The sequence below is a fragment of the Gymnogyps californianus genome, chromosome 11 (genome assembly GCF_018139145.2).
Source record: "Gymnogyps californianus isolate 813 chromosome 11, ASM1813914v2, whole genome shotgun sequence".
NCBI classification, from domain to species: Eukaryota; Metazoa; Chordata; class Aves; order Accipitriformes; family Cathartidae; genus Gymnogyps; species Gymnogyps californianus.
Window position 1 is genome coordinate 2684386 of NC_059481.1, and position 272267 is coordinate 2956652.

General features: G+C 56.6%; 18 protein-coding genes and 1 long non-coding RNA gene across 23 annotated transcripts; 9 read left to right on the forward strand and 10 right to left on the reverse strand.

The window, feature by feature from the left end:
- Positions 1-639: 639 nt before the first annotated feature.
- Positions 640-4153, reverse strand: ULK3 (unc-51 like kinase 3). Its single transcript, XM_050903153.1, has 16 exons — positions 4052-4153; positions 3647-3787; positions 3327-3447; positions 3119-3223; positions 2881-3024; positions 2706-2788; positions 2452-2607; positions 2268-2373; positions 2100-2140; positions 1870-1972; positions 1711-1775; positions 1512-1590; positions 1380-1420; positions 1257-1304; positions 1122-1176; positions 640-848 (listed from the first exon to the last, which is right to left on the reverse strand). The coding sequence occupies exons 1-16, from the start codon at positions 4151-4153 to the stop codon at positions 832-834; spliced, it is 1407 nt and encodes a 468-aa protein (XP_050759110.1). The 3' UTR covers positions 640-831.
- A 1300-nt stretch (positions 4154-5453) lies between these two features.
- On the reverse strand, positions 5454-18346 carry SCAMP2 (secretory carrier membrane protein 2). Of its 2 annotated transcripts, none has more exons than XM_050903114.1 (9): positions 18240-18346; positions 12861-12941; positions 12095-12184; positions 10999-11116; positions 10121-10249; positions 9412-9571; positions 8793-8894; positions 6921-7038; positions 5454-5852 (listed from the first exon to the last, which is right to left on the reverse strand). In XM_050903114.1, the coding sequence occupies exons 1-9, from the start codon at positions 18294-18296 to the stop codon at positions 5706-5708; spliced, it is 1002 nt and encodes a 333-aa protein (XP_050759071.1). In that variant the 5' UTR covers positions 18297-18346; the 3' UTR covers positions 5454-5705. The 2 variants fall into 2 exon arrangements, with proteins under 2 accessions (XP_050759071.1, XP_050759072.1); XM_050903115.1 differs by having other exon boundaries at positions 12095-12174; positions 12848-12941.
- Positions 18347-18930: 584 nt separating this feature from the next.
- On the forward strand, positions 18931-22575 carry MPI (mannose phosphate isomerase). Its single transcript, XM_050903113.1, has 8 exons — positions 18931-18964; positions 19424-19551; positions 19886-20086; positions 20171-20312; positions 20482-20664; positions 20788-20961; positions 21106-21314; positions 21775-22575. Exons 1-8 carry the CDS (start codon positions 18949-18951, stop codon positions 21991-21993), a joined length of 1272 nt encoding a protein of 423 aa, XP_050759070.1. The 5' UTR covers positions 18931-18948; the 3' UTR covers positions 21994-22575.
- A 321-nt stretch (positions 22576-22896) lies between these two features.
- FAM219B (family with sequence similarity 219 member B) lies at positions 22897-27388 on the reverse strand. Its single transcript, XM_050903490.1, has 6 exons — positions 27305-27388; positions 25949-26051; positions 25583-25673; positions 25089-25166; positions 24765-24813; positions 22897-24209 (listed from the first exon to the last, which is right to left on the reverse strand). The coding sequence occupies exons 1-6, from the start codon at positions 27386-27388 to the stop codon at positions 24051-24053; spliced, it is 564 nt and encodes a 187-aa protein (XP_050759447.1). The 3' UTR covers positions 22897-24050.
- A 787-nt stretch (positions 27389-28175) lies between these two features.
- On the reverse strand, positions 28176-36415 carry LOC127020602 (cytochrome c oxidase subunit 5A, mitochondrial). Its single transcript, XM_050903302.1, has 5 exons — positions 36262-36415; positions 32387-32503; positions 31172-31293; positions 29665-29787; positions 28176-28338 (listed from the first exon to the last, which is right to left on the reverse strand). Exons 1-4 carry the CDS (start codon positions 36341-36343, stop codon positions 29674-29676), a joined length of 435 nt encoding a protein of 144 aa, XP_050759259.1. The 5' UTR covers positions 36344-36415; the 3' UTR covers positions 28176-28338; positions 29665-29673.
- Positions 36416-39379: 2964 nt separating this feature from the next.
- RPP25 (ribonuclease P and MRP subunit p25) lies at positions 39380-40000 on the reverse strand. Its single transcript, XM_050903634.1, has one exon. It carries the CDS (start codon positions 39983-39985, stop codon positions 39380-39382), a length of 606 nt encoding a protein of 201 aa, XP_050759591.1. The 5' UTR covers positions 39986-40000.
- A 4119-nt stretch (positions 40001-44119) lies between these two features.
- On the forward strand, positions 44120-45563 carry LOC127020807 (uncharacterized). Its single transcript, XR_007767112.1, has 3 exons — positions 44120-44297; positions 44422-44529; positions 45099-45563. It is a non-coding gene; the product is annotated as an uncharacterized LOC127020807 (long non-coding RNA).
- A 1199-nt stretch (positions 45564-46762) lies between these two features.
- SCAMP5 (secretory carrier membrane protein 5) lies at positions 46763-53078 on the forward strand. 2 transcript variants are annotated; one of them, XM_050903250.1, is made up of 7 exons: positions 46763-46827; positions 48712-48788; positions 49098-49226; positions 51364-51520; positions 52281-52382; positions 52618-52735; positions 52856-53078. In XM_050903250.1, exons 2-7 carry the CDS (start codon positions 48782-48784, stop codon positions 53048-53050), a joined length of 708 nt encoding a protein of 235 aa, XP_050759207.1. In that variant the 5' UTR covers positions 46763-46827; positions 48712-48781; the 3' UTR covers positions 53051-53078. The 2 variants fall into 2 exon arrangements, with proteins under 2 accessions (XP_050759207.1, XP_050759208.1); XM_050903251.1 differs by lacking the exon at positions 46763-46827 and adding an exon at positions 48190-48226.
- Positions 53079-56428: 3350 nt separating this feature from the next.
- On the forward strand, positions 56429-74815 carry PPCDC (phosphopantothenoylcysteine decarboxylase). The gene is made up of 6 exons (XM_050903292.1): positions 56429-56468; positions 58359-58525; positions 64000-64095; positions 66463-66591; positions 68471-68639; positions 73517-74815. Exons 2-6 carry the CDS (start codon positions 58373-58375, stop codon positions 73600-73602), a joined length of 633 nt encoding a protein of 210 aa, XP_050759249.1. The 5' UTR covers positions 56429-56468; positions 58359-58372; the 3' UTR covers positions 73603-74815.
- A 32964-nt stretch (positions 74816-107779) lies between these two features.
- Positions 107780-112783, forward strand: C11H15orf39 (chromosome 11 C15orf39 homolog). Its single transcript, XM_050903491.1, is given in 9 exon segments — positions 107780-107963; positions 108051-108525; positions 108579-109646; positions 109704-109940; positions 109998-110222; positions 110282-110528; positions 110531-110962; positions 111472-111505; positions 111750-112783. Coding segments are annotated over 9 exon segments (2895 nt in total). The 5' UTR covers positions 107780-107790; the 3' UTR covers positions 111754-112783.
- Positions 112784-114898: 2115 nt separating this feature from the next.
- On the forward strand, positions 114899-122112 carry LOC127020583 (mucin-1-like). Its single transcript, XM_050903276.1, has 12 exons — positions 114899-117589; positions 118103-118161; positions 118445-118599; positions 119025-119128; positions 119268-119326; positions 119602-119738; positions 119814-119938; positions 120311-120369; positions 120742-120896; positions 121313-121422; positions 121566-121688; positions 121905-122112. Exons 1-12 carry the CDS (start codon positions 115922-115924, stop codon positions 121947-121949), a joined length of 2799 nt encoding a protein of 932 aa, XP_050759233.1. The 5' UTR covers positions 114899-115921; the 3' UTR covers positions 121950-122112.
- Positions 122113-136527: 14415 nt separating this feature from the next.
- On the forward strand, positions 136528-138503 carry COMMD4 (COMM domain containing 4). 2 transcript variants are annotated; one of them, XM_050903312.1, is made up of 8 exons: positions 136528-136664; positions 136744-136815; positions 136900-136965; positions 137244-137283; positions 137408-137527; positions 137780-137860; positions 137948-138124; positions 138243-138503. In XM_050903312.1, the coding sequence occupies exons 1-8, from the start codon at positions 136662-136664 to the stop codon at positions 138281-138283; spliced, it is 600 nt and encodes a 199-aa protein (XP_050759269.1). In that variant the 5' UTR covers positions 136528-136661; the 3' UTR covers positions 138284-138503. The 2 variants fall into 2 exon arrangements, with proteins under 2 accessions (XP_050759269.1, XP_050759270.1); XM_050903313.1 differs by lacking the exon at positions 137948-138124.
- A 251-nt stretch (positions 138504-138754) lies between these two features.
- NEIL1 (nei like DNA glycosylase 1) lies at positions 138755-143321 on the forward strand. The gene is made up of 9 exons (XM_050903323.1): positions 138755-139195; positions 139331-139450; positions 139620-139698; positions 140851-140950; positions 141110-141234; positions 141750-141777; positions 142322-142383; positions 142554-142755; positions 142934-143321. The coding sequence occupies exons 1-9, from the start codon at positions 138777-138779 to the stop codon at positions 142951-142953; spliced, it is 1155 nt and encodes a 384-aa protein (XP_050759280.1). The 5' UTR covers positions 138755-138776; the 3' UTR covers positions 142954-143321.
- Positions 143322-143590: 269 nt separating this feature from the next.
- Positions 143591-157556, reverse strand: MAN2C1 (mannosidase alpha class 2C member 1). Its single transcript, XM_050903052.1, is given in 27 exon segments — positions 143591-144171; positions 144252-144336; positions 144727-144891; positions 145018-145097; positions 145681-145790; positions 145906-146049; positions 146394-146550; positions 146753-146857; positions 146985-147079; positions 147251-147333; positions 147606-147776; positions 148304-148389; positions 149206-149327; positions 149831-149954; positions 150434-150579; positions 150896-150991; positions 151747-151863; positions 152252-152344; positions 152730-152840; positions 153016-153122; positions 153606-153795; positions 154281-154458; positions 154694-154764; positions 155694-155776; positions 155779-155816; positions 156837-156962; positions 157465-157556. Coding segments are annotated over 27 exon segments (3093 nt in total). The 3' UTR covers positions 143591-144053.
- A 2196-nt stretch (positions 157557-159752) lies between these two features.
- SIN3A (SIN3 transcription regulator family member A) lies at positions 159753-194531 on the reverse strand. The gene is made up of 21 exons (XM_050903272.1): positions 194476-194531; positions 186328-186548; positions 184524-184700; positions 182960-183066; positions 182181-182463; positions 179533-179784; positions 178844-178996; positions 178344-178502; positions 176954-177043; positions 175401-175519; positions 173045-173255; positions 170783-170899; positions 169833-170071; positions 168446-168629; positions 167689-168262; positions 167002-167171; positions 165745-165918; positions 164805-164897; positions 164361-164455; positions 163574-163781; positions 159753-161006 (listed from the first exon to the last, which is right to left on the reverse strand). The coding sequence occupies exons 2-21, from the start codon at positions 186514-186516 to the stop codon at positions 160776-160778; spliced, it is 3825 nt and encodes a 1274-aa protein (XP_050759229.1). The 5' UTR covers positions 186517-186548; positions 194476-194531; the 3' UTR covers positions 159753-160775.
- A 5625-nt stretch (positions 194532-200156) lies between these two features.
- PTPN9 (protein tyrosine phosphatase non-receptor type 9) lies at positions 200157-212664 on the reverse strand. Of its 2 annotated transcripts, none has more exons than XM_050903550.1 (13): positions 212428-212664; positions 207612-207755; positions 207016-207105; positions 206773-206897; positions 205876-205981; positions 205096-205206; positions 204018-204346; positions 203527-203620; positions 203350-203419; positions 202706-202784; positions 202297-202447; positions 201982-202189; positions 200157-201673 (listed from the first exon to the last, which is right to left on the reverse strand). In XM_050903550.1, exons 1-13 carry the CDS (start codon positions 212458-212460, stop codon positions 201447-201449), a joined length of 1767 nt encoding a protein of 588 aa, XP_050759507.1. In that variant the 5' UTR covers positions 212461-212664; the 3' UTR covers positions 200157-201446. The 2 variants fall into 2 exon arrangements, with proteins under 2 accessions (XP_050759507.1, XP_050759506.1); XM_050903549.1 differs by lacking the exon at positions 212428-212664 and adding an exon at positions 210252-210306.
- A 2868-nt stretch (positions 212665-215532) lies between these two features.
- On the reverse strand, positions 215533-225383 carry SNUPN (snurportin 1). Its single transcript, XM_050903316.1, is given in 9 exon segments — positions 215533-216594; positions 220606-220686; positions 222558-222635; positions 222966-223063; positions 223675-223707; positions 223710-223770; positions 223900-224004; positions 224853-225009; positions 225232-225383. Coding segments are annotated over 9 exon segments (1095 nt in total). The 3' UTR covers positions 215533-216264.
- A 957-nt stretch (positions 225384-226340) lies between these two features.
- Positions 226341-231489, forward strand: SNX33 (sorting nexin 33). Its single transcript, XM_050903228.1, is given in 3 exon segments — positions 226341-227318; positions 227321-228484; positions 230582-231489. Coding segments are annotated over 3 exon segments (1692 nt in total). The 5' UTR covers positions 226341-227044; the 3' UTR covers positions 230836-231489.
- An 8311-nt stretch (positions 231490-239800) lies between these two features.
- On the reverse strand, positions 239801-269067 carry CSPG4 (chondroitin sulfate proteoglycan 4). Its single transcript, XM_050903492.1, has 11 exons — positions 268922-269067; positions 268608-268654; positions 254897-255060; positions 250154-253735; positions 249375-249854; positions 248739-248915; positions 244628-244826; positions 244294-244428; positions 243976-244130; positions 242922-243105; positions 239801-242526 (listed from the first exon to the last, which is right to left on the reverse strand). The coding sequence occupies exons 1-11, from the start codon at positions 269065-269067 to the stop codon at positions 240611-240613; spliced, it is 7185 nt and encodes a 2394-aa protein (XP_050759449.1). The 3' UTR covers positions 239801-240610.
- Positions 269068-272267: the final 3200 nt, after the last annotated feature.

Sequence of the window (272267 nt, forward strand, 5' to 3'; positions counted from 1 at the left end):
CTCGTCTGTTTTACTCGACGACTGTACCCGTGGAGGAGCATGCACAATCAGAGTCCCCGCTGAGCACTGCTAACACCTCATGGCACAAATGACGAATGCGGTCAGTACCTGCCAGACTCCAGTGCCGGCAGGTTTAGGAAGCAAAAGCCTCGACCTCGATGCTCCAGCAGCGAGAAGGAGGTATGGCTGGGCTGGGACCAGTGCAATGGGGTGCTCGAGGCTGGACGAGCGGCGGTGGGCGCAGAGAGGTAGTTGCTGAGTGAGAAAGGCACAGGGGAGGGCAGGGGCAGGCAGCGTCCCCGACCCCCTGCCTGCTGCCGTCACCAACAGCCTGGAGGTACCGGTGGGGGTTTTGTGGGTCTGGGCTGTGCATATGCTCAGGGCTCCCCTAGAAGAATTCGGGAGGCGGAAGAAACATCCAGCTGAAAAGGCAGGAGACGTATGCGACTGGCAGGGGGGGATATTCTGCCAGAGCCCGGTGCCAGGATAAAAATACCCAGCCCGTCGCAGCCAGCGGAGGGAATTAGAGTGGAATAACCCGCCCGCCGTGGTCAGGGGAGGCTGCGGCAGCAGACGGTCGAGGCAGGGCTGGGAGGGGACTCCGCCTGTTGGGAAATGAGTTGACGCCAGCGCCCGGGGAGAGGGGCAGACGGCCCTGCGGACCCACCCGTGGGACCCCCCGGGGTTGGGAACCCAAGGGTGAGCCCCCGAGGTGGTTACCCCGACGCGGTCGGGATGAAAGCCTCGCCTTTCCTCTGCCCCGCCGACGGCATCTCTTTGCACGGCAGCGCCGGGGCGGTGAGCAGCATCCCGCCGGCCGGCTCCTCGGCATCACTGCAAGGTACAGGCTGTGCCGGGGGGGGACAGAGAGCACTCACTCGCCTGCACACACCGTCGTCACCCAGCCCGGGTGGGCTCCCAGGCACGGGTGAGCCCATGCTAGGGGGAGAGGAGGGCGTGCGGGGTCGGGATCACCCACGGGCCGGAATATCCCCATGGCTGTGGCAGCTGTAGGGATATTCCCCGCCACAGGAGCGCAGCCACGAGGGGGGACGCTTCCCCAGGCCCTTTTCACCAAGCCCCCTCTGATGGGACAAGAGGGGATGGAGATGGGGACTCACTGCTCCGGACGGGCTCCGCCAGCGCCTCCTTGCCCATGGACTGTGCCTCCCGCATCTGCCAGGGGAGAGGATCATTTTCCAGCCTGCAAATGCCACCCCCCGGCACGCTCCAGAGCCCCCCCCAAGAAACCGTACCTTCATCTGATCTTTCAGGTACTCAGCTCGGGCCATCAGGGTCTGGATCTGGCAGAGAGAGAGGAAAGTCCCTTCAAAGCCGTGCCAACGGGGACACGCCGCTGTCCCACGGCTGGCACTCACCTCCGCGTGGAGCAGCTCCCGTCGCCTCCCCGCAGGCTCCGCTGCAGAGGGAAGAAGGGTGCGCCGTCAGATCAGCCATGGGCGCAGGATCCGTCCCCCTGCCCCGCAGCACCCGCCACGGCCACAACTCACCGGCCAGGAGGAGCAGCAGCTCCCCCAGGCTCTGCTGGTAGAGCTCCAGGGTGTCACCGTCATCTTTGCCTTCCTCCTCCTGCAAGAGACCCGGGGGGCCGGGCTGCAGGCGGGGGGATGCGCCAGCTCCCTCCCCACCCGGGCTTGCTCTTTCCCCTTCCACTCGAGGGGAGAGGGGACCCCCAAATCCACGACTCACCTTAGCGATGGCAGCAGAAGCCATTTCCAACGCAGCGCAGAGCCGAGGCTTGTCCTTGGCCATCTCTGCAAGGGGACGTTGCAATGGGGAGCACCCCAGGGCGGGGGGGGGGGGCACCCTTCCCACTCTGATGCGGGGGGGGTCCCCAAAAAACGCTACCTTTAAGGAGCTCTCGGGCCGGGTTCGCTTGCTGCAGGAGGCTCTTGCTGCTGGAGGTGACCAATGCCTTCAGCTCCTCTGCTCGGGAGATGTACTGCCCCACCTGCCCACAGCGGAGAGGGGGGGCTGTGAGGGGACCCCCGCCACCGGGGACAGAGGATGGGGGGGCCTCTTGCCAAGCTAAGCCGGGGGGATGCTGTCCCCCACCTCCCCAGGGATTTTTGGCTCACCTTGGCCCGGATGGCTTCTTTCCGGCGAGCATCGCTTTCATCTAGGGGGGAGAGTGACCGAACACTGGGGTGGGTGGGCTGCAAACTGGCCTCTCCTGGGGTGCTGCCCCCCCCCCAAATGCACCCAGCACCACCCGGGACCCACGCAGCCCCCCAGGGTGGACTCACAGTGCAGAGCTGGCACAAAATACTCCAGGGCTTTGCAGTAGAGGGAGAGGGCAGCGGAAGCGTCCCCCTCCTGATCCTTCTTCACCGCCTCCACCACCAGGTCAGTCTGCGGGTGACAATGGGGGGGCTCAAGGCTCGGCCCCCGCTGTGTCCCCAGGGACCAGCACCCCAGCACCCCGCTCACCGCCTTGCAGAGGCTCTCGGGGCCGGGGACGTGCTCCATATCCACGAAGGGGTGGGCAAAGAAGCGCTCGAAGGAGATGCGTTTCAAAGGGTCCCTCTCCAAGAGCTGTCCCAAGAGATCCCGGCACTCCGGGGAGAGCAGGGGCCGGCTGGGCAGCTGGGGAGGGAAGGGGGCTGAGACCACCAGCCCTGCCGCAGCCCCGGCATGGGGAAGGGCTGCAAGAGCCCACCCAGCTCCGTCCCATCCCGCGTTACCTCGACAGCCCGGTCGCTGCGGATCTTCTCCTCCAGCTCGGTGAAGGAGCGGGAGGCAAAGGGCGGCTTCCCAAAAAGCGCTTCTGTGGGGGGGGAAAGGGAGCGGCGGGGGGAGATGGAGAGGGGGAAACCAGCCCTGAGCCAAGCCCCCGGGGGGTTAAAAGCAAAAGCCCACCGTAAAGGATGACGCCCACCGACCACAGGTCCACCCGGGCGTCGTACTGCTGGCGGCACACCATCTCGGGGGCCATGTAGAGCGGGGAGCCCCGCAGAACGTGCTTCTCGTCCCATGGCGACATGTACTGCGCAAACCCGAAATCTGCAGGGGAGAGGGCGAGGAGAGCTCGGGGCTGGGGGGGGGGGGGGAGAAGGAATTAGCCACCCCCAGCCCCTGCCTGGGGACCTGCCCTGACCTGCCAGCTTCAGCTGGGGGTTCTCCGGGGCGCTCAGGAGGATGTTCTGCGGCTTGAGGTCCAGGTGGGAGATGTTGCGGTCATGGAGGAACTTCAGGGCGCAGGCTGGGTAGGCAGAGGGGCACGTGGCAGGGGGGACCCCACCGCAGCCCTGCCCCTCAAAATCCCCGGGCAGGGTGCCCGAGGGAGCCGGGCAGGGTGCCCTTACCAAGCTGCTGCAGGAAGATGCGTGCCACCTTCTCGGGGAGGATCCTGCGCATCCGGATGAAGCGGGAGAGGTCCCCCCCGGCGCAGAACTCCATGATCAGGTAGATGTGGTCGCTGTCCCACTGCGAGGCAAGAGGACCCCGTCACGCCGCCCCGGCCGGTCCCGCCGCGTATCGCACCCACGCAGCATCTGCCTGGACTGGTTTGCCCAGTCGCTGGCATGGAGCCCCACGGATACACCCTCGGGGAGCCAGGATGGACCCCAGGACCCGAGCCGGACCGGTGCTAGCTCAGCCCCCCCCGGGAAGCCCCCAGCCCCACCTGGAAGTCCTTGAGCTCCACGATGTGTGGGTGCCGGATGGTCTTCAGGATCTCAATCTCCGTCAGCAGGTTCTCCACTGACGCCCGGTTGAGGCTCCTCTTGTTCACGCACTTGATGGCCACCACCTCGCGCGTGTCCCTCTGCCAAGGGGAGCCAACCCTGGAGCCCCCCCTGTACACCCCCCTACCCGAAGAACCACCTTGGGGGTCGTTCCCCAGCCTGCCAGGGGGGTCCCGGGTGGGGAGGGGAGGGGAGGGAAGGAACCCCTGGCAAGGGGGTGACAGGTCCCGGGCCGGGGGCAGCAGCTCCCATATGGGGGCTAGAGGGATGGTACCCCATGGGGGGGGCTGCGAAAAGGGGGGGTCCCGCGGGAGGGGGACACTGCGCAGCGGGCCCGGCCCTACCTTCCTGTAGGCCTTGTAAACGGTGGCGTAGGTGCCGGCGCCGAGGCGCTCGGTGAGGATGAACTCGTCCAGGCGCGGCGGGGCCCAGCCGGCCCCGGCCATGCCCGCCCCCGCCCCGGCCCCCGGCCGCGCTTCCGCCTTCCCGGCGCGCCCCGGCCCTGGCCCCGCCCCGGCCCCGCCCCCGATCCCGGCCCTGACCACGCCCCCCGGCAGGCAGGAGGTGGATTGTGTTTGGAGCACATTTACATTTTATTATTAATTTTATTTTTTTTTTTTACATGAAAAAGATCAGACGCGGCGAAAAAAAAAATAATACAGGAGTAAGGGGGTGTAAAAATGCCGATGTCTGGATGAGGAGGCTGGGAGGGCACTGGGCAGCCCCCCCACCCCACCAGCGAAGGATGGGGGCACAAAATGCAACCCCTCTCCCGGGCAGGAGGGGACGGAAAGGGGCAGCACAAAGTCAAGTCTGCAAGTAAAACCCCCTCCAGCATCGATACCCACACACAGGGCTGGAGAGCGGGGCGGGGGGGAGAAGAAACCGCCCCCATCACACCTTGTCCCGACCAGCACATCAACCCCTGCACCTCATCCACATCCAAAGGGACACCCCAGCCCAGGACACAGCTTTCGGAGCCAAACACACAAACCAGTTCTTTCCCAGCTGGAAAAAAAACCACCACCACAACAAAATGTGTCAAACCAGTTCTTTCCCAGCTCAAAAAAATAATAACGTAGGAGGAGGAAGGCAGGGAGGAGTTGTCCCTGGAGAAAAATTCATTCACGCTCCCGGCTGGCAGGCTCTCAAGGTTAGTTGGAGAAGGACGTCGCAGGCACCGCGTGGCGTTTGAGCTGGCGTCTTCAGTGCCGCTGCTCCCGAACAGCAGAGCTGGCGAGTCAAATGGCAATCCCTTTTCCCCTCCCTCCCCTGGTTTAAGGCCACCGTGAAGACCGAGGCCCCGCTGATCCCCTCTCCGTGGCCGTGGGTGCTGGCGAAAGGGCACAGGAGCCCCGAGGGCCATCGTCTGCAGGATCCTCGTGGAAGCGGAGGGGGGATCTGGCCCGGGGGGACAAGGAGAAAGACCTTTCCCCTCCTCTCTAACCCCCCCTGCTCCCAGGTTTTCCTTCATGCCACGTTACCCCGACTCTCAGGAAGCCGAGCAGCTAAGAGGTCAAAATGCAGCATCGTGTAAGTGTAATAAACCAAAAGTACAGTTTCCGCTCTTAAAATTAACGACATAATCTACATGCAAGTTACAAACCCTCCCCCAAAACAGCAGATAATCAAATTCTTCATAGCAAAGGCCAATAGAAGAGAGAGAGTAAAATCACAAACCTGCTTCCCCTCGCCTTCCTGCTACAGACAGGGCAGGGGGAGGGAGAGAGACAAACACTCAGTATGTCCGGGATAGAGAAATGTATTTGCTTCGGAGAATGTCTCCCCTATCTCCCCACACCCTAAAACAAGACAGGGAAAACTAATCGTCATAAACATAGGCCAGCTGAAGCTAAGAAACCAGACCTCTTCTCATCTGGAGTCGGCATCACAGAGCTAACATGGTACCCCCAAAAAGTGCATCTTTAGAAACAACAAAAAAAGAAGGTTGGGGTGACGATGGCAGAGGAAGCGAGGGGGAGGCAGCCCCGGGAAGGGCTAGTTTCCCCGGAAAGCACTCTGTGCAGCTGAGGAGGCTGCCCCAGCGGCTGCGTTCTGGAAGCCCCTGTTGGTGAGGATGCCTTGGGAAAACTCTTCCTGGGCCCTCTGGAAACTGGCTCCTGTGCGCCGATACAGGGAATGCACCTGGGAAACAGAAGGAGAATAAAAAAAAAAACCCAGCATGTAGTTGTGGGCTTGCTGCACACACTTTGCTTGCCAGCTTGCTTTTTCTCGGCCCCGTCGCTAACCAGCTCTCTTGGCAGCTAGAGAGGACGGGCTGGAGCCACTGGCTCCATCTCACCCAGCACGTGATGCTGCAGACTTCAGGACACCCTCAGTTGTTCTAAAATGTGGAGGTCTCAGCAAAATGGTGGGTATCAGACCAAAAACTCCTCTCCCCACACTGTGATGGTACGGACACTTAACCCCTGCATTTACAGACACTTGCAGGGCGGGACCTGAAGGCGCCTGCAACCGCAAGCATCAGGTATTTGCTTCACGATACAATTGAGGAGAAAAGAAGAAGGAAGCAATAGAAACAGGACCAGTTCAGCCTGTCCTTGCCTTCCCCAAAGCTACATTTCTGCTGTTAATTGCAGAAATGCAACCCTCATGTGGTCGATCAGAAGGAGGAAGGGCGGCTTGTGTTTGGGAGCCAGCGGGAAGGAACTCGTTTGGATCTCACCAGGCTTTGAAAAGTCCCACAACATCGTGGCAGCAGCGATTGTAAAGCCCTGGATACCCGAACAAAGCAATGGCCTTCTCTGCTCAGCCAGCTCTGGACAGACTCAAGCTAGAGGGAGGTGCAATAAATTTGATGTCCGTGTTTGATGAGTGTGAGATTTGGGACCTCGCTGGCCATCTTCTCTGGACAGCAGCCAATGCAGCAAGCCTTACTACACCCTCCTTTGTTCTAACGTGCATGGTTAATGGCGTGCCTTACTGAAGCATCTGTGCCTCTTGTTCCGTCCCCAAAGGCTACTTTCCCACCTGCAAGTCCCCTTAGTGTTCAAGCAACTTGGCATCGGTGCAGGAAGCACAAGCAAAAATACTTTCATTAAAAGCTCTTGACAATGCCCCGATTACATCTTCAAAAGCAAGCTAATTCCCAGACAGATGAGAGGAGGTGGCAACCCCAGGATACCCTGGGAGCAGCCTGACCTGTGGAGGTGCGATTCAGCCGAGACCTCGCCTTGCCTCCGAGTCACTCACCTGCTTCAGGAGGATGAGCGAGAGAACCGCGCACAGGGTGAAGAATCCTGCCACCACCATCATGATAACAGCCACGGCCGGGTTCCCGTGCAGCTCAGACAGCGCCGCAATCCATCCGCTGCAAGAGAGAGGAGAGCAGGGTGAGCACGGCGAGCATTCGATTCGCAGGATGAGATGGTGCAGAGGGAGAAGAGGCACCGACGGTTGCACAAGAGCCTTTGGGGGAAGGTTACAGGGAAGCGCAAAACCAAACGTAACGGCTGTGGAAACAGGGACCCAGAGCTCATCCAGGCACTCGTTTTGGGGCCAGAGTTCTCCTTATCATTTTTAGAAGCAATCCACCTCTACACAACAGAATCATGCTCACCCCACCCGCGTTACAGCCCTGGCCCCTCGACCGCCCCCCTTAAGCAGCAAAATCAACACCCTTGGCGCCGTCATAAATCACGTCGCTTCCACGAGCACCTTCTCAAAATTCAGCCAAGTAGTGTAAAGATAGGCTGGTACATCTAAATTAGAAGAGATCAGCTGGCAGATCCGGAGCCTAGACCTACATGTCACCGTGACAGCTCTGCGTGGCCAGGGATGTAAGTCTCGGGAGGGGGAGGACGAGGAAGGAAGGGATGAAGTTAGAGCTACGGGAAGGAGGAAACTGGCAGTTGTTGAAGGGAAGGGGCAGGGAGGACGCTGGGAGTTATTGGTGCTTGGCTGTGGGTGAAAATACCGAGATGCCTCACTCAAAACACCCTCCTGGGTGCTGGAGAAAGGAATCTTTCCAACCGCTAAACCAAGCGAGCCGGGTGCCACCAGGAGAGAGGGAATCAAGCGAGCCAAACCGTCCCATTTGATGCGCTCATTACAAGGAAGCGGAAAGGCACTACACATGCACTACAGCCAAAAATAAATGCGCTCTCTGGCTCGAGGAAACGTAGCAGAAAGCTCAACGCACGCTCTCCAAAGTCAGACTAAAAACGGAGTGCCCCCTCCCAGTCCCCCATGACTAAGGCAGCACCAGCTAGCAGGGGAGGGAGCGCAAGGACAGCTTTGCCCATGAGCCGTTCTGCAGGCAGCGGGCAAAAATAGACAGCAGTTTCACTGCGCTCATCACCTGAAGGCTCCCTCTCAGGAGAAAAACCACTAGCTGTTAACCTTTTCACTGTTCGCAGTTAACTTGGGAATCTGATCCGCGGCCAACGCAGCAAGGCCAAAAGAAAGCCAGTGCTTTCACTGCCGGGGGCAACTGCTGACAAGAGGCCTGTTGGACCCACTCCAGCAGCCCAGACTCACCCTTCTGTACGATGCCATCAAGAAAGGGTGAGGGGAAAACCCTCTCTGCTTATTTTTTGAAGCACAAGCCACCGACAACACACTCGAGAGAAATTCAGGAGGAGTTTGGGGACAGAATCAGGCTGCTAGCAGCAGTATCGAGTTAAGCCGAACCCAGACTCCAGGTCAGAGATCCCTCACCCCTACGCTACAGCCTCTATCAGGGAAGGCTCCATTTTAACACAAGGCAGATGCGGTCAACGCTAGAGGCTCAGCATCAAGAAGGGATAAGTATTGTACGTATTAAGTGAGGTGGAAAGCAGCAGAGGAGGCGTGGAAGATTTCACATACTCCTTTCAGCGCCGGCCCACAGTGGCAGCAGCAAAGGTACATGCCTTTGCTGGGACTAGGACGGGAAGAGCGGAGGAGAGAGGCAGCCCAGCTGGGATCTGCCAAAGCTGTGTATCAGGTGAGAGAGGAAAACCCACGGCAGAAAGAACAGACAGCCGTCAGAAACGGACCCCAAACCTTCTGACAGTCACAGCCCTGGTGAGAAAGCGCATCCGTGCAGGGCTGTGACAGGGCAGCCCGTGAAACCAAGCTTACCTGTCTCCCCAGCCAGGAATGCCAACAGCCTGGATGATGTAGATTGCTATTTGGCAGAAGAAGATGAAAAAGAAGACGAAGAAGCTGAAGGAACTGTCAGACCTGCAGGAGAGATGGCAGCAGGAGTGAAACCCAGGGACATGACTGCTGTACAGACTCCCCCTGTTAAGAGGGGGGAAACAAATTCAGTGAACCCCTTCCTCCAGGGGAAAGCCGCTAAGGGGAGGTGATTTCAGAAGGAACTCACGCAGCAAAACAACTTACAACATGTCCACCATGTATCACAAAACCACCACTCTGCCTGGTGCAAGATGGGTTGAAGGCAGCTTCCTTAACACACACAGCGTGCTCAACACATTAATGTACCAAACAGTTTCTCAGAAATTAATAAAAAGTAGGACCCTATGATTGGCTAGGCTTGGATTTCAAGATGAAAAAAAGACCACCATAATCAAGTTCTGTCAGATGCTTCTAATATGTTTAGGAACAAGTGGGTTTGATCTATTTAATGATGCAAAGAGCTGGAAAAATCCTGCAGGCAACATACAATCGGAACAGATAACGCTAAAGCTCCTCCCACTAAAGTTATATCCCTGTTGCAGAACAAAACAGTACTTGCCTGAAAGCCTTGTAAATTGGTCGGTACCAACAGAGAAAGGCACACGGGGTGAATAAAATAAACCACAGGATCGAGAGACCAAAGTCTACTCCTCTTTCCATCCGGACTGTGAACCATGCCAAGCAAGCAAGCAGGTTTAGGAGCAGGGTAATCGAATGCACTGTTCGGGATGGGAGAGAGAAAAAAAAAAAAACCATCAGTAAGTTCTTGGAGAACTCAGAAGTCTCTCCAAGCATCCCTAATCTCTCACTGAACACATGGAGCTCTGCAGAAATTAAGGAGCCTTTGGGCCATCTAATTTCCTTCCCTCCCTTGAAAGGAAAACAGAGCTTAACCTAAGAACCTCATCTGATCCTGCCGCTTACAACCAAATCTTAAATCTTTTCAGAGCACCAAAATTGACAAATACAGTTGAGACTGTTTTGCACCTGATCTCTGAACTGCGCTATCCGCTGTCTTTCAGAGTCTCAGGAGAGTTGTTAAAGTCTCCATTAAACAACAATCAAAATTCTGTCATGAATGAGCTATTCCCAAAGCATAAACTTGGAGTCCTTTACATTTGCCTTCATTAAAAAAAAAAAAAAAGGGGGGGAGACATTATTTTACCCTTGCAGACAACACCTACAGAATTTCCTGTAGGTCAAAGCTCAGCATTTGATACAAAATCTTCTTAGAAAGAATTTTTATTGCAGTTCAAGCTATTACTTACACATCCACAAGTAATACAGCATCTTGCATATCCGCTGGTAGTCAGCTGGGATGTCCGCAGAAAAATCCTGATAAAAACACGGCTTGATCGGACACTTCTTGGGAAGAGGTGGCCAGTTGTTTTGCCTCGCTGTGGAAAGGAGAAAGGAGCAGTTCTTCACTTGCTCTTCTCTCACGGAAAGATTCATTCCCACGCCATAATTTGCAAGTAGCCATTCATATATACTGACATTAAAACCTTGGAAGAGGCTAGGTCTTGGTAAGTAAGTAGGTTTGAGCAGGCAGCAGCGCAGGGATCTGTTAACTCTGCTGGCAGCAGCAAGGCAGGTCAGCCTGGTTTGAGGCTTTCCTCTGTGGGAGGCAGCACTCCCCTGCAATGGCCAAAGGGCCATCACAACCATCGCCACTCGGTGCTGCAAGCCCAGATTCAGCCATTTAAAAAATCACGGTTAGGGGAAAATACTGGTTTGCTCTGGTTAAGAGACAGAAAAAAAAGCTTTATCGCTCTCAGTGAAAAGCCTTAACGTGGCAGCATCACACAACGGCTCGGACACAGATACAAAATTGGTGTTTGAAGAACTTAACGGGGCCAAAATGCAGATGCTGAGAGCACGCTCGAGGGCAGAGACCCACCAGAGCTGGTCTCCAGCATCTCGTCTCTGAGCTAGTCTCCCACCTTGTCAATTATGGGATGACAGGTACAGTCCCAAGAGGGTTGCCACAGCTGTGAAGGACTAGAGGAAAGACACATGGTTTCTAAAAAAGCTGCATACACTTGGACAGGCTGAGCTTTCATCAAATCCTGACAAACCAAGCAACCCAGGCTTCCCTGGGCATCACGCTCGTTGCGGACAGGGCATGGCAGGAAGCAGTACTCACGATTAATGCTGGCTGCGTTACTCTGCAATTCCCTTTCCTTCTTCTCCAGCTCAGCTGCCTTCCTCTCTAATTCTGCCTGCTGCTGAAGAAGCCCAGCCTGTGCTGCCGCAGCCACAGCCTAAAGTAGGGGGAGAAAAAGGTAAGTCCTTCCCTAACCGAGGCAGCGGCAACACCACCAGCAAACACACCAGATGCCAGACCAGACCAGAAGCAAAGGCAATTCAATAGCAAGTGTTGAGGACAATACGAAAGCTGAACACCCATGGCTGATCTGAAACATCTTAAGGCTTTCTGCCTTACCTGCTGGAGGACGAAATCAAGATCAATGCAGAGCTCCACCTAGATGTTTCTCTCTTATCCCATGGGAAGACAGGGCTGGAAGAGCCCTCAGGAGGCTATCCAGTCTGTTGCCCATCCTCTATGCCCTTCCCTTTCAGCAAAGCTACGCTTTCCTTGCAGCTTCTTCTACCTTCCAGTTAGCCTCATTGCTCTAAGCGCTCTTACAACAGAGCAGCGAGCAGGACTCTTGAGTTTACCAGGACAATTCCCTTCCCAGCTAGGAGAGGAGGTTCAAAGGAAAGGCAAGACAGCTGTCTACCACACCTCTCGGGCATCTCTTCTACCCGTTTGCTATTCTGAGAACTGACCCTTTCTCCTAGCAGCCTCAGCTTCTCTGTTGTTTGGATGAGGTGGTCCTGGTAGTCAGGTAATTGCTTGCCTGTCTAAGCAGCAGCTGCAACGTATAGCTAGACTGCATTTACACTCCTGGAACCGAGCATGTCTGACCAGTCACCAGAACTAAGCTAAAAGCATTAGCAGGATACATTTCAGTGTTTGCAGAGGGAAGCCAGAGCAAACAGGATACAAGGTGAAGTGAGCTCTGCCACCAGAGGGAGAGGGAAAAGGCATAAGAAGAATTGCGTGTATATATTCCCTACAGAGATCTGCTTTGCAAGGCAGGTACAAATGCAAGTTTAAAAGATCACCCGTAGCTTCCCACACCCAAACCCAATGAATCCCGTTCCCCTCCTATTCCCGCATGCCTCCAGAGGCCCACGGGAGCTCCTTCACACTCTCCAGCGAGGGGCTGCCATACCTGGGGAGTGGGCTCCACGGATGTCTGCAGAACAGCAGGCTGCGAGTGGCCAGAGGGCTGTGTGGCCGGCGTCGTCCGCGCTGCATTTGTCTGCGTATAAATCACAAGCAACAAGGCAAAAACGTTACATATTGCTTCTTTTAGCAAAGAATAGTTCAAGTTTTAGCACTGCTAAAGCAGAAAGCACCAGCAGGAAGCAATTCTGCATTTTCAAAAATTTGTTAGTTCCTTAATGCATTGGGGGAGCGGCACCTGAGGATTATGGGTATTAGGCAAAGGAGAAACAAAAAGGGATTTTGATCAGTTGCTTGAACTGCAAATACTTCTTTATCCTGGTTTCGTGTTCTCCTTTTCCCATCTCACACACGGCAGCAGCCAAGAAACAAGAATGAAGTTCTTGCAGCGATCCATCAGTGACATCGCCGCAGCAGTTCAGCTCCCAACCCGGAGACCAAATAAATATTGATGTGTCCTGCCACAAAACATCTTCCCCTTCACACTTCATATGGCTTCACTGTGAGCCAGCAGCGAGTTTGAGAGAAGCTGTTCCATGCGAGTGGAGAGCTCCAGCTGGGAGTTTATTAGTGCTCCAGCGCAGGAGCAGTTGCTTGCAGCTTACCACACACACTATGAGCTACACTGTCCGTGGGGAAATCAGCTGCGAATGCCTCACACTCTCTCTCTTTTAAGCTTCACCTACCAAGGGACCTTCTACACCGTTAAAACCACCACCAAGATACCTAGCGCAAAGACACGTGGCACGTACCAGCTGGGAGCTCTCAGAAAAGGGGTTGAATTCATCCAAGCCACTTTGGCTAGCGTTTGTGAGCTGTGTCACCGAGGGATCCTGAAAGGAGAGAGCGCAAAGACAAATCAGCATCGGACACAGGTCATCATTAGCTTACACGTTATCCACGCTGCCTGCCTTCCATTCACTTGTTAACCGGGCACAGGATGGGGCGAAACGCACCCTCGCCACAGGCGGATGGCCTTGGCTGGCAATGAATTTAAATAACCAAGGAGATTACTATCAGCAAGGCAAGATTTGTGGGCAGAAGTCATCTCCTGTTCAGCCAAGAGGTATATTTGAAGAACTATAACAAGCTTTTTGGCACAGGAGCCCTTTCTGCAGATTACTACCACTTACCTACAGCGACTTATTCCTAATTTCCAGAGACCTGAAGCAGGACGTGGATTCATTCACCCACGGTCAGAACGTTGCTGGGCACCCAGGACCACCTCCCAAACCTCACCTGCACCACAAAGCGAGCGAGGATCCACAAAGCACAGCAGAGCCTCACAAAATGAGTTTCCAGGTACAACTGGTCCTGGCTGACAGGCGTCAGCTACCACCCAGGGCATTCGGACCAGCAAGCTAAAATGCCAATGATTGCTCTGAAAAGGTAAAACACTCAGGAAAATTGAGCTGGAGGTGTGACACCAATTACTTCTGGAGGTTTTAAGGCTGCTGGCATAACAGCTGCATTCACCTGCACTCACAGCATCTTCCACTCGTCTCCATCAAATAGTCTGTTTAAAAAAAGGCTCTCTGCACCTCTACTGAGAATGCCTTTCTTCCCTCACCTGCAATGCACTTAGCTATTTTTATCTTCTCTTTTATACACACTACTTTCCATAAAGAGATCCCTCTGGTAGCCAGACTTGAACTTCTGGAGTGCTTCTCTCCCCAGTTATTAGAGAAACAAGGTACTTTTTGAACTCGGAAATGCTACTGTGAGAACAGCCTAGCAACCTGATAGCTGGGCATGGGTAAAAAAAATAAAAAAGGCTTTTTATCCCTCCCTCTCTCCCCCAGCGACTCAGGTCTCAAGATCAGTCATTTTAATTTTGTGGTTAATGGGGTGAGAAGCAATTGAGGCTGTGACAAGGCAAGAGTGAGCAATCAAGGCGTGCAGGGGCTGACCGAGTCCGTGTGCTGCAGGAAAGTCATTTGGCTTGTCTGAAACCCGCTGCAGCCATTCCCCGAGGTTTTAGCGCAGCCTTCTGCTGAGCAAGATGCGTACAGAACAGTTAATGAGTAACTTCACACATCTCCTCGATAGCAGGCACTCCCTACGCAACAGGTTGCACTAGTTTATGAATCACCCTGGGCTGAGGGAATCTCAGACAAGGAGGTTTTGGATGCCGCTTGATGAAGTACAACTCCCCGGTCAGGCAGGGCTGTAAAAAAAATGGGGAGCACCAGCATAAACGCCATGCTGGAAATAAGGGCTGCAAGGACTCAAGGCACAGGTTTTATTTCACTCCTTACTCCTCTGGAGGCTTTAGCTTAATCAGTTTTGCAGACGCACGGGCTGTCAACACAAGCTTACAAGTCAGTTAATGCACGATAGCTACCGCATGCTAGCGCAATACCCTTTAATCCAGACCAGGCGAGGTCCCAGCCTGACTAAAGTCCAGCAGAAGACGACTGCACAAGGAAGAGAAACTCCCTTAAAGGTATGGGAAGAGGAAAGCAAAGGCTGCATAACCATGCGAAGAGCTTGAATGGTCAGGCTGGGAGGAAAGTGCTCAGAAATAAGGAGAAACACTAGAATACCGAGGCAAAACACACTTTTTTTTCCTTCCCTTTGCTCGCCTCCATTCAAAAAGAAAGCTCCTAAATTAACCAGAGGCTCACCAGCGCAGCACTACCATTGAAAGGGCAGGCTGCCAGTGGCCTGTGCAGGGCAGGGAGAGCAGCACCAGTGTTTCACTGCTTCCAGCTGCAGAACAGTCTGATTTCAAAGGGAGACGACCTCTCATCTTACTGCGTAGCTTAAAAAAAAAAATTACTTAATTAGGCAGTACAGCCAAGGCAAGGCAGCTCAGCTTAACTTGCTTGCTATTGTGCAAGCGCGTCTAAAATAGATATACAGAGAGCAGGGAATTTGCAACAAAGCTGAAGTGTGTTTGGACATGTGCCTCTGTGCCCTGGATAGGGCAGGAAGGAAAACAGCAGCTGGGAAACATATAAAGGCACCAGCTTCCGCAAGCCTGGGCTACACAGCGTGAAGGATGAGTAAGCACGAGAAACACAGAGGAGATGAATGAGAAGTTGCCCACAAACCTCACGTTGTACAGTTATTTTCTGCAAGCTACAAAGCAAAAGGCAGTTGACTCTCTTGAAACAAGCACAGGCCTGATCCTTTACGCTGTGAAACATGGCAACAGGGACTTAATTCAGCCACTGAACCACGTGAAGCCATGTTACCCAGCTGTCCCTCCTCCGAGGAAGTCACGGCACTCTCCTCTGCTCCAAAGGTCCCACGTACCTTTTCTTTTGGAGACTTTAGCTGTTAGGATCCCCAGGTAAACTCGAGCAATTCTTCTCAACTTCTTTCCTGCTTCAGAGCTAAGGAAAAGCCTGAGCACCTGAAGGCTCTCTTACTTCTCCAGCTATTCCGCTTGATTTAATAAGTACGTCCAGCCACAAACTTTGTGCTCACAAATCAGTTATTAGATTGATCTGCAGAATGCCAGCAAGCAGATCCCCATTTGTTGCCCTTCCTAGCATCGCTTCCGCAAGCAGTAGGGATACGTGATGTCATTTTTCATGACTTCAGATTCCCTAGTGCAGAATAATTTTGTGTTTGGACCAAATTGCACTGACGTGAAGATTAAAAATGTTTTCAAACACAGTGTTTAATGCAAATACAAAGTTGTTGTCACACTGTGCCAGCTGACAGAGCTGCTGGAAGATTTTGATACAACACGTTTGTGCAAGAAAGGATATTCTTCCATTTCTTCCTGTTCCCACAGGTTAAAGAAACAAAACAAAATGAGATGCCTCTCTAGATGACATCAAGGCAAGAGAACTCAAATGAGAATCACCTGGAACTTAACATGGTTGTCTAAATATCACAGTAACTGCCCCAAATATCACCAGTCCTGCAGTCAGCCACCAGCACAGGACCTCAGAGCACCGCCACTGCCTGGAAGATGCATTGAGAGAAACCTCAAGGATTTTGTTATCGATATCTCTAAAGAGGATGGAAGTTTCCAGCCCTGTCTGAAGCTTGCATGAAAGTTTTGGAGGTAGCTGCCACTTGTAGCAGGTTACTGAATAAAAGAAGGTAGTTAATCATCTCTTGTTAACTGGTTACAATAAGTAACAGAAAGAAGAGCCATAGATATTTTTAACAGGATCAAACCAGCTTATTTTATACCAAGCTTATTGAACATCATGAACAAAGTCTCCTTAAAAGGCAAAGATCCCCAGTTATGTCAGGATTCACAGAGTATAAAGCGCTATACTGGGATCCACAACAAGGAAAGACAACCCTGGTGCTCTGCCCAAGAGAGATTCATCAGCGTGACAAGGCTGGGAGGGTAAAGACGCTTCTAGACTTTCAGCAAGATCTCCAGAGCGTGTGGAAGGGGATGTCAGCGCCTGCCGGGCAGGCAAACCGTCCCCCCAGCCCCGCACCAGCGTGTGGATCCAAACCCTGGCAAGGAATGGGCTCATTTCATCAGATTTACTAGACCGGGGCAGTGCTGTCCCACATCATGAGATGCCATTTTCAAATCGGAGAGACAGAGCTTCAAGGCTCCGGGCAGCAGCAGTCAGAGATTCCTCGCGTCCAGCTGCTGATGACTGGGGAAGTTTTTCTTTAAAAAAAAAAGGGACAAAAGTAAACATAAAACCTCACACTCCTGAAAGGAGGATATAAAACCTGCCACAAAGACCAGCTGTAGCTGCAAAGAGCCATCAGACAACTGCAGTGGCATCCACGGCGTGACGTACATTTGTCCTCATTAAAAAAGTAAGCCTGACACCAGAGCTACCTGTTGTAAACTGCTTCCAATCTTTTCTTGTTTGAACAGTGAGTAAAGCATGAGCACGGCCCTGTTCGGTCAGATATCAGGACAGCTTTAATGTGCATAAAGCAGCAAAATATTTACTTCCTCAGTGCCAAAGCAATAAATCCCTACACGAACAGGAGCTGTACGTGTGAGCTACCCCATATTCCACCCCCCCCCGGAAGGAATATTACAGGAACAGGGTCATCCAAACCCTTCCCGTTCCCGAGACACACAAGAGCCCATTAAAATGAAGGTGAGGGAGAAGAAAGGATTTTTTCCTTCCGATTTCACTTTGATTCCTCAAAACACTCGACTCCATCAACAAACAGTTTCACTTTGGCTTGGCCACAAAATCAGAGGTCAGGAAATCACCTCTTCCTGCAGATTACTTCCCAGCCAAACAGCAAAGGTAAGGCAGCGACCGCAGCCACTCACTGATGAAAGTCAAAGCCCAGACGCTTGTTTTCACACCACCGCCACATAAGTCGGGTCCAAGAGGCTGCTCCTGGCCAACTCCTTGCATAAATGATCCCACGTTTCAGAGCACGGAGGTTAATCCCACAGAGGACAAACCCAGTGAAAGCAGACAAAGTCTCCAAGAACCTCAAAGGCTTTGGCCCCTGAAAACCACAGCCAAAGGATGCATTTCACCTTATAGGCTCAGTTTTAAGAGCTGACACTACAGCACGTTAAAAACAGACCCCAAAGAGACCCAGCAGTCGGTCAGATGGCCGTGTAGCTCAGCCAAGAGAGATCCCCCGCCCGATTATTTTTAATACCTCTACAACTCAGGTATCCGCAACTGTTTCGGCATCCTCCGAGGCAGGGGCAGACGGCTGGCGCTGCACCCCCCCTCCCCAAAGCCTGGAGAAGTGGGGGGCGACTGGGGCTCGAAGCACAGGGCGATGGGAGACCCCTCCTCGAACGGAAGAGCGGTCTGATCCGGGGGCTTCGAGCAAACGACGGCGGGAAGGGGTCCCAGCGCCAGCGGACAGAGCCGGGATGGATCCCGGCTGGGTTACACCGTTCCGGGGTGACCCCCGGGGGCTGGGGAGGAGGAGCGGGGACCCCCGGGGCTTGCGGGGACCCCCAGCCACGGACAGAGGGGGATAAGCGGGGAGGGGGCAGGACGGCCCCGGAGCGGGGGGGTCCTGGGGGTCCCGGCCCCAGCACATCCCCCCCCCTAATCCCGCCCCCTCTCCTTGATTGGCCGCAGCGGGGAGAAGCGGCACCGGCCATTGGCCAGCGACGCTTCAGTCAGTGCCACGTCCCGCCGCCGGCGGCGGGCAGGGGAGGACCGGGCAGGGGGAGGAAGGGGTCGCCCGGGCCCCGCGCCCACCTGGAAGGGGTTGATGTCCACCGGGTCGGCGAACGGGTTGGTGTCGAAGCCCGACATGGACGCGGTCCCCGCTGCTCTGCTCCGCGCTCCCCCCGCCGCCGTCGCCGCCGTGCCAGGCACTTCCGGGGCAGCCGGGGCGCCTGCGCCACCAGCTACGTGACCCGACCCGCCCACCGCGCAGGCGCTTTGACCCCGCCGGGACGGGCGGCTCCCGCGGGGCGGGGCCGCGTGACGTCACAGCGGCGTCCACCGCCTATAGCGCGGGGAGGGGGGGGCGGCGGTTTAACCCTATAGGTGGGGCCGCGCTCTACAAGGGGGCGCCTATAGAGGGACCTATGGGGGGGTGAAAGGGGGGCAGGCTCTACAGGGGGTGTCTCTATAGGGCCCATAGCACGTCCCCTATAGAATATCCCCTATAGAATATCCCCTATAGCAGATCCCCTATAGCAGCCCCTATAGCCCCCCCTAGACCCCGCAGAGCTTCGTGCGGGCGGGCAGTGCCGGTGCTCGGGCCGGGCGCCGTCGGCCGCGCAGCTCCATACCGCCCTCCCCTATGGCCGCTATAGGGTGCGCGTAGGGCGCTGCCCCGCCCAGCCCGGCCGGGGGAGGCGGTGCCGCCGCCGGAGCCGCCGCCGCCGCCGCGGGACTACGGCTCCCGGCCTGCCCTGCCCTGCCGTGCCCTGCCGTGCCCTCCCGTGCCGGCCGAGCCATGGCGGAGATCCGCGGTGAGCGGGGCCCGGAGGGCGGCGGGGGCCGCCCGGGGGGGGGGAGGCAGCGGGGCGGGGGGCACCCCCGGCGGGCAGGGCACCTCCCGGGGGGGACCCTGGGCCCGTAGGCTGTCCCCAGGGGGTGGGATCCCCCGTGGGGATGGGGACCCTTGGGTGGGCAGGTCACCCCCACGGGGATGGAGACCCCCCCGGGGACCCCCAGGGCGGTGGGGCAGAGGCACCGCCACCCCTGCCCGCGGGCCGGGGCCCCCCAAGCCCTCTATATGATGATTTAAAATTGCACCTCCCCAAATACACCCTCCCTACCAAAGCCCTCGGTCCCCACCCTACCCTTACCCCCTCTCACCCCGCAGCCGGGGGCTTGGGGCTGCCCACCGCCGGGGTGCCCGGGAGGTTTTTTTGGGGGGGCAGAGGGTTATTCCTGTCCCCCGATAATGTCTGGCTTCCCTCCCGCAGTGTTCCCCCTCTCCTGCGCCGTGCAGAGCTACTCCTGGGGGAAGGTGGGGCTGGAGAGCGAGGTGGCCAAGCTGCTGGCCAGCAGCGACCCCCTGGTCCAGATCCAGCCCAACCAGCCCTACGCAGAGGTCAGTGCCCGGCCGCGCGTCCGTGTGTCCGTCCTGGCCGTGTGCCCGTCCCATCCGTGTGTCCATCCCAACCGGCTGCGGCTCTCGCCATCCCGGGTCCGGCCGGCTCGGGGAGGGATGCGGATCCCCTGCCCGTCCCCGGTGCCCTATAGCCCCGGGGGGCTGTGGGGCTGCCCGGGGAGGAGGAGAGGAGAAGCCCGGCGTGACTCAGCCCCCGAGGGAGCTGCCTTGGCCGCATCGATCGCCTCCGGGGCCAAGCAGCCTCGAGAAAAGCCCAAGTCATCCCCGTTGGCTGCCCGGCTCAGGGGTCCGTCTGTCTGTCTGTCTCCTGCAGCTCTGGATGGGCACGCACCCCCGGGGCGACGCCATCATCCGGGATAACCGCATCCCCCAAAAGACCCTGGGCCAGTGGATCGCCGACAACCCCGCCTGCCTGGGGGCGAAGGTGAAGGACACCTTCCAGGGTCGCCTGCCCTTCCTCTTCAAGGTGCTGTCGGTCAACACCGCCCTCTCCATCCAGGCGCACCCCAACAAGGTAGGGAGAGCCCCGGGGGGGGCAGCCCCGGCCGGACCTCGTGTCCCTGGGGAGGTCACCCAGCTCCTCTGCCCCCCTCTCCAGGAGCTGGCGGCGAAGCTGCACGCCCAGTTCCCCGAGCACTACCCCGACGCCAACCACAAGCCCGAAATGGCCATCGCTCTCACCCCCTTCGAGGGCTTGTGCGGCTTTCGGCCGGTGGAGGAGATCGTCGCCTTCCTCCAGAGTAAGGATGGCGAGGGAGGGCGGTCGCCGAGGTCAGACCCCGGTGCCACCTTCCCTCCCTGCGGCGGGTTCGGGGTGGGGACGGTGGCTGTGCTGCCTCGGGCTGGGGGTGCTGGGCTCCCCCGTGGTGGCAGCCGCCGGGGATGACTTTGGGCTGGCCACCCCGGCAGGCGTCCCCGAGCTGCGGGCGCTGATCGGGGAGGTGGCGGCGGAGCAGCTGGAGCGCAGCGGGAGCGACGACCCCCGCGGCGTCTCGGCCGCCCTCCGCGTCTGCTTCACCCGCCTGATGAAGAGCGAGAAGAAGTTCTTCGTCGACCAGCTGAACATGCTGGTGAAGAGGATCTCCCAGGAAGGTGGGTCCTCTCTGCCCGCCGCAGCCCCCCAGAACAGTTTGGGGGGGGGCTATGTTTAGGGGAGGGGATGGGGCACCCCCCCAGCTCCCTCCCCAGTGTTGCGCCTGGTCTGTGCCCGCGCAGTGGCGGAAGGGAAGGACACGACGGGGAGCAACGGGGACCTGCTGCTGCGGCTGCACTCCCAGTATCCGGGGGACATCGGCTGCTTCACCATTTATTTCCTCAACCTGGTGAGGCTGGAGCCGGGGGAGGCCATGTTCCTGGGAGCCAACGAGCCCCACGCCTACCTGCACGGAGGTGAGCATCGCGGTGGGCTTTCCTAACCCAGGACCCCGCAAGGACTGTCCCCCAGGGTGGCCACGGTCTCCTGTACAAGGTTGGACCCCCCCGGGACGTGCGGGAGGGCTGGGGTGTGCTGACAGTGCTGCCTCGTCCCCGCAGACTGCGTGGAGTGCATGGCATGCTCGGATAACACGGTGCGCGCCGGGCTCACCCCCAAATTCATCGACGTCCTCACCTTGTGCGAGATGCTCAACTACACGCCGGCGCCCAGCAGCTCCAAGATCTTCCCGGCTGCCCAGAGCCAGCTCGACCCCAGCATCTACCTCTACGACCCGCCCGTGCCAGACTTTGCCATCATGAGGATAGAGGTGAGCGACGATGGGTCCGCTTTGGGGACGCGGGAGGGGACACTGGCTCTCTCCCGTCTTGGCTGTGCTCTTGGTAGCACATCTCGGTGTTGGCTGGGGTTTTCTTGGCACGGGTTTGCTCGCCCTTGTAGCTAGTGCCCCAGCGAGGATGGGAGGGATGCTTGTGTCACCCCCGGGCAGCGCTGCAGGCTCCTCTCCCTCCCCTGTTCCCCCTGCCTAGAGCTCGCTCACCTTCTCCAGCAGCTCCGGGCAGAGGGAGGACCAGGAAGGGGTCTCGGGGGTGCAGCTTGGGTGTCCTCAGCTAAGCCGAGGTCCCTGGGCTTGGGCTGCTGCAGGCACAGGGTGGCCTGGGCACAGCAAAGGCTGCAGCAGGGTGGGAATGGGGATGACCCCCTTCCAGCCCTCCGAAGAGAAGAAAATCTGCGGGAGACTGAAGCCGTGGTGACCGTTTCCATTGCAGATCCCCCCCTCCATCAAGCTGTACCTCATCTCTGCCGTGGACTCTGCCAGCATCTTGCTGGTGATCCAAGGGACAGCCATGGGCACCTCCACAGCCGCAGCCTCCGAAATGACTCTGCGTCGTGGCTCCGTGCTCTTCATCTCCGCTAACGAGAGCATCTCCCTCCACCTCTCCTCACCGGACGGGATGCTGCTCTTCCGAGCCTGCTGCCTCCTCTGAGCGGGACCCGGGATGCTTCCTCCCCATCACTCCACATTTGAGTAGATAGAAACTGGCCTGGGCAAAGTCATCTCGCTTGGAAGTTTCCCCTCCATCTATTAAACCCCCAAACCAGCCCGCACCCCACGTATAGAAAGAGCAATTCTACAAATCGACTCCTTGGACGTGGTGCGGAGCAGAGCGGGCAGAGGAAGAGCATCTCCCCTCGCAGCTCGTTAGCCACGTTCCCGTAGCGTCATCCCCTCTGGGTGCTGCTAATGCCATACGGCGACTCCTTTTATTATTTTTTTTTTTTTCCCCCTTCCTTCTCGCCGAGAAGCAGCAGGGAGGCCTGAGCTCTGCACCCCAGGTCTCGAGCATCTCTGCCTGGCTTCTAGGAGCTGCTGCTCCCTCCTGTGAATGTGATGCTGAGGTTTTCTGCTGCTCCTGGGTGCCTGGTGGGCTCTTCCCAAGGCTGGCCGGTGGCAGGCACTCCTCTGAGCCATGTCACCCCTTCCCCGGCTGTAAAAGGGGGCTGCTTGGTGGGGTGACGGAGCTGGAGAGCCTCCGGTGCTGTGAATAAAGTGGTGACTTTGTCCTCGGTGCAGGGCAGCATGGTGTAGGAAGCAGGAGGAGGACGGGGAGAAGCACTGGTGCTTGCAGGGCTCGGGGACCGGAGGAGGCTGGGGGCAGCTCCGGCATCCCCCCGGCGCCGGCTGCGACCTTCCCCGCATCGCCCCACGGCAGCATCTGCCCGGGCGACACGGCAGCTCCGTGGGGAAACAGGACACCGGGGTAAAATGCGACGAGGGAAACCAGATCGCTCCGAAAATGGAGCGGGGTCAGGGAAGGAGCCCTCCCGAGTGGGGCTGCTGGGGGAAGCGGGGCTCAGCCCCCCGCCACAGCACCAACACACCCTCCGAGTAATGAGATCCAGTTTATTGAGTGCTCCCTTTGACAAGTAAAATACAAAAAAAAAAAAACCCAAAACAGTTCAGGTCTCTAGACATGAAAGATTTAAATAAGGTTTCTTTATAAGAAGCTGATTGTCCTTTATGTAGTAGAGCAGGACCGTGATTTAAGGCAGCTTTTAAGGTTCACAGCAGGTAGACTCCCCAGCCACCCCAAATCCGCACCCGAAAGGAGCTGTGCAGAGCTGGCGTGGGGGGTCTGGGCTGCCCCTCGCCTGCGCCAAAGCAGCTTTGGGGAGAACTGGCACAAGCCCTTAGCTCCAAACCCAGAACTTAACGGGTCCCTCGAGGGGTGGAAAGCGGGGAGGCCCCAGCCTGAGCGGTAGCTGCTGGTGGATATAACAAATGCAGACGCTTAAAGCTCAGCAGCCTGCCCCAGTCCGCTCCGCTGGGTTCCCCCCATCTTATCTTCTCCATCAGAGCTGCAATCTTTGGTTCAGATCAGGCCAGGCTTTGGGAGGAGGGAAGCCAGCAGCAATTAATTGCAAGCAGCATGAGACAGGTAAATGAAGCAGCTCTCTGCCAGCCTGCGCTGACCCCAGCCTCACTCGCTTGGCCTCAGCCTGCCAGGGAAGAGGGCTGACTAAAGCAAAAATAAATAGAAAAGGGATCTCGGGGCTTCCCAGCCCGGTCCCACACCACGGCAGTTCGACCCCACCATCAACCACCTCTTCGTTACGGAGGGCTGGGAAGGGCAAACCGTGTCCGGGGCCAGGTCCTAATCCTCGACGTGGCCAATTAAAGGAGGAAAAGAGGAGGTCAGGCAAACCGAAGAGCATTTGCTGCTGCACCTCCCAAATCCTTCCCTTTACACCCCCATGGAGGTGCCCGGGCTCTGCCTCTCCTCCTTCCCCACCCCAGCCAGGCGACAGGTCCCATCCAGGCCACCTGAATGTCACCATGCCACCTCTCCCTGATATTGCTGAGTGTAAGGAAAAGTCCTTTGGGGTTGGTTGGTTGCTGCTGCTCACCACGAGCGGCATCGCAGCATCGCTCAGTCCTTGTGTCACCGTCCCGGCGTGGGACACGGACACCAACAGCCATCCCACGGGACAAAGAAAGTGCTGGCTTTTGACCCGTGCCTGCACGGCCCCGGCCGAGCGGCGTCTACTGAATCACGCAGGAGAGATTTTCTCCGAAACAACAGGGGCAAGAAGAGGAGGCGATGGGTTTCGGGGGGATGAGATCCAGATCTTCGTCATCGGGGACCTCGTCGAGGTGGTACCCATCCTGCAGCAGCTGCCGGCTCAGGTCCTGGTTCACCTGCTGGGGGGGGAACAAAGGAGGCAGAGCTGGTTAAAATGAGTCCCAGTTTAGTTAAAATTTAGGTCCCAGGGCTTGCAAAGGGTAGGGCTGCGAGCAAGAAGGGCACGGCGTCCTCCCTCCAGTGCCTTTGCGTGGGGAGAAGCAGCACAACCAGAGCACAGAAGACGAAAGCAAAAGACCAAAAAGCTTTTCCTGGGCTGCAGCACCCCGACACACATCCTGTGCACCCCAAAACACACCGCAGGATCTGACACCCTTGTATGACGGAGCTCTTCAGCTGCCCCACTGCAGGGTCTGGGGGCAGACGATGCTTTAGGTGCAAAAGGTGAAGCAGTGACAGCCAGCTGGGGCTTGCAAAAGGGAGATTTACGCGTGGCTTAAATGTATCGGGCAGCAAGGGCAGCAGTTTGCAAAGCAGAGCTCTGCGAGATGAACACACACATACACATCCCATAGGGTGATGCTTCATTTCAGCCCCTATACAGACCCCGAGGCGTAACGGGGATGAGGGAACCCGCGGGGACCGCGCCGTCGGGGTCAAACCCCTGGACTTGCCTCGGCGGAGGAGTAGCCTGAGGAACATCGGGATCCCAGCTCCCCGTCACTAAGAGAAGAAGGAAACAGTCAGACCCAGCCGGGAAGCGGCATCTTTGCTTGGGATGCAGACAAGGGAATCTCAGCGGGGAAAAAGGGAGCCGGCAGCCTAAGCCCAAGGGATTTGTTAAATCTGGGACAACAGGAGCGTTTCGCTGCTGAGAGGTGCCCAGTGCAATCAGAGATGCTCTACAAGTGACAAGGAAAATCAATCCCCAAAAAAAGCTAGCTCTGAGCCTGCAACACCCCCCACCCAAAATCCCGGGATATTCACCCAGCCCCCACCTGTCCGAATCGAGGGAGACCAGGTTTTCATCCGCCGTCTGGCTGAGCGCCGTGTAGCCCTTGTTAAACTTCACCGATCTGCAGGAAAGCAGAGGAGCGAGCCCATAACAGACGTTTTGGTGTGGAAATGCAGCCGCAGAGCTGACGGACTGAGGAGCCAGGGCAGGAATCCCGGTCCTGAATGTCCCTTCCCACCCAGGCATTGTCCAGGGCCACCACCAGCTAAGAACAAACTCCATCAAAGCTCTAGGCCACCCGATTAAATCCGTAACACCAAACCACCCCCAAAACAAAGAGAAGGAGGAGCGTGGCCCCTGCTACAGCAACTCCTCACTTTTGCAGGAAAAGCGCTATCTTTTATCCTATCGGATGCTTGCTGGCCACAACAGAGCCAGCAGACTAAGGTCCCAAACTCATTTTTTAACCCTCCGAGTTCCCCAGTCTCCCCAAGGAATGTGAAAACGCGTCTCGGGAAAAGAAAAACGGGATCAGACCTTTTAGCCGCCGGCTTCGGCTGGTGCGGCGCGGGTCCCCCCAGCAGCCCCTGCCTTCGCAGCGCTGCCTTCGCCAGCTCGCGCTGCCTCTCTGAAAGCCAAGCACAGGGGCAGAGCTAAAAACACCCAAGCGCTCCCCAAGGGTCTTTTTTTGGAGGGGGGGAGGCATTGCAGGTTGGTCCTAAGGAGAGCACGGCGGCATTGCAGTGCTTTCCATAGGCTTATGGGTTTTTATGTTTTTTTTTTTTATGGTTTTATCCCACCAAGGAATAAAAAGGCTTTCGGTCACTCCCGCCCTGGGCGAGAGGTGTAAATGACTCCCCAAATCCTTGCAGAGTCCCTGGGGTGACACCGAGCATCACTTACGGAGCTTGGCATGAATGGAGGGAGGCTTGCTCACGATGTACGGTCCCCTTTTCTCCACTGCATCCGTCGCCTTGTTCAGCCTCTTGTTTTCAGCCCAAATCAGCTAAAAAAAGGGAAAGCAGCACATTTAGTAGCATCTCTCTATGGGGATGAAGTAAACCGGAGTCATCTCAGAGCATCGGGTCATTCTTGGGGACTCAACGTCAGCAGGGAAACCTGCCACCACGTCGGCTGGGGAGACCCGGGAGGGGACAGCTCCTCCTCCCCAGCCCTGCGCTGCGGCCGGAGGAGGGAGAGGAAAAGGAATAAGCAGATCGGTTAGCAGATGAAGGGATTATTTGGGAATGGCGACGCTAAATTAAAAGCGCACATGGTGACCAGCAATTTCTTTGCAAGCCTAACTCCAATAATACTCGGGAGAAGACGTGATGGAGGAGATTTAACTAGCAGGTTCATCAAATAAAATATAAGGATACTTTATTTTAATTTCTCCGCAGGCTTTGAGCCTTTCAAGCTTCTCCCCACGCTTCAAGGAAAAGCCTCCCCCGTTTGTAAGGCATTTATCGTCAAGGAGAGCCAGCACTGCTAAATGACAACAGAGGGGAAAAAAACTTCTACAAATATAATAACTAATGAAGAAAATAGAGGAAATATCAGGAAACAGGGGGAGAGAGTCGGTGCAGGAGGGACGGGGAATTAGAGGAAGCAGTTAACAAAGAAAGAACGCAGAGGACCTGGGGTGGTGATCGGAGAGCACAAACAGGATTAGCGTCAGTGTCTTGAGCCGGAATTAGCAGGGCAGAGCCTTACAGCCGGGAATAACTCCGTGCGCAGGGAGCTGGGGCCGCCCAGCCAGCGGGATTAACCGGGCAGGCAGCAAACTTCTGCTCGTGCCCCCGTATCGCTCTGTATGTGCTATACCTCTCCCTATACATTCCCCCTGCACATGCTCTGCTTCTACACTGCCCCTACCCTGTGCCTCCAGGCATATACCCCCTTTACAGCCCAATGCGCGTACTCTACCCCTATATATTGCTCCTCTGTGCACATGCCCCAGCCCTATACTGCCCACACACGTACCCCAGCCCTATACCCATGATGCACATACCCCATACTGCCCGTGCATATACCCCAGCCCTATACTACCCCCATGGACATACCCCATACTGCCCCGTGCATATACCCCAGCCCTATACTACCCCCGTGCACATACCCCATACTGCCCCACGCACATACCCCAGCCCTACACTGCCCCTCACGCACATACTCTATACTGCCCCATAGCACCCCCCATGCACACTCCCCAGCCCTATACCCCCCCCACATGCCCCATACCCCCCCCGGCCCCTCACGTACCCCCGGTCCCCGCCGCCCGCCGGGTCTGCTCGCAGCGGGAGCGGAACCAGCCCCAGCCCCGGCTCCGCCGCCGCTCGTCGCCATAGCCGCCCGCCGCCCCGCCCACCGCGCCACCCGCCAATGGCAGCGCGCGGCGGCGGGGCCCAGCCAATGGGAGGCGGGGAGATGGCGCGCCCCTCCCTCGCGCATGCGCAGCGCGCCCGCCGGACCCCGAGCGGTCCTGCCCCGCACGGCCCCCCGCCCTGAGCCCGCTGTGCGACGGGGAACCCCTTCCCTGCACAAAGTCCCGTTTTCCTGAAAAATTCCCTCTTTCGGGGGGGTGGGGTGTGTGAGGGGTGCGGGGGTGAGGAGGGAAATAATGAAATAAAACAAAGGGATTTCCCTTTTCCCCCCTTTTTTTTGCCAAAACCCCTGCCTGCGCCAGAACCGAGGCGGGAAACCGGCTCTTCAGAGCAACACCTCTCCTGGAAGCGATTCCCGGCCCGGCCAGACACCAGCCCGAGCAGGCACCGCGGCCAGAGCGCGCCCCGCGCCAACAGCAGCCTCCCACCGGCCGCGGAGGCTTCGTTAAGCCCCAGCCTCGTCACGGGGAAATTCCTCCTCCAAGGGCAGGGAGAGTTTTGCCAGTCCTCCTCATCCTCCTCCGCCAAGCTGCATTGTACAAGAGGGTCACCCAGACGGGTCCTTACCTTTCCCTCCCCGAGGGTGGAGCTAGGTGCTTGGGCAAGGCCACGGACACCCGCTTTGCCAAGCAACCGATGATTTGTCAGCTCTTACAGGTACTCCCTTGGGAGAGCACGCTCAACGCTCTGTTTCTTCCTTTTCCCCAGAAAAGCAAAAAGAAAGAATCACACAAGCCACTGCAACCGCATCAGTCAAACCAGTTTTTCCTTTATTAGGTCCAACTTCACATCACATACATTGTGACTCAATAAAGGAAGAAGTTATTTCAAATAAGGTAATATTTTAACATTTGTGTCTCCAGGCGACTGTGTACAATCAGGTAGCATCAGTAAAATGCTCGAGTAATGCACCTGGAACAGAAAAGAACAGAAAAGCCATTAAAGCAGCAGCCCAGCATCTCCACAAAGTTTCCATGGGGTCTCAAATGAGTCATTTCCATTGCTCTCGCTTTTACACTCAAAGCCCAGTTTAATCATACTCAGCCCCCAAAACCAGTCACTGCGTTTCCAGCACAGCTGCCGCAGTACCCCCTTGCACCAAGACATCGTATCCCAGGGCAAGAAGGAGGGCAGGGACTTAAACATCCAGAATTAAGTACTATTTGCAGTCTGACACCCGATATCTCTATTCTAAGCATAATATTAAAAAAAAGGATACGACACTGGCCATCTCTTGAAGAAACTGAGTTAAGAGACTGCCCTTACATAACTTCACTTCCACAAGGATTTTTATTTAGGGCTTAATTTTAGTCTGGGATTAGAGCACATTAGGTCTTGCCTATACTTAATGAGACATCCTCATTAATCAGAGAAGCTGCTGTTTAGTAACAACGCCTTCATATGTTGCAGCTCATGTCAGAGGCCGGTATTTATGATGGAGATCTAAATGTCTTTGTTATAGTTGTTTTCAAGTTTAGAAAGTACTCAGAAGTTCAGCACTAAAATCCAGTAAAGCAAGTGGCTTTCCGAGACTTGAGGCCGCTGCAATCAGGATGAAATACTACATGCACTGCTCCCGAAATTATCTATTGAGGCTAAAGGATATTCTGTGCACAGATCAGTTAAGCTCTGGCTATGCTACAGCTGATGTTTATTCTGTAAGCAAGGGGCCCTTCAAAGTAGTGTTTAATTACAGAAGAAGATGCTATTTTAAGTGTAACGTGAAGAAACTTCAGTGTTGTCGGGTGACTACCATCAATGGGGCCCATTTTCTAGCATAAGCTAGTAATTAGTGTTTTCTAAATTGGCTAGACTGTGACAATAAAATGAAAGTTTGTGCATTTCCAGTGGAAATGATCCTGCCATTTGCTAAAGATGCTTCTGGGGGACAAGCTGATGAGGAGCAAAGGTCGACATGCTGCCAACAAAGTGCTGCAATACCCGTTGTCTTGGCAACTGCTATCTAGAAATTTCTGGGAGGTTGGGTAGGGTTGCCAACCACCCCTACCCCTTCTCAAGCAACTGCACTGTTCTTTTTTGAACCCTTCTTTGAAAAGGGTTAGTACCTTTTCAAGGAGACCTGTAGTTACAGAGATATTTGGAGAATCACGTTACAAGCTGGAACTTCACAGCCTTTCACAGACCCGTGAAGGCAAGGAAGAGGACTCTGTCTTTGCCAGGAGAGTTTTAGGGTACAGGAGTCCCGTACCAAGACTCTGGGAAGCAACGGCATCTTACCGATAAGGTTTATGCTTTGTCCAGGCCCAGTTCCTCTGGAGTGGAGATTCCCAGTTCACTCAAAGTTGGTCTAAGTTCCTGGATAACGTAAGGATAGATTTCCTTGTGAGGTCCTGCCTTGTCCTAAACGAAAAGGAATGGTGTTATTTCGACAGCAAGCTGTTGTCGAGGTCCGCCGTACACCGGCCAGGTTTGCAATCAAGACGTGTGTTCCCAAAAGGGTCGGTGGCCTGATCCACCTACTGCTCATGAGGGTAGCTCCTGCAGGACAGGAGAGCACGGCCCAGCTTTACCTGTGCATCAAGTAAGCAAGGCTTGTATACAGTTATACTGGAAGTCCTCCTACCAATCACCCATGGCTGCAAAGCACCCCAGAATAATGCTGAACTCCCCTCTGGAGGATTTGCAGATTATTCTTAACACTTGACACCTTTCCCTCACTTAACACCAGGCTGATGCGACCTGTGACGTGGGTGTCACACCACAAAAAATTAAAGGCCAAGCCAAGCTCCTTCAACAAGGGATGCTGTGCAAACCAGCCCAAAGACCGCTTACACCTTCGGAAACAGAATGAAAATGATATCCAATCAGTAAAACAGGAAAAATAAAGTCAGCTTTTGGGCAGACCTGGGAGAAAATTTAACTTGCTTGGAAATCAAGGGAAAAACATCACCCCTTGAGTAATATTTAGGTGGAGCTCCAGGAAAAGCATATACTTGTGCCCAAGTTCTGATAAACTGAGTTGTCCCTTAGATGGTGGGGACAAAAGGACAGGGGAGAAAAACAAAAGAGATAAGGAAAACCACACAAAGGTTCTTCCATTGGTCTTACGTCTCTAAAACCACTGAAAGAGTTTCAGTTCTACAGAATAATGCAGCAAGCAGAAATGGCAAACTGAGAAGCACCTGATTGCAGAGTGAAGTTTGAAGCAAGTGTATTTGACAGCTAGCAGCAAAGACCTCCACGCCAGTCCTCACTTGTGGCAAAGAACAGTTGGAAGAGCATAACTGCTGGCTTCTACGACTGAAATAGAACTCCTGCCTCCATCCCCACCAACTTTAACTCCCTGTTAAGTGAAGGCTGGACTCAGGTTTCAAGATGCTGGTTTATGTTGTTTTTCAAGCCTATGCAGCCTCCTACTCCCAGCCAGCTCAGTATTCAGCCCTTTAAGAAGCCAGTAAGCTGCATTTGCTTGAGGTACTTCTAGTAATGCTTATTAAAAAAAAAGAAGAAAAATCCTTAGACTTTCCCACCAGAGTCAGCATCAGGAAAAGAAAATATGAACGTAAGAATGTTATACTTGAAGCTGCGCTGTTGAGTACTCTTACCTCAAAACAATTATTTCAAGCCACCGAGCACATGCTCATAATGAAGTTATTGATTCTGGTAGCAGGAAATAGTGGTTTCCCTTTGCACCGCTAACAGTAAGCCAAGAAAAACTCTGCTGCTGCCGGGCTCTCAGCAATGCGAACGCAGCAGTTACACCCTAGGCTGCCATTCCACTCACCTTTACAACTTCTAAGATGCGGACAGCACTGGCAAAGTCATTTAACCGTCTGCACGCCCTCAGAGCTGCATCGATGATTTTTGGTTCCGGAACCAGGTCATAACCCACAAGCGTGTTTATGCCTGTGAATATAAGGAAACACCAAGAGGAACTTGGCATCAGCTAATCATGCTATCAAAAGGAACCTGACGAGCATTATTTTGTTCCACCTCATGAAAGAATTAAATATTAGCACAACATCAGTCGCCATTAGAAGCTGATTACAGTTTTCACTGCTGTTTTGGGGGGACGCACACAGCGCCAAGTGTTTTCTTTTGCTCTTCTCCCTCTCACTGTTGCTCACTACTGTAGATTTTAAGTGGATTTCATGAAATCCCACTGGGCCAGTTTCATCCATACTCCCAAAAGGAGGCAGTGTCTGTACCACAGCACATCAGTTATGGAATCATTAAGAAGTCCAAATGACTTCACTCCTAGAGGTGTAATGAAACTAGAACTTGAGCTGCTGTCTATTCCCTTCCTCTCCTTTCCAAGGGAAGGGCCCAACACCTAGTCATCCAGGTGATGCTGGAATGATCCCTCTGGCTGTTATGCAAACACATTTTTAAGCCCTAATTGGGGTAGTTTAATAGGAGCTGGCAACTCCACAGCAAACAACAACTGGAGACAACCAGACAAACAGTCTACAGTGAGTTATGGCCAAGCCATTAAGTTGAAGTCCAAAGAAAAATGTGTGTGGTTATACACTAAGCAACAGTTGAGCTCAAATGCACTTTCCTCAGAGCAAATGTTTCTCTCCCTCCCACCCAGGTGTTAAAATGCGTATTCTGGGGCAGTAAAATTTACAAAGCTTGGACTCCCACCACCTTGTACCCCCCGCCTCCCTCGTTCTGCATGCCGTGGTTCCTTCTAACCCCGCTTGTTTGGTTGGTGAGGTGCCATCATCTGCTGCAACACGCTCAGAGCTGAGCAAACAGCAGCACGCCAACCACAGGCACACGTGGAGCAGCCCGATAACTCAGAACAAATAAGGCTCACATAGTGCCTTGCCCCAACTGGGTATTTACAGGATTGCCCTCCTACACCAAACTCCCAGTTTTCACTATTTCTGCTCTGCAATAGCAAAGTAAAAATAAGTTGTTATTTCTGGCCACAAAACTATTACAAAGTAGTTATATTTACTCCATGTCACTCCTCCCTTTTCACTCAACATACCTTTCCTGAGCTCCCAGGCATCAATATCTGGCTTGTTGAAATACGTCACCCAGCGAGCATCAAATTCTTCATCTGATTCTTGTGACCCATGAGAGTAGCAGTGGGCATGCAGTACAGCTGAATGCAAAAAGGAAGGAAGAGACTTTGAGCAAACAGAAAATACCTGTACCTTAGTCCTGACCAAGAGACCAAAAGCCATAAAATATATATTTCACTCACTACAGTCAGTCTGGATCAGTCCTCAGCCTGGACAAGCACTGGATGAATATAGCTTATTAAATATCGGTTGTTTGTTTTGTGGCAGAGTGTGTATTTTCTGTTCTACATCAGACTTCCAAAGTGTTCTCAGACCCTTTGGTCAGAGCAGGATTATTTAATGAGAGGGGGAAATGCAAGAGACAAACAATTCTGTATAACCAGTCCTTCAGAGAAGTTTTCCGAGATCCCTGTTTCTGTAAGACGCAGGAATTTTCCCTCTTCCCAGAGCCAAGCAAACCAGAGAAACGTAACATGTACTTCATCAACAGACACTCCGAAGTAGCACGATTGTTCTGTTCCCCACATTCGACCCTTCTCAAAACCACAGGAGTTGTCCGTGCAGTGAGTTTAGCTACGTGAATCAGTTTTCCAGTGGCATTCCTTCCAGAAACAAACCCCTACACCCTATTAGTTATACCGTTACCCGCTTTAGATGAATACATTGGTTTATTCTGGAGTAACTTCCTACTCCTGAAATTGCTCCATAACTGATTTTGTAATCCAGAAAAAGCAGATTTCCCAACCAACAGACTGACTTTGATGGATGACTCAATAGCAACGAGCTGCAGGTCTTTAATTCCACCACAAGTTCAGAGCTGATGAAGGCTTGTTTTAAAGCGCTTTTAGGAATCTGCACAACATGACCTGAGCCCAACTATAAAGGCTCTCAGAAGCAAAGAGACAAGAGCTATTTCTTCCAACAGGCTACTGAAGGGTTGAAGGAAAAAAAAAAAAAAAAAAAAATCACTGCTGTCTCTGCATCTATCCAAGATAAAACTCCTGGATCTCAAGGTTGTAATTGCATTAATATTTGATAATTAATAAAGCACAGAAGCGGATTGTACTCCAATGGACAAATAAGGCTGATATGATTATGAACTCATTTCTTCCCTCAACACTACTCTATCACAAATTGCCTTTTTTCTTTTTTTTGCAGGGCTTGTCTCTTTTTAACCCACAAAGGTTGGAAGAGTTTTCGAAAAGGAACTAAAAGCTCGGGTACAGCCAGCTCCACCCGCCTCAGAGCTGTACTGGGTCCTCCCTGCAAACTCCGAGCACTCTGCAAGCTGCTTTACCGGCAGAACACGAGCTTGCCTAGAGACTGCTTCCCTTCCCTGCTGGTAATTTCACTCCACTAATATTTGCAGAGAGGTCGTGCGCCAGATATGACCTTGCCAGTTTGATGCTCCGCTTCAGAGGAAGTCAGATATAGCTGGTCACTTTTTCTTTCTTAACCTAGCACGAACCACTCACGCTGACCAACTACAAAGTTTATTTAAAAGAAAAAAAACCCAAACTGGGTTGCATTTTCGCATCCTTCCCAGATATATTTTCTACTTTGAAGATCATAGTGAACAGCATACTGCGATGCAGCATCCTAATTCTACCTAACATATAATGGAACGAACCACAACAATTCCAACGACTATCTTTAGTCTCATTAAGTGACAGCCTGATCAGAATGCAATCCAGATTTTTAACAAAATTTAACACCGTCCAACATTTCAGCTGCAATCCTGGTGTACGCAGTGCTTCCCAAACCATGAAAATATTTTCATTTGTTTTATCTACATAACTAGGTAAGGGAAAAGTAAATGACAGGCCAAGCCAGAATTATAATGCTCTTTTGCCATTCTGTAGGGAGATTCCCCATCCTCTCCCCAGCTCCAAAACGCACCTTTGACCCTGCTTTCTCCAATAAATCACGTGCACAGCTGAGCTCAGAGCAAGAGCAGTCCTCTGTAAATGCTCCTGCACCCAGGCAGGGTGTGAGAGGACACTGCTGAAAAGCCCTCAGATGCTGCCTGTTTGGGGGAGAATACTTTCTTCCTAAACACAAAGCAGATCCCAGAGAAACAGCAAATCTCAGTTTGAGAAAAGCCTAGATTGAAGTTCTCGAATGCCATCTTTTAAGTCGAAAAACTAAAATCTCTTTCCACTGAGCACTCAACCAAACCATTCCCTTCAGTCTTAAACAAAGGAACAACTTGGTTAGACTAAAAGGATCCTGAAGAAAAATAAAAAAGACCACAAGAATTTGAACTCTGGATTTCCAGGATGCGTTTTTCAATTGCTGCTACATTTCTTTACTACCCTTTGTTTTCCATACCAACGCTTATATCTATATATTGGAGACCAGACTCTGCGAGCCACTCCGGCAAAGCAGAAGCGCCGCAGGAGCCAGCCGGGTGCCTCGCATTTCAGCGGGGTCCATCAAGGTCACCGTCACACACACGATGCGTGTGTGACAGTCAAACCACAGCAACCCACCCGTGTGGAGATTCCCAACTCAAGGAAGAAGCAAAGGGCAAGTACGTTTGCAGAGGCGCGTTTTCAGGAGAACTCAACAAGCGTCGAGAGCCTGAGAAGCCTAAAATCATCTAATATTACACAAAGACGTGTTAAAGCTTCCCCAAGTGCCAGAATTTGTCAGCTTTCCCTTTTAATGAGCACAGAAGAAAAACATGCATCAAGAGGAGCATTAATTGACTGAAAAATGCGAGACTGGCAACGAGAAGCTCAGGGGTGCATGTGCATTACACGCAGAACATTTTGCAGCATTATATAATGTAAACCTAAACCCACGGGCCCACGAGATGAACCCAACGCCTTAGATTTGCCGAAACACAACCCCCCCGAGGCCACCAGCAAAGGCGAATCAGGTCAGAAGTGTGAAGCGGGGCGTTTGTAATACAAGACCTTGGAAAAGAAGAACATGGAGCCTGCCTGTTAGCAAAGGCGCGGCGAAGCGAGGGTCATGAGCAGCCAGGGTTCAGCAGCAGTACAAAGGCACTGCGAGCAAAGAATTCCAATGGATTTTTAAACAAAAAAAAAAGGTTTTTAAGAAGCATCCATGAAATCCCAGCGTGCAAGCAGAGCGACCACCACTTATTACTTTGCATTTTTAGAAAAATGCAGGAATACGCTCCCTACGGCAACTGTTTAACTCACACGTGCTACAGGAGAGGCACACACGGGTCTCTGAGCGTTTTAAACAGGATCGCTGTCTGTTAATTAGCTATTAATTAGCTATTGAGACGCACAGGCACTGTCTTCTCTGCAGTCTCGGTATTTTAGCTCTGGTTCCCCTGCTCAGCATTCACGCCGCACTGTCTGTGCCTGCTTTTCTTCCTATTAATCGGGGCGTTACTAAGGAGAGCGAGAGGAGGCCCGGGGCTGGGGCAGGGCTGCCCGCCCCGATCGCCCCCGGGGCCGGGGCTGAGCTGCCCGGCTGCGGAGGTCACCGCCGACCTCTGTCAATGTCACCTTCGCGGGAGGCCCGGGGAGAGCGCCGCCACCCCCCCCCCCCCCCCGCTACAGCCCCCGGGAAGGGGCCCGGCGCCCCCAGGAGGCGGCGGGGCCGGTAACGGCGGGGGGGTCACCGGGGGCGGCGGGAGCGGGGCAGCGGCCGGGCCCGGCGGAGGCGGCGCGCACTAGGCCGGAGGCGCGGCCTGCCCTCGAGTGACGCCGGCGGGTCATTGCAAGGACACGGCGCCACCGGCCGGGCCCCGCCACCTCCTACTCGCCGGGGCCGAGGCCCTCGGGGCCGAGCCGAACCGGAGTGAGGTCGGGGCAGGCGGCGGCGGCGGGCAGGGAGGACGCGGGCGGCCGCTCACCTGCGGGGCCGGCGGGCCGGCGGACGGCGGCATGGAGGCCAGAGACGGCGCAGCGGCGGAGGAGCGCGGCGGCGGCCAGCATGGCGGCGGGGAGGCAGCACCGGGCAGCGGGGGCGCGCGCCGCTCGCTCCTGGCACCGGACCGCGCGCGCTGCGGGCGGGCGGGGAGGGAAGAGAGAGAGAGAGAGACACGGCGGCGGCTACGGCGGCGCCGCAGGGACACACCGCGCCGCCGCGTAACGGCGGGAGGGCCGCAGGGGGCGGGGCTTAAAGCGGCGCCGGCGGGGCGGTGCCGACCGCCATTTTGTGGCGGGGACGGGGCGGGCGCGGTGGGGCTGTCGGCCTCTCCCGCCTCATAAAAGGCCGTAGCGGCGGCTGTCGGTGTGTGTGGTGTTTGGGGGTTGCTTGTTCTGCTGCCCGTGCGTGGCCTGGCAGCCCCGTTAACCGAGCTCATTGCAGGTATGGCCCCAGCGTGGGCTCTCCAATGGCTTTCTGTGGCTCCTGCCCCGGTGCCAGATGTGGCGCCCAGGAAGGCAGCCTCCATCACATCCCTGTCCCCAGGCCTCATAGACCCTGACCGCAGGGTGCTGCCCTCGGCCGCCATCACCCCGTGTGCCGGCAGGAGGAGGGGGCTGACCCAGCCGCCAGCTCTCGGGCCGCTACACAGGGCACCGCCGGGCTCACAAAATCACCCCCGAAATTGTTCTTGGCAGGCGCCTGGGGCTGTGCCTCGGCAGCGCAGCACGAGGTCGTCGTGATAATTTTGCTCGCCGTGTCCCCTTAGGACCCTGTGGAGCCAGATGTCATAACGCTACTTTAAATGCTTTGTATTTTGGGTTACAGTCTGGTTTTTTAACCATTTTCTCATGCAGGAAATCCTTGGTCGACAGCCAGCAAAGCGAGGAATGCAAAATCCCCAGGTTCCTGTTGCCTCCAAGATTGGAAATTGCCTGCATGTAAAATCAATTAAAAAGAATTTTGCACATTAACAAAATAATGAGAAATGAGTGATTTTTTTTTTTTTTTTTTTTTCTCTTTCTCCTTGCTGGGAGCAATGTGATACCGCAGCGGTGGGGCAGGGTTGGGGAGGCGAAGGGCTGTTAGTTCTCAGCTGCCTGGCTGTGACAGCCTTTAGGCTGTGATCAGAGCATTTATGGAGAGTTTTATTTATTAGCATGATTTTTAGGAGCCTGTACCCGGTGCTCTGGCTCGCGTGTGGGGCAGAGGGTTGAACCTGAATGGTGTCTGCACTGGAGAGAGGTGGCTGGGAAGAGCAGTCACTGGGTAGGATGGAGCCCAAAGCTTTCCCAGCCCCAAACCCACGAAAAATAATCCTACAAAAAATAACAATTGGAAATTAATATTCAACTACACGGTGGCAGATAAGTGAAGTGAATCAATCTGCGGCTGGGCAGATAAGTGTGAGCCTCTGGCCCGCAGAAGCAGCTGCCTGCTGAGGGAGATAACAAGGTCATCGCCAAACAAAACAGACTCCTGCCTCCTCCTCCTCCTCCTCACTCCCCTGGTCTCTTTTCATTCCCGCTCCCAGCCAAGCAAAGCGCTTGCCAAGCAAGCCCGTGACAAAAGGGGGGATGCTTGCCGTCTCCGGAGAGCAGGAGCGAGGCGGGGAGATAACGCGGCTGCAGCCGGAGCATCCCTCCCGGCTGGCTTTTGGGAAGGGTACGCTCATTAATACCAATTTAATTCATCCCGCGGTGCCCCCGGGGGCTGCCTGGGCTGGGTTGAGGGGAACCAGGTGGATCGGGGCTTGCTTGGCCTCCCATAACCCATCCCCTGCCCTCCCCGCATCGCCCCGGTCCTCGCTGTGCCTGCCTGGGGGGCTGGCACGGGGGCTTTGCCAGGCTCTGCCGTGCTGGCGGGGGCCAGGCTGCTGCCAGGGCACGTAGGAGTCCCCGATCCCGTTCCACCAAGGGACGGGGTTTGGCTGGGATCCCCTTGTCCTGGATCGGCAGCAGCCCTCGCTGTGCTGATCTGTGCTGTGGTCAGTAGCCAAGGTGATCCCCCCGTTTTCCCATAGACATATTTCAACTATTTCTAAAGAGCTTTTATTTTCCATTCATTTCCCTTTACCCCCTGGAAGCAGCAGGGATTTTGCTCCGAAGGGCTTTCCCAGGGAGCCAGCCCGTGGCAAGGGCTCTGCAACCAAGCCCACGACCCCAAAACCTCCCCGTCCTGCGCCGGGCACCGCATCCAGCCACGACAGCAACCCACCTAACGCTCCCACCGCCCCCAGCTCCCGACCTTGGGGCTTCACCCCGGCTCCAGACCCTATAAACACCTCTGGGAGAGCAAAGACCTGAATATCTGATGCAAGAAGAAAAAGAAGAAGAAGAAGAAGGGTGGTTTTATTTTCTTCTGCTGTCCCACAGGCAGGCAGCGCAGTGCTCGGCTCCGCGGGCGCGGGGAAGGAGCGACCCATCTGCTTGTTTGTGTGTTTTATTCGGGATGAATCACGGCGCCGCGGGGCGCTGAGCCCGGCATTAATAAACCTGACAGCTCCTCGCCGGGCATAATTGCAGCGGTTCTGATAATGAAGGTATTACTCCCAACGGGCTTGGGGCAAAACCGTCTCTTCTGATGGCTGAGACATCGCAATGGGGAGCGATGATGTGCAGCCGCCTTCCCCGGTCCGGGCACCCCTCGGTGAAAGGCAACGGGTGCTCGGGCTCCGTGGGATTCACTGCAGAAATGTGGCTGGTGGTGGCATTGCCCCTGGGTGGCTGAAGGCAGGGTCCGCAGCTCCCCCCAACACATCGTCCCCTGCTTCAGTCCCTAACCAAGAGCTGGCAGGTTTAACCCTTTAACCCTCACCCCAAATCTGGGGACAAGGTGTCGTGTGTTCCCCCCCCCAGCAGCGAGCCCCCATGGACGGGGGTCAGCTGGAGCAGCGGCAGCGAGTGGGGATGCATTGGGGGGAGCCTGCAGCACATCAGTGACCCCGGAGCAAGCATGACACAGGCTTCGCACTGCCTTTATCCACAGCAAAGCAGCTAAAAATCCCCCGGAGTTTCTCCAGCACACAATCTCCTGCCTATACAGAGGGTATATTCCTGCCTATATACCCGGTGTACGGCTGGTCGGGGCGGGAGGTGGTGGGGTCAGTGGTGGTAGTCCGGCTGGCGGTCAGTGGTCCCCGAGCCCCTCGGGCTGTCGGGTACCTGTACCTGCAACTTCTTGGTCAGCAGCTCCTTGCAGGGAGGTGGCAGGGGCCGCTTCAGCCCCTTGGCGGAGGAGCCCGACGTGTCTTCTCCTGCCTCGCCGAGCTGCGTCCCCAGCCCGTGCCGGGGCTCCGGGGGCTGGTAGCCCGTCTGGTTGGGATCCAGGGGGTCTCGGGAGAGCAGGATGCAGATGGAGGGGACGTTCTTATGGACGGTCAGGTTCTGCGCCGGGCCACCGGGAAGCGGGTCCTGGTTCTCCCAGACCTCCAGCAAGGTTTTGTAGCGTACCTTGGTGACCTGGTGAAGACCTCCCAGCTTCCGCTTCATGATCTCCACGCAGGTGATAGTCTTGGTGACCGCTCTGCCGCAACCGCTGAAGACGATCTGCCGGCTGCCCTTCAGCTCCATCTGGGCCATGGCGAAGTTCATCAGGTTCCTGATCTTGCTGCCCTCCTTCACTTTCATCTCCACCACGTCCGGGGGCAGGTCGGGGAATGGCAATGGGCTCTCCTCCTCCGACGTCCTCACCTTTCGGAAGTTCTCCATCCTGGACTGGGTGACGGGCTTGGCTCCCCCTCCCTCAGCAGCCATCCTTCACCCCTTCCCGGTGGATCCGCTCAGGCTCCTAGCCCCCCGGGACCATGGCAGGGCTGGCTCCGCTGCCCTCCAGCCCAGCCCGCAGGAGGGCTGAGTTTAACCCTGCGTCCCCGGGACCACCAGCCCCTTCCCCTCTCCTCGCCCGGGGCTGGTTGCAGAGGAGCCGGCAGCGGGCTTGGTGGCTCTGCCAGAGGCTGTCCCCCGGGGGGGACGGGGCTGCAGGATCCTCTGGGTGCCCCCGGTTGCTCCCGGAGGGGACAACAGCCGGCTCCAGCTCTTGGCGATGCTTGGGCTCCTCTGCTCCCACTGCAGCACTTGCTTCTGCTGCTCTTTGCTTCATTCTGGACTTCAGCAGCCCCCAGAGCTGTTCTGTGTAATTAGCAGATCCTCCCCCTCTCCCTCCCCTTCCTCCCCTCCTCCTCCTCCCCTTGCTCAGCCTCCCATCCCAGCACCCAGCTCCTGCCTTCATCCCTACCCAGCACCGAGAGCCAGGGAAGGCGAAGAGGTGGGCAGGGAGCCCTGGCCCCCGGCCGGGAGCACGCAGGCAGGGAAGGGAAGGAGGGGAAGGCAGAAGGCAGAGGGAGAAGCTCACTCTTGCCTTCATGATGCTCCCGGAGTCCTGCCCCCTTAAAGAGAACCTGGTCCCTTCTCTCGGTGCTTGCTCCGTTCAAGGACGCCAACTGCTAACTGCGAATGTCAGCAGAGCGCGGGCAGCTGGCCGGCCTGCCTGCCTCCCTGCCTGCCTCCCTGCCTGCCTCCCTGCCTGTCTCCCCTGCACCATCTCCCTGGCAGCATCCCCAGAGGGATGAGGAGTCCCGGCCACGCTGCGCCCGGGGATGGCACGGAGATGCAGGAGGTACTTTGGGAAAGCTGGCGGCCTGAGCTCAATCCTTGTTAGCCATCAGAGAACCTCCTTCAGCCCTGGGACCCGCAGGCAGGACAAATCCCGGCAGATGGCATCGCGGCCATGCCTGGCTGCCTGTCGACCGGCTGTGGGGCTGGGGCATGCACCGAGCGTGCCAGGGCTCTGCTCCCCTCCGATACCCCGCAGCCTCAACCCTGGCTCTCCCCACAGGAAAACCGCTCCATTCCAAAAGCCCCGATGCTGCGGCCAAGCCGGTTTTCACGGGTGATTTCTCTCCCTCCTCCTCCTCCTCCTTCCCTACCCCTCCCTCTCCCTGCTGCTCTCCCAGACCCTGTCCCTTGCTCATCTCCATGTCCCCAACATGGAGCTGCCCGCCGTGAGGTCACCATCCTGTTTACTGCCTGAAGCCCCTGGCAATACATCCCAGAAGATACATATGGCAGGCCAGAAGATCTCCCCTGTCCACCCCCGATCCCTTCCCCAGGCAGAGGTGATGTCCCTGCCCCAGGCTGGCCCTCTGCCTGCCCCTGTCACCCGCCTGTCCCCTGCCTGCCCCCGGCACCCCCAGCCTCCCGCCCCGCTGGCTGGGGGATCATTGCACAGTGGAAAGACATGCCAAGTATTGGCTTGCAGTCAAATCTTACCGGCCTCTGGAGGCCCCTGGATTGTTTTCACCCCGAGCAGGGCTTGAAAAAATACATAAATAAATCAATCGATCGGATGCCCGCAGAGGTGAAGGCTGTGGCAAGGCAGGATGTGGCCGTCCCCTCCCGGCCGGGGCGAACCCCCGCATCCCTGTGGTCCCTAAAGCAGCTTTCTGTGGGTACCGCTGCCCTAAATGGGGGGCGGGTATGGGACACCCCCTGATCCGACCACCAGACCGGGGTCCGGGGGGGTCTGCGGGTGATGGGAGGACAGCACTGGTGTCTCTCCCGCATGGGATGGGATGCTCCATCTAAGAGCAGTGCCCCGCTGTGCTGGAAAACCCAAGGGGATGGAGAGCATCTTTTCCAGATCCAGCTAACACCCCATGAGGCCCCTTTGGCACAGAGGGGGAAACTGAGGCAGGGCACGCGATGCTCTCAGGCTCACCCCCAGCACCGGCGGCGGATTCAGGCTTTGAGCATCCCTCAAGTCCCGCCCGGCGCTCTGTGGTAGCGAGCATGCCTAGTCGCTGCGCTTCCACCATGAATCCCTCGCTCATAGGAGACAAAACAACGTCATTTTTCCCCCTTTCCGCTTGATAACTACTTGTGGCACCCTTGCAGAAGGCGCTTGGCTCCTTCCTCGGGCAGGCAGGGATGGATTAAGCCTCTCGGGGAAATTGCTGCCTTCAAAAGATGCTAAAACCCTAGGAAAATAATCGGGAAGGATTTTAGCAACCATTCGCAGAGCGTGTGCAGTCGAGGGAAGCTGAGAAATCCCTCCGAGTCGTTATTCAGGTGTGCAAACAGCCTCCGGCAGCATGGGAGGGTTACGTGGCCACCGAGGGCTGACAGCACCAGGGCTCCAGGCGAACCAGGGCTGCTCGGTGCCGAGCCTGCAGCCGGCTGAATCCCCGGTGCTGGGTGAACCATCCAGCCCATCTTTCCTGGCCCAGGACCAGCTCCTGCCTCCCGTGGCCCATTTTTCATGGCGTCGGGGCGCCTTCCCCACCCATCGGATGATGGAAGCGGCAGCAGCTTCTCCCCTCCCTTCCTCTAATTGCTGCTTAACAAACTCTGCTTATTGCAGCCTCCGAAATGGAGGCAGACGAGGTGCAATCACGGCCAAGCCTTTCTGCATCCCTCAAAGGGCTGCGGAGGGTGCGCTCCCCCCAAGGCAAAGGCTGCAGCGGCGGGGGGGGGCATTAATGACAGGGTCTTGCTTTTCCTCTGCAGTGCTTAAAATGTAAATGAAATTCATTATTAGCAACTCCATTGCTAATTACCATCTGAAGCCATTCATTAGCCTGTCAGCTTATTTGTTGGAGGACAACAGAGTGGATCGGTTATTCCAAGCGAAGGAATAGCTGAAATGAGCTCAGCCGCAGTGAACAGCGGGGTGGGAGAGGGAGGAGAGCGAGGATGGGGGGACAAAGGCACAGACAGCCCCAGCCGTGGGGACACCAGGAAAAAAAACACTGGGAAAGAGGATGGGGAGTCATTTAAAATGGAGAAGAGGCAAATGGTAAAGGCAGGAATGGAGAAAAAATAGGAATAAAGCAATTACACCCTGCATATCTTCTGTCTGTCCTCCCTGAGCATCCACTCCGGTCACCCTGGGAGCCAGGGACTGGTTTCTTCCTCCCTTTCCCCATTACAGTTTCTCTCTGAGCATCCCACATCCCAGTGCCATGGGCTGCCAGCACCCCACAGGGCTGGGGCTCCCATCCCAGAGGGGTTCCCCATCCCTGTGGGACCCTCTTGCCTGGCCCCAACCCCACAGGAGGTGTGAGCTTGGAAGGACCATTTGGCAGAGGAGCCAAGAGAGGAGGGCTGGCAGCGGCAGGGATGGAGAGGGCTGCAAGGGACATCACGGAGCCAGAGCTGACAGCGGCCCCGGCCAAGCCTGGGAAAGGGGGGAAAAAAAAACCCAGAAACACATTCCTAACGGAGAGCAGGGCAGCTGGAGAGGAGCAGTAACCCAAGCCCTTATCCTCCACCTGCCCTCTCCATATTTTCTTTCATCCAAGGTGACTCTGCATGGGAGCGGGTCGGAAAGTCGAAGCATGCGATACAAGGAAAGTCTCGGCGCCGCCATCCATCTCTGCGTCACATCGGCCCGGCTCAGGTCTCAGGCGCTCATCACGTTGCACTCGGCGGCAGGCTGATGCCCGGGCTGATTGCGGCCCCAGGGAGGGATGCCGATGGATCCCTGGGGTGCCGCAGCTGCAGGGACCCCCTACCCTGATCCCAACCAGGGTCTGGGAGCTGCTGCTTCCCGGGACCAGCCCCCAGAGGATGCAACCCCAGGCTCCCCAGGGTGCAGGGGCTTTCTCAAGATACCAGAGGAACCCTATGGGGCAGAGGAGAAGTCCCTTTGCAAAGCTGCAGCACAATGAGCAGGGGGATGTTGTAAGGGCCCTGAGGGCATTAATAAACCCTAATGGTCCTGGCCAGCCCCACCTGGGACCCCCCACCCACACCCTGCCTGTGGCCCAGCAGCTCTATTTAAGCTCAGCCCAGGGCATTTAGTCCAAGTTTGAGCTATGTTGTGGCTGGTCCCTGGCTCAGCTGCAGCTATCCTCATGCCTGGTCCCTGCTGCTCTGGATCCCAACCCATGGACTGACCCTGGACCCGACCTGCAGATTGACTTCATGGCTTGGCTTTGAACCTGTCTGCTTGCTGCGGACTTGATGCTTGATCTGGGCTCTTGGTTGAACCTGACCATCCTCCTCAGCCTGCCCTGCTCAGGTACTGCAGGAGGGGCACTGGGCTTTTACCCTGGCCTCGTGTTATCCCCTTGGTTCCCCAGACATCCCCCATGAGCAAGGGGAGCACGCATTCATTTGATTTCTGAATATCTCTTCTTGTAAAGCCTGCAGGCAGATGGAAACGCGGTGGTGCCGAGGGCAAGGAACAGCTCTGCAGCTGGCCATCCCCAAAGTCTCAATGAGATGGGCAGGTGCTGGGGGACCTGAGGCAGGTAGGGGGCAAATCCAGATCAGAGAAAACTCAAGAGATAAGAAATAAGGGACACAAAGGAGTTTCCATCATCCTGGGCCCAAGGGAGGGATCTCACAGCTGAGCTGTGGTGAAATTGGGACTGAGCTGAGTCCGCCAAGAAATCCTCCCCAGGGAGTGGGGCTGGGGTTTGTGGCCAGCCCCAAATCCCCGGGGTGCTCGATGCCGCAGGGTGCACAGATGCCCGCAGGCAGAGCCCGCGCAGCACTCCAAGTCTCAGAGCACCCCCGTGAGGTCTCACACGTGGGCGAGCAGCGGCGCTTGGCAAGAGTGGGGATCCACAACCACCTCCCCTTCTCCCCTTGCCGTTCGTGTTCCTCCCCTTGCTCTCCTGCTGTCGTGCAGGGGATGGAGCTGGGTGCACGGGGGTCCTGCTCTCTGCAGGGAACAACAGCTCGGGGTCCAAGACCCAGAAGGTGCTTACAGGGGACAGCTGGGTCCTCAGATATGGGGTCATCTGTGGCATGCTTATTTTCCTGCTTCCCTCTATTTTACCATCTGTGAAATAGGTGTTTTCCCCGTTTGTGCCAGGTTTCCTTCCCAGCTTCCCCACAGAGTGATGCTGTTCATCTGCTGAGAGTGTTCCGCGACCAGGGCTTGCTGGTGGAAAGAGAGATTTAGCCGATTCTCTGCCCTGCTCTTCACACCTTCCCATGGTGGGACTTTGTCCTCGCTGACCCTCCGTGCCCAATAAAGCATGATAGTGTGCTGATGCTCGAGGTTGGACCCCGGGAAGGGCAGACCATTTAGTTGTCAAATAAAGCCAGTTTCATGACGCTGCACCGACATGCTCACAAGCACCGAGGCAGGAGGTCCAAGCGGTCTGCACTGGGCTCCTTGCGATGACACTGAGGACAAGGGATGCTGCCTACAGAGTCCTCCTCATGTTGCTTGGAGTCCTCAGGCTGATTTGGGATTTATGTCCCCTTTAGGAGCTTTTTGTCCCTGTCCTAGCCCACCTGTGAGTCAATGCAGTCGCTTCCCCTGCCCTTCGCATCCCAACCTTGGCATCACTGGCAAAAGCAGTCAACGTATCCTCTGCCCTTCGTGCAAGCCATTAATTAATTACTGCACGGAGCAGCACTGGGTGTGAGGCAGACCACTGTGGGAACCCAGGCAGGGTGATGGGGACGGTGGCTTCAGACCTGCCTGGGACAGTGGGAAACTTCCTGCTCTCAGAAAAAGTGACATGGGATTTTTGATGTCCCAGGGAGCAGCCCTGCAGCTGCATGGCTGAGCTGAGAGATGGGGAAAACCAGCAGCATGGCAGCTCCTCCAGCAGCCCTGGGAGTGGGACTGGTGGCAACCCAGAGGGAGAAATAACTCCTGTTGTATCACCAGCATGCTCGCTGCAGCGCCTGGGTTTTCTTAGACTGTTTTCTCATTAAAGTACCAACTTCCCTGACCTTGCTTGCAGGTGGTGGCAAACAGCCCGCACCCTGCAAGCACAGCTCCTGTGTGTTTTGCAGGGTGCACGCTACAAAGCCCCCCGGGTGTGCGTGCACATGTGTGAGCTGCGTGTGGGTGCGTTACCTGCTGCTGCAGCTCCGTTGTGCTTGGTTAAAGGATGAATAAGGTGGCTTAAAAAGTCGTAATAGCCCCAAAATGCTGGACAGTGTGACAGCTGTGACACAGAGCTGAGAGCAGGGCAGCGTGGGCAGACGCTGGCCCTGGGGGACCCCGGCCTGGAGTGCAGCAGGGTGCGGACATGAGGTCCCCTAAATTTGGTCCTGCTGGTGGGACCCTTAGCCTCCTGGGTACAGGCAGCCTGCGCTGACCCGGGCCTGCCTGCCTGCCTGCCCTGCCAGGGTCTGTCCCCCAGACCCCCTGCCCCAAAGAGCGTCTCCCCTGCCCCATAGAGGGTCTCCTCCTATCCATGGAGCTTACCATACCCATGCCCAATAGAGGGTCTGCCCTGCCTCAGGTAGGGATTACTGCACCCCATAGAGCCCTTCCCACCCCATAGAGACCCCCCACCCCATAGAGACCCCCCACCCCTATAGGGGCCCCGCCCCCTTCCGTCGGCCCCGCCCCGCGGCCCCGCCCCTTCCCGCCGGCGGCAGCAGGACCCTGGACAGCGGCGGCGGCGGCGGCTCTCGCGAGATCTCGGGGCGTCCCATAGCCCGGCCGGCGGCGGCGCCGCAGTCTCGCGAGAGGTCGGCTGCTGCGGCAGGAGCAGCGCCAGGCGGGCGGGCGGCCGCCGCCACCCGCCGCGGGACGGGACGGGACGGGTCACGCCACGCCACGCCACGCCACGCAGGTGAGTCCCGGGGCCGTGGGGAGGGGGGGCTGCCTGGGAGGGAGCGGTCGGTTGCTCCCCGCGAGGGGGGCGACCGCCCTCTGCACCGACCCCCCGCTCTGCACCCCACTCGGGGGGGGGAGGTGTGTGGGGTGTGCGTAGAGGCGCCCACGGGGCCGCCCGCACCCGCGTGGGTACAGTCCCCTGCCGCCGGGGACCGAGCGTGAGGCAAGCCGTCGTTCTCCCCGAGCCAGGCCGCTGCTGGGAGGCCCGCGCCCGGCTGTGTGTGTGTGGGGGGGGGGGTGGGGTGGGGTGCGTGGGGCACGCAGCCCTTCGCCCGTGGAAGCCCACGGGCAGCAATCCGCGCCGAGGCCGAGCCCTGCTTGCCCTCCCCGAACCCACTTCGAGCCGCACACCGCGGGGCTGGCACCCCGGGCAGCCGGAGGGGATGTTGGGATTTCTCCTCGGTGTTGCATTGCAAAAGCCCCCCCCTACCCCAGTTTTGCAAGCCCTCCCGTATTACAGAAGTGTCGTGTGTGTCCCCCCCCCCAAATTGCAACCCTCCCCCCGTTTTGCAAAAGCCCCCCAAATTTTGCAAAAGCCCCTTGTTTTTGCAGAGCTCTTGCAGCACCAGGGCAGGCGTCGGGTCGGGGGGCACGCCTGGCCGCGTGTCCCCGCTCCCGGCACACGTGCGTGGGGGGGCCGCGTCGCCGAGCCGCTGCCTGGGGAGACGTCAGCCGTGCAGGCAGGCAGGCAGGCAGCTAGGCAGCTCGTATTTATAGCACCGGGGGGATGGAGTCGTCCGTGGGCTGCCGTCGGATGTCGGGAGACGGCACGCCAGCGAGCCGGGGGGGTTTGCTTTGCCTGGCCGGTGTCTTTGGCGCTGGGTGATGGTTGTAGGGGAAGCTGCCCTGGCAGAGACCCCCAAATCCTCCGGAGAGCCCGGAGCACTGACCGCCGGGACCCCACGTCATGAGAAATGGGTTCGCTGCTGCCATTCCTCTGCCCGCGATAGCCTGGGAGAGGGCAAAACCTGCAGGCAGCGCCTGGCAGAGCCGTGCAGGCAGGCGGGGATACATGGAGTGGCCGTCTTCATGCTTATATTTAAAACCTCAGCTCTTAATTTTTGCTTTAATTTTGCTTAATTTTCGCTGCTGGGACAGGGCTGAGCATGGCATGGTCTGGGACTGTCCTGGGATGCTGAGCTCCCTCCCTCTCCCACCTGCAAGATATCGCACAAGGTGCCAAATGACATGAGTAATCGTTAAGCCAGCACTCAAGTGACTCATTAGTGACAATCACCACTGATTTGTTTTTTTTCCAGCTGATATTTTCAGCTGATTTCCCTGCTCCCCTTCGGCCTGGTTTCTGGCTTGGGCTTGCAGAGATGGGAGCCATGATGCCGTCAGGAGGCAGCCAGGTAGTTCCCTGTGCTGGAGCTCTTTGCGAAAAGAAAAATGAAAGAAAAAAAAAAACAAAAAAAAATTGGTTTGGGGCCAGGTAATGAACTTGAGGATTTCAAACTGCCCGCAGCTGCCTCATCACTCGTGGGGCCGTGTCCCTTCCCCTGCCATCCAGCCTGGCCCCTCTCCCGGGGCTGGATGTAGGTCAGTCGGGAGTGGGAGGTTAAGCCCACGCCGTGCCCCACATCGCTGGATCTTCTCTTAATCTTCTGCCTTAACTGGGGCGTGACCCTCGGGCCGTAGGAGCCGGGATTTATCCTGCTGCCAGCCAGGTGCCGGCGGTAAGCCTGGATGTGTTAATGGTGTAGAGTGTCCGCGTAAATAAAGCAAACTGCCTTCTTACAGCGCTGTCCTCGAGCCATTTTGGCGTGGGGGGAAGGTGAAGGCTCTTCAGGGAGGTACCTCACCACTTCACATCGCTTTTTCTCTCATTTTCCTCCAGCTTTGGTAAAGGTCCCAGGTTTTTTTCCCTGACTTTTCCTGTGGAACAGAGAGGCTGAGCGTGTGCCAGCATGGCAGGTACGGGGGGGTCTCTGGCAGGGCTGCCCCTCGCCTCTGAAGCCCATCTGGGGCTTTACTGGCCATAATGTCACCTCGTGAGTCCCCAGTGGGGTTGCGGGTGTCCACGCTTGCAGGATCCACGTGGCCAGCGAGGGCTAAATTTGTCTTGATGCTTGTGGGTGGGTGGGTGGGTGGTTACAAGGGGAAATCCTTAATTCCTGTGTGAAACTCGTCAATTCTTGGGGCTGAACAAGATTAATTAGGAAGCCTCTTGATTTACGTTCAGCTCTGTGCAGTGCCCAGTGCTGGTGAAACTTTTTATTGCAGAAAAAGTGAACAACTTCCCTCCCCTGCCGAAGTTCATCCCCTTGAAGCCATGTTTCTACCAGGACTTCGATGCGGAGATCCCGCCACAGCACCGTACCATGGCCAAGCGGCTTTACTACCTCTGGATGCGTGAGTCGCTGGGCGGGGAAGGGCTCGGGCGGGTTTGCTTTTGCCTCTCCGAAGGCTGCTCCTCTGGAAGTCACCGGTTGAAAGAGCAGAGCAAGGTCGGGGGAAGTCCTTCTGCCCTTCCAGGCCTTGGTGTCTCCTGTTACAACCTGTTGGGGACGGGAGGGGGGGCTGCAGCATCCCATGGGTTTCAGCCCTTCCAGCCTCCAGGATGGAGGTGTGGAGCTGGCTCAGCGTCTGAGGGCCATCGGTGACCTTGATGTCCCGCTGGAGCCCGCTGTGAGGAGGAGACGGCTCAGCACCCGTGCGTCCTCCTGCCGAAGGATTTACTCCCCTCTCCGTCTCGCTCGGCCGCCAGCCTCGCCCCACCAGAGAGCTGCCAAGCCTCCGCCGGCTTTCTTTGGCAGCCGGGTTGGGGAAGGGCTTTCTCTGCCACCCCAAGCTCCTCGTGAGCCCTTCGGCAGCGGCCCGAGGCTGAGATGCCGCTTGGACTGGAGGGCCAGGGCGCCTGCTCCCCGAAACAGGGGAACCCGGGGCTTCCCCCAAAGCCAGGCCTTGCCTGTTCCTCTTGCATGCCTCTGTGTGCCGTGCTGTGCTAACAGAGCCGCCACTATCTTCTAACTCTTTGAGCTAGCCCGGATCTCTCTTCCTTACCATCCCTGGGTGGGCAGGAGAGCTGGAGGGACAGATTGCACCCCAACATACGTGGAAATGATACGGAAGATGATGCTAATTGCTGCGTGCAGGTCGGAGCACGCTGGCACCATCGGGGGTTTTTTGTCTTTTGTTTTTTTTTTTTTTTTAGAAGGACTTAAGTTCCTTAATCAGGTGTTTTCCCTGAACTTTGGAAGCATATCAGTGCCCAGGGAGTGCCTTGTGCTTTGGAGGCAGGTTATGAGGAGCTGAGCTGGCACCAGAGAGGTCGGGCGTTTCTGCTTTCGGCACGGCGCCAGGCTGGCACCCTCGGGGCGCTGCCTCGCTCCAGCTTTTGGGGCTGTGTCCCATTGGGAAGGTGACCCTGGGGTAACTTCCCCCGTTGTGTCAGGAGGGTTAGCATAGCTTTTCTATGAAAGGGGAGGAAAAAAAAGTTGTGCTTCCCTGGAGAAGCTGTCTTGGGGTTGTTAAATCCCCTCCCCATCTCAATCTGGCTGTTCTTGCTCTGCTTAATTTAATAGAGCTCGGTTCTTGCTCCAGCCTCTCCCACAGCGCAAGCACCAGCTCTCTGAGCCAGTCGCCTGTCTGTTGGTTTCTGTCTCTGGAGCTCTTCTCTGGATCATTTTCTCCCTAACTCCCCCGCAAACACGCAGCCAGACGCAAGCGGCGAGAGGCTGAAAGGTCCCCTCGGTGTCCTTGGGGGCTTTAGGGAGCGGCGAGCGCCCGGTCAGCCCGGCCAACTGAGCTCCCTTTCTTGCCAGCTGCAGCTCTCTTGCGAGCGGTGGTGGGAGGGTTTTAATTCTCGTCGAAATAATGAATCATTCTCAAAAATCGGAGGCGTCAGAATGCAGATGAGGCTTCTCTGCTTTGTCCTGTGTCTGCTAAGCTGGGCTTCATAGTAATAGCCCTTGTATCGCTTAACCCTGAGCAGGGGTGGGAGAAGCAAACACACCACCCCCCTGAACTGGCGAGGCGGGGGCCGGGAGTTCAGGACTTCAGCTCTCAGCGATGCTCGGGGGGTGTTAGCTCAGAGAACTCTTGCACAAGCTCCTTCAGCGAAACTGTAGCTGGAGGCAAGCGAAAAAGCTTCACTTCAATTCCTCCAGTTTCCTTCTGTTGGTGGAAACGTGCCCCAGCTCGCCGGCAGCGGGAGGGTACGGCTCTTCCCCATCCTCGGGGCCCCACGAGCCCTGGACCTGCTTAAGACATTACAACTCCGAGCGATATATATATATTTTTTTTTTTTTCCTCCTGCTCCTCAGCTGAGGTTAGACCCGCTTTGGCTGAGCCAGCCTGGGGATGCTCCCCGGACTGAGCCAGCTTAATTTAAGTTAAGGGAAATCCAGCTAAGGTAACACATTGCTGGCCAAACCCACTGGAGGTCAGCCCCGCGTGGGCGTTCCTGGGGTCGGGGTCTCTCGTATCGCACCGACGTCCTTGGGTACGCGCTACCGTGCTCCCTCTGTGTGTGTGTGTGTGTTTGCAGTGAACAGCATCACCTTGGCGGTGAATCTCGTTGGCTGCCTCGCATGGCTGATTGGAGGCGGTGGAGCTGTTAATTTTGGACTGGCAATTCTCTGGCTCATTCTCTTTACGCCCTGCTCCTATGTCTGCTGGTTTAGACCTATTTACAAAGCTTTCAAGTAAGTGGTCACACCTGACCCTGGCCTCTTATGGTCTTTTTTTTTTTTTTGTTTTCCTTCCTGAACGCTTAGCTTGGGGTATTGCCTGAATATTTGGGGGAATTTCTGCTCTTTCTGTCCAGCCCTTTAGCTTTACTTTCTAACCTTCAAAGCAAAGGTGTTTGGGATTTCCCGAGGGCCAAACCCCAACCATGCAACATAAAGACACCCTACGTGTGCCTCTGTGCAGCGTCGGGGCAGCGGTGAGGATGCAGTTGGGGTGCCAACTTTCCCTCCCCTCCCGCCCATCCTTGAGGCTTCTTTTATATTTTTCCACGAGTCCTCGAGGTGCTTGTATTGATTATCCATGCTGCTGAGGTCGATCCCCAGTGCAGTATCCCCAAATCTAGAAAACTGGGAGTGTATTTCTTCCCCGTGCGGGAAGGTTGAGTCTGATGGCGGGGCGGTGTGAGCCGAGAGCCGTGTCTGAACACGGATGCCCTCTCGCCTGATGCACTGAGCTGGCCGAGCCGTGGGGAAGGTCTGATGCTCCGTGGCTTTCCCAGGTGCCCCTTCACCACCTTCAGCCTCTCACAGTGTCTCCCTTGCCTTTAGTTTTGCTCTGGTGCCTGCTGTCTGCAGGCAGCTCCGCTTCTCACCACCCTCTCGCTAAACCACAGCCGCTTCTGCCCCTAAAGGGTCTGAGATGCGGGCGCATCTCCCTTCCCTTGCAATGCAGCGGGGATGGAAGCGTAGGGAGTGACCGAGCCTTCTCTTGCAGGACAGACAGTTCCTTCAGCTTCATGGCCTTCTTCTTCACCTTCATGGCCCAGCTGGTGATCAGCATTATCCAGGCGGTGGGAATCCCTGGCTGGGGCGTCTGGTAAGGAAGATGCCGCTCTCGTGTTGGGTGCAAGGACAGTCACCGTTGCGCTGGTGCTGTGGCCTCGTGGTGTTTTAACATCCTCGGTGCTTCAGTAGCTTCTCTCCTTGGGGGGAAGATGGTTTGAGGAGCTGGGAGGGTTGTAGGGGAGGGATGCTGGCAGGCTGGGGCGTGCAGAGCCAGCCGGGAAGGCCCCAGGCTGCTGAACGGACCGTTGGTTTTGATCTCCTTGCAGCGGCTGGATTGCGGCGATTTCCTTCTTCGGGACCAACGTGGGGTCGGCCGTGGTGATGCTGATCCCCACCGTCCTGTTCACGGGGATGGCAGTCTTCTCCTTCATCGCTCTCACTATGGTACGGGAAGAGAGGGAGGGTGCCGCGTTGCTTCAGGGAGCCCTCGCCGCTCCCCTGGAAGGTCAGCGTGAGCTGCTGTTGCTCAACGCCGCCGGATTTTCTCTTTCCAACCTGCTACAGGTGCATAAGTTTTACCGGGGGAGCGGCGGGAGCTTCAGCAAAGCCCAGGAGGAGTGGACCACGGGGGCGTGGAAGAACCCCCACGTCCAGCAGGCAGCACAGAGTGCGGCGATGGGGGCGGCGCAGGGGGCCATGATGCAGCACGAGACGCAGTACTCGGCCACCCCGAACTACACCTACTCCAACGAGATGTGAGCAGCAGGACTCTGTCCTCGGGCGAAAGATCTGGGGGGGAAGGGAGGAGGAGGAGGAGGAGGAGGAAGGCTGAGCCGAGTTTCTGCAGCTATTTCAGAAAGTCGGAGTGTACCATAACGGTTCTTCTTTTCCCATTCTTTGTAACGAGATCATTTTGGATTTTTTCTTTTTTTTTTTCCCCCCCCCCCCGTTATTGTCTTGAGCTCTTGTTTTCTCCTTTATTTTTCATTTTGAAGAGGCCACGAGTTGACCTGCAGGGCTCTTGTTGTGCGTGGTAGTAAGTGTACGTTCACGTGTCTTCTTTTTCCCTGTGAAGTAGTGTACGGTGGTGGTTTTTTAATTACTATGGTGATAGGTGTACGTTAGAACTACATCAGCCAAAAGCCTCCCCCCACCCCCAAAAGGGAAAGATTAAAAATAGCAACCAGCACCCCTCTCCCCTTTTGGAATAAGCCCTGAACCACAGGTTTCCGACATGTGTGAGTTTTCTCTTTCAGTTGGTAGTGTCCAGCCACTTGCCACTGTCTCAGCAAGGGCAAGCAATCCCGGGAATTCTCCCTTTTCTTTTGCTTTTTAATTAGCAGGTGGCTGGCTGATTTAGCATTTAAAAAAAAAAAAAAAAATGGGGGGCGGGGGGGGGAAGAAACCCTCAATCCTGCTGTTGATATGCTGGAAGCCAAGAGATTCCTAATCTACACCCTGGCTCAGGATCTACAACTTCTCTCAGCGTGTGGTGTTGTAAATGAGTAGTTTACATTTTGACGTGGAAGACCAGTATTCGTGCGTGACTGTGGGCAGGAGCCCCGGCGCACTGTGTGTGTGTGTGCGCGTGCATGTGTTGGGGAGCGAGGACAGGTTTTTCCCTGCGGGATACAACCGTCCCGTTCCAGATTCTGCATCCTGAGTCTGTTTTTTTTAAAGGCTTCTATTTTGAAAAGCGGCTGTAAAATTGGCAGAGCGTTTCTCAGAGGACCTATTCCTGGGTAAGGCTCCGGGTCAAATCTTGCCACCCCGTATGCAAGCACGTACAACCAGTCTCGCTGCCTGTGTACATAGCGAGGCCAAGATTTGTCCCTGTTAGCTTTTGAGGCGTGCACTAATTTAAGGTTCTTTAGGAAACCTCCAGGCTGGTGGGAAGGATTCCTGCTCACTTGCGCTTCTAAAAAGCGCAGTGAAACGTGGCCGTGTATTTTCCTGGTGCAGAAATCCCGGCTCCTGTCAGCCCCGAATCCCTGCCCAGTTAGGGGAGGAGGTCAGGCTTTAAATAATGATCTTGCACCTTAGCGGGAGGCAGCTGAGCTCAGACTAACACCTCTTGGGCTGTGGCAGCCGGGGAAGGTGATGGGCAGACCCTGGAAAAGATCTGTTCATAAACGGGAGCTGATGGACACTGCAGGGCAGGAGTTAGGGAAAGCTCCTTCTCAGAGATGCTTTTCAGACTCTAAATGCACTTTAAATAAGCCAATTTTTTCTCCAAGTCCTAGAAAAGCAGCCCAAACAGAATCCGATCCGGCCCCTCGGCTCAAATATCTCCTGCCCGCTGCAGGCGACGAGCTCAGTGTGCCACCGCTTGTGCCCACAGCTAGCCAGGGCTGTGCGAGCGCCCAACCCCTCGCCCCCCGGCCCCTCTAACTGTCCGGTGATGCTTGTATGCGACTCCTACCCACGAGAATCACCCCAGAGAGGAACTCTTTTCCAGCGAAGCACGCCAAGAATAGTTTCCTTTTTAAGGGTATCACTTCAGTCACTCTGCAGTAGGCAGTTGTCTCTTTAACACGACTAAAATGCAGCTACTGATAAAATGCCTGTCTGTGTGTGTGTGTGTGTGTATATATATGTATAAAACGTAAGGAGAAAAGTAATCCTTTGCTGAGCCTATTATGTACTTAATCAGGTTTAAATATTGTGCAATTCATTTATAGCTAGCCTAAAACTTACTATGCCAAATCACGTGCTCTGTCATCCGTGTCTGAGAAATGATGAATTAAGTGACTTCACCGTTTGCATTTACAGTAAGATGCATAAATAACTGTAACAAGCTATAACTAACAGACATTGCTTCAGCATCTAACCCTCCTCTCCAGTGCGTCTCCTAAACGCGCGAGCGCTGACCACTGAAACGTGCCCCTGCGGCTCCAGCCTTCCTGCCCTGCCAGCGGGAGCCGGGCAGGATACCATACCCTCGCTCTCACAGCGCTTAGTTTTAATCTGCGACCGCTTTAGGCGGGGACTGCCACGGTTGCGATCAAAGCGCGGTGCCGCTGAAGCCCACGGGGTGGGAGAGCTGATGCTTGGGTGTTTCCGCGGCTGGGTGACGAGGCAGCTCCGGACTAGAGCACGCTTGGGGTTTTACTGAGGTCTCCCCATTGCTTTCCACGTCCCGCAGTCGGCGAGGCAGAGCTCTCTGCCTCTTGCCTTTCTTGCTGCTTATTTGTAGCTGACAACGTTAGAGGGATGCCCAGAGAGCTGCTAAGCCGTATCTGGGAAGGGTTGGGGATCACCTCCCACGCGCTGCCCCAGATCTGTCGCGCTTCTGCTGCAGACACTAAACAAGCGGTCCTCTCAACCCGCCTCTCCCCCTGCCAGCTCTCTGCGGCTGCCCCGAATCCTGCAGGAAGGGTTTCACGCCTGGTCTGTAACGCCTCCCTGGGCTCACCTGTCAGCGGGAGCAGCCTGCTGCCCTTTGCGGGGACCCAGGAGTAGCCGATGGCTCTGCCCCCATCAGACGCCCCTTTTCTCTACCCTGCTCCCCTACACATTTTCCCCTAGCAGTGAGTTTTCCGTTCCCCTCTGAAATACCTAAAGCCTTGCCGTGAGCTAGGGTCCCCCCTTAAGCAGCTTTCTGAGGAACCTGAAACCACCTGCCTGCTGCTGCAGGGCTCCCTTGCATGGGCGTTTGCTCCCCGGCGCCGTGGAGCGGCTGTGACTGGGGTGCCAAGGGGCGCAAGCACCCCCGATGCAAGGCCTAAAAGCCCCTCTCGGGCTGCCTGTGAGTGCTACCGGCAGCGGAGCCGGCCAAACCCAGCGCTCCAGGGGTTGGCGGTGCCTGAGGGGGAAGGCGGGGTGGAGGGAAGGGCCCCGGGGCGGGCAGGGGGTGTCCCGGCCGGGAGAGAAGCACTGAGGGCCGCCGCCGCCATGCCACCACCTCAGGGCCGCCCCGTCTCCCGCCCGCCGCGGCGCGCATGCGCAGCCAGCACCAAGCAGGGCGGGGGGGGGGGCCACATTTCCCAGCGTGCCCTTCGCCTTCCGGGGCGCGGAGGGGTCGCGCCCCCGTTGCTGGGCGACGGCGGGCGGCGAGGCGGGTCGAGGCTTCCGCCGGAGCAGGCCGCGGCCCGGCCCCTGCGGTCGCCGAGGCTTTGAGCTCAGGAGGTTGTCGCTCCCCTGCCCCTCCTGACCGGGCTCCGTCGTGTCTCTACCGGTATATAAACGTTGTTTGTTTATGTTTTGGAAATCCCCGGGGTTTTCTCGGTTCTGTTCTCTGCCTTTTGAAGCTGTTTTCAGCGTAACTGCGGCATTAAAAAGCTGGTAAAACAACTAAGGCGGCCTGTAAACTGCTTGCTTTCTAATGGCTTCTTAGCTGATTCCCCAGAGCTGTGTTTGGGTAAGAGGAAAGCGCGGCCCAGCGCATCGCGCTTTTGTTTTGTCGCTAATAGCCCTTTTTGAAAGCTGCCTATTAAAAAATTACATCTTATTCCCTAGGCTTTAAGATGTGGATGCTTCGGTGAATTAATTGTCGCTTAGTAATCATAAGGGAAGTGGATGTTTTCCTTGCTGTGACAGCGTTAACTTAATTTTAATTAGATATAGATAAACATGTAAAGTGTTGCAGTAGCGTTAAAATCGCCTAGCCAATATGCATGCTGGATTTCCTTGCCTCTGATTACTCTTGCTAATCAGTGCCTAGAAGCTCAAGCCGAAATTGTGCTCTTATCCTGGCAATTTTTTTTTTCGTAAACACACTGAGAAACCTCAGGGGCCCGAGTTAAACGCACTCATGCCAAGCAGAGCGTGGAAAAAGAACGTGTTATTGCTGTTGTGTTGCAGCGGATGGGTGCGAGGAGGTTAGAAAGGGTGTTTGTGCTCGTGCGTCTCGGCGGCTGGGTGCGGAGGTCGGGCTTCCACGTAACGGCTGCACAAGCGTGATCTGAATCACCCTGAGAAGGATCCTAAATTAAACCTGCTGCTGAATCGTCCCGGGGAGTGAGCGAAGGGGTAAATTCCTCTTTCTCGGGAATCCAGCCCCCTCACTCCGACATCCGAGTTGGTACCGAAAATAAGGGCAGCGTAAACGTCTCTTTCTTCCCTTTTGTTCTACCCAAAATGCTTCCAAGTAACTTCCTCTGAATAACAAGGTTGTCGCTAAAATGGAACAAACTTTACCGAATCCCAGCGTAATGCCTTTGCTAGAAACACAGGTTTCAGATTTTTCCAGAAGTGAATTTACTCTTTGGTAATTACTCGTTAGGCAGAGATGTTCACGTCGATTCCGCAGAGGAACGCTTTTCCTCACCAGAACAGTCCTTTGTGATTTATCGGTGTGGTAGTGGCGCAGGGAAGCTGGGAGGAGGCAGGAGACCGGAATTAAAGCTGCTTGCTCAGCCTGCCTTCCGAAGTGGCCACATTGGCCTGCAGATCGCTTTGCTCGGCGCTGGTGGGGGAGCGAGCGGTTCTGACCTTCACGCCCCTCAGAAGGTGTTTTCACTTGGTGCCCTGTTGTGTTCTACCTCTTATTCACTGTTTTGTTTTTTTCCCCGTCTGCTAGGGAGTCATTTCTAGCGCTGCTGTAAATACGTAGTGATACAATAGGAAGAACGATGATAATGCTTGCCTCAGGGCCCCCAAATTTTTAATAATTAAAATGTCTCCCTGCATTTATTACTCAGCAGAGAGAGCGAAGGGAAACGGACTCAGCTGGGGGTTGCGTGTCTTCCCAGCAGTCAGTGTGAAAGGTACATTCATTGTAAATTCGGGACCAAGTTCCACACCTGAGAGTGTATCTTTGTTTTGGGGGCCGTGGGCTTTACCAGAACACTTTTGTGGCCTGCCTGCACAGGTTTTAGCATTCTATTTACCATTATCCAGAGCAAATTGTAATTAAACAGGAGGAGTAGGCTTAAAGGTCTGCTGATGCTTGAAAGCTTTGTGAATCGGGGTCTGAGTGTTCATTCTCAGACTGAATTACTCTGGGTCCTGCATAGTCCAGGCTTAGATCCGTGCCCTCGGGAATACGTCGATGTTGGAGCCCTGCTGTGCTAGCCTTGCTCAGTGGCACCATTAGTCAAGTGTCTTTGTTTTTCTGTGCTTGTAGAGTTTGATTGGAGCATGGAGCCCTTCTCCCTGCCAGAACCAGGGTTTCCTGCAGAAAAGAGCTCATCTCTGCCACAGAAAAAATACCGTGTCCTGGTGGGCGTGACTGGAAGTGTGGCTGCCCTGAAGCTGCCTCTCCTCATCGCTGAACTGCTGAAAATCACTGGGGTGAGTAAATCTATTGGCAGAGTATTGTAAAGTTGGTGTTATCCTGTTTCTCTTTTTGAGGAGAGATTACATGGCTTCTGTTGAAATGGAGAGTTCCTTCTGGCTTTGAGCCCTTTAGTTTGAAAATTTGTTGGGGGAGGATTCCTCCTGTTTTTAAAAATCAATTAATACTTTTTCCTATAATTTCATACATTTCTACACTTAAGAGTTAGCTTTACATCAGGCTTAAAGAGCAGTAACTATTCCTGGATATTTCCATAGGCAGACATTTAGACTCTGGAATATGAAAGTACTATTGTTCAGCTCAGCTTGCTTAATTCTCTCAAAAATGATTGAATAGGTCCTTGCTTTGGTTTTTTTTTCTGGAATATGTCCTTGTCAGTCAAATTACCCGATCTGGCTACAGACACAGGTGATGCTTTCTGGAACTTGAAATCTCTAATAAGGCTATTGCAATTTTCCGTAGGTGAGATGTGGAGTTTGCAAAGATGGACACTGCTGTCTGACCAACAAAGGGAAACCAGATCTTGTAAAAACAGAAATAGAAAATACAAGCCGCTATATGTGTCTGTACATTTTTTTATTTTTTTTTTTTTTTACTAGAGTTTATTGTCTGGAGTAACAGAGGTGTCCAGCAGAGGCCACTAGTGACTAGAATCAGGGAGGGAAATGTGCTAAGTTTTGCTCTAGAATCAAGTTAGAAGAAAACATAGAAAACCTTTAGCTTTTAAGAAATGGAGCAAATGTTTTGGAGCAGTGGCATGAAAGAGTGGCAGGAGCAAGAGGGTGCACTTAAATATGGAGATGCATTGGTTAGATAGCTTAATGAATGTCCTTTTGGATGATTTGGGAGGCTTTACCTTGTAGATACATTAACATAGAGTCAGAAGAGGTGCAATCCCCGAGTAACTCTGACATAGCTGGTTGATGTTGATATCCAAGCTGGAAAGGGTACTGAAGATGTGGCGAGCCGTTGGGCACCGGTTCTGCCAGTTGGGCTGGCGTCGTGGGTTGCAAAGAGGGGCCTCAGTTAATTTATTACTTGACCTGAAATGATTAGTGAGGCCGAAGGTCCCAGCCGGAAATAAGAGGGCCAAAGAAAAATAATACCAAGGAAGGGGGGTGACCAGACCAGGGCCAGCGATATGCATCTTCTAATCCTCTGCTCTTGGATTGCCTTCGCTGTTGTCTCTTTTCCTTTGCTCTTGGTGCTTGGAACATCCTTCTTTGCAGGTGACGGGAAGAATGCAAATGATCCACTGTAGGAGTCTAGGTCAAAAGCGTTCCTTCTCTCTGAGCGTTTGATGCGTAATTAAAAACTGCGGACGGCTGGACCTAAATTCTTTGTGAAGGCCCATAGGTTCTGTGACATCCGTTGCAGGCTTTGTGGCCGCTGGTTTTAGGCTTTAGTTGCATAAAAAGCAAAAGTGAAGCATCCAGTCCAGGAGCTTCTGGTACTTAATTTATTAATTAAAATTATTTATTTACTCATTTCTGATGTGATTTCAAGGCCTGATCTAAAGCCTGCTGAGTCAGTGTAACTTTTCCATTGAGTTTGTTAAGTCCTGCACAAGCCTGTTGCATCCGTTTCTTTACTGATGGAACAGAACTTTAAAAAGCCATCAGTGGAAGCAGGGCAGGAGCAGAGGAAGGCTTTGATACCAAAGGAGATGTGGTCAGAGGCTTGAAACCAGAGTGGTTAGTTTAAATTGATGTTTTGGCTAAAATGATCCTTGGTGAACAACTTGGCAGTGTGATTTTGCACTCATTACACTTGAACATCTCCTTGAGGGTGATAATGGATGTGGCTACATCTTACTGCCTTTTGTTTAACCTCTTTGAAGAGCTAGGAAATTTAGACGGCATCAGCTTACACCTTTCAGCTTATTACCCTTGCACCTGGTGTTGTGGGGAGACAGCACCTAGTGTCTCGTCAGGACACTGTGGGTAACTCTCGTGGTTGTGCTACACTCACACACGTTGTCTCAGGCTGATTCCTAGAATTTTTTGAATGGCCTGGTAGGAATACAGTGACAAAAATTATATTGGCAGGATATTGGTTAGTCATAAAGAAAGGCAACGACAAACTTTTCTCTGGGTGAAAGGTATTGCTCTTGAAGCTACAGGGTGTCATCTGGACACCCAGGTTTAAATCACATCAAGTCATTTCATTGTGCTCCTGCCAGGTAGCCTCTGCATCAGCTTGTAGGTGCCATTTAACAGAGGAGCTACTCATCCTCTTCTGCAACAGTTGTTACCGAAGCTCAGTCTGTCTGTAAAGATTTTGCTGTCAAAACTGAGAAAGTTATGAAAAAAAATCATACACACGCCCTTACCCCAAGCAGAAACGACTGTGACAGGAGAATCCTCTAACAGAGACCAACAATATTGTGTGAACACAGGACAGCAGTTTTGCAGTAAAGTTTATTCTGGAGAATTGGCTTAAGTGGTCCAAGTAAAAGAACTCTAACTAGTCTAAACTGTCTCCAGTAAAGGAGTTTCTGAGTGTGGCTAGACTGCCTTTACTGTTTAAGCAGAGATATATCCACAGGCAAACAGAGGGTGTGCCAGGTAAATGGAAAGAAAAAACTATGTAGGCTAAAGTGATCTTGAGAACACTGATCTCTTTCCAACGTAGCTGGAGGGACTTGAAGGACTTGCTCAGAACAAGGGAACCAGGAGCCCACCCCAGCAGAAAACCTTAATTAGGGAGAATATTTAACTAATAGAGCAACTTTCTTGGGGGAGTGGTGGAGTCACCACCACTCGGAGTCCTTGAACATCCCTCTGGTATGCTCTAGCTTGTAGTGGATTGGATACAGTACTTGATAGCCAGCTATTCCCTATTCCTGGGCTTATGCTTTGAAGAAATAAGTATTTTTTTTTTAAGACTGGAAATGGTTATGAAACTATCTTTAAAAAAAAAAAAGCAGAGTGTCTTTTGGGGATTTTTCTGTGTCGTTTAGCCTTAGCCGGGTATTTCTGGTCTAGATTAGATAATTTTGAATAATAACGCAATTGAAGCAGCAAGTGACAAAACATGTTACGTGGTAGATCGAGTTGTATCACTTAGAAATCCTTATACCGTTATGGCTAACTGTAAAATAAGAATACCACTAACAAAAATTACTGCTGAAAACTTTTAGTGCAGACTTGGCCTACTGGTACCATTTCAGAGAGCAGACATGACCCTTTAAACTGCACGTTGCTCTTTAAAATCACCAAATAAATAGTATCTTGCAGACTGTGAGGTTAACACCTCACTGAAGCCCATGGCATAGCAGAGAGCAGCATTAGCACCTTTGTGGGTGTCGCTGCTCGGCTCCAAGCAGCTTCCTGTGAGGTGAGGTTAGTATGGTAACAATACAGTCGATTGCTGTGAGTGTGATCTTCACACTCGAAAGCACTAGAAATGCAGCTGTGATTCCAAGTTAGAGTCACTTGAAAAAGAGCAGACATTTGCAGGAGGCAAAGAACCAAACATGTAGTACCAAAAACTGGTGTTATGTGCAGCTATTTTTTCCCATTACTTTTTCTTCAGGAAATGGGAAAAATTACCAAATTGACCGCGATATGCTAAGGCTGGGATTTTTCCGCTGCTCCCAGCCTTTATTCTGGTCGCATAGGGTGCAGATAATCAACACTGCTCCATTCCCAGTCAAATAGATAGTGTTGGGGAGATAGGTTAACATGTTTTGTCACTTCAACCGCTGCTGTTGAAGATAGCTTCTTGGAGGTTGGAGATTTTCAGCAGTCTGTTTTAGCAAGAGTGCGCAGACCAAATGCTTCATCAGTTTTGTACCTCAGGCCGCAGTTTTCTAGCAGGAGGGAGTTGTTGGTGAGGTTGGTTTCTCCCCATCTCTCTGTTGGGCTAACAGAACCACGCAGTGGGTTGCACTGTGAAGTGCTTGAAGCAGTGGTTGAAAGCGGCCAATAACAAGGAAAAGGGTTATTTTTCACTGTAATCGGCAGCCTGAGGTGCATCGTCCACATTATCAGTCTTTTCAGAGCACTCCCTCCGTGTGTTGGCCTGTCTGGTGACTGGTTTTAAGGTACATCCTTGGGAGGAATTGCAGATGGAAATACAGTTGCATGTCCTGCACGGGTGATCAGCACATGCAGAGCCACTCCGACACTGGCTCTGCTTTGCGGCTGATCCCAGTGTGCGCAGAGCACCTCTGGTTCACTGCATGTGGCAGGCAGCTGTTTGTGACGTTTGTCAGAGCTACAGCTTTGAGCAGGTCATGAGACATGTAGAAACCAGAAAAACCCCCCTTTTCCCACTCGCTAAGATTTCTGCGGGAGGAAATGAACGGATCTTGTGTCGTAGGGCACCTTAGCACCTCGTAAGTGTGCACGTCAAATAAACATCCAAGGGACATGATAGGGTTTCCCCAGTATGTACCATATAACTGAAGGTTCCACTGGCTTTCAACCAGGCAGGCAGGTTTCTCTAAGATTTCGGAGAGAACCTTCGTATACTTTCACCCAGTCTCTCTTTCCTTTGTGGAAGCCACTGGTTTACTGTTTTGGCTGCACAGAAACCCTGTGCAATGAACATACCTACACAGAGGATTTCCTCTTTGCAACCTTGGTAGGAAGGAGAGCTGGAAGACACAACTCCAACTTGCTTCTGGTATTTTTACCCCTGGCTGGAGCAAGTCTGATTAACACAGTTTTAAAAAGTAGTATCCAGTAGTCTGTAGCTACCTCCCCACCTTTGGCACCAGGAGATCATTGAGAAAGAGAGGCAGGGGCAGAAAGAGACAGAGAGGGGTGCACAGCGTGGTTCATTCGACCAAGAAATCGTACTCTGTCTTCCAAAGCCTCTCTTTCTTGTGAAGCCTTGTGCAGCAGAGGTGGGCTTGCTTTGCGCTGGTGGTGCTGAGCCCCAGCTAACCTGCTTGTCCCTCAGCAGTCCTTTTGATCACTCAGCACTGTGCTTTCCCTTGGCACAGAGCTTCCTCTTGGCTCTGAGTGTGGGAATAGGGATCCTGCAAGTGCCGCGTAGGCATGCCACCCCTCGGCAGTCCTCTGTGCTGTGGTTAAGGGAATCCACTGAGGCAAGATGCTCTCCTACTCCCTTTGGCAGGCGTATTTTGAGATTAAAGGGCATCTTTCACAGAGCTTTGGTTTGCTGCTTCTTATTGACTCTTTGAAGTTCTGTGCAGAACTGCATCTCATTCTGACCTGCTCTGTCCTCTCTGCTGTCCCCGCTGTGAACTAGCCATGTGAACATGTTTGGCAGGTGGTGACTAATCACCTGCCCGTTTTAGGGTGGCATGAAATGAGTCTTCAGCTCCCATGAATACCTGTGGTGGCCTGGCCTTTCAACCGTGAATAGGAGAAGGTCCTCTGAGAATCCACATAGCTTTCAAAATCTTTGCGGCTTGAGCCCTCCTCCTCTACCTCGCTTTACAGGATTGTCCTCAAGTCTAACCGCTGGTCTTTCTTTCTCTTTCTTTTCCGATTAGCTCGAAGTGAAGGTGGTCACTACTGAGAGAGCAAAGCATTTCTACAATGCCCCGGAGATTCCTGTCACCCTCTACAGCGATGAAGATGAGTGGCAGGTGAGTTGTTCTTCCTTTGGAGACTGCAAGGGCTTCTGTCCTGTCCCCACTAGCCACATGTTTTGTAATTCAAGTAGTTTTGTCATGCACTTATGCCTTCTACTTCCAGAAAGCCAATGGGTCACGCTTCAGAAAAAAAGCAGGCTCCCTGAGAGATTCACTTAGTTGTTCAAGTGCTGAACAGCAAATAGAAGTGTTCCTCTTAAGTTTCTTTGCAAGAGACCACATTTATTTATTTTTTAATCCTGGGCCAAGACTCACTTCTTTGTTCTAGTAATGTATGCTTTGGAATATGGCTTTCAAAGAACGTGGTTCCAACCATGCTGCAAATGAGGAAGCAAAGAAAGGCCGCCCTGACTGTACCGGAGGATTTTGTACCGCCCTAGCAGACTTGCAGCGGCAGTGAGGGTAGAAGAGGTCTCTCACCACCCTGGGCTCAGCCGCTATCTGCTGCTCTGAGAGGAGTATCAGGAAATGTCAAGAAAGCCACTGCAGAGTCGCAGTGAGGGTGTTTGGTGCTTGTCATGACTCATACTTGTCATGAAGGCAACAGCTTAATTCTCCTTAACACTACGAATTCTGAATCTACAGACATCACTGACGTTCACAAAACTACCCACACTGCTTTAAAACTCAGCCTGGTGTCTGCTTGGGTAACCTTGTGCTGGTAGGCCCACCCTGGTGTAGCGGTGCGGAGGAAGGCCAGTACCTGGAGATGTCGTGCATCAGTGTGATAGGTGGCTGGAAGTTAGAGAGGTTCTCCTGGTGGAAGTGGTGTTTATCTCAGAGGTGTCTGCATCTGTGCTCATGCGCATACATAGAAGAGCCCTCAGTTGTCAGGGCTGTGAATATGTCTAGACCCTGTAAAATGGCTTTTTCTCTTGACTGCAGTTTTGCTGACATGCTTTGAGAGTCCCTGGGTATGAAGAGGCTCATTGTATAAACATCAGCATTTGTTTTTTCTATACATTTTACCTCTACTTTACAGTACTGATCTGAGTACGAGGTGATCTACTCTTTACCAGTACTCTTGCCAATGCACTCACACATGAGCATCGCTTTTAAGTGGAGAGAGGCATGCTAATGGCAATGGCCAGGAAGATTTCTGGCTCGTCTAGGAGATTGGTGGAGATCAGCTGGGTCCCAGGGTGCTACAGCTCCAGGCAGTTATTTCTGAGGAACCCTCGGTGGGGTGATAGAAGAGGTGCAGGTCAGGCTTTGAGGTCTGCTGGCCCACTGGAAAGCAGGCACGGAGCCCTTATAACACACTGTTCTGACAGAAGGGTGGGAAATAAGCCTGCTTGGCATCTGTTTGTGAGGTAGTTTTATTTTCAGAGTAAAATATAATTTTCAGTGCTTCTAGAAAAAATAGAAGTGAGTGGAGGAGCTGGGAAAGGTGTCAGGAAGCACCAGCTTTCCGGATGCTGTCTTTTTGTTGTGGTTTCCAGTGACTCAGAGAAGGACCAGTTTGTGGCCCTGATGCACCTCTTGCTGGCCTGTGGTTGTGTGTGTCCCCTGGGGATTAAGCACCTGATGCTCTTTGCTGCTTCTCTTGACACTTTCCCAGTTAACTGCGCTCTTAAGAAAAGACCAGGACTCTCGTGAGCAACTCGGAGCTTTAGCGAAAATAGAAATATTCACTTAAAAGTCAAGAGAGGAGGAAAGTGCCCAGTTGGCTAAACCTCATCCATCCCAGAGAAAGCCAACAGGACTATTCCCTACTGTACTTACGAGGGTTTACTTTGCTGCTGTGAGTGTGCGTAGCGGCGTGCATCCTAATCAAAAGTGACTTGTGCAGTTAGGGGTCTATACCTTGTTAAAAGCCAGTGGACAGGGTCACTTCAAAGAAATGTGAAGCTTATAAATCACGTGGGTTCCTCAGGCAATGTGACCCCTGGTTTGGTCCTGTCTGGCTTCAGTTGGCTGATAGGGTGGAGCTCTTTTCTCCGCTCAGATATGCTATGTGTGGAAGGAGCTCTTATGAACAGTTCTGAAGCTGAGGGATGATGTGAATGGGAAGTGGATGGGGAAAGCTCTTCCCTGTGAGTTGAAATCTGTGGCTGGTGGATGTGTGAATTGTCTTTGTGGGGAAAGGATACCCATTTGTAGAGCACCGAGCACGTCCGTTAACTGTGCTTCCTAAACGTAGTTGCAACACGGCCTTCACTGGAGGAGCGGGGAAGTCAGAAAAGTGAGCACCGTGGCTGCAGTCCCTCGTTCCCCACGCTGTCAGGTCTTGCTTGATGTGAGAGTAATTCTTTCCCCTTACATTTACATGGTGGTTACTGATGTGGGATTGCTAAAGTGCCTGTTGTTCACAGCGTTCATTGTGAGGGTTCGGTAATCTGCATCTTGTCTCATCCACAGCTGTGGAAAGGTCGTTCAGACCCAGTCCTGCACATTGAGCTCAGACGATGGGCTGACCTTATGTTGGTGGCACCTCTTGATGCAAACACGTTGGCAAAGCTCGCGAATGGCATCTGTGACAACCTGCTGGTGAGTAACCAGAGCTCTGCCTGAGAGTTCTCTCACCTCACAGCGTTAGACCGTCTGACCTTTCTTTCATGGAAACTCTTGTGCTTCTGCAGCACCGAGAACAGTGAGATTTGCATGTTCTGCTCCCACTTCATATGCTTGTCGCTCTCTTCCTCCAGTATGGTTCCCCTGTTCCTTCTCAAACAGTTGTTCTTTCCTTCCCTGACCTACATCCCTTTCCACTCCTCGGCTCTGTCAGTCTCTTCCATTATTTCCCAGTCCCTGCTTTGTGCCTTTCCTGCTTTTCCTGACGGGTGGTATTTCTCTCTTTCTACCTCCACCCTCTCTCTGTCATGCATGTACACACACACACGTGTGTGCATACACACTTGCACTCACTTTTGAGTTCCTCTCTGCATTTTTTAGATGCAATCTGGAAAGACACCTGTGAGATGAGATAAAATTGTTTACTTCCTGCTACCTCACCTCCTCCCTCACCTAACTGCATAGCACAGAAATTCAAACATGCTCACACTTACTTACCTTCCAGTTTCAGCTACAGGGGATTTTGCTTGTTCAGGCTTGTTTTTCTGGTATTAAAAGTGCTCTGGCTCAAAGGCTGATCAGAAAGTGTATTAAAAGAGAGTGTGCTTCTCTGTTGGGTGATCAGCTCTGGCCGGGGAGCCCTGCATGACCAACTTAGCTGTTCAGGTAAGAGGAATTGCATATGAATGAACAAAATACACCCAGAGCAACAGCCCTCACTTGTATGGGTAGATCTGGGAGATCTGAGAGAAGCCAGAAAGAGCTGTGGGAGGGACAAGCGATGTCTTGTCCTTCTGGGTCCCCTTGGCACTGTAGATGTGATGGTGGTAGCAGAGAGAAGAGCTCAGGAAGGATGTTAGGGATGCATGGCTTCACAACCTCCTGCCAGTCTTTTCTGAGAGCCTTGTGGAGGGAAGAGGTAGCTCCAGCAAAGGAAAGCAAGTGCTGGAGGTGCTGGTTGGCAAGTTAGAACAGATTCTAGCAGACTTCCCTGTGCTGGGAAGGGTTCAAATCACAGGGCATAAAAAAGGATGGGCAGGGTTCTCGTAAGTACTCTGTGATCTGAGCAGAGACCCTGCACCAGGGACTGTTGCTACCTGGGAAGCTCCCTTTGCATGATGTAAATGCTGCTAGGCCTAGGGAAACTGATAGACATTGCATTAAGAGCAACCAGCATTTACCTTTTTAAGGAGATGAGGTGATATTGGGTTATCTGGAAGTTCTGAATTACTGAGGAGTCAGATATGATTCCCTGTAGCACGCAGGAGCTGCTAGATGGTTTGGAATCTGCCAGCATCTTCTGCAACAGCCCAGATGTGTTCGTGTTATCCTCTGTTTGTGTCCTGGAAGCAGCAGTGCTTCCCTTGTGAGGAGTTACGGATCCAGTTGGCATATCATTTAAAAAAGACTCACTTGCCAACTTTTTGTGTGTGGCTCTACAGCTGGCTTATCTGAAGTGTTGCCTGGGGATTTCTCTATAGCTGATACGATCTGTGGCCACCCCTCAGCTCCTCTCGGTCTCTCACATGGGCTGGCGGTCTACACGCATCGTGTTCCAGCTTGGTTTGCTCCAGCGATTGGGCTGCTTGCTTGGCCCCGTGCCGGAGTAGGATGGGATCTATCCTCTTTGTAGCCTTCTTGCCTGTCAGAGATGAGCTTTTCTGGAATGTAATTCAAGTTAGTATCAGCCCTGTGCATCTGCCTGTGGGTTAGTCCAGCTGCACTGACAGATTGAGGCTTTTGGCCCTCTAATGACACCCAGGCTGGGAAAGCGCTTCTGTGCAGCAAAGTGATGAGAAGGAATGAGGAAAGACAGCCCATCTCGGAGCTGAACCTCTTGGCTTTTCTCTTGCAGACTTGTGTCATCCGCGCTTGGGATCTGAGCAAACCTCTGCTCTTCTGCCCAGCTATGAACACGGCCATGTGGGAACATCCCATCACAGCTCAGCAGGTGGAGCAGCTGAAAGGCTTTGGCTACACAGAGATCCCCTGTGTGGTGAAGAAACTAGTGTGTGGAGATGAAGGTCAGTCCTTTCACATGTCTTCGGAGTCTTTTCCTGGACGAGTGCTGCTCTTATCCTGAAGGGAGGTGCATTCTTTTGCTGTGTGGCCTTGAAGATGTTAAACTGCAGGGAGCAGGTGCTCACTGCCAGGGTTTATACGAACAAACTGAAGCTTTGCCCTGTGCTAGCTGATATCTATTATTCTTGTTCATTAATTTTTAAGTAGCCTTAAGAGACCATCCAAGCCAGGCTTTCAAATGAGCCGTTAGATAGGCCTGATATTTAAAAGAAATACTCATTCAAGAAGAGAGTAGATCAAAGAGAAGGAAGGCTTTGCGGTGAGCGTTATCAGCCTGGGATTTGGGTGTCCTGACCTTGCCCTCTACTGTGACTGTGGGCTGTTTTCATCATGCCTCAGTTCCTCATCTCTAACATACGGATAATATCTTATCCCTGAGAGCAGACAGTGAGAATAAGCGCTTTGCAGACGTGGCTGAGGGTGTAGCTGGACGTGCATTTAACATCTGTTGTTGTTTGTTGCCTGGGTTACTTTTCAGCTTCCCAATTGAGTTTTGATTTGGGGTTTTGACATCAGACTTATCTGTGAAGTGAAAGAGGGGGGTAGGGAAAGTTGTCACGCTCAGTTTCAAAAGATTTAACTTGCAGTGCTAAGAAATACTACTAAAATGATCTCACTTGTATTTTAGGAGCTGCTTTAAAGGGAGTTATTTTGACTTTTGGGAGGTTTTGAGAAGGGTTTTATACAAGCAATTTGGATGAATGGATTCGCTTTTTTATCAAGAAGACAAATTGTCTGTAAAATGTCACCCAGTTCTAGCCATCCTAGCAAATGTGCTATTACCTGCACAGCAGTATACTCATACTTTTGTTTAACCACCCCAACTCTAGCAGGATTTTAACCGCTCTGTCAGATAGTTCACTAAACAGTCTGTAGCGAAGACAGGATGTTAAAAATGTTCTTCATGGTTAAATTCTAGGGCTGGCTTAGTTTCTGAATTCTTAGGTAGGTGCAATGCTTCTAGAGAGTGGTTTTTTGGAGCTGAAGACTGAGAAATATTTACAGTTAGGTAAGTGTAGTCAAGTAACTCAGGCATCAATTGAAATATCCTGGACAATTATGCTTCCGCTGGGATTTTAGACCTGATTACATCAAATTTCTTATGTACTTGTAATAATGTGAAGGGAGAACGCCCAAAAGAGGTCATTCTGCGCAGACATTTTGGCAGAAGTGGAAAGGCCGTCTGGCATAGCTTCTTTGTCCTTTACTTTTTCCCTTCATCTTTTTTAGTACATATATAGGATCTCTATTCCTGTAGTAAGCAGCTGAGTGCCTCCTAATGGGTCGTGTGCTTATTCTTGCAGGTTCCTGCACCTGAGGCAGAGCTGTGTTGTTGTCATCCCTGCTTCACAGATGGGGATCTGAGATGCAAAAGGGCCACGTGAGTTGACTCACCAGCACAAATGGATTAGAGTTGGATGGTGAACATGATTTCCACCTTCTGCTGCTCTCACCCTGCCCCTTTCCCGGGGGTTGCCGCCCTTGCGACAGGGATGTGTGAGCCACGTGAGAAGCAGCATGTGAATGGCTGTGGTTTGTAGCTCAGAATGGCAAAGTAAACCGGCACTGATCGGGAGTTACCTCGTTCCACCAGCAGTCATTTGGGAGCTGCTTCGTATTCAGTTCAGCTGTCTCTACTGTGAGAACAAACTCCTGAAGGAGCTTGTAGGAGAGGGATGGTACGGACAGCTGGGGCAGTAGTAGCCACATCTGACTCGACTCTGTTTGTGTTTGTGAGTCAATTCGCAACAAGATTTTCCTGTTGGCAAACGCCAGGATTTTCCTGGCAGTATGCAGGAAAATTATGGCAAAGCAGTTGTCGTGGTTTAACCCCAGTCAGCAGCTAAGCACCACACAGCCGCTTGCTCACTCCCCCTCAGCGGGATGGGGGGAGAGAATTGGAAGGGTAAAAGTGAGAAAACTTGTGAGTTGAGATAAAGACAGTTTAATAGTTGAAATAAAATAATAATAGTAAATTGTAATGAAAAGGAAAATAACAAAGAGAGAGAAATAAAACCCAAGAAAGACAAGCGATGCAAATGAAAAACAATTGCTCACCACCAACCGACCGATGCCCAGCCAGTCCCTGAGCAGCCCCCCACCAACCTCCCCCCTAGTTTTATTGCTGAGCATGACATCCTATGGTCTGGAATATCCCTTTGCTCAGTTGGGGTCGGCTGTCCCGGCTGTGTCCCCTCCCAGCTTCTTGTGCACCTCCAGCCTCCTCGCTGGTGGGGCAGAATGAGGAGCAGAAAAGGCCTTGACTCTGTGTAAGCACTGCTCAGCAATAACGAAAACATCCCTGAATTATCAACGCTGTTTTCAGCACAAATCCAAAACATAGCCCCATACTAGCTACTGTGAAGAAAATTAACTCTGTCCCGGCCAAAACCAGCACAGCAGTAATGGACTCCAGGTCTCTGAAGACCCAAGACAGACTCCACCACTGACTTTTTCCTCTCTTCCTCTCTTTTTTCAGGCCTTTCACCCAAAGGCCTCCTCTTTCACACTAATTGCAGTTTTGTGGGCTTCATCCACAAAGGGGTTTGCCCAGCTTCCACCCAAGCAGCAGGTAGCAAAGCTCACACATCTGGTGCAGAAGAAGAGAGATTCAGTTTGCACCAGTTTTGTCTGTTGACATTGTGGTTTGTCTTGCTGTAAAAGAGGTTTATCTTCCTCAACTCATGTGGCTGGTCTCACCTGAAATAGGCCAGATCCTGACTGCCGCAGAGTTTTTGCATTACAAGCTTTACCTGATTAATTTTTCTTCCTTAGTAAATGGGTGTTTTTATACATAGGGTCCAGCTAAAAAAGAGTTAAAAAAACAAATTAAATCGAGTTGACAATTAAAATGTTTCCTTGATTGGATAGTTAAATGTAAGCTACTGGCTGTTGTCCTTGATGATATCCATGTGCCATGATATAAAGAGAGCTTTGAGAGGTGCTGTACCACATGTGGGCCTGCAGCAATTTGCCTTTGCAAAAACATCTCCAGACTGCTAGTATCTTCACCATCCTTGGCTGGATTTCCAGAGCCTGGCACACTGGAAGATTTGTACCTGTAGGCATGAGCTGTGCTGTAAGACAGGCTGCTTAGCAAGATTTTGCTCTGCTAAACCTAAAAATCCAGCTGTGAATTGCCAAAGATGTTGAGGAAGTGGTGGAGAACAAAGGCAGGCCTTGGAAATGTTCTTGAAGGGTGTAGCTCTGCAGAGGCAGTCAGGGAATTTCTGTTGTTTAGCGGGACCTGTCAGCTGCAGCTCCTCTCCTCGAGGTTAGGAGATCAGAAGGGCCCAAAGCTGCCTGCAGCTTGTCCACAGGATGCTTCAGACCTCCTGGGATTTACAGGTCTGAAAAAGGTGTAGTGGAGAAGGAGTCTTACTTTGCAGGGAAACCCAATTTTCTTGACCTTCCAAAAGTATCATTCTTCATCGCAAACCCTCAGTTATATCCAGTTACACCTTCTGTCCCAGACAAGGCTCGGGGGGCTCAGCTGTACTGGAAGACTGAGGGTCTGGGCAGACTCAGGGCTGTGATCTACCCACAAGAGAGCACCTCTCCCTGCTGGTCTGGCCTTTCCCTTCCCCTCTGTCTCTTGCCTGCCCTCAAGTTGTTACCGTTCTTTGGAGGCTGCTGGTTTAGCTGTTCATCTGTGCGCTCGCTAACCCAGCTGTGGAAGCAGACCAGAAAAAAAGAGGAAAACAAACCCTCCCAGAACTAATTTCTGATGACCAATAAGGCACGTATTTTAAATTATTAGAGCGATTAGCCAGCAGGACAAAAGATCAATAGAGACTCCATCTTTTCAGTCTTCCAATGGAGACAAATGCTGGTGGGAGAAGTATCTTTCCTCAGCCCCAGCAGAATGCACTGAGTTCTGAGTCCTGAGTTCAGTACACGAGGTTGGACAAGATGATTTAATGATCTCTGGCCTTAAAATTCTGAACCTAAGTTTAAAAAGTATTTCAGAGAGAAGGAACAGCACAGTGCACATTACATGTTCATCTGGCAACTAACCAGTCCAAAAGGAAAAGCTTTTACGTTTTGTTCTGTCCAGCACTCAGTCTTCTCCAAGAATTACTCCCAAGATTCAAGCTGGTGCGAATCCAGGACAGCTTTCTCTAATGTGGGTTTAACTGCAGAGTCATGGGAATGGTATGAATTCGGCAAGTCTTTTTTACAGGCAAAGGCCATTTCAAAAAGATACTGAACACACACACACACACACACACACAAAATGTTTACACTGGAGAAAGGAGGTGAAATAGAGTATTTTACTACCCACATGCTTTTTTGGGGCACTTTTGCACCCTTGCCCCCAGGGCAGTGTGAGTGAAGATAGTAACTCGCGGTGCAGTCAAGGGTTAGATGCAGACACCTCTGGAGATGATTCAGAACATGAGGTACTTATTAAGGTCATATGAGTTGCCTTTTGAGGCTTCCTGCCTCTCTCCATTGACTGTCTGAGGAGCTTGTGCTCCTGCTTAGAGTTCTGAATTACGAGCCAAACTAAGTTAGCGTGAATACTCTTCTCGCTCTCCTCCCCTGATGGCATTCAACCGTGCCACAAAACCCCTGCAGAACCAGGTGGACTGAGCAGATCCTCTGGCCTCCGCAGTCGCTTTCTGTTGGGCGAGTCATGAGGAAACACGTGGGGATACTTGGTGAGCTTTGCTGTGCTGTGCCACCGTTGTGCGTCTAATTTTCCACAGCAGTGCGGTGTGTGGAGAAGAGAGGTGGTGGGACGGGGGAAGCACGTGCCTCGTGCTGTCTCCGTGGGACCCGGATTTCACCGTGTGGTTTTGCTCTTACCCTGCAGGTCGAGGTGCCATGGCAGAAGTGTGGACCATTGTGGAGAGCGTGAAGAGGATCCTTGAAGAACGGGACTTGCCAACGCAGAGCTGATGGTTTGGCATGTAAATTGTATTTGTGTGCCTCCCTGATGATTTGAAGATAAAACCAACAGGAAGCCGGGTCGAGATGGCATGCATACCTATAGCGTGCTCTTCAACCGAAGGAGTGAAACGGTTGTCTTCCAGCTGGTGCCAAACTGAAATGTGGTACAGCAGTGCAGACTTTCAGAAACCAAAGCCAAGAACATGCTGCTTTAGTGTGGGAAAACTCTGTGGTATCTCACAGAGAGGGAGTAACGTTCCACTAGGCCGCTCGGCCCCCAGTATTTCACATGTGCTCCTTTCTGAGGAGGCTGCAGAAGGAATTGCCAATGTATTTCAGGTCCAGTGGTTCCCCCAAGAGCTGCTAGAGAGGAAAGCGCTGTGCGAATCCTGGTGATGGGGATAATGCCAGCCCCTTCCAGCAGGTCGGTGTGGGGACATCCCTGCTCTCCAAAGCCTGGTCCGTAGCTGTGCTGGCTTCACCTTTCCAGCAGGAGTCACTGTCCAAAAAGCATTTCCCCTCCGGGAACTTAATAAAAGAGAGCTTTTAATTCTGCCCCTGAAGAATTGCCTCTTGTAGCTGCTCGGGGGCGTGTTTGCACCTAACGTCATTGCTGAATTGTTGCGTCTGTGTGCGGTTTTTATCAGAGATGGGAAAAAAATTGACTGAAAGAAGCCATCTAGTCCCTGAATTAGCCTTTGCCCTTTTGTATCTGTTGACTGGATGGGGATGCAGACGTCAACTGTGAACCAAAATGACACCTGCCCATCTGGGCGCTCCAGTCAGGAAATGAACAGGCTGGGCCCTTGTGGAAAGCCGGGGTGGGTGTTTCCCAAGGGAGTGAAGTCAAACTTTGCCTATGACAATCCTTTTTGGCTTGAAAATTAACCGACCGGCATGAAAAAATTGGGAAATGCTGTGACTCCATGGGCCGGGCCAGACCAGCCAGGGCTCCCCCAGTCCAGCCTTTCCTTGGAGATGTGATCCCGCTCCTGAGGGGAACGGGAGCAAACTGGGGCTGTCGAACATGTCGCTGTAGCGGAGCACTGCTGACCCAGAGAGTTTATTTTTAACTAGACCCAGTCACATTTAAGGCCTTTGGTACAGAATGTGCATCCCGCCTATGGGGGCAACCTTCAGACTGCTGCGCACGAGGGAAGAGGTTATTGGGGTATGTTTGCTTTCCTTATCCGTTCCACACAAATAAAAACCTCTGAACTTTCCCATTTTTGGCTCTTCTGCTGACAGAGATCCGGGGATTCAGAGCTTCTGGGGATCAAGTCAGAAGGATCCTCGTGTGAGCAGAGCTTGTGGCTCCCACGAAGGGCCGTAGTGGTACCGTGGTCATGAACTTTGCATTTTGGCAGTGAAGTCTTTGTGGTGTGACCTGCATCGTTTGCTCACCTTCTCAGCATGGTGAAAGCTATCCACCTGTCAGAGGATCTTACTTTAAGCTTATTGAAGGCAGTAGAAGAGACGCTTCTTGGTTTCCATGAGTTTTGTAGTGAACGTTGTTTCTCCTCCTTACAGGGAAATATGTGTTCTGGCAATTGCAACTGTGACTCGACCTTGGGGCTCTGCTCTGGCTCTGCCCTGGATATCTTGTGTGATTGGAGTTGCTTATCCTCCCTCCTAGTCCGTGACTTGGCAGTGCAGAAAATCCGACACTAAGGTTCCTCATACCAGGTCAAAACACCACGTCCTTGATGAGAGTGTTCATCTGTTACAAGTCTGGTTTGCTGGCTTAAGCTGCTCCGCAAACATTGGCAGGTATCGTCCGGCTTCTGCGGGCACTGCAGAGTGAGCAAGGTGGTGTACAGCGTACGCTGCGGAGCGCAAGCTCTGATAGTTCAGCGGAAAGGGGGTGTCCTGGTTTCGGCTTTGGTTAAACCACGACAGAGGGTAACGTGGTGTTTTTAGATCCAGGACTTATGCCGGGTCGCCTGATAGCACGCGGAGCTGACACCAGTCTTAGTGGGCCGATCTGTAAGGCAGAAAGAAACTGCTGAGACTACAGAGTTGCCTCTCAGGCTTGTTGAGAGGCTTAAATGAAGGCTTGCAAAGAACTTAGAGATCCCTGAATAAAGGGAGCTAATTCTTTGTCCTGCAAATATATAGGGCGCCAATAGAAATGTATAGCTGAGCAGAGCCTGAGGGAATGAGGGGAGCACTTCACAGCGGCCGAAAAACCCACAAAGAAAACTCCTGCGTAGAGGACACCACTCCCGGTCTGTCTCCTCTCTGCTGCAGAAACAGATCGTAATTGTGCCGCTAAATGATCCTCTGCGTAATTGCTGTGATTTCTAATTGGAGGCAGGTCATGATAGCGTTACAGGTTGGGATAAACCCGTGCTTCAGGGCAAATAGAAGAAACAGTTAAGTTCCTTTTCGGAGGCAGAGGGCTGAAGCAAGAGCAGCTTCCACCCGTAGCGCAGGCATGCGTCCCCACCCACGGCGAGGTAGGTGCAGGCAGCCTGCGGGCCGGAACGCTTCGCTGGCTGCTTGCTGCGGAAAAGCGGCGGAAAGAGGAGCCGGGGGCAGCCCTGCCTGCCATCGCACGAGTCGTTCGGCTTTAGGAGGGGACTTTGGGACAATGCCTTTCTAGGACGAGGCTTGGGGCGGTGAGCGAAGGACCTGATTAAAAACCAGGGCTTTGTGCAGGCTTGGTAAATAGACGCTGCCAGCCTCGCCGCTGCCGAGCCAGGGCGGCCGGGCTCCGCCTGGGCACCGAGGTCGCCAAGAGGTGTCGAGTGATGAATTCCTCGAGGCAGCCAGACTGACATCTCCATCCCTTGCAGGTGTGTGTGTGTGTTTCAGGGTCGCAGGGGAGGCCTGAGATGCTGCCTGCATGCTCTTTCTTTTCCTTCAGCTCTTTTTAAGCCGCGTGCTGATTTTTTGTTTCGCTTTCCTGTAAAACTCTCTGAAGACCGAGGCAGCATCCCCATGAAACCCGCTGCATTGCAATTTCATTCATGCTGCTTAAAACTGTTTCTCTCAGCACTGGCTTGGGAGCGATAAACAGCTGGGACAAAAGCTCAGCCAAGGCAGCAGCCCTCCTTTCCTGCGCTTAGACCCAGCCTCGCCTGGGCTCGGATGTGACTCTGAGCATCCATTTCTCCGGCTGCTTCCCCCCATCCCAAACTTGATGCGATCCCTTTGCCGCTTGGCTTCGTGGAGCACTGGAGGAGGATGGAGATGCCGTGGCGCTGCTTTGCATCCAGATGGTCCGGCTCCGAGCACCGTGCTTTGATCAGGAGTTGATCCTCCCCAGGTGTCAAGTCCCTCGGCTGTCACCTGGGATGGGAGGTGCATCATCCCACGTGCCTGTCCCAGCCCACGCCTTCGTCCTGGGAGCCTGCAGCAAGAGTAAAGGCACGCGAACAGATTGCAGGAAAAAAAAATCAAATAAAAAAAAGTGATAAAACCTCCCCACTTTTAGACTGTAAGCAGCCAGGTCTCCGCGACGCGCCTGGTTTCGAGAGCCTGCGTGCAGCGGCTTCGCACCCCGGGGCTCCGGATTTGACACCTGCCTGCAGCGAGCCGGGCGGCAGGGTTCGCACCTCCGCGGCGCTGCCGGCCGCCCTGCCCGCCCGGCGAGCGGGGACGCCGCCTGCTTCGTATCTTCGAAAGCGCGGCGGAGGCAGGAAGCGTTTTTTCTTCCCCGACCGCAGCGGGGCCGGGTGCTGGGAGAGGGCGATGGCTGCCAAGGGGTGACGGATCGGTGGTGGCAAGCGAGAACGTGGGGGGTGCTCATCCAGGTGGGCTTTCCCGGCTCTGGCAGAATTAAAAATACCCAAATAAAGCCCTGAGAAGCGAATCTTCCTTCTGTAAGGTTTACACGGTGATTGCAAGGCTAGTTATTGATTATATAGAGATTGCAAGACTATGGCAGCGTGGGTTTACTGTTATACTCTTGCAAAGCCGGACCCTGGTGAGCTTGGCGAGCTGCGGGGTTCGCCGGTGCTGCAGCCCCCAGCCCTGCCCTACTCCCCATCCTCAGCCTAGCGACTCGCAACCTCTCTTTGAGTGACGGGCAAGTACTTTTTTAGTGGAAAAGGGAGGTGGTTCCTCCTAGTGGAAAAGGGAGGTGGTCTGGGGCTCCAGACTGCCGCTGGCAGCAAAGGAACTGCTGATTCACCTATGTGTAACCCGCTGCATTGCAGAAAGCTGGCTTTGGGTTTTATCCCGTTCACCCCGAGCTCGCAGCGCGTCCCTTCAAAGCCACGCCTGTGGCAGGGCCAGCAGGCTGAGAAAGATGGACGGTGAGCACCGGGCGTGGGAGAGGTCACTATAAAATCATATCTATTTGATTTTCACCTGCCCATCGGTGAGTCGGGGCCTTTGCAGAGCCTGTCACAGCGTCAGCCACCGTCTTGCTTCTCTGTTAACCCTCCCTTGCTTCAGACGTACGGCAGTGCTGTCTCACGCCGACGAGATGGTATTGCATGGCTGGCTGCTTGCATCGAGCAGGGGAACGATGCCCCCATCTCCTTGACACCTCTTTTCCTAGACTAAACCCAGGGTAGCTGCAAATCCTGCTCCCTGCGAGTCCTGGTCACATTCAGCAGGTCCCGTAGCCCCGTGGGTGCCATCCGTAGCCCCGTGGGTGCCATCGGCAGCCCCGAGGATCCCCTGGGCTCTCTGAGGGATCAGCGCTGTATCTCTGCCGGGGAGATGGTTTGAGATTTTCAGATTCGATCTCCTTTCTGCTGGCTCATCGAGGCTCCTGCTCTGCTTCCCCTTGGGCGTCGGGTGTTTCTGCTGTAAGCAGGCCCGGAGGAAGGGATCCGAAGGGATCGTGGCGGTCCCAGCCTCTGCCCTCGTGGTTTTGCTTTCCATCTGCATCAGTTTTTCTGCCTCGCCAGCCCTCCTGGCCCAGGAGACGTTAGAAAGCAGCCGAGCCGCCCCGGCCTGCGATAGGGCCGGTGCCAAAGGACCCGGCACCGCTCGGCACAGACTCTTTGGCACCAACTACGCTGATAGCTTGACTTTGGCGGTGACAACCTTGCAATTAAAACTTGCAGGTGCAGTGTTCTTGCCCTGGCCAGCAGCCTCGGTGGATAGTTTAAAAATTGTTTCCAGGAGTAATTGAGCTTAATTAGAAGCTTGGATTCCCCTGGGGCTGTGCCACTCAGGGTTTCTGTACTTGTTGGGAGTCATGCAGGGGCTGAAGATGGTCAGGGATGCACGGAGAGGGAAGAGAAATAATCCAATCGGGGCAGTTCCCTGCTAGGTCTCGCCCTGTTTGGGTTTTTGTTTGTGGGATGTCATGTTGTCCTTCAGATGGAGACTGGGATTTGTTTCTCTGGGAATCCTGGCTTTGGCATTGTACCTCACTTCATGCTGGCCAGGGAGATGAAGAATAAAGGCGGCTTTTAGGTGTGTAGTCATCGCAGTTAAGATAAAATCAATCTGCTCCTGACCGCAGGCTCCTGGGCTCTCTGGAGGGAGTACAGAGATGGGCTCTGCCGTGGAGACTCATAAAATCAGGCTCCATCAAGTGCGATTGCAAAGACATCTCAGTCTGAAAGCCGGCAGAGCCCGGCGTGCTCCTAGCCCCCGGAACGACGGTGTGCAGCCTCTGGCAAGCTATTGATGGCCGGTGCCAACTCCGGGCTGCCCGCACAGGGCTGCGGAGGGATGAGCGTCCCAGGGACCCGCTCAGCCCCGCTGGCACCAGCCCTGCCGACAGCAGAGGTAGCCAGAAAATCCCCCCACATCCTCCCTCCAGCGCCGCTGGCACGGCGGGCGAGCGTGCCGGGACAGGCAGCGTGCCGCCCCGTCTTCCCAACCGCCAAAACAAGGGAAAGCAGAATTCGTGGCCTTGGGGGGACCAAGCGCAGCGATAAAAGCTTTATAAAAGGGATTTATTTTTGCATGGCTCCTTGCATGGCTGGAAGAGCCTTTCCCCAGGAGAGCCGTGCCCCCAGAGCGGCCCGAACCCCCATGCCTGGCTCTGCTTTCTGTCTCGCTTGATTTACATGGGTCGCTTGGGTGGTTTATAGCTTTGGAGAAATATGATTCACGAACTTGAGCGTGATAAGGATGAGGGAAGAAAGAAAAGCCACGTCAACCCAAAGGAATGCGGCCGGTAGAGAGCCCAGCCTGTGGCTGGCAGAAGCTCCGGGAGGGGGGATCAGGCGTAAAAAGGGGCAAAATGGTAACATGTGCCCGAAAAAATAGCTGGAAACCGCCCATCCCTGCTGCAGGAAAGCACAGCTCGCTTCGCGCGGGCTCTCGTCCCCCAGATCTGCTGCAGCTCTGAGGCCATGGGACGGCTCCAGGCAAACTCCACGGGCACGGGTCAGCCAAGCTTCATAACTGGAAATAATTTACGACCCGAGCTGTTGTGTTTGCACAGTGCTGACTGTGCTCCGCAGACCCTCCTGGGGCTGCAGCCGCCCTCCAGACCACTACACCGCTTCCCTGAGGATAAGGAGCCGGCGTGGGGTCTGGGAGCAATCCCAGCCCACGGGGGAGCAGCCCCCGATGGCTGCGAGCTCTTGCATGAGTGGCAAGCGAGGGAAGCATCGTCCCTTTGTCCCCTCGCTCTGCCGGGCAGTGCCATGTGCCTGCCGGACGCGTGGGTGGGGAAGCCGATGCAGTGCCGAGGCTTCCTTCGACGATGGTGGGGGGGGCGGCGGGGAAAGCCCTGACCCAGGGGCTGCCTGCGGGCAGGTTCCCGCTGCCCTCGCGTACATCAACCCCCGTGCAAACACGTCTCGACCTGGCACACGCGGCCCCTTTATAAAGGCAGCAAAATTTGGCTGCTCATCACTGCGAGGCGAGACCGCGGCCGATAAAGCCGTGGGCTTGCAGAGTGGGTTTGCGTATCGGAGAGACCTTCAGCTCCGGGATGGGGGTGCCGAGGCGCAGGCAGACCTCTGCCCCTTGCTCCGCTCGGGGATAACCTCTTGGCTCTGCCCGAGGGCAGGGAGCTCCTGCCTGCAGCCTGCCCTTGCAGCATCCCTGGGGAACCCCTGCATCCTGCGCACCCCCGGGGCAAGTCTGGCTCTCAGATGCCCTGGGCGGATGTTATTCACAGCAGCTTTTTTGCACTGATATGAAATTGCTCTTAGCTGGAAGGATTTTCACAGCGAGGGCAAAAGCTCCTGCCGTGCGGGCAGGGTGCAGGCAGGGTGCAGGCAGGGTGCGGCCCGGAGCGAGGTTGGTGCAGCTGGAGTGCCCGTACGCCTCCAGTCAATGAACCCTGCCGATTGCTTCAGCAGACAGTCAATATTGACCCTTCGCCAGCGTTTGCATGCGTCGGCACTAAAATTACCAAAAGCAGAACAAAGCCCCGCGCTTCCCTCCAGCGCCGGCTTTGTTCGCTGAGTCTTTAAAAAAAAAACAAAAAACCAAAAAAGCTGTATTTATTGGGGCTTTATCGGAAGGCAAAGATCTGGGAAAAGCCATGGAGAAAGAGAGCTCCACCTTCTGCTCTGCTTCTTATTTCTCACCCCTCTCTTCCTCCCCTTACCCACCATCCATCCTCCCCCAGAGCATCCGTCCGAGCTGGACCGCCGCGGGGGGAGAGATCCTGGCACGGCTGCAGCATCATCCCCCATCCCCACCGTGTCCCCAACTCCTCGGAGGAGACCGTGGCTCAGGAGCCGGGCAGAGACCAGCGCGGGACATGGGAACCGGCAGCACCCCTGCGGTTTAGAAACTGGAAATAAAAGCTGAAGCGGTTTGAAGGCTCGGCCTCAAAAGGGGGAAGGTGGTGGGGGAGCGGAGAGGAACCAAAACCCACCGGCGGAGGAACAGGCAGAGGGGCGAAGGAGAAGTGAAAGCAGCTGTGATTACTGAAAGCCCCGATGTGAAAGAGTGGGAGTGCTATCTTTGGGGCTTTCACTTCCCCGTCTGGGCAGGTTTTCTTGGCTTCGGTCTATTTTTCCCCCTCCCCTGTCTCTGCTCATAAATTCCTCCCTGGGGCAGGTGGGGTTGGTGTCGCCGGAGGTGGGTGCCCCATCCGCCACGGGGGCTCAGAGAGGACCGAAGCCGGGGACCGCCGAGCATCCTCTGCCGCCGTGGGGTTTGGGGGGTACCGCTGAGCATCCCTGCTGCGGTGGGGTTTCGGGGGTACCCGCTCCCTGTGAGGGATGCAGACATGTCCAAGCTGCATCACCCCCCTCCATCCCCTTTCCAGAGTGGGGACAGCCACGCCACCGGTCCCTGGTGCATGGGCTGCATCTGGGTGTTCGGCCTCCGAATAAGGAGATATTTTAATCTTTTAAGCAGACTGCGTCTCCCATCGGTCTCTGCCCCCCAGATATTTCGGGCAGGACCGGAGGCCTGGTAGCGGGGCAGAGCGGGGTGCTTGGGTACAGCAAGCACCTCAGTAAAAGCCATTTTTGTTAAAGATGAAACGCCGTCGCTAAGGGTTGAAAGAGCTTCCAGTCTGGTGTCGAGCAAGTGTTTTCTTTCTCCGAAAATAAAAAGAGGCGAGGGATGGCCAAGACCCAATGTGCTGGCGGCGTGGAGAGTCTCTAGCATCACACTGACGTGGAAAATAAGTGTTGAGCCATGAAAAGCAGCGATGCCCCCCAGCTGCCCCTTAGCAGTCCTTATTGCTGCAGCCTCCATGCTTAGTTTTGGGCAAGGAAAGCCTGCAGGTGCATGGATTTAGGCCCATTTAGCAACCCCAATAAAACCAGTGCCTTCCCCCCCCACCATCCCTGGAAAGGGTCAGTGTAACTCAGCTGTGACCTCAGCCGGGGTGTTGGACTGCTTTCTGCCTGGGGAGAAGCCTGCTGTCCTCTGCAGGACCCAAACCTGGCCTTAAAGTTAAGCCTGGGATTAGAGGCTGTGCTGAAGCTTCCCGAGGCAAGTCCCCCGCTGTCCTGAATCAGCAGAGCGGCTGCACGGGGAAGACTGAGAGCGGACGAGGGGTCTGGCAGCTCGTGGGGAGCTCGGTGTTGGGTGCTGAAAGGAGGGAGCTGGCTGTGGGGCTCAGTGACCAGCCATGAGCTGGTCCCCTGCATCCATCAGCTGAGCTGTAGGGGACAGAAACCATGGTAAAATCGTTAGGGTGGTGTCACCGTTCACAGGGGGCTGGACTGAGTCCTCGGTGATGGAGGATGCAGCCCTCCAGATGGTCAGGTTTGTTTTCTCTCCTGGCTGCTGGGGAATTATTCTATATTTATTATTAAATACCCCCGCAAGGATCAGGACAAGCACCTTGGAGTGGGTCAGAAGCCCCAGGCCTGGACCCTACCCCTCACCCTCCCAGCACATGGCTACTGAGCATCACCTTTGGCTACCAACTAAGTGAACGGTGCTTATTTGGTCCTGCTGGGATGGGAGCTGTTTGCAGGCTGCTCACACCAGCCCTGTCGTTATAGATGGGGACACGGTGACGGCGAGGGGGGAGCGGCTCTGGCGAGGATGCTCCAGGATGGCACAGCCGTGAAGCCGTGCTCCCAGCTTGCCCTGCCTAAAGGTGAGTTTTGCAAAATGCGTTGCTTTTCCTTGGTGTTTTTCCGGGCTCCTGTTTTACACAACGGCTCCTTGCTCGCTCTGTCCTGCTAGCGTAAGGCGTGAAGGCCAAACCACCCCGAATCTTTAAGGCAAAGATAAGCATTCCCAAAACACAGGGCTTGGAAAAAAAAAATCAACGTCCCTCCCACATACACCCGTCGGTTTTAGCTTACTTCAGGATTTCTGACTTTAAAATGCTCAGGGCCTGTCCTGCCGTGGAAGGGGAATCCTCATCCCTGCAAAACCTCACGCTGAGCTCTCCCCAGGGATTTCTGCCCTCCATTTAAAGCCTTGCTTTTCTCTTCCCACTCCTCCATTAATGCTGCTGGATTAATTTGGCCCCTATATTTCCTATATACCAGCCTTAAATTCCATAATTAACATGTCAACGCAGTCAATCCTATTCCAGAGGCGGAAGAACCGAGACGGGGAGGGAGGCAGTGACTTACCAGATCCTGCCCTGCACAGGGAAGGGGATGCAGAAGGAAAGGGACTGGGGGCTTTCCCTCTGAATTAAACCAACACAAGAAAGAAAGAATAATATAATTAGGGGGGGGGAAATGGCAGAAAAGTTAAAGCCACTCCCTGAAACTCAACCGCTTTCATCCCGCAGGAGCTCGGCAGATAGACCACAGGCGTCGCTAGGTCAGATGCTCTGGAGCTCTTCCAGGCCTGGCCAGTGTTTAAATAGAAAGGTTATGTACCTGGGAGATTTATTTCATCTTTTAATTGGTTATTTGTTTACACGACTCGGGAGCTCTTTGCTAATGTTTGCTTTGCTGGCTCACTCAGCTGCTGAAAATCCCGGCCGGCCGCGTCCCAGCCCGGCCAGCGTGCCGGGGGAGGCTGCCTTTCGGCTCCGGCTCCTCGGCTTCACCTGGTGAGCCCCGGTGATTCCCCGGTGATTCCCCGTGAGCCCTTCCCAGCCCCGTTCCTCAGGCACCACCAAATCCCCCCGGAGCCGGCATCTCTCCCATCACACCCTCGCAAGGGTGCGGGTGCGATGGTCCAGATGAGGGTCCACCACCCCAACACCTCCCCTTCCCTTCCTTTGTGGGCAGGCTGATGGAAAACTGGAGCAGGGTCCCTCCTGGCTGCGGAGGTGGCGGAGATGGACCCCTCTCAGCTGGGTTTTGGGGCTCCCCCTCTCCCAAGCATCCTGCCAGGCCCAGCAGAGGACGGGATGCAAAACACCATGGTTATGGGTTTGGGATTTCCCAAGCGTGTGGTAAGGTCTCGGTTCTCCGCTGGTCTCAATCTGCACAAAGCTTTGGAGGAAAATCAGTTTTCTTCCACTGCAGCTCTAGAGAAACGGGCTTTGGAAACGACTGGCGAAGTGCAATGCTTCTCTCGCACCTCCTCTCTCGGTTTTATCTCATTTTATGTTAATTTTCACCTTTCCACGAGCTGTGGGACTGCCTTTGCAGGCGTGCCCAGGCAATGGGTGCCCGACAGCCGCGTAGGCGGATGGCTGCGGTGCGAGGTGCCCTCGGGCTCTTTGGCAGAGCGGGCGTCTGATGGCAGATAATCTCCTCCACCTCGTCCTTGGGGAGCACTGGCGTGGTTCAGGGGGGCCTCTTTCCCTCCCTGCCCCAGCGTTGGAGCCAGTGGATCCTTATCTCGGCTCGGCATGCCTCCCTGGAGGGGAGAAGGGAAGCGATGCTCCCTGGCCCATGCCGATAAGGAGCAGCCACCCAGCCGGATCAGTGGGGTGAGCTTGGAAGGAGCAGCCTCGGGGGTGATGGGGAAGCCGCAGATAAAGGGGGGGATCATGCCCAAGATGAGCTGGCATTGGCAGGAGCCCCTTGAAATTAGGAAGGCCAAGGCAGGTGTTTCCAAGGCGGGCAGGTTCGCTCCAAAAAAACCTCCCAGCTTCTGCGGCTGATGGCTGTCTTCCCAGCGGGGCGGCTTGCCCGCTCCTCTGCCAGCTCCTGCCCGTGCTCATTGAACCGATGTCAACAGCGGCCACGTGTGTTTGGAAAGAGCTGATGGGTGCCACTGCAGGAATGGGGGGCCTTGGGGTTTTTTTTTTCATGTTTTTTGGGTTACAAATGCGTTAACATCTGTTTTGCGCAATCAATCCATTTCTCAATCTTTGCTCCCTGCAAACTGGAGACGAAAGCGCGTTGCTTAACTGGGTAAATCAGAGCTGCCTCTGTTCCTCCAGCCTCACTGACTGCACGTGGCCGGCTCCTCTTCTCTCCTTCCTCCCATCAAAGTCTGCATTAATAAGGATCATTAAAACCGTGTTTGGGAGCAGTTTATTGATTTATCCTCTGGGATTTCTTTTTTCTCCTGGACTTCTGAACTGCTTCTCAAAGGTGGTACCAAGATGTGTTTCCAGGTGACGTGGAGGAGGACTTCCCCAGGTGCTGCCCACACTTTTTTGAGGAGGAGGAAGATGATGGGGATATTGAGGATGGCACCATCTTATGACCATCCCATGCCTAGCGTGGAGGCCATGATGGTGTCTCCAAGCTTTGGTCCGTATGGCCATGAGGTTGGCTACAGGGCATCCTGTGCTGCCTCCCCAGCCTGTCCCCAGTCCCTCAGAGGCAAAGGCAGCAGGGCACGGTGACCCAGCCCCAGGCCACCCGCTGACCCACTTGGCTTGGCACGTGCGGAGGAGATGTTTGGAGCAGCGAGGAGGTCAGACAGGCCATGCAGGAAGCCTCCGAGGTGGTGCTGCCCTGACGTAGGATGAGAGGACCAAAGGCTATGGGGAATTTTGCCCTCTTGCTGCAGGGTGTTGGGGAAAAAATGTGTCATGAAGTGGTGGTGGGATAGCCACTGCTATGCTCGGCAATGGAGCCTTCTCCAAAAAAAAAAATCACCATTGCTTGGGGCTGAAAGACCCTGTTGGGGCTAGAAGGACCTGTGGAGGCCAAGGTGGGCTCCTGAGATGGGAATCACCTTCTGGAGAGCAGATGGGACCATGCACTGAGTGTAGCTCTTCTGGTGCTGAGCTTTGATGGGAAAGTGCTGAGTTTTGTGACCATGGAGAACAGGGAGAGCTCACCCAGGTTTTCCCTGGGCTGGGATTTATGTATGCCACCAGCCAGCGGACGAAAGGTCTGGAAAACCCAGGACCTGCTATGTCTTGCAGAGCTACTGGGCTTTTCCAAGTGGCATAAGCAAAGCCCAGCCCACTACTTGCCTGCCTGAGGACAAAGCTTGTGCATTTGGGTTTTGTTAGCATCTGGTCCATGGAGGTCCCCATCCCAGGTGGCACCACGGTACCCAAGAGTGCCCCAGGGAGACCTGGTGCCCTTCTGGTGGCAGAGAGAGCTTCTGCTTTATGTTTTAGCATAAAGACCAGGGGCTGGGTGTACACCATCTCCAAGGCTTTTCACCTGATTTCTTAAGTCAAAGGCATCTCTGTAGCCATATTATTGGTGTGCCCCAGCAGCTTTCAAACCATCAGCCAGGCTGACCAAGTCCCCAGGGGTGATAGGGATGAAGCTCCTGGTGTTGATAGCTGCTGTCCATCAGCCACGGGTGAAAGCAGAGGCGGCTGCTGCTCCACTGCCAGAGCTTGGTGCATCTCCCACAGCTTTGCCGGGGTGCTTGCTGGGGTGCCCACAACGTGCCCCGACACCCTCGCGGGGCATCAAAACAGCAGCCCTTCCAGCCAGCCATGGTCCCATGTTGTTTGGCACTAGGTGACATCTTGCCAGGACCTGCACACAGCTCCTTATCGAGGCTGCAGTTAATTCCAGTGCGGACCTGCTGCCTGCCCAGTGTGACGGGGACGTGGGGATGATCAGTGTGTGGAGGCGTCCATGGGGACACTGAGCGTGCCAGCAGCGTGTCAGGAATATAATGGCAGAAATGAAGAGCGAAGCCAGGGCTGGTCAAAACTTGCCCTCTCCAGTACATCTTCCCAGCAGCTTCTCAATACCAATAGTCATTGGGACGGTGCAATCAAAATACTTGACCAAGAAAATACGTGGTAAGTGGGTTTATATTGCAGCGAAAGTCAAAGGAAATGTGTAACCGCAGGTGATGCGCAATGGCAAAGAGAGAGATTAAATAAATACGGGAGGTAATTAGCAATCAGGTGTCCTTGAGTGCTTTTAACATGTGGATCTCACCTTGATGGTGGGAACATCACAGGCAGGTTCCACCTTTTACAGGTGCAGTCACATCGCTTGCCCTGCTGCAGGGCTGGCTTAGCTGCACCTCGGAGGACACGGCTTTGGGAGGGTCTCCACGTTTCTGGCTGCTGAACGGGGCTAAAGGAGAACAGGCAAAGCGGGAAAAGCTCATAAGGAAGCAAGAGAAGGAGGAGGAGATCCCGGGGTGTCATCGGGGCAGCTTCTCCAAGCCTGGCCGATGCAACGTGAGCCCTTTCAAAGGCTGCCCAGCCCCAGCTGGCTGCTCTTGCTCAGCCCCGACCCCGGCGGGGCTGGGCGCAGCCGGGCCAGCCCTGGGAAGTCCCCAGGGACTTCAGTGGCACTGAGGCCGGCTGCCAGCTGGGGCTCGGGAGTCCCCCAGCCTGAGGGGAGATGCTAAGCCGGGGCCAAGCTGTGGTTCCCTGAAGGCATTGGGTGGGAAGGGCTGATCCAGCTCCTGGAGATCAGACGGCAGCAGGTATCCCTGAGGGAGGGCTCAGCTGGGTGTAAGCCTCCTTGTAACAGGTTTCCGTGACCTGTAAGATGATGAGGACGTGGGTACCGGGAGGGGGAGATGAAGGGCAGAGGGTCATTTCAGCCCTAAGCCCTGAGCAGCCATCCCTCTCCACTACCTGGGGTGGTAAATCCATCCTGGCACCAGGATCATGGCTTATCCCGCCACCACCTCATTTCTAGCCATCTTCACTGAGGGTTTTTGCAATAAAACCTCTGCTGAGGGAACCTGGGGACCAGCAGGTGAGCCCTAAAGTCTCAATCCCAGTAACAGAGGGATGGAAAAGGAGAGCTTGAACTTCAAAGCAGTTGTCTGGTGGGACCTCCTCTCCCAGACCAGTCTGGAGAAGGTCCTGCAGCCCCAGCTTCAGGCCTGCATCCAGAAGCGCTGTGGCGGGCACAGCCAAGAGCTTCACTCATTTATTATTATTTTTTTTTTCCTTTCCAGGCACTGAAAATTGCTGCGTGGGAAGAAGGGGATTTGGAGGTGATGAATGGCTTTGCCGTGTTTGCCAAACAGATGTTTTCTTTTTATGGGCACCAAACACCTGAGCTTGCCCTTCTTGGCTGGAAGAGCGAAATTCCCAAAAACTGTTCAGAAATACCAGCAAAATTGGTAGTTTCAAAAGAAAACTGGGAAGGCTGGAGGTGCAGAGCCACGGGAGCAGAGGGGAAAGGCCAGGCTCAGCCCTCTGAGGTATGGGATGTCCATGTGCTGCTTCTGTCCCAGCCAAGGGGATTTTCCAGTGACCTGGATATAAGCAGGGCACGATCCATCCCTCCCGCTGGTCCTGGCTCAGCCGCCCCGGAGCCCTGCGGCACAGGAACTGGGTCGGGCAAGCATCCCTGAGCCCGGAGGCATCCGCTCAGCCCCTGCAAAGAGCCCAAGGGGGTCCCACACCTTCCCTGCCCCACCCTCTAATGAGGAAAATGCCCACAGGGAGGCATTGGGAGGCATCAAAGGATGCGGGTGCAAGTCCCACAGGGAACCGCACCGGGATGGATGCTCCCAGGTCACGGGGATGCTGCACCCAAGCTGAGAGCAGTGCCCAGGTCTCGGCTCCTTGGTTTGCATGTTGAAATCAGGGGTTTCCCGTAACAGGAGGATGGTGATGTTCCCCTCTGTGTCCTTGGAGGAGCAGCGTCTCGGCTGGCTGGCCTTGTGGTCTGTGAATCATGCCCTGGTTAGCAGAAAGAAGATCTTCAGGGCTTGCTCCCTGCTTCTCTAACCATCCATCCATCCCCGAGTCATTGCACCAAACCCGGGTGGTCCCTGTCACCCCAAGCTCTCTGCCGATGCTGTCTTCCTCCCTCTGGGTGGGGTATTTGCTTTTATTTCCCAGCGTATCTATCCCCTTCCCTGCAGCAACACCAGCCATGTGCTTGCTTGGAAAGCCTCTTGCAAAACCTGAGATAGCGCGTTGAAACTTGACGGCTTGTTTGCTCCTCGGCTTCGAAGCATTTCTTTACCGTTGCTGTTTGCAAGGCCCTTAGTTGGGCTTGCAGGCTGTTGATGTTGGCGCACATCGTTAATCTCAGTTTATCTGCTTCTTTGTGCCATTTGGGATGTATTTGTAGTTTCTTGCGATACTTCTGAGGAGCAAACCCCAGGCAGCTGTTGGGCTGCAAAACGCCCTCTCCATTGGGCTGCAATACACAGATCTCTCCAGAGATGCATTTCTAAGCAAAAATAGATAATTTTTTTTTAACAGCTTTCTGTTTCTTTTCTTAAATGATCTAGCTGCTTCTTCAAGGTGTTTCAGCCCTAGCAGCATCCTGTGGCAAGGAGTTCCCCAGCTGAACGCGCAGCCTTAGCTTACCTCTGCCAGGGCAGGGACCTGGCACCGGAGCATCGCCAGTAATTTTCCACCCGACTCCACGCTGTGGAAATACACCCAGGCACGGAAAAAGCCTGGAAGGGAATAAAGAAGACACTTGGCCAAAACAGCTTGGCCGGCTCCCAAGTCAAGGAACGGCTTCAGGTTCATCTCCAGCTCCCCAACAGCCTGGCAGGCTCGGCTGCCTCGGCTCCATGTGGGCTGCGGGCTCCCTGGGGCCGGATCCCGCGGCACCCCCACGCTATATATGGGACGGGCCAGCTGCATTTTGCCAGGCAGCCGCCGTGCCAAAACCCCGAGCGATCCTGCTCCGACAGCTCCCTGCGCCCACGGGTTCGGTGCAAGACGAAGAGGGGGGAAAAAATGGCCTTTTTGTGGGTTTTTTTTTTTTGGGGGGGGTGTTCTTCATTCTTGCTGCAGAGCAAATGGGCTCGAAGGCTGCCTTGGGAAGGAGAAGAAAAAACTTAGCTCTTCTTCTCACAGCCAAGCCCTGCCGAAGGCCGTGGTGAGGGCAGAGCGTGCAGAAGGCTTGGGGGCAGCGGGGATGTGGGGGTGGGAGGGAGGTGGCGAGCGGTCCCTTTATGAGACTGTAATTGCCCCAGCCAAAAAACGCATTAGCCCGATGAGTGAAATGAGGTTTTTATGAGGGCAATAAGACGTTCCAGTGCACCGGGGCGATAATTGCCTGCCCGGGGCTCTGCGAGGAGCCGCTCAGGCTCCTGCTGCAATACGGCCCCAGCCCGAGCAAGAGGGTCCAAACTGTTCCCAACCTCCCCGCACTAATCCGGCTTACCTCACCGGTACGGCAATAACCATCGGAAGCCATCCCCACCTCCCATTGCCAGCAGCTGGAGAGCACGAAATGTTCCCAGACAAACCTCCCCACACCCTGCATGGCCCCGGCAAACAAGGGAGGCTTCCCAAATCCCACGAGCATCCTTCCTCCGGCAGCTCCCTGCAGCAAACGCCCTTGGAGAGCCGCTGTCCCCTGCCCGCCTCTGTGAAAACTCAAGTTCCTGTGCAAAGGGTGATGAAACAGGCTGGGAAAGAGACACCAGGGGCAGACACGACCGAGGTCTGTAATATCACGATGAGTCCAGAGAAGATAAATGAGGGGGTGATTACTCACTGCCCCTTGTTGTGTAAAAACTAGGGCCATCAAATGCATCCAGCAGCTGGCAGGTTCAAAGCAACCCAAAGGAGATGCTTCTCCATACGATCAAGCTGTGGAGCCCTTTGCCATAGGGCAGCATGATGCAGAAGACTGAGGATGGCTTCAAAAAGCAATTCCTGGAAAAGAAAGCCACGCAGGACACAGGGACCATCGCTGGCTCACTCTGCTGGGTGCTACGAGGGGTGTAGAAGTAACTTCTGTTCGCCGAGGTCTTATGTTTTCCCTTGGTCATCTGCTCTAGCCTATGGTTGGGGAGCAAAGAAGCCCACCGGCGAGGTGGGTGGCATATCTGCTCACCCATGCTGATACCGTGATCTAAGACACAGAGCAGCAGTTAGTCCCTGGGGACATGTTGGCCAAGGGTGGGCTAAGCCCTAGGTCAGGGCTTGCAGTCCTGAGCGGGGTCAGGAGCAGGGGAGGGTTAGTTGCTGCTGGTGGAGGTGAGGGAAAGAAGATATCCCCATTCCCAAGGTGGCCAGGGGGAGCTGGATTTCACTCCATGGGAGGAATGACTCAGTAGGAGCCAGTCACAGGAGCAACCACAAAGATCGGTTATCGGTGGAAAATCTGTCTCGTGAGGGCATCAAAGCAGCTCCTTGTGTGCCAAAACGAAGGGGGAGGGAGAGGAAAAGAGGACAAAGAGCTGCTGTGCCGCGCCAGGAGGGTTTTGTGGCCACCAGCCCCCAGCTGGGATGGTGCAGAAGGGGGTTGAAAGCCCCGTGTCCTTCCACTTAAGAGCTGCTTCTGCCCATCCTGACAACCCAAGGGCTGGGTGAGCCGGGAGAGGAAGGTCTCGCTCTCTGACGACCCCACCGAAGTCAAGCCAGAGCCAGGCTACGTGTGTGTTATTCACCTTGAAACTATGTGAGTAAACAGAGAAGTCTCCTCTTCCTGGTCCCACCTTGGCAGTGAAGCTGCATTTCTGCAGGCTGGAGTAGATGAGCCCTAATCCACCCCAGCAGATAAAGGGGATGGCCTTGCTCTCTCCTCTGGTGAGACCTCGAGCCAAACCACCCGGGAGAGGAAAAACGCGTAGCTCCAGTTAGTCTCCTGCGACATCCCCTCCTGCGTGGAGCTCCTTGAAGACGTCCCACTGGGAGGAAGGCAGCCCTTTCCCACCGCTTCTGATGTTTTTATCGCCTGTGTCACACTCAGGTTTGGTCGCTCAGCAGCAGCGATGCTCATGACTTGCTCTGTGGCGTGGGGGGACTGGAGCAAACTGGTAAGAGCCCAGCCGAGAGACCCAGCACCAGCCGGGAGGAAGAAGAAGAGATGGTCTCCGCAAGAGAGGGACCTCCCTGCTAGCACAGCAAAAGCCTCTGAGCTCCAGGAACTTGGTGGCCACCACCGCAGCCGTGAGTCCCATCGGATGCTGCACCCTGACACCTTCCAACCTGGTCCTCGGGGTTCCCGCAGGAGCTCTCGGAAGGCCTCCAGGTCTGTGACTCAGTGCCGCTGGCAGCAGCTGAGCTTGGCTCTTCTCTAGAAAACCTTCATCCATCTTGGTGTCCTCTTCCCCATCAGTGCCACGTGCTGAGGATTCTCAGTGCAAGAGGAGAAACCACCCTGGACCGTCCTAGAGGGAAGAGAGCAACCTCCAGAGCAGGACCGGAGCCAGCCCAGAGCTGGGAAGACTTGCAGAAGACTTTGAAGTGTTTCCAGCTCTCCTGAGACAGCGGTTTCTGCAGGCAGGAGGAGAGAATAAAATGACCGAACTCACCACGGAGCCGTGCGGCTGCCTGTCCTCCCACGCCAGGTAAAGGAGGGTCAGAGACACCGCAGCAATGCCACACGAACACCCTGGAGAGGTGAACCCACCTCTGGCCCCAGCCAGGGGGGAACCAAAAATGATTTAAGGACTTTGGGAGCATCTCGGTGAGTCCGTGGGAGACCTGTGCAGGCTGGCTGGCTGGGAGGCAGCTCACAGGTCGATAGCTGCAGGCTGGCCTGAATGAGCCCTGAAGCACACGGATATCAGAGGTAACTGATGGAGAACGGAGTCCAGAGGTTACAGAGTCTCGTAGCCATTCCTACACTGGGAACCACATAGAAATGAATAAATTAACCATTTCTGAGCTTTAGGTATACGCAGCAGCATATACGTCACCCCCATGGCACAGACGCCACTCGGCATCCTTGGCGTTTGCTACTGGAAACCACTTCCAAACTAAACCAAACCGAACCGAACCAAACCCGTTGAACGCGTCCCACCTCGCGGGTCTGCTGCGCCGGCTGCAGGCTGTGCCAGAGCTGGAAACTGTGTGGAGTTGGAAATCCGCCCCTTTTTTTTTCCCTCTTGCCAGCTGACCTTTCAGCCGGATCAGTTCCCGGGCATCTTCACCCCCTAATCTCACCAGTTATTGCCAGTGGAAGGGAAAGGCAGGAGCGGACGGGCAAAGGCAGGTTGGAGGTGGGAACAGGGCAGATGGGTCTGGGATGGTCTGGAGCTACTGGGGAGCAGCTCCTGGGCTGGGGAGCGTAATGCCCAGGCTGCTGGTCAGCCCCCAGGGGCTGTATCCTGCCCGATCGACTTCTGCCTCCATCCCCGTGTCCCGTGGTTCCCGATCAGTGGCTCCACACGAGGTCCTGTGCCCTGTTTGCCCCGGCTGTGCAAGCCGGGCTGCTGGGGTGCAGAAGGCACCCATGATCCTGCTGCTGGTTGGGAAGTGCCAGAGATGCTCCTACCTCCTCCGTGCCCCTCTGCTTGCCTTCCCAGAGGAGGTATCACCATCCCCAGTGCCCTGAAGGCAGCTGAGGAGCTGAAAAACCTCCAGCCTGGCTGGCAGAGGCCACCTCCATCCTCCACGATCTCAGAGGCCATGGAGAAAGCAACCGACTGCTTGCTCAGGACCCTTGCGAGCCCGTTTCTCCCTGCACTGGGCAGCAGTCCTGCCTGGGACGAAGGAGCCTTTGCTCCCGGTGAGGACATTTTGTGCCATGTTGTGCCACTGCCTTGGGATCTGGTCCAGGTAGAGGGAGGATGTTCAGCTCCATTAGCTCCACGGAGAGGTCGGTCCCTCGGTCCACCCATCCTCTCCCAGCTCCTTCGACAGCAAAAAAAGCCCAGGGGCTGTGCAAGCCAGAGCTGCCTCCGTAGTCATCGCATCAAGTTCATTTGTGGCTATAGGTGGCATTTCCGAGGCAGCCAAACCACAAGTTTAGCAAGAAATGCAACCCTCAGTTGCTCTTGAGAGTGCGGAAAGCGTCAGAGAGGTCGAGGGTTTCTCTTTGGGAGCGAGCTGGGCGGGCACGCTGCAGCCACGGGTGGGAGGAGAAGGGGAGGAAGGTCCACGCGTTGCTGAGGTTCAAACCGGATGACCTCAACCAGAGCGGAAAAAAAAAAAAAGAGAAAAAAAAAAAGAGGTAAACAAATCCGACAAAGAAACTGCAACTTCCTCAGGCTGATCTCTTGCAAGGCTTACCCAGAGTTACATCATGGTGCTCATTAGGCGCCGGCAGCAGGAGCCCACGGCCCCAGCCCAGCCGGCAGCCGGCTCCGGCAGCACCCTCCCGGGACCCCTCCAGCCTCCTGGGATGCTTTCCCTGCTGCCTCCCGTGCTTCCCCTGCTCGGGGGGCGGCAGCCGCAGCCGACTTGCGCAGGGAATCCCGTAGGTACTGGTCCTCACCCGATCCCTTGGGGATCCCATGGAGAGACACCCCCGCCCCCGGCTCCTTTGCCCCGGGGAGGCATGCACAGCACCCCATAGCCCCCGCACAGCACCCCGTGGCCCCCACACAGCCTGGCCACTGGTGCGCACTGGTAAGAGAGCCACTTCCCCGCCGGGACAGCAGGTCCCTGGGGATGGGTGTTGCTGCGGGAGGATGCAGCAGATCTCCGCACCGCTCTCTCTGGTGGAGAGCCCTGCACCGGAGCAGCTCCCGAGCATCGCCGTGACCCTAAACCACTGACGTGGAGAGTGCTGTGGGGTAAGGGATGGTGGCTGGCAGAGCCTTCGAAGGTCTGCACCTTCAAAGGATGCAGTTTCTCAGCTCTCCGCCAGCCTCCCTGACAGCTACGGCTCCAGAGCCCTCTGCCATGTAGAGGGAAGGGGCTGGGCAGCACCGTCCCCAGGGACGTGGGGACCCCCTGGGCAGCAGCCGGGCCAGGAGGGGATGGCACCCCAATCTCAGCAGGCTCCTGCAAGCGAACAGCCATCACAACCACGCCAGCGAGGCCAGCTTCCCAAAAAGCCAGAAAGCCTGGAACTCGTTGTCCCTGCCCAGCCCCTGGCTGCCCATCCCAGGCAGCCCCAAATCAGCCTGGCTTGGGCATGGGAGCAGCTGAACACGGTGCCAGCCGATGAAGGGTCGCTGAGGTGCCCTGCCCTGTGCCACCTGCGTGATGTTAGGAATTGAGGCCGAACAGGGGGATAAAAGACCGGAGCGGTACTGGGGGCAGCACTGGGGGAGGATGGGGAGATGGCTCCCTTGGTTTGCTGGGTGCAGCAGAGGAGGGGCAGGGTGATGGACTGAGCTCTGGAGGGGCTCATCCTCCCTGGCTGGGGGCTCAGGGCTTTGGGAGGCTGTGCTGGCCAGGCTGCTCCCTACTACGGGAGGAGGAGAGAGGTCTCCTGCTCTCTGGGGGCTTTGGGAGACAAGCTCTGGTGCCATCCCCGGAGGGACACCATGCTGGTGCATGGGAGAGCGATGGGAGCAGGTCCCACAGAGGGACCTGGCTTCATTTTGGAGCCCAGGGAGGTGAGAGGTGCTCGGGCATGGGCCTGGTTCCTGCGTGTGCGTGCTCATCCTGGTGCTTCTGTGGCCGGGAGCTGCATGGCCGCTGCTAGCCGGAGCAGAGGGCAGCTCGCCAGCTTCCCCGGGCTCGCTTGTTGCCACATCCAAGCCTTTTTCAAGACCACAGGTCTATTCCTCACCACAAAGCACTGAGCAAGGTAGTTTCCCTGCTCTGCCTACTCTCCTCCTCTTCCCCCAAAACAGGCCTTGGGGAATGCTGGGGGTGTCCCTGGAGGTGATGGGAGCCGGGTTCCCAGGGAACAAACCCGGGCAGGGGGCTTCACCTCCGGGCTGGAAGGGCAGGATGCGGAGGTGGTGGAAGGAGGGGAAGCTTGCAGGGGAACCCCGGCCTGGGGATCTCTGCTCCTGGGTGTGGGATTCCTGCAAAAGCCCTTTTCTCACAGCCCGGGAGGCTCCTCCACTCCCGTGCATGCCCTGGTGCTGGGGAGAAGCCGTGCCATGGGGCTGCCTTGGATATTTAATGGGTCGCTGGGTTTGGGGTTGTTTCCTTCCCGCAGGCAGGGAGTGGGTGAGCCACCCCAGTGCCCGTGTCCTGCCCACCAAAAGAGTAGGGAGCGTGTCTGGAGCATCCCCGAGGCTGCCCCAGCCCGGGGACTTCCCGTGGTCAGAGCATCCAAACATGCCAAGGCTGAGCAAGACCGGCTGCCGGGCTTCAACACCGGAGCCACGGGCTTTCCAACCCACGGCATGATGCAGGAGTGACTTTCCTCGGCTCCTGACGAGGCTTTGGATGGGTTTCATCAGCCTGTGAGCCGCTTCGAGTGGCGAGCGGCGGCTCAGCTGCTCCGGCCACCTCCCAGGACTCGCCTGGGAACATCCCAGCGGGAGGATTTTGGGCACAGCCTCGAAGCAGGGCGCTTGGCAGCCTCACCCCATCACGGATGCGGCCAGGCTCCTGCCAGCCCCGCTCCAGGAAGCCTCCCCTCCGCCGAGGGTGCGGGGAGCTGTCAAGAGCCCTAATTCATCGCCTCCCCAACCGCCAAATGGTGGCTTTGTTTTTGCACTCGAGAAAGAAAAGAATAAAGAAGGGGAGAGGCTGTGTTTTGCAGGACTATAAAATAATCCCACTGCAAGTTCCATCATCCAGGGAAAGGTGGCAGCGGCAGGACCGAGTGCCCCGGGGGCTGCTCGGCTTCTCCCTTCCCATGTCCTCCCCAAGGGTTTTGCAGGGCAAAACCTCCTGCGGAAGCTCCCTTACTGGGAAACAAAAGAGAAAAGAAACACCAGGGCTTTTTTTTTTTTTTAAGTGGAGGAACGGCGTGTGAATGCAGAAGCAATAATTCAAGCGGGAACACGGAGCTGGAGAGCTTTCAGCTCCCAAACTCTACCCGAGCCTCAGCAGTTTGCTTTGTGCTGCTCATTCATCCGCAGGGTTATTTTTGTTTTCCTCCCCCTGGGAGAACAGGATTCGTTTTGTTTTCAATGTCCCTTTGAGAGCAGCTTGCTGAGGGTATGGTTTAGCAGAGAAAAACCCTCTTGGCCGGTCAGGTTTGCTCCCACCCTGTCTGGGGCAGAGAAGCAATGGCACTTCCACTGTCATCATGTAGGTGTTGCCTATCTTCTGGGTGGGAAGGTGATGTTTCATGTCCCTTGGGAATTTATACCCACTCCACCGTTGCTGGGGGTTGGATATCTCATTATCTCTGGATAATTATCTAGAGATAATGAGATACCTGCATCTATGGTTTACTGGGTCTTGTCTTTATTGCTTTCCTGGGGCAGTGAGTTGTGCAGGTTGGGTTTTTATTTATTTACAAATAACTGTAGGCCCTGATGTGATGTAAATCAAAGTTTTGAAGGAGACGAAGCTGGCACAATGTTGGGCAAGCAACCAGACCTGCCTGTGCCTTATTTTCTCCTAATTCATCCTAAAAGGCCATCTCACCCTGGGTGGAAGGAGCTCCAGAGCAAGGAGGGGTGGGAGAAGCTGTCAAGCTGTCACCTGCCACCAAACAACCCCCCCAGGGCATTTCCAAAAAATCTCAGCCCTCGGAGCACAGGGTTTGACTTCCAGAATTGAGAGAGATGTGGGACCGGGTGCCTCGGAGGATGCTCGGGTCTCTTACCTGCACTGCCAGCATTCGCTGGGGGCTTGGAGGGAGCCAGTAGCTCTCAAGCCTTCAACCCCATCTTGGCACTGAAAGAAATGTGCAGGAGGAGGAAAGCCTGAGCTCTTTCTCTTCTCAGTAAGTGTATTTTAAACTCAAGCACCCCAGAAGCTGTTGGGAGCCCTCCCTTATAACTCTCCATCCTCCTCCCTCCGGCTCCCCTGCCACCGCTTCATCCCTTCATCCTTGTTTTCCTTTGCTCGCCAGCGTGATGCGAGACTCAGCCTCTCTCCTCCAGCCAGGCTGAGCGTGGAGAACAGGCGAAGTGGAAGTTAAGACCATCTGTACGCTGCTCTTACTCCAATTAGCTCAATAATTAGAGCCTCATCAAGGACGCTGCTGCCTCCAAGGATGTCTCCAAGGCGAAAGCTGCTAACAAGGCTGGGAAGTCCTGGGCGGGAGCCCTGGGTGCGGTGGGACGGGGTTAAAGCCACCTCTTGTCCTCTTGGACAAAGCGATGGGTGCTGGTGTCCCAAATTCCCTGCGGTACCCAGGGGATTTGCCTTCATCCCACACGGGATGTGCTGCGGATGCAGAAGAGGACCCCATCACCCGCTCCCCTCCAAAAACGGCACCCGAGCCAAAAAACCCACCGCGTCCTGCGGCGGGGGAGGCCGTGCAGCTGCACAAACCAAAACATCGCCCTGCAGCCTCCCAAGCTGCCGCAGCCCCGCTCCTGGCAGGCAGGCTGCCTGCGGGCAGGGGGGGAGCTGCCTGCGGGCAGGGCAGGCAGCTGCCGGTGGGGGACACCCCAGCCCGGGGCGGGGGGAGCAAACCGCCCACCGCCTTCCCACGCTTGCTTCTGTTGACGCCGAGCAGAAGTCAAAGAAATTTCCATGAAACCTCCTCAGGCCCTTGAGGAAAGCGGGAACGACTGCTGCTGAGATCCGAAAATGGTGGCGAGCTCCTCTGCAGACCCCACGGCCACATTCTGGCGTCCCCTACGAAGGCATCCACAGGGACACCGGACCGGCAGGCATCTCCCATTCTCTGCTTGGGCTTCGTTGGATAATTTGGGGGTTGCTAGATGATTTGAGGAGGGGAGAGGGATTTTCTCATCACTGCATAAGCAGCCGGTCCCGCTCCAAAGCCTGCCCAGGTACTAGGAGCAAACCCGAGGCCTTTTTGGAAGGATTCTGTATTTAAAAACTTGGTAGCTGTGGTGTTTGTGGGCAGTGGATGACCTTTAAATCTCACCTTGTCACCCAGAGATCAGCTAAAGCCTAACAGCTCTCCAGAAGCTAGAGCACCACTTTATGGGGAAGCAAATCAAAGAGAAGAGGAAAAAGAAGAGGGAAAAGGCATGAAGGCAAGATGCTCCTGGACCGATCTGCCACGGGAAGAGGAGATGGGCAGGGATCCGTCCCCTGGCCATGTTTTTGCCATGTCCAGGAGCCGGGTACCCCAGAGCCACCCCCCACCCACCTTTCCCCATCACTTGGACCCCTGGCCTGTATCACTCTGGGTACTGCCCTCCTAAAGGGGGTTAACTCCCCCTGGGGGGTTTAATTAGCACCAGAACAAATTGGGGGGCACAAGCTGGGACAAGAACCGACCCTTTTTGGGGTACGGGAGAAGTACCCCAAAGTACGCTGGGGAGCAGCGATGACTTGAACTGAAAACGCTGCCTGGAGGAGAGAGCCTGATGCCCAGGCTCTCACCCTGAGCCCCCTCATCCCCGTGCCTGCAAGGGGTGAACCCCAGGAGTTCGAACACGGCATTTGGGGACCCATCCCGGGAGCCAGCGTGCTGGAGGCAGTGGCAATCTGAAGCCAGCAGGTTTCCTGAGCGCTGGGAGGGAGCCCGAGCACGGCAAACCACAGATCAAATCACCCGAGTGATGAACCCAAAGATAGACGCCATCGCTGCCGAGGCTGAGAAGCCTCAAAAAGAAAATTGGAAACCACACGGCCAAAATTTGACTAATTCAGTCAAACCCTCACCTTCCCGAGCTCACATGGACCCCACAGGGCTGCCTGTGCTGCTCCCCATCAGCCGGGTCCCCGAGAACCTCGGGTGCTCGCCCACCACGGAGGATGCTGGTGGCTGGAGGGGCAAAGAGTTTCAGCCATGCCCTGGGTGCATCAGAGCTGGGAATCAACCCCCACCTTTCCCCAAAGGCCATTTTCCCAAGTGCTTATGTCTTTAAAAATTTCAAAAAATAAAAAAAAAAATAAAAAGAATAATAAAAAGAATATAATAGTGGTTTCTTCTGAGGCTGGTGTCTACTGTGCTCATGGTGCTGGGAGGTTTGATGCCTCAGCAAGGAGCAGGTTTGCCGCCGCTCAGCCGATTTCAGTTGCTAATGAAGAGATGAATCACGCAGGAAGTCGAGAGAGAAGGAAATTCACAGCAAAAAGAAGAAAACAGAGCAGGTATTTGCTTAGAGGACAGGTAGAAACCCCCCTCTCTGCTCTAGAGAAATGTAAGACTGAGTTATTTCAAGAGGGAGATTATATGGGAAATAATGTGTGTTTTAGAATAAGTCATCATAAAACCAAAACACCCTCTAGAAATTAGAGGACGCTGCCGTGAAAACCTCGTGCCACATGTCACAGCGTTTAAAAGTCTTTTTAGGAGGAAAAGGATATTACAGAAATTACAGATTAAAAAAAAAGCCCCATCAGATCGAAAACCGGGGAGAAGATTTCGGTGAGATTTGGTTTTAAGGGTTGAGCTGAATGACTGGCAGCAGAGATGTGTCCAAATACGGATGAGGAAGGGTGTTTCTGGCGTAAAGTTAAGCACATGTATTAATCAGCTCAAGCTTAAAGGGATTATCTGCCATGTTGAGTGAATTGCAATTCTGTCCAGCGAGGTAAAAATTAACACCGGTATTTTTTTTGTGACCATAACTCCAAATAGTAAGCTTTACTCTCCTCCCATTTGCTCATTTTAATATATAATAGCTATTATATATTATATACTAATATAGAACATCTAATATTTAAATATATAATGATTATTATATAATTGCATTACAATTTGACCAAAGAAAATATTACAGCACCACATGATCGATGAACTCCAGACAAAGCAATCATGTGTAAACATCAGAGCTAAGGGACTGGAAATTCAGAGCCGGCTCCTCCCAGCTACTTATTTTCTTTGCAGGAATCAACCGCTGCTGCCATGAAACTGCTATAAATTAAAGAAAGACGTAAGGGAAAAATAATGGTTGTGAAGCCAAGGAGAGGAGAATTCGAACGCTGGCTTCTTGGTCTTTGTTCAATAAGGTCCTTAATCACCTGTATTAATCGCTAGGCACATTCCTAAGCCCTGTGCTGAACTGGGGCCAAAAAGAGTGTGAGCGGTTTCATGCGTCTTGGTGAGCTGGGGCTGAGGTAGATCCCTTCCTGAAATAATCCATATAGCCCGCTCCCCATCAATAATCATTGCGTTGCCTTTACATTTAGTAAATGTAAAGCTCGTTCTCTTGGGAAACCTCCAAGGGAACCATTTTCCTCCCCTTTCTTCTGCCACCTGCCATCTGAAGATGCTGGGAGGTTTTGGTTTCCAATAAAACTGTGCTCAGATGATGGCGTTTTGAGGCACCTCCATGCTGCACAAGGAGCAACTTGGACTATATTGGAAGAAAAGGCTATTTGAAAAGTAGAAATCTTTACTTCTCACTTAGAAATCTTTAGTTGTCGCTCCTGGTGGGAGCTGGACCTCTGCCACCGCTTCACTCCATGGCCTTGGGCAACTCACTTAATCTCACAGCATCGGTGTCACTGGGTTATCGTATTTACGGGCCTTTAACGAGGGTTAATTACTAGTTGGGGAATGTTTGCGTGGACCTTTTCAGACGCGACTCCTTGGATAAACGCTAAATGTTAATGCTGGCAAATAGACTTGGGGCTCGACCCTTTGTGCTGTGTGGGGGTCCCCTGTGCAGGGAGGGGGTAAATCCAGGAGGAGAGTCTTTTCTTGGGGTGGGGGGTGACCACAAGGGGAGCTAAGAAACCATCCCCAGCCCACCCCAGCCCACCAGTGGATCCCTCAGCTTCCCTCTGTCCCTGCACGTGAGATGGGAAAGCGCTTGCATGCGGATCGACGGGATGGACTCGCGTCCTGCCAGACCTGGACCCTGCGGCTGCATCCACGCCTGCATCCAGCCCCCGATCCCGGTGGGCTCAGGCTAAGGGGGCATCCCTGTGCTGGGGCTGCTCTGCAAGGGGGGGGTCTCCCTGTAACGGGGGGCTCCTCTTTAACAGGGGCTCCCCACAATGCAGGGACTGCCTGCAATGGGGGCTCCCCTTAATGGGGGCTCCTCCCTAATGGGGACTGCCTGCAATGGGGGCTCCTCCCTAATGGGGGCTCCGTGCAATGGGGGCTCCTCCCTAATGGGGGCTCTGTGCAATGGGGGCTCCCCTTAATGGGGCTTCCCCCCAGTGTAGGCTCCCCATACGGCTACTCCTCCGTAACGAGGGGCTTCCTGCAACGGGGACTCTTCCATAACAGGGGGTCCTCGCTGCGGGGGTTCCCTGTAACGGGGGGGATTACCCTGTACCGAGGGTCCCCGCTCCGAGCGCGCCGGGCAGAGCGAGGCAGAGCCCCGACCAGCTCAGCGCACATGTGGCGGGCCGGGCTGGGCTGGGCTGGGCTGTCCCGTCCCGTCCCGTCCTGTCCCCTCCTCCGGCCGGCCCACACGCACACCCAGCCCTCCTCCTCCTCCTCCTCCTCCTCCTCCTCCTCCTCCTCCCACTTCCTCCGCACAATGCAGGCTGCCGGCCGAGCGGGGCAGCGGCAGCAGGCGCCCCCCCGCCGCCGAGCCCCCGCCCGGCCCCGTAGAGATGCTCCGGGGGAGGCACCGCGCCGCCGCCGCCGCCGCCGCAGGTGAGTGCGGGGCCGGGATGCGGCCCCCGCTGCGCCGTGGGCTCGGGGGGAGGACACCGGGTACATACCGGAGCCGGAGGGATGCGGGGAGGCAGCCGGGGCTCCGGCCCCCGCCGAACCGGGCGGGGGGCACCGGGGAGCCCGGGCCGCACCGTGCCCCGCTTGCCGCTGAGCTCCCCTCGGAGGGTGACGCTGCCGGGCAGGGGCACGCACGGCGGGAGGGCTCCCCCCACTTTCCTGTACCCCGTATTAACGTTTTCCTGCAGATCATCTGTTCCTCGTTGGGCGATGCAGGGAATAATGGGCTTCAGGCTCCGCTCCCGGGGTTTTTACCCATTTATGGACACTCGAGTTCGCGCGGCTGATGCGCAACGTGGACGCGGGGCCAAACCCGCGTTCGGCCCCCCCCCCTGCCAGAGCGTAAGCCCGCCGCCCGTTCTTTCGGCGGTCGCGATAGCATTGCCCACGCAAATGCCGTGGCTGGGGATGTGCGGAGGGGACAGAAAGACGGACGGCGGCCATCCGGCCTTCGCCGGGTCCGCGCCTCGTGGCCAGGCGGGAGCGTGCGATGCCCGGGGTCTGCGGGCACGGGGGTGTCCCTGCCTGACCGTGGCCAACCTGGGACGTGACGCTGATGGGTCCGAGTTGGAGCGATGCGTTTGTGCCCGTGTATCGGAGGGGTTTTAGCCCCCTAAATATTCAGATGTCGTTCTGGAGGCAGTCGCTCTGCCCTTCTGGTGGCTGCTACGTGCTTAATTAGTCTTTTTTTTATCAAAGTGAGTGTTGCTGGGGCTTTTTCAGGAATAACAATCTAATTTGCAATACGAGCAATGGCTTGCTGCGTGTGTTCGGTGAGGATACTGTCTTAAAAAGCAGCTGGCTTGGTCCGAGTGAAGGCTCCAGCTGGGCTTTTGCCTACCTGGAAAAAGCTCGGGAGCTGCAAACTTTTTTGAAGAGGGACAAGGTATGAAATGAGGGAGCTGGGACTGCTGAGGCCTCTTGTTTGGTTCCCCAAATGACCTCAGCGGGGGGAGCCTTGCCGGCGATCGCATCCAAACCCACCGGAGAGATGGGAAAGGTGACCTCCTCGGCAGGGACCCAAAGTCCCCGCTATTGTGAAACTGGTATTGCAGCCAGACGGGAAACCGCCTTCTTACCAGGGGAGAAGTCCACTTGCTTCGGGGCGACACGGGGAAAGCCCCCTCCGTTAGCGGCCTTCCACCGCAGGACCCCGGGGGGGTGTCTCGGCGGGGGCTGCGGGACGGCTGGGGATGCCCGATGCCAGCGGGCTTAGGAGATTTGGGGTTTGATTTCTTGATTCCTGCGGGCTGGCTGGGAGTTGGCGGCTGTTTCTTCGCATCACGTGGCGATGGAGGAGGCGGGAGGCTGCGATGAGAGGCTCTCGCTTATTACTGCCGCGTTAGGGCATCGCATCCTGGGGAGGAAATGCCGGGGAGCCGTGTGCTGCGCCTGACTGCCCCGGCGATAGCAGACACGGCCGCGCTTGTTTAGAGCTGTGGGAGCAAAAAGAGGCGTCTGAGCCATCCCCGGCAGCCTCGGCAGGCCAAGGAGACCCGGCGGAGGGGGTACGGGAGCCCTCCCGCGCCCTTTCCACATCCGAAACGCGGCAGATAAAGCTGGCTGTGGCCCACGAGCGCTTATCGGGGAGGTTTTGCCTGCACGCAGCGGGGCGGCACGTGCTCCTTTTTATTTGGTTTTGCTTTTCTCCCTCCCGGCCAAACAGCCCCTTCTGGGAAAAACACCTGCGAAGAAGAGGGAGGGGGGAAAAAAAAATTTAAAAAAAACAACAAAAAAAGAGGAATAAATCGGTTGTGTTTAATCCACCCACTGCTTTCCCCAGCTGTGGGGTTTCGGTATCGCAAGCGCCGGCCACATGTGTTAGCGTTCGCCCAGGCGTCCCCTCAGCCCCGATTCCCACGTGCCCCTCTCCTCCCCGCGGACCCCAGCCCCGGCAGCTCTCCCGTGGCTGGGGGAAAGGAAGGAGGGCATCGCCGCGCCGGCTGCAAGCGGATAGTCCCGGAGGGGAAGGGCTGATGGTGACAGCAAAAAGCAGAGCTGTTTTCTCGGGTCTGAAATGGCGCAGGTGTAGGGACGGCGCCGGCCGGGGCAAAGCCCCAGTGTATTTCATAGAAAGATGAAGCCCATTAGTGCCCTCACCCTAATGAGGTTAATGAGCTCAACCCCTATCAGACATCAGAGAATCCACGTGCCTGGCTCCGGCTGCCACTGTGGGATGACTTGCTCTGTTCTGCATCCCTCCAGCAAGGCTGGAAGTCGGAGCTGGCCGCCTGCTTTCCCACTGAATTGGTGGGAAGGGGTTGGGCTGTTCCCGAGGGGAAAGGTCTCCTTGTAACGGGATTACGAGGCCTTTTCCTTCCTGCCCTGCTAAAGAGGGGTCTCCGCTGCTGCGGTTGCGGGCGATTTGGAAATGAGGCGATTGCGTCGGCGCTGTCGATGTGCCCGGCGGTGTAACCCAGTCCTGCAGTGACGGCAGGGCCGGTTGCACAACGTCCCTGATGCCGCAGGTTTTGTAGATCGGTGCGTTTCTGGGAAGGGGGAAAAAGCAGCGGGGAAATGTCGGAAGTCACAAGATCCCGGGTTTCTGTCCCAGCTTGTCCACCCCGAGCATCGTCACCATGTGGAAGGGATCCCACGCCTGCATCTCCCTCCCACGCAGCATCTCCCGGGGAGACGGATTTAAACACCACCCTCCTGAGAGATCCCTCTCGGGCCGCTGGTGGGTGGGGAGAGCGGTCAGCTGGAAAGGAAAATAACCCAGTTTGGGACCCCCCGCCCGCCCGGCCGAGCCCCCTCCCAATCGGGGTGTAAGGAAAGCCCGGGGCTCGTTTTGGGGGGGCCACGTGGCAACGTGCAGCCAACTTCTTCTCCTGGGCACGGGCCCCCACAATATCTCAGCCAGTGTGTGGTGATGGAGGAGCCCGCAGCAACGCCTCCGGGCCGGGGCGAGGAGGGACGGTGCGGGTCGAACTCCTGCCTTGGGCCAGGGTCTCGTATGGAAAGCAGGGGTTTGGGGTTTTTGGGGGTTTTTCTCCAATCTTTTTCAACTTGAGGGGAGCATTTTCCCTGGATCTAAGTGATGGCAAATTTAATTGGTACTGGATGTCTTGGAAACTACCCGGAGGCTCCTGAGGATAAAGCTGTTGGAAATGATGCGGTCGCCCCACGACCCCTTTCTTTGGGGAGCCGCTTCTGAGGGTGCAAGCGGGGAGATGAGCTTCCTTCTCGACCGCAGGGAAGCATCGACCCTCCAAAGAGGTTTTCAGAGGAATCCAGGGAAGCAGCATCCTCCCTGGAAAGCGAGAAATTGTTGAAGTTTGGAAAAGAAACCCAACCCGAAGGAACGGCAGAGGGGTGCAGCCCGCTCTGTCATGCCAGAGCTGCTGTTTTGGGGAAAACTGCTGGGTTTGAGCTGGGGCTGGGGAGAAGCAGGTCTGCGCGGGGCCGTCCCCTGGTCCCCCCCGGGGTCAGGCTGGGCATGCGGGGGGCAGAGCTGCAGCTGGGCAGGGGCACCCGCGCTGGCGGCGGGGCGGCCGGTGGACCTGCGGCCCCTGTTTCTGCCTGGAAGTGATCTGGCAGGGCCCTGCCTGCACGGCAGGGAGAGCTGGCAGGGTGTAGCGTGTGGTTTGCCAGAGCGGGCTGCGTGTGGCTCGGCTCTGGACTCCAGCCGTGCTGCAGAGCAGAGACACCACGCTCGGGTCCCTTATCTACCCTCGCAAGTCTCCCCAGTTATCTGCTCCATTTCCCCTTCTGTGGACACGGCTTTTATCTTATCTCCACGCTCTCTTCCTCCATTTCCTTCTTTGCTTCTCTGCTAACTCTGGCCACAAAAAGAAAAAAAAAACACGGGGGGGCGGAAGTGAAGAACAGACACAAGATCCTACTGCAGTAAGTCCATCTGTGGGCTTGGGGGATGCCAGGCCATGCTTGGGAGATGCTGGGTGATGTTTGGCCATGCTGGGAGGATGCTGGGTGATGTTTGGCCATGCTGGGAGGATGCTGGGTGATGTTTGGCCATGCTTGAGAGATGCTGGGTGTTGTTTGGCCATGCTAGGAGGATGCTGGGTGATGTTTGGCCATGCTTGGGAGATGCTGGGTGATGTTTCACCTTGCTAGGGGGATGCTGGGTGATGTTTGGCCACGCTAGGAGGATGCTGAGCCATGGTCCAGTGATGCTCAGGTGGGTCTTGGGGCTTGCTTGGGTGATGTACACGATGCTCAGGTGGTGCCAGGTGATGCTGGGGGGATACTGGTTGAAGGTCCAGTGATGCTCTTGGGGCTCAAGCAACGCTCGGGTGTCTCAGTGGGATGCTCAGGAGATGCTGGGCAGTACTGGGGGGATGCTGGGTGATGCCAGGAAATGCTGGGGGCATACTTGCAATGCTCAGGGGATGCAGGGCGATGCCCGGGAAGGCCGGGCGATGCTGGGACGGTCTGCCAGCTCCACCTGCTGGCATGCACCGCCTGACACTGCGGGCCAGCACCCGGGCCCCATCGCAGCAGCAGCAGCAGCAGCCCAAAATCAGAAGAGCCCATAAGGGAGAGGGTCCCCCTGAGCTGCAGGCTGCTGCGTTGGGGGAAAAGCCTCAAATGAGCTTGAAAGGTGAAACTGGGGGCAGATTTTGGGCACTCTGTGTCTGTGCCTCACCATAGTCTGCTGGCCCTTCACCTGAGCTGACCCGGCTTTGCTCCCCGCTGCCTGCAACAGACGCTCATTGAGGCTTTGAAACCAAAGCGGCGAGAGCTTTTCAGGGCTTTTCCTAGGAGACGGATGGAGAAATGCTCAGCCAGCCTACGAGGATTCCCCCACGCCGGCATCGGGCTCCCACCCGGGCTCATGCAGGGCTGCCCTGGCCAGCACCGAGGGAGGGGAGCGCCTGACCGGATCCCCAGCTTCCACGCTGAGGATCAAATGTTGCTTCTCAATTGGGCTGGGCTGGGTTTTTTTAGGATCTCTGCCAGGTGCCGGGAGGATGGGAGAAGGGAAGCAAGTCCCTGTTGTCCTTGGCAGAGGCTGACTGTGAGACGAGCAGGGCTTTCCACAGCTCCCCTCCTTTCCTTTAGCTTTCCAGTGTGATGTTGAGCATCACAAATGAATAAGGGAAAGCTGCCCATGAAAACCAACATGCTTTCTCCAGCCAGCGCGTAGGCAAGGTGACTTTTGGGGAGCTCTCGGCGGACCCTGTCACCCCGTGCTGTTCCACTGCGGGCTGAGTGCTTGCCATGGGGACTTGCTTTGCTCATCATTTATTTTCTCTCTCTCTCTGCCATTCAGGAAGGCCAGCTCGCCTCTGCTGTCACACGCCCTGGTCAGGACGCCGGCAGCAACGTATAAATGGCCTCGAAACGGCACTTGGAGTCTCTGGACCCCGTGATTTTCAACAAGCTACCTCGGCTGGAGACGGAGCCCACCGCCGGCTTCCCCGCCAGCCTCTGCAAATCCAGCCCTGTGCCCAACCCCGGCTCCGAAAACCAGTTCAACTACAAGGGCTCCTACTTTGCCTGCCCGCTGCAAAGCCCCGATGGCCCCGAGCAGCCCCTGGCGCGCTGGAGCCCTGCGGCAGCCTACCTGCACTATGGCACCGGTGCCGGCAGCCAGCCCATGCCGGCGGAGGGGCCGCTGGTGAGCTGCCTGCTGTACCGACCCGAGAGCCTGGGGACGGGGCTGCAGCCCCCGGGTGCCGAGAAAGGCAAGGACAGCCTGATGCGGGAGCTGTTGATGACGAGGGAGAAGTGGACCAGCCCGCCGCCGGCTCCGGGACACCCCTTCCCGGTGAAGAAGCCAGTGGCGGTGAACAAGGCGGCCCCCCTGGCTGTCCCCAAGCCGGTGTACAGAGCCCCCGCGTGCTTCGTGGACCCCAGGATGGCTCTGCCGCTGGGACCCCGGGCAGAGAGCCTGCAGCAGAGACCGGGGGATGTAGACTGGGCTCTGCCCGCCGCCGCCCCTGCCAGCCTCCCTCTCCACCCCGGCGAGCCCCGCGGCAGCACCGGGCTGCGCAAGAGGGGTGCCCACTCCGACCCCAGCCTCCCACCTCTGCACCCCAGCCTGGCGCTGCCCACCAAGGAGGAGGTGGGCTCCCCCGTCGCCTTCTCCCCCTACTATACTGCCTTTGAGAAATACAGGGCCCCCCCGGCACCCCCTTCCTGGAAGCTAGCTGCCCCGCCGCCCACAGCCAGAGGAAGGTGCCTGAGGTCCCCAGCCTCAGCCCGGACCCCTGGCCCAAGCTCCAGCCGCCCACCGCCAGCCCGGCGTACCGGGAGAGGCCGCCGGTGTGCTACCCGCACACCCACTACCCGCTGCCCCTCCATAAAGCTGCCCTCCTCTACCACCCTCCGGCTCCCACCGTGGAGGCACAGCCCAGCGCCGTGCCCAGCGCCTACAAAGGCTTCGGCTTTGTGGGAAGCGGGGAGCCTTTTCCCAGCTCTTATCTTAAGCCCCAAGCCCCGAGGAGCTACTTTCCCAGCCCCTTGGACACCTACGTGCCGAGGGCAGCCAGCGCCGGCGCGGTGGCATCGCCGCCCGCCAAGTCAGCGGCGCTACCGAGGGATGCCGGGCCGCCGCGGCGAGCCAGCTGCTTGCCGAGCCCCGGCTTTGCCTTCAGCCCCAGCGACACGGCCGTATTCGGCACCTCCTTTGCCAGCACGGAGCTGGGCTGCGAGCAGCACCGGGCGGAAAGTCCCCGGCGGCGAGCGGCGGCGAGGCACAACAGTGCTTTCCAACCTGTCTGCGCCCCAGAGAATGTGTCCGGGGGCTCCGGTGGGCTCGCAGAGACGTTTCCCAAAGGAGAAGGGGGCTGGGTGAAACCCAGCCAGAGGGAGCAGGAGCCCCCTTACCCGGGGAGGAGGAGGGCCAGCCCGGTCCCCCAGGAGACCCCCCGCGGGGGACCACCGGCTCCCGTTATCATCGGGAAGGGAGATGCCTGCAAGGTCAAGGATGCAGCCAAGGAGCTTGTCCCCACTTCTCCGTCCGCCTCCACCCCGGAGGGGCTGAAAGACCCGAGGGACGGTGAGGTTTCTCCTTCCTCCCCACCCATGCCAGTGATCAACAACGTCTTCAGCCTGGCACCTTACCGAGACTACCTGGAGGGGACCGAGGACTCAGCCCAGGTCCCCTTCTGCAGGGAGCATCTGCGGGGGGACACCCCACCCCAAAACATGGGGGGCAGCCGGGAGCCCGCTGCCCTCGGAGACGTCTCGGCGGTGTCCAGCCTGCTGCCCGCGGGGACGGCGGCCAGCCGGGCGCTGAAGACGGGCAGCACTGTGGTCCAGAGCCAAGGGGAAAGCTGTTACAGAAGGGTCCCTGGAAAGCCAAAGCTTGTGCCCCGAGACCCGGGGTCTCAGGAGGGCAGCCCTGGTGGGGGAGGGAGCGGGGAGCCGGCCCCTGAGGACGTGGTGCTGGACCTCAGCTTGAAGAAGAGACTGGTGAAAGCTGGGGAGACCCGGGCGCCCATCGGCCGCGTGGAGGGGACGCCGGACAGGGAGGATGCGGAGGAGGAGAAGGAGGGTCCAGGGGGGAAGGTGGGGGTGGGAGAGGGGGCCAAGCCCCGGGCACTGCCCTTACTGCTTGAGGTGGGCTCTGGGGACAAGAGCAACTTCCAGAGCTCGGCCACCTTCATGTTCAAAAAATACAAGATCCTGCGCTCCCTCCCGCCCAGCACCGTGCCCCCCCGGCAGGCCGGCAGCCCCCGCGCCCCCCAGCCCAGCCCACCGCCCCCGGCCCCTCCAGCAGCATCCCCACACCGCCGCCACGGACCCCCCCGCCTCCCCGCCGGCCAGCAGCCCCCAGCCCCGCAGCCCGGCCCCAGCCCGGCACCTCTGCCCTGCAGGGAGCTCGCCTGGACCTGCAGCAGCCCCCGCTGCCCGAAGCCCCCCGTGCGCCGGGAGAGGAGGGCATCTCGCTGCCCGGGCAGTGCGAGGCCCCTGCCTCGCAGACCTCCGCCGGCCAGTATTTCACCACCCTGCACACCTGGCTCTGCGACGTTATTTCGTGCTCAGTGTCCCGGTCCTCCCCGGAGCTCCTGCGGGAGTGGTTGAAGAAGGCAGAGCCGGCGGAGGAGCTCGGAGAGATGCCCAAATCCCCCCCAAGCCCAAGAACGGCTCCAGGATCCCCGAACCTCAGAAGCCCACCAAAGGCAAGGAGATCTGGCTGGCTTTCCAGGACGTGGCCACTCTCCTCACCAACCTGCTCTCTCAGCTGGAGACCTTCATGTTCGCTCGCAAGTGTCCTTTCCCCCACGTAGTGCGGGCAGGGGCTGTCTTCATCCCCATCCACGTGGTGAAGGAGAAGCTCTTCCCCAAGCTCCCCGGGGCCTCCGTTGACCAAGTGCTGCAGGAGCACAAGGTGGAGCTGCGCCCCACCACGCTCTCGGAGGAGAGGCACTTGAGGGACCTGGAGCTGAAGAGCTGCACCTCGCGCATGCTGAAACTCCTGGCGCTCAAGCAGCTCCCCGACATCTACCCGGACCTGCTGAACCTCCACTGGCACGACTCCATCAGGCAGCAGCTCGGTAGGTAGCCCGGCATCTCCCACGGAGGGCTGGTGACACCAGTGGGTGCCTGGGACTCTTCCAGGAAAGCTCCAGCTGCATCTGCCTCCCAGGTGCTGCTGTTTGGTGGGAGCATCCATCGCTTGCATGGTCCCTCAGCATCCTTGTCCTGGCAAGGGTTCTGCGGAGCAGAATACTTAGCTTTTCTCCGTGGGTTGTGGAGGGAGAAAGCTTGAGCTGGGGGGTGGGTGGTGGAGCTGGGGGGGTTGTCCCTGCCTGCCTGGGTGAGAAAACTCATCCCGGAGATATCGAGGAGGCGTCAGTCACCTCCAGGCCACCTCTCCCCCTCCAAGGGCAGCGGGGCCAGGCGGCTCAGGGGCACGCCGGGAGCGGGGCAGAGCGCGCGCCGTGTGCCGGACCTGCCACCCACAGCTGTCCCATCCCACCGGTGACAGTCCCACCGCCCCTCCCTGTCCGGACGCCCTTTTGCTGCTGCTCAAGGCCATTGCCAACAGCTTTATTTCTTACAGGTTCAGGCTTGCAGGCTGGCCAGCATCCCTCCAAGTAGGTAACTCTTCTTGTGTGTGCGTTTATGTGTATTTATAGGATTTATATGGAGTTATGTGAAGGTGTATGTGTATTTGTGTGTATTTGCCATGATGACGGGGAGCTTGGCCTGGCTGGGGAGGAGCACACGAGTGGCTCCGCTGCCTGGGCTGGGCTGGAGGGGGGATTTGTGGCTGGGGGGGATTATTCGGGATGGGGAGGTGAAGACCCTGCCGTCCCTAACCACTCTTTCCTCTCCCAGGTAGCCCTGGCGTGGAGGCACTGCAAGCTGACGGCAAAGCGATAGCCACGGATAGCACGAAGAAAAAGGAGGCACTAAGGAATGTGTCAAGGGCACCAGCCGAGCCGCCCGCCCGCAAGGACAGGAAAGGGAAGGTCCCCCTCGTCCCCTGAGCGGGGTCCCCTCCCGGCAGCGGCACGGATGCCGAGACGAAGCAGGCGCTCACAAGCAGACCTGCAGGGAGATGCTCGGCTCCCACCGGCGGGACGGCTGCGCCTGAGGATGGGGACAGGTCCTCCCGGGGTGCTGGTGCCTGGAGGCCACCGGCACCGCAGGGACCCTCCGAGGACGATGCTCGGGGTGGAGAACAGCGGCAGGGACGCCCGGCCCAGAGATGCTCCGGGGCCACGAGCAGGGATGGCTGGCATGGTACCCTGGCCCGCGGGGATGGGCTCGAGTGCCTCACGGCAGCTGGAGCTGCATTTCTTTTAATGCATCATCTTTTAGTGCGTCTCCCATCTCCATCCACAACCGGCCAGGCTGCAGCCAGTGAACTGGGAGGGAATGGCTGGAGTTCCAGTGGAGCTGGAGGGCTGGAGCAGCGTTTGTACCCACAAGAGGAGCATGGAAATGGTCACACCACCGTCCCCAGCCTTGGAGAAAGGCTGGCTACTGCAGGGATGATTTACCACGTCCCCTCCTCTCTCCTCTAACTCACCTCTCCTGCTTTATACACACCGTTCCCAATAAATGTACCTTCCTCCTGGTTTTTAATCTTTAAAGTGCTACAAAGACTTAACACAACATTAAGGGTCAAGGGAATCGCAACTTCTGTAGTTACAGGACTGATTTTTTTGCTCTTTTAAATGAAGACATTTTTAAAATGTTGCAAATTTACCTTTATAAGGAGCTGCTGCCTTCAGGTTTTGTGGGGTTTTTTTTAAAAAATATAGTAATTTATACCTGTCTTATTTAAACTCACGGCTTCACCTGCTTACTGTGCTGGACCAAGCCGGCAGGAGCAACGCTGTTCGGGCTGAGAGTTTCAGTCCTGATCATAGCCGAAAAAGGCTCCAAGAAAGATTTAAAGACTGTTAAAGAAAACCAAACCACTTGACAACACAGATCCCAGCTGTCCCAAAGGAGAACACGGGAGATGCACATTTAGGGACGACCTTGACGGAGATGTGGCGACCCCGGTGTGACCAGAGGGGCAGGAGAGGGGAGCGATGCTGTGAGACCTCGGAAGGGGAGATCCTTTCCATCCCGTGGGCACTGAAAGGTTGATGGGCATCCCAGGAGGGATCCCAGCAGCCAAGGACAGACGGACTCCCCCTCGCCCGGTCTGCAGCAGTGGTACACAGCAGAGGCCTTACAAACTTGACACTCAGGTGTTTTTCCAGCTGATGCAGAGCGTGGAGGAACAAAATGAGGATTCTTCTTATTTTTTATTTCACTACAGGAAATATTTATTTTAAACTAAGAAAATGGAGGGAAAAAAAGAAAAAAAAACCCCTACCCAACCCGTACCATAGACTCTTTTTAGCCGAAAGGTGTGTTTGCCGGCCTGGGGAGGCGGCGGCTGCCGCTGCCGTGTTTTCTGTGGGTGCCTTTCTGGTTTTCCACTGGGATGTACTGGCCGTGTGGGCGACAGGGAAGGGGGGACGCTACTGTTCTCCTCACTCTCCCTTGCCATGCCACGTCTGTGCATAGCATTGTAAAGCAATTCGGAAAGCAGTGTTTGTTCATAATACTGTAATTTTTTTATATATATATATATATATATATATATAAAGTTCCAGGGAAGAAAGTTCCTTCACTTTATTTAATATTTTGTAAGAATATGAATTTTAAGAGGTGCCTCACCTGATTAAAAGGGTTTGGCTCGTTTCCAAACACGCCGTGCTTCAGTCTCTGCTTGCCAGCGTGGGCACGATGGGACCTTTCTGGAGACCGGGGGGGTCCCAAATCAGCACCCAGCATCTCCCGGCTGGCTGGGCAGACCAAACCACAGGTTTGGGCCCTCCATCCAACGCACTTGCCTGCTTCTCCCTGTAACAAGCCATGAGTGATGTGCCCAGCCCCTCCGTCCCGTCATCGGAGGGCTGGATCCAGCGTCCGACCCGCTGGGGGTGCCCAGGGGTGCAGGGAGCCCAGTGGGTCACCCGTCGGTAAGGGAGCGCATCCCAGCACCCATGAGGGGTACGTCCTGAGCCCCCCGGCTGACAGCCCGGGAGGAGGGTGCTGGCAGAGGTGTCTGTGCATCTGAAACTGGGCAGGAGAGCTGTGGGGTGCAGCAGGGATGGCATCAGTCCCCCGGCACTCTTCTGCTTGCCGCCGAGGTGATGCAGCCCGGGCTGATTCAGCGGGGACCCCCGAGACACCGTACCCCTTGTGAGCCTCCATCAGAAGCACGAAATCTGCCTGGTCCCGAGAGCCGAGCACCCCAAGCTACGTTTTTCAGCCCAAATTACTCGAGCCCGGCAGGGGAACAGCACCGCCACGACCCCCTCCCCACAAACAGGGCATTTTGAGGAGCATCCGTGATGTTTGGGGCTGGTGCTTGGGGAACGACCTGCCTGGAGGAACAGCCACGCACCACACTCCTTCCTCCGCCAAGGGCTTAATGAGGAGCAGAGGGAAGCTGGGACCCCTCCAGCCGGGAAAGAGCTTCACCTGGGGGAGTGCAAATGAGTTTGTGTGTTAACTGGGAGCAGCTGGAATGGAGCCACCCCCCGGGAAAGGAGATAAAAGCGCAGGGCTGGGGTGGGGGCTTGGTGCTCTCTTCTCCTTGGGTGCTGCCAGGTAAGGGGTGCTGGTGGGTTGGAAAGTCTTGCTGTCCCTGGTGAGGCTGTCTGGGATGAGGTGGATGTTTTGGGTAGGGGATGAGGTAATGTCTGAGCCTGTGGCTGGTTACAGCCCTGCTCTGCACCGGGAGCCTCCCTGGCTCCTCCCAGGAGATGCTGAGGCTTGGCACAAACTTTCCTGAGCTGGAGAAGCTGCTCAGTGCTGCTGGAGACCCGGGAGATGTTTTGAGAAGGAGCCTCCTGTCCCTGGCTCTGGTGTGTGGGATGCTCTGGGAATGGGCCAGTCACTGTCACAGGGGGAGGGTGGCTTGGAGGGACCCAGCCTAAAGCTCCTGCTGTACCTCTCCACAGCTGCGCTCTCCCCATGGCCTCTCCCAAGCAGAGCCGAGGGGTAGGACCACCAGACCCCACGGACATTGCTGCCCTACAGCCGAGAATGATGCTCCATGGTGAGAGGGAAGGGGCCATGGCCACAGCCCTAGGTCCTGCTGCCCGTGTGGCTGCTGCTGCCAGCGGGCCGTGGTGCAAAGCCTTCCTGGTGCTAGCCATCTGCCTGTCTGCCACCGCTCTCCCGTACAGCCTGGGGTCTCTGGCTGCTCTGCCCCAGGCCTCCCCGGGCTCCCTGGCTCCTTCCCACGCTTGGCCGGGCTCGCCAGCCTCCCAGGGAGGGACAAGTGACAATCTGGTGGCAACACATGGGGACCTGCCCAATGAACCGGCGATGCAGCAGCATGGGAGGGTGCTGATGGGCTCAGTGGGCATGCCAGGCTGCTTCCCGGGGGCTGAAGGAGACATGATCCATGGTACAGATGCCGAGGGATGGAGCCTGGGGACACCGACCACAGCCACTGCCTCTCCCTCGACAGCTCAGACCTCACCACAGCGGCAGACTGGATCCAGGCACAGGGAAGGGCTCAGGCTGGGCACAGCAGTGGCTATGACGCTGTCCTCTGCACCGTGGCTTGGCACAGGGGTGCCTGCTACCTCGACTCGGCTCCTCCAGACCATGGGTGACCCCAGTCCTGGCTCCCGGCATCACCTTGCTCTGGGAAGCCTCCGTGGCACAGGACTAGGCTCGCATGATGCAACGCGGGTGCCTGCAGTGACCTCAGCCCATGGGCTTGGGCAGCCAGCGGGCACGGCAGAGCCCCAAAGCCCACGGGGGAGGTCTGAGGGCACCCCCTGTGCTCAGGGTGAGCCGGCTGCCTGGGTCCCTGCCGCCTCCCCGGCACGGCTGCAGCCTCCCTCCCTGTCCACCGCTGCCTCCAGCCCCTCCGCAGGGGCTGCATTGCTGGAGGTGATGCCCACCCAGCTGGCCTCACCCGAAGGGGCTGCTGGGGGGCTCACGTCCCATCTGATGCCCCAGCACCTGCGGGGTCAGCATGGATGCTGACGGGTACTCCCTCCCAGAGCCACAGCACAGCGGACCGGCCCAGAGGTGAGCAGACACTGGCCCTTGGGGCATCCCCTGACCATTGGAACATGCCCCGCAGAGCAGATCTCAGCCTGGCTGCAAGCTCTAAGCCTCCTGCTGTGGTCACAGCCAGCGATTTGCCTTCTCGGGCCAGAGCTGTGACGGCAGCGCAGGCTTCCAGTGACATGCCTGCGTCTGATCAATCTACAGCCAGTGGCTTCTCTGATGTCCAGCATGGAGCTTCGGTTGCCAGAGCCACAGCGAGGAGCTGCAATGGGCAGAAGGAAGCGGTAAGACCAAGCCCTGGCCTGCCTGACCTTGGTATGGGTGAGGACCACACCGCTGCTCCTCACCTGGTGCCCCTTCCAGGGGTGCCCTCAGCTCTGTCAACAGAAAGGACATCCAGCTCGACTGAAACGCATCCTGGCACTGTGCGGGTACCCTCTGCTCTGACACCCGAGATGCTCTGGGACACACGGCCTGCTGGCACCTTCCCGCATGGCGAAGCTGCTCTGCTGGTGGACACCGTCTTGGCCAAGGTCCCAGGGAATAGGTCTGGACTTCTGACCACTGTCTTGGCATCACTTCCCGGTGCTGAATTGGCTCATGATGTCAACCACCCACAAGTGCTGGCTCCCTTCCTTCCTACAGCAGAGTCTGGGGGACCTGCTGTCACCTCAGGGAAACTAAGTGATCTGTCCTCCTCTGCTGCACGGCAGACTCTGCTGACATCCACTGAAGCCCACCCTTCCGCTGCTCGGACCAGGGCCCCCAGCGCTGCAGGTCCCCCTGTGACTGGGGTGAGCTCGGCAGCCCCTGATGCCATCCCAGAGCCTGGAGCAACCAAAGCCCCCTGCAAGGATGGAGCTGCTACGGTGGCTTCCCCCTCTCCAGGAGCTGCAGGTGTGACCCATGGCTCCCCCCTGGGCTCACCTACCCAGAGGCCATCCCTGCATCCAGCTCCCTTCCTCACGACAGCATCTGAGGATGGACCCACTGCAATGCAACGCCAGGCCATGAAGGTGGCGGAGATGAGCGTGCTGCCTGGATGGGTGGCTGTGGCAGAAGAAGCCGGGCACGGTGAGCCCAGGACAGTATCGGCAGGACCCACTGCTGCTCCAGCAGGACGTCCAGGGCCCACCCATGCCAGCCCAGGCTCTGCGCCTCCTCCCAGCTCCAAGAACCCTGCTCCGGAGCATTGCTCTGAGGCTGTGCACCGCACTGGCCCCACAAGCTTGCCATCTCCATCCTACCTGCTGACTTCTACTGGAGCTGTGCATGCAGCCAGCTCCCTGCCTGGCTTTCAAACCCTGGCTACACCAGCAGGAGTGACCTTTGATGCTCAGTCCGTGTCCAGTCACTCTGTCACCTCCCAGCACCCCTCCACAGCCAGAGAGCATCTCCCTGCAGCTGCAGAAGAGGCCTTCACCCCAGCTGAGCTGATGACGATGGGCAAACCTGGCTCCCCAGGGGTGAAGCCCCCTGCATCCCACCCCCCCGGGCACCCCTCTCCTGCACAGCCTCTGCCCGTACACGTGCTGCCCTTGCAGTTCCGGCTGTTGGGCATCACTTACACCGAGGCTCTGAGCAGCAGGGCTTCAGGGAGCTACAGGGAGCTGGAGGAAGAAGTGAGCCTGATGGTGAGTGCAGGACCTGGTCGGTGGAGATATTGGTACTTCTGGGTGCAGGGGGTGCAGCTGAGAAGCTACTGCAGCAATGGCAGCAAGCCCTGCTGGGGTGAGGAGCCTGCAGGCTGCATCAGCCCCGCCTTGGTCTATCAATCACCCACCTAGGCATGGTGGAGACAAGTAAATCCCTGGCATTGCTCCACCAGAGCTGGACTGGGATGCTTGGTTTGAGGTGGGACAGGGTTCCCCTCACCACTGGCAGCTAACAGGGCCATTGCACACCGTGTTGGGTGCTGGGGTATTCCCTCCTGGGTGCTGTTTGTAGGCTGATGGGAGCCCTGGGTATGCCAGCTCAGTCATGACCGTCCCCAGAGGCCTGGCATGCCCTGGGGTACCGGCATGCCCTGCCCTGGGCAAATTGAGCTGACTTCCCTCTGTATTTATTGCACACCTCCTGGTACATGTCCCCTTCACACGGGGGAGCTTGTAAAAGCTTCTCAATTAACAGGTGCTTCTTTCTTCCAGCTAAACCAAATGCTGTCCACCTATGAGACCTTCCTGCAGGCAAATGTCCTCGAGTTTATGTGAGCATGCAGCTCTGCCCTGGGGCAACAGATGCGGGGGGCGGGGGGGGTTGGCTTGGAGGGAAGGGTTTGCCCAGCAAAATGCTCCAGATAGGTCTTGTGAGGGTCTATGCTCCCTCCCCGGGGTGATTGTCCCAAGGGATCCCTGGTTGAAAGTGTCTGAAGCTCCAGGTAAAACCACCTGAGACCTCTCTTTGGGTGGGGTGTTAATGTGAGGATGATAGGGGTCTAAAGCTGCTCCCAAAGGGAAGGTGGGCTGCCCATCATCTCATCTCCCTCCCAGGAATGGCTCGGTGGTTGTGCGAGGGGAGGCTCTGTTCCGGGGGGATGTTCCTGCTCCCACCAACTCCCACCTCATCCGGACGTTCATCACAGAGGCGAGCAGGGGAAGGAGCGTCTTCAGCTGGCAACTGGAGCCGCAATCTGTCCAGTCCGGTGGTAAGCTGTGGAGATCTTCCCACAGCAGAGCTGCTGCTGTCAGGTGTCCTCCCTATACCTCTATCAAAGCCACAACATTCCCAGTTTGGACTTCAGGCTTCTCCTTCACTTAACATCCCTTCTCCTGACCCATGCAAAACCCTTTAGTGTTAAGGATGCTGGAGACCACATCTGCAGTAGTTGGACCTGTGTGGTCCAGTGCTTCTGCTAAACTCTCTGGCTTCCCCTCCTTGACTTGCTTCTCCTGTCCTGGGAGGCGGTACATCCCGAGCCCTTCCCACCACAGAAGGTATTCATCTTTGCTCAGCTGCCCTGCTGGTTTCTGCTTTCGGTGTGTGGCAAAAGATGAGCTCAAGGCTGACTGACATCTCCCAAGGAAGGTGGAGGAACAGGTATGGGCCTAGCTGTCTTCTGAACTCTTTTAGGCTTCAGCCTGGAGAACCTGGACCCGGAGAAGCTGTCCATCTCTCTCACCGTCCTGCATCTTGGGAGGAGCAGGACAGACGCCCTGGAGAGGCTGATCAGCAAGGTATGGCAAGCCTCGGTGGCTCTTCCAAAGGATGATGCTGGGAAAATAGGCACAGGCTGGCTGCTGCGCTGCCTGCACGGTGGGATAACGTGCACTAAAGGAGGGGCGGGGTGTGAGCTGTTGCCTCCTCTTCATCTAGGTGACTCGGTCTCTCAGTGCCCTCTACCATGTGAGGAACTTCACTATCGCCCGGCTCAGGTATGGGACACAAGTACCCCTCTCCAAAGCTCTTCATTAAACTGCCTTCGCTGCCTCTTGTGCACTCTGCAGCTAATTAGCCATGCTGCAAAGATGGAGAGGATGAGTTGTGCTGCACTAGGAAACCTGGGAGGGTGATGTGCAGCTGGTGGCAAACCGAGCACCTTCCCTGGGCTGAGTACTCATGAGCTGCTGAAGAAAGAGCAGCAAGGGTGTGCTTGGTGAGTCTGGTCCCAGCTCTCCTGCCTTGCTCAGAGCCCTTCATCTCCCCTTAGAAACCTCAGTGGGGACCTGGAGATCACTGGAGACGTCTACCTCGACACGATCGTCCATCCTGATGTCGCAGAGATTCTGCAAGCCTTGACAGCTCTCGCAACCTGTTCTGTGGACCTGACGTCCCTCTTGGTGGAGGGTAAGGACAGTCCCTGTGTGTGGTAGGGCTCGCTGCCAGCTCTGCTCACCTAGCACTCATGTCTTGCCTCTCCAGGAGCCAGGCTTCGCCTGCAGGTTTACCCGGTCTCCTTCCTCATCACCAACAGACACTTCAGCGAGGACCTTCTGGATCCACTCGCTATAGAGCACCAGAAGCTCACCAGAGACCTGGGTGATGCGGTAGGCATGGCTGGTGGGAGGGGGCCAGGGTCCTCCCAGGGTGCTGAGAAAAGGAGGCTGAGGACCACTGGAGGATGAGGGACTGCTTTGGGGTTGTCCAAACCAGACCCTCAACTCCAGTGCCGTGGCTGACACCTGCTGAAGGCAGGCACTGAGGCTGTAGTGGTGGGATGTTTTCTTTCTGCTGATGGTGTTTCAGTGGTTCAGGCCACTGCAGTGCAGCCAGGGACCTGGAGGTGCTGCAGGACCACAGCTGCCCTGTGTCCCTGCTGTAGTGGCTGTCCCAGCTCCATCATGGCTGTGGAAGTGGCGGTCTGGCTGGGTGAAACACCCCGAAGGCTGGTGGAGAGCTGAGCAAAACCTCTCTTCCAGGTGGCGAGAGCCCTGAGGGACAACAGGAGCTTCCTGCAAGTGGTGATAAGAGGATTCCTGTGAGTGGGAGCAGAGGGTCTGCTGGGGCAGGGGTGTACAGAGCCAGGGAGGCCTCCCTACAGCCATCAACCAACAGGTCGTGGCTGTCAGGTGTATCATCTCAGCCGCAGAAGGGTTTGCAGCAGGCAGCTGAGGTCAAGCATTCACCCACTGTCTCAGGGGTGATTTGCCGGACCCCCAGGGATGTCCCTTCCATCCCAAAGAGGAGATGCAAAACCAATCCCTCCCTGAGCGCAGAGACATCCTCCTGGGGCCCCTCTGAGGAAAACCAGGCAGGAGTCTGGCTGTGCCCGTGGCCACAGCCCAGCGTGTGGCTGTGGGGTCACGGTGGGACTGGCAGCTGCTGGAGCTCTTCCCAACCCTGTCCACAGGCCTGGCTCCTTGATCTGCCATGGGGATGTGGTCTTCCAGCACCCTGCTCCGACCAGCCTGGAAGTTTTGGAGGCACTTGCGCTCTCACTTGGGCCAAACAAGGCTTTGGCTGGTTCAGACTTCCAGGTGGACCCATACTCTCTTGCTGTGGGAGGTAAGCTCCCCTTTGGGCTACGGGTATACAACCTTCACCAGCTTGTGGCTCCATGCCTGCAGGGAGCGGAATAGATCCACAACCAACTAGATCCAGATCCCTTATGCAAAGGGAGGGGGAGATGTCTTGGCTGGTGAGGTGACCAGCTTGCAACGGTTGATTTGAAAGTACAATTCCCAGTAACAACCATGCCCTATCCCTCTGCACAGCCTGGGGGGGCTGGAGACAGAGACCCACTGCTGCAGGCTGGCACAGGACAGGAGGGAAGGTCTATCTGGAAAAGGGCATAGAGGGTGTCAAATAGATGTTACTGGCATCCTATGTATTGCCTCCTGTGTCCCGAAGGAGAGTGGGTGGCTGCCACCTCATGGGGTAGAGCCCCTGTGTCCTGTGCTAACTGCTGTGCTCTGCTCCAGAGGACACCCTGGAGCCCCCCCCACCCGAACCAGGCTCTCCCGAGTACGGCGTGGCCATCGCGGTCGTGTGCGGCCTCTGCATCATTACTGCTCCCATCGTCTTGCTGGTGGTAAGGGCGATGTCCGTCCGTCTGCTGGGACAGACGGAAACAAGCTGGGGCAAAGCCGCCCCGGTCCCTGGGCAAGGGGGGCACAGAGCAGAGGGCCAGCACAGGGCCAGGCACGGCTGCAGCCTCCATGCTCTCCTCCCTAGTGTCTGAGGACCAAGAGGCTCGGCTGGCGGGATGTGGCGGTCCTTTGGGACAGAAGAGACCCTGAAGTGGGGACCCAGACCCTGGAAATGGATAACCAAGGATTCTGGGCATCCTCTGGACAGGCAAGTGGCCTTTACAGTCCCTGGAATTAGTTTCTGTGCCTCGGAGCTGGAGCTTTGAAGCACAGCGGGCGTTTCTGCAGGTCACAGGTCCCTGTTGTACCTGGTGCTGGTCCTGGGCAATGCCAGGAGTTGGAGACCCCCTTGGGAGGTGAGGGGAAGGAGCCCCCACCCCCTGCCCTTGCTGGAGGTGGGCACAGTGCCTTCTCCCACCCGCAGGGCCCTGAGGATGCTCATACACACTGGCAAAATGACTCTGCCTGACGAGAAGATGCAGCTGATGAGGAGGAGCCCGAAGAGGAGTTGTGGGGGGACAGATGCTCACTGGGCTGCGGCTGCCAAACCCTCCCTGAGAAGGATGTGGGCTCAGGTGTAAATGGAATAACTTTGTATGTTGAACTTTAATAAACTCTTTATAGAATGTCAAGGCGAGCTGTGAATGTCTCTGCTTCTGCTGTATGGGTGGTGCTGAGCCCTCCTGCCTGGGAGGGCAGCCCTGCCCTGGGCTCCCATCCACCAAAGCACAGCTCCCAGGCGGAGGAGCTGCAATGGGCAGCTGCTGGGTGATGTGTGGCTTACGCTTTGCACCCAGGCTTGCTTCAGAGCTGCAAGCTCTTCCTGGCCAGACCTTGCTTTGAGCACCCCAAGCTGTGTGCTACTGGTCTAACTGGCATCAATAAGCTGAGCTTGGTCTTCTCTGGCTCTTGACTAACTACTTGGTAGTGCTAGGGAGTTAAAAGGTGTCTTGGTTTCAGCTGGGATAGAGTTAATTTTCTTTCTAGTAGCTGGTACAGTGCTGTGTTTTGGATTTAGTGTGAGAATACTGTTGATAACACAGCGATGTTTTTGTTGTTGCTAAGTAGTGCTTATCCTAAGTTAAGGATTTTTCAGTTTCCCATGCTCTGCCAGCAAGCAGGTGTGCAAGGAGCTGGGAGGGAGCAGAGCTGGGGCAGCTGACCCGAACTAGCCAAAGGGCTATTCCATACCATGGAACATCATGCCCAGTATATAAACTGGGGGGGGGGGCTGGCTGGGAGGGGTGGATCGCTGCTCGGGCAGTGGGTGGTGAGCAATTGCATTGTGCATCACTGTTTTTCCTTTAGGTTTTTTTGTTATATTCCTTTTCATTACTATTATATTTCATTATTACTGTGGTTAGTATTATATTTTACTTGAGAACGGTTTAATAATGAAACCCATGAGTTTTACCTTTTTTTCCCCAATCCTCTTTCCCATCCCACTGGGAGGGGGGAAGGAGCGGCTGTGCAGTGCTTAGCTGCTGCCTGGACTTAAACCATGACAAAAGGCCAAGGAAAGGCATCCCTCTTTTGGGCTGGGTTGGGGGAATCAAGTCCTTGGCTGCTCCCTGGGTAAAGCAGCCCTTCCTGCTCTGCGCTGGGTGCCTCCCTTCACCCCAACAGCCAAAGCACCCTATGCTGGGGGCTGTTGTTGTTGGTTAACTACCAGGCAAAGTTTTTCTTCCACCCAAAAACTTGTTTTTTCCATACTCGCTGCGTGCTTTTCCCCAGTCCATGGGAATGTGCTTTACGTGGAGGCAAAAAGCAGGCTGTATATAAAGACACTCACTTCAAAAAGGAATTTCAGTTGCTTTTTTTAATCTATATTCAAAGGTCATCCAGTTCTATGGTCTTCTAAAACTGCTCTCCAAAGCAGGCAGGGAAGAACCTCTCGGCAGCCCAGGCGAGGGGCAGGGCTGACCCCATCCTGCTCTCAGGGTGCTTGTCCCCGCTTGCACCCCGCGAGGGCTGGTCCCACGGGAGCAGGGAGGCTGGATGCTGCCGGCAAGGATGTGCTGAGCTCCCCTGCTTCTTTCCGAGGGGGAGAAGGGCTAAAACCAACCCTTCCCTGTGCTCTGTGAGACAGGGAACCCACTTAGTGCTCCTCAACTCCCACCCTCCCCTGCCAGCTCCTGCCTGGAAATGATCCGCAAGCAGTGAGTTCCTCGGGGCGGGATGGGGGAAACCTGCTGCATCCCCAAACCTCAAGAAAATCAGAGCCCGGGCGCCCGAAGGCACGAAGCAGCCGCCGCTGCCGCTTGTCAACTTAAATGTGTAGGGCTGACTTTGCAAATCGAGGGCTGAGAACTTCCTCGGAACTGACTCACCTCCTCTCTACCCCCAGCACGTGAGCAAAGAGTAATAAGCATAACCCAAAGCCTGACCAGACTGGTTCTGCTCCGCTTAGGAGGAAAAAAGGAAGTGATGCTATAGAAATCTCTTTAAGTGCTGGTTTTCTAGAAGTGACGCTTACCCAAGGCGCAGGCAGGAACCACCTGACCCGCAGCGATGAAAGCAAGCGTGCCAAAAAAAGGGGGAATCCCGACTGCGGGAAAAGAACGGAAAGGTTGGTGAGGAGGATTGTAAACACGCTCAAGTGACTCGCAGCTGGGGTGTAGAAAAACACATACATCATACTAATCCTTGTTTAGTCTTGTGTGTTTGACAAGTAGAACATCCATATTTAGATAACATAGGCCTGTGATAGACTCCGAGGCACCCTATGGAGCATGCTTGAGATTCCTGCCCTGCTCTGGGAAAGATCACAGTGGTAAGCTACGCCTGCGCGAATCCCCGGAGTACAGGCGAAAACAGCAGGTTCAGCGATCCTCTAGCCCAGACCGAGCTCCGCGGTGCCTGTGTCCCGGCTTGTGTGCCTCTGCCCGGGCGCTGCTTGGGGGATCCCCCGGTCAGTGAGGTAACGAAAATAAATTTACTCTTCGCATTTTGTCCGTGGTTTTGCGGTTGTTCCTGCGTCCTGCCCGTGCCAGCTCACACACCAACAAATGGGCTGAGCGAGCGTGAGAGTCAGCCTGGAAAAAACGGACCGTAATGACAAAAAACAAGGCAGGAAAAAAAAAAAATACCCTGGTCCAGCCAGAAATGACGTGACGGAGCTGCTTGGCAGTCGGAGGTCGCTGGGGTGAATGACCGGGGCCTGGCAGCTGCCTTGCTTTGCCGGGTCTGTGGCAGCCGCTGGGTCCCTGCCTGATGCCCTTGAACCCCACCGTGTCCCTGAGGTCCCACCAGCAGCGTCCCCCTCGCCTGACCCCCGCCACGGCCCCATGCCGGGCGCCGAGACCCGCTGGGTTTTGCTGAGTGCCGGCACCTCAGATGCCACTGCCGTGTCACCTTGCTCCTGGGTGACCCAGCTGGCACCAGACCCCTGCTCAGGGCCAGTTCCCGGGAAAGCCCTTGTGATGCCACGGGCTCTGGGCTCCTTCTCGTGCCTCCCTCCTCCTCCTCCTCCATCCGTCCAGCCCCAAAAGTTGGCATCAACTTTAACATGGTTCTCCCCCTCCTCGGGAAAAGACGCTGAGAAGGTGAAATGAGGGTAGGGCACTTCCATCAGCTCTCCTACAGGAGCAAAACCCTCCTCATCCTCTTCCTCCTCCTCCTCAGCAGGCTCTCTCTGGTGGGAGACGTGGCTCCCAGGGCACGGGGATGAGCAGCACAGCCATGGAGCAGCTTCTGTGTCCCCTAACCGCTGGGGACCAGAGGGGGAGGCCGGATCCTGCTGCAGGGCGCTGCCTGCCTGCCTGCCGTGCCGCTCCCAGCAGGGACCGAGCTGTCCCGGGGAAGGGCGGTGGGGGGGTGTCATTCGGTGGTGGTCCCCCAGCTCCCCTGCCCCCCGCGTTGGGGTCTCTCACGGGTTGGGGGGACCAAATAGCCCCCTGCCCGGCTGCTCCCCCCCCGCTGCCACCTGCCTGGCCCAGTCCCATCCCCAGCAGCCATGGGGAGCGCAGGGGCGGGGGGGGGGGGGGCACCCAAACTGGGGGCAGGGAGGGACACCCAGTCCGGGACCCTCCTAGGGCTGGGGGGACTGCTGCGGGCCGCACCACCGCCCGCGGGGAGGGGCCTCCTCGCCATGCACCGCCCCCTTCCCCGTGCCACGCCCCTCGCCACGCCCATTTCAGCCCCGCCCGCCCCGTTCCCGCCCAGCCGGCGGGTCCCGGGCCCGGCTGCAGCGGGGCTGGTCGGGCCGGAGGCCGGCGGGGGGCGGCTGCGGGCTCCGCGGGGGCTCCCCGGGCCCAGCAGCGCGGGAGCTGCGCCCCCGCCCCGGGACGGGCCCCCCCCTTCCCGGGGGCGGCTGCTGGGCGCGGGCCGGGCCCTGCCGGGGAGCCCCAGCCCGGGGGCCTGGCTGGGACGGGCCCTGCCCGCCCCGGCCCCTGCCCGCCGCTGCGGGCCCGGCAGCCCCGGGACACCCCCTTACCGCTCCAGCTCCGGCTCCGGCTCCGGCTCGCACACGCTCGGTGGCAGCTCCCGCCGCTCCCGGCTCCGCTGACGGACGCTCCGGCTCGGCCTCAGCTCCCGCCCCGGACCCGGACCCGGCCCCGCGGCATCCCGGCTCCCGCCCCGCGGTCGGGACTTCGGCTCGGCCCCGGGGTCTCCGCTTCCCCGCCAGCCCGGCGGCATTTATTCCAGCCCCAGCGCCCGCCCCACCACCTCGGCTCCGGCTCCGGCTCTGCCTCGGCTCTTCTCCGGCCCCCCGCTCTCCCGGTCAGCTCCCGCCTCCCGGTCTGTATTTCAGGCCGGAGCCGGGGCTTGGATTTCAGCCCCAGCTCGGCATCGTGTCAGCTCCTGCCCCGCGGCCGCGATTTCTGCCCCCACCCCAGTCTTTATTTCAGCTCCAGCACGACAGGTTTTTATTTCAGCTCCAGGATCTTTATTCAAGCTCTGCCTTTTCTCAGCTCCAGCCCCACGGTCGCTCTTTCTGCCCCAGCCCTGCAATCTTTATTCCAGCTCCAGCGGCACAGTCGTCGGTATTGCAGCTCCAGCTCCATGTTGTGTCAGCTCCAGCCCCACACTCTGCATTTCAGCTCCAGCCCTACATTATTTCTTTCAGCTCCAGCTCCACAGGTTTTTATTTCAGCCCCAGCTCTGTGACATTTCAGCTCCAGCCCTACAGGTTTTTATTTCAGCTCCAGCCCCACACTCTTTATTTCAGCCCCAGCTCCGTGTTGTGTCAGCTCCAGCCCCACACTCTGCATTTCAGCTTCAGCTCCACAAGTTTTTATTTCAGCCCCAGCCCCACACTCTTTATTCCAGCCCCAGCTCTGTGACTTTTCAGCTCCAGCCCCACACTCTTTATTTCAGCTCCAGCTCTGTGATGTCTCAGCTCCAGCCCCACAGTCAGGATTTCAGCTCTGGCTCGGCATCGTGTCAGCCCCAGCCCCCGGTCGGGATTTCAGCTCAGCCCCACAGTCTTTATTTCCCCTCCAGCCTTTATTTCAGCTCCAGCTCTGCGTCGTCTCAGCTCCAGCCCCACGGTCAGGATTTCTGCCCCCACCCCAGGGTCTTTATTTCAGCTCCAGCCCTACGTGTTTTTATTTCAGCCCCAGGACCTTTATTCCAGCCCCAGCCCTACAATCTTTATTCCAGCCCCAGCTCTGTGATGTCTCAGCTCCAGCCCTACAGGCTCTACTTTGGCTCCAGCTCCAGCTCCAGTCAGCTCCAGCCCCGCCGTCAGGATTTCAGCTCCAGCTCTGCGTCGTGTCAGCTCCAGCCCCACGTTATTTATTTCAGCTCCAGCCCTATGGGTTTTCATTTCACCCCCACCGTCTTTATTTCAGCTCCAGCCCCACACTCTTTATTTCAACCCCAGCTCTGTGATGTCTCAGCTCCAGCCCTACAGTCGCGATTTCAGCTCCAGCTCCGTGTTGTGTCAGCTCCAGCCCCACACTCTGCATTTCAGCTTCAGCTCCGCAAGTTTTTATTTCAGCCCCAGCCCCACACTCTTTATTCCAGCCCCAGCTCTGTGACTTTTCAGCTCCAGCCCTACAGGTTTTTATTTCAGCTCCAGTCCCACACTCTTTACTCCAGCCCCGGCTCTGTGATGTCTCGGCTCCAGCCCTACAGGTTTTTATTTCAGCCCCAGGACCTTTATTCCAGCCCCAGCCCCACAATCTTTATTCCAGCTCCACTGGCACAGCCATTGGTATCTCAGCTCCAGCCCCACAGGCTCCATTTTGGCTCCAGCTCCAGTCAGCTCCAGCCCCGCCATCGGGATTTCAGCTCCAGCTCGGCGTCGTGTCAGCTCCAGCCCCACGTTATTTATTTCAGCTCCAGCCCTATGGGTTTCCATTTCAGCCCCACAATCTTTATTCCAGCCCCAGCCCCACGGTCGCTGTTTCGGCCCCAGCTCTGGGATGCTTCAGCTCCAGCCCTACAGCTGGGATTTCAGCTCCAGCACCTCGGCCGGGATTTCACCTCCATCACTGCCTCGTCTCAGCCCCAGCCCCGCAGTCGGGATTTCAGCTCAGCCCCACGTTATTTATTTCAGCTCCAGCCCCACACTCTTTATTCCAGCCCCAGCTCTGTGATGTCTCAGCTCCAGCCCTACAGTCGGGATTTCAGCTCCGGCTCTGCGTCGTGTCAGCTCCAGCCCCATGGTCAGGATTTCAGCTCAGCCCCACGGTCTTTATTTCCCCTCCAGCCTTTATTTCAGCTCCAGCTCTGCATTGTTTCAGCTCCAGCCCCATGGTTGGGATTTTCTGCCCCCACCCCAGTGTCTTTATTTCAGCTCCAGCCCTACAGGTTTTTATTCCAGCCCCAGCACCTTTATTCCAGCCCCAGCCCTACAATCTTTATTCCAGCTCCAGCTCCGTGTTGTGTCAGCTCCAGCCCCACACTCTGCATATCAGCTCCAACCCTACGTTATTTATTTCAGCTCCAGCCCCACACTCTTTATTCCAGCCCCAGCTCTGTGATGTCTCAGCTCCAGCCCTACAATCTTTATTCCAGCTCCACTGGCGCAGCCATTGGTATCTCAGCTCCAGCCCTACAGGCTCTACTTTGGCTCCGGCGTCAGCTTCAGCCCCGCCGTCGGGATTTCAGCTCCGGCTCTGCGTCGTGTCAGCTCCAGCCCCACGTTATTTATTTCAGCTCCAGCCCTATGAGTTTTCATTTCACCCCCACCGTCTTTATTTCAGCTCCAGCCCCACACTCTTTATTTCAACCCCAGCTCTGTGATGTCTCAGCTCCAGCCCCACAGTCAGGATTTCTGCCCCCACCCCAGCATCTTTATTTCAGCTCCAGCCCTACAGGTTTTTATTTCAGCTCCAGCCCCACACTCTTTATTCCAGCCCAGCTCTGTGATGTCTCAGCTCCAGCCCTACAGTCGGTATTCCAGCTCCAGCTCCGTGTTGTGTCAGCTCCAGCCCCATGCTCTGCATTTCAGCTCCAGCCCTACATTATTTATTTCAGCTCCAGCTCCACAAATTTTTATTTCAGCCCCAGCCCTGCACTCTTTATTCCAGCCCCAGCTCTGTGACATTTCAGCTCCAGCCCTACAGGTTTTTATTTCAGCTCCAGCCCCACACTCTTTATTTCAGCCCCAGCTCTGTGATGTCCCAGCTCCAGCCCTACAATCTTTATTCCAGCTCCACTGGTGCAGCCATTGGTATCTCAGCTCCAGCCCTACAGGCTCTACTTTGGCTCCGGCTCCAGCTCCAGCCCCGCCGTCGGGATTTCAGCTCCAGCTCTGCGTTGTGTCAGCTCCAGCCCCACGTTACTTATTTCAGCTCCAGCCCTATGAGTTTTCATTTCAGCCCCACCATCTTTATTTCAGCTCCAGCCCCACACTCTTTATTTCAACCCCAGCTCTGTGATGTCTCAGCTCCAGCCCCACGGTCAGGATTTCTGCCACCACCCCAGCGTCTTTATTTCAGCCCCAGCCCTACAGGTTTTTATTTCAGCCCCAGCCCCACACTCTTTATTCCAGCCCCAGCTCTGTGACTTTTCAGCTCCAGCCCTACAGGTTTTTATTTCAGCTCCAGCCCCACACTCTTTATTCCAGCTCCAGCTCTGTGATGTCTCAGCTCCAGCCCCACGGTCAGGATTTCTGCCCCCACCCTAGCGTCTTTATTTCAGCTCCAGCCCTACATTATTTATTTCGGCTCCAGCCCCACACTCTTTATTTCAGCCCCAGCTCTGTGATGTCTCAGCTCCAGCCCTACAGTCGGGATTCCAGCTCCAGCTCCGTGTTGTGTCAGCTCCAGCCCCACGCTCTGCATTTCAGCTCCAACCCTGCATTATTTATTCCAGCTCCAGCTCTGCAGGTTTTTATTTCAGCCCCAGCCCCACACTCTTTATTCCAGCCCCAGCTCTGTGATGTCTCAGCTCCAGCCCTACAATCTTTATTCCAGCTCCACTGGTGCAGCCGTTGGTATCTCAGCTCCAGCCCTACAGGCTCTACTTTGGCTCCGGCTCCAGCTCCAGCTCCAGTCAGCTCCAGCCCCACCGTTGGGATTTCAGCTCCAGCTCTGCGTCATGTCAGCTCCAGCCCCACGTTATTTATTTCAGCTCCAGCCCTATGGGTTTTCATTTCAGCCCCACCATCTTTATTTCAGCTCCAGCCCCACACTCTTTATTTCAACCCCAGCTCTGTGATGTCTCAGCTCCAGCCCCACGTTATTTATTTCAGCTCCAGCCCTATGGGTTTTCATTTCAGCCCCACCATCTTTATTTCAGCTCCAGCCCCACACTCTTTATTCCAGCCCCAGCTCTGTGATGTCTCAGCTCCAGCCCTACAGTCGCGATTTCAGCTCCAGCCCCGTGTTGTGTCAGCTCCAGCCCCACGCTCTGCATTTCAGCTCCAGCTCCACAAGTTTTTATTCCAGCCCCAGCTCTGTGACATTTCAGCTCCAGCCCTACAGTCGGGATTTCAGCTCCGGCTCTGCGTCGTGTCAGCTCCAGCCCCACGGTCGGGATTTCAGCTCAGCCCCACGGTCTTTATTTCCCCTCCAGCCTTTATTTCAGCTCCAGCCCCACGGTCAGGATTTCTGCCCCCACCCCAGTGTCTTTATTTCAGCTCCAGCCCTACGTGTTTTTATTTCAGCCCCAGGACCTTTATTCCAGCCCCAGCCCTACAATCTTTATTCCAGCTCCAGCTCTATGTTGTGTCAGCTCCAACCCTACATTATTTATTTCAGCTCCAGCCCCACACTCTTTATTCCAGCCCCAGCTCTGTGATGTCTCAGCTCCAGCCCTACAGGCTCTACTTTGGCTCCAGCTCCAGCTCCAGTCAGCTCTAGCCCCGCCGTCGGGATTTCAGCTCCAGCTCTGCATCGTGTCAGCTCCAGCCCCACGTTATTTATTTCAGCTCCAGCCCTATGAGTTTTCATTTCAGCCCCACCGTCTTTATTTCAGCTCCAGCCCCACACTCTTTATTTCAACCCCAGCTCTGTGATGTCTCAGCTCCAGCCCCACGGTCAGGATTTCTGCCCCCACCCTAGCGTCTTTATTTCAGCTCCAACCCTACATTATTTATTTCGGCTCCAGCCCCACACTCTTTATTCCAGCCCCAGCTCTGTGATGTCTCAGCTCCAGCCCTACAGTCGGGATTCCAGCTCCAGCTCCGTGTTGTGTCAGCTCCAGCCCCACGCTCTGCATTTCAGCTCCAACCCTGCATTATTTATTCCAGCTCCAGCTCTGCAGGTTTTTATTTCAGCCCCAGCCCCACACTCTTTATTCCAGCTCTAGCTCTGTGACTTTTCAGCTCCAGCCCCAGCCCCACAGTTGGGATTTCAGCTCCGGCTCGGCGTCGTGTCAGCTCCAGCCCCACGGTCGGGATTTCAGCTCAGCCCCACGGTCTTTATTTCCCCTCCAGCCTTTATTTCAGCTCCAGCCCCACGGTCAGGATTTCTGCCCCCACTCCAGTGTCTTTATTTCAGCTCCAGCCCTACGTGTTTTTATTTCAGCCCCAGGACCTTTATTCCAGCCCCAGCCCCACAATCTTTATTCCAGCTCCACTGGCACAGCCATTGGTATCTCAGCTCCAGCCCCACAGGCTCCATTTTGGCTCCAGCTCCAGTCAGCTCCAGCCCCGCCGTCGGGATTTCAGCTCCAGCTCGGCGTCGTGTCAGCTCCAGCCCTACGTTATTTATTTCAGCTCCAGCCCTACGTGTTTTTATTTCAGCCCCAGGACCTTTATTCCAGCCCTACAATCTTTATTCCAGCTCCAGCTCCGTGTTGTGTCAGCTCCAGCCCCACGCTCTGCATTTCAGCTCCAACCCTACATTATTTATTTCAGCTCCAGCCCCACACTCTTTATTCCAGCCCCAGCTCTGTGACTTTTCAGCTCCAGCCCTACAGGTTTTTATTCCAGCTCCAGCCCCACACTCTTTATTCCAGCCCCAGCTCTGTGATGTCTCAGCTCCAGCCCCACGGTCCCTCTTTCTACCCCAGCCCTACAACCTTTATTCCAGCAGCACAGCCGTCGGTATTTCAGCTCCAGCTCTGCATTCTGTCAGCTCCAGCCTTACAGTCTCCGTTTTGGCTCCAGTTCCACGTCATGTCAGCTCCAGCCCTATAAGTTTTTATTTCAAATCTACAATCTGTCTTTTAACTGCAGTCCCACTATCATTCTTACTCCACCCTCACAAGGTTTTATTTCAGCCCCAGCCCTACAGCCTTTATTACATCTCCAGCCCCACTGCAAGCTGCTCACATCGTCCGTCAGTCACTGTCATCACTCACCCATCAATCGGAGCCCTCATCGCTGCCCCAACACTGCCTCAATGACCCCAGCCCTGTGCCAGCACCGAATAAAGCCTCGGCCCCCCAGCCCCGTTGCCCCCCCGTGACTAGCACCAGCTCGGCCTGCTGCCTGCCGGCGTCCCCCGCCTCGGGGGCAAACCCGACCGGACCCCCGCCTCCGGTGGGCGCCCCCCTGCCCTGCCCCACACCCTGCCCCAGACCCCCCGAGCCGGCGCCTGGGGGCCGGGAACGGCCGCTCGGCCCCCGGTTCCCCGGCCCAAACGGCAGCCCTGGGGCTGCTCCTCAGCCCCCACACGCAGCCCCCAGCCCCGGCCCCCCGGCTGCTCTCCGGGCCCCGCGGGCAGCACCCGCCCGCGGGAAGCCGCGGTGCGCCTCAGCAGCTCCCGCCCGTTACCGCTCAACAAACGTCACTTCTGTAATAATATAATAAAATAATAATAAGCTTTATTATTATGTTTCATTATATTATTAAGCCATTACCCCCGCGGGCGCGAAGTCCGGCCCGGGCCACCGGCAGCGCAGCCCCATCGCCCGGGGGACGCCCCGGCCCCGGCCCCGCTCGGGACCCGACCCCCCGGGCAGCGGCCGGGGCCCCTCGCCGCCCCTGCGGGCCCCGGCACCCGCTCCCCGCTGCACCCCAGCCGGGGTCGCCGCTGCCCGGCCCAAGCGCGGAGCAGCCGCCGCGACGGGGCCCCGCTCCCCCGCCGGGCACCGACGCGCACCGGACCGGCACCCCCGCCCCGCCACACCGCCCACCCGGGGTCTCCCCGAACCGCCTTCTGCCCGGGGCCCGGCCGCACCGCTCGTCGCCCCCGACATCAATTGCGGCCCCGCCCGCGCCAACGCACGCTCCACCCCGCCCCACACACACAGACCTCCCGCGGCCGCCCGCCCGCCCGCCCACCGCCGCCCCACTCCCAGCGCTCCCGGCCCGGCTCACCGGCACCTCTCGGCCCGCGGGGCAGCAGCGCCAACACCGACGTCCGCTCCCCACGGCCACCGCTCCCGACTGACAGGACTTGCTGCCCGCGCAGGCGCTTTAAAGCCTCCGGCCCCGCCCCGCCCCGCCCGGCTCCGCCAATCCCGACCCGAGTCAGTGCCCGGCCCCGCCAGCTCCGACCCAACCGGCCCGCCCCGCCCGCCTCCGCTCCGCCCAATCCGGGCCCGTCCCTTCGATCCGGCCCCGCCCCCGCCCGGCTCCCGGGTCCCGCTGCCCCGGAGGCCCCGATCCCGCCGCCGCCGCCGCTCCGCGGAGCCACAGGGGTCGTGGCCCCGCTGCCGCGGTCCTGGCAGCGGTGCTGTGACCCGGTGAGGGCGGGCGGGGGCTCCGCAGGGAGGCCACTCCCGGTCCCGTTCAAGCCCCCAGAGCCGGGAAGAGCCGGAGCTCTCAGCGACCCCGCGCCGCCGGGACCGCCCGGGAGGGAGCTCTCCGGGGAGCTGGGGGGGGGAACCGGGCTCCCCGGGCCTCCGGCCGGGCCGTGGCCCCTGGAGCGGCGGCGGCAGGATCGGGGCCTGCGGGAGCAGCGGGGCCAGGCAGCCGGGCGGGCCGGGGGCGGATTGAAGGGACGGGCCCGGATTGGGCGGAGCGGAGGAGGGCGGGGTAGGCTGCTGGGTTCTGATTGGCGGGGAGGGGCACTGCCTCGGGTCGGGATTGGCGGGGCCGGGGCGCTGTCTCGGGCCGGGATTGGCGGGGCCGGAGGCTCTAGAGCGCCTGCGCGGGCAGCAAGTCCTGTCAGTCGGGAGCGGCGCCAGTGGGGAGCGGCGGTCGGTGCGGGCGCTGCTGCCCCGCGCGCCGAGAGGTGCCGGTGAGCCGGGCCGGGAGCGCTGGGAGTGGGGCGGCGGTGGGCGGTCGCGGGAGCCCTGCGTTTGTTTGGGCTGGGCGGGGCCACGATTGACGTCGGGGGCGGCGAGCGGTGCGGCCGGGCCCCCGGGCAGGAGGCGGCTCGGGGGAGACCCCGGGCGGGCGGTGTGGCGGGGCGGGGGTGCCGGTCCGGTGCGCGTCGGTGCCCGGCGGGGGAGCGGGGCCCCGTCGCGGCGGCTGCTCCGCGCTTGGGCCGGGCAGCGGCGGCCCCGGCTGGGGTGCGGCGGGGAGCGGGTGCCGGGGCCCGCAGGGGCGGCGAGGGGCCCCGGCCGCTGCCCGGGGGGTCGGGTCCCGAGCGGGGCCGGGGCCGCAGCCGCAGGCGGGTGGGGAGGGGGGGTCGGGGCCGGGGCGTCCCCCGGGCGATGGGGCTGCGCTGCCGGTGGCCCGGGCCGGGCTCCGCGCCCGCGGGGGTAATGGCTTAATAATATAATGAAACATAATAATAAAGCTTATTATTATTTTATTATATTATTACAGAAGTGACGTTTGTTGAGCAGTGACGGGCGGGAGCTGCTGAGGCGCACCGCGGCTTCCCGCGGGCGGGTGCTGCCCGCGGGGCCCGGAGAGCAGCCGGGGGGGCCGGGGCTGGAGGCTGCGTGTGGGGGGCTGAGGAGCAGCCCCAGGGCTGCCGTTTGGGCCGGGGAACCGGGGGCCGAGCGGCCGTTCCCGGCCCCCAGGCGCCGGCTCGGGCGGTCTGGGGGCAGGGCGGGGGGCGCCCACCGGAGGCGGGGGTCCGGTCGGGTTTGCCCCCGAGGCGGGGGACGCCGGCAGGCAGCAGGCCGAGCTGGTGCTAGTCACGGGGGGCAATGGGGCTGGGGGGCCGAGGCTTTATTCGGTGCTGGCACAGGGCTGGGGTCATTGAGGCAGTGTTGGGGCAGCGATGAGGGCTCCGATTGATGGGTGAGTGATGACAGTGACTGACAGATGATGTGAGCAGCTTGCAGTGGGGCTGGAAATGTAATAAAGGCTGTAGGGCTGGGGCTGAAATAAAACCTGTGAGGGTGGAGTGAGAATGACCATGGGGCTGGGGCTGAAATAAAGGTTGTGGGCTGAAATAAAAGCTTACAGGGCTGGAGCTGACACACCGATGGCAAGGCTGGAGCTGACATGATGTGGAACTGGAGCCAAAACAGAGACTGTAAGGCTGGAGCTGAAGTGCATGGTGCGGGGCTGGAGCTGACACGATGCAGAGCTGGAGCTGAAATACAGATGACTGTGCCGCTGGAGCTGGAATAAAGATTGCAGGGCTGGGGCAGAAAGAGCTGATGGAGTCCACCCGTTAAGCTCCCCCTGCCAAGCCCACCGCTCAGCCACAGCCCCCAGCAGCACAGCTCCACGTCTTTTAAATCCCTGCAGGGATGGCGACTGCACCCCGTCCCTGGGCAGCCTGTTCCAGGGCTTGACAACCTTTCGGCGACGCAGTTTTTCCCCACAGCCAAGGTAAACCTCCCCTGGCGCAGCTTGAGGCCGTTGCCTCTCGGCCTGTCGCTTCTTCATGCTGCAGGGCTGGGGCTGAGCTGATGCCGAGCGGGAGCTGAAATCCCGGCCGCGGTGCAGGAGCTGACACGATGCCGAGCTGGGGCTGAAATCCAAGCCCCGGCTCCGGCCTGAAATACAGACCGGGAGGCGGGAGCTGACCGGGAGAGCGGGGGGCCGGAGAAGAGCCGAGGCAGAGCCGGAGCCGGAGCCGAGGTGGTGGGGCGAGCGCTGGGGCTGGAATAAATGCCGCCGGGCTGGCGGGGAAGCGGAGACCCCGGGGCCGAGCCGAAGTCCCGACCGCGGGGCGGGAGCCGGGATGCCGCGGGGCCGGGGCGGGAGCTGAGGCCGAACCGGAGCGTCCGTCAGTGGAGCCGGGAGCGGCGGGAGCTGCCACCGAGCGTGTGCGAGCCGGAGCCGGAGCTGGAGCGGTAAGGGGGTGTCCCGGGGCTGCCGGGCCCGCAGCGGCGGGCAGGGGGCCCGGGCGGGCAGGGCCCGTCCCCAGCCAGGCCCCCGGGGCTGGGGCTCCCCGGCAGGGCCCGGCCCGCGCCCAGCAGCCGCCCCCGGGAAGGGGGGGGCCCGTCCCGGGGCGGGGGCGCAGCTCCCCGCGCTGCTGGGCCCGGGGAGCCCCGCGGAGCCCGCAGCCGCCCCCCGCCGGCCTCCGGCCCGACCAGCCCCGCTGCAGCCGGGCCCGGGACCCGCCGGCTGGGCGGGAACGGGGCGGGCGGGGCTGAAATGGGCGTGGCGAGGGGGGGGGGGCAGGGGGAGGGGGCGGTGCATGGCGAGGGGCGGGGCGAGAAAGCCCCTCCCGCGGGTAGTGGCCGCCCCCGGTCTCCAGCTCTCGGGACCGCTGTCCCCTGCCGCTGCCCCAGCGGCCCCGGGAGCGCTGCCCGGCCGGGGGTCGGGGCTCCGGGGACCCCAAGGCCCCTGCCCGGCCGCCGAGCCCCTCGGGGAAGCCCCTCCACCAACACACGGGGCAGGGCCCCGCCGCCGAGGCGGGGACGGGGACGGGCGGAGCGGCCGCAGCGCCTCCCGCCCGCCCAGGGCTCCCCGCCCGGGAGCGGTTCCGGGTCGCGGAGGCAGGCTCTGCGGCGGCATCGGAGACCGGGGACCGGCGGCGACATGGTGGGGCGAGGGCCGGCGGCGGGGCGGGGGGCGGCGCGGCGGGTCCGCGGCGGGCACTGACCGCGCTTTCCCCCCGCAGAGGTTCCGCTTCTGCGGGGACCTGGACTGCCCCGACTGGGTCCTGGCCGAGATCAGCACCCTGGCCAAAATCGTTAAGTGCTCTTGCCCCCCCGTCCCCTCCCCCGTCCCCCCGCCCGCCCCGGGCACGGTGGTCACCCTCCTTCTCCTCCCGCAGTCCTCGGTGAAGCTGAAGCTGATCTGCGCCCAGGTGCTGCGGGACCTGCTGGGGGAGGCCATCGAGGTGAGCGGGGCTCCCTCCGTGGGGTTACCGTGATGGAGGCAAAGTGTTACAACACTATAACTGCATAATTAGCGATATTACCGACTTTCGTATTCTTAACACAAGCCTCAGGGTTAAGAATGCTACCAGCCAGTGCTAGTAGTAATAATACGGATGTTAAGTATTATTAGTGTTGACGCTAAGATAAGAATTATTAGCTCAACGTTGGCAGTGAATGCGTTACGCGGCTGTGCGGTACCTGGCGTTTATGCTGACAGCCCGCGCTCTGCTTCCCGCAGTATGAGAAGATCCTGAAGCTGACCTCGGATGCCAAGTTAGGTGAGCACTGCTGCCCCAGCCCCGACCGGGGTGCCCCGGGGCGGCCGCGCTCCGGGGACGGGCAGCGATCTGGCAGGGGACGCCTTCCCGAGGCGGCGGAGCTAACCCTCCATCCCGCCCGCAGAGTCGGGAGACGTGAAGGCGACCATCGCCGTCCTCGGCTTCATCCTCTCCAGCGCCGCCAAGCACAACGTGGACAGCGAGTCCCTGTCGAGCGAGCTGCAGCAGCTGGGGCTGCCCAAAGGTAGGGGGGACCCTCGGGGTGTCACCGCAGGCCGGGCCTGGTGGGATGTGCCAGGGCTGAGCTGGCAGCCCCCGGCGCTGCCGCCTTCTTCGTGCCCAGATCCAGTGCGGGATGGCAGCTGTGCTGTCCCTTGTCACCTCCCCTCTGCGCCGTCCGACCCCGGGGGCTCCTCCGGGTGCTTTACCGGGGTTCAGCCGCAGTGGGGCCGGTGTGAGCGGGTGGTTTTCTTGTCTCGTCTCTCCCCCTGGGCAGAGCACGCCAGCGGGTTGTGCCGGTCCTATGAGGAGAAGCAGAGCTCCCTCCAGGACAGCCTCAGGGCCTGCAGCCTGAGACGTGAGTGGGGCACTGGGAGGTTTGGGGGTTGGCGTGGGTCGCCCTGCCCGGGCGTGCCAGGGTGCTGATGCCGCTCGCCCGCCCTAGTGAGCCAGCTGGGCTCGGTGTGCTGGCGGGTGGATTACACCCTCAGCTCCAGCGAGCTGCGGGAGGTCAACGAGCCCCTCGTGCACCTGACCTTCAACGTGCGGGACGGGGAGCGCGGGAGGACGGCGGCCGTCCCCGTGGCCCTGTCGGCTGACAAGTTCCGGGTGCTGCTGGCAGGTGAGGCCGGAGCAGGGGGGGCAGCAGCAGGGACCCCTGCCCCCGGGGGGGGGGGGGATGCTGGGGGGGATGCTGCGGCGCCGGCGGCTCCCCCACCGTCTCCTTCCTCTCTCCTCAGAGCTGAAGCAGGCCCAGGCCCTGATGAACACCCTTCTCTGAGGAGCTGGGAGAAGGAGCAGCGGCGCTGGATCGCGGGGCCGGACCCGGTGTGCCCGACTGGGCCCCGGCATTGTCCGGCTGGGGAGGGGGACGCCGGGGGCAGCTTTCCCTGCCCTCCTGCCCGCACCTGCCGGGCCCCCGGCAGCAGGCGAGGCTGCTGGGGTCCCGCGGTGAGGCTGTGCCCCGGGGGAAGCTCCAATAAAGGTAACGGTGACCATGCCGAGCCGTGTCCCGCCTGTTTCTCCCCGCGGCGGCGGCCTCCGCGGGCCTTGCGGGCAGGGCGGGCCCGTCGCCTTGGCGACGCGGCAGGACTACAACTCCCGGCGTGCACCGCCCGCGGAGCAGCCAATGGGAGGCGGGTGGGGCGGGGCCTAGGCGTGTCTCCAGGCAAGGGGGCGGGCGGCCGGCCGGCAGCGCGGCAGCGGCAGCGGGCCGGGGCGGGCAGGGCCGGGCAGCACGGTCCGGTCCCGTCCCGTCCCGTCCCGTCGCGGCGATGCCCGAGTGCCCGGAGCTGCACCTGGCCGGGCGCTACATCAACGAGGCGTGCGGCGGGCTGGTGTTCTCGGGCGGCGTGGAGCGCTCGGCGGTGGGCAGGGGCCCGGAGGTGCCCTTCTGCAGCGAGGCCTACCGCATCTCGGCCACCTCCCGGGGCAAGGAGCTGCGGCTGACGCTGGCCCCGCTGGGCCCCGGCCTGTCCCAGGACCTCGTCTTCCGCTTCGGCATGTCGGGGTCGTTCCGGCTGCGCCCCGCCGCCCAGCTCCCCCGCCATGCCCACCTCCGTTTCCTCACCCGCGAGAGCCCCCCGCGCGCCCTCTGCTTCGTCGATGCCCGCCGCTTCGGCTCGTGGCGGCTGGGTGACGCCTGGCAGCCGGGACGCGGGCCCTGCGTCCTCTCCGAGTACCAGGCCTTCAGGTGAGCGTCCTGCCGGCCACGGCCCGGCCCGAGGGGAGCCCCCTGCCCCCCGCTTTGTTTTGGCTGCTTTTACGGCACGGCGGTAAAACGTCCATGCCTGGGTGAACCTTCCTGATGCCCCGTGCTCTGTTGCAGGGAGAACGTGCTGAAGAACCTGGATGACAAGGCTTTCGACAAGCCCATCTGCGAGGCCCTCTTAAACCAGAAGTTTTTCAATGGAATTGGGAATTACCTCCGCGCTGAGATCCTGTACAGGTGAGGTGGGTTGAGCACCCACTGGCCTGCCACGGAGGCTTGGTCTCCAAGAGTTTGCCAGAGCTTGACGGCTCCTCGGCTAAGCCGGCTGGGCCTCCTCGCCTGGCAGACACGGGCAAGTGCCAGAACCGAGAGTTCAGGCTTGTGTGTAACAGGCGGACTCTCTCAGGTTGAAGATCCCTCCCTTTGAAAAGGCTCGGACCGTGCTGGAGGCCCTGAAGGATCAGGAGCAGGCGAGGAGGAAGAAGGTGGGGAATACCTGGTGCTTTCGCAGGCTCAGAAAGGGGCAGGTTTCCAGGCAGACGCCGTACGAGGGATTTGTTTGTCTGTGGCCCTGCAGGACATCTCAGCAGCTCCCTGGGGTCCCGGGAGCCTCTTGCCTTCCGTGCAGGGAGCCAGACTGAGCTGAGAAGCGTTCCTTGTTTGGGTTTGGGCTCAGCAGCAGCAGCGGTGGTGGTTCAGTTTGCTTCTAGACCCCGGTCTGGGCTCAGCCGGCTGCTTTGGGCTTAGCTGGGCGCGAAGCTCTGGTTCAGGTCTACTGTTTCGGGCTTGTTCCAGCCCAGGGTTCAGGGCCAGTTTCAGTTCGCGTTTGGTTCCTCGCTCTGATGGGGCAGAACATCGTCACGAGGCCCTTGCAGAGCTCGCACAGCCTCTGCCCGCGCCGCTGTCGGGAGGTATTTGCTGCTCTGAGTCTTTCCCAACCCGACAGCAGGCATTTGCCTTTCACAGCTATAACGCTTGCTGCGTGGGATCCTTCTCCTCAAGCATTTTACTGTCCTTTGCCATAAACACCCGTGTCTGAGCACGTCTGCCCCTCCAATGGAGCGGCAAATGGGGCAGAGGCGTTCTGTAACCTCACGCGTGCGGCGCTCGTTCGCACGTGGCCGGGCTGACGAGCTGTGACAGCGCCGCAGGCACATGCCTGCGTGCTGCGCTGGCGCTCGGCTGCGCCCAGCTTCTGCCGTCGGGAAGTCTCCGGGTATATTTGGGGCGGGTGAAGAGGAAGGGGCAAGGGAAACAAACACCTTGCAAGCTTAAAAATCTCTGGGGAAGGCTGCAGTAGAGCCCGTAGCCGATCTTGTGGCCTCAGGGGAGAGGAGGTGGCTGTTTTAAAGGAGGCTGAAAACAAAACCTGTGACTTGAGGGCTGTTTTTACAAACCGCTGGTGGTCCTGTGTGCTGTCCCTCTTTCACATCTTTGTAGCTGTGGGGAACGTGCTAATGCGCAGTTCGAAGCCTACAATGCCGTGAGCTCAGGGCTGGCACGTGGTGTGGAGTGTGGCAGCTCATCCTCAGGAGGGGAAAAGGAGATGGGGAATTTGGCTGGTGTTGGGGAGGAGAGACCGTGACGAGGCTGGGGTGGCTGGCAGGTGACTTCCCTCCCCTTCTCCACCCCTGCAGAATCCTTCCCTGACGCTGAGCAAGAAGCTGAAGCTGATGCGGGAGAACCCGGATCTCCTGGAGCTGTGCCACACCGTGCCCATGGAGGTCATCGCGGCGGGTGAGGCGACAGGACAGGGAGCTGGGGGACAGGGGGAGCTGGGGGCGGCGGGGAGGCCTGGGCTTTGTGTTCCCAGCAGGAGGAGGCTTGGGAGGGCACCCCGACACCACAGTCACTGCTTCCTCTCTACTTCTGTCCTTTCCCTCTCTCCCTTCCCAGAGAAAAATCTCTTTGACCCAGATGACTCGGATAACTACGCCGCTTTCAAGAACTGGCTGCAGTGTTACTTGGTGCCTGGCATGAGCTCCCTGCGTGACCGCAACGGCAGGACCGTATGGTTCCAGGTAGGAGTCTGGGGTCACTCTCTGGGGCTGGGTGGCCTCCAACCACTCCTCCAAGGGGACACCAGCCCATTTTCTGCTTCCCAAGACCCCCCAGCATTACGCTGCGTCGCTGGGGGTCTCCCTCTCCGACAGACTGCTGTGACCGCTGGGCGTGGAGGTGACAGTGACCCTCTGTGCGGTGGCCAGCTGGCCAAGGGATGGCAGGCAGTCTGGAGCAGAGGGGCTGACTGCAGGAACAGGGGGCTCAGGTAGTCTGCCAGCCCTGTTCCTCCCTCCTGTGCCCCGTGTCTGGGTGAGGCACCGTGGTGGGGCCTTGCCGAAGGAGCAGGGGCTGAGGGAAGAGTCCCCGAGGCACAGGGCAGGCAGAGCAAGCCGGACTCCCCCGGCTTCCCGGGGAAACCTGGCTGTTTCCCTATCGCTGTCTTGGCCGCGGGGTGGAGAAGGGGGACGGATTCTGCTGCCGCTACCTGCAGAATGACTGCGCCCCAGTCAACGCTCTGTCGCCTTCCTTGCAGGGAGAGCCTGGCCCCATGGCTCCCAAAGGTGAGTGTCCACTCTCCTCCCTGTGGGACCCGCTCTTGCTCCGGGAGGGCTGGAGACTGGGAAGCCCCGTGCTTGCTGTGCAGCACGGGGGCAAAGGCAGGAGCAAAGCCCCTCTCCCTGGGGCGCTGACAGGCCTGTGACGGCCAGTGGCGCTGGGGGACAGAGCCCGCTGTGCCCAAGGCTTCCTGCTAGCATACCCGCCTGCCTGGGCAAAGCTGTTGCGCCTTGCAGGGTGCTTTTCCAGGCCAGCACCTACGTCCCCTTCCTCGCCTGCCAGGCTGGGAGCAGGAGGGTGTGCTCCCCCTGGGGCTGCGAGCCTGAACCGAGCAATGTTTTGGCAGGGGAGGGAATCTGGTGGGGGAGGAGAGGAGCCCTCTCAAGCCATTCCTCCACCCCAGTGCCAATTCCTCAGTGCTCAGCTCACACCTTACCCGGGACAACGTCCCTGGAAGGTCACTGTGCCGCAGCCTGTCCCTCGAGGCGCAGGCACTCTCCGCCCCATCTCCTCCTCACCCCGCCTAACCTGGGCACGTCTTTCATGCAGGGCAGACACCCCGCAAGAAGCGTGCTCAGCTGAAGGCAGATCCCGAGGCTCTGACCCCCAAGGTAAGCAGCTTTGTGGTTGTGGCTCCTGCTGGGTCTAGAGGCTGTCCTGTTCTCCGTGCCCTGCTCAGGCTGCTCCCAAATTCACGGCGGTGCTCCTACCTGGAGTTTCTCATCATCTGACAGTCCAAGCACACTTCTGCTGCTAAGCTCCGGCTCTGATGTCCACCCAGGTCACCACGCGCGCCTCGAAACGGCGCCCCAGGGCTGCAGCGAAACCCCCGAAGCCGGCCGAGGAGGAGGAGGTGGCTGACGGGCCGAGGAAGGGACGTGCTCGCAGGAGGAGGAAAGCGACCACTGCTCCGGCATTGTCCAAGCCTGAGGCGCTGGTCAAAGCCAAAAGAAGCCGCCGGACATCTGCGCGGAGGGGCAGAGGTGAGGCTGGCAGTCCCTGTGGCTTTCAAACGCACAGGCGGGGGCTGCAGGAGCGCTCCCTCGTGTCAAGGGGAGCGAGGGGGTGCCAAAAGGCAGGAGAGGAGCCAGCGGGGCTTCGCAGGGCAGAACCAGGCACCCCCTCACCCTCTGACTTCTCATTTCCCTCTCCACCTTCCAGGCGCAGCCCCCGCCGTGTGAGTGCCGCACGCTGCCCTCCTCCTGAGGGGCATTTTAACAGCCGCAGGAGCAGCTCGGGGAGGGCCTGGCCGGGGGCCTGGGTTAGTGCTGGGGAGAAACGGGGCTGCTCTGTACCTGGGCTCACGCCCGCTTGCTACCGCTGCATCCTGCCAGTGTGGGAAGGAGAAGCTGGGTTTGGTGATGGGGCTGATTTATCCAGCGTCCTCCTGCTGTCCCCAGGCATTTGAGGGGGATAAGGGCCACGGACCACACATTGTGCTGGACTCTGACCCTTCCCTCTGCCTAAAAGTGGATTCCCTCTTCCTTCCCCTCTTCCCTTTCTGGCTGCTGCCTGGATCACTGGTTTTAGCTGACTAATAAAGTATTTTGTGTAGAAATCACCGTGCACGCCTTTTCGTGCTAAGGATAACCCCTCTGTGCCCAGCCTCTTCCCCAGATGGGCTTGAACTGGCTTCCCCTCCACCTCGCCCCCCAAAAATAAAGGTAAGCTCTGCCTCCCTAGTCCTACGAGTGAGATCCTGCTCAGGCGGACGCTAAGAGACCAGCAGCTACAACAGAGGCCCTGGGAGGAGGCAGATCAGTGTAGTTATCTGGAAATAAGTTAAGAAAACAGGCTGAAGCTTGGTTTCATGTAATTCTCGTTTACTTGTGTTCCCCTTCTGCAAGGGCAGTGCAAGACGCAGGCGAAGGGAGAGGGGAATGACTGTAGTGTGTCTTTACACTCGCTGTGAGGGTCTGGACAAGATGAAGGCCAAGACACAGGAGCCAGTGTGGAAAGCCCCAAGCCCCCCAGGGTCGGAGCAAAGCCCGTGCGGGGACAGCCAGCCTGTCCCACAACCTTAGCCATGCTTCAGCTAGCTAGGAACTCACTTGGGCTCTCCTTCCCCGGTTAGGCAGGGGGCAACTGTCTTCCTTTCCTGAAGAACATGGTTGGTCTCGAGCGCTGCTCTCCGATGGCTGGGGCGAGGGGGAGACTCTGCCCTTCCCGGGAACCGCCGCCTCCTTGCACAGCTCTTGGGATCGGGGAAGCCTCAGGCTGCTATTTGGGCTCACAGTGTTGGTCCAGGTTGCCGCGGCACCAGCAAGGGTGACGGATGGTGTCAGTGCCTCAAGACCAAGAGGACGGAGAGCACGCAGAAGGGTGTGAAGGAAAGCCTCATGCCCCGCGGCTCCAGCGGCAGGCAGCCCTGTGCAGCCGGCCGCTCCAGGAGGTCGCAGCTGGGGAAGAAAGCAGCGGGTGAGGCTGAAGCGACTCATCTCCACCCCAACAGGCGCCCAGCCCTCCAGCGTGGACTTACAGCATCGCCTCCTTAACAGGGAGGGAGGTCTGGAGCCAGGCGACAACCGTGCTGCCATGCGCCTCGTACAGCCGAACCACCACGGCTTCAGGTCTGTCCTCAGCCTTTGGGGGACAGCGCAGACGGGAGTTCAGACAAATGAGACGGGCGCATCCTATCCCCCACCTCGGGGTACAGCCCGACCCAAGCGATCGCGGCTGAGCGGCTCTGCCTGCGTGCACGCGCGTTCCTGACCTAACGCTAACGCCTGTGGCTGCAGTACCCACATACAGATGCGGATACTACCATGATCCTTGGTGCGAGTGCCTGCCTGGGCTGGCAGAGAGGGGTGCTAACCCCCCTCGTCCTCACCTAGCAGGACATGCAATCCAGAGGGATCACTGTTTCCGCCCAGCTGAGCCTGCCTGCCACCCAACGTGGGGGAAAGAGAAAGCCATGCTTAACAACAACAGCTTAACCCGTCTGCCCTCCCCACTTCTGCCCCGGGGACTTGCCTGCTTGACAGTCTCCAGCACGACCGCAGGTGAGCTGACAGAAAAGGCGCTCCAGGCCGGGCACGGGGCAGAGCTGGCCGGGACCGTGTGGAGGGGGAAATTCAAGTTGTAGGCATGCTGGATCACAGCGGCTTCCTGGAAGGAACCTGCAACACAAGAAACTCTAGCCAGCCTCTACACATGCACAGCCAGAGACACGCTCACGCCAAGGCTCGCTGGAGCACCCTCCACCCTGCGTGTCCCCACAGGGCCCAGCTCTGCCCATTGCTCACCCAGGTGAGGCATCACGGCGTAGGTGAACTGGTGGTGCGCGATGTCTGCCGTGGCATCGGGGGACTTGGGTGCTCTCAGCCTAAGGCAACGAGAGGTAGGTGAGGCCGGTGTCTCGGCAGCACCCTCTGTCCCCCAGTGCAGAGCCAGAGTGCTGCGACAAGACAAATACCTCCCCCCGCTACCTCGAGGCTGGGCCCTGAGGTGGAAGCCAACAGGCTGCTGGCTTCTGGCAACAGCAAACAGACCCTGCACAGTCCCAGAAGCTAAAAAGGGTGTTTTCCTGTGAAACTTGTGGCTGATGGAGTCAAATTGAAATATGTAGAGTTTCCCTTAGCTTTGTATGCGTCCATAACATTGCTGTTCCTTCCCTCCCCTTAAGCCTGCCCTCCTGGGGTACGTTTTGGCCAGCAACAGAAAAACTACTTGGTGCAAATGTGGATCTGATCTCTCCTGAATTACCTATGAGCATAACGCATAGGAATTACATTATCTTAGTCAATTGTAATTAAAAGTCAGCCAAAAGTTCTCAGATGACAGCCAGCCACTTAAGACTAATACCTGACTATGATCATTTAGGACCAGGCATTGCCTTGACTTCCAAGAGACGCCTCAGAAGGCAAAGTGACTGCTGCAGCTCCACCCTCACCCCAACCCTAACTCACAGCGAGAGGCTGAGGACGTTCCCGTGGGCTGATGCCCCGTATTTGCAGTTGTTCAGCAGTGCCACCCCAAAGCCGTGCTCGGAGAGATCCAGCCACTTGTGAGCCCACACCTACAGGAGGTACCAAGGGACATATTCACCACACAGAGCTACTGCCTGGGAGCAAAAGCAGCCCCACCACGGGAGGAGCAGCTCGGCCCTGGGACCAGACCACCTTTCCTCTCACCTCGAATCGAGCCCAGTCCCAGGACGTGTTCCAGTGCGTTGGCCGCTGCAGGTGTCCAAACTGGATCTCATAGGTGGCGTTTGTGCTCCGGGCCTGCACAGGGAACTCCACCTTCAGGAACTTGTGAGCCTCCTTCCACTCAACCTAAATGCAGTAGCAGAAGGACATCACCACAGGGGGCTGACAGGCAGAGGCTGCACTTATCCTTCCCCGCTGCGCAGCAGCCAGCTCGCACCCAGGCCAGACCAGGTACAATAAAACAGCACTAGAGTCTGAACACAGATGAACTGGCGGGTCGCTCTTCCACCCTTGTCCCTCAGGACCCCCACCCTCAGGCTGCCTTCCCCTAAGGCAGAGGAGGACAGGCAGTGGGGGGCTCCAGGGAAGGAAACAGGAGGGGGAACGTAATTCAGAGGCGAGGTTCAGCTCCCCAGGGCCCTGCCTGCACAGCACAGATGTTCGTATCGCGTGGCAGCCACTGGCCAAACCTGGGTCAGGAAGCGGAGGTACGGGCACATGGCATCCAGGATGATCTCCTGGGTTAAGGTGCTGCTTTTCCCAATCTGCAGAGAGAAGCTTGCGCTTCCCCGCAGGCCCCCAGCCAGGGTGATTTCCAGAGGCTTCAGCAGCGTTGCCACTGGCTTCCTAAAGAAAGGGATAAAGGCAGAGCTGGTCTCAGCCTGGTAGATCCAGGTTCCCCAATCCCAATCCAGCCTCCCACACAGCAGGCACTCACTTCTCCAGAGTGAATGCTCTGTTACAGCTTTTGTTACAGCTAGGACTGACAGGGAGGCAAGAACCTGAGAGCAAAGTCAAAATCCAAGTGCTGCACGCACTGCTCCTCTACCTGGTTTCCAAGTGATAATCCATCACGTCCCAGGCATCCCAGTACAGGGGAACATCATCAAAGAGCGCAAACTGGTTGGCATAGCAGCCATCTGGGACTGACTCTCTGGAAGAAAGTGGAACAGAGAAACAGCAGCGTAAGAAGAACTGGCAGTGGAGAAGGGTGTACAGTGAGAAGAAGACCTTAGAGAGGTTTCAGGAGCCCAGTTCCAGTAACTGGGTGATAGACATACCTCTCGGAGCCCACCAGCTGAAGCGAGGTCAGGCGCCCCATCCTGTCCAGGCAGACCGCAATCACCCCATTCTCCATGGCAATGGAGCCGTCCTCCTTGGGGGAAAGGACAGAAACCGATTTCACAGACCCACACCTGTGGGAGCCGAGTGCCCCGGTTGCAAATCTAGTGTGCGGACTTGCTGCCTGCTGGATTCCCTAGATTTCTCCCCAATCAACCTTTGATGCAGGGTACACCGATCTAAGGACAACTGCCGTTGTGCTTACCTGTTTCCTCACTGCCACAGGCTGAGGGGGCAGCAATGGCTCCCTCACTATAGCATAGCCCATGCTGGGGACTGTCACCAGAGCTGGAAAGCAAAGAGGTTCTGTTCCAACATCTGCCCCAGACCTAACCCTACGTCGCACTGTGCTGCCCTGCTGCTCTCACATCAGACCTACCACCTCCTTTCATACCCTCCTCTTCTTCATCCATAGTTCAGGGACAACTTGAAGTGGGATAAAGTCCCAAGGAGCGATGTGACAAGTCAGTAAACCCTCCCCAGGGCAGGTATTCCTTCGTTAGCTGTCTCTGCCCCTCTAAGAAATTCTGATACGTGAGTTACCCCTGAGTTAGACATACCTAAAGTCTCTGTTCCGGCTGGCCCAGTCCTGGAGATCACCTCGGTCCGCTCCCAGGGCAAAGTGTTCAACACGAGGGTGCTCTCGGCGTTCCCTGCCTTGGGCTGCAGCAGTTCCCTGCATAAGGACTGCACAGCTTCCTCCTGCAGCTGAGCACCAGCCCTGCGGATCTCTGAGCAACAAAAAGGCCTGAGTTGGACCCAGCCAGGCCGTTTCTCACATCTGAGAGAGTTTCTGGCACTCCCGTGCAATGTACACACACTTCAGCTACTTCCAAGCTACAATTACTAATTATCATTAGTATTAATTATTATTATCTATTAGTAAGTAAAGTTTATAATTATTCTTAACTTTGTTATTACAAGATTACAATGAGCTATGCCAGCTCAACTGGAAAATTGTGGTGCTATAATAAAGTAAAGCTACTGCAAATACCTGTGGGCCGGCAGTAGCAAACCTTTGCTGGGGTCTACCCTGGCATGCCAGCAGCAAGCAGAGAAGTCAAGAACTCCGGATATTTTTTAATCCCTTGGCTCCCCCGCTAATTCCCTGTTGAGTTAGCACTATTACAGATACATGCCTGCACAGGTTCGACCCATAGCGCCTGGTAGTCCGGGATTGAAACCCCTGCAGCCCCACCAGGCAGGACCCAGCGTGCTGCAACGGATAAGTGCCCTCCTAGCCAGACTCCCTGCTTACCTGTGTAGTATTGCAGGGCATCCTCAACCACGAGCTGGATACAGCTGCCTGGCAAAACATCATGGAATTGGTTGAGCAGCAATAACCTAAACCAGAGAACAGAAACCAGGTGAGGAAGCAGGGGAGAGCACCAGATTCGTTCTGGCTTACCGAGCCCTGTTTGCAAGATGGACAAACTTAACATCTGTTCCTTACGCCCCTGTTAGCAAACACTTGAGAGAAAAGGATTTTTTCCATAGCATCCTTTAAATCCCTTTATGTTAGGACTTGTCAACTGTCATCTTAGTAAACCACAACCACAGGGAGTAAGAGCTATTTTTTTTATCCCTCAGGGCTACCAGATATGTTGTTGCACAAGTTCAGACAAGTCAAAACTGGCGAGGAATAAGCTTAGGTCGGAAATGAAGCTTCCAGCCAGCAGAGTAGCAAGGCTTTGGAGCTATCTTCCAACAGGAGAATCAAGCAAAGCACTGAGACGCTTTCCAGGTGGAGCCCCGATCAGTGTATGGAAGGGGTCGCATACACACAGCGCTGCAGTACTGAATCCGCAAAGGTCCCTACACCCTAACTATGCACCGCTCTCCCACTCACTCAAGAGGCAGTTCAAATGAAGACAGGCTGTGGTCAGTCACCCTTCTGGCTCCAGCTGAATGGGGCTGAGAGATAAGCGACCATCTCCCACTACCAGCCCACTGAGCTGCCCAATAACTGCCCGCACCAGTGCGGTCCGACTGGTCCAGGCTAATTTTGGTGCACTGGTAGCAAGCATTTCTACCCAGACTCAGGCAGGGACAAGGAGCTGTAAGGGATGGGGAGCGGTACCCCAAGAGCAGACAGCTCTCACGTTGAACTCCCCAGCCCTCACCACATCCTCCCCTGGTACCATCAGAGCTCCCGCTCACCTCCAGAGCCGCTGCAGCTGGCTGGCAGGATACTGGAATGCGCCGCCCCGCGCCACAGCCAAGGTGCTGAGTACTTCGACATCATGGAGTATTCGCTCGCACTCCCGATTCCCCTTCTTTATCTGGTGTCAAAGCAAGGAGAGAAGAAAGACGCTTAAGAAACTGGCAGCTGGGCGTGGATCTCTCACACCAGCAGCAAAAGCCCAGCTCCAGTGCAGGAAGGTTGCTTATTTGTAGGTATCATGAGTTTGCCATTACCAGTGAGTTATTTTTTGCCACAGATCAAACTGAAACTCCCAGCACAGGACTTAACTTCCTCTGTCTCTGTTCTCATCTTCCTCCCCTTCTTCTGAGACTTCACCCAAGCTCTGCAACTATCTGCTAAAGCGAAGGATGTGGCAGCTGTTGACTAAGGGGGCTCTGCTGTGTCCAGGCTTCCTCCGCACCCCTTGCAGAAAGCCTGACAATAGATCTGCCTTTTGGAGCCCTGGCTACAAGGTGGCTCCCACTGTTGAGACCTAAAGGGCACTGTCCGAACCCAGGAGCAGTAGCAAAGAGAACTGAGAATGGCCACCTTCCCTGGGGGGCAGGGAGACAGTTGCCCCCGTCCCGTGCAGGCAGTCACCTGGGCCTGGGTGGTGTACGTGCCGTTGTGCAGCTCGAGGAAGAGCTCTCCCACCCAGGTGCACAGCTGCGATGACTCCTTCTCCAGGACAGAAAAGAGTTGGTCGGGAGTGGAGATCTGAACCCTGTGGGAGAGACGCATGAACAGCGATGAGGCAGGGGAGAAGCCTGTGACTGTGCATCCCGACCAAAAAGGTGACAGCCTTGGAACCAAGGCCCCAGAAACCCCAACACAACCACACACAGCATGCCCCTCAACCTCCTCCTACCCCTCTCCCACTCCACGCTGCTCTCGCTGCCTGCCATGGAGATCTGGACATTCCCCAGGCAGGGACTGACTGCCAGGCACCGCTGCTGTGCTGGCCCCTCACCCCAGGGCTCTACTGAGGGCTTGCAAGCAGTCCAAGGCTGCCCCGTGTACCTGTTCTTACAGCCCTTGATGATGGAGAGACTCTGTCTCCCTGACAATCCTTCCTAGCCCTCTGCTCGCCCTGCTTGCTCCCTGCCCTGCTTCACACACCCTTTCTTTTGGCACTGCTGAAGGCCAGGCCCGGCTCAAAACAAGTGCTCCTGCAAGGAGAGAGGAAGGGAGCTCTCCTGTCACCTTGGCAGCCCGTCTGTGTCACTCATTCTCTTCATCCTGTCCAGCATCTTCTGCGTGGGGCCCCCTCCTCCATCTCCAAAGCCAAAAAGGAAAGCGCTGTGGTTCACACGTCCTTTGTCCTTGTTGTTCTTCACTGTTTTCAGCATCTAGAGGGATTTTTGGACAGCTGCAATCCCCTGGCGCCCAGCCCCAGCTCCCACAGCTCCACACAAGAAAGCCAGGTCAGCCTTTAGGGTGCAAAGCCCGGTCCTGCTCCTCTTCCCTCGCCCAAACTGCCAAAATCGGGCACGGACACATCTCAGAGGCAGGCAATTGACTGCCAGGCACCCAAACAGCCTTTGTCCAGCAACCCTGCCAGCTATCCCGCTCCCTTCCCAGGCAGCGCCCTCTCCTAGGAGCCTCAGATCTGGCCCCAAGGGGCTGGCACTGCACTTCACGCGTAGGTCTGGCAACCTCACTCACCTCCTCCACTCGCCCGTGCATCCCATAGGAGTCACCAGGGGGGAAATGGGTCAGGACTCGGGAACCATCAATGCCTTCCCAGAAAAAGGTGTGATGCTGGAGGGGAGCCAAAGGAAAGCGTGGTGTCTCGTACAGCCCCCCTGTACCACACAGTGCCAAAATGCTAAAGCACGGCCCCATTGTTCCCAGGAGTTCCCAAAAGGAAATCTCTGGTCATGCTGGTACCAGAAAGAGATAAATTCACCCTTAGCTCAGTGTTTCAAGGCTCCCAACCTCATCTCCCACACAAATGTGTGCGTGGAAGGCACACTTCAGCCACGTCAGCACAGAACTCGTGCACTAAAAGCCCAAGCTTCCTCGCGAGCCCTGTCAAACACACAAAGCCCAGCACCTTTGTCAGCAGGGAAGTGCACAGGGGACAGGCACTTCAGAGCCCCTTGAGGATTCAGGCTGGGCCTTCACTTTCTCACCATAGGGTTGCAGGATGCCCTGACAGATCAGTGCAAGGAGACAGTTGCACAAGGATGGGGAAGGCCACAAGGGCAGGGGACAGCAGAGGAGAGGCTGGGTTTGCTGTCTGTTAGACCTGCATGCAAGTCACAGCTTCCCATCTGGAAGCAGAAGGAATTTGTAGGCCAGGGGCCCAGCTGGGATCTCTGACCACGTCCTTCCTCTCCCCTAAAGCCTGACAGGACATTGCTACCACCATAAACTGGTGGCTTCTGGAAGAAGAGCCTGTGTCAGCTGAGCTGAAAGACTGGCTCGACCTGTGGAACCAACAGGTCCAGCCCTGCAGGTGGACTCCAGCAACCACAAGTCCATCCCCTGGGAAGAAGGGAAGCACAGCTCACCGGGAAGGTGTTCACCAGGTTCCAGCTGAGCTTCTGCGTGAGGAACCGCCTGATCCCACAGCCACGCATCAGCTGGGGCAGCTGGGCTGAGTATCCAAACGTGTCCGGCAGCCAGAACTGGGAGCAGAGGTGACAGCAGCAGAGGGAGAGAGACACACGTGAGTCACACTGGCCACAAACCACAGCCTGAGCTCATGGAGGGTTTCTTGGTAGTCAGGCTCTCGGCCCTTCTTGCAGAGGGAACTGAAGATGTGCTAGACAAGGAGCAATTCTAGAGACCTGCCAGGGACCTACGGGCAATATAACCAAAGCCTGGGGCTGTGCTGACTGCCGTGATACCTGGGGGATTAGATATTTACTCATCACAGCTTTAGCTGCAAAAAGCAGGCCAATGTGAGGCACCTGAACGTCATATCTGGAAGGCAAACCAGAGAGAAACCCTTGCGCATAGCAAGAGGTGGAAGGAGACGGTGTGCAAGGAAGGTCTGCTGGAAAAAGTAAGTACCTCTGAGCAGATCCAGCCAAACTGCTCCTGGAAGAACCGCTGTCCCTGGAGGAACTGCCGCACCATGGACTCCCCGCTGGGCAGGTTCCCATCCTGGGGGGGAAAGCACAGGGAGTCCATGTGGCAAGCCAGGCGCCGGGGAAGGGGAGGTCTTGCGAGCGCCCTATTCCTGCCCACTGTCATCCTGTCCCGGCAGATCACAGGGAGGATCTGAACAGAGCTCGGCAGAGGGCGAAAGGAGGAACAGAGCTTAGCCAGTCCAGACTAAAGCTTCTTTCTCGGGGAATGAGACAATTTGGGAGAGGGATGGTATTTGCAAGGCTAGACACTGCAGACAGCTGCTGTTTTCGGGTCATGGAGACCATCACCAACCAGACCGGCTCAGCAAAGGCTCTGCTCTCCCCCTCCAGCATCAGGACCGGTCCCAGAGGGATGGTGCAGGGAGGGTGCGGCGAGCCAGGCTCACCACGCTTCTCACCATTTCCACCCAGGTGCCTCCGACAGGAATGAACCGCCCCTTCGCCACGAAGTCCTGAATCTGCGCGTAGAGCCCAGGGTACCAGCTCCGCACCCACTCGAACTGCTGCGCCTGCCAGAGCACAGAGATCAGCCTCAGCTCGCACCACATCCCTCCACACCGATATCCCTCCTCTCTGCAACTGCACAGGACACTCTTGGCCACCCCTCCCATCTCGTTTTGAGTCATGCTGGAGAAGCAACATGGCACAAGCAGAAGGAGAGGTCCTCAGAGGGAGATCACTCACCTGGGAGCAGGCGAAGGTGAGCTCCGGATTGCACTCCATCAGACGGACCACCGTGACCCAGCTCCGAGCGCACTTACGGATGGTCTCCTCATACGGCCACAGCCAGGCTGCAGGGACAGGCATGGCCCCACCACGGTTATTACTCAGCACAGGCTCCTTTGGGAATGGGGCTGTGCTGCCTTTCATGAATCAGCCGGGGAAAACGCAAGAGCAAAATGCTGTCCTTTGGCTAAATGCCTGAAGCAACATAGCCTGGGGCCTCCAGCTCCCGCTTCTCTTGCTGCCTTTCTCTTGAGACTGAAACCCCTCCAGGGACTGGTAATCGAGGGGTGAAGTCCAACAGGTGGAAGGCAGCGGTCTGTCCTTCATCCCTCATCACCAGCCCCATCAGTGCTCCAAACAGCACAGCTAGCCAGACACACGTTCCCCTGCCTCGGTAACAGACCAGCTGTATGGCAGCACAGAGGTCCCTTTCCCTTCCCTCGGAGCACAGCACCCAGTGCCTGGAGCCCAAGGGCAGCCAGCTCTCCCCTTGGGCAGCAGGCCCTGGCCTCCAGGTCAGCAGAGAGGGAGCGCTGTGCTGCTCTCACCAGAGTCAATGTGGCAGTGACCCACGGCATGGATGGTGTGCTGGCTCTCGCCGTTCCTCTGGCTGAAGATCGCCGCAGCCAGGTCACGGGCAGCGGGGAAGGTGGAGGGGTCCGTAACGTCACACACGTTGAGCATCTGGTTGGCAGTGTACAGCGCCTGGAAACTCCTCTGGTTTTCCTCCCCGAGGAGCTGGGGTTGGGAGTGATAACAGCTTGACTCTGAGCTCAGCACGTCCTCTGGCACAGAGCAGCTCTCTGTACCAGCTCGGATGCCACCTGCCCCAGGGAGAACCTGCTACCTCCTTCCAACATCTGACTCTGCCAGCGGTGCCAGGTAAACACCCTGTCCCTGCCTCACAGACACAACCATATGTCTTTGCTCATGTGCCTTCTAAAGCCAGGTTACACATACGCCCATCCCAAGGGGCTCTGGTCTAACAGATCCTGCCTTGGAGCAGAAAGGGGATGAAAAAAACACCTGTGGCTTCTCTCTGTTCAGTTTTCTCCTACTCCAGACAACATCAATTGTGCTAAAGCAGCAGAAGCAAACACTTGCTCCTCCAAGGCCTCCTAGTGGGAGGAGACAGGTCATGGAACGGCGGGAGAAGGAGATAAAATGAAGCTGTGGAAGGAGGTGGAAAGGGTGAGAGAAGGGAAGAGAATGAGCTCACAGACCTGGGCCATGTCCAGCAGTATTTCCAGATCCACCAGCAGTTCATAGACATCCCTGTTGAAGACGACCAGCTCAGCCTTGCTCAGGGTGAACCTCCTGTCAGGGTCCGGAGGGGCGATCATACTGCCCTTGCCGGCCCCAAAGAGACCATTGCATGCCAGCTCCACGTACAGCGTCACACTGGAGAGCAAAAGGAAACCATCAACCACAAGCAATCACCTGGGAAAGTCCATTCCCCTCCCTGCAGGGCAACCAGCCCGACCTGAACAACGGACAGAGCCCCTGAACGCTGGATACTTCCCAGAGCACCTGGACGCAGCCAGGGGGGTCTCAGCCCAGCCTCTTGGCTTCAAACAACGTCAAGCTCCCCCAGCGGTGGGATCTCCCCGGGGCTCTGGCCAGGCTGACCACCCACCTGTGGGGCTCCGTCCCTTTCAGGCTGCTTGTCAAGATGTAGCTGGTCTTCTCACCTTCCTTAGTCAAACCCTGCAGGGGAAGACGGCACATTTAACACACGTCTTCAGAGGTCCGTGACAGCGGGCTGGACGGGCAGGACAAGACACCCCAAAGCACAGCTGGATGGAGGAGTCTGGTCCCACGTGCTGTGGGACAATGCTTCTCACAAGAACAACAGGCACGGAAACCGCTGCTGCCCCAGCAGTAACACAAACCCTGCGGACACCACCACAGAGGGCTGGAAAAGGTCACCTGAGCCATTCCCCCACCCCAAAGCAGGACCGAAGTTGACTTGTGTGACAAGAGTCTGTCCCACTGTTCTTGACAGCAGTGGAGATCCACATCTCAGGCCCAATGCTTGCCTATCCTTCTTCCAAGACAGATTTGCTAACGCCTAAGCAAGGAATTTTCAGCGGTTACTGGTTTGCAGACCAGAATTTTAACTCCTGGCAGGGGGCAACCTCTAGGAAACACACTCAAATCCACCACCAGGAGGTTTGCCTTTCTGGGCCAAACTGTGGAAATAGCCCACAGACCCTCTGCGGTCCGACAGGACAGCATGCAAACCACAAGAGTAGTCCTCTCTCCCACCCCACGCATCAGACTCTTCACAAACACCGCCCTTCTCTGCGCAGCAGTTTTTCCCATATTTAAAGACAGCTCTCCTATTGCCTCAGAGATTACCACTTGAGGCTAAACAACTCTACAACTACGTATCCCCCTTCTGTTTTTCTTCCTGATCACTCTGTCTAGACCTCCACTTGTTCTCAGTTCTCTCCTGTTGGTCCACGTGTTATTTTACACCCCCCAACACATGCAGGCATTCCTCTGGAGAGCGCATAACAAACGGGAGGAGATTTCTTCTACTGCCCCACTGCAGAGGGCTAAGGGAGATAACCACACTGTAAGTAGCAGAGCGCCTGGCACAGCTGGCACACCCCTGATCCATGTCTCCTTACCTGGACAGGCTGGGCGTCTCGCCACACCATGCCCTCCCCATCGCTCTCCCAGACGAAGTGCACTTCCCGCCCTGCCCATGCCGGGGGATGCTCAGCTCCACCTTAAACCAGCACGTCTCCCACCTGGAAGAGAGCAGGCAGCAACCTCAGCCCACCATGAGACCTTCTCCCAAGGGAAACCACGCTTCCTCAGAGCCTCCGTGGAAAAAGCAGAGTAAGGACAGCACAAGTTTGATGTGATTCAGATGTAACGATGCTACCTGTCCATACAGACCTGCTTTAACCTATGCCCCCAGACACGGCGTAGTCTGGAGGTGGCTCCCCGTACGGCTGGCTGTGACACATCTTCAGTTTAAGCAGCACACAGTGCCTGCACATGCCAGCCTTGTTCTGTGCCATTTAAATGCACTGGGCTTTCCCTTCGCCGTGAGCTGCTGACCTGACCGGTCACTCTTTCACCAAGTGAAACTTCTAATTCGTGGCACCCACTATTGTCAGTTGCTGTTGAGGGTTAGAGATCTGACAGCAAGTTAAAAGCCAAGCTGAGTGGGGTGAGGTGCTCTTTCAAGCTGACAGGGACTGGAAAACTGTTCCTCCATCCCCCACAGCAACCCAGAAGACACTGAAACCAGGCGGTACAAAGAATTGAATTATGCCTGGGGCAGGGCAGTTTATCAATATGCCTGGACCTTCTCATCATGGCCCTTAATCCCTAGGGCAGGCTAGTGCCCAGGCTGCAAGGAGGCACGGCAGCCCCAGCAGGCGAGGAAGCTCAGAAGGCAGCACACAAACCCCGTGGTCCTGGCCCCAGCCCAGCCTCTTCTGGGACATACAGGTCCCACGCAGAAGCAAGCATCAGGGTCACGACCACGACTACAAACATGAGCTCGCAGCAGAAAGGAGCCACGACCCCAGCTGTTGCTCTCCTTAGAAACAGACACATCTCAGTCTGTTTCCTCACGAAATCTCCCTAAGGGCTTCTGGGCAGACACCTTCTACCTAAAGCATGCAACAGGGAAGAGGATTATCATCTCATTTCTTTGCCACTGAGAGCTTGTGGGGATTCACACACACAAGTAAGCGCTCCGAGATGCAAGCTCCAGCCCCACTGCGGTCATGGCGCCACCAAAACCTGGTACTCACGTGGGCCCGAAGGAGTCTCCCACTTTAGCCGGTCTGAATTCCTGCCCGATGGCCTCATCATACGGGATGCGCTGCGAGGTCTGGAAGCAGGAGAGCGACGCCGGCGGACAGCGATCCCCAAAAAGCCTGCGGTCGGAGATGGCGGGGGCATGATTAGTAAAAGGCCAGTCCTGTGGGGACCAGCCCAGGGGGTGGGGATAGGGAGCACCCTGCTTTCCCAGCATGGCTGTATCACCCTTCTATCACTTTCTACCCTCACAGTATTAACTGAACAGCAGAGTAATAATTTGCCCCGTTGAAGTGGGCTGTTGGAGCCGGGCCTCCAGCAGCAGCCCTCCGTGGCCAGCCCCACCGAGGAGGGCTGAGGGGCAGAGGTGACTGTGCCAGTGGCACCCCGAGGCAGAGCTCCAGGCTGGCCGGGGGTTGTGCGTGTGCTTTGTTCACACTGGCCGGCAGCGGCCCGGGGAGGGGAGCAGCCTCCCCTGAGCGGCCGGAGCTGGGACACACACACACACACACACAACACACACACACCGGAGCAGGCCCGGGCGCGGCGCGGCCAGCCCCGCCTGCTGCCAGCGCCCCGGGGAGGGCCCGGGGAGGGAGGGCGAGCAGCCCCGCCGCCCACCTCCCCCGCAGGTTGCAGTCGGTGAAATAGGTCTCGGAGAGGAACTTCTCGACCCGCTCCAGCGCCGTGCGCCGGTGCTTCAGGGCGGCCATGATGCCTGGCCCGCTCCGCTCTGCGCATGCGCGCCCCCCCGGCCGCCCCTCTCCCCCTCCGTGTGCGGCGCATGCGCACGGGGCGGCGCGGCCCTGAGGCGGCGCGGGGCGGGGCAGCCGGTGGCGGTTCGGTCCCCGGCAGCCCCGCTTCCAGGCGGCCACCTGCGGCACGGCCTTCCCGCCCGGGTCCCCCGGGTGGCTTGGGACGCTTCGCTGGGCTAAGGGCCCGTGCCGGGAAAGGGCCGGGCCTGCCTGGCTGCACCGAGGTTTCCGCGGGTGGCAGGCCCTCGCCCGGCCCCCGAGGAACGGCCCCGTTCGCGCCTTCCTCCGGTGGGTCTGGAAACGCGCTCCCGAGGACGGCGCTACTCGCTCTGCCGACTGCCCTCCCTCCTAGCTTCAGGAGAAAAATAAACAGCTAACGGTTGCCTCCAGCCACCGCCGAACGCTGCGTGTTTTAGTAAATTAATAGGAAACCAGAGAGCAGAACCCGAGCAGAGGCGTGAGCCTTGTCTCTCAGTCCCTCAGCCTAAGCAGTTCTGCACCCACCTCTTATCCTCCCTGCCCCCTTTTTCCCTCAGAAGCCCCCCAAAATTTCATTGTGTATGATCGGGAAGGAAGAAGAATCTGTAACGCAATGATGAGCCCTGATATTTTAATGGAAATACTGCACTACAGTCAAGTTTACAACATCTGTATAGAAATCACATGGATCGTGGGCCGAGGATCACATTACAGAATACAAAAAGCAAGTTCAAATAAAAAGAAGAAAAAAAAAAACAAACCTCTGCTATAGTACAGGCTGGGAGCAGAGCTGGGATGTCAGACCGAGGGCGGGCAGCCGGCCGCCGAGGGCAGAGGTTTCCCCGCGGCGTGTCCCGGGGATCCGCGCCAGCCCCCCCCTCGCCCTCAATGACATGCAGGCACAGACTCCTGGGACAAGACACCCACCAAGCAGCAGCAGCAGCTGTTACTTCCAAGCCGGTCAAAAGTCTAAATCACCCAAGATTTTCACTTCCAGATCACCTCGAGCATACAACAGGAAAAAAAAAAGGGGGGGGGGAAACAGAGAGCAGGGGAGTGCGCGTGAAACCTTTGAAGTGGAAGAGGACACGCAAGAGCCCCTTCCTGCCTGGTTACAGCAAAGGAGGAGAAACGAGACGGGTAACTTATTGCTGGCAAACTGTGAATATTCCCCACTGGGCTCTTCCCTCTCTTTCCCTCTCTCCGTAGGAGGCTCCTGTTCAAGATCTGCCTGCTGGACGCTGGCTGCCAACGAGTAGTGGCCTCTCGGGGCCACGCACTTCCACCCCGGCTCTCCCGGCAGCAGGAGGGCCAGCGAGGCACGAGTCCCCCTCCGGACCCACTCCCTGCAGAAGGGAGGGGAGCTCCGGTGCCGGGAGGAGATGACCTGCTGTCTTGGAAAAAAAAAAAATAAACCCCTGGGAGAGGTTTAAGCAGCGGCAAAGCCCTGCTCGCGGCTCCCCAGCCAGGGACGACGGAAGCCATTTCGGGTGCTTAGGACTGGCAGCATGGGTTTGTGCAAGGAAAGCTGCCTCCTTTGAGGAGGAGAGACAGTGCAGTTGTGTCTGTCGTGGCTTACAAAGTCCGTGCCGACTTCTTTTTTTAAAATCGGAATCTTCCCCCGTGTTTTAAATATCTGCCAGCGCTAAACTTCTATACTTAAAAAAATATATATCCCATATGTGGATTTCACTAGTGAAATGCACCGAGACCCGCCCCACCCCTTCACCCTTCTCTTGCACGCACGCACGCACACAAACACACACGCAGAGCAGCTCTATCAAATACTGGTTTGGTATTTCAGATGATGTTTTCTCCAATACTGAGAGGGAAAAATACATCAGCACAATCAACCCCAGCTAAGTAGCTCAGCAACACTTCCCAAAAGCGAAGGTCCTTGGAGCTGGAAGACTAGGTGGATAAAAATTACCCACCAGGAAAAACAAAAATTAAAAAAATTAAAAATTATATAATATATATTTATATATCTTAACAGACTGCTTATACCTCAGTTGTGTTAACCGCAAAACGCACGCGCTGCCTCTGCTTTTTCCTCTCAGATTGTGAAGCCAATCATATAGAATGGTCGGATGCGCCCCCCCCCCCCCTCCTCCCCCACCCCAAAAACTGCATGCTGCACGGTGCCTTTCAGACCAGGAACAGGGCTGTGGGTGAGCGAGTGTCTTCCTCCAGTTAAGAACAAAGACATTATTTTTATTTACAAAAAAAGGAGAAAAAAGTTTCCACACAAAAGCACTACAATGGTAACTCCCTTTGGTAAAAAGTGTAATAAATGTCTCCGTCGGTCTGTCTGTCGGTACTAATTCTCAAGCCACCTGGTACTATGGTACACAAGAAGCTAGTACAGTTATGCTAGCACATCAAGCATACTTCCTTTAATAAAAAAAACCAAAACAAAACAGAAAAAAAACAAAAAAATTGACAATTTGTACATTTATTTACAAAAAGGAGGGGAACATGTTAAAATCGTGTTGTCCTCTGTTGTGTGTGTGTACGTACATGTGTGTGAAAAGCTGGTGCATGGCACTAGGAGAGACTAGTAAACAAGCAGGTACAAAAAAAAGAAAAAAAAAAAAATAATAAACAGTTCCACTGGCACTAGAAAGGACAGACCGATCTGCACGGGGTGAGTCCAGCCTGGGAGGGAGGAGAGGGAGGCGAGAGGAGCCCAGGGTCCGCTCCGTGAGGTGGCGTCGGGCTGCCCCACGGCCCCGCGCAGGAGCCCGGCCGGCTGGCGGCAGCGGAAAGGGAGGAGAATCCGGTCGCGACAGGCACCTGGGGATTTCGGGACACATCCAAGCGGTCCGGTCGTGGAGAGCCTCCGGTTCTCTTCCCTCGCTGCTCAGGGCCTCCGGGGAGTCAAAGCCTCAACACTGCTGGTGCGTACGAGCTCGTTGTGTTTCTCTGGGATGGCTCAGTTCAGAGAAGGGTCCTTCCCGCCCTCCGGGGACGCGCGCCGAAGTCAAAGGGCCGGCGGCCCGCGGTCCCAGCGGGCGCCGGCGGAGATCCGCGTCCCTACAGGGAATCCCGCTGGTGACAGGTTGTACCAGCCACGCACTAGTCAAGTGGCCATGTTACGGAGATACACAGTGAGGGGAGAAAGGCATCTTCCTCCTTTCCTTGATGCGCGCACACACACACACATCTCCCGGGCTCTTCCCTCGCCCCGGGGGAGTTTTACGGTGTCTTGAATATCGTGCCGTATTTGACGCGGTACTTGTTAATGCTCACAAAGTGCAGGGTCTCTGTGTCACAGGTGGTGGTGCAGGGCACCAAGCCCTCCAACCCTTCGCCCATTAGCCACTTGTTTGTCTCGGCTGCCATTTCGCGGGGCACGTGCTCCTTGGTCCATTTGTCCACCCAGGCCTGGAACCGCTGGTGCAGCCGCTTGCTCACTCTTTCGTGGGACTACAGAAATAGGAAGAGGCGTTAGAAAAAGGCGGCTTCGGCCCCCAGACTGCAGCGTTACGCAAAGCTCGGCTGCCGGTCGACACAACCGAGGGGATCAACAGCCAGAGGGAATTTGTAACGCAGACACCGGCCCTTGCTAACGACAGAGGAAAAGCTCCGATAAAGGCCCCCGGGTCTCCTCTCCAAGGCAATTACAGCGGCAAAATGAATGCAGGAATACCAAGAGATGTATGCTCTTTGTTTAATACAGCGGCTCTCAGGCTGGGGACACAGGACATATCCTGCGGGAGCCTGGGAGCTGCGCACCCAGCACTGCGTCCCTTCTGCACTGCCCAAAGGGTGCTGCCTCCTCCTGCTCCTCAAGCAGCCGGGAGCCAAGGCAGACCCCAGACCAGGCAAGTCCAGCTCTCCCCAGCCCCCCATGGAGGGGCATGGTCCCAGAAGAGAGCAAGCTCAACATGCCTTATGCATGTCAGGGGACCCAACTGCTATGGAAAATTAAGAACCGGGTCAGGTCTAAAAGGTCTGAGAACCACTGGCTTAACAGAAGCATCAGGAGAGGAAAAACTGCACACATCTTGAGTAAAAGCATCTGCTTCAGGAATGTAAAATCCAGGACAGATGGTTTAAAGCCATGTCTTGAAAGCCATGACTACAGTCATAATTGAAAACAGCAAATATAATTAAGCCTCAAGATTAAAACTTACGTATTTTATTATTTGTTTTGTTCTCCTCCCAAAGGCTGACTGCTTCTCAGTGTTAACTGTTAAATCCAATAGATTTGTAGTTCAGTGTAGCTTCTGCAGCTCCTTTGGTGTACTTCAGTAACCAAGGGGCTATGCTGCATGCTATATAATTAAGTCAAAAAATTTGACTTATGCTCAGACTCTGTGATAAACACTGGCACGTAGTATCCTGTTTATGAGATAACTTTTCCTTGAGATTTGTGCCAGCTGAATGGGATAGATGGAATTCAATCAACTTCCTCAGTATGGGCATTTTAAAGAGTCACTACTGAAATATAAAACACTCTCATCTGATGCAATTTTTTCAAACTTGTATTCGCAACTAATGAAATAAAACCATTGTTTGTGTTTCATCAGCAAGAAACAGACGGTAAGTAGCTGTTTTATAAGTCTAACTACATGACTAAAACGGAGCTGTGAAGGATGATTTACTAGGCAGGAAGCAGTGCGCACTTCTCCCACTCCCTCACCTCCCAGTGAATTTTCTCAGTGGTCAGTAGTTTGCTTAGAAGAGCAAATAGTTTAATAAACTGAAAACAATCTCTGCAGCTACAGAAGAAACTACTGCTGACAGAGCCTCTCGGGTACCTCTGCTTCTACTTGCTTAAGTCAGTAACTTTTGCCTGAATCTGGCAGGTTTCACTTTCTTCTATGTTCTAAGCAATGGCATTCTGCTTAACGTTGTCTTTTAAATAGATTATAATAAAATTATAGTGAAGTATTTCAAACCTCAAGTCTAAATAGCCAGACTAGAACTGGAGTTTGCTGTTAAAGCTCCCTGCTTTTCTCTATTGGATGGAAATATTCCCATGGGATGAGAAAAGTATCTGAGCGTCAAAGCATTCAGAAGACCAAATCAGCTTTCTCCAACTGAATCCTCCTGAATTTGGAGTCACGGGCTGTCTTCATCTTGAATAAAAGCAACTCCCCAGCCTTTACAGATGAAGAGCAGCTCTACTCCCCTGCGTCTCCACTTATCCCACACACATTCACATCCTCCTTCCCTTGCCCCAACAGTTACTTCTGGCAGAGAGAACCAAAAGCAAATCTGAGTAACTTCAGAAAGTCAAATTCCAATTTAAATTGGCAATCACAAGCACTGACTGCTAGATGTGAGATGCCACAGACCCTTGGGTCCAGGACTTCCATGCCCTGGAAGAATATCCACGGGGATTTTTCTGTATCCGTGACCTCACTGCTCCCATCCTTGCCACAAAAACAGTGTTTCTAGAGCTGCTGCCGCATGTTGGCCGCGCTCTGCCATGCGGGAGCGACCTGAGGACTCCCGCTCTCCGTGACTGTGGGGACAGGAAACGATGAGGGGATGGTACCCAGAGGGATCCACGGGGACAGAAGGCATTTGATGCTCTGCACTCTGATTGATTCCTCTTTGGGGAAGCCCTGGAAGAACAGGCATTCTCACATGTCACCACAAGAACATGCAGAAGACAGGTCTTCCCTAAAACAGGGGGAACACCACCCATGGGAAGTACCTCCTGGAAGACATTTGAGAGCTTACGGTCAAAACCACTGTCCTACCACAATAAAACTCTCTAGAAAGAAGGGAGGAAAGGTGGGAGGATGATGAGAGTTAGAGGTGGAAGAAGAAAAGGTTACACCTTAGGAAGATTCAGAAGATCTTCGGTGCCTTGGGAGGACAAAATAGCACACCATCCTCCTGGCAACACAAAGACCGCTAAATGTTATCGATCGGGATTCCCCAAGGACGTTTCATCTGACCCTCCCCACCTGACCTTGGGGAGCAGGGGGTCCCGGGAAACACCAGCTGCCCACCCCAGTCCTTCCGCTCGCTCCTACCTGCTGAGCTCGCAGCAGAGCGGTCCTCCTGTACATGTAATCCTCCGATTTGATCACGTACACCATCTTATAGGAGTTCAGTTTGAATTTACACTCCAGCTTGTCCAAGCTCTCCACGTTCTCCATGGACTTCTTACTGTTTCCCTCCTTCCCTTCCTTCTCCTGCTGCTCCCGACCACGCTGACACTTACGGATCCGCCTCAGATTCCTGCAAACCAGAGAACCCCTCTTGGAATTAGTGCTCACCTTCTAGCACTACTAGGCTGGACGTAGCTGGTGGATCTGTGCTGGCCCCTCAAAAGCCTGGCAAACAGCTTGGAGCACAACTGCCCGTTGCAGTCATTTGGGCTCAGACCCCTACAACAAGTCAGCCCACTGGGTTTATCTTATTTCTGAAATTACGGCTATTGTGCAATCAACTCCCCGCTCATGAAAAGCCCTGACGTGGCACCCGCTGTTGTCAGGTAGAGGGTTACTGTAAGCCAAGTCAGGACTGCCAAAAAAACAGCCTGGCGAGTCACCAGCCCTCGCCCTCTCTGCCCCCTGCGGACCATGCCATCTCTCAGTCACTGGAGAGCAGGAGCCTGGGGTGGACCCACAGGCTTTTAGGATGAACAGCAGCACGGTACCTCTACACCACGCTGCCAGGGTAATGGCTTCTGTCCTAGCATTAAAATACAGGCCAGACTGACCGCCCAGCACTGTGATGGAGCGCAGTCGCTCTGCTCTCTACGGCCAGATACAGCCCATCATCGGGTAGGGTTCCGAGCACAGCCTGGCCACTCACCTCGGCAGGAAGACTGGTTTCTGGGCCAGGTGCTCCCGGAGCTCAGGGGAGGTAGAATCGGAGTTGACGTACCGCTCCACGTAGTCCGACCAGCGCTGGAAGCGAGCACAGAGCACAGATCAGCCACTGCCTTCCCACCAAACAACATGGGATGGTTAAGGAGGCTAAGCTGGAAGTTATACGGATGAACACACGGTCACTTTTGAAGGCTCCGTGCATCTTATCACCAAAAAGGCAGGTATAACGTTTCTCTATACAGTTTTGAGGGTTTTCTAATACCAAATAAACCAAGAAGGATTTGCCTACTCACATCACTGAAAGCTTTACGGCATGTCCTTGATGTTTCTCTATCTCGTGCTAACGGACCACAACAACAGTCAACTGGACACCCTCGTCCAGTGCACCCTTGACCACCAGTGAGCTCTCTGGACAAGCTGCTCTTACCTCTGCTTCTACAGGGTCATCAGAGTTCTCCTCTTCTGTGTCCAGCAGTTCAATGGTTAACTGAACTTGACCTCTGCTCTGAATGAACATCAGCTATAAAGAAAAGGCAGAAAGGACTTCAGTAAGAGGTTTCAAATAGAAAAAACAACCTCCACTTCTCACTGGGGCAAAGGGAGAATGAAGCAAGTTGGCATAGTTTTAAGGGAACAAACTGTGCTTCCCACATGCCTGACAGCAAAGGGAAAACACAAGCCAAATTGCACAATCTTTGAGGAACAGAAAAATTGTAAAGCTTTTTGAAAATCTTTCTTTTTTGTTGTTGTTTTTGGAGTGGTGCGGGTCCTTCTTGAGCCCCCAAAATAAGTTTGAGTGCAAGGGAAGAGAGATTATACACGCAGGCTTTTATCCAAACTACTTTACTCGCTCAGAAAGGGCCTGACCACTTCCTGCATCTTAGGCGAAGGAAGTATGGATTTGATTAGCACAGTGCACCAGGTTTATTTAGCAATGTATGCAGTCAGCAATGATTAATGCCCAGTCAGTATCAGCAGATCTCCCCACAGTCGACAAAGCTTGAGACACAAGAGAAATGGGAGAGTTTGAGCTAACAAATTAAAACCGGTGACAGCAAAGCAGTCAATATGATACAACCCAAAGACGTTGTGAAGCTCAAGGGATATTCATTGCTGTTCCAGGAAATATATTTCTCCTTGAAACCTCATTTCTGCGGGGCCCTTACAGAAGCATTAACCTACGGGCCAAAAGCTGGGGACATGCCACCAAAACTTTCCTGTCAACTTTCAGAGCTACAGAAAGTCCTCAGCGCTCTTGGGTGCCTAAACAAGGCTCCTTTTTTAAAGGACTGGTGCCTCTCCCTTCTTAAAAGGCATCCCCCTCGCCGCTCGCTGCTTTTACACCGCGGTTCGCAGCCTGGCTTTACCTTGAAACAGTTCTCCTCTGACATGAGCTGCTCAGCTTTGCGCTGGTACGCGGCCTCCAGAAGAGTACGAGAAGACTGGGAAGCGAGAAGACCTCCTGTTGCTCCGTTGTTGTTCTCCGACAGGTAGAGGTCTGTTACCTGCACGCAGATCTCATCGCTCACTATGTGCTGGAGCTGCATAAAGGAAGAACACGGGGAAGGTGTTCGTCAGGGAGCCTGCTACATGCCCATCAGCACAGGACAGAAAGAAACAAAGATGTAACCACAGGTTTAAGACCCAAGAAAAAAAAAAAAGGCTGAAAAAGTGTGAGTTTAAGGCTACATTTTTAGTAACTTCTTCCAGTTGCAGATGATCTCTGCTGCTATGTAAAAAAGGCAGTATCTTTAAAAAAATTAGCAGGTGGCAAAGTACAGCTACTCAGAGAAAAACTACGGGCAGGGAACATCCTGATCAGCAGCAGGGGAGGAAGGACTAGAGCACCGTGACATAGTATATCCCCTCCTCAGCAAGGGGCTCCTGCTGTGTCTGAAGAGAGGGGTGGGAGATTTAGTATCAAATCCTTATTTTGTACAAATTTAAAAATCAAAAGTCGCTCAACTGTCTTTTGAATTCAGTTAATCTCTGGACTGAAGTAAAGGGCTTCTGAAAAGCAGCTCTACCCTTCTGAAAGAGGAAAGGCTTTTCAAGCCATTCCACTTCCAGCCCCTTGTGTCTGTTTTTGTTCTTTACGCTACAAAAAGGCACATGAAGAATTTTTCCCTTCGTCACAGAGTCTTCCTACCAGCCCAATAAAAGGACTAGAGTTTAACAGCCAAAATGAGCTACTCAGCCAGATAAAAGAGACAAAGCTTTTCTAAAAAGGTGTACACTGCTCCTACAGCACTGGTGAAAAGGAAAGAAATTATTTAAATGTCATTTAATTCTTTTTCAAAGTTAAAGCAAGATTAGCTCTGGAGACGCTTTGAAGTTGAATACTTCCTAAAACTTCTGGAAAACAAAGGGAGAGCTCTATACGCACAGAGAGATTATTCTCAGTAATTTAAATACATCAGAAATTACCTTTTATCACGTCTCTTTACATCAGTGTTACAGCGGGGTTAAAAAACACCCAGAATTTACCTGCTTACCCCTGAAATTCCCCATTTAGGCATACAACACTCCCCTTCCAATGTAGGCCTGGGCTCTCACTGCAGCAAACAACCCGGCTACTTTCTCTACCCCAGACCATCCACCTTCCAGCCTTTGCTGGCAGTCACCTGTCGAACAATGCTCTGGATCAGCTTGTCCATGGTAAAGGCGATGTAGGCGTGAATGGTGAACATTTCGCGCAAGGAGTCCTCGTACTGCGACGAGTCCATGTTCCCATCCAGGAGATTGCGCACCATGTCCAGGAAGGCCGGGTAATAATCCTCGACATCGATGTCCACTGCAACAAGAGAGAATGGGAAAGATGAACACACCACCCCCAGGAAGGGCTGCTTTGAGTTTTGGTCCTCACACTACCCAGTCAAGCTGAAGAGTTACTGGAATAGGCTTAAATTCGTCTTTTATAGACATTTAAATGAGTCCTTTTAAGGCCACGGGTACTTTCATAATCTCTTGCTTTCTAGCTCTAGCCTCCTCCACGAGGTTTTTATTTCTGAAAGACTTTATAAAAAGCTTTTAGTTAGGGAACGCAAGGATACTTTAGATATGCAAGTGTAAAATGAAAGCTCTTATGAAATAACTGCTGCGTTACCATTCTGCTATTCAAGTCCCACGTACCCCACACCTTCCCATCTCCTCCCTCAATTTGGTGCTGCCCAGTGATAATAAAAGAGAGATCCCCTGCCCATCTTAAAGGGTCACTGCTGTAACATGCCTGAAGACACCAAACAAGCCCTGTCAACATGCTACGAATAGAAGCATCTTTCTTCCCCAGGCTCCCACCAGAAGTCACTCACTAGGCTCCTTCAGTCGCAGCTGGATGGCAGGACTGTCGCTCTTGTCTCGCTTTATGCCCAGCACTTCCCTCTCCCACTCCCTTTCCCGCGTCTCCTCTTCGATCTGCCGCTCGGCCTGGGTGCAGATCCTCAGCAGCCGCAAGCACAGGATCTGATGCAGCCGCATGAATATGTACCAGTTGCTGTTCACGTAGAAGAGATTGTAGACCTCATCCATGCCCCGCAGCTTCTGGGCCGTCGTGTTGTTGAACATCAGCTTGGTTTTGGGAGGACTGCCCCCAACACCGTTGTGCTTTTTTGCAGCCCCAGTAGCTTCGTCCACATCCATTTCCTCTTCTTCCTCCTCTTCCACATCTGAGAGTTCACCTCGCTGAGCAAACAGCAGGTCTGGAATGAAGTGATACATGATCTGCTTGATTTTGTACTTGTCCTCTTTCTGGATTCCCGTCTGCCGCTTTACATGGTGGATGATGAGAGAGGCAGCGTCTTCCAGGATCTGCTTGTCTTCATAGGCTAGTGATAGGTGTGGGCCTGTGGGGACTCCAGCATTGTCTTCTGAAGCCTGCTCTTGCCTCTACAAATGAGAAGCACAGCACAAACATTAGTACCAAACACCTCTCTCCACGCAAGACCCTTTCAGAAAGCTCTGCCAGTAGCGCAGACTTCCTCTCTCATCGAGCGGTGAGGAACAGGAACCGAAACTGCACTTGCAAACTACATAAGCTTGAGGGAAGGAAACCATTGGTGACCATCTTACCTCATCATAGATGCTTTCAATCTCATTGAGGAGACTCTTTGACCTCAGGACCTTGGTATCATTCTGCTTGAAGTTGATGCCCTGGTGGTCCAAGGATTTCAGGTAATACTTCTCATTCTGCTCTCGCCAGACTTTATTAAATCCTCTCTGGGCTTCTCGCCACTCCTCCTCTTTCATCTTTAACCTTGGATCAAGAAAACAAGGGTGAGCTAAGAGGTCTACTCTGAGCATATAAGGAAAACCTAGGCCCATGGTTCCTGGCCAGTGTTGAGCAGAGCTGAACTCCTTATGAAATGGGCATAAATGAAAGCTGTCCCACAGAACGGAGCTTTACCGGAGGAGCACCCTGCACATGCCCTTCTGAAGAAATCCCTCTGGGCTTCTTTCATGCCTAAATAACACCACTCAGGAACAAAGTAGCTTGAAGGCTTGTGCTTCCCGCCGCGGCATGCCAGAACAGATAGAGGGCTTAGTGTCCCTCTAGCCCCACTGTCCGCAGCAGGCAGAGGGGCTGAAGGGACGTGAGAGCCACAAGAGCTGGCCCGGCTCTCTCAGAAATCCCCAGAAAGTCATGTAGCTCCAGCTGCTGAAAAGGGGTAGCTTAGTTTGGATGATTAACAAAGTTATTGCCTTGCAGCACGGACACCTGAGCTTCCCGGGAACGGACTCCTGAACCTCGACTCAGTATCTCAAGCAAAGCACCCCCGATGCAGCTCAAGACCCAGCTCACAGGAAGAGCGTCCTTGCAGCAGGGTGGGGAAACTGTGACCTTGCAGGTATCCTGGGCAAGGCTGCTACCCTCAGCTCTCAGAGCCCTGAGACACAGGACCAACAGTCCCACAGAGACGAGAAGTGGCTGGGGAAGAGCATCTCCTGCTTACGCATCTCCTCGAGCTGCCCCAAGGAGTTGCAGCCTCCGCTCCCTTTTCTTGACCGATGAAGGGGAGGCTGACAACAGAAACCAGACTAGGAATCTGAGGGTAGCACAGCCACCGCAATCTGAGCCCACGGTCACGTACAGCCGTGGGATTTGGAAAGGGATCAAATTTAGCCCTGGAACAATCCACACAGTACAGACAGTTTCCTCATCTTACACACGATGCTGACACTGGGGACGAAACAAGGTTTAAGAGGAGACAACAAAAGCTCTACATCCCTCCAGCTGAGCTGTAAGGTTTTTGTTTCAGAAGGGTAATTCCCTCTTTTAGGTGATTATTATGAAATACAGCAACTGATCAGAACATAAAATGCACTTCTTAATTTACAGCCTTGTGGAGGTCACACCCTTTAGGGGCAGAACTTGGCTACTTTTACAGAAATCTGGATCACGTATGGTGCGTTATCCTTTGGCAGAGCCCCCGGGGCAGGGTGCTAGAGCAGTCAGTACCTTTTCAGTACAATGGGAACAGCCACGGATGGGTTCTTCCGAAGTCCATCAATGATGTCAGCTGCTTTGTCAGCATATATCCTCTGGAGAGCCTTGCGGTGGATCACCTCCGAAGTGCCACCCAGAGTGTTGTCCAGCCGGAATTTGGCCTGCTCCTCGGCAGACAAGCGCGAGAGTTTCTTTTGGATTGCCTCAAGGACGCGGATCGTTGCCAGGTTGGTCTCCAAGACAACATCCAGCTGAAGCGAACAGTGTATTAGCCATCGTTGATTAGATAAAACACGATACTTCACAGAGGCTAACATTTAAGTGACATGAAACAAGAAGCCATGCATGTTTAACAAGGTGTTCTTGAGCAGTGGTTTCCATGTTCGGCTGCTCTAAAATAATCCAATTATATTTTATCTGCTACCTAGATAATACTGCATAAGAATTTAAAGGCTAACAGAACGACACTGTTCAGAAATTACATTTTCCACCTGGGAATAGAACGCAATTGACAGTTACTCTACAAAAGGACGTGCTGAATCTGAGCGTATTCAAGTAATTGCCAAGCTAACTTCCATTTCAAGTCAAGATGTCAATCATTTAACATCCTGAACATATCGCTTTTCAGATTATTACAGGGGAATGCATGTTCTCGTGCACTACGTGGGCAGGAAGAACAGAAAAGATGCAGCGATTATATGCTGGCCATTGAACAATTTCATCTGGAGCGGTGTGAATGAAGAGCTCTGCACAAAAAGAGAGGGGCAGGGGTGGTAGCTTGGAGTGAGAGGTGGTTATGCAGCCGCTGCTTCTTGCGTTAAGAGAACACAAGCTTTTATGCAAAAAAACAGACACACAATAAAAACAGATTCTAAGCAGCAGTATTAAAAATATACCAAGATCGTCAAGTGTTCAGAGAACCCCAAGCTTTCCGAGACATGAATCAAGGAAAAACAATTTACCTCGAAACGCTCATCCTCGCACCTGTAGATGTGCTCTTCGTATTGCGTCTTCTTGGAGCTCACAAATGTGGAGTCTTCAGACCAGGACGGGAAGGAGACCCAGGTGTCATTCAAAACCTTTGAGGGAGACAGGGGGGGACAAGAGTCACGGTCAGTCTTCCAGGGGGTCACACTCGTCTGGCTCTGAGCCCAGGCTTCTGATGGAAGGATATAATTCCCCAGTTGGAAAAATTGTGTGCCCCTTCCAAAGCCCAGCATTCAGGGGGCAATCCCAAACAGTCAGAGCCAAAACGTCCCGGCAGTCTGAAAAATTCATTAGCTGGAGCTGTGAGAAAAAACTTGCAAGGGAAGAGAAAAAGAAAGGTGAAAGGAGCTTTTCCGTTACTTTGGATTAGTCAGCTGCAACCAGCTGGTTCGTCATGTGTGTGATTCACCATCGACAACGCTGGGTGGCCATCACATCAGATATGACTGTTAGACAGTACGTGGTTTCCACCTCCAAATAAGGCTAATTGGGAATATAAATCCATACCCCAGCAACACCTTTCCTGACAAAGCAGCTGAGCACCTGCAGCTTTCACCACCTCCGAAACAGGAACAGAACATTCAAAAAAACCTCAAAGAGGCCAAAGGCAAAGAAACAAGGATTTTGGCAGGCAGTCTTGAAAGTCAGGCCCAGTTTTCAGAAACCTGAAGCCTGAACAACTGAGTCATTAGATTCTCACAGGAAGAAAAGTTTGTAACTGCATCACACAAGACACTTTTGAGAGACATGTCAGGACTTAGATTAAAAAAAAAAAAACCCCAATAAAAAACTTAAATTGTCTCTTGTCCAGGCTGTTTTCGCTATCCTGCCACCACTTCAGCTGAACACCCATCACCACTGCTAACTGCATGACTTGGTCACCTACATTCATCCTCCTCATCTCTCAAGGAGTGTAAGAATACAAAAACTATGATGTTCCCAAACAGCAATCTCCTCGCTACTTGTTGTGGATGCCACTGCTCACTGCAGTCACCCAGGGAAGGGATTTCTGGGGCTCTCCCCTCCTCCAGTGAATGCTCTTAAGCAGCATGTTTATTATCTGGCCTTCAGCAAGAGTCCTGCTCACTCACCTCCAAAACATTACCTTCAACACCAGCGAAGGAACAGGATCAGCCAGTACCATTCCCACTTTGATCAAAAGGACATTACAACACATTAAAGGACTCAATGAGTACATCTGATCCTGCATGACTTTGTTGGGAGATCAGCTTTGACTCTTGACCAAGAAGGCTGGTTCCCTGTAGGGAGCTGATTTCCCAAAGCAACGCAACATTTCTCAAGACGAGAGGTCTTCTTAGCATTTCAGGTAGACAGAAAGAAGCATGTGAGGGCTATGTGGGAGAATCTGTCTACAGAAAACATGATTTTCTTTTAAAGTTGGACTAGAGACAACTCTGTAAGCAGACTAAGTGGGAATTTGGGTAAAAAGGTAGCAATAATTTTGAATTACGTACTACCTTGTAAAAGATCCCTGAGATCACATTAAGACCATACAGAAAACTAGTTCTGCCATTTCCTACATAGAGTGTTTAAGTTTGTAATCTTAATGTTCTTTTCACAGGTGTGAAAAGATATATGTAAAGCATCATACATACCTAATGCCCCTACATTTTATTTAAGTACTTCAACATCACAGCTATTCGGTGGGGTTTTTTTCCAGCTGCTCCCCAAGGCTTCATGCAACCCTGTCACAAGCACCACTGGAGAAGAGCTGATGCCAACCATCAAAGCCACATGGGTATCGCAACTCCCAGCCAGCTTCCAGCATAACCTATTCCTAGACTGACGCCTCACCCTGTGCAATAGCTTCTGGACACAATCCAGACGTTCGCAGGAGTGCCAAGCGCTCGCTTGCCACTGGGAACACCTCGGGGTGCGCTCACCTCGGGCTCCGACACGTACCGTGATGATCCCGAGCCAGGATGGTATGTCCGCACACGCCTGGGTGCAGGAGCAGCACGGCTCAGTGCTGGATCAGTGCTAACTGGCCCCAGCTCCATGCCCAGCGCCAGTTCTGGGGCACAGGCAGCAGCACAACTCTGCTGCACGAGAGCAGACGTGCCCTGACATCCCCGGGAACCTTTTCAGCATAGTGCAGGCATACAAAATAAATTCCCCATCCTGTGCTTCCGTTCCACTCATCCTTGCTCCATCCCTCCAAGAAGGCCAGGAATAGCCTTCCTCTGTCACGCAATTCCCATCCGAGAGCATCTTACCTCTTTACACAGCGGAGTCCGCCCTGTGCACTTGGGTTGCTGGTAGCTCTTGGGTAAGGCTCGGTAGCTGGAGCCCAGTCTTTTACAGGAGGCATAGTCTATCTCCATGGCAATCCCCTCGGTAGCCCGTTCCTTCGGATACGTCTCCATGTGAACAGACTCTTTATACCCCAGAAAGTTTTTAAACCAAGTGAACAACTCTGGGAATTTCCTAAAAATCAAATGAATGAAGTGAAAAACTAGCTAAGTAGAAATCAAACAGCGCTGAGCTGCAATGCTGAGGCTACAATTGATTGCTACAGACAGTGTCCAAGAAGACCCTCTGAATTATCAGTCTGGGGAGAGAGGAGCCTCTCTGCTCAATCCCACTTCCACAGAGCCTATCAAATGGGAAGCAAGTACCTGTTGGTTGATCAGGTGGTGGACTGCTCTCTCGGTGCAACTAAGGTGCTTTAGGATTACCACCTCATATTGCCAGGGATACACAGACAAGCACCGATGTATACTCCACACGCCTCGTGGGTACAGTCCCCGCGAGACAAGTGACAAGCAAGGAAGAGCAGCCAAAGCTTTCACTGCAGGGGCAGCACTCATTGCAGGGTCACGTCTGGGTCTCCCAAACTATCCCAGCAGTGAACTCAGGCCAGATCCCTAGTTGTTTGCCAATGTTCTTAACCTTAAAAGAGACCTTTCCTTTCCAAAAGCAGCAAGAAGAAACTGAAAAGCGATTCTGTAACTACACGGCAAAAGGTTTCGGTGCTGAGCAATCGCTTCAACCAGCGCTGCCTCCCCAGACTACGCAGAACAGCACAAATTATGAAGAAGCCTTTGCCTGCAAGGCCCAAGTTCGCCTGCTTGTAGAGAAAAGTTTTCTGAGGAATTTATTAGTCTAAAATACTGCATCTGTTCAACTCCTCTTATCTCATGCAAAGCTCCGGTAATATGAGGAATTGAACCTGTTACTGAGGCTAATTGAATCACTGCTCATTTATTGCTTTTTCATTACATGACAGAAGATAATGTCCAACTCCAGAATAAGACAACTGTATTATACCTTTCCCAATACAGATATTCACCCTTATAGCTAGGAGCACAGACAGTAGATGGGAGAAATCCAGGATTTTTTGTCAAATATTTCACCTTTCCTAGTTAAAGATAGCATCCTGCTACCTGACTAATTTGCATGCCTGACTTGCACGCATTTGCATGCATGACCTGATTAGCATGCCTGACTAATTCCAGTGGAGCTACAGAGAGAGTGGAAGCTCCTTGGGGCAGTTTCTTTGCACAATAGCTAGTGTAACGGGGTCCTGAACCCAATTTATGTTGCTATTGCCTTCTCCCTTGGAACCAGGAACTCAATTCACAAGAAAAAGGAACGTTAATCTTGCCGCCCAAAGTTGACGAGAGGATATCGGTTGGTTTTAGCTGATTAATACAGAGTTGTTCTGTACACTACTGGCAATTATGGAAGTCATAATTCCTATTTAAACTATAGCATTCCTTATCATTTTTGGCTTCATGACAGAATTGAGCTGCTTTTTGCTTTTTGGAAATTTTAGTGAGTTTATATCAGCACTCTGTTTTAGGGGGCATTTCCCATCTAATTAGACAGTCAATCTTCTCTCAAATGAAATAATCCATGATTCCAGAGCAAGAGACTGCAGTAACAGGCTGCTAAATAATTCTGTTTACTCTTCTGAAAAAGGAAGAAACACAGCAAGCAGTACCGGCACTGCTCTTGAATGCTGCCTGCCTGCCAAGACATAGCTAGGAATCCCTCTCTCACCTCCTCTTGGATAAGGAACAGTACAGGGCAGTGCAGAAGAGCGTGAAGTTGGAAAGAAAACTGAAGCAGGGCCCTTATTGTCCTGCTCCAATGAAGGGAAAGTCTGAAAGCCTAAAGCACATGGCACCTGCACAGTATTAGCCACTGAAAGGCTTCCAAGAACTACCATACAGCAGCACATGGCACCTTACCACGTACATTCGTGACACTCAGGCCGAGCTGGAGGGAATAGGAGATCAGAGAATGCACTGCCACAGAAGCAACTCATGCAATCATATAGCGGACAGACAATTAAGCAGTGGCAGGCTAGCCAGATTAAAGTTGAGCCAACCAACAGCGGAGGAAGTGGGCAGCACAGGGGGACTCCATCTCAGATGTACTTCGTGGCCCAAGAAATCACCGCCCGGCTCCCAGAGCGGCTTTCCTCCTCCTCCGTGGCACGCAACCACACGAGATGCATTCCCCTGAACAACCACAGAGTTCAGCGTTTCTTTCCTGGCTTTACAACAGCAACAGACCAAGTGGATTAAACTTTTCACCTCACATAAGGAAAGGGGCTCCACTTACCCCAGGAACGGAGAAACGAGCTGCACGAGCTCAGCCCGGGAGATCACCTCCTGGTTGAAAATAACCAGGCAGCGAAGGAAGTTTTCGTATGCTTCTGTGCTACGCAGAGCCTTGCGGACCTTATAGAGAGAAGAAAAGAGGAAAACAGTTGCTGTCAGGGTGAGATCAAGCTGTGTATGCTATCGCTGTCCAGGAGACCTGGATTCAACACTGTGTTTCCCACCGATGCATGGAGATTACACATGGAATGAGAATGCACATCTTTGAGTCGAACAGAGCGTAACTTGCCCTGTACACAGGGCCAGACAAACAGATACCAACGTGAGCCATCTCCGTGCTGGGTATGCCCTGCAACATCAGCACCCGGTGCACTACTCTGAAGGAGCTGCAAGTGAAGAAGGAAATCCCTCAAAGAAGCCCTAACAGCTGGATTACGAAACGCTGGAATTGTGGGCAACATCAGTCGTAACTGCAGCTCCACAAACCCTCCCAGGTTGCCTTTAAACACCAGAGAATATTGCAAGTAGGGAGCAGGGGTAAGAGACCTGTGCCCTGGGTAATACTGCTCCAGCCTCTGCCTGCATTACAGCTTGGGTTATCACAGATAAGCCAGCTTCTGTAACCCTTATCTTCGCAGTATAAGGAAACCAAACGATTCATCCCAACACCATTACCTTTCCCATGAGAACAGTTAGCATCTACGCATCAGACTGAGATCTATCATCATTAAGATATTCATCATTACGATTATAATTCTACAGCAGGGATTTCTATGTTTACTCGTGTTAACACCTACACATCCTCCGAGCAATAGATTGGCTCCCAGTTACCATGAGCTGGTCTACAGCATGCTGCAAAATGCACCGCATCATCAGGGAGCAACCAAGACTTTCATCGACACATGAATATTACTTAAAAGGCTTGTTTATGTTCACTATATACTCCCCTCTGAGCCATAAGGAAATGTGTGGACATCTTAGGGAAGACACCAAGGTACCACTTGGAAACATCCCACATATCCTTCATTTCTTCTGTGTGGTAAACCAGCAACAGGTAACAACTGTGCAATTAATTAGATTCATCTCTCAGGGAAAAAAAAAAACCCCAACGTCGACATGAATCAGCTGCTTTGCAAACTGAGCTCCCACACTGCAGGCAGCTGGTTGCGGATGGGTACAGCAAGCTGTGCCAACACAGCAAGACACGCCACGCACATCATTGGTTGTACGGGGATTTCATAAAGGTGAAAAAAAATCTGGAGTGTGCATTACAGGAAAAAATTCCCATTCCTGCAAATAAACTGCAGGTGAAAAGCTGGAGAACGACCTTCGGGGAAAAGACACAAGTATCCACGTAAAAAAGATCACCAGTCTTTCAAAAAAATTCAATGGATCTAACTTAGAGGTCGCACGATACATCTGAGGTCAAGCTGACAAATGTTATCAGGGTGGTGTATATACCACATACTTCACTGTGATAAAAATCCGGATGTATACACACTAAGAACATAAATCAATGACGCAAGACGGCTTTCTCTGAATCTCACTTCTCACCTTCTCAAAGAAGAGAGATTCTGTCCCCACACCATGTTTGCTGGCTTCCGCCAAAGACTGGTCTTTTAAACCAAGCAGCTTCGGTTTCTTCTGTTAACAAAAAAAAGAAAGGCAAGAAAAAAAAAAGGCTGTTCAGCGGAGCAAGTTGCCATATTTTGATTATCTGTCACACAAGGGTATCAGCTTCCTGACCCCACCGTTTGCTTTCAAATAAAAGAAAGGTGGCTTTTTTGGAAGGAAACTTGCATGAAACTGTGTGTCACAAGTTAATCTATTAAAGGTTAATCAGTAGCATAGAACTCCAAATATTTTTAATACACTGTTGCATCCTTTTCTGTAACTAGTTGATTGAAACAGTCACGCTACAGCGTATCTCACTTTTCTAACTAGTTTGCAGAATTACCAAAATAAATCTGGTTTTTTCCTATCACTCACCCAGTTCTTTAAGTCTTACACCTCCCTAAAATTATATTTCTTTTTCTCTCTTGCATTCCACTGCAAGATCCTTTGTTTTCCTCATACCAGCACTGCACTCTACATCCTCAGAAAGGCCGAAAGCTGCCTCCAAAATGTTTTATTTTGCTGCCCTTTATTTGAAGAGGAGGCGAAAGGGCAGAAGGGGAAGTAAATCACTGGATTTAAGTGATACAATTATGTCTGCTAATGCTTTTCAGCACAAAGCAAGATACACCACCTTCAAATAAAGCAGGCAAACTTATCCTTAGTGCACAAACACTAAGCCACCTGGCCACGACACCATTTTTATTACACTACAAAGCCTTGCTCTCTAAAAGCATGCGTCATTTGAAAAGGGCAAACTCTGCTAAGGAATAATCATTCATCTTTGTATTATAAGGTTTATCATAGGAAAGATGAGCAAACATGATTCCACTGCATCCGCTCCAAGTTCTACTACAACAAAGCTTTCAGGCACACCTTTATCTTTCCCTCAGCTTATCTTCCCACATGCCTTAGAAACATCACTATAAATTTTGGACAAATTTATTCTGCGGCTTGCCTGAGACTTTTGCCTCCACACCCCACGTCTCCCCCTCATCACCAAACACTGCTTTGTTCACCAATAAAACTACCCCCATGCATTCTGCAGCATCCTAACAACTGGGGAAAGCCCTATTTTTCCCAGGCCAGTGAAGTAACTATTACCGCCCTCAGGTACAGGTAACACCACCAGTGTGTGACAATCAGAGACAAAGCCTTGCACTTAGAAACAAGGACTTGGAAAAGTTTCCTCTAAAGGCAAGCATTAGCTTCCGTGTTCTCAAGCTGCAGCCCGTGCCGCAAAAATCGCACAGACTCGTAAAATGCATCCCGCTCTGCCACAGCCTCCTGGGAAAAACAGGGCTGCTGAACGAGCAGCACACGCTCTTACCTTCACCGGAGGGGTTGCTCCAGTTCCCGAGTGCCGTCGGATCTGACAGCCATTCTGGTTGGGTCTTTGCTGTTTGTTGTTGAGCTGTGGCTTCTTCACCGTGCCACCGTGATCATTTCTTACCGATTCCACTTTCTCTGCAGTTGTCTTACTTAACAGCTTATTTAGAGACAAACCCATAAGACCATTAGAGCTGAGTTCCACGCATCCAGGCAAAAAAATATGCCTGCTCCTCCTAGCTCTAGATGACCAAGGTATTTTACTGCAGTTATTGCAGTCTTAGAACAACCCTTTTAGGCAAAGGGATTGTATTTAAAGGACAAGTTATGGCCAGAAAACACAGTCTATCACCCTGACCCCATTCCCACACTCAGTAAAAGATCACTCCAAAAAAAACCCAAGAAACAAACAGCAAAAGCACATTTTTCTGAACTCTGGCTACGCACAGAACAGTTTTCCGCTAGGTATTTCAGTTCCAGTCTATCTCCAAGACGACTCACCACAGAGCTGTTGGCATCAGGCAGGAACTGCCCGAACTCCGAGAGCAGATCCTCCTGGTTCTTGAAGAGGCGAGCCACCTGCGCGTACACCTCCTGCTCCGTCAAAGCCGGCGTGTAGTTACCTCCTGCCTCCTTGGCGTTACGCTGCTCCTTCTGTCATAGGAAAGAGGAGAAGCATCAGAAGAAAGGACGCACAAACTATTTCAGTGACAAAGAAAAAAAAAACCCCTCAGTGATATAAAGCATGAAACAGCAAAGGTCTCAGCATCTTATGTAAAGAATCATACTATATTAATACTAAATGTATGTACTTATACATACTATAAACATACACTAAACGCCCAACTGGCCCTGGACTAGTAGGACACTGATCAAGGAAGCGGTTTCTTTACTTTTAACGTAGTACTACAGCCAAGTTGTCTCTTCCTGACCCACCCTCATGAAAAAACACCAAATACGATTTTTACAAAGGCATTTCAGACACTTGCAAACAAAGATGATGGAGGGAAATCTATTATTTCATGCTGCTATGTAACCTTCTAATTTGCAAGAATTCTGCTTAGTTTGCTGGCCAATGCTAATCCAGCAGAAGACCCAAATGCAAGTCTTGGACAGACACAGTTAGCTCCCCATGGCAAAGAAAGAGCAATAACCATACACATACTCAAATCTGCATTGTTAGCACTCACCTGATATGTATGGAGGATCTCCAGGAAGGCTTTGTAGATGTCTGGCTGTCCCTGGAACCGATTCTTGATCTTGTTGACATAGTTGATGGCATGATTAAACTCAACGGGCTGATTGTTCTGCAAGGATGGTGTGGTTCCCAGAGAGATTGTCACAGGAGTATGAGGTTGGACCGGTGGTGAGCGTGGTGATGCATATGGTGGAATCGGGGGAGTTTGCTGGCTGGCGGGAGTATGTGCCTGCAACTGTGATGGCTAAGAAGAAAAGAAGCCATGTTAGAAATTAGCAGATTCCTTTATGTTTGGAATAAAGGCACTTTTATTCCACTTACGGACCATATCCAGAGGAAACAACCCAGCATATAACTGTATCTGATAGCAACAGTGGAACAACATGGAGTCAATAGAGATACCTCTGAGCTGGAATGTATCAAGTGGACGAAACCTCCTGCTACCACATCCAGTCAAACAACCTCTTCCCATATACCGGCCCTGGATGCCTTTTGCTGCACTTCCTTAAAATAACGATCTTTTTAAACTGCTACTAAACAATTATTGCCTTTGCAGGTCTAGAGAATTTTAACAATATCTTTCATAAACTGAACATTTCCTAGTTGCTGTCTAAGCAAAAACTGCTGTTAAGAGTCAAAATTAAGAAGTACTATTTCACAGTCAGAGTTGGGTTTTAAAGATTATCAGAAGCACAAATACAGGTAGACTAAGCAGAAGAAAACTGTTATCCAAAGCAAATAAATAGATAAATATTTAGTGGGCCAGTAGAGACTACACTTCATCAGGAAGACAAAACACCCAGACCACTCAAGCTGTTGTTATTAACAGTTGATTTTCCTTGCTAATTGCTTTTGACTGAAATCTGATAAGAGACACATACTATCTCAAAAATTTAGGAGAGCCAAAATGCATAGGTATGGCTCGCTCCAACACTGCAAGTTATTTTGCCCCTAGTGAAGAATTCCGGGATGCACAAAGGCAACAGCAAGGGAAAACTGGAATTTCTTTCAATATTGAGACAAAGAGCGGGCAGATAAGGCGCTCAGAGTAATTCTTTTGAATATTCTTAATAGACACCTAACAGGCACAGGTAAATTTAGCAGCAGTTTCGAGGTGGCAATTTTAAATGGAAATGGAAGTACTCATTCTTCTCACCTTCTAAACTTCAAAACTTGTATTACATAGCGTTTTCACAACTGACAGTGTAGATAACTTAGGATGGCCAGAAGCATCCTATTACAAGACCCTCCCTTGCTTACCTACAACTTTACCTGCCTGGTAAGGCAATCTCACCTCATTATCTAGCATGTCCCTCAGGTTCATTTTAAAGTTTCAGCAAAAATAGTTCAACTTTTTGCAGGTCGATGTGGAGAAAACCACTTGGCCCACAGTGAGGAGAAAGAGACTGCTACCTCTGCACTGAGAGCATGTACTACTTCTTCGGAAAAAAGCCTTGAAATCTGGCGCAGGTAAGTTAATTCTGGAATGCCTCAGCTTTGCAGTTTTCAGCTTTGCAAATCTTTTAGCATGTTTTTGTTTGCCATTTCTGAACAGCAGGTTGCAAGTCCCACCAATGTTTGTCTAGAGGTCATCTAATTGCCACATTTTAAATCCTGCTGCTTTCTAACTGCATATTACTTTTTTTTTTCTTTTTTCCTTTTCCAGCCAATTGTTAGCTAATTGTACAGTTTAGAGATTAACCCTTGAAACTTCGGGGATTCTTTCCCTAAGGCTCTCAAATTTTTCCACACTTCAAGGCTAAAATACGTACTATTTTATCTAGAGTAAGCTCCCTGAATGCCTATTATCCTATTCTGTTTCCAACCACATAAAATACATCTGTTGGACAGTAGCATCTGGATTACATCTAAAACAGAGTCAAATTGCCTTTGTTATTGAAAGGTCTCAGTTTCAGGCGCACAAACCGATACCTAAAGGCAACATCATGGTCATCTTGCCTGAACTCTTGCACTTTAGATTTTGCCAATAACTCCTGCACCCATCCAGCTGATGGCTGAACTAGACTCTTTTACAAAAAACGTCTGATCTGAAAACAAAACTTCAAGCAATGCAGAATCTACCAAATAACTAATCAAGCTCTTCTAAAGGCTTAATTGCCCCAAGCATTTGAAACCACACACACACTTTCACACCAAGAGCAACATCTTTATCACGGCCTCTGTTTTACGGGGAATTTCTTGGGACTTGAGTTATTCTGAGACAATATACACAAAAGCAGGCAGTTCAACATGTGCCCAGTGCTTTAACCAGGAAGCCCTTCTTGCAAAGTCAAATGCATTTCAGGGTCCTTTTTCCTGGGGCTGCTGGATCACTCCCTGAATAACGCGTGTACGTTTTACCAGATGCTCTGAGCATCTTTCAGTTCCCCACTGAAAGCAACAAGGCTTTCCAAACCCTTAAGGTGGCTTATTTGAATTATTGTCAAATAAACTAGGACGCATCTTGAAGTTTGAAAAGGAGAAACTAAGCCAGCAGCAGAAGCACAACACACGCAGGTTCACAAGTACTATGAAAAAGCAGTGTGGAAGTTCCTTCTTCGCTCTCTAGCTCCCTACCAGTTTCAGCCGGAGGCAGCAGGATCCCCGTGCTATCAATGTACGTCATTCAAAGTCTCTCACCTTACTGATTTTGGCAGGTGGTGGCTGCGGCGCTGGCTGTGCTGGTGTTGGGGTTGATTGCGCTGAAGGCTGCGACTGATGCTGCGGCTGGGGCTGCGGCTGGGGCTGCAAGCCGTGAGTGGGGATCTGGTGAACCTGCCCTGGTGTTGTCACATTCACCATATCATTCGTCTGCACCTCAATCTTGTAACCAGGAGGCAAGAAGGTGTTGAAACCCATGATCAAGTCTGGGTGGCCCTTGAAGAGCTGCGATACGCGGCTGATCACTCCTGGAGTGTCAATACTGAAGAAGGAATAAGATCAAAATGTCACGATCCTCTAAGACCCTTTCAGTGGTACATCGAGTTCTCCACGCAAGAATTTTCCATTAGAATTTTTACCTTATCATCTCTAACATATGAAAGGAAACAAAACTGATTCCTATAAACACATTACTGAACTTAAGAATGACATTAGAATTATTTTATTAGCCCAGACAGCATTTTATATCTATGAGATCTAGTCCCAAGCCTGACCATTATTAATGGGCAGACAACCAGACAGCCAGATGAATCAGCTATCAAGGCTGAACTTGTGAACTCCCACTCTAAGCAGAGATTTAGTAGAAATGAAGGGAGGCATTTAACTTTCAGAAGAGAAAGCACACAACTGCTTTTACACTACTGCTAGAGGCGTGTTACTCTGCACATGGAAGGACAGAATTTAGCTCCTGCTCTGTGCTCCCATGCCTGCATACACCTTTCTAACCTGGGAGGAAGAAGCAAAATGCAGCCTGTTACCTTTGAGATTTAAATTCCTTCATAATATCCAAGAAGTCATTGTAGACCTGTGGCTGGCTACCAAACTGCAGCTTCACCTGGTCAAGATAAGACAATGCATCCTCCACCTGGAGACAGAACAGACAGGTTATATTAGCAGAGAAGATTTTATTTCACCTCCATTGTTCTGCAAAACACGCATTATTTGAAAACACAGCTGTTAGCCCTGAGCCTGGGCAGGGCATTAAAGAGCAAAAGATCATGAGCCTGGTTAGTGTACTACCAGCACCATCTGAGTAAGAGATACTCACTCCCCACTCCTGGCTCACAAGATAAAACTGTACCAAAAAGAAACAAAAAGGGAAAAAAGCAACACAGATCAGCAGAATTACTCAGAGAAAAAAAAACATACTCCAAATTTGCCATCACTGAAGTGACTGCTAGGATAAACAGAACTAGACTGAGTATTTTTCCTGCATTCATATGTGGAAATTATTATGGAAGTCTAAGAATAAGCAGAAAGTGGAAATGACATATTCAGTGTAGTAGATGTCTGCCAGGTACACGCTTGCACTTTTTTCTAAAAGCCAGACATTTCAGTTCAACGTATAAGGATTTTGAAAATGGCAACTGTGGGCGGTAAATTGTTTTACACCTCAAACAGCAAGAAGTTTATGAACCGTTCGTGTACCAACATCCAATTTTCAGATGTACTGAAAGAACAGCCACAGCCTAAAGCAAGAGCTCCGGGTCCCTATCGCCCCCGACAGCCAGGCCACACGCTCATCAGCTGCCAGAGCTACACACAGGACCTCTCTTTCGTCTGAAATCAAATGAAGCAAAGGAAGAAAGACTATTACGTATAGCCTGAATCTTGCATCAGCAGAGGATTTGCCATTGATTTCACTGGGAGAAAGAACCACACGTTATGAAACCATTTTCAGAGGTCTCAAGAAACGAAGTGTCCTGCATTCCGCAAAAGGAAAGGGCCTCTCACCAACAAGGCAGTGGGTTCCACCAAAACTGGAAGAGACTTGCACCGTATTTGGAAGAGACGAAGAAATAGGCATCAACTCATATATATGTGGCCTTCTTGCTAGAGCTGAACCAAATGTAGCTACTTAAATGGGTTATTTTTGGTGGAGTTTTCTCTTTTTTTAAGGATTTTACAGCACATAATCCGAGAATAGAGCCTTCCTTACTCCCAAATTACTCCCACACAACCACCCACATAAGCCATGTGTTCAGAAAAGCACCAAATGTTTTGGCAATTTAACCCGTTCATATGAACACTCTGGTCGATACTTCCTCCTCTTCCTTCCTGCCCCTGATCTTTTCCTAGCAAGTCCATTTTTTATTCCGGTATTTGAAACAACAGGGTTTCAGCAGAAAGAGAAGTCCCTTTCTGCATTCAACAGTCTTCCAAAGAGGAGAAGCATCTAAGCCTCGTCAAGAAAGCTTTTAGGAGGTCACCAGCTGGCTTTGCAGGGAGGCCTCCCCTACACACCGAACAGAAAAAGGCCCCCGGTTGCCCAAGGATTTAGGCAGAGGTCGGTTGACGTAAGGCAGCAATGCTGAGCGTTACCTTGAGCCTCTGGAACTGCTGCTGCCCCTGCACGGGCACGGCTGGCGGGGTGGGGTGAGTGTGGCTCTGCACCACCTGGCTCCCGTGAGGCTGCACCGGCGCGGTGTGGTGGTGGCCGCTGTGGACGGCTGCGATGGCTGGCCCATGGCTGCCCGAGCTCTGCGGCACGGCCGACACCTGGCAAGGCAAAGAGGATGTCACGTACGGCTAAGGCTTCACGGCCGCGGCCGCTCGCTGCACGGGCAGAGAGCAAGATCCGTCTTCCCGGACCCAGGTGTACAAGTAAAATTTTAAGGAAGCAGAACACACGTTTAGCCATGACTGCTAACAACCTTACTCAAAAAATATATTTTGTTTTCTTCAACAGTGACCCACAGAGACCTAAAAACGAAACAAGACAACTCTCATCCCATACTCCAAATACAGACGAGCCCTCTCTGCAAACACGTTACAAACGCAGGTTCTCTCCAGCCTGCAGACTCACTGGCTGTCTAGTTACTAACATAAAGACCTGCAAAAGGGGCATAAAATGGGATTTTGAGTCTGACAGAGTCAAGGTTCTCTCTTTTCTCTACGACACTTAGGTGTCACAAGCAAAAATCTGAATGAATGAATCTTTACGAGCTTCTACACTCTTGCCATTCAGTTTGGGTACTGGAAGTCAAATTGCGGCTCTCTGGCATCAGCAGACTCAGGGGAAAACTCAGCTTGGTATCTCCCCTAGAAAAACAGGGAAAGGAACAGAAGGCATGCACTTTTCGGGTCTCCTTCATACTTTAAACCAGAAAAGTTTCAATTCGGAAAATCCATTAAAAGAGCCTTTAAAAAATTTGTAAGAAGTAAACTACTTTTCATTTTCCACAAACTCAGTTTTCCATTCAAGCCTCTTTTAGATGGGATATACTTTTTTTAATCCTTCTCATGAACAAGAAACAATTTGCTTGCTGGTCCATCCAAGTTCTTTTTAGGAAGGACTGCCAGCACAAACACACCCTCTTCTAGTCCCTGCAAGTGTCTGCCTGCAGGCTCTTCAGCTCTGCGGCTGCTACTATCAGCATGAACATCCCTTCTGCAGAAGTAAGGAAGAAGCTGTGTGTAAAATTAGGCACTAGACAGGGAGGGCAGCTCACCAGCAACACAAGCGTGGAAGATGCAACATGCCAGAAACATGGCAGAGACAAGTAACAAGAACAGCTTTTCCCTGGTCTTTCACTGGGAGGTATCTCCAGTGCACTCTTGAAGCACGTTTTTTTCTCTCCCGAGCTGACAGCTCCTTGCAAAGGAGGCAAGAGAGGGAAGAGTGCCACCTAATGACCCTGGGGTAATGTTTTCTGAAACATTTCCATTTTCCTGAAAGTCTCCAATCTAAATGCTGATCCGAGCCAGTCTGTTAAGCTTAAGATCACCCAAGATATCATACGCCTGTGACAGAGCAGCCATAAGAACAAACCTTTTCCTGCTGAAGAAAAGAAAAATGGAGAAAAAGCCCTGCACACATTTGCCTCTAGGATTCAGAGGCCATGATCTGAGACAATCATTAAAAGAATCACGTTCAAAAAAGCCAAATGACACCACATTTGTTCAGGTGGCTCTGAAGATGAATGAAGCTGATAGTCTTAAAGCAAGTACTTAAAATGAGATGTAGGATAAGCACATTGTCCAATCTTGGTTTTTCTTTAGGAAGCCCTGGTTACTAAAATAAACCCCGTCTCAAATACAGAATTCTACCGTGCAATGACACAGTGCTGGCTGGTCACGCAGCAGGACCGCAGCTGAGATGCGGCTAAGGGATGAGCATACGCACCTGGTAGCTGGGAGTTACCGAGTACTGAATCCCCGTGGCAGACTGCATGGTCTCCGAAACCGCCTCATATACCGGAGGTGCCGGGGCAAGCACGCGGTGCTGGTGTTGAAAAGCTTCGGTGCTGCTGGTGATACGTCTCTGCTGCGACGCATACACGGGTGACTCCTGCTCATCCAATCGCCGCTTCATTCTGAACTCATGCTCGGGAAGCACTACAAAACCTGTTAAAAACAGACCAATTAACAAATGCAATTGATTCATCGCTCCCTGCCAGCACTATGGACGCTAAGTTCACCAAGAGCAGGTAGGGCAAGTTTCTGTCTATTCATTGAGGTTACTGATACCTTGAGATAGGGAAGTGGAATTAAGATTCAGCTTTCTGCATAAAATATGCAACTGTGTTTTATCACAAAAAATACAGCTTTATTGTTGGAAATAAAAATACTCTGCCTAAAAGTTAATGATTTCTTCAATCTCCCTTAAAGGGCACTGCTAGATGGGCATCTTAAGCACACACAGACCCTGAGCAATGCAAAGCTCATTGAATGCAGTATTTGAACACAACAGACTGAGGGAGAGCGCATTACCTACACACAGCCTGGACAAAGTTGCCTACATTGAAAGCAGAAAAAGCCTCCTGGAGAGTCCAGGCAGGATGACAGTCAGCTGTGACAGATGCTTTAAAAACGTGAAAGGGGGAGGAAGAACAGCCAGATTTTGAAATGACTTACAAAGCCCCAAAATAAAGCGTTCTCTGTTTAATACACCTGAGACACGTGCAACGTCAGTGAAACCCAGAGACCCACTACCAGGAGTATTTTGGGTATCATATGCCATATCCTCCCAGCATCACAGCCCCACTCACCAGCACAAGCCGAAGAGTGCAAATTGGAGCAGTGCTAGCGGGCACTGCGGCTGGCATCCTGCGCGCCTGCCAGGGATGCCGGCAAGCGCTGATCAGCAGCTCTCCCATTTACTCTCTGATACTTTTTCTCTGATACACGTTCCTGCCCTACTCTAAGTTGTCTTCATGCAACGTCATTTCACTTCAAATCCACTGTCCCGCTCCTAAAAGTGCCATGAATTCTTCGGTCTGTTTGATTAAACTACTCACTCTTTTCTGTGAAGTCCAGTGCTGTTTTCTATGCATTGATAGTTATTGCCATCCTTGAGATGTTAATCTGCTGTTCATCAAACCACTGGGTGCTCAAAAGCATATGCAGCCTATTAAGGTGTTTGATGGACAGAAAACAGAGTGAAATCCACCCTCTTCAGCCTCTAATCCATCAGGACCTCTCCAAAGCAAGTCCTTTTCAGTTTCAGTGCAGTTAAACACATTCATTGCTAACGTGGACACACAGATAAACAAGAGGGAATGAAGTTCCCCCAGAATAATGGTACAACAGTCAACTAAGCCAATTCTCATCTACCAAGTCAGGACAGCTCTTCACAGTCTAAATCCATTATTAACCAAAGAACTCAAAGATCATTCACCAATATCTCAGTGCACGTCAAATAGGTAAATGGGAACCAGCAGCACGGAGGTTCAGAATAGATCAACGTGGGCTTGAAAACACAGGCTTTGTGCAACGAAGTGTTTTCCTCTCCGTGTCCCTCTTTACTAGTCTCTCCTTTCACTTGGAGGGGGCAGGACAAGAAGGAAGATGACTTAATTTCTTTTTGGAGTTGCTCTTCAAGTTTAACCTCTCAGAATAGAGTCCCTTATCAGGTCCCCAAAGCACCCGGCAGGTAGAAGACTGCTGGAAGAGGCAGAGGAGGACTCCTCAACCCAAGTAAAGGAGAAAGCCTCCTAACTGGATCTTATTTACAAGTTACAAATCCTAAGTAGGTCTGACCTCCAGCATACACTCAGAAAGCAGAGGAGCACACTCCAGGAGCTCATTTTGCTAATGGTGCCTGCATTGGTTGTCTTTTCATTCAGCTGGTCTCTGCTGACAAATAAAGAGCTAAGCAAGTTAACTTGGAGCTACTCCCCTCAAGCACAGCCCGCATTTAGCTTTGTAAAAACGTACAGTTTTATGCTAATAGGGCTGGGACTAAACTGAGCAACGCCGGCAAATCTGGCCACGCACCATCATCCCGCGAGCAGAGCTAGCCAGGATTTTGCATGACAATGGCTGACTGCATGAGTAAAGTCTGGGCAAAGCTTTGGTGGCATCTATTTATAACCCGCTCACCAACTTGGATACCCTTCTGCTCTAAACACTGGTACCCCAGCCAGCCCTTCCACTTTCTTTTGATCTCCCAGGCTGGTTCGCCCCTTACCCTTTCAATGGTGCAACAGCTTTCCTTCCCGACAGGAGCAACCAAGAGCTGCTGGTTTGCAGACACGTACACGCAATATCCACAAAGCAGGAACGTTCCCCCAGAAAATTCACATGTGATTTGCTATAAAGAAGTGAAATGGTTCCAGCAGGCTTAACACACTGTCTGTGATAAGGGGGTGTGTGGTGTATGTGTGTATGTATATATATATGTATACATGCTGTATATGAGGTGTGGCGGCTGTTAAGTGTCCCACCCTTGTGTCTCACTTCCCAAAGCAACACTCCACACTTGTCGCTTTGGATGGACTAACCAACCTTTAAAGCAGAGGCTGTTTGAGGACAGAAGATGGCTGGAAGACTCATGTGCCCTTATGAGGATTAAAATGCCACCTTAGGCTGACCGAGAAGCCTTTTCCCTGTGGAGCCACCAAACATCTCAGCCCCGTGAGGCCATGGGAATCATGGCAGCACCGAAGACACATTACCACATACACACCAGCAGCATGAACATCAGCTTTTGAAGCTTCTGATTCTCACAGACCAAGTGAGCAATCTTCCAGAAATCTGGTTCGCTGTATGGTTGATATTAAAGCTTCTGTTTAGTGAAAATTAAAGCTCCTGTAGGTTGTTCTTCCCTCTGAATTCCCCTTACTGTTGCTAACTTGAGCTTGGACTCTGCTTCTATCCAAGCAGTGTACCTGCTTCATCTTTAAAATTTCACATTACAGTCAATACAGAGAGAGAGAGAGAGAGAGAGTGTCAATATTATAGGCAACAGTCAATAGCATTAGTCAATCTTTCTAGATAATACCTTGCTCAACTCCTACTTGGGGTCTGCATCCACTGTGTAAGAATGGCTCACAGCAGACCACCACTTAACAAAGATTACTAATTCACAGGCTTTTTTAATCCTAGCAGAGAGATGATCTCGATACTCTGCTGTACCTAGACGAAGACTAGTGACGTTAACTCTGTGCATCCACCACCACCGAAACTCTACAGAGAGGGGAAAGCACTGAGGGGCGAGCAAACCAGCACCAGAGCAGAATCTGGTCTGCACCTTGCAGAAGAAAATATGATGCCGAATGGTCCCAAAGTGCATTCATTTCCTCACTGAGGTCCTGCTGATCTTGACCTGGCATCTCCCAAGGATCTCCTCCATACCCCTCCTACAGCACACCAGACGGCTGATAAGGGAGAAAGACTGTGATGAAACCCAAGACTACACATGTCATTTTAAACTGATTCAGCCAAAGCCTGCTGCTCAAAGGGGCAGTTCCACTTACTTCCATCCTCAGTGACAACCGATTTCTCTCAGCATCCTTGCTGACGGCAAAGCCCAGCTAACGTGGAAAGGTATTTTGAGGATAAATATACAATTGCAATCAGTAGTGTCAAAGACTTGTATCAGCTATTTGCCCTCCGCTGTGGCAACATTACGAACAGGACTACGCTTATTTTATGTTGTCTTCTCAGAAATGTAGCACACACCTCTGGCATCCCCTTACGGACTTTGACTCTAAGATTTAGAAAGCCCCAATTCAGATTGCATCACCTGTAATTTTAATTTGGGGGTGGGGAAAAAAAAAAAAAGCCCCCAAAATACAGCAAGGACTACACAAGACTAAAAGCAAGTCACAAACTTCAGGTACTTTCCTTCATTAAAAGGATTAACCCAAGGCGCGTAGGAGAGCTTAGCAATAACTGAACAGACCGAGTCCCACTCTGTGCAGTCCACGGAGAATTGCATCCCCTTTCCCCAGCATCATTTCTACCCAAACTATCTTTTAACTTCAGCTAGAGTACACTACATTCTGCCCACAGGAGGATGAAAACTACTTTTTTTTCCTTTTCTGAGGTTTTTACTGTTCCCCTTCGCAGGGAAAGGACACTGTGTATGAACACACCTCTGATCTTCCCACCCGTGCCACCTCCCAGCTCACCAGCTTTGCTCAGTGCTACAGGTAGGGTGCCTCAGGCAGACATACCACAAACGCACACAGGATCCTCGGCTGGTAAAGCAAGAAAAAAATTTTTAAAAAAAGGTACGTTGCATCTCAGTAACACCACCAGAATTATGCAATTCTACCCCGCCAACTTCATCAGAGGATTTCCCCATCCATCTGCCTCGTATAAGCCAGTGGGACCGATAAACGTAAGTGGAGCGCATCCCTTCCCCTCTGGTACTGTGGAGAGAGAGGAGCAGCAGCGCTGACACAGAAAGAGAAGGAACAAAGTGGGGACAAGGCAGGATTCAGCTGGCGGAGCACCGCACGGCTCCCTCCTCACGCCCGGCTCCCCTCCGGCCTGCTCACTCCTCCGCGGGAGCAACAGAGGCCAGAGGACTCGGGTACCCTCCTCTTCACTCACAAAACTGCCTCTCCCGTGGCAGCTCTGCTCCCCAGCTTTTTAACAAATAAGATCTCAAAAACCTGCATTTTTTTATTTCAGGTTTTTCAATCAGATAAGCAGGGTCGTCTGGCATTAGAGATCAGCTGTTAAATAGGCGTCAGAATCAAAAGCAAAAAGAAAAAGGCAAATAGAGAATAGGAAGAGAGCAAATCAGTAAGGTCTGCTGCCTCGGCACCTGTGGGAACCGCAACACGCCTGTGCATAAACATCAACTTCACACACAAGTTGTGAAAGCGCCACTAGAGAGGATTTCAGTCCCCGCAGAGCGAGGACCCTTCTGAAAAAGAGCAGGGAAATCGCATAGCTGGAGATGACATGCTTAAGGCGTGCGGGGGCTTTTTAAAAGGTTTCCTTTCGAGGGAGAAAGGACTCAAAACTTGGGAGCAGCAAGTTTAAGTCTCAGCTAGAGCTCCGGACCCTGGAGGGGCTGCTCCGACCCCGGAGCCATCGCGGATGTCCTGCGGGACAAGTCCCCCATTGGATTTCGACGCCATATATCACGGCGCCTGCTAGAAAGCAGCCAGCTCAGGTTCCGGCAGCGCTGCTGTCTGTGCACTAACCCAGCCGCACGACTTCCAGAACATGACCCAGCTTGTTCAGCAACCGCTGGTATATTTTTTGCACGGTGCCACACAGCCCAGATCCCTCACCTGTAACATGGGAATGAGCCCCCGGCCCCGTTACAGAGGGGTGCTGTGCAGAGAGGCACATCCGTGACCAGAGAGTCATTCCAAAATGAAATGAGAAGTATCCAAAAGAAAAAGGCGCTGGAAAAGCATTATGCAAAGCTTTCGGAGCAATTAGGAGAGTTTTCTGCAAGGTGACATGGTGACAGCCTGCGAATTACGTGCCAGCACCCACCACGAGGCAGACGGGACATGAGTAAACCCCACTCGTCTCTGTCCAGATGGGTAACAAGTTGGTAAGGCACTGATCCGTGCTTTGCCAAAGCAGCAAACGGCTTGGGTGTTAAACCCCACTGCAAAGAGACGATCCAAACCGAGCTTTACACTCAATACAGAGGTTAGCATCGTTTCGCCCAGTTTCCCGAGTACACTTTCCCCATGCACAGAGAAAATTATCAGAATACTTTTATTTTTGGGGGTTTTGTTGTTGGTGGTGGTGGTTTTTTTAATAAAAAGAGACAAAACCTCACAGGAGTTGGAAAAAAGCAGCACGTCCCCAAAGGCGCACCCCCCGCCCACCAGGCTGAAATGACAGCTATTACGGGACTCTCTTTTCTGTTCCAGCTTTAACAGCCATAAAAGCTTTCCAACACTGGAGAAGACCAGAACAGCAATCTGGACAGAAAACGATTCATAAATCCTGGAAACGTAAATGATCTGCCTGCCAATTCCAACGCGATGCTCCCGGCTCCAAGACCCACACGTGCCAGGAGCCTGCGCGGAGGGCTCCCCCGGCAATCCGGGCTGGAGGCGGGGGGGGAAGAGCATCCCCCTTCCCCACCCTGCTTGCAAAAGCAGTCTAAATCACCTAGAGTTTCCCCAAACTTTAGCAAATTACTGCCGTTTTATTGGGTGAACGATCATGTTGAAGCTTTTCAAACAAATTCACGCTGAGACCCACGTATCTTAACCAGAAGCGGTGGGTGGGACGGACGAGATACTTTGGGGTGAGAAAGCGTAGCTTCCTTTAGCAAAGAGTGCACCGGCCTGCAAAACTGCTAACTTCACCCGGGCAGGGAAGAAAAGACCCTAAAAAGTGGTTTTCTGTTCCCGGAGATCCAGCACAGGCTGACACTAGGCTGCCAAGGCACTTTTATGCGATGAAGGAATTTTACAGGTGCTTTAAAATTACTGTGTTAACATAAGGTGCCATTTTATTATATAGTATTAACAGCACAGTATTTTAGAACAATGTATACTTCTCTGAAACAGTATTTAAAAAAAAAAATTACAAGTTAGGACCGGAAGATTGAAGTGCAGATAGAGCTGTACTGAAATAAGTTGGGCATTTCCCCCTTGTTCACTGACCCTCACACCTTTTAGTGCGACTGATGAATATAAAAGCGACAAGTTAGAAAAGAAACATAAGGTGTTAGGTCATCCTTAAGCTACACTTTAGCACACGAAGCAGGTTTTGATTCCACTGGACAGCGCGGGAGACTTAAAAATCCGCGCACAGCTCAAGATGCCTTTGACAACTTGTTCCAGCGCTATTTGAAAGAAATTATTTTTCAGTTTTGTGCCATTTTAGTGGTCCAAATAAATGCATTTCTTCTGGGATGTGCCCTTTCCATCGGTGCCCTGAATACACGTGTTACTTGCACAAATAACGACTATTAAAACTCACTCCGAACCTAGGCCAGGAAAACGCAGAAAAGACAGTATTTAGTGAAGCAGGCACCAAGCGCGGCTGTATTTTTAAAGCTATCTGAACCCCAGGGCCAGCCTCCTGCCATCCCAGGAAAAAACCTAAAGTAGTTTTTACGGCTGTACAACAGCCCGAAGAATTAAAAAACCAGGGCTGAAATACCAAGTGCGAGTCTCTGACAAGTTCAAGGCACGACACCGCGCGGAGAGGACACGTAAAAAAGGATGCCAGCTTGCTATTAAAAACGCTTAAAAATTAACGCGTGCCAGAGGAGCTCTCCGGTTTCCATACACCTATACGTCGCTCCAACAGGTCCTTACGGATCGCTGCGCTGTTGAGCTGAAAAACTGCAATAGGGGCTCTCCGAAAAGCGACGGGGGAACCCTCAGCGATCCCGGGTGCCGCTTCGGCGGGGGCACGGGGAGCGGCCCGGTGCGAGGCGGGAGGCGCTGGCCGGGCTACGAGCCGGCGGAGGGGCGGCGGAGCGGGACCCCGCCGGGCGGCTATTCAGCGGCAAAAGGCTTTTAATAGCAACTCCTCCGGGAAGTTGGGGCGGGCGGACACCGGAGCCGGGGGAGCCCCGCGCCCCCCGCCCCGGGCTCCAGCCGGCTCTCGGGACACCCCCCCCCCCCTCCCCAGGCCGGGCAGCGTGGGGAGGAGCTCCGGGGAGGAGCCCCGGCGGAGGATCCAGCGCGCAATGCGGCCGGTACCGGGGGCGTGCAATGCGGGAGAGAGCTCGCGGGGGGCGGTCCCGCCGCAGCCCGGGAGCGGCACCGGGCGGAGGGCGGGAGGAGGGGCGGAGGGAGGCGCCCGCCTCGCAGCGCGCCCAGCGGCCGCCGCACGCTCCGCCCGCCGCTCCCGCCATGCCGGGGCCGGGACACCCCCTCGCGCCCGGCGGGGCGGGGCGGGAGGACGCGCGACCGCCCGCGCGGGCCGGGGCTCCCCGGGGAGCCGCGCCGCGGGCACCGGCCCCCCACACACACACACCCGCCGCCCCCCCACCCCGCCAGCGCGCGCGGCACCGGCGCCAGGCCCCGCCCCCTACGGATCGCCGGAGGGGGCCGGCACCGGGCCTGGCGACCCCCCCCCCCTCCTCCCCCCTCCCCCCGGTTACCTCGAAGCGGGCCCTGGCAGCGGCCGAGTCTCCCTCAGGGTCAGGGGGCGGCGGGGCCGCTGCGGGCCCCTCCCGGGCAGGCGGCGGGGGCGGGCTGTCCCCGGCGCGGTGAGGTGGGGGTGTCCCCGCGCCCCTCCTCCCGGAGGGGGGGGCGGGCGGGGGCGGCGCCGGGGCCCCGGGCGGGGGGAGGGGGGGCTCGGCGGGGCGGGGGGTAAGATGGAGTAACCGTCTCTCGGCCGCCGCGGCGGAGCGCTGCCCGCTTCTCTGTTCCCCGGGAAATCCCGCCCCTCCCCGCGCAGGGGGGGAGCCCCGGACGCCCATTGGGCGGGCCGCACGCCCGTCAGTCCCACGGCCAATCGCCTCCTTGGACCCGCCCACCCCACCCTCCCCTATTGGCCGCGGCCCCCAGGAAGGGGATGTGGAGAGGAAGGGAGGGAAGAGGGGAGAGGGGGGGAGCGACCGCCGAAGAAAAATGTCCGTATAAGCAGCGCGCCCCGCCCCCGTCCCGCCTCCTCCGCTGCCCCATTGGCTGCGAACGAAAAGCGCCAGCCAACCGGCGGGCGGGCGGCGCGACCGTCACTGCGGGGAGCCCGCCCACGCGGCGGGACTGGCCCCGCCTCCGACCGACGAGGCCCCGCCCCCTCTCTGGGGAGCCCTTTTGTGGAATGTTTACATCGGCCGCGGCCCGCGCGCTCGCGCGCGCGCGCTCCCTCGCGCGCGCGGCCCCCTCCCACTCACGGCGCGCGCGCACGTGCTCGCCGCCAGCCCCCGGGCCCCGCCGCCAACACACCACACACACACACACACCCCCCCCGCGCCGCCGGTTGGCGGCAAGAAGGGGGGGTTGGCGGCGGGGCCCGGGGGGGGGGCGCGGCGCGGCGCTGCCTTTTGTCCCCGACCCCTTCACTTCCGGGATGGCAGCGCCCCACGTGGGGCGGGTCGGTTACACGTGGGGACACACACACACACACTCACACACACACACGCACGCACGCACTGAGGTGGGGGGGGGGGGGAGGCGGCGGGAGAGGCCCGCGCGCCGCGGGGGCGTGCCCGCCGCCTCGCGGCCAATGGGGGTGGGGGGCGGGGCCGGCGCGGCGACCGCTCCCCCCCTTCTCACACACACTCACTCACTCTCTACCCCCCCCCCCTCCCGCCCCCCCGCGCCGTCGCGCGCTTCCCGCCGCGCGCTTCCCGCCGGCGGCCGTTGGGAGCGCGCGGGTCGCTCCTTCCCTCAGCCCGACGGCGGCGCCGGCGCCGGGCCTCCTCCCGCCCCCGGGAAAGCAAATCCCGGTCTGTCGTGAGGGGGGGGGGGGGGGAAGCAGCTGTTACATACCCTCAACGCGCAGGCGAGGAGCCCTGAATGGAGGGGAACTCCCCCCGGGGCGGATTGGCCCCGCGATGCCGATCGTCACGGCCGGACCGCCCACCGGGGGGGGCGGCGAGGGAGAGGCCTCACCGTGGAGGGCGGGAGGGCGCTGACCCCCGGCCCTGCCGCAAACCCTGCCCCCGCGGGGGTGGGCGAGCGCTACCCAGTGCCCTCCGCCGTTGCTAAAACACGAGCTGGAGATGGGGCAGCGGCTGCGGGGGTTAATTTTTTTTTTATTATTATTTTTTTTTTCCTTCTCCCGGGGTTTACAAAGTTGTGGAGGGAGTTGCTGGCTTCCCCTCTGCCGCAGGCACCGGCCCCCTGCCTGCCTGAAATCAAGGCTGGAGGAGCCAGGCCTGGCCTCGGATTAGCTGTCACCAGGCCTGCTGCTCGTCTGGTCATCCAGAGCACACTCAGGAGGGGGAAAAATAAAAATGCACATGCTCTAAACTTCTACTTAAATACGTATTTCAAGCATCTTCACTCAAACAAGGAATAAGCTTATCTTTTTTTTTTTTCTTTCCAGCTGCTTTTCCCTTTCGCAGCTCTAACCCCCGGCCAGGGCAGGGAGCAGGCAGCCCCCGGGTGCTGCCAGGAGGCCAGGACATGCAGACACAGCAGAGGAGGATCTCTCTCACCCCTTTGGCTGGGAGCTGCAGCTCGGTTTAGCTGCTGAAAGGTCTCTGGCCAGGGGTATTTGAACCTGCACGGGCTGCTGTGCCGCTGGAGATTGAGCCCGAGCCTAGGAAGCTGGTGGCAAAAAAAGCAGGAGGGCTGAGAAATGAAGCCAGTCTGTTTCCAAACTCCCAGGGCTCAACACGCGCTGGGCAAATTACAAGCACTAAAGTAATCGTAATTAGCGAGGCGGTGTGCATGCAGCCAAGAAACCCAGAAAGCCAAGTGAGACAGGTGGGCACAGGGCTGGCAACGCCACTTTGGGGTTTCCCTGCAGTGGCTTTAAATCCTGTTTCCAGCCTTGGCCAGCACTTTGGATTTCATTCTTGGGCTTGTTTGGGTTTAGGATGTCCCCGCTGTGAATTTTGCCCGCGGTGACTGATCCCCAGCCCCGGGGCACTCAGGGGAAGGGGAGATGCTGCAGGCAGGGCAAGGCAAACCCGCTGCCTGCGCTCAGCGGCCCGTTTCTCCCACCGCTCTCCGAACACCGCAAGGTTTTACTTTCCGGTAACACTCGGCTCTGTGCGTGAAGTGGCCATTTCCACAGACATCCGTATTCCTGCTGCCGAGCGGGACCTGCTGGCACGGGGAGGAGGAGCGGATGGAACAAAACCTTGTGTCGTGCAAGAGGACTGAAAACTCTGGCTTTGACAAGAAACGCAGCCCTCGAAATAGTCGGGGGGGGGGGGGGGGGGGGGGGGGGGGGGGGAAATGAGTATTTGTGTTGTTTTCCCATGGAAAATGCTTACAACCCTTTCCTCTCCGCCTCCGGCGCAGATGGGATCTTCATCCCTCCCCAAAGGGAGCTGCCAAGGTCTACGACAGCGGCGTATCCGAGCAGTTCCCATTCAGAGCCGGCGTCATCGGTGATCTCCCTCCCTCTCGTCTTCACCTAAGCACGGTTTTCTCCGGGTTAACCCTCTCCCTGGGCTGCCCTCAGGCTGAGCCCGAGGGGTGGAGGCAGCTGGAGAAATCCTCTGCCCCAGTCTTCTGCTGTCATCTCTCTGTCGAAGGCCACCAGACTGGTTAAAAAGCCCCAAACCTCAAGTTTAAAGTCCAAAACCACTGACAGCTAATCTTATCACAAGAAGAGTTAAAAAGGGAAACATTTTAAAAGTCAAAAAAGAAAAAATAAGCTTAAAAAAAAAAAAAGTATATTAACATGAACCTGAAGTGCCTTTTGATTAAACGCCCTCCAGTACCACGGTGCCTGGTATTCCTACCGTGACACTGACGGACATCGAGGACATGGGTCTCCTCGGAAACATTTCAGTTCTCTGTGCCCACATCGTACGGAATTAAGCTAGAAGGCGCGACCGCCTTTGCCCATGCCCACAGTGCGGGCTCGGTTGGGATTTCGCAGCCTGTGGAAGGGAGACAGGGGCCGGGCACACCCGTGGGGCCACGTGGGACGCTCGGCACCACCTGCAGCTTTTGGGTCCGGACCCGACACCTTGCTGAAAGCCCCGCTAAGCCAGGGAGAGCCACTGCCGACGGCACAGGCTTGAAAACAAGGCGCGAACACCCCCTTTCTGCACGGGTGCCAACAAGAAAGCCCAGCTGGGGTGAGGAACGTGTTTGGCAGCGAGGAAGAAGGGCCCCGGGATCCTTCCTCCTGAGGATGAGGGGCTCCCTCGGACGCTGGAGCCGCCCTGCAATGGGCGCTGGGAGGGAAACTCAAGGCCAGCCTGAGCTGGAGGAGCTGCTCTGCGGGTCAGACTGCGTGGGCTGATGCTGCTCGAGGAGCACAGCGGGGCAGAAAATGGTACCTAGAAGAATGGGACACTGCAGCTGAAACAAAACCGCTCCGCAGGCAGGACGCGCACAGCTCCAGGGATGCTCAGAACGCCCACCTCTCACACAGCCACGGGCGCTGGAGCACGCATCCCTTAAAGACGGATGCCCTGCTGCCTCCGGTGTTTTTCCAGCCATCCAGCCCATGCGTTTGGCCCCGGTTTGGCACGGCCAAGCCTGTCCACGCCTCGAGTGCAGGGGAAAGCTTCCCCCTCTGCCAGTCGCTGGCCTCCTTGGCTTTTTCAGACTCCAGCTGAGCAAACACAGGTGCTGCTCTTCCCACCCGCCGGTGTTTCCTCATGCCCGGGAGCCTCGCTGGGGCTGGCGGCTCTGCTCTGGGGCACGTGCTCTCCCACTGGCTCTAGGGCTTCATTTGCACCAACCACCTCTTTTCTTCCCTCGCACCGAAGCCTCAGGCTGCAGCTGCCACTCCGGGACTGGCATCGCTTGCACCCGAAGGCGCTGGGGCTGGCTGTCAGCCTGGGAGCCCGCGGGCAGCCCAGCCATGTTCGCCCCCAGCCGTGCCCACGTGTTTTTGTGCCCTACGCGCCTGTTCAGAGCAGGTCCGGCAGCACAGAAGCGATGCCCTCACCCCCAAATCCAGCAGCGAAATGCCTTTCCCCAACGCTGCCACTGTTCATCATCTTACAGCATTTATTGCACAATGCTCCCCAAGACGGGAAGACGGCGGACGCTCCCCAAACCACAGCTCTAGGTGCTGAGGAAATAACACCAGAAGTGCCCAACAACTCCATTCCTTTAATCTCCGCTTCCATCCCTTGAGTGTTACATGTAGCAGCAACGGGATCAAGTGCGTCTTGTTCAAATTAGCAGCCACCCATCCTTGTGCTGTTGACAGCATTTGCATTAGAGGCAAACCCTCCCAGCCACCCCAAAAATCACCGTGCCTCGTGAGGTGCAGGCAGCAGCAGGCAGATCCCGCGGCCGGCCCCGCTCGCTCGGCCTCCCCATCCAGGGCACGGCGCTGCCTCTCCAGCCGGGACCTGGCAGCTCCTTGCAGGCAGAGGTTTGGTTTCCTGGACTGCTCATCAGGGTGGCCAACACACCCTGGGCACTTCCTAAATAATTATTAATAAAAATAGATAGGAGGAAGGTGACAGCTGGAGAAAGGGACTATGCAAAGAAGAGGAGGCTCCAAAGAGCCCGTGGCTTGAAGCAGGACAGGAGATTGATGCTCCGGGGCTCGGCGAGGCCCTGGGAAAAGAGGTAGGAGCTCGGAGGGGGGCGGCTTGTCCCCCCGCCAGCTAACAGGGCTGTGTACGGCACAGCCCATCTTGCTGCCTTCCCTCCTGCCATTATCTTGCCCGCCCAGGAAAGCTGCCTGCAGCCTGGTTTTCTCTTGCGGGGCCTCACCCAGGACAGGAGCGGGCTGGCCGGCTCTTACGGCTGCTGCTCTGAGCCCTCCAGCCCCATGCCAAGTCCTACCCCGTGCTCCCCGGCACGGCCCTAAACACAGCCCTGCACCCTCAAAGTGCTGGGGGGCTGCGGCAGGTCCGTGTGTCCCCAGGGATGGGGCCAGCTTGCTTTTGGGGACCGCGGGGTGTGCAAAGCCCTGAACTCCCTTCCCTCTCCTCTCCTGCCCCTGACCAACTCCACCGCGAGAGCTAAGAGGACTAGTCACTGGTAGTATATTTATATGTCGATACAAATAAAAACAAAACAAAACCCAAAAAGTAACAACAACAAAAATGTTTCTCTGAACGAGAGCAAAACAGGAACATTTACAAATACTTCTGGCTCTGGCTTGGATCAAGTTAATGTTAAATAAAAAAAAAAAAAAAAAAAAAAAAATCCCAAAACAAAAAAACCTCAATCCCCCCCCCCAAGATTATAAAAAAATAAGAATATACACATTCAAAGAGCTTATTACAGTATAAAGTTACTGAGGCCCAGGCGCCGCCAGTCCCAGCTCCCCGGGCAGCACGGAGGGGCAGGGGGCCGGGGCGGTGGCGGGGGCCGGGGCAGCCGTCCCCGGCAGGCGCTGCTGCCCCAGAGGTCGGCTCGCTGCCTCTCGAGGCTTTTGGCTTTTTTTTTTTTGCTCAGGGCTTTTCCAGCCCGTGACTCACCGCAGGGCTGGGCCCGCGGGTTCCCACTGCCGGCTTGGGAAAGCCGGGCAACCTGGAGAGCCGGTCGGTCCCCGTCCGTCCCCATCACCTCGTACCTAGTGACTCCTGTGGCTGCGCCCCAAGGGGCGGGGGACGCCTGTGACTCCTCAGCCCCCGGCCAACGCGCCTGCCGCGGCCAAAATCCTCCAGATCCTCCTCCCGGGAACAGAGCTGCCCTCTCCCAGCAGGAGACGAGGATGGGGAAGATGAGACAAGCAAAGGGGGGATACCGCCGAGCATCCCCGTGCCTCCCACGGGATGGGCATGGAAGTGGGTACCGGGTCCCAACACTGCCCGTGAGGAGCAGGGCAGGCAGGAAAGGGAAAAAAGGCGGCAGGGCGGGGGGAAAAGACAAGACAGAGCCAGGACCAAACTCACCGCTCCAGGGATCACAGCGGTGAGACAGCAGGACAGCAGGGACCCACAGGAGCTGCTAAAACAGGTGCTTGTATATATGTATCTATATAATAGCTGGGGTTGGGCACAGCGAGGATATATTATATACACACATACATACAGACACACAGACTTAGTCGCAGGCAAGACCCAAGTAGGCGCCTCTTCCTAAGCCCCAGGCCAGGACTGGAAATACATTTCCTAGGGCTTTGTAAAGCCCCTCTCTAGATACATTTTAGATGGTCCCAACAAAAAAAATAAAATAAAATAAAATAAAATAAAAAACCAACTCGAAGAGAAGAAAAACCACCTCCCCAAACAACCAAACCCCCCAACAGAAATACCGCGGAGAGGAGCGAGAGCCTCTGCCCGCGCCGTCCTCCTCCCCCCGGCGAGCGGCAGCCACCGTTTGGTTTGAATAAGGCACGGTTCGATAGCAGTGCTAATACTCGAGGACGGGCAGCTGCCTGCCGCCGACGGGCAGCCGCCTCCGCGCTCCGGCACCGCCGCCCCGACGGCTCTGCTGAGTCCCGGCGGGCGCGGAGGCGGCTCTGGCAGCCCCGGGAGAATGGGAAGGCGGAGGGGGGTTTTCTGCGGGGAGGCGGCGGGTCTCAGTGTCCCGGCGAGCTCTTCTCCTGGCCGGCCCGGCTGTGGTTGGCGAGCAGCAGGCCCTCGCGCTGGGCGTGCTCGAGGACGGCGGTGTAACAGAAGTAATACTGCTCGGGGGTCTGGATGCTGAAGGCGCGCTGGGTCCGCATGCGCAGCACCGTCTGGTAGATGTTCAGCGTGCCCACGTCCTGCAGCTGGGACAGGCAGATGTCCAGCGCGCAGAAGGTACCTGGGGGACAACGATGGGGACGGCGTCAGCCACCGAAGAGCCATCGCTGCCCCTTGAGAGAAACGGAGCGGGGCAGTGGTGGTCCTCAGCCCCCCACCAACCTCCCGCACGAGACCACGGGCTTCGGGAGAAGCGGGGCAGAGACTTCTCCCAGGTCCGATGGCTGCAGAAAGTCCTGGGGATACGCGTCCCGGGTCAACCAGCTTGCAAACACACCGTGGGTCCCCGGGATGGAAACGCCCCGGGGAGGCTGGACTTGCCCCACCACCACCAAGACCTCCACCCCAGCAGCGGGGTTACCCCGTTACCTGTCCTGCCGATGCCGGCGCTGCAGTGCACCACGATTGGGGGTCCCCCGGGGTGACCCTTGAAGCGAGGTCCCAAGGCGCTGACCGCCACCCTCTGCTGCTGCTTCACGGCTCCCAAAAAGTCGATGAGGGTGGCCGCGGAGGAGGGGACGCCGTAGTCCGGCCAGCTCAGGTACTGGAAATGGGACACCAGCCGCCGCTCCCTGGTCTGGGGGAAAACAGCGGGGTTAGAGCCTCTCCCCTCCTCTGCCCCTGGCCACGGAGGACCTCCAGGACCCCCATGCCGTCCCCTGCCAGGCAGCTGCGGCCACGCACCTCTGAGCTGTGGATCTCCAGGATGGTTTTCTTGTAATGATTGAGGTTCTCCACGCCCAGGTTGGTGATGGTCAGGGCCCCAAAGCACACCTGGAAATCCTCCTCCAGGGGCCAGTACTGGCCACACTTTCTCCTGCCTCCCTCCTCCAGCCTGGGAGCAGGAGAAGGACAAGCTGGTGATGTCCTCCTCGCCCTGCTAGGGACATGTCCCATGCCACCCGGCCTTGGTCCCTTGGGGATCCCACAGGGACCAAAGGGTCCGTCCCTGCTGTGATGTGCCCACCCTGCGGGGCTCTGGCTGGCACCACGGCTGCAGGGTCGCTGCAGAGAGCGCAGCACTGCTCCTCCAACAGCAAAAACGCTCACTTTGCAAAGAGAAACAGGGCTGTGCCCCGCCACGAGCACTCACCGGGTTGTCATCACGATCACCAGGACGTTTTGCTCCCACACCATGCGCCAGAAGTCACCGTAGGTGTTTTCCAGAGGCCCTGCGGGGACAGCCCGCATGTCAGCCCAAAACCTGATGGATTTGAGCAAGCCCCTTTGCCCAGCAGCCCCCGCCAGCCCCCCCTCGCCCTCCCCAGGGGACCACAGCCCCTTCCCGTGGGGACCGACCCCGGTGTGGATCCACCAGCCCTGCCTGGAGCTGCCACTGATCACCCCCCCTCCCAGCACCAAATCCCCACGGCTCAGCACCGATCCCCCCTCTCTGCTCCCTGCTGCTTCATCCCCGGGCAGATGGGGCAAAGCCAGGGGCAGGAGGAGGGGGCTGCCATCGCCGCTGCTAGCAGGGGTCTGCTCAGCCCAGGACCCGTTTTGTGGGAGGTGGCTGAAGGAGGATGCACCCACTCGCTCTCTCCCAGGAAAAACTCTGCTCCCTCCTGGCTGGGGACTGGGAGGGGAGTAAATAAACCCAGAGAGGAGGGGCACTTGCTGGGCAGTACCCTGCTCCCGGGACGTCCCCCACCGTGGCCGGTGGCTGATGCTGGGCAGGGAGGTGAAGCCCACGCACGCATCAGGAACAAAATAACCCCTTGGTGGCTCAGGCCATACCCTGAGTCCCGATGTAAGCGTTCCTCTGCTTGTAGCCATCCATGAAGCTCGCGTTGATGTAGTCGGTCAGCTGGGGGGAGAAAAGCGCACACAGCATGAGCCCTCCAGAGCCCCGCGGCCAGGACGGCTGAATCGGCTTCAGGTAGCACCCCGAGTTTCCATCCCGGGCTGGCTCACCTCCGGGCGGCTGTATGGCTTTGCCAGCTTGACGCGGGTTTGGTCCAGGCAGGGCACGTCCCCGTACCGGTTCTTCTCCTGGTTGTAGGGTGCCCTGGGAGGCAGGGGAGAGGGAAGCAGGGATGTTTTCCAGGCAGGGAAGGAAAAGGCAGCATCCTTCCCTCTGAGCAAGCCTCCGGCGCCTGTAGCCTGGGCTCTGCTGCCATCACCTGGCCAAAGCCTCGGGAAGCGGAGTCCCGGCCAGGTCCTGGTCCCCGCCGTCCCCTGCGCGGCTCCCTCCTACCCCCAGGGGCTGCGGGAGCCGCAAAGGGGGCTCGCAGCATCACTAGGCTGGGGGTCTCCATTGCTAACCCAAAGCACCGCACCCCAAAGAGGCAGATGGGCCACCACCGAGCAGCAGAAGCACGGGGAGGGGGGGACCCAGCTTTTTTGGAGTGAGAGAGGGGGCCCCCATGCTGGCCGGCACCTGGCTCCTTCCCCCCCGGACTCACAAAGAGCAGACAAAGGTGCCAGCCGGGCTCCTGCGCCGAATATCTTCGTACTCTTCGTAGATGCCCCGTTTCTGCTTGTGGCTGACATGATCCAGCAGCTCCTGGAGGGTGACAGACTTGGGCCCGGGGACGTGGACGGAGCCGTTATCTTTGGGGGCCACCAGCGGCACCAGGATGAGCTCGTCCAGGGGGTCGGGGTGCCCGTTCTGCTGGGGCAGGAACCGGCAGTTCCAGCTCAGAGGGTCCAGTTTGAGGGACCCCCCGAGGTACTCAGGGAGGCATTCCCGGGGCAGGTGCTCCTTCAGCTCCGACATCTTCACCATCTGCACCTGCGGGAGGAAGAGGAGGGGCAGGGGTGACTCCAAGAAGGATGGAGAGGGTTCACTGGGGATGGGGACAGGGATGCCAACGGTGTGGCACGGTCCTGATGGAGCCTGGAGATTTCCCCCAACGGCATCGGGGTCTTCCCCCTTCCTCCCCTGCCCCAGGAGGGCACCCAGGGGAACACCAGTGGTGGGGCAGGGGCTGGCCCCGCCACGCACCCAGGGTGGGAGTCCACACCGACACCCAGCTCCAAATTTGCAAGCGGCTCTGAGCTCCTACCAAAAGCAGAGGGGCAAAGTCCAGCCCAGGCAGCCATCGGGCTGGAAACAGGCTCTACCAGCAGCACCGCTGATGCCGAGGATACTGTTTTAGGTATTTTTGGCTTTGCCGGATAAGGCCTGAGCACAGGTATTTAAGCTTCCCTTTTCTCCTGCGTGCTCAGCAGAGGTTTCCTCTCCCTTTAATCATTTACCATCGCCTCCGCTTGCTGCTGCTGGCAGCCTCGCCGCAGAGGAAGAAATCGAAGGCGATTTCAAAAGGGCTTCAAGATATTTCCTGAAAATACTGAAACGGGTTGACCCCTACAAAACAGGCTGAGAAAGCCTCCGTTTCCCACGGATTTGGGCTCAGCAGCTTCCAGCGGATGGAGCTGAGGGGCACAAGCTGCTTCCACCATCCTGTCCCAAAGGGAAAACAGCCCCAGCCCTCCCCGCCGAGGGTCCCGTGCCGGGGCGGGGGACAGGACCACGCTCACCCGCTCCCGCAGCTTCTCCTTCAGCAGCAGGCTGATGATGGAGTAGGGCACGCGAAACCACATGGGCGCTCCCACGATGAAAACCTTCTTGAGCCGAGCCGGGAAGGCACCCTGCGGGCAGGAGGGGGTCAGATCCACGCCGCCGGGGCGGAACCGGCCCCTCTCCACGCTCTGCCGGGACGGACACGCACACCCACACACGTCCCAGCAGAGGTGACGACCAGCAAAGGGACTCCGAGGCGGCAATGCCGCATCCGAAGCGTGCCTGGCACACAGCCGGCAGCCCACGGCCCCGCTTATTTTTATGCTCCGATACGGAAACAAATTATTTCCTTGGAATTAGGTAGGCAGAGGGTTTGGCTCCGTGGGGGAAGAGGTGAAGCCTGGGAGCCGGGATTTATGTGGAGAACACACCCCAGCCAATATTTACTGTTATTTCTTTTTTCCGGAGAAGGGAGGAGGCACGAAATGCCAGCACGATTGAAAAATAATTTGCATCTGTTTTCCCAAAAGCGCTGCCAGCAGCTGCGAGAGGAATCCGGCACGGGGACAGCTGATCCCCTCCCACCCGCGGGACACCGCAGCCCCGGCCGGGTCCAGCCTGGCAGGCTCCCAACGCCTTCCTGAGGTCCTACGGGGCCGGAGCCGGTGCTCCTCGGCCGAGACGTGGTCAGCACGGTCTGGTGTGAAAATTTATGCCAAAACCACAGGACTTCACGTACTCGGTGAGCGAGCGGCCTGCGCGCCATCCCCGGACACCGGGTCACCCCCGGCCGTTACCTTCAGCAGGTTGAGGATCTTCTTGCTGAGGTCCAGCTCGAAGTTGGTGTACTGTGAGCCCGCCATGTCATAGATGAATACCAGCCCGTTCCTCTGGGTTTCGAAGCTGAGAGAGGGGAAAGAGCAACGTCAACCCCGCAACATCCAACTGCTCGGCTCCTGCATGAGCAGATCTGCCCCACGCTAACCTCACCTTCAGCTTGCTGACCCCAAAAAATCCCCTTCTGTGCTTCCAGAAGGACTCACGGACCCAAAGCTCGCTTCTGCATTTCCCAGCTGCTCTACCACCTCTTCCTACAACCCTTATTTAAGCCTGGCTCGTGTCTTAAGCCTGTCTCAGCTGCATCGCCCATGATGGGTAAGTTCAAAAACAGAAAGAGCCCAGCAGGATAAATGGGACGTCCCGGCTTTATATTTTTGGCAGGGCTCACGTTACGTCTCGCCGGCAGCAGGGCTGCCTCCTCCCCGGCTGAAGCCTGCAGGAATCAGGGGCTTTGCTAAACTGAAACCTGGACGTGGGCAGGGAAAGGCTGCGAAGAGCCTGGTTCAGGGCTCGGGGGATTTTGTTCCCCTGCTGAACGCCTCCGGGGGGATAACTGGCCTGAGTTCAAGCCAGAGGAAGACAGGGAATTTCAGGCCACAGGGAGCTGCGACCCCTTCTCTCCCCCAGCTAGAGACGGGACACCCGGAGGCACGCAGACAGACTCCGCCACAATTCCACCTTCAGGAAATTCACATTCACGGGAGAGACGGCACACCTTTTCCCTGCGAAGCCTTTTGGAAGGATTTCATCAAAACCTCAGCAAGCAGCAGCATCTCCCCTCGCCCCTGGGAGGGCAGGGACTCCCCGGGGACCCGCCGCTGTACGACACGGTACCTCGGCGGAGGCAGGCTCACCTCTCCACCGCTCGGTCCAGCAGGTAGAAGAGTGCCTGGAGCACCACGTGCTGCACGCTCTTGCTGGGGTGGTGCAGCTTGGCCGTGAAGAGGGCGATGGAGGCTCCCGAGGGGTCCCGCACGCTCTGGAGAGGAAACAGGGTCAGGCTCCCACGGCACCCGAGGACGCCCGTGCGGAGCGGAGCCGGGACGAGCCGCCCGGTTGGGGTAACTCGGGGGGGGGGGGGGATCCCCCCCACCTACCAGAATGGTGAACTTGCCGCTGAGCAGCTCTGAGCGCAGCGGCTCCTCGTGAGGCTTCAGCTTCACGATGCCCTCCTTCAGCCGTGTCTCCTGCGGGCAGGGAGCCGGCGTGACGGCCGGCACGGGCAGCCCAGCCCTCCACCCACCATCACGGCCCTGCGGGGCACCCAGCCCGCCGAGGGAAGCCCCACCGGGGAAGCCTCTGCTCCACGGCCCCGTTCTCCAGCAGAGGATTGCAACTGGCTGCAGCACCGCAACCCCCAGCATGGGGAGGAGCAGCTTTGCAAAACCAAGATGGGAAAGGTATATATGCATATATATTATTTATATATGGGGAGATGCTCCGCAGGCATCACACACCAGCCGGGCGAGCACCCTGCGAGCATGCACGCTGCTCTCAGCGGAGGGGAGGGGATTGGGGTCCGCGAGATCTCCATGGTGACTCGCCTCGGCTGAAAAAGGATTTTCCAGCCGGATAAAACTCCTAAGGGAGCGGGAAAAAGAAAAAAAGCAGGGGGAGGGTCGTCCTTGGGACCAGAGATCTCTCGCAGAGCAGGAAGCCCTCGGCCGGGGGGGACCTGGCCCCGCTCTCTTACCCGGTAGGAGTGAAAGAGCTCAATGGCCCGCAGGACGTCGAACTTGCGGGCCATGAGGAACTTGACGGCCACATTCCAGGAAAGCGGGGACACATTGTACTGGCCCGTCCACTTGTTGATCTCCTCCAGGAACTGCTTGGTCGCCTACGGGAGAGACGAGGGGCGTGCAGTGAGATGGGGTGGGAGAAGGAGGAGGAGGAGTGCCTGAGGAGCACCCCTGGTCACGGTGGGAGCTACAGAGTCCTCGGTGCGCAGGCAGGGGCTGAGCACGGCTCAGCAAATCCAGCAGCTCCTTGGGGTGAAGCGGGGAGCTCTACGGCAGGTACTGGGAAAGGGGGTAAGGGCAGCGGTGATGGAGACAGAGGCGACGCCAGCGTAGGGAAGGGAGCAAGTGGTAGGAGTGCTGGCATTGGAAAAACGGCCTTGGGGCTGGGGGAGACTCATGGAAGGGAGAGGGGGAACGAAAGGAGGATTTTACAGGTGGCAAACTCCCGTTCAGACACAGCAGCCCCGGCGCAGCGGGAACCCATCAGCCGGCAGCAGCCTCCCAGGGCTGTAGCTCCGCTATGGAGTGGTGAACCCGGCCGTGTGAACACAGGTAATGAGCAAGACCGGCACCGAGGGCTGACACTTCGACGTGCTACAGGGCATGGACCAGCTCACCCAGTAAGGCCAGTTTCACACGGCCACAGAAGGTCAGACAAGAAGGTTCAGTCCAGGAGGGTCCCAGGATGCTCCCACTGCTCCCCACAGCCCACGGTCCCGTAACACGCCGGGGCCATCCCGCACGAGCACGCTCCCCTCCCAAAGCACCAGCACTGCACGCACCCGAAACCGTGAGAAACTGAGAAAGAAACTTTTCCAACCCTAGCACTGACGAAGCAGAGTCACAAAACCCAACCTGCAACCTCCCGGCAGGCTTAAAGCCCTGAAGGCGAGCAAAATAACCCTAAAACGTATTATTTTTACAAGCTGTGTTTGCAAGGTGGCCTTGGGGTTTCTGAACGCCCATGCTAACGGAAGCAGCTTTGCTTTCTGCTGCAAATTGACGCCCTGTCCCATACAGGAGCCCCGAGGGAGACAGGGCAGCACGGCCCAGTCTTCCACCATGTGCCGCTCAAAGGATGCGGGCAGGATGGAGGGAGCCCCTGAAATGCCCCGCTTCCACCCAGGCACACCCCAAAACAGAGGGGTTTCCATCCTTGCAAGAGTGGGGGATGGCGATGACAGCGCGAGGAGGAGGAGGAGGAGGGACAGCGAGCGGAGCAGGGAGCGCGGGCAGGCGGCGGCATGGAGTTACTGGGAGCTATTCAGCCAGAAAAGCTCGTCAGCGTTAATGACTTCCGACGGGAGGAAGCGAAGGGCCGGGGTTTATCGGCGGCGTGAGGCTCGGCAGGGGCAGCGAGCCCCTCTCATGGGATGAGCCGAAGGAGCCCGGCTCGTCCGAGGGGCCTCTCCGCAGCCCACCTGGCATCGCAGCAGGCATTTTTGGAAGGGGCACCGGCTCGCCCGGCTGCTGGAAGCCGCTAAGGGCCAGCCCAGACCCCCAGCACATCGCAGCCAGAACCTCCCTAACTCGGTATCGGAGTCCCGCAGAGCGGCCGGGCCGGGCGGGAACACGCGGAATTGGGCTGGATCTGCCGCCACCAGCGCCGGGAGGAATCCGAAAGCGGATTTCAATAGCCCAGCTCCAAGCCCTCGCAAAAATCCCCTTTAAGCATCGCGAGCCCTCCCGGTGCGGCGGTGTGCCACGGTCAACCGGCTGTGGCTTCGCAGCCGGATCGGTCCCCTCATCTCTGCAATTGCTGGGGGCAAGGGACTGGAGGAGAGTGGGCAAAGGGGGGAGCAAAGGAGACGGGGTGTTATACACCCCCCTGCCTCGCATTCCCACCTCCCAGCCAGCAGCCGGCGGCAGCTTTTCCCGGGAGCTGTACTTACGGGATGCCTTTATCCCCACGGCTTCATCTCCAACAGCCTCCACTTTGCCAAAACAAAAGCAACTCTTTCGTGGCCCAAATTTCTAACACTTTCCTCCTCTCTTGAAGAGGGATGGGAAAATAAACGGGGCAATACAGAAACCATCTTCAGCCTTAACACAACACATACATCCACAGGTACGTATATAGAAATATATCCTATCCATAAGGTAAGATGGAGAACCTCACCGGCCATACCCCCGCTTCGCCACGGAGTCCCCTGGGGCCCCCAGCTGCCCAAAAGCTAGGGCTGGGCTGGAGATGCAAACCCAAAATAGCAGCAGAGATGCTCCTTCCCCAGCACGTGCAGGACGGCACGGGGATGGAGGCGAGCGCCAAGCACACTCCCACTGCCCTTGGACGGAGACCGGAGCCGACACTGCAGCTTGAGATGGGAAAGACGCCCCGAGATAATGGGAAGGATGCCCCGAGGGGCACGGTGGCAGCAGGGAGAGGATGCAAGGTGTGGTTCAGGTCTCCTTCCTCAACATCTAACCCGTCATACTTCATGCAATCCCATCGCCAGCATCCATCACGAGGGATGCCGGGTTTTTTGCAAGGGGGAAGACCCACGAGAACAAGCGCTGGCTTTGCAGGGCAGCCCAGCCACGAATTCCAGCTTTCCCCTGCTTTCTCCGGGAGCAAAACGAAATCCCAAACTTACCAGTGCCGACATTCAACAGCAGGCGAGCCAGGAGTTACCGAGCTGAGCATCAATACCAGCCGTAGCTCTGCCCTCCTTGCACGCTCCACCGGGTCTCACCATGGTTTCTGGCCCCGATCCTACACGGATTTATACAGGTGTTGAGCCGAGCGCAGCAGGGATCGCTCCACGCGCTGCAAACGAAGCCCATGACCCAGAGCTGCACCAAGAAGCCCCGTTTCTGCAAGCGACGGCAGCGCCGTGAGCGAAATTGTCCGTGGCTGGGCGTTTTGAACAACGCCAGTCTTTGGAGCGCTGGTGTCATCGAAGTCCCCGCTTCGCTGCGCCAGGGCAGGGTGGTGACAAAGCCACCGCTGCAGGAACGCGGAGGCTCTTTAAGCCCTCCTTCCCCGGGCTGCGCAGGCAGCAAACCCACCCTCCTTCTTCAGCCCGGGGCGGGAAATAAGTCCTGTCAAAATTGCAGCTGGGCTGAAAACCCCTGAGGAAAATCGGTTTGGCTCCTCTGGTCCCAGTGGGACAGCTTGGGGAGGGAACTGCGGAGATCCTACGGAGCAGGAGATGTCCCAAGGCTGGCAGGGAGAGGAGAGGGGTGAATTCCCCCTCTTGGCTTGCTGTCGGTAACGGGGTAGAGCAGAGCGAGCGGAGGAGATCCTGATGGTCCCGAGAAGGACGAAGGGGTGGCAGGCAGGGAACGTCCCAGCCCCTACCAGCACTCACCCATTAAAAGAGAGAAACTTCCACTATTTTGGCCTCCAAGCCATCGAGGCAGCCCCGAGGGCAGCCTTCCCCCACCCCACTCTGATGATCCAAACCTGGAGCCATCATTGCAAATATCCCTTCACCTTCTCCATCCACTGTTGCCGCACAAACCAAATATCTCAGATCCCTCTCCCGGGATGCCGGCTGGGGGAGCCCAGCCACGGCTCTCACCGCAAACCAAGCCTCCCTGCCAGAGCAGGGTCTTCTAAAACCCCCGTTTGCTGGCAGCCTTGCCCCCTCTGCGACGCAGAGGAAACACAAATCACAGGCACCCGTGGGGACACGGGGCACCAACACCCCCCACTCCCTGAGATTTTATTACCCTGGAGTCAGCAGTACCGCTCCCAGGAGCGGCGCTGGTAAGAGGGAGGTGCGGTGGAGGAGAAAGCCTGGGAGCGCTGCATTTCCCGAGCACCAGCGCGGGCTGCGGGACGGACTCTTCTAGCTCTGGGCGAGCACTCCCTGTTGGGGCACGGAGGTTTTGGGAACCCGAGGTCCCTGTACCAACCCTCCTAAACCTCCCTGTAGAAATGAAAGATGTTTCAAAAAAGAAAACCAACCAGAAAACTGACCATCTGGTCCCTTTCGCTTTCGCCTTCGCATTGCAGCCCCCGAGGCCAGCAAGGTGGCCAATGCGATGCCGTGCCCTCGGCCAGCCCGAGCATCGCCGCGGGGCAGAGCGGAGCCCGGCTTCGAGGCAGCCTCCGGCAGCGTGCCCAGCCCCAGCTCCCAGGCTCCGCATCCCCATCCAGCAGGGAGCCCGGTGGATGCGGCGCAGGGTGTGGATGCAGAGCCGGTTGGGCATCCCCGGGGATGAGGATGAAGGAGAGGAGAGCCAGAGATTGCTCTCGCCATCCGACGCGCCCCGGCTGGCTTATCGGCCCCGCTCCCCGAGCCGAGCAACATCCTCCTGCGGTGACGCAAAGCCGGCGGAGGAAGCCGGGACGTCACGGGAGGCCTGGGGCGTGGGAAGCGCATGCACACGCATCCCCACGCCAGCCTGCCCACGGGGGGGAGGCCTGCGAGGAGAGGCTGCCAGCGCCTGGGGGGACACGCCAGTTTGGGGGTGCATGACCCCAACCCCACGCTGCAGCACCCCAGCTCGCCCTGGCGCCCACGGCACAGGCCCCGCAAAGGCCTTTGGGGCGCATGCTGTGCGGGCAGCCCTGTGGAGATGGGGGGCTGTGTGGGTGGGGGGCTTTGCAGATGGGGGGGCTGTGCGGATTGGGGGGGGGGGGGGGGGGACAGATGGAGCTTTCCTTGGGGAGAACCGCCCTGCTGGGAAAAAACAGCCCGGCAACCCGGGGTACCCAAGAAACGGGGAGAGGGGGCAGCGCACGGGGTCCCGCCCGGCCCGGCCCGGCCCGGGGAGCGGCGGAGCCCGGCCACGGGGAAGGGGAGCCCGGCGGGGACCTACCTGCTCCTCCTCGGCGCTGAGCTCCGCGGCCATGCTGCGCGGCGCGGCCCCGCTGTCCCCGGCGGGCCGTGCCGTGCCGAGCCGTGCCGTGCCGGGCCGTGCCGGGCTAGGCGGCGGGCGCCCCGCCGGAGCCCATCCCCGGGGACCGACGGCGCTGCGGGCACCGGCCCCTCCCGGCCGCCGCAGGCTCGGCGAGGGCGGCTCCGCCCCGGGGTCGCCGCCGAAAGTGCCGAAAAATTTAAAATAAATTTAAAAAAAAATTAAATTAAAAATAATAAATATATATCTCTCTCTATATATCTCGCAGCCCCCCGGGAAGTTGCGCTCGCCCCGGGGAAGCGCCGCTCGGCTGGGCTGGGCTGGGCCGGGCTGAGCTCCCCGCCCCGCTCCGCTCCGCTCTGCCCCGGCGGGGGCGGCGGCAGGAAGCGCCCGCAGCCCCCTCCCCTCCCTCCCCTCCCCTCGGCTCGGCCGGCCCCGCCGGGCGGCGGGAGGGAGGCGGGCAGGCGGCCAGGGGAAGGCGGGGGACAGGAAGCCCTCCCCGGCGGGGGGGCGGGGGGCGCGCCGCCGCCTCTCGGGCCGGCAGCAGCGAGGGCAGCGGCCCCGGCAGCTGCCGGGATGGAGCCGGCGGAGCCCTGCCTCTCCCCTCCCCTCCCCGCCCCGCCCCGGGCTGGCTCGGCTCTGCCGGCACGGCGTCGCGTCCCCCGGCATCCCCCAGCTTCGGTTACAGCCTCGGCGGGCGATAGCACCGCTGCCGCCGCTAAGATGGTGGCAGGCAGCCCTGCCGGACCTCCGCCGGCGCTGCCCGCAAAGGAGAGAAGGGCAAGCCAGGAGGCGAGGAAGGGGCAGCGCTGGAAAAGCCCCCCCGGGGCTCTGCCTTCCAGCCTGCGACACCTTCGCACCCAGGCTTACGAGGGACCTTCGAGGAAACGCAAAGGCCGTGCTGTGTGTTTGTGCGAGCCCACCGCCAAGCAGAGCTCCCCGGGGCCCAAAATCAGTCTTTTTTTTTTTTTTTATTCTGGATGCGGGCTGTACCTCCACGCTGTGCGAGCAGCGACCCCAGAACGGGAGCAGTCAGCCTGCCCCGAGGATCGGCTCCCTGGAGCGGCCCCGCTGCCGCGGCACGCAGCCTCGCCTCTCCCGCCGGCCCTTCCCGGCAGCTCGTGGCAGCGGCATCCTCCCTTGCCGGTACTTCAGCCTCTGCCTCGCAGCCTTCCCCCGCGGGCAGGAGAGGCAGGCCTGCGCCTTCCCGCTGCGCAAACAGGCATCCGGGATTTCCAGCCGTTTCTTTGCTCTCCCTCCTCTACAATCCCGAAATTGCATTCCCCGGCTGGGCGCAGGTGCCAGCGCCTGGATGGAGAGCCCCGATGCTCCTCCGGAGGGGCCGCCGGGAAGGAGCGGGGATGCCGGGGAGCAGGGCCCTGTGCCGCACAGCGGCGGCCCCGCCGAAAAGCCAGGCCCCGGGACAGGGGGACATTTTGTTCAGCTGAGGAGGACTGCGTTGGCAACGTGCCCGCAGCCAGAGCCTTTGCACCTAACTCGGAGAAAATGGAAGAAAGGGCAGAGGGAAGGGGCTGAGCCCCAAGCTGGATGCGGGCTGGAGGGCTGGCTGGCTGTCCGGCCTCCGGAGCCCCAGGCCACGCGTACAGGTTGAGCCACCCGCTCAGCTCTCCTGCCCCAGACTAAATTTCAGCCCCCGGGGGGTGACCCCTCCTCGGTCACTGCCGAAGCTGCCGCCTGTTCCAGTTGGGAGCAGGGCAGGGAACAGCTGGGAGCGGGATCGCACCCAGCAAATAAAACAGTCACAGCAACGAACTGCGTTGGCCCCGGTGACTTCCGTTTAACACCCTCTCTCCAAACACAGCCTTTCGTTTCCAACAGGAATTGTAACGCAAATATTTATTTCTCCAGCCCAGCTCACGCTTTTAAAAGGGAAACTATGCGGCATCATCTGGAGCCGGCGGAAAGCTACAGTTGCTTCCCTCTTGCTCTCCTCCATCGATCGGAGCAAGCAGCTGAAGGCAGCCCCTCTTCGGCTGTATTTTCTCTCCTGCCCACTCCCTTCCCTTAGCTGGAGGACCTTGAAAGGTTGCTGGAGGGCAGCAGGGAGGCGGTAACCTGAGCTGCAGCTTTCTCTGCCCTAAGGGATGCACAAATCTTACATCCAGATGCCCACCTCCGGGTTTAATTGCCTGACAGAAGGAAAACTACGCTGATAGGAGGCTGGATGCCGTCTCCCGGCGGCCGGGGCTCTCCCTGCAGCCCTCTGACAGCCGGTGAGGCCGAAGCGTAGGGGGAACCCGCAGCCGGAGCAGCCCAGAGTCTTCGAGGGACGGGGAGGACAAGGCAGCCCGGGTGTTTGTCCTCTTCCCCCAGGCCAGTTGCTTCACATGCTAAAAAAAATTAAAAAATAATAAAAATAATAAAATAAGCAGCCGTTTGAAAAAAGGTTGCCGCACGCTTGGCCGCATCCGAACGCTGCGGAGCCGGGGTGCTGTTTCCTGCCCTCCCGGGGAGGGCGAGCCGAGGCCAGCCCCCTCCCGCAGCAAGCTCTGCCGCAGTTAGGACAGCTCCTGCTGCCCGCTGGTATAATCAATAGCGGCTGCACAGTCAGATGATCGCACGCAGCCCACGCGCTTGGCACAGAAACAAGCGTTTTTCTGGGAAAAACGGGGGGTGCGAGGGCAGGATACAAGTGCCCCCGCTATCTGCGGGCAGCCATCCCTGCTCTTGGTATCTCCTCCTGGATACGGGGCCTCCTCCGGGGGCATTTTCATAGACGGCCGGGAGGAGACTCCCCAGCGCCGTGTTTAGCCTGATATCTCCCCCCGCCGTGGCGAGAGCAGCCCCGCTCTGGCCTTTTAATCTCCCTCTGGAAAACAACCTGGGGACGGTGAGTGCAATCGTTTCATCCCCGCTAAAACCGGGGAAAGGCAGCAGCCGGTGCTCGCGGGGAGGGACTGAAGCACCTCGGTGCGCGGAGGAGAATCAAACATTTCCTCCGCTCCAGTTAGCGCCGTAACCGATTTTTCAATCCCTGTTTGGGAGGCAGAGCACGCATCCACCCTTAGGTAGCAGGAAGACGCTCAAGAACTTGTCTTTCTGAGAAACCTTTTATTTGGCACAATCAATGCTAGCGTTTTTCAGAGCGAAACCATTCCTTCCTCCCCCTACTGAGAAGAGCCTCGAGAACAGGCTTCTGCCACGCTCGCGCCGCACAAAGCTGTGCTCGGAGGCAGGGCCCGCTGCGATGCAAGGAAATTTAGTTTTTCCTCAGTAACACGCGGGCGTGGAAAGCCCAGCCTTCGGATTTACAGCAGCCTCCTGCAAACTTTTTGTTACTAGAAGCGGACTGACCACAAAACTTTCATTGAGAAGGCCTCGGTAAACAGCTGGATCAAAGGCTGAAATGCCCCGGTTTCCGGGGCCGGGGAGGTGGGGCTGCCGTCGGGGCTGGCGTTACCAGCAGCAGCTGCACCTCGGAGGTCTGAGCACTGTTCCTATGCTGGAGCTTTGCCAGAGGCTTGAAGAGAAGCAGGGTCAGGAGCTGAACCGGGAACCCTGCAATATGGGGACAGATCATTTCATTTCCCGACGCACGACTGCCTTAGCGAAGGACCAGACAATCCTGTTAAGGCCTCGCAGAAGCCCTGGCAAAAAAAATAAAAATAATAAAAAAAAAAAAATCCAGCGGCACTCAGAACAAGATATTCCACTTTCGTGCCCTTTAAACAAAACCATCCTATCATTACCTTTGCCCCCCTCTCAGGGAGCGTGAGTGACAGTGAGAAGCGGGGAACCTTTCGCTTTCTCCTTACCCAACCGGTCTGTCCCAGCAGCCTAATTCTCCATCTGGCTCACTGCTTCCTCCTGGCCCTCCAGAGAATTTGCTGGCTGAGGGGTAGACAAGTGTTCCAGCTCATAATGTCCGTTCCTCGCAGCCGCCGCGCTGCTCGGGTGACCCTTTTCTGCTGCCAGCTTTTTACTCTTCTTGCTCTCGATGATCTGCTGGAGCTGACGCCCAGCATAGTCTGGTTTGGCAGTGAGCACGGTAGCGGGCACAGCGAGCCCGAGGATTTCGGGTACCATGTAAGGCCGGAGCCAGCCCACCAGCGGGGTGCTGCCGGGGGTATAGTGGGTTTGCTTGTGATAGAAGAGAAGTCCGTCGACCTGTAAAGAGGAGAGAGAGTGAATGAAAGGCCAGAGCTGGAGGCTTTCGCAGGTGGACGACAGAGCGCCAGACGACAGCACCGCTCTCCGTTGACAGGCCAAAACTACCAGCTGGATCGTTTTTCCTCAAGCAGTGCAATAAATAGCGGAAGGGAAAGAAGAAACCTGCAGAGCTCCTGCCCTGAAAGATCAGTGCAAGCCCAGCGACTGCCGGATGGCTTTAAATCGTCAAAGGCAAACAATTTCAGCCTGGTGTCGGCACAGACCAGTATTTTTCCTCTGGTTGCTATGATCCCATTCTGCAGAAAAGCCATCAGGTTTCTGAATAAGGCAGTGCACGGCGAGGCCACTTTACTGGATTAAGGTTATTTTAAATAATACATTTGGAGAGTAATTAGTCAGAGCGCATGACGCCAAGGAGCCCCGATTCGTAACGCTGCTACAGCTCTTTCAGCTGGCTTATGCAAAATAAATTCTTCATGTTTCCCAAGAGAGAACTTCTCCAGCAATCAGTTAAGGGCACTCAGGACTTTGAAGGTTTAGGCCCTAACTCTTGTGCTACTATTTCCACACTCTGCAATACTGCAGCTGGCTGACATTTTCCCCACTTCCCCACCATGCTCAGGGATTTTCACCCCCTTCTTCCTGCGCTTCCCAGGGGTGCGCTCGACAAGGTTAGATCCCGCTGCTGTCAGGCTGACGCTGGAGGTGGTGCTCCTCTTAGCTCAGCCTCGCAAGCTCTTAAAAGGCCATTTGGCTACGAGTAAGAGTGGCTGAGTGGGCAGAAGAGATGAGAAAAAGAGCCCACCTCAGGCTGAATTGCTCCCAGGCCCCCTCCCCGAGCCTACAGCCCCCAGAATATATACGGCAGAACGGCACATATATCGGCAGTGAGCTGAGGCATCGGTGAACCAAGCGGATCAAGGTGATTTCTGCTACCGTGCCGGACTGTGAGCCAAGCTGAGCAAAGAGCAGCATACGTCCATCTCTGCACCATTGATGCTAACCTCCAGCAGAGCGGGTGGAGCTTCCTGCACTACTCTGTCCATAATTTTCAGTCACTGTTAAGATCTTGCAAAACAATCCCAGAAAAAGGGGGATTCCTGTGCTAGGAAAACATAAAACCAGAACAGTAAACATCATGATGAGCTTGTGTAACCCTCTGGATATCTAAAGTACAAAGCTTTTCCCTCCCCCTGCCTCCTGGGAAGACTTGGGAAGAGCCAGATTCTGCGGCACCCCAGCACCACGCCTGCACGTCCAGCCCATTCCTGCGGGCGCACGGTACTTGATGAGCAAAGGGGATTCTCTGGCACCCACAGGAATGTTTCGGTAAAGATCAGAGCCTGGGAAGGCTTCTGCCTTCCAGACCACTCCAAAGATCTTGCCCAGGCTGGAGAATTCAAAGGAGTTCAGCCTGGTGGAGTGTTAGGTCATGTTCTTCTTTCCCCTGATTTCTCTTAAGTTACTCCCATATTCCTTCCAGTTTATTAATTTGTTGGCCGGGTCCCTACCCTGAGTCACCGCACTGACACCAGGCACATCAGAATAAGGGCTGACACTGTCCCTAAACGACCGAACCTGATGGGAAACTGGCCTGGCAGGATTTCACGTTTCACAGCCACGCTTTTCAGATTTTAGGTGCTTAACTGTACTCCCATTCCTTCGCACCGGGGTTTCTCAGAGGCTTTGGCTCCCCCTGCCTTCGTGGAAACCTGAACGTTGTTTTACTCAATCTGTGAGTAGGACAGTAGCTCTTCAGATCCACTCCAAAAACCACTTCAAATTCAGTGCCAGTCAACTGATCCAAAGTCCACTGAATTAAGTGGAAAAGAATTCCGCTGAATATAGCGGATCAGGTCCTAACTCTAAGGTTACAGATTAACTCTGAAGACCCAGATCTGAAAGCGCTCACCACCTCTGTTGCCACCACACGCACGAGATCCTTGTAAGGATCACGAGATGCTGGGCCCAGGCATAAGACGACCTCTATTATACTGCACTATCTATAGAAAGGCTGTATTTTGCCTCCCGCAAAGTTGATTTCGTCATGGGCTGTTGGTAGAAGCTATTTACAGGGATTTCTTGGGCTCCCTCTTGTGGCACATCACCAAGAGACCCACGCTTCCCTTCATTCCTGGAAGCGGCACCACGGTTTCTGTGGGGTTACCGGCTGCTTTGAGCCGAAGTACACCACATTTCACTTGTTGGGGTCGCACCCCGATGTATTGACCGGAGAACCTGGGGGGGCAAATCACAGCTGGATTACAAGGGAGACTCTGATCAACTCCGTCTCCCTCCCCCGGCGTTTCGCAACGGTCTCCTTCGCAGGCCGAAAGTTTTCTGCTCTGACCGCAGTGGGGCAAGACTCCTCAAGCCTTTTCTCGTGGGAGCAGATGCCTCAGTAAGGAATGAAACTTTCTTCAGTAAAGACGGGAATGACTGTTTCTACAGAGCATTTGTAATTGAGCAAGTCAGCTGCAGGAAACCTGGGCTGCCTTCTCAACACTCCCTGATCTGTGTTCGGAGCGGGGTCTGGCAAGACCAGCAAGGGGCTGGGACTTTCCGACTCTCTCTAATGACTGTCCTGGCTTTGACAAGCAGAAGGCAAAGTCAGCCCTCGCAGCCCAATTAGCGTCCCTTGAATTTAAACCTGCACTTACGTTAATCGCTAACTTGGGCCGGGAGAGCACAAGAGACACAGTCAAATCAACGTGGCTCTTGGCTTAGCGGGACAAGCAACCTCTGTAGAGGCCGTTCCTGATCTAGGGCTGAGACTGGGCACTCCGCAGGAACTGCTGCAGCCACTGGAGGAGCTTCTGGCTCCCAGATGTTTGTCACTGACGCTGCGCCGGAATGCCATCACCTCCTCTGTCCTCTTCCGCTTCAGTGCCAAGTCAGCCAGGGCAGTCAAAAGCAGCCTGAGCTGTTTTCACGAGGGCCTCCGACTTGCTGCTCGACAACCACACAGAGCTGAACTGGGTGGCACATCGATTTGCCTGTCCTGCCCTTCTCCCACAGCTCAGCAGAGAGGCCTGAACAGCACAACAGCACCTACTTCTAAAGCTGATGAAGCAAATGCAGGCGTCCTGTTCAGCCGCTCTTGCTGGGGGAACGGCCACCTCAGAGAGCCAAGAGCAGCAGAAGCCAAAGGCAGGAAGCTGCCGGCTCTGTACCAAAGCAAAAAGCAGAGCTCGCACTATCCCCTCCACAAGATCCAACTGGAACCCCTGAATTGTGAGTGATTGGAACCCATCTGAACCCCTCCCAGCCATCCCTGTTACAGCCATCTGCCCCCAGCTCCAGTATGTCTCAGGCGCCCATCACTAACACCCGAACCCCTCAGAAACCCTCGGGAGCTTACCACCACCCTTCTCTTTCCTCCCCACAAGACACAAGATAGCTGGGTGCCTTGTACATAGACAGATGGAAGCAGCTACACTAAGGAAACACAGAGCCTGTGACAGAGGTCAGAGAAAGACCCCACTGCCCACCCCACAGACCTCTCGAGAAACACCACCACGTGAGGGAGCACACCGCAGAGATCCTCATGCCTGTACCCACGTAAGCCCACCCAGGGCAGCAGGCAGTACCAGCTTTGGCCCTAAAGAGGTCAGCTGTCCAGCAGGCTGCCGCATGAATGTGAGCTATGCTGCTTCCAGAGGCAGCCTGGGTGTCCGCATCATCCTCTCTTCCCCAAGGGCTCCTTCAGACAACAGTCAACGGCAGTAAAGACAGCCCTAACACAGGCAGTGCTACGGTTTAACTCTTGCGAATGAGTTTGGTTAGATGCAGCCTGTACCTGGTGACAGGGTAACAGATCAGCCACGTGCACAAAAGGCATCCATCCCCCATACAGAGAAACAACAGCGCAGCTCAGCAAGCTTCCTGCAGGCCTCGGGAGAGCACAGTTCCCAAGCGAAGGGGATGCACCTCTCTCCAAGCACTGGCAGATGCGCAGCGGGGCTGTCTCTAAGGCTGAGGTCCAGGCCCCTGCCTGCGTGTTCTCACCTCGAAGGGGAAGTCCGTAGCCAGCACCTTACACAGGCTGTCCGAGGAGCAGGGGAAGTTCTGCAGGCCCACAAATTTGAACTGAAAGAGTAAGAGAGGGTTAGAAGAGACAAGTGCATGGCCTAAAGCAGAACAAGTCACTGAATCAAGCACTGGTGTGGAGGCAGCTAAGGAGGAAGGATTTCCCCCAGTGCAAGATCCAGCATGAGAGGGAAAGGGTGAGGGACAGGCATCAGATAAAGCAACCAGAGAGGAGATCTCAAGCAGGGACCACAGCATTAAACCACTGGCCTTCCTGCCACAGGGTATCAGGGGCCCAAAAGCACAAACAGGCTCAAAAGAGGATTAGACCAGCTCCTGAAAGGCAGGTCCCCCGGTGGCCATTACCTCCATGATCTAGGTACAACCCCTGGCTGATGAAGTCAGAGGGAACGTGATAGGTATCTCCAATTTCTTACTCTTCCCATAGCGACTGGTCTCTGTGATTACTACGGCTTATTGGGACAGACAGACCGACCTCTGATGCGATTCACAACAGCAATTCGTAAGCAAACCCCAGATCTAGAGACGAGACAACAGGACCAAGCTGTCCATCGGTGCCAATCATATCCCACTAGAGTAACTGGGAGTGCTTGCTTCATGCAACCTACAAAAATCACCCTAGCCACCAGAGAGGATGGGGTGGGAATGGTCGTTAGAGATAACCCCCGCCATCTCTCCAGCACTGCTGGAGAAAGCACGTACATTGCTGCAACTTTACAAATCTCACTCCAGAAACAGAAGGTGACCTTTAAAAGATGACCTATGGATTGCCACCACGATGCCCAGACAGCATGAAATCTTAGAGCACCCAGAATTATCTGTTTCAGGTATTTTATCATCCCAGTTCCAACAGATCCCCTCTCTGGCATTTAACGAGAAATGAGGGTAGCAGAGACTCAGCGCAGAGCTCCCAGATGCTCCCAATACCTTTCTTCCAAGCATCTAAGGCTGCAGGAAGGACTTTTCAGGAGAGCTGACCCTGAGATGCTCTTTTAACCAAAATAGAAAATGATGACCTCTGGGCAGGATGCAAAGCAGACAGACGTCTGCTCCAGGCTGCTGGCTCAGCCAAGCAAATCTTTCCACCCAGGAAATGAAAGCTGAAACAACCCCCCCGTCCTTAGGTAGCTGTCTTCTGGATATTCCCGTTAAGAGTCAGAACAAGATGTTCTCCAAATACAGATACCTTCACTGCTGGCACAGGAGTGGTCATCCCCATTTCTGACCGATCTGCGCAGCCCGCAGGAGCTGCTCTGCTCAGCTGTGTCTGCACAGCGATCAGGTCCCGCTTTACAAACTGTGCTCCATAAGCCAGGCTGCCAAATCTCTTACGTCTGTCCCCAAAAATCACTTTCCAAGCTGCTGTGGGTTCTAGGTCTGACCTCCACGTGTAGGTCTTCAAAGGAAGACTTTTTATCCTTGCTCAGCAGGGACTCTGGGTGGCAACGTGGCATCCATCCCGACAGCTTCAATGATTAGTTTAAGCAGGAGGGAAGGCTAAAGCTTTACGAGCCTTTCCCCTTGCCTTGCGAGCCCACAAGACTACGCAAGAATAAATCCCATTGTAGTCAGGCTGCCGACCAACGCTGCCCTTACAGAAACCACACTGGTTTTCCATTCTGTTCCAAGGGAAAGCTAAAAACAGCATGGAAGTTAGCTGATACCCTGCAGTCTGATCTCCCTCAGCACTTTGGCGGGGGAAAAAAAACCACCCACACTCATTTACAATATTCAGTGGTTCTATTTACATCCTGAACAGGGCATCCCAGTTTGTCAGAAGTACACTTTGAAGCCTGATAAGGGGGAGGGGGAAGAAAAAAGCTTCCGCTGGTGAAAGAAAGTGCTGAAGCCTGCTGAACAGGAGAGCTTACCCCCCATCCTCCTCCTCCTCTCAGTACAAAAGAACTTACTGGATTAATCCTGCTTTTCTCTCCCAGCCCTTCCTCCTCTTGGATCTTTGAGGAGAGCCAGAAGAATCTGAAGTCGGTCTGTGAAAGGAGGCAGAGACTTAATGCCTGTCCACCACACATCACCGATCAGCACCTGCCGAGCGTCTCCATTCCTCTACACTTGCCCGGGAGATTTACAAACTCAGCTTCACCTGCAGGATGAACCAGCACCCCAAACTCTTCCCACAACCCCCCCAAAAGATGTACCCAATTACTCCCGTAGCCAGCAGCCCAGAAGCTGTAAAGAGGCTGGTGCTTAGACGAAATACCCATCCTACTGCACAGTAGGCTATGTCCAGTGCTGGCTGCAAAGCAGCTCACGAACAGGGAACAAAAGGGAGGGCAGGGCAGAGGGGGCAGATTCAGTACCTGGCAGTCATAAACGGGGTGTCCCCTCCAGCACATCACATCAAGGATATAGTACGTCTGCTTTGCCTCGTTGTAGATACAGTCCAAGATGCAGTACACTGCGGACACAAGCACAGGGAGGTCCACACGTGCTCCAGAGACTGCCCAACCCAACAGGCAAATGCCAGATCAAGTCCCTCCTGCGTTAAGCCTGCCCTGATATAAGGCTGCGAGGTGCAGAGGGATCCCCTTCTGCTAATAGAAGCTGTGACCACAAAAAGCCTTTAGCTTGAGGAGTCCAACAAGGCTACAAAGGTACCAGCCAGAGGCACAGCAAGCAAAGGCATGTTTCAGAAAATGGCATTTATCAAACAGTAACCCCTCTTCAGGGCAAGAAAGCAACTGCAAGAAGTATTAAGAAAGACCACACCGTACACAGCGCTCTGTTGGAAGACAGAGAGGATGTTGAGGTTTAAGAGTGTCAGTTAACCAGGCAGCTAATTAAAAGATGTTCTTATCTAGCATAAAGGGATCTGATATGGTTCACGTCTAGTTATCCCCAGAGATACACAAACAGGCCTGAAGCTAACTACCCCCAGCACCAGAAAGGGTACAGCTCCGGGGCTTGGGGGAGCTGGAGGAGCAGCACCGAGCCTGCCGGCACGCACACTCACAGGGAGAAGCAGGCGGTTCCCCTCTCTCTATCCCAAAAGCCTCCTCGGACCGTTACCTTTCTCACTCGTTGAATTGTGCCGGTTCCCCCCGGCAGCAGGGACGGGAACCTGTTGACACAGAAGCCGCTCTTGGTGTAAGCTGCTGTTGTGCCCTGTGAGGAAATGGGAGAGGAAAAAAAAAAAAAAAGTCAAGCAAGGCACACGGGCCAGTCTTATGTCGACTGGGAAACAGGTACGGGTCCTTTACCAAACGGTGAGACATCACCACTGCTGCCGCTTACCCTGGACGCCACGACTAGCGCCCTTTTCCCGACGGGACACACCACTACAACCCACTCCTGCTCCAGATCCAAGGGGACATCAACCAGCCATTCTGACAGCATCAGCTACAGAGAAATCCAGAGAAAAAATCAGTTAGTAACAACTCTCCTGAAGTTATGGAAAACTCACAGCTCAAGGATGAAGCAAGAAGGTTTCGACTTGGCTTCAACAGCTACACTGGGTGCTTCAGAGGCAACTTGCATTGCTCGTCACCCTGCACTGCAGCACCAAAGGGGCCCCACTCCCTCTCTCTAACCAACCTGCATAACAGACCCTCCCCAAGCCTTTCTCTTGCTTCCCAGCTGCTGGCTAAGCTTCAGACTACAGCACGGCACTCACAGGCCTCGCTTGGGCACCTCTGTACCTTGGTCCCCACTCCAGCACTTTAAATTTATTTATTTATAAATACCTGGCAGAGCTTCGAGATTCCTAAATACTAGAGGTAAAGAGCCCAGACAAGTTGACCTCTTCAGAGACTGCCTGGCGGTGATCATCTCAAAGGCTGTATGTCTTTTAGGACCAATATGGCAACCAAGGCTGATAAAACCCATCAGTTGAGGTTTCCTTTCCTTCCTGGTGTCCCAGACATGGGGAAAGAGGGAATTCTTTAACCGACTGCAGCACAACGGGATACAAACGCTGCTAGCCGAGCTGAAATCTCCCAAAGCACACAGGGAACTCATCTCTGCCTGTCCTCCATTTGAACACAACATATCTCAGGCAGAACTGAGGCACGGCTCCTCACCGAGCACCAAGCCAGGCAGGACGTATTCTTCTCAGCCCCGACGCAGCCATCACCATGGCCGTTCACCATGCCCAGCCCAGCCTCACCACCCCACATCCCTCACCCTGCCTGGCCCTGTGTTCACACCCGCACCCCGTCCCAGGCAGGCAGAGGCAGGCAGCTCCTCACCTGATTGGCATAGCGCTTGGGCAACTTCTTGCCAGCATCCACGTCCATTTCCTCTTCCTCCGCATCCTCCCCCTCCTTCTCCTCGCCCTGGCTCTCCACCCCTGCCCAGTCGTCCTCTGCCAGCCTCCTGGCATGGTTCACGTAGTCCAGCCGCCTCCTGGGGGGGTGGGAGGAAACAGCCCGGCTTGCCCTCTGCGGGAGGCAGGCCACCACCCGTCCTCTCCCCACAACCAGGGCCCTGGGCCGCGGCTCCACAGCCCAGGCCGCCCGGCGGGCCTAGCACGGGCCTACCCACCCCAGGCGGCGCCCCCCGGCCGGGCCGGGCCTCCCCTCCCCCGGGCCCCAGCCGCAGCCGCAGCCCCAGCCCCAGCTCGCTCACTCTCTCTGGAGGCGGAGGAGGCGCTGGCGGCGCTCGGCCTGCCCCGGGCCGCCGCGGGCCTTGTAGGCGGCCAGGCGGGGGTGCGGGGCCGCCGGGCTGTTGGGCTCCGCCAGGCCCACGCCGGCCGCCAGCGCCGCGCTCAGCTCCTCCATGGCAACGCCCGCCCGACGGCCGCGCGCCATGACGCACTTCCGCCCGACGGGGAGGGGTGGTGCCGCAGAAGCCCCCCGCCGCCCCCTGGCGGCGCGGAGGCTCCGTGCCCCCCGCCCCGGCCAGCGGCAGCCCCCCCCTCCGTGACTCAGTTTCCCCTCCCGCCGGGAGTGGAGCGGGGAACGGGAAGCGGGCAGGGACACTCGGGGCCGTGACCGGGCACGGGTGTGGAGGGCATCCCCGGCAGGGACGCGGGGACCACCCCGGGCAGGGATGGAGGGGACACTGAAGGCAGGGACGTAGGGGACATCCAGGGCAGGGATGGAGGGGATACCCCGGGCAGGGACAGAGGGGACCACCGCGGGCAGGGATGCCCGGGACCATTCCCGGTCAGGGACGCGGGAGCAGCCGGTGCCGGGAGCCGTGCCCCCGTGGGCCGTGGCCGTGGGCGGGATCCGTGCCCCCCCCGGGCCGGCTGCCTGCAGAGGGCAGCGTGCGACCTGCCGCGCCGCTCCCCGCGGCTCCCGAGCTGCGAACCGGCGAGCTCAGCGCTGCCGTGCGTCACGGGAGGCTGGCGGCCAGCCCCGCCACCGGCACCGCCACCGCCACCGGCATCGGCACCGGCATCGGCACCGGCACCGGGCAGCAGCACCGACATCGCGCAGCGGCAGCGGGCGCCGACACCGGAACCGGGCGGCGGTACCGAGAGCGGCCCCGGGGCCCCGAGCCCGGGCGGCGGCAGCGAGCGGCGGCCCCCCCGGCCCCCTGCCCGGCCATGCGGTGAGGGCGGCCCGCCGGGTCCGCGGAGGGACGGGAGGCGCGGCCGAGCCGCGGCTGCGCTCGGTTCCCCGGCCCCGGTAGCGGCGGCGCGGCGGGCCGGGCTCCCCCTCCCTCCGCCGCCCGCACCGGCACCGGCAGCCGCCGGACGCCCCCGGCGCGGCGGGGGCTGCTCCCGGTACCGGCCCCGGTGCTGCCCTGCCTGCGGGGCCCTTCCCCTCCGTCCTGCGTGAGATTTGCGGATTTCAAGGGAAAAAAAAAAAACAAAACCAACAAACCAAAACAACAACAAAAAAACCCACCGAACGCCGGGAAAGTCGGCCCGGAAAGGAATTGCAAAATCCCCGGGCCGGGATCACGGGAGGCTGGGCTGGGTTTGGAGTCGGTTCCCGGCGCTTTCCCGGCGCCCACCGACTGGCAGCCGCTGGCGGGAGGAAATCGGGGTGCTTTATCCACAGGGACCCCGACAAAAGTCGCTTTGGATTTATTTCCTCGCTGGCAGCCGGATCTTTTCCTCCTGGAAAGTGAAACCGCGGGATCAGCGTCCCAGCGAGATAAAACCTGCGTGGACATGGCAGAGCCCGGCTCTTGGTCTGGCCGGGGTTTACATCCCGTAGGAGCGAGGGAAATGCCGCTCGCTTGACCGGGGAATGTTGTTTTTAACCGGGGCGCTGGGATCGGGGGGGTCACTTGGACATACGGACCTTGGCGTCACCTCGTAGGGGATTTCTTCTCCACCTTTTTTCATTTCCCTGAGAAACTGGCCAAGCCTTTTCCCACAGTGCGGGGCGGCCCTGGTGCCGAGCGAGCTTGCGGTATCGCCGGGGGGGTTTTTTTTGGCTGCGGGGATTGCGTTACGCCGTGTCCCCTCCTCCCGGGACCGGCCATGGCGTTGAAAGCCAGAGCGCTTTACAACTTCCAGAGCGAAAACAAAGAGGAAATCAGCATCCAGGAGAACGAGGAGCTCGTCATCTTCAGCGAGAACTCCCTGGACGGGTGGTTACAGGGCCAAAACAGCCGCGGGGAGACCGGCCTCTTCCCTGCCTCCTACGTCGAAATCCTCCGCTCCCGGTCGGGCTCCAACTACACAGACTACTCCGGCAGCCCGGCCGGCTCCCCTGGGCACGACTCCTCTTTCTACACGGCCCCCCCAACCCCGGCATCTCCTACCAGGGCAGTTTTGAGGACGACGATGATGATGATTGGGACGACTGGGACGATGCTTGCACGGTGGTGGAGGAGCCCCGGAGCGCGCCGGGCACCAACGGGCACCCTTCGCCCAGCCTGCAGTACCCAGCGGCGTACGGCCACCACCAGCACGCCGGTTACCGGCCCAAGCCGGCGCTGGAGAGGCAGGACAGCATGAGCTCCTCCAAGAGGGGCAGCGTGGTGGGGAGGAACCTCAACCGCTTCTCCTGCTTTGTCCGCTCGGGGGTGGAAGCCTTCATCCTGGGCGACGTGCCCCTGATGTCCAAGATCGCCGAGGCGTACTGCATCGAGATGGGCTCCAAAGGTCCCCAGTGGAGGGCGAACCCCCACCCCTTCATCTGCTCTGTGGAGGACCCGACCAAGCAAACCAAGTTCAAGGGCATCAAGAGCTACATCTCCTACAAGCTGACCCCCAGCAACATCAACTCGCCCGTCTACCGGCGGTACAAGCACTTTGACTGGCTCTACAACCGCCTCCTGCACAAGTTCACGGTCATCTCGGTGCCCCACCTGCCCGAGAAGCAGGCCACCGGGCGCTTTGAGGAGGACTTCATCGAGAAGCGCAAGCGGCGGCTGATCCTCTGGATGGACCATATGACCAGCCACCCCGTCCTCTCCCAGTACGAGGGCTTCCAGCACTTCCTCTGCTGCCGCGACGAGAAGCAGTGGAAGCTGGGCAAACGCCGGGCGGAGAAGGACGAGATGGTGGGCGCCAGCTTCCTCCTCACTATCCAGATCCCCACGGAGCACCAGGACCTGCAGGACGTGGAGGACCGCGTGGACGCCTTCAAGGCCTTCAGCAAGAAGATGGACGACAGCGTCCTGCAGCTCACCAACGTGGCCTCGGAGCTGGTGCGCAAGCACGTGGGGGGCTTCCGGAAGGAGTTCCAGAAGCTGGGCAATGCCTTCCAAGCCATCAGCCACTCCTTCCACATGGACCCCCCCTACAGCTCAGATGCCCTCAACAACGCCATCTCCCACACGGGCAAGACATACGAGACCGTGGGGGAGATGTTCGCCGAGCAGCCCAAGAACGACCTGTTCCTCATGCTGGACACTCTCTCTTTGTACCAAGGGCTCCTCTCCAACTTCCCAGACATCATCCACCTCCAGAAAGGTAAGGGTGGCTTCTTCTCCCCTGGTGATGACCTCTCCTGCATGATGGCCCCACATGGGTGGGAGCAGCATGGGGAGCGGGATGGGGATGCAATGAGGAAATCCTGTGATGAGGATGGGGATGAGGATGGGGACCATTGCCTGTGGCTCCTAGGGAAGCAGCATGGTCCCTGCTGGCATGGCTCCCCAGTCACCCCAGCCTCAGCTGGGGCTGTTGGGTCCAGGATCAGGTTTTGCCTCAAGCGATGCCATGGACTCCATAACTACTGCCCAAAGCGGGGGCCGGGGGTGTCAGCGCAGGCGTCGCTCCCCCCGAGCCCTGAGCAGGAGCTGGCACCATCGCTGTTGGCTCCAGGATAGCCTGCCCAGCACCCTGTGAGTGAGGGGCTGCGTCGCATCCCCACCTACCGCTGCTTCTCCCTCCTCATCCTCTCTCCCCGGCCGAGGCAGCGGTTAGGTGGCCAGCAGGGATGCTCGGGCTCGCTCCCCCGGGGCTGGGACACGGCTGGGACATGGCCTTGGGTCGGTCAGAGGGGCCGGGGGGGATGCGCAGGGCAGGTGGGATGTGGACACGTCCCTTCTTCCCACCAGCCTCACTGCACTCCCCTGGCCGGGGGACACGCACTGGACTTTCTGGGGACAATTCTCTTCGAGAGTACGTCCCTGCCCCTCCGAGCCTAGGAGGGGTGGGTTTAGCACCCCCAGGGCATCGGGGCTCCCCACGTCCCCTTTGTCCCCTTGTGCTTGCAGGTCCTCTGGGTATTTGGGGGGTCAGGAAGGAGGAGAGGGGGCGAGAGGTGCCGGCTCTGCCCTTCCTGGGGAGAGCGGTGGGCAGGCAGGGCTCCGAGTCCCTTTGCACCCAGGCAGCGGGGTGTGATGCAGACGCGGAGCCGGGTGTGGGAGCGGGGCTGAAGTCCACACGCTCCTCCCGGCCCGGCTGCCCGCAGCAGGGAGGGGACGACCGCGCTGGCGTCCTCGGATTTTGGGGGGCAGGGAGTTTTCCCCAGGGTGAAGCCAGGGCTGTCCATGTCCAAGCACCCGGGGGTGTCCATGCATCGCTCCACATCCCTGGGGGAGGCTGGGAAGGCAAAGGGGGAAGGGGAGGATGCGATCCAGCCCTGGCCGCTTCCTCGCCTTTCCCTCCCCGCGTTGTTTACTGCGGCGGGTGAAGAGGGGCTGGATCCCATCCGGAAGCGAGGCCGCGTGGGCAGAGCGGAAGGCAGGATTTGGCCTCCAACCTTTGCTTCTTCCTCCTCCTCCTCCTCCTCCTCTCCGCTGGGAGCAGGGCTGGCGCGGCGGGAGCACCGTAACCCCGGGGCCAGTGCTCCCGGCAAGGGGCAGGGAGAGGGGAAGAAAGCCCGGTGAGCTGCGGGCCAGATCCTGTTTTCAGGCAAACAGCCTCTGTGCTAATGAGGGGGGAGGAATGCAGGGCTGGAGCCAGGCAGGATTCTTTCGAAACCGAGCTGTAAAAATAAATGGAAGGAGGGGGAAAAACTGGTGTCAGAGCATCAGCTGCCTCTGGGAGAGGGAGATGCTTTCCCAGCCGAGCTCCAGCCGGCACTGCATGCCCTTCCCAAACCCCGATTCACCGCCTCCCGGGCCTGGGTCTCTCCCAGGGCTGCTCCTGACCCCCATCCACGGGGTGACATCGAACATTCCCAGGGCAGGCTTGGCCGGGGTGCTTGGCTGTGATAACAGTGCCCCACGTTAGCTTTGCACCCCGAGCCTTGAGTCGCACCCCTCCAGCAGCCCAGGCCCCCAAACCTCCTGCTAAATACGAGGCTGACTGCCCAGGGATGGGGCGGAAAAGAAGTCGGGGAGGTCAGAGTCCAGAGGGACAAGGCTCCTGCTCTTTCCCTGCCTGGAGGAGAGGGGTAGGGATTGACGGGCACGGGGAGATGACAGCCTGGGAGCACGCAGATCCCTCCCTTATTCACGCGGGGCAGCTCGGCACCTCTGGCTGTGGGGCCAGGCTGGTGCCCCGGCACGGAGGGTGATGGGACCCGCCGGTGCTGGCCGGGGATGCCTGTGCCAGGGGAAGGGGGACGGAGGGTCGCACGGATCCGTCAGCCACTCACCCTTCCCCCTGCCTCGCCAGCCGCCTTCGCGAAGGTGAAGGAGAGCCAGCGGATGAGCGACGAGGGCAGGATGGACCAGGAGGAGGCGGACGGGATCCGCAAGCGCTGCCGCGTGGTGGGCTTCGCCCTGCAAGCCGAGATGAACCACTTCCACGAGCGGCGCGTGGCCGACTTCAAGAGGATGATGCAGTCTTACTTAAAGCAGCAGATCGTCTTCTACCAGCGCGTCAGCCAGCAGCTGGAGAAGACGTTACGCATGTACGACAACCTCTAACGCCTCCGCTTGCTGCCCCACCGAAATCACGCACTTCTCTATCCGCAGCCTTGCAGACCTCCTCTGTTTGTGACGGGCTGAGAACGAACGGGAACTCATGACGCTAGTGACCAAATACCTTTGGGCTTTCTTCCCCCTTCCCGGGCAGGCAGGCTGCGGTCTCATGGGGAAGGGCTCGCCCGCGGGCTGGCCGTGCCACCTCTTTCCCTGGGGACCTCCCACCCTGCCGCGGGTCTGGCGGGGGCGCGGGGGGGGTCACAAGAGAGACGGACGTGGAGGTGACGGTGCTGGTATCTCTGCCCAGTGATTTTTAGCTTTCTGAAAACCCATCCTCCTGGAGCAGAGAGGTGGCTGCATCCGAGCCCGCTGGGAGAAGAAATCAAAGCGGTCGACATTTTGCACACTAAAGGCTTTTTTGATGGAAAAAAGAGAAGAAAAAGATCTTTATTTGGAAGAGAATGATTTTTTTTTTTTTGTCACGAGATATTTTCAATATTTTCCATTTTTTGCAAATGTTTCTGCAGCATTTTTACCAATCAGTTTTTAAATAGATGCACAGAGGCGAAGGGAAATCTCTTTCTCAAGCATGGCTGTTGACTGGGAAAAGGGAGGATAAAAAAAAAAAACAAAGCCCCACAGCCTTTTCAATAAAATTGTCGGTAGAAAAAACACCCACCTCCTTCCCAGAGATGTCTGTGGAAAACGGAGCCGCTCCACGATCCCGGGCAAGGCTCTGCATGCGAGCATCCCCCGGCTTCCAGCCAGCTTCCGAAAATCCCCATGCCGTGGGCAGCGGGGGGCTGAGCACTGGTGGGGGGGGCCCCACACCGGCCACCCTCCTGCTCTCCAAACAACTCGCCGAGGGGCAAATCCGGCCCCGCTTTGCCCTGCCCAGCGGGGCAGGACCCAGGGCAGCATGCCGCTGCCTGGGGAGACAGCGAGGCTGGCACGGGGGCCTTGTTTTCGAAGGGAAATAGCTGGGATAAATCACAGCGAGGAAAGTTAGGGCCGGCTTGGCGTGGCTCCAGGGTTAAAATTAGCCCCGGCATGCAGGCCAGCGGGGTATTGTTAAAATAACAGCGGCGCTGGGAATGCGGCGGGCTGCGCTCCATCCTCCCAGAGCCCTCCCCGGCCCCAGCCCGCAGGGACGAGCAAACCGAAATACAGCCGGCGGCGTCGCGCAGCCTCCGTCCAGGCAGGACGCGTTTCCTCCTGCATCCCGCAGCCGGGGCGGTCCCCTTCACTGTGACCCCATCCTGTCTTAGCCCCATCTTACCCCAACCCCATCCTACCCTGGCCGCGTCCTTCCTTGGCACCATCCCACCCCATTCCCATCCCACCCCAGCCCCATCCCACCCTGGCCACATCCCACCCCAGCCGCATCCCACCCCAGCTCCTCCAGCAGCAGCGGCCCTGGGAATCGGGTGGCTAAGCCCCGTGCACAGGGGTTAACGCCTCGTCCCGGCCCCGCTGGCCACGCACTGGATGACCGCACTTGCCTTGGCCCCATGTTGAGGCCAGATGCTGTGCGGGATGGTGCGTCCCTTCCCCCCCCAGCCCCGCTGCCGCCTGCTCTCCCTCGGGAGCACAATGGGCACTGGGTTTGAGCTTGCCACCGCCGTCCCTGGGCAGGCAGCCAGCCTCCGGCACCGCAAGCAGCCTCTGGAGCTGTGCCGGCACCCGGCTACAGTGTCCTGGCTTCCCTGGACCCGGCTCGGCAAGGGGCTGCCCTGCCTGGGGTCCCCCGTCGCAGCACGGTCCCTGGGATGTCCTAGAGACAGATTTTGGAGGATCTGGACATGGGGTGGGGGACAAGGACCTGAGAAGGTGGGAGAGCTGATAGTGGTGTCGGGAGGGTGCGTGCAGCCCGGGTGAAGGAGTTAATCCTCCTCGGAGCCACCCTGATAAACGCTTGCAGATTTGGGCCCCAAACCCAGGCTGGTCACACCCTTGGCGAAGGCTGAACGCTGCAAAGAGCCACCTCTGCTCGCAGAGTGTGTGACCGGAGCGGGGAGATGTCCCAGCGCCCTGGGAGCTCATCCTCCGCTCCGGCATCCTGGCATGGGGATGGGGACAGGACAGGGTCCCTGCGGGCTGCATGCACCCCCTCTGAAGGCTGTGCCTCAGTTTCCCCAAGGGTGGACCTGTGCTCTCTGCGGTCCTTCGGCACCCACAAAGGTCTTCCTGCCCCGCCAGCCACCCCCCTGCATACCCCCATGTCTGGACCACACTCCCAGGGCTGGCTCGGCACAGCAAACCCATCGGCCCGGAGAACCTGCTTCCCATTAACATTCCTGCCTCTTCCCTCCGCTGCCTGGCAGCGGGCAGCTGGGGCCCTCCCTGCCCACAGGCGGGCGTTTCAGGGTCTGCCTTGGCCGGGCGGGGGGCTCGAGCATCCTCCTGCTGCCCCCCACGCCTCCGACGGCGTCCTGCGAACACGCCGAGGTTTGGAGGATGGAACAAGCTCTGAGCATCCTGGTGGCTGCCCTGGTGCTCCCACCACTGGGTCGGCACCCCAGGGTGCAGGGTGGCACTGGGGAGGGGGGCTGGGGGTGCACACAGTGCTCCCTGTGCTCTGGTGGTTTCGGTTGCTGCCCTTATCCAGGACACAGGCTGTTCCCTGCTCCCGCTCACGGTCGCAGCAAGAAAAAAAGAACCCGGGGCGCGCAGGGCCGAGAGGAAACGCCGGGAACACGGGGCAGGTCCGCTTCCTCCTCCCGCTTCCCAAGGCTGCTCTCGCGTGGGAAAGCCAAGGCCAAGGCACCGCCGTGAGCCCTGCCGGCACGGCAGCCGGGTGGGGAGGTGGCAGCCGGTGCATCCTCCCCGGGGAGCACCGCAGCCGGCATGGGAGACCCCATCGCTGCCTCCGCTCTGGCGGGCGGCTTCCAGGAGCTCTTGTATTGCTTCTTCCCTTTGGGCCTCTCCCCGCCATGGAAAGAAAATCCGGCATCCTTGGTTTGACCTCTGGGAGACCGGGGTTTATACGCAGGCCAGGCCAGCAGGCAGTAGGGACAATCTCTATCGAACCCATGCCCATGTATCCCCCAGACCGGCAAGGCTCAGCTCGGTGGGATGAGCCACCTCCAAACCAATCCTCTGTCACCCCATGAAGGTGTCCCCCCCGCAGCATGCCCCAGAAGCCCAGCCTAGGGCTGGATGCTCTGGGGTGGGAGGACCCCCTTCCTGGTTGCGGAAGCAGCCGGGGTCCCGCAGGGAGGCTGGGGATGTGCTGGGTGCCTCCCGCCCTGGCAGCTGGGACAAGCGGATACCCCCACCAGCCCCAAGTGCTCAATAATTTGGGATCAGACACCAAAGCAACCCAGTGGCCAAACCCGGCTCCTCCCCATGGCAAAGGGGAGCGCGGGGTGCAGCTCCCGGCGGGGCGGCCGGGCAGGATCAGGCCTGCCGGGCACTTAGGAAGCGTGTCGGAGAGGCACGGCTGCCAACGGGGAGCGGGGAGCAGAGTCACGCCTGCTTGTCGGGGCGGGCGGCAGCAGCTCCGGGGCTGCGTGTGCAGGGGATGGAGCCGAGTGGGATTTCGCTGCCCAAAACGGCTGCGGGGTCCCAGCCAGACCCATCCCCACCGTGCTGGGAGGTGGGTGAGCGTGTGCCCGTGGAGGGGAGCAGGACCAGGCAGATGCACATGGGAGGGCACTGGTGTGGGGCGTCAATGAACCAGGGGCAGAGGGAGACAGCTCAGACTGCCAGCTCAAATCTTCTAATTGCTGCACTTCTCAAATATTTCCGAAGCGTGACCCTGACTCGGCTCCTCCAGGCAAGGCAGCGAGCACCAGCTGGTTCCCTTGGCTGCGGCTATAAATGCTCCCTCCTGCTCCCAGCCCAGGGCAACTATGGAGAGTCAGCAGTGCCTGTGCTAGGGGAATGAGCTGGGAACCACCTTTAATTGCAGCTGGGGTTTGCCAGCCCTCCTCGTTCCCCTGCTGCTGAATGCTGCAGCCCTGGTGCTCTGCAAAGGGCTGATTCCCTGCCCCAGCCAGAGCTGGGGCGATGCTCGGGGCAGACCTTGTCCCAGCTCTCCATGCCAGGATGGATAACCTCTCTCCGGGGTCCCCGGGAAGGCGCTGAGCCTGGGGAGGTAGGTTCTGCGCTGCCGGGGAGCTGCGTCTCTGGGTGTGTTGTTTTTGCAGGAGGGGTGGAGAGCCCAGGCTCTGGGATGTGGTTGTCCCTCCGTCATTGTCTGTCTGCCTTGGAGTTGCTGGGTGTGGAAACAGAGGATAGGCTCAATCTGGCTTGAATTTAAATCAGCAGCCAGGCTGGAGAGCCACGGCAGGCAGCAGCTGCCTGAGGGATGCTTTCTGGTATCTAGGTCCTCATCTCTCCATCCTTTCCTCTGCTTGCCAGGGCCTGGGAAGCTTCATCTCAGGTGGGCAAGGTGGTGGGGGGATGCCAGACTCCTGGGGACAGCCCTGTCCCCGCATGGGCTCGTTGTCCCCACCTCCCCTGAGGTGCTCCCAGGGTGACGTGCCTGCAGCCTGCTCTTCTCCCCAGGCTCTGTCCTGTCCTGCTGGGCTTGCTGCCAGCTGAGCCTGTTCTGCAGGCTGTGGACATGGCCTGCCAAAATCAGGCAGGAACGTAGCAGGGAGGGAGGGCTCCCGGCATCCCGGGGCGCTGGGCTTGGCTCGGAGCCGAGCGGAGGTGTCGAGCCTCGTCACGCTACACAGCAGCCAGCCTGAGGTCTGGCTCCAAGTTTTCCATGCGGGGCAGCTCCTAGCAGGACCTGGCCACCCCTTGGGCCCTGGTCCTTCACCTGCCTTGGGAGGAATAGGTGTCCTCCTGCCCTCCCAGGTCTCTCCTGGAGACCTCTCCTCATGGCCTGCCATCAGGGAGCGTGACCTGTGCCCCCTGCGGAGACCCCAGCATGCTCATCCTGGCTCCCAGCGAAATCCAGAGCATCTCCTGGGGCTGGTGAGAGCTGCCAGGGAGGTTTTGGGATGGGGACAGGGAGGCAGGGGCCCTGGGACCATGGTTTGCCTCCCCAAAACAGAGGGGGGGCCGCCTGTGTGAGCTCAGGGGGTTCATGCGCTTGCTGTGCTTCTGTCCCCAGGAGCCATGTGGATGATGTTGTCACAAGGTCCTGCAGCCTGTGGCGGTCCACAGCAGCGGAGGAGTTTGGAGGCTGGGGACATGATGCTTACATGGGTCCCAGTCTTGTGTGCAGGGCTTGGATGTGCTGGCCTGAAGCCTGACTGGGAATAAAGTCCCTCATTTGTTGAACCCCTGCATTTGCATGGCTAAAGCTTGTGGGGAGGGTTTCGAAGCCAAATGATCATATCTGCCCTGGGTGGATGCTGAAAGAAACTTGTTTGGCCTACTATTTGCATTTGAATAGATGCCTGGAAACTGATTCATGTCACCGGAGCTGTGACAGACTCCTCTCCTGCTCTGTGTCCATCCCCACCTGCAAGCCCTGGTGTCTCCAGCTCCTGCTGAGTGCTGGCCCTCCCTGAGCTGGTACCGCGGTGCTGGTATCGTTATTAACCCAGGAGAGGTGTCAGATGCAGCCTGCTGCAGATGCAACGCCTGGGTGACGGCCGTGGGGTTATGGTTCCCTTCTGTCTTCCCAAGGCAGTTGTGTGTGGCCTGGGGAAGCTTTGCCTTGCTGCAGCACTTGGACCCATGGCCAGCACAGGATGGGGCCAGGCGGCCGGGGGGCATTGAGTAACTCAAGAGGAGGTTTCCTGGCTGCTTTAAAGGCACTGTGGGTCTGCCGAGGAAACGGCAGGGCAAAATTGCTCTTACTCGCTTCTCCTTGCTTCTTCCAGGCTGGACTCTGCAGCAGAGCATCATTTAAACGTGCCCCTTCCCTGCAGCTGGGGACAGCCTGGCCCTGCCAAGCCTGCCTGGGGACCAGTGCGGCTGCCTGAGCCACCCAACATCTGAGCTCAAATCAGGACATTAACCCCAGCGCCGGGCTGAAATCCCAGCAGGGCTGCAGGGACTTCCCAACGGATCCAGCCCAGGCCACATCCTGCCCTGGGATCCAGCTGTGGGGGCTTCCCAGCAGAGGAGGAGAAACTCCCTGCTTCTGGGGCTTATAGAGAGCAAGGGTGACTTCTTAATTAGGAAGTGAAGAAGGACAAAATAGAAATGAAACTCATTGCCATTTTTGCCACTCGTGAGCCCCTGTGTGGCTGCCCGGGTTATCTGGTGGTCAGGCACTGAGATGCTTTTACCCAGGTGGTCACCTTGGGGTGTCTGGAGGTGGGACAGAGGACAAGGGACACCAGCTAGCGAGTCCTCCTCACACCTCCTGGGTGGCTCTACTTGGTGATGCCCTTGCTTTTGACATGCCTCTTCCTACCGTTTAGGAGGTGGGGGCAGGTATGGTCTGTCATCTCCATCCTGTCACACCTCTGTGAGTCACTGCAACTTGCTCACCGTCCTTTGTCTCTGTAGCTGGGTGTCTTCTGGCTCCTGCCATGCTTTCTGCCACCCCATGTTTTCCCTCAGTGACTTGAGGCTTTGCTTTAGCCTGGCTGTGGGCTGGCTCCCCTCTTGGCCTGCCTTTTATTCCCTGACCCAGGTGTCCTCAGAAGCTGCATGTAGATGTATGGGGGTCTGTTGATGACCTGTTGATCTGGGTGCCCTCAGCACCTTCTTACAGCCCTTCTTCTGCCCTTCCTGGTGCCCCCATACCTGATGTCCCCACTCCACCCCAACCCTGCATTTCTCTGCACTCACAGGCTGGGCACAGCAATGCCTCCCTGGCACCAGGAGCAGGGACATCTCCCTCCTGCGCAGCACCCACCCATGACCATCTCTCCCACAGCAGGGCTGGGGGAGACATGCACCCCACTGTGGGTGCAGGTTCCCTGCCTGCAGCTCGGGGTTGGGGTGAGCCAGGGGCCTTGGCTGGTGGTGCTGCAGAAGAAATGGCTCTGGCCATGTCCTGGGGACAGCAGTCTTGCTCTGGGTGGCCTTTCTTGCTTTAAAACTGTGGGTGGAAGGCAGAGGAGGGACCCGGGTGTGAGACACCCGGGCTGTGCCCAGCCTGGGGAAACCCCAGCAGCTGTAGGTGCAGAAGGAGGTGGGGAGATGCTGGGGGGAGACCTGGCATCAGCTCCCCGGGAATAGGGCATGCGAGTTCATGGGCACAGCTGGCTCTTGTCAGCCAGCTGTGCACATCTGGCCTGCCTTGGAGGGGGGGAACAGCACATCTGGCAGAGCAGCTGTAAGCATCTTCCCTAAACCTCTGCAAGCTTTATAACCAGCTTGGCAGGGAAGGGTGCAGCACAGCTCCTGTCACCCCCAAAACCTCCTGGATCAGAGTGGCTCTGGCCCAAACTGGGGTGAGGAGGGGGGACTGCACCTCTGCGGGAGCAGACAGCTTTGGTGCTGTGCCCCAGCCAGGCACAGAGCCCATAGGGCTCCGGGGAAGGCAGAGATGCTGCACCTCGCTCCTGATGCGGGGAAGCCGAAGGGTCTGGCCAGGAAACTTTTTTGAGCTTGTTTGGGCTGTGGTTTGCCTGTTCCGTGGCTGGGCAGGAGCCTGCCCGGACCCTCAGCCCTTCCCCGGATGGGTGGGTGGCGGTGGGCAGCACCGAGGCTGGGCCTGATCCTGCCCCAGCCATCCTGCTGCACACCCCGAATAACCCAAGCGGAGCCACCAGCTTTGTTCAGGATTTAAACCCTGCCAGCAGAGCTTGGCCCTGGAGAACCACGATCCGCACTGGCGTTTTCCAGGTTACTGACTGTCCTCCCCTGACCTCAGGAAGTGGATGTTTCCCAGCAGCGGGAATACAACCACAAGCCTTAAAAATAACCTGCTTTGCTTTCAATGCTCCTTACAAAATAGGCCACGTTCCTTCCATTTAATCCCCGGGTGCGAGGCGAAAATCATTCGAAAGGAAAACACGGCAGATGCTTCCAAGGGGGCCCTCGGTGGATGCCACCGGCTTCCCTGCAAACCTGCATCCCTCGCTGGAGGGTACGTGCTTAGCAAAGATAATAAACGTGCTTGCTTGAATGTGACGGGGAAGGCACAGAGCTGCGATCTGGAAGAGGAAGGCGATGGCACTCCCTCTGCTCTGCAGGGAGAGGTTGTCCCAACCTTTCGGGAGCAGCACTGCCCCGGCAAGCTCCTTCATGGGAAGCTCTGAGCCGTGGCGTGGGCAGCCCAGTTGCACTGTCGCCATTTTACAGAGGGGAGAGGATGCAATTTGCCTCTGAGCAGAAGGAAACATCATTTTTCCCCCTCTGGATGGGGCAGGAGGAGGGTTTTAGAGGTGGGGAGGTTGCAGCAGGGAAGGAGGCAGCAGTGCACAGGCTTGGCACCCATCGGCACGGGCTGCCGTGGGCCAAGAGGGCTCGGAGGTGCCGGGGCTGCCTCCGCCGTGCCCTGTCTCACCAGTGCCATGGGGCAGGTGGAGGCTGGGGGACACGGGGCTGCCCGCCTGCACCCCGATGGCTGTGGGTGCCCGGTGGGACGTGCCAGCACCCGCCAGCTGGAGCAGGGCAGGTGTGATTTATCGCTCAGCAAACATTTGGCACCATAAATGCAGCCAGGAAAACTGCTGGCGTGGTCCGAGCAAACATCCCGGCTCTGCCGCAGCCTTGGAGTGGGACTGCCCTGGGGTGCTGGTTTGGGGAGGGATCGTGGGATGGATTTTAGCTGGGTGAGGGGGGTGCAAATGTAAAACATCCCCCGTGGTCCCTGGGGTCTCACTTCAGCTTCCCATCGGTGTTGTGAGAGCAGGATGTGCCCTGTGATGAGCTTCCCAGCTGTAGCAATGCAGGGTATTATTGTTGGGTCCCCTCCTGAGCTCAGCACTCAGTTTTTCCTCTGCTCTTCCTCAGACAATTTCTATTTAAGTTTTAGGACTCCAGGCTGGGGAAAATTTGAGCAAGAGCCCAGAACTTGGTCCATTACCTCCAAATGTCGCGCGGCAGCTCGCTGCTCTTAAAACAGGCCTGGCAAGGGAGACGGCTTACAAAAACCGTGATGCACCTCGGAAAAGGCACTTTATTCTGTTTACTTCTGCCGTACTGGAGTATACAGTGGAAAACCGTGCTGGCTCCGGTTCTCCGCTCTCCTCTCCGGTTTCACGCTGCCCAGGTGAGCGCCTGCCGTCCCTCCCCGCCGAGGGCATCCTACCTGTTGTGCAACCCCCCCGGGGGCTCGGTGCAATCTGCTTTATGAAACACACAGCAAGCACGCAGAGAAAGAGCGAGGCGGGTTTTTTCCAAGTGGGTGGGGACTCCTTAAATTCCCCTGGCATTGGCCACAGAGTTTTTTCCAAGCCTCTGCTCCAGTGTCTCAGCCCGCCTAGCCCTGGGGGATTTGGGCAGCTTCATCCCCAGCCTGACTCAGCGCAAGCCGCTCCTCATCCTCCCTCTCGAGCCAAGAGCTGTGGCAAACACCCCAGCGGCGGTCGGTGCTGCCCACAGAGGAGCCACCACCGGACCCGACTGGGTGGCTCGGTGGGGACCAGTGCCGTCAAGTCCCCTCCAGCACTGTGGCCACCGTTGGGTGGCCCAAATGAGCACCCGAAGTCAGTGTTCCCCAGGGATGCTCAGGCATTTTGCCTGTCCCCACTTGCTTATGCAGTGCCCCCCTCCCCTGCCCAAAGCCACCTGGAGATTTGGGGCTCCCGGGTGGGCCGGACCAGCAGCCCCCATATCCCCAGGGTCCTCCTGCATCTGCGGGATGCCAGCTCCCAGGGAGGAGGAGGAGGAGAGCCGGGAGGAGGTGGCTGGCAGTGGTCTGGGAGGGTCTGGACCCCCAGGTGGTCTCATGCCCCCGTGCCTCAGCCCTTCACACCCAGTACTGGTTGTTTTTCAAGGGGGGGTTGGAAGTCCGGCAGTACTGGAGGAGCTCGGGGTCTGGCGGCACCCCGGGACCAGTGCCCTGGGGCGGCGGACCCGTGCCCTTGCCCTCCAGGGTGTTGACAGTCGTTAGGGGGATGCCTTGGTTGGGGTCCGTCCTCCGGAAGGTCTCCTGGTCCGGCACAGCCCCGTTCTTGGCCTTGAAGGAGGGGGTGCCCTGGACGTGGTGCTTCCCCGTCTTGTTGCGCTTGTGCAGGTAGAAGAGCAGGGGTAGGATGAGAGCCAGCAGGAGGAAGATGAGGCAGATGGGGATGATGATGCTGAACATGTTGGCCTCGATGAAGCTGAGAAAGGTGCCCCCCTCCACGGAGCTGGGGCTGGTGGTGGCACCGGGACCCAGCCAGGCGGTTGGGGGCATCCCCAGCTCGCTGCTGTTGGGGCGGCTCCGTGCCGTGCCCTCGGGCTGGGGCACCAGGGGCGAAGGTGCCAGGGGGGCCGTGAGCAGGGTGACACCGTAGGCTTTCGAGGCGTTGTAGGGCTCAATGCTGTACCCCAGGGATGCCAGTGCCGGTGGCACGCCGGCAGCTGCCAGCTCAAAGACAAAGCTGTCACTCTGCAGGGGCTGGTCAGTCTCCCCAGCATCCAGCACCTCCAGCCCGACCAGCCCTTGCTCCAGCTCACTCTGGCTGAAGGTCTCGATTGGGGTGGTGGGTTGTCCTGGGTCCCTGGAGACCCTCACGAGACGGCTGCCACGGGGCGCCCTGCGGATCTTGAAGACTGGGATGCTCTTGGTGCGGTTGGCCAGCTCGCTGGCGTCGAGGACGCTGGTGTCTAGGAGGGCTGTGGTGCCCCTGGGCCACACGCTGCCCGGCCGAGCCTTCACCAAGGCACGGACGGTCACGTTCACCACCCCGGTCCTGTTGGCTGCCCGTGACATGGCAAGGAACTGGAAGTTGTCCTCGGGAGAGGTGAGGTCAGTGAAGGTGAACATCACGTCCCCGCGGTCCAGCTGCTTCTGCGAGAAGCCCTGCACCAGCTTTTGCTTGACCTGCACTTGGCCAAACCTTGGGTCCCTGGTGATCCTGTACAGGGCATTGCCTGCCCCGAGCTGTGCAGCTCCCAGGAGATGATGGTGGGACATGGAGGCCCTGTTCAGGTCTTGGGGCACCTCCAGCAGCACTGGGCTGGCAGCGGTGCTCACTGCAGACAGCACCTCGATCTCCAGTGAGGTCAAGGTGGGCGGGCGGTGGCCATCGGAGAGGCTCAGGGCTAAGGACCCTGGGGCATGGCTCCCGGTGGCAACAAACACCACGCGGCCTGCGTTGACATCTGCTTGGGTGAAGCGGTTGATGGGCTCCTGTGGGTTGTGGGTATTGGCCAGGTGGCCAGCGAGGGGTCTCTGGAGGACGCTGTACACCATCTCCTCTGGGGAACCTGATGGGTCTGCCACATCCAGGTATTCCTGGGACAAGGTCACCACGGAGCCTGGTGGGACCTGCAGCACTTCTTGCCGCCTCACCACCTGTGGTGGCTTGCTGCTGCTGCCGCTGGTCACCGTGATATTGAAAGCTTCGGAGATGACCACCCCTTCCTGCGGAGGACGGATGGACTGCTGCGCCCGGGGCCGGAGCCAAGCCTTAAATCTGAAATGGTCTTCAGAGATGCCGTCTCCACCATGGGCATATGCCAGGCGTCCTGTGGCCAGGTCTGACTGCAGGAAGAATGGCCGTGACCGCTCCAGGGGCACACCAGCCACCAAGAGCTGCCCATGAGCTGGCAGCCCCGTCACCAGGAAGACAACATCATGCGCAGCCCTCTCAGGGACCGGGATTTGGCTTAGGAGGTTGGAGGCATCCAGCACTGAGGTGCCGATCTCGGCCTGCTGAGCCCTTGCAAGCTGGAGACCTGGGGGGAAAAGGGAAAACCCAAAAGTCTTATCATCCCTGGGAAGAGCCAGGATCTGCTGGAGAGGAGAGCAGACCCAGGCGAGAGCAAGATATAGCAGAAAAAGGAGGATTGAGAAGGAATGGAGAGGGATGAGAAGGCAACTGGGACGTATTAGTTTGGTAAGATGACAGAGGAAGGAATTGCACAGCGAGCCAGCAGAAGGATGGATGCAGTTTTAAATGTTGCTTGACGTAGTATCAAAGCTTATGCTTGGGTGGCCATGGGAAATTGCACGGTGGTGCCTTCTCCAGACAAACAAGCCCTCCTGAAGTTTGCACAATCCCCCCATTTGGGGGGATTGTGCAAACTTCAGGAGGGCTTGTTTGTCCCTTGCTTCTCCCTTCCTTCTTTACCTGCATTTCTCCATAGCTGAGTCGAGCGCTGGGGACACCTTGTCTCGAAGGAGATCAGCACGAGGAGGATGAAGGAATCGGAGATGGTCGTGGGAGCGACCACGCGGAAGCGGATGGCATCTTGGGCGAGCCAGAAGGGCTTCTCTGGCATCTCGTGCTGGTAGAAAATCAACCTGCTGTCCACCTGAAAATAAAAAAAGACCTCAATGAGCTCTGCTCAGTGGCAAAATAAATACCCAGAGTGGGTGATACCGTGTGGGAAATGGCTGCGTCTGCTTCATCTCTGGTGTGATGGGCACTGTGGCACCGGGAGGGGACCCTGGTGATGCTGTGCTAGAGCCAATGTGTGCACCCTGGGCTCTTATCTTGGCTCCGGGAAGAGGCAGCCAAGCCCTAATCAGGTAAGAAACGAGGATCATCACCAGCCATGGCATGGTAGCCACCATCGAGAGCTCACGGTGCCTCTCTGCCAGGATGTTTCTGTCCAGCAATTGGGGAAACTGAGGCTCAGAGGAAGGGCTGAGCTTGCTCAGCATCCTCCAAGGGTTGGGCCAGGCTTCCTCCAAGGGCGAGCACAGCACAGGGGAGCTCGCAGCGTGGGCAAACCTGCGTGTTTCAGAGTAATGGTTAAAAGTAAGCCCTTTGCCGTGCTCTGCAAAAGCCTGGCCCTGGGGGAGAAGGCTGGTAGCAAGGCTTTGCTCAGAGCAGGGGTGAAAGCATCGCGCTTGGCTCTTGCCTTAGGCAGCAGCCAGGATGGCTGGGTCTGCAGCAGGGAGGCAGCCTAAGAAAAGGGGATTATAACTCCCTGAGCCTCCCCCAGCTCTAAATCCAAGGCTGGTGGCTGTGGTAAAGCCGGTGCTGGGGCGGCAGCTCTTAATCCCTCTTAGCAGCCGTTGGCAGAGCTGGGAAAGTCCCGGTGTGGCTGCAGCCTTGCTCTGCCTCCTCCCAGGGATCATGGAGGCAGCGGGGTCGGGCTGGGACCCCCGGGCTGCAGAGGGGGTGAGGGAGGGCTGCGCCGTGGGATGCTGGGGGGCTGGGGGAGGCGAAAGCTCACCTGGGCTTGGGTGAAGTTCCTAATTTCCTCCCCCTGGGAGGTGCTGAGCCTGCCCAGGCGTGGGGCTTGCTCGATGCTGTAGTATAGAGCGGTGGAGCCGGCGGGGCTGTTGCTCACTGCCTGCAGGTTCTGGCTGGTGATGGGCTGCAGGGCACCTGGAAAACACATCCAGTACGTGTTTTAACCCATTGCCTCGCCACCCGCCTGCAGCCTCTGCCACGGGCATCTCTCAGCAGCTCTCGGGCAGGGGGTGGTGGAAGGGTCCAAGGGCCCCGTTTGCCATTGAACTGGGAGGATAGGGAACGTGCCCGTACCCACCTGGGCAGACGGTGAGGCTCTGCTTCTTGGCCAGGCTGATGAGGGGCTCTCTCTGGGCCCTGACGAGGAAGAAGTGCCCAGGAGACAGGTTCTCACCGTCCCACAGGTCGAAGGCGAAGCCCCCATCCAGGGGCCCTGTGGAAAGCACAGAGCTGGGCATTTAGGGGGGGTAGGGGGGCTGCAGCCCCCCCATTAATCTGGCACAGTTTGGAGCAGGGTGCTATGTGACGGGGTTAGCATCTGCCTTGGTGGCACAGTGCTCCCCTCCGGTGGTGTCCCCTCCCTCAGGCCGGGGGTGACGCCGGGGGGCCAGGGCACCTCAGCCCTGCCCTACCTTGGTGCACGAAGAGGATGAGGCCATTGTTTATCTGGGCCTGGGTGAACCGCCGGACCTCAGCGCCGGGCGCCGACCTCAGCACAACCTTCCCGTTGGCCGGGGGCTGGATGGAGTAGGTCACCTCCTCTGCTGGGGAGTCCTCGTCCTCGGCGCTCAGGACGTGGGGGCCGATGGCAGCAGTGGTGCCTTCCCGCAGCTGGGGGATAGGGAGAGGCTGTAATCCCCCTGGGATGCCCCCAGCACCTCTCCCCTCTTCCCCAGCCTGCTCCGGACCCCGTCCCTGCTCAGACCGCTTCGCTGGGTGCCTGAGCACGTCCCAGCCCAACAAGGGCGCCTTGTCCGCGTGCTGGGCGATGCGTCCATCATCTGGCCTCTTCCCAGCCCTGCGTCACCCTGCACTGCCGCCGTGTTTGCTGGCACGTGCCGTGCCGCTGGGTCCGTGCATCTGCATGACATGTGCAGGACAGAGGTGAGGCCTCGCCCCTCCGTGCCTCAGTTTCCCCAAGCACTGGAAATGGAAGAAGGCACAGTGCTGCTGCGGCTCGTGGGGCTGGGGCAGAGGCTGTGCCTTTGATGAGTCTCTCCCCATTGCTCCGCAGGGAAGGGCTTTTTGTGGAGTCCTCAAGTCCCGTACTCAGGGCTTGTTGCGATAGGACAAGGGCTAATGGTTTTAAACTAAAAGAGGGTAGATTTAGTCTAGATATAAGGAAGAAATTTTTTACTATGAGAGTGGTGAAACACTGGAACAAGTTGCCCAGAGAGGTGGTAGATTCCCCATCCCTGGAAACATTGAAGGTCAGGTTGGACGGGGCTCTGAGCAACCTGATCTAGTTGAAGATGTCTCTGCTCGTTGCAGGGGGGTTGGACTAGATGACCTTTACAGGTCCCTTCCAACCCAAACCATTCTATGATTCTATGATTCCATGAACTCGCTCCCTGAGCTGCTGCTCTGTACGTGATGACCGCAGCCCCATCTCTCCCCAGCTGGGTGTTTCTCTTAGCTCGTGCTCCCAGCAAAGCACCCGTCCCACTGCCCCCTCGCAAGGCTGCAGCGAGGCCATGAGCTGCCCCAGCAAACCCTCCAGGAATGACAAGTATGCGGCTGAGCTCAGGGCCACTGTGAAGCTTCCTGGGGCTGCTTCCCCCCAGCCAGCAGTGCCCACCCACCCCAAGGGACGCTGCCACCCCAAAGCCCTGGCATCTCCCCTCTCCAGCTGGAGGCAGCAATCTTCCCCGCTCCTAATCCTGTGCCGTATCTCAGTCTTGGCAGACCACAGGGACGAATCCTGCGTTGCCAGACAGGTTCTGCCCGCACACCCCAGAGCTGCCTTTCGCCCTCAGGATGCCCCAAAATCGCGGGGCGGCGCATGGACCGAGCCTTCCCGCAGCTCGTGCAGGGTGGAGGGGCAAGATGTGCTGCATCCCACAGCATCGCAAGCCTGGCCCGCATCCTGCAAACCCACAAGACAACACCCAGGCGCTGGAGGAGCTGCTCAGCTGGCCGTGCTGCGTTAGATGAGCTCTTTTCTGCTGTTTTCAGCTGGCCTAACCCAAAACATTTCTTGAGTGGGTGTGGGTGCCGACAGTGAAATTAAATCCCTCGGCAGTCCCCGCGGGATGGCGGGAGGCAGGCTCGAAAACACAGCTTTGGAGAGACGGGGTGGGGGAAGCGCTGCCGGACACATGGCTGGCGCGGGAGCCGAAGCCCTCGCAGCGGGAGCTGCTGCTCCGCCGTGCATGCACCGAGGTTTTCGGGCTGCTCCCTCTCCCCAGCACCCACAGCCAGGTCACTTCACCACCCGTTGGAATTGCAATCACACCCAGGGCTCGGTGCCAAGGAAAACTCCCTGTGGTCAAAGCCTGGAGGGGGGTTTGCAGGCAGGGGGAACCGGCAGCCCCGGGGCATCGCTGCCCGCTGGGGACAGGCACACGCGGCGGCTGGAGTGGCTTTGCTCGGCACCGAGAGCCCATGCCACCGGAGCTGACCTGCTTTGCCATGCTCCCCGTCCTTTCTGAATTATTAAAGCCTTCCACCTGGTTCCTGCTCTCGCTTACTCGGCTTATTATGTTTGCTCAGCCTCCGTGTCGCCTCTGCTCTCCGGGAGAGCGCGCGGGGAGGCAGCGAAACAGCGCCGGGAGCATGGCCGCATGTTTTGGTGCAGCAGTGGAAGCCTCTCTCTTGGTGGCATCCAGCCATCCTTTCTCCCGATGCAACCCAAAAAGCTGCTTGAGGCAAATCTGCCTGGTCCTTTCCAGGGGGCTCCGCTTCGGGGTCTGAACCCTGCCCGTTGTCTCCCCAGCCCTGCGTGGACTCTGCACCCTCGGAGCTGGCAGGCGCAGGCAGCAGAGGAAGGTTTTGTGCAATCTGTCTCCTGGACCCGGCCTGACCTTTAAACGCTGAAGTCATCTCTCGCCAGAGCACAAACACAGCAGGGCCGGGCCCCTCCTGAGCCCTGCGTTGCTCTAGCGTTGCTCCTGCTCGGAGCAGGGAGCCTTTCCCAGCTCCAGAGCCCCTCCTGCGGGCAGCCGGGCGGCTGCGATTGCCCCTCCCAGGGCCAGGGGGGGATCCCAATGGAAAGGCGGATGGACCGCTGCCTCGGAGTTTATTTTGGGAGCTTTTTCTTTCTTTTCACCCTTTTTTTAGCATGGTGGCTGGGAGGGAAGGACATGCTTCCCTAAGTGCCTTGCAATCACTGGGCTAATAGGCTGGCTAAAAATGAGGCAGGGGGGGAGCCTCCTCCTACCCCTGCACAAGGCCAGCTCTGTGCGTCTGCCCGCGCCCCGAGCAGGAGTGCATGGCACCGGGGACAGAGCTGCCTGCTCTGCCTGCTTCCCTGCCTCGGGCCCAGCCTGCCAGAGCCAGCGCGGGGCAGCCCTTTCGGGATGCGCTGGTCCTCAGCGAGCAGAGAAGGGCTTTTGTGCCTCTGGAGTGGGGACAAGGGGCTGCCGTGGGCCCAGCAGCCGAGGGGTTAAGCCTTCTCTGCCGGGAGCACAGGATTTTGGCACAGCTGGGGCAGACCGTGGAGACACTACTTAATGCGCTATAAAAGGGATTTGCTGGGAGAGGGCTGAGCTTCCTGGGCTGGGGGGGTAACTGAGGCAGGCCCAGAGCCAGGGCTGGCTGTGGATGGGGGTACCCCCCCAAACTTTGCTGGCAGCCCTGGCCCCTCTCCCTGCCTCCGGGGCTGCCTGGGTGGTGCCTGGCCCTGGGTAAGGCAGTCTGTACCCTTCCCTTTGGGCATCTCCTCCAGAGCCCTGGCTCCCAGACATCTTCCCAAAGCCACTGTGATGATCCTGGCATGATGATCCTGATGGAAGGAGCTGCTTTCCCTGCTGCTAACCTGGGAAATCCTGGGATGGGTGAGGATAGCCTGGGGGGCGGGGGGGGGGGGAATGATCCTGCTGGGCTGGCACTCCTGCATGTTTTCTAATAATTTCTTTGCTGCAGTTTTGCATTAGTGATCCTGAACGGGGCAGGGAGGTGTCTGAAACAGCAGGTGGGACTGCAGCAGCAGGTGAGACTTCAGCAGCAGGTGAGACCTATTTGCTTCTGACTTGGCTGAGATGGGCATAAGGAGAGGTGTGAAAGCTGCCTAGATAATTAAGTATTTCCAATCTGTGCTGATGAAACGTGGGCAAGCTGCTTTTCGTGCTCCTGGGCGTTATTCCGGGACCTGGGGAAGGGCGAGCAGGCTGCCCGTCCTCGGAAAAAGGGAGGTGAGGAGCCCCTGCCTGCCTGTCAGCAGGCAGCTGCCTGCCGCCGTGGCAGCGCGGCTCCGCCGAGCACATCGCTGCGAGAGGGAGCGGGCGCTGCCGCGGGGCGATGCTCCCATCTTGCGGACGGTTTCAGCATCGGCGGCGGGGAGGGACGGGGTGGAGGCGGGGGACACACACCCCCCCCACACAGCCCGGTCTCCGCCTCCTGCAAAGCCTCGCCCCACCGGGAAACCGCGTCCCTTCCCCGGCGCCCATCCCCTGCCCCTGATCTGCACCCCGGCTCTGCTGTGCCCGAATTCCCGGGGGTGCGTGACCAGGCTCGCAGTGGGTCCCGTGGGGTCCCCACGCTGGGCTGGGGTGGCTGCCCATCCCCGTGGCATCCCACTCTTACCTGCAGCCCGGCGTTGACCCGCAGCCGGGGCCCCTTGGAGCTGCGGGGCAGGATGGTGATGAAGAGGGTCCTGGGCTGGCTCTGCCGGTTCATCTCGGAGGCGTTGGCCAGGAGGGTGAAGCTGTCGGCCAGGGCCCGGGGGCCATCCTGCCTGTACTGGATCTGCTGCTTCTCCACCTGCGGGGCAGGGGCTGGGTGACCCTCCTGGGAGGACAGGGGCCACCAGCCCCGCTGGGGAGGGGACCTGTGCACCAGCCTGGGAGGAGGGAGGGAGCTGGGTGCCTGCCACTTGCTCTGGGCCATCCCTGCAGGATGGATCCGGCACAAAGACAGGGAGACAGATCCCCATGGGAAGCAGAGCTGGAGCCCAGCGTGGGTGCTCTGCCTGCACCCCCACCCCATATCTCCAAGGCCATTTAAGCACACCTTGGGGGTTGATGCGTGCCTTGTCCGCAGGGCAAGCCTGCCATCCCGAGCCCCTCCATCCCAAGAGCAGAGCTCTCCGATGGGGAGAGGAGCCCCACAGCCCTCCCCAGCTTCCCAGTGCCACTGGGGGCTGGAGCCCACCCCTGGGCTCCTCCCAAACCCCCTGGGAAAGCAGCGTGGTGGGCAAGTAGGCACCCTTGGCTGCTCTACCTCACTCCAGGTGAAGCTGTGCAGCCTGCCATCCTCGGGCCGCTCGCTGTTCAGGAGGGTGCCGAACCGGGGGGGCTCGAGCACCGTGAACTCCACACCGAGAGCCATGTAGTAGGCGTTGGGGATGTTGAGGATGCCTGTGGAGAGGGTAGCAGAGCCACCTCCTGGCACTGTGATGTTGTGGACATCCAGGGGGACGGTGATGGGGAGCACGGTCAGGCTCACCACCACCCCCTCCAGCGGATCTGCACCGCTGGCTGTGATGTCCACGACAAACCGGTCATGCTCCTCCTCTGGCTTGGAGTGGAGGTACAGGACTCTGCCGTTGTTGATGTCCTCCTGGGTGAAGGACTGGATGGGGTCCAGGCTGGGCTGCTCATTCGAGTCTCGGCCGTGCTGAAGCATCGCCAGGAAGCCGGAGGCTGGGGGGCTGCTCACCAGGTAGACTATGTCCTGGGGAGGGATCTCTTCGTGGGCCACCTGGGAGTGTAGGGGAGACAAGGCATGAGTGAGGGGCTGGTGCTTGCGAGGCGGGGCTGCCCCACAGCCCACCACTGTGCAATCTCCCAAGGCTTTGCTGTGGGATGAGCTGCAAGAGTCACCTTCTTGCTGAGGCCATGCCAGAACCCCCCTCTGCCCCTGGGCAAAGCCTGACATGGGCACGAGTCCTTTGCTCTGGGCAGGTAGGTGTTAAATGGAGTCCCACCAGTGGCTGTCCTGGTTTGGTGGCCAGGAAAGTGATGCAGGCTTGGGCAATGACTAGAGAAGGGGATACTCACCAGTAGGTACTCCTCCTTGATCCCAGCCGCTTCCCCCTGGAATACGTGTATCTCCTTGTGGTTGACTATGCGCAGGGGGCTGGGATGGGTGTCCAAGAACACGCTGATAGCCAGCGTGTCCTCCACCACCACCTCGTTCGCTTCTACAGTGAACTGGAGCTCGTCCCGGGTGTTCCTGCTCCCGTTGTGGTGGTAGGAGATCTCTCCTGCTAGCAGGTCCCTCTGGGAGAAGGCCATGACCGGCTGCTCCCCTCTCAGCACGGTCCCCCACCTTGGGGGGGTTGTTATCAGGAACCGTATCTCTTCATCTGACCTGATGTCCATGTTGGTCTCCAGGCTAAGGATGGAAGAGTCAATGCTCCCTCGGCTCCCTTGGTGGATGACTAGACCGGTGTTGTTGACTATTTTAATGTAGGGGTCTGATGCCTGTACTTCCAGGAGGGCTGTGGTTTGGTGGAGGCCATCTGAGACTTGTAGCTGGATCCAGCCCCGGTCAGCCCCCGAATGGACAAAGAGGATCTTCTTCTTCCTCAAGTCATCCTGTGTGAACCGATAGACCTGATGGCTTCTGTCATCGGCGGACACGATGCTGCCAAACAAAATGTCCTTCCTCGCCAGCACCAGCTGTGTGTCAGAGAAGCCAGAGTCCTTGTCTGTGAAGGCGATGTCATCTGTCGTCAGCAGGTGCTGCCCATTGCGCACCACATTGAAGACCTTGTTCACCACTTGGACCGGGGTGTGGTCATTGACGGGTTGGATGGAGACCCTGAAAACACCTCTCACCTCCTCTGCATCGGGCTCAGCGCTGCCCTCGCCCTGCCTGATCGCTACGAAGGGGATGTCATCCTCCAGCGTCTCGGAGTCATCGTGCTGGTACAGTAGCCGGCGGTGGAGGATGTCGTCGTTGGTGAACTCTGTGATCTCCTCTCTGGAGGCCCAGCCAGGGGACGCAGCCCAGGCCAGCCTCCCATGTGCTGGCCCCTCAATCACTTCATAGAGGTAGTCCATGCTGTTCATGCTCTGTACAAACAAGTGGTCCTTGGAGATGATGGCTTGCCCCCCTTCCGGCACAGTCAGGAGGACATTGGTAAGGGCTGGTGCATCAGGATCCCCACCGATGCTGATTGTGTAGGTATAGACGGGAGAGTGCTGCTCGCCAGCACGGACGCGAAACTGGAAGGTGTCCTCGGCTTGCTGAGAGTTCCTGATGGTCGCGCTGTAGCTCAGGTGGTTTCTTTGCAGGTCATCTTGGGTAAATCCAAAGCCTTCAGTCAGCCTGTTGCCGAGCAGCTCCAGGTTTCCCTTTTTGGGAGCCTGGATTATCACGTAGTGGAAGGGGAGTGGAGCAGCGTTTGGATCTTCCAACATTGCCTCCAGCTCCTTACTGGTGATATTTCTGTGCCGCTTGTTCTTCATCTGGAGGGGGACCATGGTCCTCATCTTAATAGTGGCTCTTTTAATTCTTATGAGAAAGGTGGTGTTTTGCAAGACCTTCTGCCCCACCTGGACTTCAAATCTCAGCTTCTCCACAACATCTTCCAGCCGGTGCTCCGGGTCTGTGCTAAAATACTGGATGCGCCCTTGCTCCAGGTCTTGCTGGTGGAAGGACTCGACTTTTTTCCATTCCCCTCCCATGCTCCCTTGCTTCTGGACCTCACCATACCTTAGGGGCTCTGTGAGGACGTACAGGATGGCGACCCGTTGTTTCACTGCATTTGTCTCCACTGACAGGTTGGCTGTGGTAATGCGTGCAGCCCCTCCTTGGGAGATGGAGAGGCCAGTGTTGTTGTGCAGGAGGATGTCAGGGTCGATGGCGAGGATCCTCAGGGTGGCAATGGGGCTTGGGACTGTGCCGTCGCTCACCTGCAAGGTGAGCTGTGAGTTTGTCCCACCCTGGTGCACGTAGACTACATTGCCTGCTTCCAGGTCCCTGCAGGAGAACTCTTCGATGGGCACTCCAGGGTGAAAGTCATACTCCACATAACCCTCCTCCATCTGCTGGCCACCGTGCAGCTGGAATTCGAGGTCATCACAGGATGTGTCATCATCTAGGACCTGCAGGATGTCTGTGGTCAGGTGTTTCCGTGTGTGCTTCAGGATTGTCATGTGGTTCCCATGGGGAAAGATCACCTGTGGGGCATCATTGATGGGGTTGATCATGATGGGCAGCAGGTACATCTGCCCCTGCCGCAAGCACTCTGGGACCCCTTGCTGGGCGGTCACTGTCACCTCCAGCATCAGCTGGTCCATGGGCCCCTCAGAGCCATCGTGGACGTATCTGACTTTCCGATTCACAATGTCCAACAAGGTGAACTTCCTTCTGCTCCTGGACCCAGGAATGTCCAGCTCCAGCTGACCGTACCTAGGGTCGTTGGTGATGCTAAAGAGGATTTGGGACTGTCGGATGTTTGCAAGGCTCAAGTCTACCGTTGGCTGGGTGTGTTTCCACTCCAGATAGGCTGTGCCCCCTTCAGAGACGATGAGGGGGCTGACGTGCAGCAGCCTGCTGATGTTGGCAAAGGCGGGTGGGAAGCTGTTGTCCGGCTGGCACAGTTCCACCATCAGGCCTGGTGCTCCTGACCAGACATCCGGAGGTGGGGAGGTGGGTGCCTCATCCTGCTCGTACACCTCGTCATAGTCCCAGTAGTGCTCCTGCTTTCCACAGCCTGATGTGATGTCCTTTGTGATCACGGCATCCTGCAGACTCCTCCTCTGCAGGTTTATCCGCAGGTCCTCCAAGCAGCCAACAAACGAGTTGTTGGTCATGGTCCACACCGAGATGAAAGCAAGATGATGCTCCTTCAGCCTTTGCAAAGCTTTTTCGTTCATACCTCCAATGAAGAGGTTTCCCTGAAGGTCCAAGTAGTTGTTGATGCCCCGGTTGGATGTGGATGAAGCGTAGTAATCTATCAGTATCTCAAACTTATGCATGTCCGTGTAGACTTTGACATAGTGCTGCTGCTCATCGCTGATGAAGACATTGTTGTGCAGGACGATGATGCCGTTCCCCTTCTCAACAAACCCTCTCAGGCGCCCGTTGGAGATCTCCAGGTAGAAGAAGTCATTCTCCAGCCCCGCGTGGTAGATGAGGGGTGCCTGGGTGATGCTCGTCGTTATCACAAACTCAATGGTCGCTTCCTCCCTCGCATCCCACGTGGGAAACGCAATGTAGGAGTGTGGCCCCAGGAACCCGAAGGGGTCCTCGGGCTCTGCAGAGAACTGTGTGCTGCACCCTTCCTGGACCCGGTGGAAGATCTTGGAGCTGCCATCAGAGGACAGGGGGGAGAGGACATCCAGACCGTTGAATGTCACTAAGTGGAGGCAACCTCTGAAGGGCGAGCTGGCCTCGGCGAGGTACGGCAGGTCAAGGCTGCCTGTCCCGCCGGCATAGAGGCCATACTGGATGTCCAGCTCCCGTACAGGTCCTGCGATGTCCACGGAGCTGTTGAAGAGGCCGTCGATGGTCAGCATCATCCTGCCATCTTCCACCAGCAGCTCCACGTCATGCACCGCCAGGTTATTGAGCTGCAGCTCTGCTGGGGACTGCAGGGTCACCTCTTCTGAGCCCAGCTGCAGCCTGGCCTGCAGGGAAGGACACAGAAAGTGCTCAGCTCAAGCAAGGCGTTATCTGCAGCACAGGAGACACCTCTCCACCTACCAGAAATACCTGCTGAAGCATGGACTTGTACCTGAGGGCTCGCAAGTGTTTCAGTCCCTCTGTTCACTGCTGTGTGCCCTGCCCTCCGCCACCTCTGGGCATGCTCCTCCCTCATCCCCCTGTGGGCATGCCCTATCTGTCCTGCTCTCTGAATTTCTCTTCTTTCACTTGTCCTCAGCAAACCCCAGTCTCAGGGCTATTTCTCTGGGGTCCTCCAGCTCCCAGTCCCACAGCTGGGCTTTCCCTCTCCCCCCATGGAGAAGCCCTGCCAGATGCTGGCTCCTCTTTCCCTGCTCCATCCTGCCTGCTGTCCTCCATCCCTGCAACCTGGGCTGCTTCCAGCCCTTGCCCTGGGAACTGGCGGGGGAAATAGCAGGCTTTGCTCCTCACAGGCAGCAGCCTGGAGCCTGTCTAAGTAGAGGGTTAGCTGGTGGGCCCTGAGACACATGGTCTGCATTAGGGAGACCTCCAGTCTGCTGCTCGCTTGCTCTCCTGCTTTGGTTTAGATGTGGTTGGTGGCCCAGCCCAGGCTGCAGGAGAGGCGGGATGTGTGCCTTGGATGCTCCCTGCTCTTTTCCTTCATGGTGGATGCCAACATCATAACCACAAGAGGGGAATTTTATTCTTCTGTCCTGATCCCTTCCCATGCCCCAGCTGGGCTTGGCCTGTGGTGGGACAGGGGAGACCTCTTCTTTCTCTGCATCCTCTTGTCTCATCCCTTCTCTTCACTAACCCCTTGCACCCCGAGGGTGCTGTGCACCATGTCTGACCATGCAATGTACATGGGGTGCTGGTGTCTGGGTGTCTCCATGATGCTCCCCAGCATCACCCCAGGCAATGGGTGAGGAGCTTCCCCAGCTGGAGCCCGTTTCTCTGTATTTAACTGATTCTCCCAAGACTGTGTCCACTCTCCTCTTGAACTCTTAATGTCCCCTGGCAGGGATCTTGGCAGTTTGGCTGTCCGTGCTTGTCTCTGGCCCCAGGGGCTGCTGCTTTCAGGTGCTGCCCCTTCATCCTTGCACTGGCTGAAGCCCTGACCCATAGACCCCAGCTGGTGTCGGGGAGCGGGGTGCTGGGGTGCTGACCTGCAGGCTGCCGGCTCGCAGCTGGAGCAGGAGGTGGTCGGGCTGGCCGGCGGCCAGGAAGAGGAGCCCGCTCCCCTGGCTGGTGTACAGCTGCAGGCGGAGCCGCACCGTGCGCGAGGCGTCCGCCAGCGGCATCTCCACGTAGCCGTCCCCGAAGAAAGAGGCTGGGGAGAAAAGGGAGAGGGTCAGGCAGGGAAGGACACCTCCCGCAAGCCCTGTCTCTGCGGGTGTTGTGAATCTGGAGCCTCCCAAGCCCATCCATCAGTCCTTCCCTATTTGCCCTGTGACAGCGTGCTGGAGCCCAGCAGCCTGGAAAAACCCTCAGAGGAGCCTGTTTTCTGATTTTCCTAGGGGAAGGGGTTTCCAGGGGCTGGGTGGTGAGGCAGAGGTGGTGTTTCTCCCTGCCTGTGCGGTGTTTAGAGTTCCATAACAACTTCCCCCTTGTTACTTGGCTGGGGCAGATGCAGTAGCGCCTGTCATCGGGCCGAGTTCCCGAGTGTTAAGAGGCAAACTGTTACCCTAATGAGTCTTTCCCACTTCTGCCACAGCCGTCTCCCTTTGGAGGAACACGCACCCTTCCAGCAGTGGCCGTGTCGTGCCTTGGCTGGATTCCCTGGCTGGCGCCAATCGCTGCCGAACAGAGAGATGCTGCGTGGGAGCCCTGGGGATGCCGCCGGGTCAGCCAACATCGCACTCTGCTCCTCTCCCTATTTTACACCACTCTCTAACAGCTCTCCATATCATCCAAACATTGCTGACGTTCACCCTGAAGGTGACTGCTCTGTCAGGGCTGGAGGAATAAACGCGTGTGCCTGCGATCCATACGTGGATGTGAGACCGTATGGAAACCTCAGCTCAAACAGGGCGCCTGAAGCTGCAGCTGGAACGTGTTCAACGCCCAGTATGCATCAGCCTTGGAGGGACTCAGCGCAATGGCATGCGGTCATGAAATGAAAGACTGTGTCACAGGGCATATGCGGGAGAGGATAGAATTAAAAGCATAGGGAGCGGCAAGGCTTAATTTTAGAGTGCTTATACTTTTTTGCTGGCTCAAGGCACGTGTGTGCATTGCATGCACATAAAACCTGTGTGTCTGCGATGTGTTGCCACCCATGCTGGCTAGCTCCAGAGCAACCCATGGCAAAGTTAACTCTGCACTTGCAGGGCGAAGCATAAACACTCAGAAGACCTGTAAGTTGTAAATGTTTGACGAGGATATGTCAGAGGGATGAACACGCGCATTTTCAGTCCATATGTAGTCACAGGCTGTAAAGCCTGCTGTGCTCGAGTTTGTATGTGTGGAGCTTTCCTGCTATACTTCACTATTGAACTTGTTGTCATCGAATCCGCCCAGCTGCAGGCCCACACTTGGGTTTGGGGTCCCACATGCAGTTTGCTGAGGAGCCATGGGGCAACAAGGACGAGGCTTTGGCTTCTCCGAGGGTCCCAGCCCAGCCCCTGCTCTTTTTTGGAGGAGGCAGGGATGGAGGTTCGATGCTGGGGTAAAACTAGCCTCCTGCGCGGTGAGGTGTGGGTGTAAACACCCACGTGTGCTCTTACAGCTGCTTCCCCGGTTGCATTTTCCTATTGCCCAAATTTCTGTGGGGCTGACCAGGGTGGGAATGGGCAGGAAATTGGGCAGGGCCACCCTGCTCCCGCAGGCAGGCTTTGCTCATGGGGCGGTGCAGCAAGTGACAACCCAACCCAACAAGCAGCAGCCACAGTGACGGAGAGTTTGAAAGGTGATGCCCATCGTTAGAGGTGATGGTGAGGGTTTGCCTGGCAGGGGCAGAGTTGGAGCGCTCTGCTTTGGCTTCTTGTATTTTTTTTCTGAGCCGAGCTCCGCAGTGCCCTGCATAGGGTGATGTTCTTCTGAGCCCTTCAGGGACGGAGAGATCTCCTTGCCCAGACCCCACGAAAAATCATTTCCTGCCGCTGGCAGCAGAGAAAGTGCCGCCTGGGGTCCGGGAGAATAACGTGAGTGTTGCAAGGACCGTCACCCCACCCGCTCTGGGCAGGGAAGAAATGGCAGCATGGAAATGTCGAGCGCTTGCTTTCATACCAAGCCCTTTGCTCAGCCCGGGGCAGGGCTGCCAGCGCGCCTTGCTCAAGCCTGCTCATGTCCTGGCCCTCGTGCCTGCTGTTGGCATGGGGCACTTTGGCTTCCTCGTCCTGTTTGGCCCAGCCAGTAACTGAGAGGAGCTTTGCTATTCTTTGCAGGGCCGTGAAGGGCTCTGTCCTCTCCTGACCTGCTCCCTCCTTCCAGTGGTCCTTGCAAAACCAGCCAGCCCTGCCGTGCCTTGCTCGGTGGCCCGTGGTGGTGGGTGCTGCCTGGGGCTCTCAGCACCACCTTGTCCTGGCGTTTGGTGAACAGGAGTGACGTGGCACGTTGCAAAAGGGAATTTTCCTCTCCCTCCTTGCACAGACACAGGCAGCTGTGCTCGGGCCCCAGCAAGGCGTGCACACATGCATGCAATATATTGTGGTCCCCAGAGATACTGCATGTACTTTATGTGCTGGCTCCCGTCGAGGTTCCCCCGTGCGTGCATGCTCCGTGCTCCAGCTTCCACCAGGATTTTGCTACATTTCGGTTTTGTGGCTTCCCCTAATCCAAAAAACGTGTTCTTCAGATGGGGACCGAGCAGCTGCTCTCACAGGGAGGGAAAGCTTTGCTGGGGCCGGACCCACCAGCAGTGTCTCGCCGTGGGTGCTGGGGATCGTGTTTTGGGGCTGGCGGAGCTGGTCCAGCACAGCAAGCCTGTTTTCCAGTGTGACAAGGGGCAGCAGCTCCTGCAGCCAGCACATTTTGTCCCGCCTCGGTTCTCCTGAAGCTGCCAGAGATCCTTTTCTTCTCTTTCTCTCATAAAATACTACTAATAAAAAGTTACCAGAAGCACAGATGCCCAGGGGAGTGGTGCTGTTTGCTGGGGGAGGGAGGAGAGACCCTTGCCCAGCTCCAGGAGGTGCTGGGATTTTTCTCCGGCAGCAGAGCAGTGTGAGTTACTGCTGTTTGTCTTCCCAAATCCCTGCTTTATTTCAGGGCCACTCTCCTCCTCTGCTCAGCAGCCCGGCCAGGATGCGAACGCCACTCGACCTGTGGCATTTCTCTTTCACAAGGGACTCGCAGCTTTTCACCTCCTTCTCCCCTCTTCCTTGCCCTCCACATTGCAAAAGACGCAGAAAACATGGCTTGCTGGATTTTTAGGGTTTTTTTCAAATGCGTTTTGCCCTGGAGGAGCCCCCATGGCACAGGGTGTGCCATCCCGATGAATCGCTTGGTCGGCAGTTCTGATTTGGGCACACATGGAGAGAGCAGGGACCCCCTTGGGCACCCAGCTGCATCCACGGGCTGGCTGCAGCTGAGCATCCCAGGATCGCCCCACACAGATGCACTCCCATGACCCAAAAGCACCTTTCCCAAGTGATCTAAGGGTGCAACGATTACGCCACAGGCATACTGTGCCCGGAGCCGAGCCTCATGCCTGGATGGGGATGTCCGAGCTGGCCCTTCCTCCCCTGTCATGGGGAGCAGCAGGTCTCCATGTCCTGGCTGTGGGTCAGGGTGGGTACCCCAGCCATCCTGCTTGCCCCGGCTTAAAATAATTGACGTTCCCAGCTTGCCATGTCCCACAGGAAATCGCTGCCCCTGCCTTGCCAGGCCGATAGAAAGGCGTTGACGAGGCGAGAGGGGCCTCCGTCACAGTTTCCGAGCAGCCGGCCAGCAGCCAGCAGATTATAGCCTGCAGTGTCATTTGGTTTTGGGGTTTTTTTGCATTGAAAAAAACAAGGAGACGAGCCAAAAGCTCTGAGCAAGGGGCTGGGAGCGAGGCCCCAGGCGTGCTCAGCTCCTCCTGGGGCTGGCGAACAAGCGAGGGCTCTGAGCGAGCTGGTGCTGCCCCGGCACCCGCCCCAGCTGCCAGCCACACGCCAGGTCCGGGACGCCTTGGCCCTCTCCCCCTGCTCCTCCAGTTGAAAACACGGCGGGTTTGGCCTCTCCAATTGCTGTTTTTTGGCGTTCAGGGAGCTTTTTGGCACCACAGCCCCCGAGCGAGCCAGGTCCGGCAGAGCCTGGTGCTGAGCAGCACTGCAGAGGGGAAGGGATCCCCGTCCGCCCGGGGAGCTCCGGGCTGGGGGGCTCCCGGGGCTGCTCTGGGGCTCTCCTCCCTGTTTTAACATCTCGGCACACAAACTTCTCCCACCTCCTTCCCAGCACGTAGGAGGATGGAGGAGCCAACTCCCGGCCCACGCGAGGGAAAGCACTCACAAAGCTCAGCGCGAGGGTTTGCAGAGCGAACCGGTGCTGGACGCAAGAATTTTTTGGAGCGGGGAGACGTCTCCTGGGTGTGCAGGGGGAAATGTGAGCTGGTGGATGGATGCCTTCCTTGCGCCCGCAGGCTCCTACCCCGCCTCGGGGCATCCCCAGCCTGTGCATCGGTGCACGGGGGATGCAAGCGAGTCCCCGAGGGGCTGTAGGGACCCCTGTCGCGCTGCCTGGAGGAGGATGCTGAGGCTGAGGAGGAAGGAGCGGAGCAAACCCTGCCTGGGGAGAGGGGGCACGGCGCCGGGGAGGGGCTGGCCGCTCAACAAGGCTTCATTCAGGCTGCGGTGGGGAGCAGGTGGGGGCCAGGGCTGGTGGCCTGTGTGTGTTTGCAGGGAGGGGACTGGAATTCATTAAAGCAGCTCTTTAATTACCGGAGTGGGTGCCAGGAGAGCCCCGTGCACACACACGCGCCCCCCTGAAAGACTCTCTGTGTTTGCAGCCGCTTCCCGCCCCAGTCACACCAGTTTTCTGACGGTGGAAAAACAGCCGGTGAGTGAAGGCTCCTTGTTGCCCGAACAGCCCCAGGCTTGTGCGGCCACGGGTGCAGCCCAGCCCAGCCCAGCCCGCCGGCTGCCCTCCTTCCTGCCCGCCGGCCGATGCCAACAAGCGGCCCCTGTGTCGGCGACGTGCCCGGTGCTGCTGAGCCCCCATCACCCGCATGGGGTGCTGCCGGGGTGCCCCACGGCCAGCCTAGTGCATTCCTCCTCCACAGCATCAGGAGCTTGTTTTGAGGCCCTCCGAGTTGTTTGGGGTTGTTTTTTTTTATTTTAATGACTTTATAAGGTAGTGAGCTCGCCCGTCGCCAGCCGTGCTGCACTGCACCCACCCGCTGTGCAAACACCAGAGGGGCTGGGGGGATGCAAACACCGGAGGGGCTTGGGGGCAGCCACCCAGCCCTGGGGATGCTGCTTGGCAGCTTGAACCCCTCCTGGTCCCGCCACAGTGTGTGCATGAGCTCCCGTCCCCGCTCCCAGCACAAACAGGGTGGGCAGGACCAGCCCTCCCGCCTTCGCCGTGGGTGGCCCCGGGGTTCAGCCTCCCTAATCCCCAGCCTGGCTCTGCGATGCCCGACGGGACCCGCAGCCCCCCGTGCCCCGGCTGCATCCCGGGCGGTGGCGGGGCCGGGCTGTGCCCCCATCCCTGCGCGGGGCGGAGGGGCCGGGGGAGGAAGGGATCCGATGGGCTTTCTGAGAAAGGCTTCATTATGTTACACATTCCCTTCGTTTTACGGCGTGGTTTTATTTATGGCCGAGGAAGGAAATGAGCAGCTTGCGAGGCAGGCTAAGGCAAACACAGCCACTGCGGAGCGGCCCTCGGGTTTGGCTGGGGCTTTGCTGGGAGGAGGGGGTGCCGGGGATGATGACTGGGGGGCTGCTGCCTTCAGGGATGCCCAGAGACCCGAGCGGGGGCCTGGGTGCAGCAGGAGGGCTGAGCACCCATCCGGGTCTCCGCAACGAGGAAATCCCAGTGCAATGGAGACGAGACACACATGAGCCAGTCTTGGGCTGCAGCAATGGCATCCAAGCCCAGTGGGGACCTCGGGGACATCCCATGGTCCCCCTCGTGCTGGCAGGACCCTCCTCTGCAGGCAGCACGGGGCTGCCTCCAGGATGGGCTCGGGCATTTGGGACAGGGCAGAGCCAGCCCAGCAAACAGCCCCTGCCCTGGGAAAAGCCTCTCCCTGCTCTCCTGCTCCTGGGGTTCAGCCTTGAGATTTACGGGGTGGGGTGCCATCGGCACGGATCCATCCCTGGTGCGATAGCTCCCAGCATGGAGGAGGGCTTTTTCTCTTTATCCCCACTTCCAGGTTTTATCCTCCGTGACTCCAGACAGCGATTGCAGCTCCCACATCCCAAGCCAGGGCTGTGCGTGCTTCTCAAACCCTGGCAATGGGAATAAGAGCTCCGGTTCTCGCCTCCCACCCTCCACCTGGCCCTCCCTCGCAGCGGGGCTCCCCGGGGCCGGGGCCGGCGCTTTCCAGGAGTGCCGGCCAGCGGAGATTGCTGGAAAGCAGCGCCCGGGAAACTGCCAGCAAAGCTGTGGCCGATCACCCTTCCCCGGGCTGCCGGCCACCAAGCGCTTGCCAGAAGTGGCCATCACCCTTGTTTCGGGCGCAGGAGGAAAGCCCCTGGGCCGAGCTGGTCTGCTTCACTCCCATCCCGTCCCGCTGGCCCCCGCCTCCCACAGCAGATCATCCACCCCTACCTCTGGCTGCACTGCGCCGCTTTGAAACCCTCCGCCTGTGTTTATTAATTCAGTTCCTCTCCCTGTCCCCCTGCCAGCTGCTCTCCCGCTCGCCTTCCCCTGGCTCCTGCCTGACAGCTTCGGGAAAAAAAAAATGCCTTTTTGCAGCCCACGGACTTTGGGGTCAGGGGAAAACATGCCCCCTGCTCATTCTGCACTGCCTGGCAGGGGGGGCTTCCCGTATCACCCCGTGTCCTGCCAGCCCTCGACCCCCTGCCCAACACGTGTGCCTGCTCCTGCCTGCCTTCCCCATCCTTACGAAGCAGCATGAAGGAGCTGCTATAGCTGGAGGCCATAAAGCGGGGTCCAGGAGGCTTGGCTGGAGCTCTGGAGCTCCAGCCCTCGCTTATCCAGCGTGGTTTTACGATGATTCAAGCAGCCCTAAAGCTGATGGTATTTCCTGCGCTCTCCTGCTCGGCCAGATGCAGAGCCACGGAGGGGAGGGCAAGGAGCTGATAGCTGGCACTGCCGCGGCCCCGGCCGCACGTCGGCTGCGTCCCCCTTACAAAGGTCACGGTGCTCTTAGGAAGAGCTGGGGGGAGGCATCCCCGGGGCGAGCAGCCCCGAAGCCTGGCGCGAGCAGGAGCAGGGATAGAGAGCTTTTAACAACATGTGGCTAAACGACTCCGGAGAGACTTAAGGAATAAGCCTGAGCTGGAAGCGGTGGTTGGAGTTTTTGCCCTGGGAAGCGAAGCGGGGGGAGAAAGTGGGAGGATTTGGGGAAGCGGGAGGCTCAATGGGGCTTTTGTGCCGTCCCCTGCAGCGTGACTCAGGCTTGATCAGGCTCCCGCTGCCAGGAGAAGTTGGCCTGGAAATATTGTATCAGCCCCAGAGGACATGGTTTCCAAACCATCCCAAGTCGGGTTTTGTTCTATTTTTTCCCCTTCTCTTTCTTTCTTTTTCTTTCTCCCAAGACGTCTCCCCCTCTCCCGCTGGCTGGCAGGTTTTCCAGCTCCACCCTGCACATCCCAGCCCCAGCTCCCACAGCTTTCCCGACCCCGGCTCCACGCTGGCTGCTTCCCACCCGGCGAGGGAAGGGCTTGCAGAGCTGCAGGAGGGCATGCGGTGGCACGTGAGGGGACAATCCTGGCCAGCCCAGCGCTGGAGGAGCAGTGGGACCTTGGGGGAAGCCTGGGCTGGAGGCTGGATTACCAGGGAGCTGGGCACCCAGGGCACACATCCCACCTGCAGATCCCTGAATCCCATGCCCAACAGAGCCGGTGCCCGTTCCTGAGCCCATCCCCAGCCCCAGCGGGGGGAAGGAGCCTTCCCAGGAGCTGGGGGGGGAGCGGCAGAGCCTGGCCAGGGGATGCTCACACGCATCCCTGGAACGGCTGGACGTTACCGGAGAGATCCTTGCCTGCCGTCAACAAACAGAGCAGCCGCTGCTGGAGAGGGGCCCGTCTCCAGCCGCCCGGGCTCAGATGTTTCCCAGCCTCGCTTGTGTCAAATGGCTCTTGAAGTGCCAAGATCGGGGGGGGGGGGGTGTTATCGGCCAAAGTTGGGGCGAGGGGGGTAAGGATGGGCACGAGCGGCGCACAGAGGGAGATGCTGAAGCTCTGCCAGGAGCTACCTGCCGGCTTTAATTTCAGCATCCAGCCCTGTCCTCTGGGGTAGGGAAGGAGCTTTTAAAATGTGCAGCTTGGGGTGATCTGGCTGTAGCCGTGCTGGCAGGGCAGCACCCGCAGCACCCACAGCACCCGCAGCACCCACAGCACCCTGCACCCTGCGGGGCTACAAGGGCCGTGGCTGGGATGGGCTTTTGGTGATGCCGGGTGCTGCGAGGGGCAGGAAAAAGTGTCTCCACAGACAGGGAGGGGTGTTTGCAGGGTGGAAGGGGAAAGAGAGGATATTTTTTGCTCAGCTGGGGTTGACATGCTAAATTGTCTGCCTTGCAGTTCTAACTGCAAAGAAAATGAGTATTTTCTTTTTTCCCCCTTTCTAGAGCTGAAATCTCTGCCTCGCCTCTCCTCTCCTCTCCTCTCCTTTCCTCTCCTCTCCTCTCCTCTCCTCTCCTCTCCCCATCGTTTCAGAGGTCCCCCTCCCTACCCTGCCTCCCCCTCCCCACCCCTGTTATCCCCTGGCTTTTCCGTCTATGAGAAACAAGCGGCAGGGTGATGTTTATAAAGAAAATAAATGCCTGCTCTATTTCTAGCGCGGGGGGAACGTATAGCTGGCCGCGTGGGGCTGTGGGGGTGTGGAAGCGGGCACGCACATCCCCTCCCAGGGCTGCGGGGCAGGACAGGAGGCTTTTCTCAGCCACATCTACCTCGGGCCAAAACTTCCCTCTCTCCTCCCTGGCTCCCAGAGGAAGTGACCCCGGTGGGCCCAGAAATTTCTGTGGGATGGGATGCAGAAAACCTTGAAGCCAGGCTGAAGCCCAGCCAGAGGCTGGGAAAGGGAATGGGAAATTCCTCCTGACCCCCCCCTCCCGCCCCCACTTTCTTCTTGTGCACTGGGGAGCACCGGGGGGGGGGGCTTATGGCACGATAACAGATGGGGAACATCCATTAACATGCCTGGGGACGGCACTGCAAGCAGCCGGGGCTCTGACCCCAAACCCCCCCTCCCTTGCCCACCTTCCCCCTGCCTGCCCACAGCAGGGAGGAAAAACAACCACCAGAAAGCCAAGATTTGGGCAAAAGAAGCAGCAGGGATTCTCGGGGGCCGTCCCAAGCTGACTCACAGCCCACAAAGGCTCCTTGAACAGCCAGTGAGTCACGGCGATGGATGAAATGTTGCTTTTCTCTCTTCTTGGCTTGGAGGCACATGATGGGACCGGCCACCTCCAAACCATGCTGTTTGCCCCATGAATTTCTCCGCTCCCGCCAATTTTTGGCAGCACCCTCCCTTCCTCGCGATGCTTTCTGTCTGCTACTGTCTGTCTGTCCGGCTGTCAGGCAGCCAAGAGCAGCCGTTGGGCGCAGGGCAGCTCCCAGAGGTATTGCACGGAGCGATGCGCAACTGGCGCAGGCGACACACCCAGGGAGGAAGGATGGAAAATGGGAATTTATCACCCTCTTGGATCCAGGGCACGGGGCATAAACATCTTTTGACCCCACCTCGCTGCCGGTTGGCAGGAGGATGCTCGGAGGCCCTCTTTGGTCTGTCCTGAGGATGAGCAATAGCTAACGAGTGACAAACCAGGCGGCAAACCTGCATCCTCCCCGTCCCAGGGTTGGAAAGAGCTGCAGCAGTCCCGCTCCTCTGCTTTTAAGCCCGGCTTTGCAGAATCCAGAGCTGCCCTGACTCTGGACTCTGCTTTGCAAAGCAGCCCTTGGTTTTGCAACAGGGCAAAGGGGGTTCTCTGGTTGTGGCACATTAACAAAAAGCCTCGGGTCCGTTTGCAAACTTCACAAGTAAAATGAGCATCGTGCAGGCACGTCCACTCCCACCACAGCAGCTCAGGGAGAAAGATCATGACGCGTTTCTCTTGACCTCAGTTTTTCTGTTACATTTACCCTAGAAAAACTTTGCAGGGCATCCCATCCACGTGCAGCATGACAATGTGCAGCCAAGCATCGGGCACAACGGAGATGGCTCAGGGAAGAGCTAGTTTGGGAATAAGGGGTCTCCAATGGGCACCCTCCTCACTCCGTGTCTCCAGGAGGTTCAGAGATACGGGGTGGTGAAGGGGCTGGTTGCAAACCGGGCTGCGCTGCCTGCAGACCTGCCTTGTACCTGCTAGGGTGACTTGGGCACGTGGAAATGGCCTGGGACGCCCAGGCAAGACCCAGGAAGCGTACAAACACGAGCCGAGGAGTTTCTAGGACTTTCCCGGCTGAAGGCTGGGGGTGATGCTAACGCTTGGGGAGGCTGGCTTCCCAAAAAGGAGACAAGCCAGAGCCCGGCTCCTCCAGACACCTGGAAAGGGCCGAGGGAGCAGCCCCTGGGAGCTGAGGCTGGGCTGAGCCAACGCCTGTTGCGAACAGTCTGTGCTTTGAGCTTTATTTAGGCACACAGACAGCATTAGCCTACCGCCTCCTAAGTCCTGTTACTGTCCAGCCTTCAACCTGACGTTAGTTCCTCCGGGTGAGCTTAACCCTGTCCTGCGATCTTGGAGGAATGCGCTTATTATATATTTGCCCGCAGCCCTCTGTTGCTAAATATAAGAGTGAGACGAGACTATTCCTGCCCGATTCCCACGATACCAGTTTGCGTTCTCCCTCCTTTTCAGCCTTTTTCCTGTTCTTTCCCATCAGCTGGAAACTCTTCCAGCTGCTTGGAGCTATGACCTCAAAACATGTGGCGCATTCACAAAAAAGAAAGTTCCAATAAATTGGTCGGATTTTCAAAAGTGGAGGAGAGGAATAGCCGAGGCGGCTCCCTAGAGCTGATAACCCCAGCTAAGGCAGGAGGGGTCCCGGCCGGGTACCCTGGGGCAGACACCGTTCCCTGCCCATGAGCAGGTACCCTGCACGGGGCAGGCATGGACAAGCCGGGGTCACGCTCGCCTCCCCGGGACCCCCATCACCGCTGCTGGGGGTCTCCCTGAGACTTGGGGGTTGCATTTTTGGCACCCCCTTGCTGGAAGCTCGGGGTGACCGCTGTTCACAGGGACCCTATGCATCCGATTCCTTCTTCTCCCCGCATCCCTCCTTGTTACAAACCCCCGGCGAGAGGGTTTTTGGGGAAGGGGGAGCTCAGCCTGAAGGTGACCTCACTGGGAACTGGAGGAGAGCCAGGATGTCTAAAAACAGTTTACTAAAGCTTCACACTCAGATGTCAAGAGGACAAGTTTTATGAGTGTTTTTTCTTTTTGGTATAATCTTGTATTTGTTGATGTACATGGTGACTCTTTCCATTTTGGGCTGGGCAGAAAGCCTGAGCCCCTGAACCTGGGCTTGGAGGCAAGGCGAAACACAGGCTTCACCCCTAAAAACAAGTCTGCCCCCAGCCCCGTGCCCGGCACGCTGCTGATGGCTGGAGCGGCTCTCCCTGATGGGGATGGAGGGGTGTCCCAGAGCAGGCAGCCCATGGGAACGCCTGGCACGGGCGCTGGTGGTCTCAGCAGGGATGCTCCCAAGGGGAAGGAGCTTGCGGGAAGCCGGTGCCCAGACCCGGGGTTGCGGCTGGCACAGCTGCTTCGGCCGCGTGCAGAAATAGTCCCCAGCATCAGAAAATGGGTGTAAAACCCCTTTCCTTTCCCAGCCTCGTGGGTCCATGCCAGGTGGATGCCCATTGATCCCTGGAGCTGTTCCCCGGCCACGCGTGGTGTTACCTGGGGCGAATCTGGGGGGGTTGGCAGGGGCCAGTGAAAGCCACGTGCTGGTTTTTGGGGCTGCTCCAGCCCATTCACCATGAAAGAGCTCGGGAGTGCCAGGGCAGCCCCGGGAGCCATCCTGGACACCCGAGCGGGCAATGGTTCTGTGTGGTGAAATCCCTGCCCGGGACGGAAAGGTCAGGGCTGGAAGGAAGAAGATCACTTTGTTCATTAACAAAAGGGATTTTTTTTCCACTTGGCTTGCCAGGCATCCTCATATTTTGGTGCATGGAAAAAAAAGAAGGAACGAGCCCGGAGGGAAGGAGAGGAGCGTGTCCCGGCAGCCACCTGCTCGCTGGGGAGGGAACGGGGACAACAAGGGACCTGCAGGGATGTTGCAGGTGTCGAGGGTCACAAGGCTGGGCTCTGGGATCATCCTCCTCCTCCTCCTCACACCGACACAGGCTCAGACGCAGAAGATGGTTGGGGAGCAAAAGACCAGAGGTGGTCAGTAACTCCTCTGGAAACTGCTTGGAGCAAGCTCCTGCCCCACCGCTGGTCGGAGCCCCGGTGCCCGGGGGGAGGTTTGGGGAAGAGAAACTGCTCAGTGAGATGTTATATTATTTTTTGGGTGAGTTAGGGGAAAAAAAGTGCTTTTTCAATTCCCTTCACTTCTGAAGCTGCAGATGCCGCTGACCCAGTGCAAATGGTCGGTTAGACCCTGAGCACAGCTTGGAGGGTCATGGTAAGGCGCAGACCTGTCCCAAGCAGGATGAGACCCATGTCCAGACCCCACAGAGCCTGCTGAGGCTCGGACCATTGCAGGTACAAGCATCTCGGTGCAGGGGAGGGAGCAGGAGGCAGAAGGCGCAGGGAGGAGGCACAGGGTGGGACCAGGGCTGCGGGATTGCCGTTGGGATGCTGAGGCAGGGCACACCGCCGTGCCAAGAGCTGTGTGGTCAAACCTGGCCGCTTCTTGGGGAAAACTGGATATAAATCACCCGCTGTGCTCCCCGCCCAGCCTGTGCCCTGCAGTAACCCCTCTGCCCGGCTCTGTCCCTGTGCAGCAGCCAGCGTCCCCTGCCCTCCCCGCTGCCTGGGGCCAGCCCGTCCTGCGGCACCGTGGCTCCTTCTCCTGGGGGAGACCCTCAGCCCCGGATGGTCCCTGGTGCCCCATCACACGAGGGGTGATCCTGCACCCCTCTGGGGCTGTGCCAGCAGGAGAGGTGAGCCCCTCGCCCCATGCACCCAGCCACCCCGGGTGCACAGGACAGACGGACGGAGCAGAGCCGGGAGGTAACACACACCCTGGCAAATGCTGTCCAGCTCCGTCCTTCCCACCGGCACTGTCCAAGCCCTGGCTCCTCGGATGAGAGGGGCTGCCCTCGCAGACAGCTACTGTGGCAAGGCCAAACATGGGCAGGGAGGGCTGGCTCTCCCTACCCGGGCTGCAGGACGTGCCCGTGCTCCATCCCCACGGCACAGGGCTTTGGCAGAGCAGGGAAGGTGCCCTTCTCCTGCGGGCTGCCCACAGCACAGACCAAAGCCCTGCAGCTCCTGCATGTGTGCGGGGAGCGAGCCCCATCCCACCCAGCACCACGTTTGCATGTGCCCCTGGGGAAAGCATCACACAGCCGGGGTACCCAGCACCCTGAAAGCCATGGTGGGTGAGTAGCCCCACTCCCTCCCTTGGCTTTCCCCGCAGGGTACCCTGGCCCAAACACCCTGCCCGAAAACAGGCAGCTGCCTCTCCTTGCTCCTGCCAGCTTGGCGACAGGCTCCCCGCACCTCGGGAAGGGACAGCCTGCACCCATGGGTGCCCACACTGCTCCCCACTAGGTCCCCATCCCTCCCAGCCCACCCCGCGCACCCGAAGCTGAGCCTTATCCCCCCGGGTTTCTCACCGCTCCATCCCTCGGGTGGGCTGGCAGGACAGGGCTTACCTCCGGCCGGGGGTCCCGCGTGGAGGGGCTGGGGCTGGCAGGCCAGCAGCGGCAGCAGCAGCAGCAGCGTGGCAATGCCACCTTGGGCACCCATGGTGTCCCCTGGGGCTGGAGCAGTGGCTTGGGCTCCGGGCACGGCACAGCCTCCGCCAGCGCCTGCTTCCAGGCGAGGGCTGCTGCTACTACTATATTTAATAAAGCGGAGCGAGGGAGGGACCCGTAACTTCTCCCGCCTGTCAGAAAGGAGGAATTTGCTCAGATTACAAAGTCAATTTTCTCTCTTAAAGGGCTAGAGGCCCCTGCCCGCCGCCCACCCGCCGCTCAAAGCGCCCTTGTTCCCGCCGGGGCGAGGCGAGGGAGGAGCGGCCGCCGCCTCCGCCGAGGGGGGAAGGAGCCCGACATAGGGTGTGACGGGTGGCTCTGGAGGCACCGCCTGCTCCGGGCGAAGCGGGGCATCCATGGCTCTCCCCAGCACGAGGCACTTCTTGGGAGAGCAAAACCAGGTCCTGGTGTTCATGTAGACCCAGATGAGTGGCTTGGTCCCGAAGCCGTGTTATCCATCCCCGGCTGTATTCCCCGGCGAGCCTGACTGCCTTCCACTGTGCCACCTTCCCTGCCGCCTGCCAAAGTAGCTCTCCAAACCTCGCACCTCTCTCAGCAGGACTAAAGGCAATCGGGATGATCCTCAGCCCTCGGGGTTCATAACAGTCCAACCGTGCTAGCATGGCACTGGGAAAAGAGCTTTCCAGCTTCTCCCCCCGGTGCAAAGCTGGTGCCACACGTGCTCGGGACGAGGTCACAACCTTTCGGAGATGCAGCATCCCGCCCAGCCTGGGTCCCTGCTCCTCGCCTCCAGAGCCCCGGCGTGTTTCGGGGCTCTCCCTGCTCACGGTGTAGCTCGTCTCCCATCTCTCCATCCCCCTGCAAAGCTGCTCCTGGCCTCCTGCTTGGATCTTGCACAGCACGCCCCTCCTTCCTCTTGGGTGTCTGTATTTCAGGTCCTTTTTCCCCCGCGCTGTGTTTCACTGATGGATTACGTGCGGCCTGGTTCCTGCTGGTTTATTTCTAACCTCTTTAGGGCCCTTGGTGTGACTTTGCTGTCTTTGTCAGTGTTTGCAACACCTTCCAGCTTACAGTCATCTGCAAACATAATTAATTTGTTGTTTACTCTTGCTTTCAGATCATTAATAAAGACGTTAAATAAACCTGGGATGTGCTGTTTTCTCAGTAACTTTTTATGAGTAATTGTCAGGGGCTCAGTAAGTTCATTAGCTAATTCTATTTAGTCTGGGGGTTACATATTATCCAGACTTGCTGATTTGTACAGATTCAATTTTGCCAAGTGTTCCCTTTCCTGCTCTTTATCTTGGGCTCTACTGAGGACCTCTGTGTGGCTTTCCTTTCTGTCTGTCCTCAGCGGTCCCCCTCTCTTTGCCTTGTTAAGGGCTGATTGAGGGATAGAGGCGTGCAGGGCTTGGCCCTTCGGGTGGATGTTTGATCTCGACTGTCTCCATCATTATTCATGTGTAACAGGCAGGCTGAACGCGTCCACTCCTCTCCTGCCCACTTGGCACAGGAGGTCCCACTCCCCTCTCTGGAAGGATGCACCAGGACCATCTCCAACCCACCAGGACCACCTCCAACCCACCAGCAAGCATCTCTGGGTTTGCTCCTGGCTCCCTGTCCCCAGGCTTGCTTTGCTCCCTGCAGCACCGGGGACAAACCACTGTTTGCCAGAGGAACATCAGCCTTGGGCAAGGGCAGCAAGTGCGGCTTGAACAAGGACAAGACAGCTCCAAGCACCCTGAGCATCCTCCACCTCGGGGATGCTCGCTGGCCGGCTCCTGCCTCTGCAGGTGGGGGTTTCCCAGCTCCAGCAGCAGGACACCCGCCTGCGGCAGCAGAGATTTCCACTTGCTGGCCGCGCCGGCTTCAGTGTCACCCGGCACTGAACGGGAGGAGGCTGGTGGGAAAATATCAGAGACAAACCTGGCCGTGGCGAGGACAGAGTAAAACCTTCACTGCTTTTTTTTACTATTATTATTATTTTTTTCCCCTCCAACAAGGAAATTACAACCTCTGGTTGAAACCTCATGTGTTACCCGGAGAAATGTCCCCACCGAGTCCCCGCGGCAGCCCGGGTGCTCCTGCCGCAGGCTGCTTCAGCCGCCCCCCTCGCCGGAGCCCCCGAGCGCAGCCCCATGCCCCGCGTCTGGCCAGCACATTTGCTGTCCCTCAGCCAGGCCCTGGCGGCAGCTGGAGATTTGTTTTTCCCTTTCCGAGCCAACATCTGGCCGAGCGGCAGAGGGGCAGAGCCAGCATGGAGCGGTGCCTTTGCTCTCCGGGCGCTCGGGCAGGGCTGGCAGCCTGACTCTGCACCGAAATCCGCTCCAGTGCCGGCGCTGCTGGGGAGGGACCCGCACGCTTTGCCCCCCAAAGGCAGCTCCAACTGGGGCTTGCCCGCTGCCGGCACGGGGAGCCGATACCTGGGTGCCCCCACCTCCATTTGCAGGCAGCGGGGAGCTGCACTCGCTCTTTGGTGGGTGCCCACTGCGGGGAAACTCGGCTGCCGGGGTGGGCAGGGGGCTGCGGGCTCGGGGAGCCTGCCGGGGGGTGTTTTGAGGTGGGCTGGGGGAAAAATAAGAAAAGTTAAATTCTTTCCTTCCCCAACAGCTTGGCGGGCTGGTGTTTGAGGCGGCCACAGCCTCCATCCCTCCAGGCGCAGGGCTGCTCCCCTGCCTCCTCTCAATGCTGGCTGGCCCGCCGGCCTCCAGACGCATTTATTTATCCAAGCCCAGCTTTTATTTAGGATGTGTTTCCAGGGCAGCCGGTGTGGATGGAGGTGCGGAGGGCTGCCAGGCACCTGTCGGCCACCCTGTCTCTTGTGGAAGCCCCACTTCGTCTGCTGCGTGTGAGCCCAGCGTGGGCTGGCCAAGCCGGGAGCCCTTTCCCTGGATAGCAACGTGCCCTGTTTGCTTGGTGCGGGCAAAGCTGTCTGTGGCATCTATTTCATGGGCTGCCTTTTGCTGTCTCGTGTGTCCTGCGGCCTCTGTGCGAATAACCCAGGATGAGCTAAATCTCCGGGGAGCCCTTCCAACCCCACTGCCTGCTCTGTTTGAGACTCGAGCGATTCAGAGCAGCGGGATGCCGGCATTCACCTGTGGGGAAGAGACACCCCACGCACCCTTTAATAAGCAGAGCTCAGCTTCTGTGCTTGGCTTTTCCCCCCAACACAACGTCCTGCACCCTGGCTGGGCTTTGCACCAGCCCCAGGCTCCCACCCTGCCACCCACCGCCGGCAGAGGAGGGGGTTGGCCGCCCGCAGAGCAAGGATGGGGGTTCCCGATGGCTGTGAGGGGCTGCAGCTGGAAAAGCGAGTCCGTCCGAGGGAGGAGAGCAGCAAGCGTGCTTGGAGCGCGCCGTGAGCGTCTGGAAGGAATATCCCATCCGGTGCTGGCAGGAGGGAGCGCATTCATGAATGCTGCTGGGATTTAGCTTCTCAGCATCTGCCTTCCCAAGTGCTGGAGGGATTTTAATAGGAAACAAAGCAAAGCCTTTGGATCCGACCTGGCCAAAGCAATGCCCTGGCTAGAGGTGCCAGGTGGATCTGGCCTGGGATGGTGGGTCCCCAGCCTTGGCCATGCGCCCATTCCCCCAGGA

Coding starts and splice junctions, on each gene's coding strand:
- ULK3 (XM_050903153.1), bottom strand. CDS start 4,153: ATGGCCGGGGCCGGCTGGGCCCCGCCGCGCCTGGACGAGTTCATCCTC. Junction 3,788..4,051: donor TTTACAAGGCCTACAGGAAG/GTAGGGCCGGGC, acceptor TCCCCTTGGCAG/AGGGACACGCGCGAGGTGGT. Junction 1,591..1,710: donor CTTCTGCTGCCATCGCTAAG/GTGAGTCGTGGA, acceptor GGTCTCTTGCAG/GAGGAGGAAGGCAAAGATGA.
- SCAMP2 (XM_050903115.1), bottom strand. CDS start 18,296: ATGTCGGGCTTCGACACCAACCCGTTCGCCGACCCGGTGGACATCAAC. Junction 10,250..10,998: donor TAACGCAGCCAGCATTAATC/GTGAGTACTGCT, acceptor TCCTTTCCACAG/CGAGGCAAAACAACTGGCCA. Junction 9,572..10,120: donor GCTGTATTACTTGTGGATGT/GTAAGTAATAGC, acceptor CATCCCGAACAG/TGCATTCGATTACCCTGCTC.
- MPI (XM_050903113.1), top strand. Junction 20,962..21,105: donor CCACGCCTACCTGCACGGAG/GTGAGCATCGCG, acceptor TCGTCCCCGCAG/ACTGCGTGGAGTGCATGGCA. Junction 21,315..21,774: donor TTGCCATCATGAGGATAGAG/GTGAGCGACGAT, acceptor TTTCCATTGCAG/ATCCCCCCCTCCATCAAGCT.
- FAM219B (XM_050903490.1), bottom strand. CDS start 27,388: ATGGCGACGAGCGGCGGCGGAGCCGGGGCTGGGGCTGGTTCCGCTCCC. Junction 26,052..27,304: donor GCGGGCGGCGGGGACCGGGG/GTACGTGAGGGG, acceptor CCCTTTTTTTAG/CTGATTTGGGCTGAAAACAA. Junction 24,210..24,764: donor CAGGCTACTCCTCCGCCGAG/GCAAGTCCAGGG, acceptor TTCCCCCCCCAG/CAGGTGAACCAGGACCTGAG.
- LOC127020602 (XM_050903302.1), bottom strand. CDS start 36,343: ATGCTGGCCGCCGCCGCGCTCCTCCGCCGCTGCGCCGTCTCTGGCCTC. Junction 31,294..32,386: donor TGCCTGGGAGCTCAGGAAAG/GTATGTTGAGTG, acceptor TTATATTCACAG/GCATAAACACGCTTGTGGGT. Junction 29,788..31,171: donor GCATCTTAGAAGTTGTAAAG/GTGAGTGGAATG, acceptor CTTTTCGTTTAG/GACAAGGCAGGACCTCACAA.
- RPP25 (XM_050903634.1), bottom strand. CDS start 39,985: ATGGAGAACTTCCGAAAGGTGAGGACGTCGGAGGAGGAGAGCCCATTG.
- SCAMP5 (XM_050903250.1), top strand. Junction 51,521..52,280: donor CCTATTTACAAAGCTTTCAA/GTAAGTGGTCAC, acceptor CTTCTCTTGCAG/GACAGACAGTTCCTTCAGCT. Junction 52,736..52,855: donor CCTTCATCGCTCTCACTATG/GTACGGGAAGAG, acceptor AACCTGCTACAG/GTGCATAAGTTTTACCGGGG.
- PPCDC (XM_050903292.1), top strand. CDS start 58,373: ATGGAGCCCTTCTCCCTGCCAGAACCAGGGTTTCCTGCAGAAAAGAGC. Junction 58,526..63,999: donor AACTGCTGAAAATCACTGGG/GTGAGTAAATCT, acceptor TTTTCCGATTAG/CTCGAAGTGAAGGTGGTCAC. Junction 68,640..73,516: donor ACTAGTGTGTGGAGATGAAG/GTCAGTCCTTTC, acceptor CTTACCCTGCAG/GTCGAGGTGCCATGGCAGAA.
- LOC127020583 (XM_050903276.1), top strand. CDS start 115,922: ATGCTGACGGGTACTCCCTCCCAGAGCCACAGCACAGCGGACCGGCCC. Junction 120,897..121,312: donor ATACTCTCTTGCTGTGGGAG/GTAAGCTCCCCT, acceptor GCTCTGCTCCAG/AGGACACCCTGGAGCCCCCC. Junction 121,689..121,904: donor TCTGGGCATCCTCTGGACAG/GCAAGTGGCCTT, acceptor TCCCACCCGCAG/GGCCCTGAGGATGCTCATAC.
- COMMD4 (XM_050903312.1), top strand. Junction 137,284..137,407: donor GACCTCGGATGCCAAGTTAG/GTGAGCACTGCT, acceptor TCCCGCCCGCAG/AGTCGGGAGACGTGAAGGCG. Junction 138,125..138,242: donor GTTCCGGGTGCTGCTGGCAG/GTGAGGCCGGAG, acceptor CTCTCTCCTCAG/AGCTGAAGCAGGCCCAGGCC.
- NEIL1 (XM_050903323.1), top strand. CDS start 138,777: ATGCCCGAGTGCCCGGAGCTGCACCTGGCCGGGCGCTACATCAACGAG. Junction 139,451..139,619: donor CGCGCTGAGATCCTGTACAG/GTGAGGTGGGTT, acceptor GGACTCTCTCAG/GTTGAAGATCCCTCCCTTTG. Junction 141,778..142,321: donor TGGCCCCATGGCTCCCAAAG/GTGAGTGTCCAC, acceptor TCTTTCATGCAG/GGCAGACACCCCGCAAGAAG.
- SIN3A (XM_050903272.1), bottom strand. CDS start 186,516: ATGAAGCGGCGATTGGATGAGCAGGAGTCACCCGTGTATGCGTCGCAG. Junction 178,997..179,532: donor AGATCCTCCATACATATCAG/GTGAGTGCTAAC, acceptor TTCCTATGACAG/AAGGAGCAGCGTAACGCCAA. Junction 170,900..173,044: donor GGACTCCGCTGTGTAAAGAG/GTAAGATGCTCT, acceptor TCTCCCTCAAAG/GTTTTGAATGACACCTGGGT.
- PTPN9 (XM_050903550.1), bottom strand. CDS start 212,460: ATGGCCGCGGAGCTCAGCGCCGAGGAGGAGCAG. Junction 203,621..204,017: donor GGCACCTTTGTCTGCTCTTT/GTGAGTCCGGGG, acceptor CCTGCCTCCCAG/GGCACCCTACAACCAGGAGA. Junction 202,448..202,705: donor GTGATCGTGATGACAACCCG/GTGAGTGCTCGT, acceptor TCCTGCTCCCAG/GCTGGAGGAGGGAGGCAGGA.
- CSPG4 (XM_050903492.1), bottom strand. CDS start 269,067: ATGGATGCCCCGCTTCGCCCGGAGCAGGCGGTGCCTCCAGAGCCACCC. Junction 253,736..254,896: donor TGCGAGCCGGCAGCCTGCAG/GTCAGCACCCCA, acceptor CCTTCCCTGCAG/GCCAGGCTGCAGCTGGGCTC. Junction 244,827..248,738: donor GGGTCAACGCCGGGCTGCAG/GTAAGAGTGGGA, acceptor CCTATCCCCCAG/CTGCGGGAAGGCACCACTGC.